The sequence below is a fragment of the Camelina sativa genome, chromosome 8 (assembly GCF_030686135.1).
Source record: "Camelina sativa cultivar CO46 ecotype springtype chromosome 8, ASM3068613v1".
Classification (NCBI taxonomy): Eukaryota; Viridiplantae; Streptophyta; class Magnoliopsida; order Brassicales; family Brassicaceae; genus Camelina; species Camelina sativa.
The window spans coordinates 24079710-24326107 of NC_141887.1; the positions used below are offsets into that span (position 1 = coordinate 24079710).

The window sequence follows — 246398 nt, forward strand, 5'->3', positions numbered from 1 at the left end:
ACAACTCTTTTTCAAGCAAATATCTCATTTCAGAAAAAGGTTTAACCTTTACATGCTCAGTTTTAGTTATAAACGACTCAATTGCAATGCTACACAAAGAAACTCTCAAAGAAGAGTTAAAGTCAAGAAACTTTTTAAACAACAAACCTTTTGGCTTAAAGAACTTTTCAAGGGCAAAGGTTTCAGAAGTTGGAATCATTTTGTCAAAAACAGATTTTGAAACACAAAATTCTTTAACATTTTCTAAACCAAAACGTTTTTCATCTTGAGCAGAAATCAACACAAAATAATTAGGATCTGTCCTAACCAAATTAATTTCCTTACAGTGCATTCTTGGGTAGTCACAAAGATATGGTCTAGGGACTGGGTTTGGCACAATGTTGATCTGCTCCAAATCACTAATCAATGGCAAACTCATTTGTGTTGTTCCTAGTGATTCTTCTTCCTGAACCTGTGAAAAGGAAATAATTCTACTCGGTTGCTCCGGTTCCAAACGAGTTAGTTTTTCAAGCACAAAATCAGATTGGATAAAAGAAAGATTCACACTTAGCTTGACATAGAGTCATAGGTCCAGTTGGTATAGCAACATCATCCTCAGCAATGAACTGTCTCTCATTGGCTTCTTCTCCAAGTTGTTTCTCCAGGGGTCCATCTCTGAGCTGTTCCTCCACGGGTCCGGGCTGATCCTTTCTTTCAAACTCCTTATTCTCCTTTTCTTGCTCTGCTTGCTTCCATTGTCTTCCATTAGAATCTGTACCTATCTCAACACTTTTGGGAAAAGACAAGTGCATTATACAAGAATTGGAATTTTCTAAACCTTGATCAGTTACTTCCTTGGATTTTGAAAGTGTAGAAGACTTACATTGCTTTGGTTCTCCACTTGGTTTGAGTGATGATTTTAGACTTTGCTCTTGAACGACAATCTGTTCAGGGACCTTCTTTAGTTGAGATGTTGATTTAGCCTTCATCTTCTCAAATTTAATGTACTCGGTTAACGCCTCATAAAGATCTGACTGCGTCTTTGCCTCCACGGATTTTGGGGTTTTCTTTTCAGGAACTGCTTTGATTGTGGGATTGGCTTGGGAAGCACAGTGTAGCGCTTGTAGAGCATACTTATTCCTTATAAGTTTCTTAAGATCTCTCCACAATGTGATATTCGGCTCCTTGTAATACCAACGGTCATCAACTTCTTGCAACCACCATTTGTAAGCGTCTCCACTGAGTTGGGTAAGTGCAAAAGCTAATCTCTCATTTCTTGGGATGTCCTTGTAGTAGAACCAATCTTCCATGTTTTTCTCCCACTCAAGGTAGTCTCCTTTTCCTGCAAATTTATAGAGTTTATGAGCCAGAGAAAAATTAGAATGAATCACAGATTTAGATTTGGGAGTGTGAGAGGTTTTCGGTTGGCTGCTCCGAGTTGATCTAGATGTGTCGTATGGTGGCTTGGGTTTAAGATCTTGGTGTTGCCTTTGACGTAGAGCACCAAGCTTTTCATCGAGCATCGTTGCCATAGCAGCTGTGATTGATTTTGTAATTCTCCTTTCCATGCTAGAGGTGGATGACTCTTCTTCTTCCATTGTACCTGAAAACAAATCAAAGATCCAACAAGTAAATAGTTCCAAAAACACGCAAATGAAAATGGATCTGGAAAAATATGAAAACGAATCCAATTTATAACTAGACTCCTATCTGGTTCGACAACAGTTGTTCGTAATTTTTGAATGAATAAAACAATTTATAAAATTCTCGCAAGATGAGCAAAAAATCTGGGAAAACAAAAAGTGACGATTGGAATTTCAAAACCTGGTTGCTAAGTGGCTCTAATACCACAGATAGACTCCTGGATGAGGATCTACTCCCAAGAACACACTTTGCAAGGTCTTGAGGATGAATGGACGGAATGATGATGATGAATAGATGGAAGATGCAGCGGAATGGAGAGTTGATCGGCGGAGAAGGTGAAGAGGTGGAATTGCAGCGGATTGAAGGGGAGAACGAAGTGTACTTCTAAGAGATATGGAGATATCTTAGACTACAGGCTTGATTACAATTTAGATATGACACACTAAGAAGTAAACAAGTTGAGAAGATATTACACACTTCTTTGATCAAACAAGTAAAAAGAAGATTTTTGATTGAAATGTTTGATGAGAAACAAATGAGAACTACATTGTCTTTTTATAGGAGAAGGGGGGACGAAGGAAAAGAGGAGAGAAGGGAGAAATCAATGTCTAGGAAATCATGCAAGAGCATTAACAAAGTCAAGCTCATGCACAATGCCTAGAAAAATACAAAAAGCAATAAATGCAAAGTTTGAATCAGAGAGAAATAGAAAATGGGCCAAGGCAAAGAGATGGGCCTTGGACCACGAAATGGGTGACAAAGGGGCTTGAAAGTGTCACTTAAGCCTCGTTAAAAACCTTGTCAAGAAAACCCAATGGGACAAAACTTGACAAGGGAAAAAGAGTGCATAAGCAACACTTAACCCTTCATCGAACACCCTGAGCTGTGATCATCGTTAGGATTGCTTGAGTCATGTCTTTTTGCTTATTTTACAGCTCTCTAAGTAGACCATTGATGGCTTGGTGGAAGCAACGCCTATTCGGATCATAGATCGAATGGTAAAGGAAATGCGCAGGATAAAGATGAACATGGTAAAGATCTTGTGGAACTGTGGAACTGTGGAGGACGAGAAGAAGCTACTTGGGAGACTGAAAACAAGATGAAAGCTGATTATCCTAAGTGATTTGAGGAGATGGGTGAAGATCAACTTGATCCGGATTCGGGGACGAATCCCTTTCAAGGGGGGGGGGGGGAGGGGATACTTGTAACGCCCGCGATCCTGAATAGGATTGTAGGCTAGGACTTGGTTCGAGATGGAAGGGAGATCTCGGACAAGTCGGAAAGGATCTACTCATTAGCTCGGACATTGAGGGAAAACAACCCAGGTAATGGGACAAAGATCGGCCAGCTCTCGGCCAGCTGCGGACATCTCTCGCCAGCTACGGATAGTTCTCGGTCAGCTGCGGACAGCTCGACCAGCTGTCGGCCATCTACGGTCAGCTCGATCAGCTATTGTCAGCTGGACCAGATGCCAGGGAGCTCGACCCAGCTCGATCAGCTATTGTCAGCTGGGGAGCTCGTGACCGAACGGGCATGGCTGAACAGGTATGGCCGAGCGTACACCATCGAACGGGATCGATCGAACGGATTCATCCGATGGGTGCCTTTTGGGGCCAAAACCGCAGCTAGTACCCTATATATAGAGGATATTTCTCTCATTTCCAACACATCATTGGATACAGAGAAACACACCAAAAACTCGAGTGTTCGAGTATAAAATCAAGAAGAAGGTTCCGAGAGATTGAGAGTTCGGCGACTAAGGTTTAAGGGTCAGAGGTACGGTACATTACCGACCTTTTGGGCTCTAAGGGATAGGGTAGTTGCATCGAACATAAGCATATATAATGCTTCGGCTGGTCCAGTTGGTCGGAGGAAAGGGAGTGCGGCTCGGAAGTTGATCAGGAACTGCTAGGTTTGTCGTGATACGACCGAACTGATGCGCATGCTAACTCCATACCGATCAGCATAGCATCCGGGGTGTCCGAGTATGGACGGTTCAGACAGAGAAAAGTAAACGCAGCTCGGCGGTTGGACGAGGATCTGTACAGATTCCTTGGTACACCGTCCGAACTGATGCGCGGGATAACTCTCTACCTGCCGACCTCTCTCTAAGGGAAATTTTATTGATGGCTACTTGGTTTTCAGGAAAGAAGAGTGATCTCGTGAAAGGAACTGCCAAGGCGCGAGACTCATGGCCGGGAAGATGAGTGGTGGTGATATGGGTAGCTAGGATCGATATACAACTTATACTAGCTTATTGTGCAGACTCATAAGTTGTATCGAATCCTTTGATTATTTAATACAATATCGAATGTTTGCTTTACTCTAAGTTTATATCATATAGACTCTAAGTATTGAATCACATGATGTGTGAATAAATATTGTCTAAAGAATGGGCCCTAAAATATGACTAAGTAGTGAAATGGGACGAGAGAACCTCTCCGGCCATAGATGGTCCGGGTCGGGGTCTTTCAGAAGATGTGCTCAATCAAGCTCACGGAGTCGAGGAAACTGTGAAGTACTTGCTGGGGAAGGGTGCGACTATTCCTGATAAGCTGATCGCTTAAATCGAGGAAAGACGAGAAAAAGTGTTTGAGGCCTTCGAAGCCTTGGACATCATTGATTTAACTGAAGGTGATCTCACCATGTCGCCAGATCAACTCGGATTCGGAATCCTTCATCCTGGGACAGTGGCTCCTGATTCCATCAGATATCAGCATGGATTCAACGCTGGTGTCTTCCAAGCTGACCTTTCTGATCTCCCGGAAGCTTGACGTGATGGCTTTTTCAACCCCCCCCCCTTTTTTTTCCTTGTTTTTTTTTTGTTTAAAGACTCCTCCGAGTCTGGGTGTGGAAAACCCTTGCTTACCGAAAAGGAAAATCTAGGGCACGAATAGGGACAAATTTCCAATTCTAAAATTGGAAATCCGACTCCATGTGGGTAGTATAAATATACTGCCTCTGTTCGCCTATTCAATCACGAACCTTTGACGGAAATTGAATTTTTCATAGAGAGATGCCGAGCTCTATAGGCAGTGTTGATCCTCTAATCGAATTTGGTAATGATGTCCCAACGTTCTCGAATGCGGAGGCTATCGAAAGAGGGATGTCCTTTTATCCGAACATCCAAACCTCGTGGATGTTGACGTTCCGTGTTAGTCCGGAAGCGAGGTCAGACCTAGAAAATTTCTTCTCTCACATCAAAGAACGCCATGCTGAATATCGCAACCGTCTAGCTGCGGCGGAAAAAACACAGAATGATCTGCTATTTAAGCTAAAGCTGCTCGAATCGCATCCAAGATTCTAGATTGGCAATGGACTTGGCAGGGTGGCGACTATGCCTCCGTTTTTAGTTGCGTATTGTAACGAGTGCTATTACTCAGCGAACTAGACCTTGAGTGATCCGAGGTTTTCTTTGAGTGGAGAATTTGTGCCTTCTGACATCAAACCGTTCTATATGAACAAACGTGCTGATAGTGTTGAAGCTGCTGCAGCTCGTGCCTTCATTCGCCAGGTAACACTCTCAAACTTTCTTTGCGTTGTTTCTTGTTAAATGTTAGCATTAACCGAAGATCTTTGCCTGCAGGTTGAAACCACACATCGGGAGCAATGTCATAAACTTTATTATCATCGCCTGAAGGAACGCAAGATCGATGATCGTTTATCTGAACTGGAATCCGAGATCGCCACCTTGAAGGCGAAGAGAAAAAGAACCGTAAGTCGTCTTGACGAGGCCGAGCAGAAGATCAGAGCACTGGAATCCCATCCTGAAGAGTGGGAGAAGACGAGGCTTCAACTGCTATGGTCCATGCCGAAGCGTCTCAAGACAGATACACGAAAGATTGCAGCGGGGCTCGCCCAAGTTCAGGATAACTGATATATTTGTAAACTGGCGATTTGAGCCACTCAGTTATTTGAATTAATAAAATTGTCACGTTTGGACAAGTTGTGTTTGGAAGAAATAAAGTTTTAACTCTATTCGGAACTTTACACGAAACGAGTAATCCTTATTAGGTAATTCTACCCATGTGCAAAGATGTGTTAGCGGGGGGCAAAGTACATGACTTCGGCTTACCTCCTTTGTTCCAGTTTGGAAGTCGAACGGCAAAACAATCAGAAAGAATACTCTGGGTTCGGCTTACATATTCGTCCGAACCGGAACTTGCGAAACAATTCAAAAGAATACTCTGGGTTTGGCTTATCTCTCGTTGGAGAGTTACTGCGTAACAACGCAAGTCGATCATCTGGCCAGGATGTCGATAAATAAGTTCGGCTTCAAACTTGATACACATTCGTGTATATATACGTAGTAGACTTGATACACATTCGTGTATATGTACGTAGTAGATTTGATACACATTCGTGTATATGAACGTGGTAGTAGTTTTTTTTTTTTTTTTTTTTGGGTTTCCAAGGCATAACCGCAGCATTAAACGCGAACGCGGTTTCTCAATGCAACCTGATTGGCACGGATGATTTCGGGACACAACGATTATTTTCTTGTAATCTGATTGGTGCGAGAATCTCGGGACACAACGGTTATCTCCCCCCTTCTCACTATAAATAGGAGGAGAGGGGTACGCTGAGCATCTCACATTCCAATTTCAGAAAACAAATTGCAAAGTATGCCGATAACAACTCGATCTGCATGGTTGAGGCGAGCTTAAGAGTTAAATGTCGTCGGAGTCAGTGGTTTTGACCCCGAAACATCAGATGTACCCCCCCCCCCTTGGAAGGGACGGTTCCGTCCCAATCTCGTGAACTTGCTATACGGAACCCGAAGAGGATTCGCTACAAAAAGAAACCTGTGTGTACCGAGCCCGCTGTCAATGGATAAGCTCGTACATTAAAGCCTTTCGCCGGAAGTACGATCTCATCTTCTAGCTCTGCCGCCTGGAAGGAACCATTACGGTTCTGGACAAGCTTATCGTCGATGGCTTCTTTCTGGCGAACTGGTGTATGGCCCGACTACTTGCCGAACATGCCCGTTGTGAAGAACAGGTCGTTAGGACCATATTGCCCAATCTGTCGGAAGGCGATTACGAACCTCTAGGCGATTCAGAACATTTTCACATCACGGAGATTCCTCTTTACAGGAGTCGCATAGAGAGGCTAAGGCAATACATCCTCTACCTGGAATCCACGAATCATTTTTTCCAGGAAAACAACACCATAGAGGGTCCATGTACATTTCTCGAGAAGATGGCGGCCAAAGGTGTGGAGGTCCCGACAGCTCGACTGGAAGAACTGAGATGAGAGCGCCAAGGCTGGCTGTGGAAGAACCGTTGGAATCCGAGCTCTCGAGCTTTGCGCCTGTGATTTGTTGAGGAGGTTGAGATCACATTGGGGCGGAAGTGTCACTACAGATCGTATCCCTAAGATCAGAAGGCTAGTGAGGCTGTCCGAAGAGAACGGTTTTCCTTTAAGCTTCCAGAAAACTCTTTAAACTTTGCAGTATTGTTCCCCCCCCCTTTTTTTTTTTTGTTTGGCGATGTGCCGAGGTGACAGATTGCTCTTTGTATTTGGCGAAGTGCCAGGCTGGCCTTGTACTCGATAAAAAAAGATTCCCTTTTTTTTTTTTTAAAGAAATTTTATTCTTTTTCCAGCTGCACCCACTAAATCCTAACAAAAAGACTAGGGGATGCCAACGTACCTAAAATAGGGATCAAGCCAATCGTGGTTTATAGTACAAGTGACTTTGGAATGGAGGTCGGTCTTTCGAAACCTTCTTATTATTGTCGTATTGGCGATCTAATAGTAATAACGCTTAAGATGAGCCGCATTCCAAAAGTATTTGACATGTGTGCCTTCCATGGTTAAGAGTTCGTAGACTCTAGGGCGAACTGCTTTGGAGATGAGGTATGGCCCCTCCCATCAAGCGCTGAGTTTACTGGCGTTTCTCACCTTGGTATTCTCGTAAATTTCGCGTAGCACCAGGTCGCCCTCGTTGAAACACCGCTGACGTACAGTTTTATTGTAGTACTTGGCTGCTGCGTTTTAATAATTCTGTATTCGGACCAAAGCTTCATCACGCAGTTCTTTGGAAAAGTCGATGTGATCGATCATCAAGTCGTCATTGATATCGGAATTGTCGACCATCATGGTGCGACGAAGTGTTGGCACACCAGCTTCCGCCGGAGCTAACGCCTCGATACCGTAAGCTAAAGAGAAAGGAGACTGGCCCGTAGCTAGCCTTGGAGTAGTTCGATAAGACCATAGTACACCGTCAAGCTGATCTGGCCAAGTTCCTTTCCTCAGTCCAAGACGCTTCTTCAGCCCATCTATTATGGTTTTGTTTGTGGCTTCGGCTTGACCGTTCCCCTGAGGATATTGAGCAGTCGAAGTGCTCAAACATATTTGCCATTTACTCATGAAACGTCGGGTGATCAGCGAAGTAAATTGTGTTCCATTATCGATTATGATCTCGTACGAGAGCCCATGTTGACAGATGATGTTTTTCCAAACGAAGTTGGTCACGTCGAGGGATTGTACTTTGTGAAACGATTCGGCCTCCACCCATTTAGTAAAATAATCAGTCAAGACTAAAAGGAAGTGTTTTGATCTTGAAGGTGGTAGTGGGCCGACGAGGTCCATTGCCTAGCGCATGAATGGATACGGTGCCGTGACCATATTTAGCAACTCGATCGGGATATGCTTTATCGGTCCATGGCGTTGACAGGCCTCGCACTTCGCCGAGAAAGCTTCGCAATCAGCGACCATCGTTGGCCATTAATGGCCATCTTTTTTAATCTTCAACGCAAATGCACGTCCTCCGGAATGGTTGCCGCCTTCACCCTGGTGAACCTCCATCATTATCCGTTCTGCTTCCTCTCGGTCGACGCAAGTGAGTAGAACTCCAGAAGAACTTCGCCGGAATAGGCTGTCTCACAACATAACATAGTGCGTACACCGGGCTTATATTGCCGTGCCTGCCAGCGATCTGTCGGGACTTTACCATCCGCGATATATAATTTGATCTTGAGTTGCCAATTGTCTGGAGGCTGCGCTGCATCTGACGGACCTTGAGCTGGCTCATCAACTTCCATTGGTTCTGTGTCGCCGCGGATAACGAAAGTCATACCTGCCAGGTCGATGCTAGGCACTTCAATGTATTCGATCGGGAATGTCCGTCACAAGTCGAGATCAGGACAGTTTGCCAGGGCGACGAGAGCATCTGCCGACGCATTTTCGCTCTTGTAACATTGATTAACGAGAATGGGGTAAAATGCTCTAATAAAGTTCAGAGTAGTTAGCGATACGTCCCCATACGCTCGTTTTTAGCATCGTATTCTCCGCTGAATTGGTTGACTACTAGCTGCCAGTTGCAGAATACTTGGGTACTGGTTACTCCAAGTCCTTGTGCTAATCGCAGGCCGACCAGGACGGCTTCGTATTCGGTTTCGTTGTTCGACGCTTTGAAGTTGAGTTTTAGAGCTTGTTCAAGGACTTCGCCGGTGGGAGATCGGAAAAGAAGCCCTACGACGGATCCTTGGTAGGAGGATTAGCCATCAACGAATAACGTCCAAGGGTCCTCCTTTGGAGTGGCCTCCCCAAGTTCAGGGGATAGTTCTGTAATGAAGTCCGCTAGGACCTGCGATTTAAGGCTCGGGCGAGAACGATATTCGATGTCGTATTCGCTCAGCTCGATAGCCCATTTTGTGATTCGTCCGGACTTAAGAAGGCTATAGACAATGATGGAATGCGACTGGAAATAGGGCCGGTATAGACGACAATGGAATGCGACTGGAAATAGGGCTGAAGTTTCCAAGCAGCGACTACCTCGATTTGCTTTGGATTCGCCTCGATACCTCGTTCGGTCACAATGTATCCTAAGAACTCTCCCGAGGTTACACTGACCATGCACTTGGTTGGGTTTAGCTTCATTTGGAATCGATCCAAAATATCAAAACATTCAGCGAGATGCTGGACATGTTGTTCCGCAATCAAAGATTTGACTAGCATGTCATCAATATATAGTTCCATTGTTCATCCTAGCAGATCGGCAAACATCATATTGACCAAGCGTTGGTAAGTCGCCCCTGCGTTTTTTTAGCCCAAACGGCATTACCTTATAGCAATAAGTCCCTCTGTCCATGATGAATGTGGTCTTCTCATGATCTGCAGGATTCATCGCGATCTGATTGTATCCCGAGAAGGAGTCCATAAAAGAGAGCAGCTGATTCCCCGCGGTAGGTTCTTCGAGACGGTTGATGTGCGGTAAGGGAAAGCAATCCTTGGTTGAGGTTGGTGATATCGACGCAGACTCTCCACTTGTCGTTCTTCTTTTTGACGACTACCGGGTTTGCCAGCCAGTCAGGATATTGTACCTCCATTATCTGATCGGCTTTGAGTAGTCATTCGACTTCGTCCTGCACCGCCTTCGCTCGATCTGGTCCTAAAAGTTGGCGCGTCTGTCAAATCGATTTGAACGTGGGATCAATGTTCAGCTTATGGCAAGTGACCGATGAATCGATACCGACCATATCTTTAGTGGACCAGGCAAACGTTGAGGATCTGGTCTTCACGAAGGTAATCAGTTCGACCTTGATCCGATCTTCAAGTTCGGCTCCAATCCCGACCGTTTGCGAAAGATATGTGTCGTCGATGTTGACCTGGATAATTTGACATCTCGTGGATTTTAACAGATCTCGCTCTGGTTTAAGGCGATCGACCAAGGCTAGCTTGAGGTCCGTTGGGATGGCTAGCAGGGGACTAGCAGGGTCCACGGACGGTCTGTTGGGGCAGCTAGCGGGGGGCTAGTGGGGTCCGCGGGATAGGTTGTCACAAGGTGATCCCCGCTCTGTAATTGCTATGCCTCCTCTTTGCGCCTTTGTTTTTTCTCGAGAATGGAGCAGGTCCTAGCCATCTTTTGATTGCCACAAAGCGTGTAAATTCTGGTGGCATTCGGAAATTTAACGCAAAGGTGGAAAGTCAATGGGATTGCTTGCATCGAATAGATCCAAGGTGATCCGAAATTGGCGTTGTAGATCGGCGATGCGTCTATGACCACGAATTTGGTTTTGCTGGTGACTCCGCTGGCACGGACTTGCAACTTCACATCGCAAATCGACATCCTAGCTTTCCCATCGTATCCGGTCAATGTTCTGGACTCCGGCTTGATTTGCTCTGGTGTAATGCCCATCTTTTCCAATGTCTGCTAGAACATGACGTTGACAGTGCTATCGTTATCGACTAGATTTCGTTCTACGTCAAAATCGTCCATTGTGACTTCTACAACCAGGGGATCGTTATGAGGATTATGGATCCATTTAGCGTCCTAGGTCGTGAATGTGATAGGGTCGGCACTGAGTGGTTCTTCCTTGGAGGTCGCCTGAACGCTACAGATTTGGCGCACTCGCTTTTTCAGGGCCTGGACAGAATCCTTGCACTCTTCGGTCTGGCTGATGATCATGGTGATACGACCCCGAGGCACAGAATTCGTGTGTTCTGCTTGCTGTCCTTTCTTGCGCTTTGGCGGTCCTGAGAATCCGTCCGCTGGCGCTGGATTATTCTGTTGCGCGACAGGATGTGGGTGTTGTTGCTTTTTCGGTGCGTTGTTTGGAGGATTGTTGTCCTTCAAACCTCGTCCAGGGTTGGATCGTCCAGATCTTCCTCCGTGACCTTTTCCTCCACGACCGCCGCGGAAGGCTTTAGGCAGCTTGAATTTCGCCGGACAAATAGTTTTCGAATAGATAATTGGACAGGTGTTTGCACTCAGCCGTGGAATGGCCTGGAATCATATGAAAGTCGCAATATAGTTCCACTTGCGCGTCTAGAGTTGCATTGTCTTGTCCTACGTTTTTGGAGATCGCATGAACTACACCGCGCTTAGGATCCCTCGGGTCGTGATGCTTGCGGGGCTCCTGGTAACCATCTCGACTTTTCTCTTTTGTCGAGACTGGATGTGTAGGAAGGGCCTTCGCGATTCGTTTCTCCTCGTCTTCTTCGACGTAGGCGAACCGAGATCCTCGATGAAGCGCGTCATCCAAGTCCTGGGCTTCCTGGATATTAAGGTCCACTTGCAAGGGTGATCCGGGAATAAGTCCCTTTTTGAAGGCAAAGATCGCGACGTCGTCGGTAACCAAGATGTTGGCATACTTCTCCTTGAACCTGGTTAGGTATTGTCGCACAGGCTCGCCCGGCTCCTGGACCGCCTCTCATAACTCGGTGCTGGAAATACCGCGCTCTATGAAGATCCGGTAGTTTTGCAGGAAGGCTGTTGACAATTGAGCGAAACTATTGATCGAGTTCGCCGGGAGCCTTGAGAACCAGGTTAACGCGTTTCCTGTCAAACTCTCGACCAACAGTTGGCAGTAACCTGCGTCCTCCTGTTCTTCTGTGAATCAGGCTTTGGACACGGTAGCCATGAACGAGGTCATGTACTGGACCGGATCTTTCTTCCCTTCATAGGTCGGAAGCTTCAACTTTACGGCCGAAACATCCGTTTCTAGGATTCGTTTGGTGAATGGGGTCTGCTGCGTGGCTTCTAACATCCTATCGATCTTCGGAGCTGAGGTCATGGCGTGGTGGAGGAGTGATCCCATATTCCGAATTTTGGAATGAATTTCTTCTAGTTCAGGATAGGGATCAGCAATCGGATCGCCCTGGGAGGATTGTCCGATGTGGGGCTGCGCCTCCGAAGCTAGCACCGAGGGTACGTACTGGCTGTGAGATCGATAGGCCGAGGGCGGCGGATCGTTTAACAGCTGTCGGCGCAAGGGCCGTGCCTTCACGCATCTTGCTGCGGCACGGTATTTTGCGGAGGCAGAGGGGGTGCTTGGCGTTCTACCGCATCCAACCGTTGATTCGTATAAAAGATCATCTGAAAAAGATCTTTAGACATTGTTCCGAATAAGATTCGGAGGTCGTCCACCGAAACGAGCTGAGGAGGCTGCGCGGTTTGTGCTGCCGAAGTCTGTCTGGCACTGGATCCATCGACGGGTAGTTCTCCGTCAGGCTCCTCGGTCTCATGGGTAGGAGCTTTGAGATTCTCTGACTCGTCTGAGGGTGACGCCAAATCGTCTGCCGGATTCGCCGACGCGTTGAGGTTACGTCGGACATAGACGCGCGAAGTAGGTGTGACTAGGTTGGTGGATGGATCGGTGGTGAAACCTTGCGAACCGGTGGCTCCGGTGATTGGGTCACCTTGCTGAGGAGCAGTCGCGTCAATGACACCGTTATTGGATGTTGGAGACATGGTTTTGCTTGCTTGACGAGTTTGAAAGGAATTTAAGAGAGTATTAGCTTGAGAACTTAGCGTCCCCACAGTCGGCGCCAATTGTAGAAACTGGGTTTCACACGATGAATTTGTTTGAAGAGGGAAACAAATTCAATAAAGTTTTATCTCTAAGAAATCGGATCGAAGTTAACAAGGAAAGGGAATTGAAATCTCTTGAGGAAGAAGTTTGGGTTTTTCTCAAGAAAAATGAAGAATTAGGGTTTTTGTATTGATTATTGGATGATTTACAATGAGGGAGTATCCCCTTTATTTATACTCTGTCACAGATTACAGAATATAGTCACTTTCCTAATGAGTTGGCTCATGATTAGGAAAGTTTCTTGTTTCTTACTAGGTCGGCCGCCGGGCGAACTGGGAGGTCGGTCATTTCCCTGAGCTGGGCTTCTTGATACTATTTAGGCATGTCAATTAGAGTTAAAGCCCGCGGGCTGGCCCGGCCCGGCTCTGAAAACACCGGGCTCGGGCATTAATATATATGTCCAGAAAAAAATCGGGCCTTTCGGGCTCAGCCCGTTTGGGCAATAGGATTTTTTGGGCTTAGTCCGACCGGGTTCGGGCCAGCCCGAAAAGCCTTTTAACAAATATATTTGTACGTTTTTTAAACATTTTTGTTTAATTGCAATATTTGATTAATAATTTATTGTAAATAAAGTTGTAAACTCTAATCCTAGTTTTCATATTTACTTAATTGCCATACTTAATACTTTTAAAAATTTTATCTATGAAGTTTTATATGAATTATATATTAGTTTATTTGGTTAAAATATCAAAACTTTATTTAGTTTTAAACTTTTTCTATTAAATTAAGTTGGTTGTAGTGAATATAGATGAATTATTAAATTTTTGATTGATTTGTTTTATAGTACACCTTCAAACACTACTTTTTAAGTCTTATAAGTTTGAATTTTTGATCGGTAAGATAAGCCCGAAAAAGCCCGAAAAGCCCTATTAGAGCCGGGCTCGGACTTAAAAATATAGGCTCAATCATATGCAGGCTTTACGGATTTCGGGCCGGGCCGGGCCGGACCAGCCCGATTGACACCCCTAATACTATTGGACCTTCATTCGAAAGCCGAATCCATCTCAAAAGATTCGAAGCTCAAAAAATGAAAAGGAAACTCGAAGAGATTGTGTTCTTAAGCGGAGAAGAACATTTTCGTACGCGAGAGCTTAGAAGCAACACCGGTTCCATATAAAACTCATGAAAAAGGTTAGTACCACAATATATCCCTTAGAATAACAAACTTTAAGAATTAAAAAAAAAAAATTAGGTCGATAAATGTTCTTATAACTTTTAAATAAAATTTTAGAGATGAAGGTGTGTGGTCTTCCTCAAGGTAGTTCCTTGATAAGTTGAAAGTCTTTGTTTTATTCATCTGAAGGCATGGATTTAACTTGGATGGCATTCATGATTTGTTGGCGATGTCTACAAAAGTGAAATGGAAAAAAAAAATCATGAGAAAAGAAAAAAACATTGTGGATTATACTGATATAGTACTAATTAAATAGTATACACATTATACGTGATTATAACAAAGAGGCTCTCAAACATAAAAATCAAAAAGGAAAAATACCTTGGTCTTGTGAATGCTTTGGATTGAGTCATTGCTACGGCTTGACATCTCGGAGGAATGCTAGTAATTGAGCTGTTGCTGGAGTCGAGTAAAGTTTGGAATAGGTTTTTACATCTCGGAGGAATGCTAGTAATTGAGCTGTTGCTGGAGTCGACTGTCTAATAGTCGATTAAAGATTAGTAATTATAGAAAAGGTAGTGTCTAGGTTTATTGTTTAGGTGATATGAGAATATCTTGGAGAGAAAGTAGGAAATCAAAGATACGAATCACGAAAATGGTTATTCCAATTTAATTTTAGGCTGTTTTAATCGTTAATTACGTGATATCATTAACGATTTACGAAGCATTATTTTTTGGTATGTATTTACGCTATTTTTAGCTAACTTTACGGTATTTTTCTCCATGATTTGTTTGGTATATTTTGTAGGATTTAGGCTGATTCAAATAGAATCCACTAAACAATTAAAGGGCCAAGAAACAATCCAAATCCAGTAAAGAATTAATTGTGATGCCCGTTTCAAGGATCCGACTCAATGGTTAAGTTTGAGGGAAAACACGCAGACCCTCAATTGGATCTGCAATTTCTATTTTTGTTTAGACAAAATTATCCTGGTGAATTTCAAATAACGCTGTCTATAAAACTTAATTAAGTGGCAATTTTAGTAAATAGGCTAGACATTTTGGACAGTTTTTCAAATGTACTTTTCTTTTAATTATAAGAAGATTTGCTACAACCTGCAAAAATGATTGGTTAATGAGAACTTAACTTATGCAAAGGAGAGTTTATTAGAAAATCCGAACAAAAAAGAAATACTTAAAGGAACGAGTTTTTGATGTTATACCACAAAACACTATAAATTACAGCAATCAACTTGAAGAATTTCTCTGGCTTTATACATGAAAGCTAAGACTCTAATTGGTTACAATGTCACCCATTTACTCCACTCTGCAAAAACTTCTTCGCAAAAAAAACAAAGCTTATCAAAAATAGAGAAACAAATTGTTCATCAATCAATTAAATGGTTCTAAAAGTTTGCTGTCAGGCTATTTGGCAAATAGTTAGTAGACAGAAACTCAAAGCACACATAATATAGGGATATCAAACTTTCATCATCGAAGAGGCCATTTTTAAGATCACACAAAAAATACTCATTGCAAAGTATCAAGGAAAGAGAAAGGAGTCAAATACCTAGAATCGTCATAAGGTGTGCTCTTGTGACGGTTCTTCTGTTAAATGCTCTTTCCAATTTTTAATATTGATATTTAATTCTCTTATTGCCTAAATTTATAGCACAATTCTTGGGTTTACCTCTAGGGGTGAACCTCTCTTATTCACCCCCTCTTAATTAAGGAAACAAATTATTAATTAAAGAAACAAAATATGTATTTTATTCAATTTTAAAGTTATTAATTCTAAACATTATATTATAGTTTTTAATTATAACATCTAAATCTAAATTACCTTTTTATAAACCCAAAACGACATATAATTTTATTTAATTGTGTAATCTAGACCCTAACAACTTTTGTTTAAACCCAAACCGACATTTTTTTTTAATTGTAAAATCTAAACCCTAACCACTCTTTTATAAACCCAAACCGACGTATAAATTTGTTTGAATGTAAAATCTAAACTCTAACCACTCTTTTGTAAACCCAAACCGACATATAATTTTGTTTAATTATAAAATCTAAACCCTAACCACTATTTTGTAAACCCAAACTGACATATAATTTTGTTTAATTGTAAAATCTAAACCCTAATCACTCTTTTGTAAACTCAAACCGACATATAATTTTGTTTAATTGTAAAATCTACACTCTAACCATTTTTTTATAAACTCAAACCGACATAATTTTCTTATTAAAAAATCTACTGAATTTGTTTCCTATTATGTTTTGTCTTTTCATTTTATTTTTGATATATTTTATTAATATGATATGACATGGCATTTTGTTGTATTTTGATTGGTTGGTTAAAAGGGGTGAATAAAAGAGGTTCACCCTAGGAATTTTTCAAATTTATATGGGCAACAACTAAGAATCACTTAAACCAAAAATTAAAGAAAGCAAGATGACTTTTGACTATAAAAAGTGCAAAAAACATAAACCTCGTAGCATAACACATTTCCGATAGTCTTCACATCAACTATATGTGTAAATTCAGTGAAGACTTTTGTTACAGAACAGAACAGTGATACTCTCCTATAATGATAGCAACACAGATTTGTTTTAGGGTCATCTCAAGGATAAAAAATCACAACGAATCATATAAGTAGGTAAAGCAAGAGAAAGAAGGAACCTTCAGTGTACTTGTAACTGGATTTTTACCAAATTTCCTGATGGAAGGCACATTCGTTCTGCAAATTCAAAAATTCAATTCCCAAAATCAGTAAGTAGTAAAGAAAAAGTACGCTTTAATGCTTAAGTAAAAATTTCAGTAGAAGTAGATAAATATACTACTTAAGTTATCTCGAAAACACAAACGTAAGCCTGAATCAGAGGAATCGATTAATATGAGGGACTGAAGCCAAAATTGCAAACGAAATCATATTGAGCGGTTATTATCAAAAACAGTTAGTACTTACTTGGATTCCTTGGATTTCTTTGATCACAGCCTAGCCCCTTTCCTTTTAGTTGGTCTATGTAGATCCAGACTTTTGATCAAAGATGAATAAGGGGTGAACTTTTCTTTGGCAGAGGCATCTGCATTTTCCAACTGAATAAAAATTATAATTAATACAAATTGAAGAGAAAATTTATGAACAAAAGTTAAAAGATTTACCTGGCTGATAATTGTAAGTCTGGAGAAAATTAAAAACAATGGAGAGGAGTTAAATACAGAGAAAAATCAAGAGAATTGAAATTGGATTTAAATAGAAGATGGATCGGTTGTAAACCACTATCAACGTGGAGGTGTTAGTGGAGTAAAATTAGGGATTAATTTTTTTACAGGTTTTTTTTTTAACAAAAAAATGTTATGGCACGAAGAAATGTTTTACGAAATTGCATGTATACATAGTTTTTAAACATTTTTTTTTAACACATGACTGAATTTACAATTTTTTTAAATTCTTAAACCCTTTATCCTATAAAGCAAGTCACAAATCCAATAAAATTAAGCCACATCAGATTTTTTAATTAATAAAAAATCTAAAAACAAATATACACAAAATCGTGCAACCAAGGAAGAGAAAGAAAATTACCGAAATCCCTAAAAATGTGCACTCCACTCCACAACAAATACGTTCAAGAATCAAGATAAAACTGTAGTGTTGTAAACCATTGAAGATGGATCTCCACAACCGGCCCATACATGTCCAAGTCCACAAGGCTCATCGTCCTACCTCCTCTTATTCCTTGTCGGTTTATGATTCTTATTGTACTTAGGGTTTGTGTACTCCTATAAATATGTACTATTATCGATTGAATGAATAAGACACAAGAGAATACAATCTCTAGTTTTACAACACGTTATCAGCACGAATTTGTTCTAAACTCAACTGAGAAAATTTCCTAACCCTAAACCACCACACATCAAGCCCTTGTTCGTTCAAGCTCGCAAACCAGATCAAGTTCATGTTCGTTCAAGCTCGGTGGTCATTCAAGCTCGTGATCAGTTTGTTGTGTTTTCCGAGGTCTTTAGCTCCCGGATCAATCCATTCAACCCCAATCAGTGTTTAAGGTAAATAAATCAAACTCATCTGACATATATATCGAATCTGATCCCTAATTGTATTAGAACCCTAAAATCTACATATCCACAATCAACAAATCAAAACCCCTAAAGCCTTAAACCCTAAATATCCTAAACCCTAAACCTTGTTTTTGAAACCCTAAATTGTATGAGGTTTAGAATTGCTTAGGATGGATTAATTATTATTTGATTGTTCTATGTTCTGCATGAAACCTTAAAATTAAAATCTTAAAATCGAAACCCTAGGGAAAACATAATCCTATTCAAAAAAGGAAAACTTAAAAGAGAAAACTCTAAAACCCTAAATCTTTTGCATATTTCCTTATTCATACTAGATCAATTTGTCTAGGATTGTTTCATGCATAAACTAACCACGTGATCAAGTAAGAAATCCCTTGCTAGGACTAGCATGGTTCGGTCTTAAAAACCGCATGGCCTAGACGAAATCAATTGCATGGTTCAGTCTTAAATACCGCATGGCATAATCTAAATCGATTGTATGATTTTCTTATAGATGTAAAAGATCAACAATCTCCAATATGCTGCACTTAATTTCTTTGGTGACAATTATTTACAATGGGCTTTGGATACTAAGATTACCCTGAAATCAAAGGACCTATGTGAATGTATCGAGGATGACAACGATACCACTGAAAAAGAAAAATATAAGGCGATTCTCCTCATACGCCATCACCTTGCACCGAGTCTCAAAAATCAGTACCTTACCATTGAGAATCTTCTTGACCTTTGGGTAGAGTTGAGAAACAGATATGGTCACCAAAATACGGTACTTTTACCGAAAGCCCAATTCGATTGGAAGAACCTCAGAATCCAGGATTTTAAATCCGTGGATGAGTATAACTCAGAGCTGTTTAAGATAGTTTCAATCATGAAACTATGTGGTAAGGAGGTTACTAAGGAAGACTTGCTAGAGAAAACATTCTCAACCTTTCACACAAATAACATACTGCTTCAGCAACAGTATCGTGAAAAGGGCTTTAAGACATATGCAAGTCTAATCTCTTATTTGCTACTTGCTGAGCAGAACAATGAGTTATTACTAATGAATAGTGCAATGAGACCTCCTGGTTCTACCCCATTACCAGAAGCCCACAAAGCTGATATGACCAAGAAAGAGCCTAAAGAGACTAAATAGTCTAACTACGTCCATAGGGACAAGTATCACGGTCGTGGTCGTGGTAGAGGACGTGGCAATTACCAAGGAAACCATTATGATGGTTATGTCTGTGGGAACCGATCCGACTTTGGTCGTGGTCGATGTAGAGGCCGCGGAATTTTCAAACCGCAACACAAAACAAAATCGGTTTCCCACCGATGTGGTATGGGGAACCATTGGGCTAAGACGTGCAGGACACCTAAGCACCTTAGTGATCTCTATCAAGAGAGTTTGAAAAAGAATCCAGAAGCTAACCTGGTTCATCTCGATGGTGAAAGAGATTTTGACCATGAGAAAGATGATCAATTGGATTATGAGACTAATGATTGCTTAAGAGAGGATAATTAAATTTAGACACTTATTGTTTTATTTATTTCCATGTCTTATACTTTTGGATTTTATTGAATTATGATTTTGGTTTAAATTCAATTATTTTATTACCTTCAATATACATTTGTTTGTTTTATTCTTTTATGTCTAAACATAATTCTTGTCCATATTAAGAAATAATTGAGGACAAGAACATACTTGTGGTGGATAGTGGATCAAGCCATACGATTTTGAAGGACAAGAGATATTTTTTGAATCTCACTTTGAAAAATGCCGATATTAGCACAATAGTGGGTATAGCAAGCCCATATTCTTTTACCTAAGGGCACGAATCTTGAAATATTTGATGCCTTTATATTCACCCAACTCAAAAAGGAGCTTATTGAGTTTCAAAGATATTCGTTTGAATGGTTTCCATATTGAAACTAAGGGTGAAGGGAACCAAGAATTCCTACATATTACTGAGATCACCCAAGACTTTAAGAAAGTTCTAGAGACTATACCCGCATTATCCACTGGCCTTTACTATGCCAAAATTAATATGATAGAAGCTAATATGGCAATGAACAAGATGTTCAATGAACAATTCATTTTATGGCATGACCGGTTTGGCCACCATGGTTATAACATGATGCGTAAGCTAATCTTAAATTAAAGAGGGCACACTCTAAAAGAGAGACGAGTTATCCCTAAGAATCTCACGTGTGTAGCATGTGCACAAGGGAAACTCATTGTAAGGCTATCACCAGTCAAAGTAACTAAAGAGATTTTAAATTTTCTGGAAAGAATACAAGGAGATATAAGTGGACCAATACACCCACCATGTGGGACGTTTAGATATTTTATGGTCCTCATTGATGCATCGACCAGATGGTCGCATATTTGCTTATTATCCACTAGAAACCTAGCGTTTGCTAGATTGCTGGCCCAGATCATACGTCTGCGAGCCTACTTTCCAGATTTTCCACTTAATATTATACGTCTCGATAATGCTGGTGAATTTATATCCCAAGCGTGTAATGATTATTGTATGTCCATGGGGATAAGTGTGGAACATCCCGTGGCACATGTACATACACATAATGGATTAGCTGAATCCTTCATTAAACGAATTCAATTGATTGCTCGACCATTACTCATGAGGTCGAAGCTTCCTGTGTCGGCTTGGGGACACGCAGTATTACATGCAGCAGAGCTTATACGCATCAGGCCATCTAGTGAGCATAAATATTCACCATCCCAATTAGTCACGGGTCATGAGCAAGACATATCCCATCTAAAGACATTTGGGTGTGCTGTTTATGTACCCATTGCACCACCATAGAGAACTAAGATGGGACCTCAAAAGAGGATAGGAATATGTTGGATATGATTCTCTCACCATTATTAAGTATCTAGAGCCGACCACGGGTGATCTATTTAAGGCTAGATACGCGGATTGTCAGTTTGCTGAATCCGAATTTCCTACATTAGATGGAGAGACAAACAAGCTGGTAAAAGAAATATCATGGAATCAAACATCCTTAAAATGGCAAGATCCTCGGACTCTGGAATGTTAAGCAGAGGTCCAAAAGATTATACATTTACAAAAGCTAGCTAATCAATTGTCAGATTTCTTTGTTGACCCAAAGAGAGTTACAAAATCGTACATACCAGCTTGTAATGCACCATTACGTATTGATGTCCAAAAGGGACACAATCAAGTTGCTACAGAGTCTAAGCCACGTTTGAAATGTGGTAGACCAATAGATTCCAAAGATAAGAACCCTCGGAAATCAAAGAAAGGTGCAACTAAAACTGAGGTTAAGGAAACCATAGACATGGCCGCGGCAAACCCTAAGGAACCGATCAATGAGGGTTGGGACGCCAAACCTCAAGGTCCTGAAGGTATTGATAATAATGAGATCTCAATAAAGTATATCATGTCTGGAATTAAATGGAACCGGAAAGATGTCGACATCGATGAAATATTTACATATAAGGTAGCACTTGAAATAAATGAGGATCATGAACCCACGTCCATATTAGAGTGAACTCAAGGATCATATTGGTTAAAATGGAAAGAAGCCATAGACGTGGAGTTGAATTCATTAAAGAAAAGGAATGTGTTTGGTCTGATCATAAGGACACCATTCGATATAATACCAGTAGGACACAAATGGGTTTTTGTGAGGAGAGAAATGATAATAATGAAATCGTGAGATATAAGGCATGGCTTGTAGCACAAGGATTCTCACAAAGATCGGGGATAGATTATGAGGAGACATACTCCCCTTTGGTGGATGCAACGACTTTTAGATTTTTGATAAGTCTGGCTATAAGAGAAAGTCTTGATCTGCGGCTAATGGATGTAGTGACCGCATATTTATATGGTCCACTGAATAATGAAATATATATGAGATTACCAGAGGGTATAAAGCTCGAAGATAAGAAAGGTTCTCGAGAACAGTACTGCATAAGGCTGAACAAATCCCTTTATGAACTGAAACAAAGTGGGCATATGTGGTACAATAGATTGAGTGAGTACCTAGTTAAAGAAGGTTATAAGAATGATCCCATCAGTCCATGTATTTTTATAAAGAAGTTTGCAAACAAAGGGTTTGTAATCATAGCAGTATATGTGGATGATTTGAACATCCTAGGAACCTCTGGTGAAATTACCCAAACAGTTGTATATCTCAAGAAAGAGTTTGAAATGAAAGACCTAGGTAAAACTAAGTTTTGTTTGGGATTGCAGCTTGAGTACATAAATAATGGAATCCTTGTGCATCAAATGGCATATACTGAAAAGGTACTCAAGAGATTCAGTATGGACCAGGCACACCCATTGACCAGTCCAATGGTTGTGAGAAGCCTAAATTTGGACAATGATCCATTCGGTCCAAAGAAGGACGATGAAGAAGTTCTCGGTCCTGAAGTGTCATATCTTAGTGTCATAGGAGCTTTAATGTATTTGGCTAGCCACACTAGACCAGATATTTGTTTTGTCGTGAACCTCCTATCAAGATTTAGTTCTTGTCCGACCCGAAGGCACTGGAACGGTATCAAACATCTATTGCGTTACCTACAAGGAACGATGGGTTTGGGTTTATTTTATACTAACCATAACAAAGAAGGTTTAGTTGGTTTTGCTGATGCAAGTTATCTATCCGATGCACATAATGCTAGATCTCAAACCGGCTATGTGTTTACACATGGTGGTACAACAATTTCATGGTGTTCAATGAAGCAGACTATTGTGGCCACATTATCTAATCATGCAGAAATTCTGGCTATGCATGAGGCCAGCTGTGAGTGTGTTTGGTTGAGATCAATGACTCAACACATCATATCAGATTGTGGCATGGCCGACGACAAGGAACCGACCATCATATATGAAGACAACACCGCTTGTATCGCACAGCTCAAGGAAGGTTACAACAAGGGAGATCAGACGAAGCACATTTTGCCTAAGTTCTTCTTCACACATGAACTACAAAAGGTCGGTGAAGTTCAAGTGGTGCAAGTTCAATCTAGCGAAAACTCAGCCGTCTTTTCACCAAGTCATTATCAACATCAACATTCAGGAAGCTCACGCATCAGATTGGGATGCGCAGACTCAAGGACTTTTAGTGATGCTTAGAACAGGGGGAGTAATACGTGTTGTACTCTTTTTTCTTCAACATAGTTTTGTCCCACTGGATTTTCCTGGTAAAGTTTTAATGAGGCAGCATCCCCAAACGTATTATGATGATCTCTTAGCATCTACACGGTTATGTCATCCAAGGGGGAATGTTGTAAACCATTGAAGATAGATCTCCATAACCGGTCCATACATGTTCAAGTCCCCAAAGCCCATTATCCTATCTCCTCTTATTCTTTGTCGATTTATGATTCCTATTGTACTTAGGGTTTGTGTACTCCTATATATATGTACTATTATCGATTGAATGAATAAGACATAAGAGAATACAATCTCTAGTTTTACAACAGCACAATTTTTAACCGTTTCATCTTCTATTAATCTATTTAACTCTAGTTTAATTCAGTTAATTCTCTGTTTGATTTTTCTTCTGTGTTCACCGTCTTTTTGTTTCATTTTTTTTTTTGGAATAAACTGGAAGAAGAAGCGCATGGAGACATTCCTTTTTTTTTTTTGGTATGAACATTCCTTTTTTTGGAATAAACTGGAAGAAGAAGCGCATGGAGACATTCCTTTTTTTGGAATAAACTGGAAGTAGAAGCGCATGGAGACATTCCTTTGTGAGAAGAAGATTATCGAGACTTAATTTGCTCGGACAGTAGAAGGTTCTTGAGACATGATGCTCCAATGAAGCCAAATTGGGTACCAATGTCATTGGATCAAAATATCAACTTGGAACAGGTTCGAATTGGTTTACATTTGGTTTATTAAATCAGTTTTTCAAGTTTTTTCTTTAATAAAACGAATCCATTCCATTAGCTAAAATAGGGATAATTGTTTTTTTATTTTTAAATAACAATATGCAGAAAAATAATATCACGAAAAATGTGTAATTTCTATTTTTTTTATTTTTACAAATAATAATCATCTACATAATATTTGTTTAGATTATATTTTTAATAGAATTATCTTCTAATATTTTTTATTTTTTCCCAAACTATGCATGTGTGGCCATGCGTAGAAGATATCCTAGTTTATAAATAAATTAAAATTTGATTTGGCTTAATTTTATTGGACAGCTAACTTGTGTTTTATAGTTTTATAGGATAAATGTTATGAATCTAGAGAGCTTAGGGAATAAATCTCTTGCTATTATTAATCATAATCGAATGAGGTTACATATATATAGTCAAGGACTTAGCCTAATTCCTAAACATAATAGGAAATACATAAACCGACTAAGACAAAGCTTATGGCCGATGGGCCTTGAATAATGGGCTTCAAGTCTTGGACAAAGTGTGGACCGTCAATGGGCTTGGTTATGGAGTCTATCCTTAAGTGGTTTATAACACTCCCCCTTGGATGACATAACCATGCAAGATGCTAAGGGATCGATGCAATGTGCTTGGGGATGCTGCCTCATTAATACCTTATCAGGAAAACTCAGTGGGACAAAACCATGGTAAAGGAAAAAGAGTACAGCACACATTGCTCCCCCTGTTCTAAGCATCCCTGAAGTCCTTAAGTCTCTGCATTCCAATCTGGTGCATGAGCTTGTTGAATGTTGTTGTCGGCAGTGTTTTGGTGAAGAGATCGGCTGAGCTGTTGCTAGAATGAACTTGTACCACTTGAACTTCTCCAGCTTTTTGTAGTTCATGTGTGAAGAAGAACTTGGGTAGAATGTGCTCCGCCCGATCTCCCTTGATGTAACCTTCCTTGAGCTTTGCGATGTTGGCAGTATTGTCCTCATATAGTACTGTTGGCTCCTTATCATCAATATTAACCAAACACACTAAACTTTCTTTGTTATAACCTGCATCAGCAAAACCAACTAAAACATCTTTGTTATAGTTAGTATAATATAAACCCAAATTTAAATGTTCCTTGTAGGTAACGTAATGAATACTTAATTTCACTCCAATGCCTTTGGGTCGGACAAGAACTAAATCTTGCTAAGAGGTTCACGGAAAAACATATGTCCGGTCTAGTGTGGCTAGCTAGGAACATTAACGCTCCAATTGCACTGAGGTATGGCACTTCAGGTCCGAGAACTTCTTCATCGGCCTTCTTTGGACCAAATGGATCTTTATCTAAGTCTAAGCTTCTAACAACCAGTGGGCTGGTCAATGGGTGAGCTTTGTCCATATTAAACCTCTTGAGTACCTTTTCTGTATATGCCTTTTGATGCACAAGGATTCTATTATTTATGTACTCAAGCTGTAGCCCCAAACAGAATTTTGTCTTGCTTAGGTCTTTCATTTCAAACTCTTTCTTGAGATATTCTACTGTTTGGGCAATTTCACCAGAAGTTCCAAAGATGTTTAAATTATCCACACAAACTGCTATTATAACAAACCCTTTGTTTGCAAACTTCTTTATAAATAGACATGGACTGATTGGGTCATTCTTATAGCCTTCTTTAGCTAAATATTCACTTAACCGGTTATACCACATTCGACCACTCTGTTTCAGTCCATAAAGGGATTTGTCCAGCCTTATGCAGTACTGTTCTCGAGAACTACTCTTATCTTTGAGCTCAAAACCTTCTGGTATTCTCATATAGATTTCATTATCCAGTGGACCATATAAGTATGCGGTTACAACATCCATTATCCGCAAATCCAGTTTTTCTCTTATAGCCAAACTTATTAAGTACCGAAATGTTGTTGCATCTATCACATGGGAGTATGTCTCCTCATAATCTATGCCTGGTCTTTGAGAGAATCCTTGTGCTACAAGCCGTGCTTTGTATCTCACGATTTCATTCTTCTCATTTCTCTTACAAAGACCCACTTATGTCCAACTGGTTTAATTTCAGGTGTTATCCTTAAGATCGGACCAAACACACTTCTCTTCTTTAAAGAGTTTAACTCCACGTCAATGGCTTCTTTCCATTTTAGCCAATCTTTACTTTGAGTGCACTCTAATATAGACGTGGGTTCATGATCCTCATTCATTTCAAGTGCTACCTTGTATGCAAATATATCATCGATGTCGACATCTTTACGGTTCCATTTAATTCCAGACATTATATAGTTTATTGAGATCTCATCATTATCTATACCTTCAGGTCCTTGAGGTTCAGCGTCCTGAACCTCACTTGGTACCTTAGGACTTGCCGCGGCCATGTCTGTATTTTCTATAATTCCCTTAACCTCGGTCTATTTTGCACATTTAGACTTCCGAGGGTTCTTATCTTTGGAACCTAATGGTCTACCTCGTTTTAATCGTGGGTTAGACACTGTAGCAACTTGATTATTGTATTCCTTCTGAACATCAATACGTTCTGGTGCATTACAAGCTGGTATGTACGATTTTGTTACTCTCTTTGGGTCAGCAAAGGAATCTGGCAATTGTATAGCTAGCTTTTGCAAATGTATAATTTTCTGGACCTCTGCATCACAGGCTAGAGTCCGAGGATCTTGCCAATTCAAGGATGTTTGATTCCATGTTATTTCTTTAACCAGCTTGCTAGTCTCTCCATCCAACATAGGGAATTCGGATTCTGTAAATTGACAGTCCGCGTATCTGGCCTTAAATAAATCTCTTGTGGTTGGCTCAAGATACTTTATAATGGTGGGAGACTCATATCCAACATATATTCCCATCCTCCTTTGAGGTCCCATCTTAGTTCTCTATGGTGGAGCAATCGGTACATAAACGACACAACCGAATGTTTCGAGATGGGATACGTTTGGCTCATGACCTGTTAATAGTTGGGATGGTGAATATTTGTGTTCACTAGATGGCCTGATGCGTATTAGTTCTGCTGCATGTAAAACTGCGTGTCCCCAAGCCGACACAGGGAGCTTCGATCTCATTAACAATGGTCGAGCTATCAATTGTATTCGTTTAATGAATGATTCAGCTAATCTATTTTGTGTATGGACATGTGCCACGGGATGTTCCACACTTACCACCATGGACATACAGTAATCATTAAACGCTTGGGATGTAAACTCACCAGCATTGTCTAGACGTATAGTCTTAAGTGGAAAATCTGGAAAATGTGCTCTTAATCTTATAATTTGAGCTGACATCCTAGCAAATGCTAGATTCCTTGTGGATAACAAGCAAACGTGTGACCATCTGGTTGATGCATCGATCATAACCATAAAATATCTAAACGTCCCACACGGTGGGTGTATTGGTCCATATATATCACCTTGTATCCTTTCCAAAAAATTTAAAGTCTCTTTATGAACTTTGGCTGGTGATGGCCGTATTATAAGTTTTCCTTGTGCACATGCTACACACGTGAGATTTTTAGGGATAACTGTCCTTTCTTTAAGGTTGTGCCCATTTGAACTATCAATTAGTTTACGCATCATGTTCTTTCCCGGATGGCCAAGCCGGTCATGCCATAGAGTGAACTGTTCATTGAACATTTTGTGCTTTGCCAAGTTAGCTTCTATCATGTTAATCTTAGCATGGTATAAACCAGTGGCTAGTGCAGGTATAGTCTCAAGGACCTTCTTATGGCCATTCACATTTTCTGTAATGTATAAAAATTCTTTGCTTCCTTCACCCTTTGTTTCAATATGATAACCATTCAAACGAATGTCTTTAAAGCTCAATAAGCTTCTCTTAGAGCTGGGTGAGTACAATGCATCACATAATTCTATGTGTGCGCCGTTAGGCAATAATATGTGTGCCTGGCCGTAGCCTTCAATCAAATTTGCTATACCCGCAATTGTACTAACATTGGCATTTTTCGATATGAGGTTTATAAAATATCTTTTGTCTTTCAAAATTGTGTGGCTGGATCCACTGTCCACCACTAGCACACTCATATCCTCAGCCATTTCTATAATGACAATAATTTTTATTTTAAACTTTAACAAAATAAGCAAAGAAATATTTAAATAAAATCATTGAAATTAAACCAAAATAATTATCCAATACATAGAATAAAATTAAAGCATAAAAGCATAGAAATTAAACCAAATCCATAACTAAAATTAGTTATCTTCCTTTAAACAATCGGAAGTCTCAAAATCTAGTAAATCATCATTCTCATGGTCGAAGTCTTCTTCACCATCGAGATGTACATAGTTGGCCTCTGGATTCTTCTTCAAAATCTCTTGATATGCATCAATGAGATGTCTAGGCGTTCTGCAGTTCTTAGCCCAGTGGTTGGACATACCACATCGGTGACAAACCGATTTAGCCTTGATTTGCAGTTTAAAGGACCCACGGCCCCTACCACCGCGGCCACGACCACCACGGCCGTAACCATCAAAACGGCTTGCCTGGCCCCAACGACCACCACGTCCTCTGCCACCACGGCCACGGCCATAGTGTCTTTCTCTATGAACGTAGTTGGTCTCCTTGGGCTCTTTAGGCTGTTTAGGCTCATTCTGCTTTGCCACATCAACCTTGTGTGCTTCCGGTAATGGGGTTGTACCGGGAGGTCTCATAGCACTATTCATCAACAACAGCTCATTATTCTGCTCAGCTAGTAGCAAGCATGAGATTAAGTCCCCATTGGTTTTGAAACCTTTTTCACGGTATTGTTGCTGAAGTACTATATTGTGAGTACTAAAAGTAGACAAAGTCTTCTCTAGCAACTCTCTCTCCGTGACTTCAGTACCACACAACCTAAGGAGTGAAACAATCCTAAAAAGCTCAGAGTTATACTCATCCACGGATTTGTAATCCTGGATCCTTAGGTTCTTCCAATCGAATTGAGCCTTTGGTAGGAGCACCGTTTGTTGGTGTCCGTATCTGCGTTTAAGCTCTGTCCAAAGGTCAAGAGGATTCTCTATTGTGAGGTACTGGTCTTTGAGACTCTCAGCAAGGTGATGGCGCATGTGTTGAATGGCCTTGTACTTTTTCTTTTCGGTAGGATCGTAATCCTCTCCTCCTCAATGCATTCAAACAAGTCCTTTGACTTGAAATTTATCTTGGTGTCCAATGCCCACTTCAAGTAGTTGTTTCCAGAGACATCCAAAACGGCATAGTCTAGGTTATTCAACCTTGCCATCTGCATAAACATAAATAGACAACCGATTAGCATGCGGTATTTAAGACCGAACCATGCATTCAAACAATAGGCCATGCGGTATTTAAGACCGAACCATGCCATCAATTTAATCTTAGGTCATGCGGTATTTAAGACCGAACCATGCCTTGTTTTTCTTTAAATTTCGTGGTTTAACTCCATGCAATCAAGACAACAAAATCAAATAGATTAAGGCATGCAATAATTTCCTTTTTACTAGAATTTCCTTTTCTTAGATAATTTTAGAAATTTTCCTTTTTCTTAATCATTGGATAATAACAAAATATATATATATTTTTTTAAACCTTTAAGTTGATAATTATAATTAATTTAGAAATTATCCAAATTTATTTTATGCAAACACATAATGATTTTCGAATTTTCTTAAACCTTTTTGGGTTTAGGGTTTGAATTTCTCAAACACCTAAATCGATTTTAATTTAGGATTTTAGGGTTCTTATGCAACCTAAATTTACAGGAAAATTCTATGCCAAATTCGATTTAATTCCAAAGATGCATGCAGTTTCATATTTTAAATCTCCTAGAACAATCAAATTAATAATACTCCTTATGAATTTCGAATTTACAGTTCAAGTTCTAGGTTTTTATGCATCAAAACAATCAAGCAGCAATTAAAGCAATCATACAACCGGATTTTAAGCTTGATATAATTTGGTGCAATTTAACAAACAATCTAACAGTCCTAACATCCGATTTTAAGCTTTAGGATTTAGGGAAATAAGAACTGTTTGTTGATTGTTTACTTTGTAGTTTTAGGGTTCCAATAAGTTTATAGTTTAAATTTGATTCATAGGTTCTAAGAGAGTTTTAGATCTTATTTTACCTTCCACCGTTTGGTTTTGACTGGTTATGAACCGGGAGCTAAAAGACCTCGGTTTTTACTTCTCTCATGAACCGTGAACCTCGATCTGAACTTCAACAAAACTTTGATCACGAACTGATTGCCGAACAGGAGCTTCCACGAACAAAGGAGGAAGAAAGCGGCGGTTTTAGGGTTTGGTGAAAAGAGAAGTATGAACGGCGGCGGTTAGGGTTTTAGGGTTTTTACTCAGCTGGATATAGAAACTATCATGCTGATAACGTGTTATGAATCTAGAGAGCTTAGGGAATAAATCTCTTGTTATTATTAATCATAATCGAATGAGGTTACATATATATAGTCAAGGACTTGGCCTAATTCCTAAACATAATAGGAAATACATAAACCGACTAAGACAAAGTTTATGGCCGATGGGACTTGAACAATGGGCTTCAAGTCTTGGACAAAGTATGGACCGTCAATGGGCTTGGTTATGGAGTCCATCCTTAAGTGATTTATAACAATAAAAGATTAGTACCGTAATTGTTTGCCCAAAAAAAAGAAAGTAATAAGTAATTAACTTCTCTATATCTTAACCAATCACACAAACCCACGTGGAGTTAAAAAATAATAGAAAGGGAATCAAAGACAAAGAGAGAGAAGGCCCTTCAAACTTGAAATTAAAATCAGATTTGTTTTTTGTGTTTTTTTTTCCTTCCTCAGCCGAAGAAGAAGAATCAGAATCAGTCTATTTTACTCATTTCCGATGATGATTATGTCTCACTCATCATTGAATCGATCATTCCACTAACAAAATTCGCCGGAGTTTCTTCTTAATCATGCCTCTACCTATATTCTCGTCACGGTTACAGTGTTCGTCTTCTTCGTCGTCGTCTCGATCTTCGTTTCCTCGGCCTAAGCGTCGTATCGATCCTAGCTTGACTTTGATCCCAGGCTTATCCAACGACGTCGCGAGGCTGATCCTCTCCTTCGTCCCTTACCCTCACACCTCTCGTCTCAAATCCACTTGTAAATCATGGTACGCTTTCCTTTCTTCCAAAACCCTAATTTCACTCCGCCATGGCCGAGACAACAGAGACGGCGACAATCTCTCGCATCTCCTCTGTATCTTCCCTCAAGATCCTTCGATTTCGCCTCCGTTTCTCTTCGATCCCGTGACTCTTTCATGGAGACCGCTTCCTCTCTTGCCTTGTAACCCTCACGTTTACAGTCTCTGCAATTTCGTTGCCGTCGCGATTGGTCCCTGCGTTTACGTTCTCGGCGGCTCTGCTTTCGATACTAGGTCTTTTCCTCTTGATGTTCTTTTGCCTACTTCGACTGTGTTCCGTTACAGTTTCGTGAAATCCGTTTGGGAACGGCTCTCTCCGATGTTGTCTCCGCGTGGAAGCTTCGCTTGTGCTGCGGTGACTGGTTTGTCTAATCGGATCATTGTGGCGGGGGGAGGATCACGGCACACGTTGTTTGGTGCTGCTGGGAGTAGAATGAGTTCTGTTGAGATGTATGATGTTGAGAAAGATGAGTGGAGGGAGATGGATGAGTTGCCTAGGTTTAGAGCAGGATGTGTTGGCTTCTTGGTTGGGAATAATGAGGGTGATGAGAAGGAGAAAGGGAGAGAGTTTTGGGTGATGGGTGGATATGGCAGATCAAGGACTGTTTCTGGGATTCTTCCTGTTGATGAGTACTATAGAGACGCTGCAGTGATGGGTTTGAGTGGTGAGAAATGGAGGCTTGTTGGAGATATGTGGGGAGAAGAAGAGAGACCTAAGCTAGGGAAGATTGTTACTGTTGACTGTGGTAAGCCTGTGTTCTTCATGTTGGATAAGGATCGGATTCTTAGGTATGAGATTGGTTCGAATCGGTGGAGAAGAGAGTCAAGTGTGCCTAAGAAAGCTCTTTATGATAAACCGGTTGGTTTTGTTGCGCTCAACGGTGAATTACATGTTATGATTCTTTTGGATGGTTATAACCTGATGGACACAAGGCATACTAGACAACACAGGAATGCTGGTTCTTTGATGATTCATATCTATGATCCTAAGAAGAAAACTTGGAGATCAGTTGTCACAAAGCCACCGTTCAATCATCAACTCGATATCAAGACCACGGTTATGTGCACCATCCGATTGTAGTTGGAGATCAGTTGTCACTCCTCACATCGTCTAGAATAAAATTTGTTGTTCATGGTGTGAGCTCTGATGAATTTTTAGTATCGTGTCTGTTTCTTTTGCCGTATGCACATCCTTCCCACATTTTCTGTGTACAGGTTGAAAAACAAAACGAAAAAAAGATGTTTGGGTATTCTGTTATATTGTAAATACAAACTATAACTATGGCTTTGTATAAATTTGCTCTAGCTGCAAAACAATGCAACATTTGCTTGCAGGTACTCGTTTTCTACTCTCTCAGTTCAAGTTAAGTTTTTTCATATACTGTCCAAATCCAAGACTTTTGGAATCTCTTTTTGACTGTGAATCTTAACAACAGATTCTGCAATAACTTCACTAGGCCTGGGCATAAAAACCGTACCCAAATACCCAACCCGTAACCCGACCCGAAAAACCGGGTTCGGATTGGGTACGGGTTTGCCTATAAAACCCTATTGGGTTCTATTTTCTAATACCCGTGGGTTCGGGTTAGGGTCGGATAATACCCGGTAGCCATTTGGATACCCATTAAACCCGAACATATAAACATATTTATAATATTTATCATTAATATAATGCAATTACCCCAAAATTATGATTATAATTTTGAATATTTCGTTTAGTTTTATACCTAAATATCAAAAATAATCAAAATATCTAAAATATTTTGTTAAGTAAGTCAAAATTTAACTAAATTTATTTAAATTTAATTATATTTTAACCCAAACCGACCCAAACCCGATAGTACCCAAACCGAACCGAACCTATATATCTAAAAATACTCAATGGGTTCTATTTTTCAAAACCCGTTTACCCGAACCCGAATGGGTAATACCCGAATCCAAACAGGTTACCCGAATGCCCAACCCTAAACTTCACTTTTTTTGTTTTTGAAAAAGTTTTGTTATAAAAGAGAAGGCAGTTTCCTACCATAAGCAAGTATAATCATAGAACAAGACAAGACAGTTTCTTACCATTTTGATCACCGAAACATTGATGTGTTTGTTTGTGTTATACAGACCACACATTGAAGCTAGAAGTAGTATGTAATGTGTCATTTGTAGCATTTGCATACTTGTTCACAGAATTGAGTGGTACCACATATAGTGTTGGCCATGTGATGAGGTGTAAATCATTTTTCCATTAGTTTACTTTGTATTAAACATACATTAAGATGAGATTTTGAAGTTTGATCAAACAAGATACACTAAAAAAAAAAATAGGAGTATTATACTCAATGATTAGGAAGTGACCACACTTACTAACTCAATGTACAAAGTCAAACGTGGCAACACAGCTTTGCACGCTTCATTTACACACACGTCGACGAAGAAACCATATCCGCTCATCAAAGTTTTTATTGAAAAAAGGCGAAAAGTTTTTTCGACAAATTCAACATTTTGCGTAATACTGTTACGAATTGTCTCCTTCGTTCGTACGGGGTACTCAGCTTAAAAACCTGACCTTTTTAATTTTTTTTTGTTAGCGGTACAAATTCGCGATCCGATTTAGGGTCAAAGCTCTCAAATTGGGGGGAGTGATAGTGTTTCTAGGTTCTTTCGATCGTTCCATGTCTCTGGTGATTTAAACTTTTTTCTGCATTTCTAATTCGATGCTTGAACAATTAGGGTTGATGCTGTTCACTACACAGATAAAGACGACGACTTTGATTCTTTTTTTGAATTGGGTTTTTTGTTATTTCCGATATGTTGATGTTAAATCGATGATTGATCAAGCTGTAGTAGTATCGTGATCTTCAGATTGTTTTTCTTTGATTTAGTTTTTTTTCATAACTGGGTTTAAATGGCACAGAGGGGTTTAGTGTGTGAATGTGTTTATTGATGAAACTTGAACATTTTACTGGTCTTTTGCAGGCAAGCTATGGTTCAAGGTGACTGTGAATGAAACTGTGGTTTTTAAGAGAATATCAATGGTAGTTATCTTCTATAATGTTTTTTGGACCAAGTGAGTTTGATGCTGATGAAATGGGTTATGCAATGAGTAGACTTGAGATAGAAGCCGAATTTTGTGATGCTGGGAAAGACTTTTGTGGAGTTGGTAGTAGTAGTGGTAGTCAAAGATCTAGTGATCATCTGCCAGATTTAGACCATGAAATCAGTCAGGTTACTAAATTGAGATCTAGTCCTCATCAACGGTTTAGCCGTGAAGTCCCTGGGAGACATCAGTTACCTGTGTCTACTGTGAGGATGTTGGCTGGTCGAGAAAGTAATTTCTCTGGAAGAGGAAGGTTCTCCGCCGCTGATTGTTGCCATATGCTTAGCAGATATTTGCCTGTTAAAGGTCCTTGGCTTGTCGATCAAATGAACAGCCGTGCATATGTCTCTCAGTTTTCAACTGATGGTTCTCTCTTTATTGCGGGCTTTCAGGTAAATCCTTCATCCTTACTGTTTATTAGTTTAGGGAACAAGAACAGATGATACATTCTAGGCATGTCCCTTTTTTTTTTTCAATTTCCTGAGTCGAGAAGCTGGATGAATCAATCTGCATACCTTGTATTAATCAAATCATAATTTTCAGGCAAGCCATATTCGGATTTACAATGTAGAGAAGGGATGGAAAGTTCAAAAGGATATTCTTGCAAAAAGTTTGCGTTGGACTGTTACTGATACTTCGCTATCCCCTAATCAGCGAAACCTGGTAAGTTGTTGTATCTTTCAACTACAACTTGCTCATGTTTGATTAAAAATCCTCATATTATTTTAAATGCAAACTTTGACCACGATTCAGTTCATATCTTTTATAGTGATACAGAGTAAGTGGGTTTGTCTAATCTTTATAGTCTCTTGTTAGATCAAAACTCTATGCTTATCTTCCAAAATAGAGACTAATGAATTATTTCGATATTGCAGGTTTACGCAAGCATGTCACCTATTGTTCACATTGTTGATGTTGGGTCCGGTACAACCGAGTCTCATGCAAATGTTACGGTATGGAACCACAGGAAGTGTTTAGATAGGGGAAATTTATATTATGGGATCGGCTCCCTGCTTGATATTGTTTCACATGTTTTAGTTTCTGTTTTTAACATCTTATCAATGAGGTTAAAATTAATTTGAGGGCCATGTCTTTTGCAGGAGATCCATGATGGACTAGACTTCTCTTCTGATGAAGATGGAGGGTACTCTTTTGGAATATTCTCTGTGAAATTTTCGACTGATGGACGAGAACTTGTTGCTGGGAGCAGTGATGATTCCATCTATGTTTATGATCTCGAAGCAAATAGAGTTTCACTCCGGACTGTTGCACACACGGTAAAATTCCTTTATCGGTTGGGTCAATTTCTCCTAAGATTTGTACCTGTGTATTAGTGGTGATGTTATCGTTTTGGCATTGATAGCATTTTCTCCATTTATGCAGTCTGATGTAAATACTGTGTGCTTTGCTGACGAAAGTGGAAACCTGATTTTATCTGGAAGTGATGATAATCTCTGCAAGGTGATTGTCTTTGTTGCTGCAATAGTACAATGAAGTTTCTTGCCTTTTAGCAAAGTTGTAACAGGATCTTGTTCAAAATTCATTACACGAGTAGGTGTGGGATAGGCGTTGTTTCATTGGGAGAGATAAGCCAGCTGGTGTTTTAGTGGGTCACCTCGAAGGTGTTACCTTTATAGATAGCCGTGGAGATGGTCGCTATTTCATATCAAATGGCAAAGACCAAACCATCAAACTGTGGGATATCAGAAAAATGTCTTCAGGTGTACCTGCAAGGTAACTATTTTCGACATAAAACTGTATTCAGCCTGTAGCATTGTTGGTCGCATCTTGTTTTTTTTGGTGTTTCACACGGAATTCGTTGATGGAACTGATTCTTCTTGTTTTACAGGCATGAGGTGCTAAGAAACTATGAATGGGATTACAGATGGATGGATTATCCTACTGAAGCAAGAGATCTAAAGCACCCATCTGATCAGTCAGTGTCGACATATAAAGGTCACTCAGTGTTGCGTACTCTCATCCGTTGCTACTTTTCTCCAGCTCATAGGTCAGTCTCTTTCAAAGCTCCATAATATCCCAAACCTGAGAAAGGAGAACTCTTTACATATTTTTCTAATTCTTGTGTTGGCTTCTTTTGTTCTTTCTTTAAACAGTACCGGCCAAAAGTACATTTACACAGGATCCAACGACAGTTCTGTCTACATATACGACTTGGTAAGCCATAAATCCTCATAAACACATTTTAGACACAATAACATGAAAAGTGTAGCATTGTGTGCTGAATCTCTATCAACTCTGCTGTTTTGACCAATCTTGGATTCATTTATCTGGTCTTAGGTAAGTGGAGATAAAGTAGCAGTGCTAAAGCACCATAGCTCACCTGTAAGAGACTGTAATTGGCATCCGCATTACCCGACGCTTATAAGCTCTTCGTGGGACGGAGATCTTGTGAGATGGGAATTTCCGGGAAGTGGTGAGGCACCGATCATGAGTAAGAAGAGGGTTCGGAGGAGACATTTCTACTACTGATGCATCTATATCTACACATACACATCGTCTCTGTAAGTCATATATATAAAAATGTAGAGAAGAAGATGATGATAAACGATGATAAACAATATAAACACAAGTAAGAATCATCAAATAAGGCTTTTAAGTTTAGAAAACAAAGGCTTTGGTGTGCGTGTGGACAGTGTCTTGTTGTGTGTGACAAACACCATTCTCTTCTCCAACCACTTTTAAAAGGTTATACATATGTTTCGAATGGTATGCAATGTAGTAATAATTATATACACCTTTGTCATGGTTTGGTTACATAAATTACTTTATTGAGTTTAAAATTATATATATTTTTATTCATTCTCCAAAACCATAAACATTTTATGAGTACATACAAACATTATAAGGCATCATTACACTTCCCAACTAAAATCATTAGTTTTAGGCTTATTAGCTAACCAACAAAAATATAATGCATGCATGATAATATAGGCGTTACTCATTTTATTCGAATCATCATCATTATCATTACACCACATTCACAAAGTCACCAACGAATAAACAAATCGTTATTTTTTTTTTGTTTTTTTGCGACCATCGAAACTCGAAAAGAGAGTTATAACAAAATAACCGGAGAGAAATAAATAACTGCCGGAATTACGTTTCTACCCTCGCCACTCGTTGCACTGCGTTGTGGGTCTTGTTTTCTGCGAACCGGCCTTAACCGGACACGGCGTCTGTACCGGTAGCACCATACAGTTGTATTGTAGACACAGCGAGCTGCTCACCGGGATATCCGCCGCCGGGCTAATCTGTATCCCCGTGAAGAAGTTGTGTTGGAGGTAGAGTGTTTGTATATTCGCTGCCAATAACCGATCCACGAAGCTAACCGGGACTTGACCGGTGAACCGGTTATTGTTCAGGTATAGATTCTGTACGTTGGAGAGAAGCGGCGAAAGCTCGCCGGAGAATCTGTTGTAGCTTAAATCGACGGTCGGAATCGTTACTTCATTCGCCGGTTGAATCGCGCCGTAGAAGAAATTGCGTTGTAATTGGAGGTTGGTTATCGGGAAGGTGAAGATCTGACCGGGGATTGCGCCGGTGAACCGGTTTAAGCTGAGATCGAGGTAATTGAGCTGGTTTAATCTGAGTAAAACCCGGTCTACTCGTCCGGTTAACTGGTTCCAAGCGAGCGAGAGGTATTGCATCGACGGGGGAAGAGACGTCGGAGAAATAACGCCGGTGAGATTGTTCCGTTTGAGATCGATTCGGGTTAACGTTTGCGAGAGGAACTGAGGAATCGATCCGTTCAAGTGATTGTGACATAGAATCAGATTGGATAGCTCCGGTAAGAATCCGATTGACGGAGGAATCGACCCGGTTAGCTGATTATAGCTCAGATCGAGTGTTTTGAGTCCCGTAAGCTCGCCGAGACTCGCCGGAATCTCGCCGGAGAGAAAATTCCGACTGATAGCGAGGAACCGGAGATTCTTCGACTGCGAGATTGTGTGCGGTAGCGAGCCCATGATCCGACCCGGTACGATTGAGAGCTCTGTTAAAGCAGAGAGTTTTCCAATAGCCGGATCAATCTGACCAGATAAACCGGGCGAACCGGCATTTTGATCACCGAGGTTAAGCGCCGTTACTTTATCACCGTCGCAGAAAACACCGGCGAAGCTGCAAGGGTCTGAGGTGAAATCCCAAGAATCGAAGAAATTAGAACCTGGTAAATCATCTAACGACTTACGAATCGCTTGAAGAGCCAAGAAATCAACTGGGACGATGATCGCATCACCAAATCGAAGAAGAAGAAACAGAACACAAAACAGAGTAGCAAATCTCATAGTAGCCGTTACAGCTTTTTTATTAAAAAAAAAAAAAAAAAAAAACAAAACAGAGACTTTTATAAACAAAAAAAAAACGCAACAACAAGCGTCGAAATTGAGAAATGGGTAGTGAGAGTGAGTTAGAAAGAAGATGGTAATGTGGTTGAAACTGAGACTTCTTTGATACTGGTGACGATCAAATGACTGAAACAGGAGGGAAATTTTAAGGAATATATATAGAGAAGTGAAGGTATCTTTGAAGAGAAGTGAGAGAGACAAAAAAAAAAATGTAATCAAAATGGCTTAAGAAGGAAGCGAAATCAAGAGCGCTGGAATAAACTTTCTTCTTCTCTTCTTCTTCCTCTCGCTTTTTGTTTTCTGAGATTACTTTTTTTGGGTGGGATTGTGATTGTGAAGAAAGAAGGAAAGAGTCATAAATGCAACAACAAGAGTGAGAAGTGGGTTTTAGTTTTTACATTTTCTGATTCGTTTTTTGTGTCAGTCAGAAAATAAAAGAAAATGTAATTTTATGTCGGGAATATGCAACAGGTAAAACGGCTGTCCGAGCCTTTAGGTTCGGGAGTGACAGATCAGCAGGTTCGGAAGTAAGAGGAGCCTAGGCGGGGTTTGTTGACGCCTGGGTGGTGGGTTCGTAACTCACATGACATGTGTGTACTTTAGGCTTTTTGTCCGTTGACACGTCCTTATTTTTTTTTTTTTCGTTTTTTTGTTTTCTAAACACACACGTTAATTACCTAACAAACAGTAATATGTTAATTTTATTTTCTTATGCTATTGTACCGTATTTAAATCATTTAGATTATAGGTGGATCTCTATTTCTGTAAAGAGGTAGCCAAGAGAGATAATTCCAAGTGATCAAAGCCAAAGACGAAATTGTTATAAGCTCTATGGCCCCATAACTCCACCAAAAGAGAATTTGCACACCTGTTGGAATGTGCGTTTTGTTGTATGTTTGTAAACTATCCTCTCAGTGGTCATGATCACATCGCACCGATGTGCGCTCACCAAAGTTGTCAAAGATATGTTTTTTTTTAACTAATAGATCTTTGATGTTGGCTTGTTGATGATGATGGTGGAAATAGAGATGAATGTTAGTGATGCTCTGTGACTAGTCATTTTCACTCCATCTGCTTGTTCATTTCTTTATGCTCCATAGTTATATACTTATACCTAACCAAAAAAAAAATACGGCTTCTAATGATTACCTATACAATGAGTACAAATTCGACCTATAGGTATTAGTTGTTATTATTTTCACAACGATATAGTTAAAATGATTAATTCTTAAATTGGAGTAAATTTTCAACTTAGAATACATATTAGGACGCATCAAATCCTATATTTCATCATGGTTGTACCATTTAATTCAATGGCTAATCATTTACCTACGAGACTAATGAACCCATGCATTAAAATTTAACCATTTGTGTATTTTGATAAAGAAAAATTTATTAAAAAGGTTGATTCATCCACACGTAGTGATGATAAAAAGCGTCACATACGTCTCTTATAATAATGTAATTTTATGTCGGGAATAATGCGTTTTGCTTGCTTTCCGGCTAAACACACAAAGAAAGAGTACTATCAAACTCTAAAATGAGTGTATAGAAGTCATTGCCATTGGAAAAATCATTAATCAAAATCCATATCTTAAAGCATCGATGGATAATTAATTGGTCATATAAAATGTCATAGTGGCTAAAACTCGAGAGTATACCTGTTGCTAAAATGTAAGTTTAAAGGCAGAGCCGTGCCAAGAGTTACATGGACCAGAAGCAATACTAAAAAAAAAGGCTTTAATTCAAAACAAAAAGTATCAAAACAGACCAAAAACATGAGATTTACAAAGTGGATTTAGAAACCAAACATGAAAAATATTTAGTATTTTCTGTTATTTTAACTGAAGAAGAAGAAAAAAAAGATAAAACATGGTAAAAATATAAAGTGAAAAGTTTAAACAACGGTGATTCTCTTTTTTTCTTCTGTAATATATAGAAATTTTTTTATTTAGCCATAATATAATTAACAAACTTAAGAAAATAAGGCCTTAAAATTCTTTCAAAAATAAAAGGCCGGAAGCGAATGTTTATTTTTTTTGTACATAGCCACGGCTCTGCTTAAAGGTATATAGATAAATAAAATATACGTTAATACCATTAATCATTAGTATATTGATCGTATTCAACAATACATATCAAACAAAAACTTAAAAAGTTGAAATTAAGCATAATCCCTATTAAAAAAAAAAAATTATGTTAACGTTGCAAACAAGTTTTGTAGATTTCTTTTGTGGCAAAAAGGGGAAAAGAAAACTATGGATTGGTGTTTGTAATCTAGTAATTTATATGTGTAATAGCGTTGCGACCATGTTATTATTCAAAATGCATGTGGTTGTTAATAAAAAATGAGGTATATTAATTTTTGGAGCATTTACGTGTCACGTAGAGAATGAATATTAAGGTTTTACTTTGGTTCCAGTCTTCCAGAGTTTAGTTTTGCTTCCAAGACTCCAAAAGTTTAATGGAAAAAACAAGAAAAAGCCAAAGTCTCATCATCAAAGCAAATTCAGAGAAACATGTGTTAGGTGGTTTAGGACAATTTCAAAGAACCTCAGAGATAGACGATTAATAATCAACGATGTTGATAGAGAAGAAAGTTGGAAGAGCTTCCTCCATTTATTCTTTGAGGGATATATAGAAAATGAGCAAATTGTGAAGTCACTCTTTACAAGATGTGTATAACTTGGAATAGAGCAGTCCAAAGATAAAACAAAACCAAAGCAAAACCTTCATTGCCATATGGATTAAAAAAACCCGAGCGGAGAGAAAGCTTTTTACCCGCGAGCAAAACGAGCCTGGATCCTCCTCTGGATTTTGGCCCGACAAGACGGACAGTCTTCCATGGCTTCCTTCTCATGAAGCTGGTTACATTTAGAGCAAAGAACCTGATGGGCACAAGGCAAGAATATCACACTCATCTCTTCACACAAACACATCACACATTCCCTCTCTCTTTTGATTTTCGAATCTTCCCCGTGATTGTTCTCCCATACTTTTGCTCCTGCCATCGTGTTGGCCTTTGTGGTGGTGGTATGATTCATCCCGCTCTTGTTACCGTTATTGCTTCCATCTATGCCTTTTTTCAATGCAGCTATCTTCAAGCCGTCTGACTTGAGTTCCAGCTTTGAGATCTCGCTTTCAAGTCTTTTGATGTTCTCAATGTAGTATTTCACGTCGTTCTCTGCTTTTGTTTTGATCCGCTCTTCTTCTGCTTTTCCGAATTCTTCCAGTTTCCCTCTCTCTTTCTTTAATGCAGCCGCTTGTGCAACGAGTTTCCCTTTCGCTGCCTTTTCTTGTTTCCAAGTAGCCTGCAATTGAGTTTCATTAGTTGTCTTCATCATTACTTCCACACTTAGACTACAATCTTTTTTCATACCGACTACACTGTTAATCAGAAACATAATTTCTAATACAGTACCAAGGTTAATTCTTGATTTAAAGAACACGGCACAAGATGTATATAAAAGATAAACTCTCGGATGTGAACATATTTTTCCTCCAATTTCTCTTTATTCCTTTGAAACAATGAAAACCATTGGGAAAAACCCAAAATGTGAATATTCCAGCCAAAAGAATGAAATGATTACCTGAAAAAATAATTGTAGAGGAAAGGATATGATCAGTTACCATACAATAAAATACAGCTCCGAAGACGAGAAGACCTAAAACGTGCAAAGGCTTTTTGTCTACACAAGGAGCTAACCTCTATTTGGTTTTGGCGGGTTTTTGCCTTGGCAACTTCTTCCTGCAGCTCTGCCACCTTGTGTCTCTGACTCTTGAGCTCTTCCTGCAACAAAACCTTTTGCCCTTCCCACGACTGAGCATTTTTCAACGATCTTTGCACTCTCTCCTTTGCTTCTCTACAGCTCTCAGCGGACTCGGCAGCTCTTATATTAGCAGCTTCTCTCTCTCTCTTTAACAGAGATTGTTCCAGCTCGAGCCTGCGAACTGTGTTGTTAGCTCTTTCAATCTGGTTGGTCGCGTTATTCAAGGCCAACTCCATTTCAGACCTCCTTTTCATAGTGTTTTCTTCCAGTAATTGCTTTTCTTTCCTGAACTCTTCTGCCTCTTCTTTCTCTTTTCTTAGTGCCTTAAGCTCTGGTTGGTCCTTAAGAAGTCTAACAGTAGCCTGCTTTACTTTCTGATTAGCCCAGTCTGTCCAGTCCTGCAATTCTTTCTGCAGATCTTTCATTCGGGGAACTAGCTTTAGAATCAATTCATCTCTTTTATTTCGGGGAACATATATTCCCAGAGATGCATCATAAGGGATTGCAGCATAGTAATCTGGTGCTGGCTTTGTAGATACAGAAGCCTTTTCTTCAGGCTGAGAACTGGACTTCTTATCTGAAGCTACTGGTGCTGGAGCATTATTAGCAGGTAATGCAGTAACATACTCCTTCACATCTAATGCGGGCGAATCTGACTTAGTACTGTTACTAGTTGAGAGAGTGCTGCTACTACTACTCTCAGCTAAAGGAATTTTCACAACCTCTGTTGTTGTAATCTTTGAGGAAGAATTTCTTGCTTGTGCGGACAGTAAATCAGAAGCTGCTTTGCTTCTTTTCTCCACAAGGAAACCACCAAACTTTGCCGTCTTATAGCCACCACCTTTGCTATAAGTTCTAATCTTCTCCACACATGATTTCTGCCGGAGCATGGCCAATTCTTTTTTGGTGCGGCCTTTTCGACAAGATACTAATTTTTCATCAGAAACAGAAGTCAGGGATGCACTTTTAGTGCCTTCAGCAGAAGCATTGGTAACAGAAAATACCTCTTTTCCAGGTGTTGCTCCACTAGCATGAGGATTTTTGGAGTTGTTCACATTTGGGAAGTTCCCAAATTTGACTGGATCACTGTGATTGCACTGAGTATTGGACATTGGGGACTTTGGGTTATCTGAGTCAGTGGATTTTGGAGGAACAACCTCGGCACCTGGAGTTTCCGATGTTTTATTAGCATTGCAACCTGAAGAGCCCTCCATTCCTTCTCCTTCCACTTCAAATGCTTGCAAAACATTCAAGTCACACATCAACAGCCTCCACATAGCTTCAACTGTTGACAGCGATGGCCTAACTTCCCTAACAAGACTAATCTTCTCTACCAATGTATACGCAACAAGCTGTTGTAAATCCTGAAACACACAGTCTCTCGAACCAGCAACTTTTTTCCCACTCTTCAAAAAACTCAAGGTATCATTAACAATGTTTGACACGAGATCATTTCCTCCACAGTAGAGCCTACTGCTCGAAATAGCTTTGAGAACAACATCCTCACTATAACCACAATCCATAATCTGATTCATTGCATTACGGAAGAGGTTGAGTAAACTCGATGATAAAAGCTGTTCGAGCTGACAAGCAAACGGATCATCCCATCCTAAAGACTCAGACTCTTCCGCTTTCAGCTGCCCGTTGGAGTCGTTTTCACATAAAGGGTTTTGAGACTTGAGTGAATGTAACTCATATCGAGGGAACTCAGTCAAGGAAGCAGCAGTTTGTGGAGAAGGATCAGCTAACTTTCTCTTGTTCTTCCTTCCTTTCTCTTGTGGTGGTGACGACACTGAAGACGTCCCTACTTTGCCACCATTGAGAACACCACACTCATTCATTTCTTCTTCTTGCTTCTCAACCATTAAGATCCTGAGATTATAAAATGTGACAGAGATAAACAAAAAACGATTAGGTGTTCATACACCATATCACTTGTGACAGATTCAATAAAACAATCAAGGAAAGCTAGAAACATGTATCGGAGAAGCTTTGTGATAATGCAAATACGCACAGAGACGAACGATTATTCCCAAATTCCAATACAATCGTTCCAAATTCCCCAGGACAAATCAACCCAATTCTCCCACGGAAACAGATAAGATTTGATCAAACATAGCAGCTCAATCGGAATGCAATCGGAATCTGGATTAATACTAAAATCATTTGATCATTCAACCCAAAAAAAAAAAAACAAAATCACGGAGTCGTGAACTGACCGGAAACGGTGGAAGGCGAAACCGCGGGAAAAAAGACGATCGGAAGAGGATCAAAGAGAGATAGAGAAGGATCGATGAATATAAATAATAAATAAATAAAGAGTGTTGCAGAGAGCGAGAGGGCACTGTGAAGGAAGGAGAAGAAGAAGAAGAACAAGTGCGTGGCTAGAAGATGAAGGAGCTCACCAAAATTGATCGTGAGTTTTTTTTTTTTCTTTCTTTTTTTGACACAAGGGTTGGTGTTGAAAAGACTCAATATTACTGATTTGCCCTGAGGGTATTTTCGTCATTACAAGCTTCTGGTCCATTTTGTTCTGCTATGTATCAATATCATCATCAACTAAACATGATCAAAAAAGAATCAATCAATACAAGGATACAGATGATATAATATCTGGTCAACAAGACACAAAACTTTTATACGTTAGTCCGGTTTACGCAAACTCCTCGTCGTCGTCATCTTCTTCTTCGTCGTACTCGGAATCAGAATCAGGTTCCTCTCTCTCAGGTTGCATCAATGTACTCATGTCAAAAGAAGAAGAAGATGGATCAGATTCCACCTCTTCTATGTCTATTGTGTCGTAGCTCATTCTCTGTTCGAACTTGTCATCTGAACAGTTAAGCATCCAAGCCAATGAACATTTGATTCCTTTCTTGATGATCTTCTTGTGCCTCGGCTTTACAGTGGACTCAAGCCCATAGGTAAAGAACGCGGGGAAATCCACCAGATCTTGGAGTGGTCTTCTCATTTCCTTTTTGAAGTATTCGAAGCTGAGTTTCATAATTCCGAGGTTCAAAGCCAGAACCTGAGGACAGCCGACTACCATTTTCCTCGTTTGGTCGTTTGAAAACCCACACTTGGTAAGGAAATCAATGTGCTTTAACATAGGAGACTCGCTGAGACTAACAAACTGCGGCATTCTCTCGATCAAAGAGCCGATATCCTCTGGGTTTAGATCGATGGCTGAACAAAGTAGCTTCTTTTGCGTCTCAAGCTTAGGTTTCAGATCGATTCCTATGATTTCAGGATACTGTGCAATTATAGAAGGAAGACATGTTTCTCTGACATTGAAATCTTGCAAGATTTGCACGTTTGGTTTCACCGTATCAGCTAATTCGAACCCAAGAATGTGAGGCCGCTTCTCAATCAACCTAGCTACAGCTAGTTTTGGAATACCAAGACCTTCGAGATACTCCACGAGAGGCTTAATTATCCGAGCTACCCTCATTCCCAAGATCTCCGGGTACCGAGTTAAAACACCGCCAATCTCCCTCCTAGCTACACCTATACCAACCAAATAAGCGACTGATGTGCTCATAGTCCCTTCCAGCTTAAAGCCTAAAACTTCAGGATACCTCTCAAGCACCCGAGGTACATCAGTCGGTTTAATATCCAGTCCTTGAAGATACTTAACCACAGGTGCAAGATCTATAACAACACTAGCGTGAAGAACCTGCGGGTATCTTCTAAGAAACTCAGTGAAAGTCGATTTCCTCACGCCTAGCTTCCCGAGATAATCAAGAACCGGAACCATGTTCTTCTTCACGCTACAACCAAGAACAAGAGGGTAATTGTTGATATCTTCAATAGTAAGCCCCAACTTGTGAAGAAACTCCACACGCTCTTTCATCACATCAGCTGTAACAGGGAGTTCAAGACCATCAAGCTCATCAGGAACAATCCCAATCCCACCCAAGAACTCATAAACCTTAGCACGGTTAGCAGCTTTATCTTTATTCATATCTAACAAACTAGGACGACTATACAAAGACTGAGAACCTCTTCCCTTATCCTTATCCCTATCCCGTCCCGAAGAAGAAGTAGAACGAGACGACCTTTCTCTTCTCGGTGAATCCACAGAACGTGAAGAGAATCTCCGATTCGCAATAGCGCATTGAACTGTTAGACCAAGTCTCTTCTTGTGGTTGCATAAGTTTCCATAAGTGGAATCAGAGAGCGAACGAGATCTAACGGCAAAAAACGACGGTGGCTCAAAATGAACTAGCAAAAACCCAGGTTTTGTGAAGCCGCTACAGAACCTAATATTCATCCTTTACCTACAAAAAAACGGAAGAACACGCTAAATCATACCAATTCGTACTAAACCCAGAAACCTGAACAGGATCAATTCAAACAATTCAGGAGTAGTTAACAACAACGAACCAGAAAACATAAACCTAATTAGAAGCAAGCCACATAAACTATGTCAATCTAGAGGAGAAGAAGAAGAATTGGAGCAACGTACAATTGAAATTGAAATTGAAATTGAAATTGAAATCTCACCGGAGACGAGGGTTTTAGAGGAGCGGGTAAGGGTTTTTTTTTTCTTTTTTCACAGGAGAAATAAGAGAATCCTCATCACTCTCCATTGAAATTGATTTATCCGAATTATTGACACTCTAAGTCCTTATTATATAGTATTTTCCATTATTTCCCCCAAATTATCCGAAATGTTCTCACTAACCCATACGTCCGCGATCAATTATGGTGCTTTTAATAGTTTTGGGGGCTTCTAAAGAAAAATATAAAGATGCGGGGCTATTTCGAAGTATCTCAATTCATTTTAGCAGTTGTGAGGGCTTCGTTTGGACGAAGCATCGAGAAAATGATCGTAATTTCGGTTGGTTCCGCTTCGTCATCTCCGATCGCTGCCGTATTCTCCGCCGCGCTTCTTCTGTTCTACTTCTCTGATACTACTCTAGGAGCTCCTTGTCCCATCAATGGTAAGTTTCGCGGTTTTTTCTCCTCTACTCCATCTAGTTAATACGGATTATTGCTCTGAATCTAACTCATAAGGTTTTTTTCTGTCGATCTCGTGTTCTCTGATTTGTGTAAGTTATTCTATGAATGTTTTGGAGTGAGATTCACTGCAATTTCATCGATCTGTAGCTTAGATATAGACACTTGAGAAATTCTGATGTTTTCTTTTTTCACTGGTTGAGTGGTGAATGGTGAATCTAGGTTTGCCAATCTTGAGGAATATTAGTGATCTTCCTCAGGATAGCTATGGAAGACCTGGTCTTTCTCACATGACTATTGCTGGCTCCGTATTACATGGAATGAAAGAGGTAATGATCAAAGCCATTGCTGTTTTTTTTTTTCCATTGTTGGAAACAGTAACACTGAATCGCGCTACTGATTTCCAGGTGGAGATATGGCTTCAAACATTTGCACCAGGTTCAGAGACGCCAATTCACAGGCACTCCTGTGAAGAGGTTTTTGTTGTCCTCAAGGGCAGTGGTACTCTGTATCTCGCTGAAACACATGGAAATTTCCCTGGGAAACCAATTGAATTTCCTATCTTTGCTAACAGTACGCTTCATATTCCCATCAATGATGCTCATCAGGTATGTCTTTCTACCTCCCACATCGTTTCCAGATGATGATTTGGCTCTTTCCTTGAGTCTTAGACTTTGATATCCTAGTTTGTTTGACCTTTAATTGTAATCTTGATTAAGAGCAAAAAAAACTCCATGTAAGGCTGATGATAAACAGTCCATTGTCGAATGCACAGATGTTAACTTAGAATAACATTTGAACAAATACATTGTAATTTCCCTAAAATGGTTTGAGTGTATTACATGTGCTGCATGTCTTATGTCACTATTAGATTTAGATGAGCACCTTATTCACAGACGCTGTATATCATTATAGATCAGAGAAAGTGTTTTGTTTTTTTTCTTATGCTAAAAACTCTATTAGGTTTATCATATGGGAACTAGCTCACAATCGTCCATTACGGTTCTTACAGGTCAAGAACACGGGTCATGAAGACTTGCAAGTGTTGGTTATTATATCTCGGCCGCCTATTAAAGTGTATGTAACATCTCCCAAAATTGGCTTATAGATAGATATTTCATTCTACTAATCATATGGACAATCGATTTTTTAAACAGCTTCACCTACGATGACTGGTTTATGCCACACACTGCTGCGAGGTTGAAGTTCCCTTACTATTGGGATGAGCAATGCCTTCAAGAATCGCTAAAAGACGAGCTTTAAAGCAATGATGTCCGAGGCCAAAACTTAGCACAATCTTTAGATAGTTAATATATAGTTAAGGTTTTGTGACACTACGTTGATGTTGGTAAACAAGAATTTTACATGAATGATGTTACCAGAAAGTAATTGAATGTTCAATCTTTGATTTTTGTCAAGTCAAGCGAGTCTTATTGGTCATGAAAATATGTAATTGTTCACATCTTGATTACGGTTGAAAAAAAAAAACAAAGAGTTTCACTTACTTTTACATTTTTCTTCTTCTAAATCCAAGTGGCGAAATATGCAAAAGGCTTGAATCACTAAATCTTGGTTATTGTTTCTAATTTTCGGAATAATAATGATTTCACCAATCACATTGTGTGATTACCACTATGGTATCACCCAAAAGATGGAAGATGAAGAAGACCTAACTTGGGACATAAATAAGATGTCTAGACATCGAAATCATAGAAAGCTTTATGCGTCTTGGGACATAAAGAAAGTGGTGATGCAACCATTTGTTTTGTCTCTTGTACTCTGTGATGAGTGTCCATGTGTGAAAGTTATCAATGACACTCTCAAATAGTGGCCGAATTGGTTCGATGTCCAATTCAAACTAACAAAGCCAACCACTTCAGTTTCACTATTGGGCCTTTTTATTAGGCTTTGGCCTACAAAAATGATAATTCATGAATCAAAGCGAAATGTAAGAGTCTTTTGTCCCACATCGGTCACTTTACACATTTTGTGTTTGTTTATATATGACACAAGATGAAGTGTATACCGTCGAACTAAGTAACGAGAGCTTGTAACCCAAGTGGGGACTATAAGATGGTGGAACACTGGTTCGGTTCCTCAGGCCGGTTCTGGTGTCGGCATGGTTTCTGAGCTGCCCAGTCCAAGCTGTGAGTTGTCCGTGTGGGTTGAGCGAAGGCTCGGCTCAGGCGGGTTCTAAAGTTGGAGGGTAATGCGTGAGGCTGGCTTCACAGAGCAGCGATTACTTCCCGCTTACAGCAGTGGACGGTTCACAGCTCAGCGCCGCCCAGAGCCACTATGGCCTGTTTGTTCGACCTCAGCTGAACCACCATTTTTTCCCCCTCTTTTTTAATTTACTGCCTTTTCTAGCCAGTTTAGGGTTTAGGGTTTATGTTTTAAGAGTGAACACATAGAAACAAACTCGGATTGTGCAATGACTAAAGCTGTGAAACGTAAAGAAAACTAAGTTTGAACAAAGCAAGAGACTTTAAGAAAGACGAAACTGCAGAGAGTTGAAACCTTCAATAGGTTATACAATGAACCATACTTAATGTTTGCTAACCAAAGAAATGTGAATTAAGAAGAGTCAAGGATAAAAGAGCCACGAGTAAGATGTGTAGGAAGGATCTGAATTGTATCTTCGTGATCAACACCAACCACCCAGAATGAGGGTAATGCGTGAGGCTGGCTTCACAGAGCAGCGATTACTTCCCGCTTACAGCAGTGGACGGTTCACAGCTCAGCGCCGCCCAGAGCCACTATGGCCTGTTTGTTCGACCTCAGCTGAACCACCATTTTTTCCCCCTCTTTTTTAATTTACTGCCTTTTCTAGCCAGTTTAGGGTTTAGGGTTTATGTTTTAAGAGTGAACACATAGAAACAAACTCGGATTGTGCAATGACTAAAGCTGTGAAACGTAAAGAAAACTAAGTTTGAACAAAGCAAGAGACTTTAAGAAAGACGAAACTGCAGAGAGTTGAAACCTTCAATAGGTTATACAATGAACCATACTTAATGTTTGCTAACCAAAGAAATGTGAATTAAGAAGAGTCAAGGATAAAAGAGCCACGAGTAAGATGTGTAGGAAGGATCTGAATTGTATCTTCGTGATCAACACCAACCACCCAGAATGAGAGATTCTCGTTCAGTACTCTGTTTTTGTGTATAAGAAAATACCCTTCTTCAGGCAGATTCAACTCACCCCTCTCGTCTATCTTAACCAACTCGTTCCTCAGTTCTTCCACGTTATCGTTCATCTTCACACTCACAGCCACCGGAATCTCCTTGGCAGCTTCACTCTCACCTGAATACGGCAAAACGTATACGACAATCCTTTTGTTCCGGATTCTCTCCTTCACAGACGAATCTTGAATGTTAGTGATCATCTCTTCGACTGAGTTTGACGATGGAGATTGCTCGGTCTGAGGCACAGTCGAATCTTGATAATAAGGGTTGATGACATTTTCTGTTGCAGTCGAATCTTGATCATGACCGGCGATGATCTGTTCTGTCGAGTTTGACGGTGGAGGAGATTGCTCGGGTTGATTGTGATTAAGGTTATGGTCTGGAGACACGAAGAGTTGGAGACGAGATTCGTAGACGATCTTGTATTGTTCGACATTAAGATCGTCTTGAAGAACTATGCCGTCGAAGAGAAGGGTTTGTTTGGAAACAAGGATACGTTGACACTTCTCGATCTTCTGTTTGACCTCTGACAGTGTATCCTTGTGATCCACTTCAATCTCGAAGGATGAGCCACTCTGAGTCTCGACGAACAGCTTCATCACTGTACCAATGGTGTTTCAAGATCTATGGAGACTGTTGAAGAAGAGAGAAACTGATGACTTGTAAAGAAAGATTCCTCACGAATCGGTTTTTATATCATCAAATCGATGAGAATCTTAACCGTCGGTTTTTACCAATTTACTAAAACGATCCAACGGTATCAATTTAACATTCGCTGTGTAAAAAATCGAAATGCGTTGAAACGCAGCGTTTGTTGCATAGTGTTTTTGGTGTTGTGATTTTTTTGTTGGTTTTAGTTTTTGAATAAAAGCAAGAAACTTTACTCTCTTTTGACCTGTTCTATCCATAAAAGAGATTCAACATTTGATCTTTATACTTGTTTGTGTAATGCCAGATCATTAACTAATATCATTGTATCAAAACAGAAAAATGTAAATTAGACCATCCGAATGCACAAGAGCTTAAAGTGAAGCTTGATAGCTGATTTCGACAAGATGTAACTCTACAAGGACTAGTTTCTCTTCTTTCACCTCATCATATTGGTAAATTAACATGTCTTAGCATATTTGCAGAGAAAGCTGTAAAGTTAGAACGAAGCAAGAAAATTTTAAAACTATAAGAAAAGAGGAGACTGCACACCACAAGGAGATCATGGATAACCAGCTGTGCGGGAAATCTCAATTGTATCGCCCTCAGCAACACCGTACCAGAAGAATGTCATAGTTTCGGCCAATGGTTTCAGTTTGTGAACAAAGAAATACCCTTGGTGAGGCAGATCTAACTCACCCCTCTTTTGCATCTCAACCAGCTCTTTCCTCAGTTCTTTAATTCTATCATTTGTGTTAACCTCCATTCGAATCTTTCTGGTCTCTTCAAATGGCTGCACGAATACTGTCAGCTTTATCGACGGGAACGGGATGATCTTGATCTTCTTCTTCACAGGAGAACCTGGAATGTTAATGATCTCCTTGACTGAGTCTGACGTTGAAGATTGCACAGGCGGCAAAGTATCTTGAAGGCCAAGTAACTCTTCTACTTCACGTAACGATAGTGGTTCATTGTTGTTGTTCTTTAGGGTTATCTTAGACCAATCTTGACCAAGGAACTCTTCAACTGAATCTGATGTCACTGGAGATTTCTCGGTTCGAACAGCTTCACTCCTGTAACTGCTGCTCCCAACCGTCACAGGCGGCAAAACATCTTGAGTACCAAGTAACTCTCCACTCAGATTTGACGGCAGTGATGATTCATTGTTGCTGCTCCTCACCATCACCGGCCAATCTTGATGACCGTGAATGATCTGACGGGTTAAGTTTGACGGTGCTGGAGATTGCTGGGTTTGATGAAGAACTTGATCGTCGTTGTTGTGATTAGGGTTATAACGGTAAGAAGAGGAGAATAGTTCGAGACTAGAATTGTTGACGATCTTACATTGTGCAGCATTAAGGTGGTCTTGAAGAAGAAGCTTGCCTTTAAAGAAAAGGGTTTGTTTGGAAACAGGAATACCTAGATTCCTCTCTATCTTCTCTTTGATAGCTAACAATGTATCAAAGTTAAACACTTCGATAACGCAGACTTCATTACCATGATTCTTGACGGTCACCTTCATACTTGTATCAATGCGTGAAGAAGGAAGTGAAGAGAAAGAGAGAGAGAGAGAGAATGCTGATTTGCGACGAAAACTTTTCCTCACAATTTGGTTTAGATATCATTTGATTCACGTATAAAATGGGTCAGGTTTGGGCCTGGCACAATTTCAACCTTCTTGTTTACGTGTTGTTTAAGTTAATCAAAGGCCTCGTTTTGAACAAAGTTTCTTATTTACATAAAGCTATGAGACGAAAAAGACAATTTCGATAAAAGCAAGGAACTTCAAGAAAGACTGAACGGTACGTATAAGGAAGGAGGAGATTGCAGAGAGTTAAGCTGGGTTCAAGCATGATCAGCTAAAAGACTGTATAATGCTTCTTTGTCTCTTTAAATAACGGATGTAGCTATAACATCTGATTTCGTATGCACACAAAAGCAACGCATAGTATTTTCCTTAAAATTGCTTACATGTGCTACATGTCTTATGTCACATCTTTGTCCAAAAAATTCTTACTGATATTAACATGATATCAATAGACTGTTCCTACTATCCATACACTGCTGCAATGCGTCCAAGAATCCCTAGAAGACAGAGCTTTAAATCAAAGCCCGAGGCCAAAACAGAGCACAAACAGAGTGAGTCATGGCACTGGCATATATAACTTGTCAAGTATCCGCAGCAGCAGTTTGATTAACTTCTTAATGAGAACTTTTTGAATCCATAACTTTTAAAGTTTTTGTTCATACCATAATACACACAATGTTACGTTGCAGAGTGATCTTAATGATTAATTAATGTGATCTTTGGTTTTAGTTTCAAGAAAGCAAGAAAAAAAAAAACACTACAAGCTGTAATGAAAGTTTGTTTATTAAGGTTTGAACAAAGTACCATATAGTTATTTATTTTCTTCTTTATGATCTATAATAAGACAATTTTGGTACAAGGCTGCAAGATAGACTAAGGAGCTATACAAAGTAAGAGGAGGCTGCAAAGAGTTTAAGCTCAATTGTATCGCCGTCAGCAACATGGTTCCACATAAATGACTTAGTTTCCAACAGTATTCGCCCTCTGAGTATAAAGTAATACCATTCGAGAGGCAGATTTAACTCACCCCTCTCTTTCATCTTAACCAGCTCTTTCATCAGTTCTTCAACGTGATCACCTGCGTTAACCTCCACTGGAATCATCCTGGTCTCTTCAAATGGCTTCACAAATACTGTCAGCTTTATCGATGGGATGGTCTTGCTCCTCACAGGCGAATCTGGAATGTTGATGACCTCTTTGACTGAGTCTGACGATGAACATTGCTCGGGTTGAACCACTTCTTGATACCTGTTTCTAGTGCTTCCAACCGTCACAGGCGGAAAATCTTGAGGGGCAAGTAACTCATCAAGTGAATACGACGGTCGTGATGATCCGTTTTCGATCCTCCTTGCCATGACCTTTTGGATTCGCCCAGGCACTTGATATTTGTTGCTCATCATCACAGGCAAATCTTGATTGTGGACGAACCCATGAATTGGATTTGATGAAGATTGCTCGGTTTGAGGCACTAGATCGTTGCTGTATTGGTTAGGGTTGTGGCCAGGAGAGATGGAGAGAAAGAGACGAGAGTTTTCTGGGATATTGCATTCAAAGTAATGAAGAGGGTCTTGAAGAACCTTGCCTTGGAAGAAAAGGGTTTGTTTGTAAACAGGGATCGCTAGAGACTCCTCGATCATCTCTTTCATCCTTAACACTGTATCCAAGAAATGAACATCAATGAAGAACGATGAGCCCCTTTGAGTATCGATGAGCAACTTCATAATCGTATCAATGGTGTTTGAAGATCCGTGGATGGAGATTGGTGAAGAAGATATGATCCGATGACGAAAGTTTTATTCGTAAGTTGGTTCAAATATCGGTTAAATTAAAAAGCCTATGGTCAAAGAATCTTACCGTCAATTGCTCTCCTAACTCATATGATCCAACGGTTAGATCAAACATTTTTGAAATGGGTTGAAAACGCAACACTTGGATTAAAAATAAATAATAGATCCGGCACATTAACTTGCTCCATTTAAAGACCTTGATACTTTATTTTTAAGAACATTTAAGAGAAAGTTATTGATTCTATAATTTTAATGGATTTGAATATCTAAATTAAAATTGTGTGTTATTTAATTATTGATTTTAAAATATTTATTAAAATTATGTGTTGGTTTTATGATTTACAAATACTTGTTAAAATCTTATTTATTTAATGATTTGTTTTTGGATTTCAAAATCTACATTATACTTTAAATGAATTTGAAAATATAAGATAGAAAGATTTAAATCCAAGGATAAAACATATTATTTCATGATCCATGTGTTTTGATTTTCATAATTTACAATTCTATATGGATTTAGAAATCAATTCTCCAGTTCCTAAGTTTTTTTACCTAGAAAAACTAAATTGTTTTATATATGTAGTTTTTTAAATATTTCACTTTCCCAATTAAATAGACTTTTAGTTCATCTTCTTATTTTTCATATTATCATTTTTTAAAAATCCAAATGTATAGTATACTGTGGAGATTGATTAGTCGTTTGTGTTTATCTTGACTTTTTTTTTTAACGATTAATATACAATTTCAGAACTTTTTTTTAATAAAAATATATAATATTAAAAAAAACAAAAGTTGAGCTATTTTGGAAAAAAAAATGGAAAAATGATTACATAGGGGTCAAAGTTGTTATTATTAATAGGTAATTACATGTCTTATAAGTATATATGTTTTTGCAAAAAGCAAGAAACGATCAATAAAGATTGCAGAGAGTTGATCCCCGGTATTAGATTGGCCGTAATGAACAACAGTTTTTTTATTGAGGAGACTGCAAAGAGTTTTATTTATATCATCAACTTATCTAGTGAAGATGTGGAAATTTCTATTTACAGATTACAGCATTTCCATTGATGTTGCTAGAGGATATAATATTTATTTTTCTCCTAGAAAAAATAAAAGATGCATCCTCTTTTGATGCCACATAGACACCCAAGGTGTTTGGAAATGTGAGTTCTCTTGCATTTTTATGCAACAAAAATTTGACATTTGATCTTATGTACGTACATCTTCTTATTATAGGCCAGATAATCAAGGCCTTTCAAAATTTTCATTTTGATAATCTTATTGTAAAGCTTTGTGGAGAATATAGAGAGAGCTTGAAATGAAGAAGTTTGATTGATTGCTCTTTTCTGGATTTGGCCCACATTAACTCATAATTAGTCATATAACTAATCAAAACGAAAGGTAGGTCTTTTGTCCCACATCGGTCACTCTACTCATTTGGTGTTTGTTTATATATGACACCAAATGGAGTGTACGACGTCGAGCTAAGTAACGAGAGCTTGTAACCCAAGTGGGGACTATAAGATGGTGGGACACTGGTTCGGTTCCTCGTGTCGGTTCTGGTGATGGCATGTTTCTGAGCTGCCCAGTCCAAGCTGTGAGTAGTCCGTGTGGGTTGAGCGAAGGCTTGGCTCAGGCGGCTTCTAAAGTTGGAGGGCAATGCGTGAGGCTGGCTTCACAGAGCAGCGATTACTTCCCGCTTACAGCAGTGGACGGATCACAGTTCAGCTGAGGTCGAACCAGCAGGCCATAGTGGTTCTGGGCGGTGACGTTTATGCTTTTTGTTTTGGGCTTGGTTAGGGTTTATGCGTTAAGGGGGAACACATACAATGACCAAAAGCTATGAAACAAATAGCAAACTTTGAACAAAGCAAAAGACTTTAAGAAAGAGGAGACTGCAGAGAGTTGAACCTTAATGAGAACTTGTCATTTGTCAAGTATCAGTTTGATACAACATCTTAATAACAACTTTTTTTGTTTATACCTTAATACACACTCAGTGTTTACTCTCTGCAGAGTGATCTTAATCAATTACTGTGATAGTAAGAGGAGGCTACAAAGAGTTTAAGCTGAATTGTATGGCCGTCAGCAACAAGGTTTCACATGAATGACTCAATTTCAATCAACGTTCGCCCTCTGAGTATAAAGTAATACCCTTCCTGAGGCAGATTTAACTCACCCTTCTCTTGTAACTTAACCAGCTCTTTCCTCAGTTCTTATCATTTGCGTTAACCTCCACTGGAATCATCCTGGTCTCGTCAACTGTCTTCACAAATACTGTCATCCTTATCGACGGGATGATCTTTCTCTTCTTCCTCAAAGGCCAATCTGCAGTAATGTTGATGACGGCCTCTTTGACTGAGTCTGACGATGAACATTTCTTGGTTTGAACCACTTCTTGATTTCTGATTCTTGTGCTGCTTCCAGTTCCAACCGTCACAAATCTTGAGACGTGAGGGGCAAGTAACTCATCAAGTGAATAAGACGGTCGTGATGATCCGTTGTCGATTCTCGTCGCCGTGATCTTGTGGAATGGTTTGTTAACGAACCCATCAACTGGCTTTGATGGAGATTGCTTGGTTTGATCGTTGTTCTTCTGATTAGGCATCTCGTCAGGAGAGACGTAGAGAAAGAGAAGAGAGTTGTCTCCGACATGCCATAATCGTATCTCAAAGTGGTCATGAAGATACTTGCCTTGGAAGAAAAGGGTTTGTTTGGGAACAGGGATACCTTGAGACTTCTCGATCCTCTGTTTCACCATTAACACTGTATCCAAGAAACCAACAAAAAATGGAGAACGATGAGCCACTTTCAGTTTCGATGGTCAACGTCATAACCGTATCAATGGTGTTTCAAGATCAATGAAGCAAAGAAGAGATACAGAGAAAGTGATCATTTGTGACGAGATCAGTGTTTAACCGTAAAGTTGGTTTAAATATCACTTTAAGCCTCTAGTCGACGAATCTTAACCGTCAATTGCTTTCCTTACTGATATGATCCAACGGTTAGGTTAACCATTCCTGAAATGGATTGAAACGCGGCGTTTGATTAAAAATATTATTTGAAGACCTTGACATATTATTGCAAGAACATTTAAGTTGGTATACTAATATAATCAGGTTTTATTTAGTTAATATAAATATTAGAATGTTATATATAATATGTTGTATTTGCAAAATTTACCCCATAGTAAATTTCTTTGTTTTGTAATATCAATGCACTTATATATATATATATATATATATATTTTATTTTGGTGTTTTTACAATAATTAACAGTACTTGTTAATAAAATTATAAGGATTGACTTTGAAAGAACAATAAATATGTATACTTTAAAAAATACAATGAACTATGATTAAAATCAAAAAAAATTAAGACCATGGTTTTGTGCATGGTCTTAAACCATGGTCAAAAATACAATGAAATATGATTAAAATCAAATTTTAATCAATGCACTTATATATATATATATATATATATATATATTATTTTGGTGTTTTTACAATAATTAACAGTACTTGTTAATAAAATTATAAGGATTGATTTTGAAAGAACAATAAATATGTGTACTTTAAAAAATACAATGAACTATGATTAAAATCAAAAAAAAATTAAGACCATGGTTTTGTGCATGGTCTTAAACCATGGTCAAAAATACAATGAAATATGATTAAAATCAAATTTATGGTGATTAATAGTGTTTAAGACCATGGTTTTTTGGAAAATCATTTCAAAAAAGATTATTGCACAAAAATATAATTCAAAAATGTTAAGATAGATTTTTAAAATATATATATCCGTTTATAAAAATTCAAATCACATCATATGCTGAAAAAAAATCTAATATTTTTTTAACTTTATGTATTAAATAGTAATTCAAATAATTAAATATAAGATTAAATAAAAGTGAAAGGAGAATTATATTTTAATCTAACATATTACTTTAAATTAGGTAGATAGATTTTAGGAAATTTGAAATTAATATTATCAAATAAGGAAATGATTGTGTTTGGTTGTAAGGATTGTAGAGAATTTAATTGAGACTTGTTTGGATACAAAGATAAAAAAAGATGGCACAAAAATGTACTTCAAAAATGTTAAGATAGATAACATTGAACAAATAGCGTTGTACGTATCTCCATAGAAATCTGAGAAAGATTGCACTTATAGATTGACCAGTGTTCTAAAACGCGCTATGCGCTTGCTACGCGGTGGACAAACGCCTAGTGCCTAACCGTATATGCGGGTGCCTAAGCGGAATCTAGGCGGATTATATATTTTAGATATATAAATATATATTTATATAAAAATAATATTTACATATATATATAGGATGAAAACTTATACACTTTAATTTTAGAAAAACATAAAACAAAAAGATAGTATCAAATATTATATTCAATTAACTCTTATCTATCAAAATAGTTTAGAATCTATAATAATCTCACATTTTAAACAAAAAAAAAACATAATCCATTCAAAAACTTGTAAAATTGACAAAATGTAAGTTTATACTTACTTTGGAACCAAATTAAATTTCATAAGTTTAGACTTTAGAGGCTAATTATAATATTTATTTGAAACAAAAATATTATTTTAAAAAATATTTAATTACAGTATTTTTTTTACTATTTTAGTCAATACACCGCCTAAAATCCGTACAGGCGTCCGCTTAGACCGCATAATGTCCGCCTAAACGCTATTAGGCATTCGAATTATTTAAAACCGCCTAAATTACCGTATAGCTAAAATTCAAAACGTTCGGTCACTGCATAGCGTATAACCGCCGCCTAGACACCCGCGTAGGCCGCATTTTAGAACACTGAGATTAACCGTCATTCACTCGGAAGGTAATTAAATTGAATAAGGAACTTAATTAAAACTTACCAAGAGGGTTTAGTGTCCCAAACGGAGTCGTATTCTAGAGATAGATTGTCTAAGAGACCTTCCATGTTATCAACTACGGCTATGGGAATAATGCTCGGAGAACTAAACCACTAATTTGTGAAAATCCTATTCGTATTGTCTTTCTTTCTATTTTTAATGAAAAATATAACATGGAAATGATATAATTTTTGCGTTCCTGCAATCAACCATTAATAAAACAGCTTGCAATTCAGTAATCCAACTTTATGCATTTCCACAAAAACGTAGTATAAACAAAAAAAATTGAGTGTCTGAATGTAACAAGTAAAATAATATGAACCTGGTTAGCTGCTGCGTCTTGAACTTGTTTTATAAGGGCATTGCCTTCTGCAGTCATATGCTGTCATGTAGCAAAGTAAAAATGAGAATCAAAATTTATGTCATGTAGAAAATTAACTAGTAATAAAAACCTGCGAGAATATGTCTGAAAAAGCTTCCAGCCAGTCTGGAATTTTATGATAAAGATTGTACAATCTGGAGAGATCATCCATCTGAAAGTATATAGCAATGCTCCGTTGAAAAGAGATTTGAGATAATAATCGGTTAACAATATAATTATAACACACAAAAACTGGCTTTCCTTGTTTTTTTAGAGCAATGCAAGGCACCCTAAGTGCTCTTCTTCTTGAAGCTCTTTCGGAGCCATAACCAACAATTGATTTAGTAGTGCCTGCATCATTCACAAATAAACAAGCAAGCCAATCACTATCAGTGCTAATTATGAAATACGCTTGTATCCCGTTCAAAGTACTATCAGAAAATAAACATATCTTCAAAGTTGAAAGGTGAATTTTTCAGCAAACATTGTAGATAACGTATTATAACTAACCTGAACTAGCTTGGGCACAGTTCTAAAATGAAGGTAGTGAATGGCTCTCTCCCTCTCCTTGTTAAGGCACTCCTCAGTCTGCATTATAAAATTACTCACATTAATAAATACATACTTTCCTGACATCAAATGAAAACACAATCCTGGAGACGTGCCTTTAGCATGTAATTAGGGAAAGAATGTTCCTTGTCTTCGATCCAGCTTCTCGCCTTTTCAGAATAGTAAAGTTTGGTACGCTGAAGGACGAAGCGCTCAAAATCCTGTTTGTATCTGTCCATCTTTCCCATCTCAATCTCAACATAGACATCTAACACATTTTTTATAATTGCCCTATCAATCTGTTTATCCTCGCGTTCTTTATGAATCTGGTGATACAAATTGTGTTAGATAGAAACTGAATCAGGTAGAACCAGAGTTATTCAATTAATTGCAGCACAAATACCATACTTACAAGAGTTCGTACATCCTTGGAAGGGGTTTCCTTGCAATGAAGTGCTGGTCCACATAGGAGAGGAAATGGGATAACCTGTTAACCTTAACTTTGTGATTAGACCACTTTAGAACAAGGTCTTTCAGGAGATTTTCACCCTCTTTCTTACTTACAGAGGGCAACACCTAACCAGAAAAAAAAAAAAAGTGAACATGAGTCCTTCAAGAATAAGGCCAAACGCAAAATATTTAGCTTATCACGTCTGACTAAGATATAAATTTGATATGATGTATTAATTGTGTTTGGTAAAATATTTAGTTCTATACATTAAAATGTAAAACTTCAAATATGGTTTATTATAATGGTATAGATATTTAAATTGTATTTCCTTTGTACTTTCTCTTTGGGTTAAGCACAAAGATTAATAAACAATAAATATTTTTTCATTTATAAAACTTCAATCAATAAGAACATCTAAAAGTTTTTTCACCTAAAACGAAACTACATTGTTTTCTCTTTCAACATCAGAATAGTAACTTAGTTGCAGATAAACAAATTTTGTTTTGAAAAAAAAAACGAATTATCAAACTATATTGTTTTCTATATGTAGTTTTTTCAAATTCTTCACTGTCTAAATAAAATATATTTTTAGTTCATCATTCTTATTTTCACTTGTATTATGTAAGTTTTATTATCAAGTTTTTATAAATAAAAAAATGTATAGTATATAGTGGATATTGATTAGTGGTTGTGTTTATCTAGACTTTTTTTTCTTAGCCACTTTGAAAGAAAAAAATGAAATAAAAATAGAAAATAGTTAAGATTACATGAAAAAATGATTATGCATTGCATGGGGTCAAAGGCATAGATCAATCATGTAATATTTGGGTCATTATGAAATCTTTAAGCACTCTTTTTGTCATGAGGTCAGTCAAATAACACACAAGCTTCTCTTCTTAGCTTAAATAAAATATACTTTTAGTTCATCGTTTCTAATTTTTAGTTGCATGAAGTACCTTTTACTCTCAACTGATTTCGTGTGCGCAGATGTTACTTAAAATAACATTGAACAGATAAGTGCAACGCATAATATTTTCCTTAATCAGTTTTACACACTATCAAATTAGTTTGCCATTGACCAATTCTTAATCTACCCAAAAGAAAGCTTATTTTGCTTAAGACTCTAAGAAATTCCCAAACGGCCAAACAACATGTTTGCCCTATAATCACAATATATAGGATACTTCCTATAACCTACTTTCCTATTCAAGGATAAGTCCAAATCTTCTTTGTAGATATGAATATATTTTGGCTCCAATCGAAGAGTCTTCAATAGTATAGCCACGTTACTGCCGCGAACCTCTTTTTTAGAGTCCTACAGACCAGTCTTATAGCAACCGAAGTCTTCATGCTTTCACGTATATCCATAAAAACCTGAGAAAGATTGCTATTTTCTCTTCTGCTAAAAACCATTTTGTGTGGTTATCATATAACACTAGCTCATATATAATCACCGACCATGAGAACCTGCACATATTGGTTATTTCTCGGCCGCCTATAAAAGTGTATGTAAACATCTTTGTTCAAGAATTGCTTGCTGATATTATATGGACTGTTCATCCACAAACTACTGCAATACATGCGTCCAAGAATCGCAAAAAGACAGCTTTTTAAATCATATCCCGAGGCCAAAACAGAGCAAAAACAGAATCAAATCATAGGTACGTACGTTTTTGCTATATAGCTTCAGTTCTTTCACAACAATTCACAGGAGAACTCATTTAAGGAGATATCGAACTCGACACTACTCACAGTGTAGCATTTCACTTGCTATTTGGCTTAGAAACCTTTGATAGACTTAAAACTCACATGAGCGTGCATCGCAGTCTTCATGGCTCTGGAAACATCCTAACAAACGAGAACTTTTGAACCCATAACTTCAAGAAAAATACTGAAAGCTGTAACAAAAATGTGTTTATTATAGGTTTCAACAAAGTACCATATAGTTATTGTTCTATGTATAAGAAGACAATATTGGCAGTTTGGTACAAGGCTTCAAGAAAGACTAAGAGCTACAAGGAAACTAGAGGAGACTGCCAAAGAGTTTAAGCCTGATTAATTCGGATTATCTCAATGGTATCGCCGTCAACAACAAGGTTCCACATGAATGACTCAGTTTCGGTCAATATTAGCTCTCTGATTATAAAGTAATACCCTTCGTGAGGCAGATTTAGCTCACCCTTCTCTTGCAACTTAACAAGCTCTTTCCTCAGTTCTTCAACTTTATCATTTGCGTTAACCACCACTGGAATCATCCTGGTCTCTTGAGATGGCTGCACAAATACTGTCAGGTTCCTCGGGATGGTCTTGATCTTCTTCGTCACAGGAGAATCTAAAATTCTAAGGACCTCTTTTACTGAGTCTGACGGTGAAGATCTCTTGGTTTTAACCACCTGATTCATCTTTCTTCTGCTTCCAACCGTCACAGGCACCAAATCTTGAGGTCCAAGTAACCCATCAAGTGAATATGACGGTCATGATGATCCGCTGTCGATTCTCCTCGCCATGACTCTTTGGATTGTAACAGGCCTATCATGTTGGTTCTTCTTACAGATTTGTTCCATCGTAAAATCTCCATCCCCACCGTAACTGGTCTCTTCAGATGAGTTTGATGAAGCACTTGATTGCCCTGTTTGATGGAGCACTTGGTTATTCTTACCCTGCGGCGAATCTTGAATTCCAAGGAAGCCTTTCATTGAGTCTTTGTTGCTCATCACAGGAAAATCTTGATGAATAGGATTTGATGGAGATTGCTCGGTTTGAGGCACTCGATCGTCGTTGACGTTCTGATTAGGATTGTCGTCCGGAGAGATGTAGAGAAAGAGACGAGAGTTTCCTAGGATATGGCAAAATCGTATCTTAAATTGGTCTTGAAGAACTTTGCCTTTGAAGAAAAGGGTTTGTTTGCAAACAGGGATACCTTGAGCCTTCTCGATCTTCTGTTTTATGATTAACAGTGTATCCAAGAAATCAACATCAATGGAGAACGATGAGTCACTTTCAGTATCGATGAGCAACTTCATAATCGTATCAATGGTGTTTCAAGATCAGTAGGGATTGGTGAAGAGGAGAAGATCAAAGAGATCAGAAGTGATGATTTGTGACCAAAGTGTTTATTCGTTAAGCATTGAAATGATCTAACGGTTATCGAAGTGTTTAAATGATCTAACGGTTAACGGTTAACGGTTATCTCCTTACTGATATGATCTAACGGTTCGATTTCTTCAAATGGGTTTAAAACGCAGCGCTTTGATTAAAAATATTAGTTTCGGCCCATGTAGTTGCTCCATTTGAAGGTAAGCTCTTGAATGTTAGTAGATTCTACAATAGTTTTCAGATTTTTTTTTTTCAAAAACCTAATCTTTCACTCTTCAAGATTTTAATCTAAATAGATTTTCTAAAAAATAGGGAAACTAGTTTTTAGGTTTTCTTAAATATTTTTAATAGAAACCAAAATCCACTTATTTTGATATTTTAAGAAAATGCTGACTATCCTTCTCCATTTCTTTGTTTCTTTTGTAAATAGAAAATTAAAAAAAAAAATCAAAAACTAAAAACCAAAAACTCAAAAAACCAAAAAACTATAATCTAAAAACTATTTAAAAACCAACAACCATTCATGGCCTTAGTTTTAGTTCATCTTTTTAACCTTTTCAATATTTTATAATCTTTATTTATGAAAAAATGTATAGTATAACTTGATTAGTGGTTGTGTTTAACTTACTTACAACAAAAGTATATATATATATATGTATAAATATATATATATATATATATGTATAAATATATATATATATATATATATATATATATATGTGTAATTAAGAACAATTTTTAAAAAAATGTAACCAAGAAAATAATACATGATATGTCTTAAAGAAGGGAAAAAATCAATATGGAAGAAGATGTGGTACATATTTCTTAGCCATTTTGAAAGAAAAAAATATATATAAAAACGGAAAGAGAGTTACGATTAAACGAGAAAATGATTATGCATGCATGGGGTCAAAGGCATAGATGACAAATCGATCATAGAATATTTGGATCATCAGAATCTTTAAACGCTCTTTTTCGTCATGAAAAATGAAAGCTATATTAAGAGCCACCCGGAACACGTCCGTTAAAAACCCACATGCAAAAGATTCTAGACATTTATTTACAAAAAAAAAGATTCTAGACATTACCCACATGCAAAAGAGAACAGGTCAGCACGAAGAACCAACATTATCGGCCTGTGAAAATCCAAAGGATCATGGCAAGGAGAATCGACAATGGATCATCACGACCGTCATATTCACTTGATAAGTTACTTGACCCTCAAGATTTGCCGCCTGTGACGTTTGTTGGAAGCAAAAGAAACGGAATGCCATATTCACTTGATAAGTTACTTGGCCCTCAAGATTTGCCGCCTGTGACGTTTGTTGGAAGCAAAAGAAACGGAATGCCCGCATCTACACCAATACCCGCACGCCGGTCGAATGTTTGTTCCACTCCCTGGACAGACGGATTCGAAACACATGCCTAGCTAGGAACCATATTCCGAAGCTCCAAGGTTTGCTTGCGTTGTGGTTTCGAAGTTACTCTCTTTAATTTTCCTAGTTGTTTTTCTTGTACCGGGTTTGTTCACCCCAGAGATCGTTGCTGCTTAGGCACCTTGTACTCTAAACTATGTTATGTTCGGAAGTAAAAATATCAAACCAGAAATTTTATTAAAAAAAAAAAAACAGGAATCAAGAAGTGGTTCAAACCGAGCAAACGTCAGACTCAGTCAAAGAGGTCATGAATCAAGTGCCTGTGAAGAAGAGGATCAAGAGACCAGCCCAATGAAGCTAACATTGACTTAAAATACTTTTAACTTTAGATATATATAGATGCCAATGTCACCTGACTCGATGATGGGTGCATCTATTTATATATAATAGAGAATGGCCAAGAGGATTTCAAACAATACTACACTTGTTTTTTTGTTACCATTTTTGTTATACGGCTAGTCTTTTTTTGTTTCTCCCATTTTTGGAAAATTTTAAGCTGTTTATATTGTCAGCTGAAAACATGTTAGGAAGTTGGATAGGCCTATATTGAAGACATTTCTTTTGGTGGCTGAATGTTTTTTTTAGCTTGGAATAGCAAAATCATGAGACGTTGTGGGAGTGGAAGTTGATGTGCTGCTTCTACGTAACGAGAAAAGTACAAATTTTTACGCATTAATATGGTATTGATCACAATGATCACGTTTTCTTTCTCCTGTTTTTTTTTTCCGCAGCCTTGTTGCTAGAATTTGAGATATACAGTACATTATTATTTATGTGTAACAAATATGTATTTTTAATATCATAAGTTGAAAGGTTTAAAAATGTTATATTACAGTCTATTTATGTAAATTTTGAGTTAAGTATGTCCAACCACACTAGGAAGCTTTGGTTAATTGAAAGCAATGGGAAATTATGATTGGTTCTTAATCTTTTCGGTTCATTTACTCAACCGATCTTTTCTGAAACAAACAAATTACCTTGAATGATTATTTATAGGTTTTCACACAAAACATTACAAAATACAATAAAATTAAAGGTACAAAGCACAAGCGGCGGTATGAGTAACTAACCAAACCAAAACAGACAAGAATAGTGAAACAACTCATTACAACAATAATATAATAAAAGATACATCAATCACATGGAGTGATAATTCAAGGATTCGATGTAGTTGTAGAAGGCGGAGGGGAGAAGTACGGAATATTAATGGATGGGAGATTAGTCGGAAGAGAAGGAATTACTGTCGGAAATGAAGGTAAAGTTGGCATTGGAGGCATTGCAGTGGGAATTGTGGGAAGGTTTGGTTGTGGCAAACTTGATGGCATTGTGGGAAGAGTTGGTAGTGTTGGTTGTGGCAGTGTTGACGGCAATGGAGGTAGTCCCATTGTCGGGATAGGCAGATTTGGAATTTGAGGAAGAGGTTGTTGCTGGAGAAGCTTTCGCGAGGCCGAGCAAGTGTTGATCGTATTAAAGAATGAGAGACTCACTAGAAAAGCAATGAGAAAGAACTTGTATGATACCATTTTGGGTGTGTTAATGAATCTCTGATTATGGCTAAGCCTCCTTAAATGCTTCACTTGTATTGCTTTGTGCTGATGAGAAATTTAAAGATGTGCGATTGAGTTTATATAGTGGCAGGATTACAAATATATGGTTTTTGGTAGGTGTATTTTACGGTTTCGGTATGGTTGGCTTGAGCTTTTGTTAGTTCAACTTATTGTGTTTTTTAAAGATTATATTGTCAATCCATGGATTTTTATTGAAGGTTAGTTCAACAATCAAAACCCTCCGACTCTAGTACACGTTGCTACCTAATAACCAAACTTTAAAGTTTAATAAAAAGTTTAAACTATCCTTTTGAGCTTACTGCACAGTCATACACTATATCAACAGATGAAAGATTCTAAACATTACCCACATGCAAAAGATTCTAGACAACAACAAAAAAAAAGAAAAAAAAAAAAGAGAAGTAAACATATAAGAAAAGACCTGTTACGTAGCATTTTTAACGGGAAAATTACCAAAAAGTTTCAACGTTCAACATAATCAAAATTGCCGTAGTTACAGATTATTGCCTATTGCCATTGATATTGCAAGAGGATTATATTTATTTTTCTTCTATAAAAAAAAGTAAAAAGATGCATCCTCCTTTGATGCCACATAGACACGCCCAAATGTGTTTGGATATCTTGGTAGGTGGCATAAACAAGTTTTTGCATTTTTTATGCAACAAAAAAATTGACATGTGATTGAAGACATTAGATCTTATGTACCTCTTCTTATATATATGCCAGATTATCAAAACGTTTCAAAATTTTCATTTTGATAATCTTATTAGAAAGTAGAAACCTTTGAGGAGAATATAGAAAGCTTGAACTTAAGTTTGATTGATTTGCTCTTTTCGTCACTTCAATTTCACTATTGGGCCTTTTTATTAGGCTTTTGGCCTACCAAAAATGATAACTCATGAATCAATACTAATGTAAGTCTTTTGTCCCACATCGGTCACTCTACTCATTTTGTGTTGGTTTATATATGACACGAAATGGAGTGTTTGACGTCGAGCTAAGTAACGAGAGCTTGTAACCTAAGTGGGGACTATAAGATGGTGGGACACTGAGTCGTTTCCTCAGGTCGGTTCTGGTGACGGCATGTTTCTGAGCTGCCCAGTCCAAGCTGTGAGTAATCCGTGTGGGTTGAGCGAAGGCTTAGCTCAGGCGGGTTCTAAAGTTGGAGGGCAATGCGTGAGGCTGGCTTCACAGAGCAGCGATTACTTCCCGCTTACAGCAGTGGACGGATCACAGCTCAGCTCCGCCCAGAATCACTATGGCCTCTTGGTTCGACCTCAGCTGAACCACCATTTTTTTCTAGCTTTTTATGCTTTAAGAGGGAACACAAATCATCAGACTTCGAAGAAGTCAAAATGACTTTAGGAAAAGAGGAGACTGCAAAAGAGCTGAACATTCAATTGGTAAACATGTATCATAACCCAAGTAGCAGAGTGTTTTTAGGAATTGTGAATTTTAGTTTATAAGTAAAGCGAGAAACTTTACTGTCTTTTGCCCTGTTTTGTCAACAAAGAATCAACATCTGATCTTTAAACTTGTTTCTGTAATGCCAAGATCTTTAAAGTATCAGACCATTCGAATGCACAGAGCTTAAACTAACTCAACAAGGACTAGTTTCTCTTCTTGGTAAATACATACATGTCTTAGCATATTTGCAGAAAGCTGTAAACTTTGAACGAAGTAAGAAAACTTTAAAGCTATAAGAAAAGTAGGAAACTGCAGCAGAGAGTTTAAGCTCCATTAATGATCAAAGAGACAGAGGTCAAGAATAAACAACTAAGCGAGAAATCTTAATTGTATCGCCCTCAGCAACACCGTACCGGAAGAATGTCCTAGTTTCGGCCAATGGTTTCTGTTTGTGAACAAAGTAATACCCTTGGGGAGGCAGATCTAACTCACCCCTCTTTTGCATCTCAACCAGCTCTTTCCTCAGTTCTTTAATTCTATCATTTGCGTTAACCTCCATTCGAATCTTTCTGGTCTCCTCATATGGTGGCTGCACGTACACTGTTAGCTTCATAGGCTGGTCTTGATCATCTTCTTCACAGGCACTTGAATGTTCATGACCTCTTTGACTGAGTCTGACGTTGAAGATTGCTCGGTTTGAACCACTTCTTGATTCCTGTTTCTTTTGCTTCCAACAAACGTCACAGGCGGAAAATCTTGAGGGGCAAGTAACTCATCAAGTGAATACGACGGTCGTGATGATCCGTTTTCGATTCTCCTTGCCATGATCCTTTGGACAGGGCGATAATGTTGGCTCTTCTTGCAGACCTGTTCCCTAGGCGGCAAAGCTCTATCCCCACCATAACTGCTCTCTCCAAATGAGTTTGACGGTAATCGAGATTGCTCTGTTTGATGGAAAACTTGGTTGTTCTTACCCTGCGGCGAATCTTGAATCCCAAGGAACCCTTTCATTGAGTCTTTGTTGCTCACAACAGGCAAATCTTGATTGTTAACGTACCCATGAATTGGATGTGATGGAGATTGCTCGGTTTGATCGTGGTTGTTCTGATTAGGGTTGTCTTCCGGAGAGATGTAGAGAAAGAGACGAGAGTTTTCTAGGATATGGCAAATTCGTATCTTAAATTGGTCTTGAAGAACACTGCCTTGGAAGAGAAGGGTTTGTTTGCAAACAGGGATACCTTGAGCCTTCTCGATCTTCTGTTTTGTGGTTAACAGTGTATCCAAGAAATCAACATCAATGGAGAACGATGAGTCACTTTCAGTATCTATGAGCAACTTCATAATCGTATCAATGGTGTTTCAAGATCAGTAGAGATTGGTGAAGAAGAGAAGATACAGAGAGATCAGAAAGTGATGATGATTTGTGAGTGAGTTGTGACCAAAGTGTTTATTCGTTAAGTTGGTTTAAATAGCACTTACTGATTTGATCTTAACCGTCAATTTCTCTCCTTACTAATTTGATCCAACGGTTGCATTAAGCATTCTTGAAATCAAGAATGCTTACTCATTTGTCATTTCTCCTTACTAATTTCTCTCCTTTAGTAGTAGTTTTTAAGATCTTCCGAAGTGTATAATTTGTGTTAAGCAAGAAACTTCAATAAAGACATTGCAGAGAGTTAAGTTGGAATCATGATCAGTTAAAAGAAGGTATGATGCTTTTGTGTCCCCTAGATTAAGTTTTTAGCTTACTTGGAGATGGGTCTTGAACAGGTTTGTTTATCAGATTTGAACAATAATGTACCATATAGGTTCTCTTTTTTTTTTACTAAAGTGTATGTGAAATTAGGAATACAATTAGCCAAAAAAATAAAAAATTCATAATCCAAAAAATTAAGAGCCACCGGAAACACTTCCATTGAAAATCTCAATTGTATCGCCGTGATCAACACGGTGCCACCGGAAAGACCGGTCATCATCCATTACATTCTGTTTGTATATAAAGAAATAGTCATCTTGAGGCAGATTTAACTGAAACCTCTGTTGAATCTTAGCCAGCTCTTTCCTCAGCTCTCCAACGTTATCACCTGCGTTCACCTCCACTGGAATCTTCCTAGTCCCGCATTTAGGCAGCACCATTACTCTCAGCTTCTTCAGGGGATTGTTGTTGTTGTTGTTACTCCCCGACATTAGCATTGTCGAATCTTGAGGATGACCGTTATTGATCTGTTCTGTTGAGTTTGATGGTGGAGAATCTTGCTCGGTTTGGAACACCTGATTGTTGCGGTTCTGATTGCGCATTTGGTCGTTGTTACCGGGAGAGGAGAGGAAGAGTTGGAGACGAGAGTTGTTGAGGATCTGACATTGTTCGATATCGAGATCATCTTGAAGAACCTTGCCTTGGAAGAGAAGGGTTTGTTTCGGGACAGGGATACGTTGATACTTCTCGATCTTCTTTTTGATCTCTAAGACTGTATCGAAGTAGCCCACTTCAATGGAGAATGGTGAGCCTCTTTGAGTCTCTACGTATACATCCATATATGAATCAATGGAGACTGATGAAGATCGAGTGAATAGATATGTCAACTTGGGACTTGTTGCAACCAAAGTTTCCTCATAATGCGTTAACTAAATGACCTAAAAGCATGGATTCTTCTTGATTGTTATTATTTTGCTCTCTTTTTTTCTTTTTCTTTTTTCAAACTCGATTTACTATTTTTGAAAGAGATTTTTACAATCTTAAGTATTTTTCAGTTTCGCAATATAACCAATACAAAATTTGGGTTCTAGTTCTGTATTATAAATGTGATAATATGAACTAACAATTTGTACTCTAATCTCTTCTTTTTAAAAAAAAAAAAATGGCAAAGAAATGTAACATTTTGAGAAATATACTGATAATAAAAATCGTACACAAAATAGAAAATACTGCCTCTGGGGATGTAACAAACTTAATTCTTCTATCTATAAACCCTGAGTTAACCTAAACTGAATTTAGAAAAAAAAAAAAAAAAAAAAAAAACAATAACAAAAGAGACTCAAGAGAGAAGACAGAAACAGAGCAGGACTTAGACACGGGACCAGATGATCAAAGCTTGTATTGCTGAAGAAGTCGAAAGGCTTATGATCAATTTACACTGATCACAGGCTCAGAGGTGGATCCTCCAGCTGGAGAAGAAGAAGCAGCAGGAGGAAGCGGAAGTAATCGCTTCTTCTGTGCACGTGGAGGCAAATGCTTCACATGTTTTCTTGAGCTATTAACAGATGCCCATGGTAAGAAAACGCCTGTACCACCAGTTCCCATCACATTTGGACTTGGTAATACCATTGGTTGAACCGGTGGTGGTGCCATCATGACCATTGGAGGACGTAGGACTCCAAGTTTTGGCATCATGTCAACTGAGTGATCATAGCCATTGAGGAATGGAGTTGGTGCCATTTGGTAGGGTTGCCACATTGTCATTACACCGTCGTTGTGAGGACTTGTGGGTCGTGAATGGTTATGATATGATTCAGGTCGAATACGAAAGAACGTGATGCTTACTCTTTTGGTTTGTGATGGGCACATTACATGTCTAGCCATGTCTGCACTGTTCCCTCTCATCACCAACATAGACCTATAAAGATCAGATCCGAGGGACGTTAATAAAGAGACATCAACATTGTCTCAGAGTTAAAGTAAAAGGTTACGATGTTTCTTACCCTTGTTTGAGAGACAAAGTTAAAGGTCCTCTGAAGTTGCCTTCGTTGTCACTTGAGAGAATACGTCCAAAGGCCATTGTTGATTCAGAGAGGACAAGAGTGGAGATTGGTTGTTCTAAGTGAGGTGGTTTGAGGAAAGGCTGTGAGTATTCACCCTGCAAAAGAGAAGTAATCTCGAAGGTTAAAGAAAAGCGTAAACGTCTAGGAATGGTGGATCCATGGAGATGTGTATACGTACCTCTTCGAAGAAGTTGATGACACAACCATTTGGTCTCTTGTACTCTGGGATGAGTCTCCATGTGACAAAGTGATCAATGACACTCTCAAGAAGTGGTGGAATTGGCTCAATGTTAACTATATAACAACAATAAAGTCTTCCGGTCAAAGCCATCCACATGCATCAAACCATTTAGACTGAATCCTGGCGGATCATAGCGATTCCTTACCAGAGTTGTTGCTGTCGTTGGATTTTTCATCTGTCTTAACATGGCCAAAGATGGGGACACCAAGCTGGATCAGCTCTCTCTTGTTCCCTTTAATCTGCTTGTTGAACAGTATAAAAGTCTCACCTGCATTCATCTTGTGTAAGCACCGGAAAACACTCTTAAAGCCCTATGATGTGTTCTCGCGTAAGAAAAAAAAGTCACCTGCAAGCTTCCCGTTAACGCCAGCTTCTCGAAGTTCTGCCACAAAGTCTATCAATTTAGATATCTCATCTTCTTTAAGTAATTCTTCATACAGCTTTAGTCCTTTCACAACATTAACCTAACATCACAACATTAAATTTATAAGTAATAATCATATATGCATATGCGTCCCTCAAAATCCAACACATTACTCACAGTGTGGCCTTTCACTTGCTCTTTGGCTTGGAAACCTTTGATAGGTTTAATCTCACATGAGCGTGCATCACAATCTTCATGGCTCTGACATATAATCTGATGTGTGGTATCCGCAGCAGCAGTGTGGTGAACATCCTGATGAGAACCTATTAAAAACCATAAAAAAATAATGTTTAAAATTGGCCATATACTTGCATTACACACAATATTAGTTGTAAAGTATTTAAAAATAAAAAAATCAACTAATTAATGTGAGATTCGATTCTTTGGGTTTAGAGAGAAACACATCGATTCATTAAAGTAATGACAATTAAATGTGATCTTTGATTTGATTCTCATGGACCATTCTAAAGAGGTTAAAGAACCTATAGTTTCCTTGTAAAATGTATCAGAGAAAGCCAGAGAGACTTTCAATGTTAGAAGACAAGACTACAAAGTCTAATGTCTTCGTCCACGTGTCTCTACCTAATACTTGGACTTTTAGTAACACAAGTGAATTAACTTACACACACATCAAGACGGGTAAAAAAGATCTTTACAAAAAAAGTTTACTAATCTTTATAGACTTCTGACTCGTTTTATGGCCGTGAACAAAAAGCAAAAAAAAAAGCTAAAAAGTTATTTAAAAAAAATGTGCTCGTGAGGCGTGAGGGATTCGAACATTCGGGACGAGAAGAAAGAAAAATAAATAAAGGGCGGCACGGCAAAAATCGTGGGGGACCATGATTGATGACGACTCGGTTCTGGTTAAATCCAACGGCTGCTGTGAGCTCACCCACCATTCTTAACAAAGAGAAAAAGAAAATTGCAATAAAAAATATCATCACACGCGAATCAATGTGAGATTGTGATACCACCTTTCATGCGTTTGACAGTTATACATCAACTAAAGCACAAGGCAACAAAACTTGTTACTTAGTAAACACATACCCAACTCGTCTACATTGAGAAATGGAATCCCTAATCTTCTAATCTAAACGACGTCGTCGTGACGTTTCTTGTCTTTTCAGTTTTTTTTCAACCTTGTTAGTTGTTAGAGAGAGGAGTCAGAGTGACTTTTCCATATTGTGCTTTTTTCAACACAACTACAAGAGATTTTGTACTTTTGTACGATTTTCATGAAAGTTTGTGTTAATTTGTTTTTGTTTTTAGTAAATAATAAGGTCTTGAACTCTTGATAGTACGATTTATTTTTATTTTTAATGTATCCTTGCAAAACTCATGTAATAGTTTACGATAAAATTAATTTTTTTCAAAAGTTACTTTACTACTACTCCCTAGTTAACCAAAAAAAATGTATACTTTATTTATATTATTATAAAAACCACTAAATAGCCGGCAATAAAAAAAGTATTTCTAGTATAGTATAATATTCTCTTTCAAACACGTTAAAAGTAACCCAAAATAAATTAAACTATACTGAATGCTTAGCTTTCAGTTGAATATTCGTCTTAAACTAAAATATTAATTTTTCTATTACAAAAGATATAAATAATAATGTTTCAAACATGAAAAAAAATCAGGACGTGAGAGTGATTAAGTTTAATGAACAAAAAAAAGATTTATTACTTAAGAAAGAGAATCTGGTTATTTTTAGTAAATTGTGTCTAAAAAAATCGAATCTGTGACATAATGATGCAATAAAAATCTCACGTTTGATATACTATATATTCAAAAAAAAAAAAAGGAAAAAAGAATTACAAATAAAGAATGCAAAAGTCAAAATTGTTTAAGAATACATCTCGGATCCAGTAGAGGGAAACACGTACTTAAATCTTGAAACTTGAATTAGTCTGTATTTCTTACTAAATAAAAATATTTTTCCCTTTAGAAAAAAAAAATTATTTTAAAAATTCGTTATCAATTTTTTTTTTTTTTTTGGTATCGTCACCAACCACAGAGAGCCAGTTTACACAGTGAACAGAGAGAGAATCAAATGACCAAACTTCAACGAATATGCTTAACTATATATTAAAAAGTTTCAACTAAAAAAAAAAAAACCAATAATGTAACCCAAAAAACAAATTATGAAAAAATCGATCATTGTATTTTTAAATTATGAAAAAAAATCTGGGATCAAGAAAAAAATAAGTATTTTTTTTAAAATTTGTAGTGTTTTGAAAATTACGTAAAGTTTGTGTTACTTACCTGAATCAGTGATATCACTAGTCGGAGAATCATCTTCAACGTCTTCAACATCTCCGTTAATCTCATTTTCCGTTACTTTCTCGCCGTCAATACAATCATCCTTCTTCTTGATCACTTTCTCCTCCTCCTCCTCAGCCGTCGCCGCTTCTTTCAGATCTTGCTCAGCCTCCTCTGTCTTCTTCAGTTTGAGATCCTCCGCTTTCTTAGCCGCAACTTTCTGGAGCTCGATCGCGACCTCAGCGATGGAATGATACTTCTGCATCTGGAGAACAGGGATCCAGTTCAGACGCCGGCGATGGATCGCGGCGAAAACAGCTTCGTACTCCGATCCGGAAACTGCTTCTTCGGTTGTTACTCTGAGATGCGAGCACATGGCGTCGATTATAGCGTTCGCCGCCGCGAACTCGCCTCTGAACCACGAGATCAACGCATCTTTCCCTAGTCCTTCGGAAACAACAGTCCCAGGCGGAACCTGAACGGGAACGGTCACCACCGCCTTCGCCGTCGTAGCGAAAGCAGGGGTGAAACCAGTGGCTGCTGATCGATCTGTCTGGCGTGCTGGCGCTGACGCTATCGTCATCGGCGTTAAAAAACTCCGGCGAAGATTCAGTCACTCGGGAACGGTGTGTGTTTCTACGATTTAACGACGGCGGCTAAAAACAGAGGAAAAAAAAAAGGCAAAAAACGGGTTGAGAAATATGGGTCGGGTCGGGTTTGGGGACGGGTCGCAGCACATGCAGGTGTAATGAGAGAAGGTTTGGTTTTTGGTTCCTTCCTTCCTCCCAAATTATATATATTGGGGGGCAGCCGTGGGGAGGAGGGTCCGTACAGGTGGGAGAGACTTACGGAGATGACGTGGCACTTTCTTATGTCTGACGTGGCTCAACTTCTGGCCCTCTTTTGTTTTGCCCGTTTCTTACTATTCCACCTAGTTTTTTTTTCTTTTTTTTTTTTTTTTTTTTTTTGGGACAAAACAACAAATAAATTTGTGATGTTACTATTCCAAATTTATCTGAAATTAGTAAAATGTTCATACTATAGTAATGTATTTTTTTTTTTTGGTTCAAAATATGATGTTTGTTAGTATCTTATTATGTAAAGAACATATGATGTTGTTATTGAATGCACACACATGACAACTATAATTATTTTATAATTAACAGAAAAAACTATATAAATTTATAATATGAATTATTTTTATGCAACACATTGAATAGTTAAAAATAGAAATATTCACTAAAACTTTTTTTATTATTATAGAAGAGTACATTTGTTCGAAACATGCATTAGGGTGCAATTAAGCATTTGTTTATAAAAGCTCTTTTATATATTCACTTCTTTATAAATATAGCTCATTTTTTTTTAAGCTCTTTCAAAAAGTTGTGACATGGTCTACTTTTTTTTTGGGTTGATGTTACGCACAATAGTTCCTTTGGACAACAAAAGGACGGCGCTGAACTAAAGAGAGTTATCTTGCCGTATTGCATAAAATGACCTCCTAGTTATGTATCTATTCTGATTTTGAAAGGTTCTATAGTGTATTGTTTTGTATATATGTGTAACCAAATGATTCCAAAGTAAGATGAATTCAATCTAATCCTTAGTATATTACGTTGCATTGATATTCCGGTGGAATGATTTGAACAATGGCTCCAAACATTTCAAACACTAAACGCCCCATAAATTAGTTGCATACCTAAACTTTTTCAACGAATCTTTATGTGTATAATGACTCTGATGTTAACCATTAATCTAAAATTCTAATGAGGTCATTTATGAATAAAATATACAGTACTTTTTTAAAATTTGCTATTAAATAGCAAAGTTGATATATAATACGTACTAATATTAGTTGTGTATACTATTCCTCGTTCTTTCTTTCCATATTAAGAATTAACTTATATACACCATATTGTTATCCATTTTCGATCGCATTCCATATATATTTGTTTTGCTATAATTATTCTCGTCATTATTGGTATATGCAGCTAATATATTTTATTCCGTTTACTATTTTAGTAAATGTTATTATACGTAGAAATGTATGTAATTAATAAATTGATTGTATTTTTTTCTGTCTGAACTTTACACCAACCAAACTCATGAGTCATGATGTCAATGTCCATATCCATGAGGCCCGTGGAAGATGATCTAAGAGATGACGTGTAAAAATTAAAATAATAATCGAATTTGTATCTCGAAGATATTAATTAGTCTAAGACCTTCTACTATTGTCGTTGTTCTCATTTGACTTCTCCTTTTGTTTACAAGTCAATCGACTAATAGTTAAAAAGGATCCCTTCTATGTGATTAACTAAAACATTTAGTTATGACAGTTACGAGATATACAAAGAGAGACGATGCTCATCCGTGATTAGTAGGTTTTGATCCAAGTGTTGTTTTGCATGCATGATTTTTTCTTTTTGTTGAAAACTTTCGACAAAACTTGAATATTTAGTGGTAAATCCAAAAATATATGTATTCTCATATTAATTAGCGTTGAAAAAAATCTTGAACAAGATGGTGTTGACCTTTTTTTTATTTTTTGAATTTATGGTGTGACTCTAATTATCACAAATCCATAAAGAGCAAAAGGTTATGTAGCCTTGTCAAAAAAGAGGTTAGAACCTTCTGACAAAAAAAAAAAAAAAGGTTAGAACCAATGAATGATGGGTTAGACCGACGAAATGTAAAATTATGGAACCCGAATGAAAAGTCTACAAAATGGTGGGGTGAGGTGAAATTAGGGCCTACATCGGCCAGATTTGTGGGTCGCAGGAACACCTCCACCCTCTAACATCAGTAGATTCCCTTTTCCACTACCTATGGCACACACACAAAAGAGGCATGGGGTTAACTCACGAACCCTTAGTAAGTGACCCATAAAAGTGTCGCTCATTGTTTTTCGTGATCATAAGAAAGGTTCTAATCATGATCTACGAAGAAATGCTAACTAACGTTTTGTTATTCGGATCTTATATATTGTCGACAGATATGAACTTTATGATGGTAAATTATCACACAGGTTCACTAACTAAATTTGTATATGTAGCTACAAAAAAACATTCACTGCTATATTTTTCTTCTCTTTTTGAGTATTTGTCCAAATTAGTGCATCATTAATTGTATTACTAAGTAGTAATCCGTGCTACAGCACAAAGAAAATTGTTTAGATGTAAATTTAAAATATGGTATTATAGATTCAATTTCTCTATTATTGATCTATGTTTCAACTTATTCAGTTATATGGATTTTATTTATCTATTTTTGGTTGTAACTAACTATAGACCGTATTCAATAATTATCCCGAGAAATCCAGTTTTCCCTTGTATACATCTGTAAGGGTTTCCTTGTTAGGATAATTGAAAACCTTAAGTGGAATGAAAATATAAAATCTCAAATGTTCTAGAAAATTTCTTTGAAAATGATATTCGTTGTTTTACTTTGAGATTTTCCTTTTGGATTAGTTATCAGAATTTTCAATCCTGACTTAGAGCTAACACGAGACATTGCAACATATAGCTGCCTATAAGAGAAAATAGTTCTTGGAAAATATAATACAACATTAGAAAGTGACTGTCTTTGACTTTTGTTGATAGTCATTACAAAAGCAACAAAGACAGAAAATTGCCTACGCCTCATTTTGAAAAGCAGTCTTGAATCTGATGGTATTATTACCATTCTTGGTAAGAGCACTATTTTCCAACTCGTGTACCTGTTATTATGGATCAACATTCTTATTTGAGATTATTTTCTTAATTATATAAGAGATTATACTTTGAATTAAGTTGTAAAAGTCATACATGTGATTATTCTAGCTTGTAGAACATGGTATGCCATTTGTATAATCTGAATCTTGTTCCATTTATCAGACCACCATGTTGATCAATATTGCACAATAACATCACTGGACATCCTATTTTTAAGCGAAGAGCATGGTTTGGTACACATGAAATTCTTACCGTGTTTAAATAATCTGGGATATATGCAGGATTTCCCGCCGATCGTTTATCGGATGGGTCTAAACTATTTGAACTTAAATAACCCTTTCTTCTGCTGCCAAATAAAGAAATAGAAGAACTGAAAATTTATTTATTTTTAAAGTAAATAAAACAAAAGTATAACATAAGTTTATGAGTATTGAAATACTAACCATTTAATATTGATAGCATGTGGTCAATTATAGAATTGACACATCATTAGTTGGACACAAAATAGCTCTGCTTTGGAAATAACTTGCAGCATGCTCTGAGGCATACAAATCTCTATAGACTGCATTAATGATAGATTTTATTGGAGAGTTTGTTTCAGTTATAAGCACTCTTCTAGGATTTCAATATCAGCAACACCATCATTCGGCTCATTAAGTCTTCCTTCTCCCACATCTAGAATCCATTTCAAAAATTCGTCAATTTCAAGCGCCTCTTTTGGAATAATGTTCTGCCGCAGCCTCATATTTTTCCTCATGCCTAAAACTTTACAATGTTTCCAAAGATAAAATGAATTCAAGGATGAGTTTACTATTTGTTCTCTACCAGCGCCAACAATAATAGGTAGAATCTGACGGAAATCACCACCAAAAAGAATGACCTTCCCACCAAAAGGTTTATCATCATGATCACGCATTATATCTTTCAGACTTCTATCCAAAGTTTCGAAGCAATATTTACTCATCATTGGAGCTTCATCCCAAATGATCAACTTTGATTCTTGGACTAATTGACCTTGATCAGAAGACCTTGACATGTTGCATATAGGTGTTTCATGAACATCTAGAGGAATACCAAATCTTGAATGAGCTGTTCTGCCGCCTTCTAACAAAAGAGATGCTATACCGCTAGATGCTACGTTTAAGACTATGTCTCCTCTTGATCTGATCGCTGCAGATAAAACTTTCCAAATAAATGTTTTACCAGTTCCTCCAAAACCATATAAGAAAAAAACTCCACCTCTGTTTTGTAAAACTGCGCCTATGATATCATCATATACCTTCTTTTGCTCTTCTGTAAGCATATGCAACCATTCATCATGATTCTTCTTTAAGTCAGTTTGATTGCAGAATCTTTGTTCATCTGCTATGAGCTGGTTTAAAACTGGTACATTCTCATGTAGTAGCGGGGTAGTGTTTTAAAAGCTTTTAGAGAACTACAATTCTTTAACAGTTGCTTGTTGATCTCCTGTAAGCAAATTATTTTTCTTTATTCATCTGTTAATGTGAGTTTTATATAAATAAGATTGTTACAAATAAATTATATTGATCCATAAAATCAAATAATTGGTGAAGAAAAAAAAAGATTAAAAATTGAACCTGGTCACTTCAATTCTGTTTTTTTACGTCTTAAAATATCTTCAGATAATAACTCCCAAGTCTCTTCCCATGCGATATGAGGCATACTCAAAATGGCTACAGTAGCATCCTCACAAACATTTTACGAACATACTTTGGAGAACGCATGAAGTGTGCTTCTTTGATACCTTCAATATATTATTTGTCATCATCAAACAACCCAAGAGCATAGCAAGCTTCACGATATGTTTTGTGTATGACACCATTCACTGTTTTTATGTTATCAAAGCTGGTCGGACCTCGTTTGGAATTAAGAAGGATCCTCAGATGATATGCATCGTCTATGACTGGAGGAACATAATTAATTCTCCCTATAGCGAACGGGGGACTTAACAGATTTTATATGTTGCCTATAAGACTAATTAACATCAGGGTCACTTCCACTCCTTCACTGAATTTGTATCAAATTCATGTATTTGCGTATAATGGTTGTATTGGAATGTTTCTGTATTTTGTAAACATTTTTTGATGTCAATATAATTGATTTGTGGAAAAAAAAAGCAAGAATCCTCCACATAGCCTCACATGAAGATAAATATCTGTAAAAGAATAAATTTATTTATTAGATTGACTCATAAAATAGAAAAAGCTTTTATTTTTTAAAGATTAAAAATATACTTGCAATCAAAGTAATCTTGTATTTTGTTTTTCTATACTGTCTTATTCTCTTGGGGAAGCTTTTTTTGAGGATCTTCAACTACTTATTTATGATGAGGTCCAACAGTGACAATAACTCGATCATTTCCTTTGTGTACGTACTTAAATAAGTACTATCTGGTCATGTTTGGTTGCACCACTTAACATTGATATGAGCATAATATTTCAAGAACAAAGCACGATTGTAAGGAACCACATATCTATTGTCACATTTGAACCTATTCTTTTTGATAAAACGACCATCTTTTATTCTTCTATAAACATGATATCCTTGCTTGTCAATACTTGTCGTATTAACATTCGATTTAGGATAAAACTTGGAGCAAATACTCTCCTCCATAGAGAGAACGGATTAACCCTTCCGCATGAGCCATGAATCATACACTCTGATATTATATTGTAGAGTTCTGGATCTTTTTCCTTGTCTGGAATTTCAGCACAAATAAGTTTATCAATTTCATCGGCGAAGATGTTTTTTTGGTCCATGTTTTTTTTGATAATATTGATGTTTTAAAAGTTAACTATTTTGGATTTTTATGTATATCCATCATATAATACAGCACGGGCATAAATAAAATTTTGTTCTCGACCACTAAATTTACAGGTAAATATCAATCATCTATTTGGTTATACATAGATATGTAGTGACTTTATTGTTTATGTATACATTCAAATACTTTATATATATGACGTTTATAAGATCATGATGAAACTAATATTTAATTTATTGTAGGGGTTTTGCATAGATGTGTAGTCGTAGGCATCATCCAAAGGTTAAAGTTCTTATTCTTAGAAGTCATAGTCATTATCACTATCGATGTTGAAAGAGATGGTGTAAGAGATATATAAAGGTTACTAAACGTTTGCCTATAAAAAAACAAACTATAAAGCATTTTAAAATGTATTTTGCGTATGGGTATAAAGAAAATGTTTTTGGTCGTATAAACTTCGAATTTTGGTTTCTTGTTCTAAATCGAATATTGGTAAATAGAGTGAACACTTTACACCATATGTTTATGTCTTTTACCCTTTGCTGTCCCAGTTAAAAATACAAATTTTATAAATTCGACCATTGTCTCACATATGGATACCATAAATATGGCTACATGAAAATGTTTGAAGATCAAAAGTTTGAAAAAATTTAAAAGTAAAAAAGTTATAAGAACGGCAAAGAAATATAAAGTTTATGAAATCTCTATGTATTGTTTTGCATCCGCAGATAAAATTATCTTCGGTGAAGTTCAATCCAAGAAACAATTATTATTGTCTTCTGGTAAGAGTGTGAGAGAGAGAGAAACGACGAGAGCATCATCGTGAGAGTTTCAGTTATTTGTTTAGAGAGTAATGAGCGGCTAGGATTGAAAAAGATCTGGAAAATAATGGTCACGATTTTTAAATTTTTTTTAAAAAAGTGAACGAGTAAAGGTTCTACTGGTAACCATTAGAAGAACAAAAAGAAAATGAATAAAAAAAACAATACAGAATGAAATAAACAGTTTTTGAGGAATGAAAGGAAAATCTGCATAAACAGTTTTTGAGGAATGAAAGGAAAATCTGCAAAGAATGAACTAAATAGTAAATAGTAACCAAACAATAAAAATATATTTTTAAATATAGTAAATATTAAATAAATCAAATTCAATATTAATACTAATACTACTTCTAATATATATACAATGAATTTTTTATTTTTTTTTTAAATTGTAAATTAAATTTTAGATATGTCATATTAAATATTAATATTTAATATTAACCTACAATACAATTTTAAAGGTAATTTTTTTTTTTTAGTTTTTATTTACAATATAAACATGAGTCTTTTAAATTTATTTTACTATTCATATATGGTTTTCAAATAGCCTTAAGATTAGTTCAACATGAAATTCATATCAAAATTATTTTTTCTGTCAATACATTATGAAAATTATTATATTAGAAAATTGAATATTATTAATAAACTTATTTTTTTATTTATTTTAAAATATAAAAACAAATTTTAATATTTGTTCTTTTTTCTGTTCTATTTGTTCCTCATCAATTTTGGGGAGGAACACTTTTGTTCTATCGTTCCTTATTTTTTTTAGAATGTAGAGAAATGTAAAAGAAAAATTATTACTATCAAATGGTAAAAAAATTGTAGAATAGAGAGGAATATCACATTCCTCATTGTTCTTTTCCTAAAATGTGGTCACCAATTGAAACCTAAGATTATAAAATAATACCCGGTTATTACAACCGCGTGTTTATCCATTTTGGTTTCAGTGCGTAATGACAGTTGTATCCCTATACGGAAATAATTATTTGGCCATAACTCTAATGATATTCGGTTGTAATTCTTTACAAAAGTAATGTTTGTAATATAATTGTGTTTTCGATTAATAGGAGGGATTATCCTATTAAAATTTAATTTTACTTTTTTTTTTCATTTTCTATTTGTCTGGCAAAAAGTTGACAAGATTTTTTTCTTCTTTTTTTCTCCTCTTTTTTAATTTGTAATTTTCATTTGTTTACTATTATAATTGTTTTTAATACCTTATATCTCCACAATACAATAATTTTAAATGATCGTATTCATAATAAATAATGTTATCAATGAAGCTTTAAAAGCATTTGTAATGTACAAAATGAAAAAGAAATGGGAAATTGTGTGTGTGAGTGTATGTGTATGTTGTGAGTTTTAACTTCTTTGTAGTGAATTAGTCGAGTTGGTGTAAGTGGGCAAAAGATACAATTGTTGGGACAACGACAAATACACACAAATGAATGATAATTGTCTTACAATATCCCCATACAAAATTGTTTAATTTATAGATATAATATGGTCAAATTTTGGTAATTTTAATAAAAATAAGATATATAACTATCTAACCAACATTTTCTAACTTGTATAACGATTTGTTATTTTCTTTTCCGTGATTTTGTTTTTTGACAGTTTTCTGAATTATCAAAATTTAGGTCGTTTGAATTTGTTGGACATGTATTTTTATTTTGTTATAATAAAATTTACAACGCTATGAGGAATACGATCAGCACATATACGTCTAAGTAAGTGAAAATGTATAAATCTATCGTATACATTCACTTTTTAGGAAATAAAGTTCTTTTTCTAAGAGAATATTGTTATAATGACGTTTTAGGAGATAGCTATCTAAACGAAGTAAGTCTTTTAAGTAGCCTTTCCCCCCCCCCCCCCCCCCCCCCCCCATTAATATATTATTGCTACATATATATAAATATTTTAAACATGTCGAATATGTAAATACCGCAATCGATATATAGAGATACTCCTTCCATGTGAGAAAATGGTCCAACCAAGTAAAAAGCTAGCTTATATATTTGTTTATTATGAACCTTTACATACATACACAATAATTCATATTATGAATCATTAAGTATTGATTGGCGTAAAGCTTATAATTATATATTATTCATGGAATATGAGCCATGGCTCTACATGAAGAAAAAATAGAAGAATAGTTTCTCGCTTTTTGTAAATGGCTAAGAATACTTTATCTCGAGAATGAGGAATAAAAACCAATGACTTTATAATTTATGTATCGAGCTTTTCTACAGCATATAACTATAGATATTTATTAGTATAAAATCTACACACTAACCTTTGTAGTGCAACAATGGAAATATCTTTTGTTTGGAAAGAAGCATTAATTTGTGATTTATAAATTATTATGTAAAAAATTTGTATATCTTGAGTGCAAATGTATTTGGAATGTGTTGCATATTTGAGTACGATAAATGTATAATCTCTTGTGTTTTGTATGTTATAGATCGGACAATAGTTAACTTCATATATTGTGCATGGTAAATCATTATTCATAAAATTAAATGTTTTTTCTTTCCTTTTTTGTGTGTGGAGGAGGGTTTATAAGTTTTAGATTCTATGATAAATATATATAATTTGATATTTTGATGGATCCTGCAGAACCCATTTTAACCATATATTAGAATTGGACCGTGCTAGAGCACAGATTAATATTTATTTTATAATTTTTATTTAAAGTGTTATATATATGATTGTTTTATTTGTTTTAATTTTTTTTTTGCTCGAACACTATGCTATGAAATCATATGTTGAATATAACTTATGAAAATAACATCTATTTTGTTAGATCTATTATAGTAGATCTAGATTTTGACCCGCGGTACACTGCAGTTTAAGTTATTTGATAAAAATATTAATTTTTGTTTGTTAATTTTATTTGATTTGTAGTTTTTAAAATTATATATTGTGTTTTGATTGTTAATTATATGACTTAACCTACACTATACCTCATATTAATTATTTTCTTACAGTATTAATTAATTGATTTAATTAGATACGTCTATTAATCTAATATTCATATTGTTAACAAAATAATGAGATGATATTTTATCCATGTAGCACCGAATTAATGACATTTTAAGTTTCTATTAATATCTCTTCAAACATGTCTAGCCATATAACCCATCGTATGATATTTTAATTCGTTGTACACCGCAGAAAAAACTTCATATAAATCTAAATATATATTTAAAATTTAAAATGTTTTAATAAAGTTTCTTTTTTTTAGAAATTGAACTACTTGTAATATTTGAACTTCTTATAAAGTTTAAATAATATTAATATCTTAAACAATTATAAAAATTAAATGTTTTAATAATTAAAATATTAATAATCTTTAAAGTTTTTAAAAAGTTCACAAAATAATAAGATAATATTTTACCCGTGTAGCACCGAATTAATGACATTTTAATTTTCTATTAATATCAACTCAAACATGTCCTGCCATATAACCCGTCATGTGATATTTTAATTCGTATATATTATTAAAATTTAAAATGTTTGAATAAATTTTATTATTTTAGAAATTGAAATACTTATAATATTTGAACTTCTTATAAAGTTTAAATATTATTCATATCTTAAACATTTTATAAAAAAGATAAATGTTTTAATAATTGAAATATTAATAATCCTTAAATTTAAAAAAGTTACACGTTTGAATTTTTAAAGTTATTAAAAGTTGAAATTCTTTAAAATAAAGAACCATAATAAACTGCATAAAATTTTTAATTTCAGTGCCTGATAAATCAAGGTTTCTGCTCATTCGTATTCAAAATCATTTTGGTCTCTTTTTTATTAATATGATTTTGAATCTTTGCCTAGTTTTCTTAGGTGATGTAGGAAATTTTGTATATTTTTTAATTCATCAGTTGAGCAATATATGTCTGTTTAAAAAAAATTTAAATTACATCATATGTAGAAAAATCATAAATTTTATTAACTAAATATATTAGATAAAAAATTAAAATAATTTAAATATAAAATAAAATAAATGTAAAAGAAGAATCCCATATTTTTGTTTTAATTAGGTTGAGAGATTTCTTTATCTTTTAAATGCTACCTATAATTGATTTATATATTACTATAATTAATTAAATCCATACTATCCATACTTACCAAAAATTAGACTAACTAGTATATTATAATACACCTATCTCACAAGTTTATAACCAAAAAATCATAAATATATCTATTATATAGTCTACAAAAAAAGGTTGTGTAATTCCGTTTTATTATATAGGGAATATAACTGATATACATATAGTTTAACGTACGATGATATACTGGATATAATCCTCCAAAATTCGGCTTTATAGTCACTAAACTCTAGTTATAACTAAATTAATTAAGAAAAATATGAGACATTAGCGAGATAATGATATGTGATAAACCAATTAAAGTTGAAAAAGTTATATTCTTTGCCGTCAAAAGGTACGATAAATGGAAAATATGCTCTCGTCTTCTGAGCCTCAAAGCCTTAAGAAGATTCTAACATATCTTACATGTCAAAGTAAGGAGATAGTTGGTAACACATTCCCATGTGGTCCGGAAAACAAAAGTTCCCTTTATTTTTTTTTGGAATATTTATCAGCAACTGTGTAGTATTCTCTATGTTGCAAACGTACGTAAACATATAAATACCGTATATAGTCAAATAGATTTTGAAAAATAGATTGAAAGTGTCTTTAGTTTAATTAGTCCATTGATAGTACTTGTAAGTTATAATAATCTCGAACTTCTATATACACTGTGACGGGTTAACACTCAAAATCTGTACTATGTATGTTCATAAATCATAAACATGTATAGTTAGAGAAAAAAATCTCATACACATATCAAATCAAATCACGATACATCAATCCTTTATTCTCAACTTGCTATTTATGGTGTTTTTTTGTCAAAAAACTTACTATTTATAGTCTTGTTTTTTTTTTTTTTTTTTTACAATTTGTAGTGATCATATATATTTTGTTTCTTGTTTTCGAAGGTTAAGTTTTCATGTATTTAAAACATCAAACAAAAAAGCCCAAAAATCATAAAATGTTTATCCCGATTTCCTAATATTTTTTGTTGGTCAGTTGGTCACATCAATATTTAGTGCTCTTAATATTTTAGTTGAGTCACGGAATGTTAAACTAAAATCGTTGAAGTTGTTGTATTCAGTATATACAAATTCATTTTGGTCAAGTAAGTTTTTCAATACTAACATTGCTAAAACATTTTCCGTAAAAAAAAAATTACAAGAAATTGACATAAATCTTTATAAAAAGTTATTATGTATCCATGAAACAGATTTGTGAGTATAAGCACCGAAATTTGATACGATTTCATTAATTACATTTCATATATATAAAATCACGGGTTATATGTTCATAAATTTACTAATCTAATTTACATGAGTTTTAAGTGAATTCATATATTGTTAGTCAAATGATAAAACTTTTGGTTTCAGAACTTGAGTTGCAGAGTAAAACTTTATCCTGGAAACGTAAAAGCTTTCATGCTTTGTTGATGATATAGTGGTGAAGAATCGTGATCTTCAAAACTTTCATGTAAAAAGGCATCATCATCGTTAATGGCATCTTGTGTTACTCTTGGCTGAATATTACAAATAAATAAATAAATAAATATTGTCAAGAAAATAATAGGATTGATATAGACTATATATATATCAAGAAATAAAGGAAGACGGTCCACGGCAACGCATGTGATTATAGGAACCACTATCATGCAACGACGTGGATCAGTGGGAACCGTTGCTTCCGAAAGCATAAGAGAGACATCAATTAAATTACAAAGAAATTGTGTAACACACATTAATATATCTGTGACATTTGAGATGGTTTTGACAAAGATATATAACTTCTCTCCCGACATAAATGTCTATCAAGACAACGCAAGTTAATCATATTTTGGACCTCCTTCATCTATATAGTTGTAGACAACTTGTACACTCTATATAACTTAATAAAAAGTAGAATCTCTCTTAGGGAGTTCTACACTTTTTGATATAAACAATTTTCAGAATCATAATTTCAATACATATTTTCTTCAAAATGTAGTTGTCTTCGGTATTAGCCAGTATTACCAAACAGTTAAAGCATTAATTTAAAATTGATTGAGCTAATCAGATCTTGATGTTACACTAGTTTTTTAAAAAATTTAACTCGATAATTAATCTTCTAAAAAATTAGATGAGCATATTGTATATAAAAAGAACCATAACTTATAATATAAGTGTTCGTAATAGTGCCGCCATTGTGTCACCACACGCATTCATATATGCATGATTCATGTCATTGACAAAATATGTATATTTTATAAACAAAAGTTAAAATATTGATCTATAGTCTGCTAAATTTTTACTTTGGATCCCAATTATACTGTATATGCTCTCAAAACACTTATGAAGCAATTTGATGAATAAGGTGGGCTTTACTGAACTAAGGCCCAATAACAGTAAACGAAAATAGTAAAATGGGCTTATTCCGGGTCGGGTCGGGTTAAAAAATGAGGGTCGAGGTTTCAACAGAAACCCTTACTGACTCGGCTCAGGCGACTAAAACCCCAAATCTCATTTCGCCATCTCTCTCTCTCTCTCTCTATCTCTACCTTTTGTGCAAGTCAAAATGGCGTCCGTTGTTCTTCGAAACCCTAGCTCGAAGCGCCTTGTTCCTTTCTCTTCCCAGATCTACTCTCGTTGCGGTGCTTCCATTTCTTCCTCTTACTCGATCTCTCATTCAATCGGTGGAGATGATCTCTCTTCCTCTAGCTTCGGTACCTCCTTCTGGAGATCCATGGCCACTTTTACTCGAAAGTTAGTTTTTTTCTTTCCTTTTTTTATCACTCTTCAGATCGGAAAGTTGAAAAATTGGTTTGGTGAATGTGAGTGATTCCTGATCTTTGTCGTTGTCGATTCTATGATTGTCTTAATCTTATGTTGTTGCTCTTTTGTATCAGTAAACCTCATGTAAATGTTGGAACAATTGGGCATGTTGATCATGGGAAGACCACTCTCACTGCTGCTATCACAAAGGTGCTTCCTTTTTTTTTTTTTTTTTTTTTTTTGTATTTTTGGTTACATGATACTTCCAAAATTGTTGTTAAAGAAACTGTTTTTTAAAGTTGATATTTTTTTGTGATCCTACATATGTTTAGGTTCTTGCTGAGGAGGGCAAAGCTAAAGCTATTGCCTTTGATGAAATCGATAAAGCTCCTGAAGAGAAAAAGAGAGGAATTACTATTGCCACGGTTTGTGTTATCTTCTTCGTATCATAAGTACTTAGTAGGTTTCCAAGTCAATATTTTTTTCTAGTCTTTTTTATTTGATGTTACATTTGTTCTGTTGTAGGCTCATGTGGAGTATGAGACTGCAAAGCGTCACTATGCTCATGTTGATTGCCCTGGGCACGCCGATTATGTTAAGGTAAGATGCCAACATTCTTTTTATTTGATATGTTATAGTAGTATACTATGCTCCTTGGTATATTACATCTTAGCGCTGCAGACATTACTTGTTACACATTTTCATAAGTCTGACTCTAATCTAGTGATCAGTGATCACGGTTTTGAACTATTATCATTACTAGAAGGATTATTCTCTAGAAATGCATCATACTCTAGTATATATGAACTGTTAAGTGGAGTAACATGCATCAGTATTCCTTAGAAATATTTTGATAAACCGTTGAGCCTCACTGCTTGAGTAACTAACTTTCAGAATATGATTACTGGAGCTGCACAAATGGATGGTGGAATTCTTGTGGTTTCAGGTCCAGATGGACCCATGCCACAGACAAAGGAACATATTCTACTTGCACGCCAGGTTCGCATCATGACAATATGAACACTTGAAGCTACTTTGTTAAGTTAGGTTATTTGCTGCAATTTGAATTATCTGATGCACCACAGGTTGGCGTTCCATCACTTGTGTGCTTCTTGAACAAAGTTGATGTGGTGGATGACCCTGAGCTATTGGAGCTTGTCGAGATGGAACTACGTGGTTTGTACATTTTTTAATGTCACAAATTTTCTTTCTTTCAGCAAATGAATTATGTACAAGCTTTCTGACATCAACTCTTGTCTCCATCCAGAACTTCTCAGCTTCTACAAGTTTCCTGGGGATGATATTCCCATCATCCGGGGATCTGCTCTCTCTGCATTGCAGGGCACCAACGATGAAATTGGAAGGAAAGCTATATTAAAGCTAATGGATGCTGTTGATGAATACATACCTGACCCTGTTCGTGTGCTTGACAAAGCTTTCTTGATGCCAATCGAAGATGTTTTCTCAATTCAAGTATACTACTCTACATCTTTCTTGTTATTTTTGTTAAGTCAATTATTGTATCATTTGGAGAATCAGTTATAATACTTTTCCTTTTTCTTAAAGGGACGTGGAACTGTGGCAACCGGTCGTATTGAACAGGGAATCATTAAAGTGGGAGAAGAAGTTGAGATATTGGGTTTAAAAGATGTAAGTGTGCATAAATATTGTGTTTGTACTGCCAAAGTGGTGATTACTGGGGGCTATTATTATTAAGCATTTTCTAAACCATAATCTGCGGATTTGATTTTCAGGGACCTCCAATGAAATCGACTGTAACTGGGGTTGAGATGTTCAAGAAGATTTTGGATAATGGACAGGTAAAGCTAATATCGTGAGATTACAAAGACAAGTTCTGGTCATGTAAGAGACTGATTAAACCCATGACTTCTATTTTGCTAGGCTGGTGATAATGTAGGACTTCTGTTGCGTGGGCTGAAGAGAGAAGACATTCAGCGTGGAATGGTAAGCTTAGGCATCCTTATGACTACTGGATGATTGAATAATAAGACCAAAAACCAACTTTACTAAAGTTTACTTCTCTACGGTTATGTATTAGGTGATTGCTAAGCCTGGTTCATGCAAGACGTATAAGAAGTTTGAAGCAGAGATTTACGTGCTCACAAAGGACGAAGGAGGACGTCACACTGCTTTTTTCTCGAACTACAGGCCTCAGTTTTACTTGAGGACTGCAGATATCACTGGCAAAGTAGAGTTACCCGAAAACGTGAAGATGGTTATGCCTGGTGACAACGTCACAGCTGTTTTCGAGCTAATCATGCCTGTCCCACTGGAAACAGGTAAAAACAATCTTACAGACGCTCTCTTTTGGTACTTATAACAAGTTCTTTCCGATTTTTCTTCACATAATTTTTAATCTTGTGAAACAGGTCAAAGATTTGCCTTAAGGGAAGGAGGTAGAACAGTTGGAGCTGGTGTTGTATCAAAAGTGATGAGTTAAATTACTCAAAAAGCACATTCTTCTCTAGGAATCCATCAATTATGAGATGCTTTTTTTTTTTTACTGCTTTGAGATTTCGGGTAGATCAAATAACAATGTTTTTGGCTCAAAACTCTATTTAATTCTCGTATGCCCTTTGACCAAAAAAACATTTCTCAAATCTCCTTCTTATAATATTTATTTTATTTTTTGCTTTCTTTTAATCAAAAAATTATAAAATTATTTTGTAACCCTTAAAATTTTTCAATATTTACTGATCCAACCACTATTGTTTTGGATCCCCACCCATATCCAATTGCCTAATGGATCTACAACCTACTTTAGTCTAATTTTTTTTACAAGATTTAAAACTCAAAAAACTTCATCTCCCTCTCTCTCTTTTTCTCTCATTTTCTCTCTGTGCTACTTCTCCAAAATCTTCTCCATTTTTTTTTCACTTTCTTAATCAATTTTCGTCATATTTCTCATGTCAACATTAAATAACAAAATTAAAAGAATTGATTGTGAATTTAGGGTTTTTGAATTTAAGTTTTGGGAAAAGAGATTTGGTACTGCAAAAGCCAAGGAAAATACCAAAAATTTCACAATCACGAGAACCAAAAACTCTATGTTACATATTCAATGCACTAGGGAGAGTATGAGGGTATGATCATGAGAAGGTGTTGACAAAAAGCATAGTGCTTGATGTAAATCATCAATGAAATTTGATTTTTAAATTGGAAACTGAATTCTATTCCATACGATAGTAGTATCTTTCTTTATGAGATGATTTTTTTTAGATACAAATGGATTTCATAGGTACAACTGGATTTTGTATGTACAACTCAGACTATTTCGATACAACTAGAACTCTTACATACAACTAAGAACATTTTGGGGCAACTAAAACTCTTGTGTTAAAAGTGATATTGGTACTAAAATGAAACATGTGTCATGTGTAAATAAAATAAATAATATAGTACTTTACTTAACACATGGAGCCGTAAAAGAAAAACATGCTTGAAAAAAAAAATTATATATTGAATTTTTTTTCAAGTAGTTGTACTCAAGCTTTTAGTTGTATTGACATTAACACAATTGTACTTTGGTAGTTTAAAAGTAGAAATAGTTGTACTCAAATTTTTAATAATTTTTTGCAATTGTACTTATGATATTCGGTAATTAAAGTACAATTACTATACTTACATATCAATATGTTTTTAAAAATATGTTATTTGTTTGTTTCCCATAATAATGTGGTGATTATTTACAAAGTAATCATAAATGTATAAGGTAGTTGAAGTAAAAATATGCCAATAGGATAGATACTCATATAACTTTTAATAATCTAGATTTCAATACGAAAATTATGGTTTTTTTTTATAGTTACTAATATAGAAATGAATACTATACAATAATTTTTGTTTGTATTTTTGGTTGCTTTGCTAATAAATTTAGTTGTATTAGTTGCACGTAGTTGTACCAAATAAATAAATCATTCTGGAACCACATATACAAGTGTTCCACTATTGTTATGCTCACACCCTTAATTTATCATCTATATTATTATTTTCACAGCATTTTTCAGAAGAAGGCTTAAAGTTGGACAATATTTACATCATATGCCATTGTAATTAAAACATTTAATACAAAAGAAAAAATTAAAAATTAAATTAAAAAAATCGAGTATGGAAATATATATTTCCCTAAATATCTGAACAACATCAATTTCTATTTTCCTTTTTAATTACAAGTTTTAAAATGTTTTAATGAAAAAAGAAACTATAATATCTTACCTTATTCAATTTTGATTTTCCATAATTGGTTTTCCATTATACATGTTTTCCATTATACATAAATTGTTTAATGTTTTCTATGTTAAAATGAATAGAGCAATTGATGTCAAAAATGGGTAGAAAAAAATATAAAAATAAACTAATAATGTATGATTTTATTATACTATATATATATATATTGTTTTAACCTCCACAAAATGATATATGTTTTTGACTAAAAAAACATGTGTCATTTATAGAGTTATGATGTCAAATACAAATATATATATATATATATATATATATATATATCCTGTTGCACAATTTAAATAGTGAATACATCAAATTTAGTCATATGAGTAATATCAATAATATTATCTGTGTAAATATCAATAACAATACTAAAAAAAGCAACAATAATTTATGGAAAATTTTATTTATCCACGGGTCCAAACCTAAACTAAAAATAATCATAAGAATGTGATGAGATTTAGGTTAATATTAGTACACTTATATATTTTTGCGGGTTGGTTTAAAAACACAAACAAAATATTTTAAAACTTAATTTTATATGAAAGGAGTTAAAAATCAACACTAACCCGCTCCATCATACTCAGATATTTAAAACTAACTATTTTTTTAATAACTATTTTTTTATTATCCAGGGGTCCAAACCTGGACTAATAATAAGTATGTGATGAGAATTAGGTTAATATTAGTACACTTATATATTTTTGCGGGTTGGTCTAAAAACACAAACAAAATATTTTAAAACTTAATTTTATATGAAAGAAGTTAAAAACCAACACTAACCCGCTTAATCATACTCATAGACAAAACTAACTAATTTCAAATTGGTGAATAAGAAAATTTAAATAATTTTATACTAACTACAAAGTATTATACATATTAACAGATGTTTACTTTCACAACAACTAATTTTGATTGATTAAATTCCAAAATAAAAGAATTTTGATTAATTAAATTTCAAGTGAAAAGAATAATTTTTAAATAGATACCTTCAACGCATCCAAAGGATCATAAGGTCCTTAAATTTTCTTCGATGCCTTCTTGCGTGAATTGAGTTAAGGATCTGGCGATCGATGATCTTGAATATAGTTTCCGGAGGAGTCAGCTGAGAGTTGTGAAACACATTTATTCCTTTGCTTCCAAGTTTGGTAAATGCCTTCCTGTCGACACAAGTTTCTGTAGAGTAGATGGCGCAGTACGAGAGGACCCCCTAATCCAAGATAAGAGGTTGTCCCAATTGTGGAACACAACTGGCGTTTGCCGTAGCCTGACAAAGACCTTATTCTACAAAGAAGAAGAAAAGTCACAAGTCAAAAGCAAGTGGTCTCTAGTTTCAGCCTCCACTGAGCATAAGCAGCATAAGTGTGTTAAGTATTGAGATATCTATAGCTTGATTACACACGCTAACACTTACGAAGAGAAGGTAAGAACTGATAGACTCAGATCAACATAGACCTAAGCAACGATTACAGAGATCAACATTGATCTCTCTACAAGCACATCGCTTGGTTACAAGCTCATCGCCTGATCATTCACAATATTCAGCATATTCCAGAAGATGAGCTTCCAAGGCTCTTTTAAACTCATTCTGCAACGGCAAAACCTCTCTTTCTTTCTAAGTCTTTCCTTCACTCTTTGCTCTGTTCCACGTCATCAGCTTGTTTCTTCTTCTTTAAGTAGTACGATGATGAATCGTATAATACTTCCCCCTTTGAAAACAAGCTTGAACTCAAGCTTCTTGTTTATACTTGAACATCCAAGTTTTTAGTAACTTTCTCCTTTTCTGTTGTTGTTGTACTAAAACGTGTAATAGGGTACCTTGGAGATGAATCAATGAACGTTCTGGCCTTCCAGCCATAGATGAGCCCATACTTGTACTTTCTGCCTCATATCCATCCCAAGAACAACCGTGTTTCCAATTCCCAGCTTGTGATGAATCTGAAATTCGTTTCGTCCTCTCAAAAGACTATCCAATATAACATTCAGAGTTAAGCTAGCTGCAGAATTGTGAATATCTAGTCTCATATCTATCAAAAAGCTCTTTAACAGCTCCTCAATGGGACCAGGATTCCATTCATGGAATAAAAGAGATGAAGGATCAGAATGTTGTTGAATCAACAAACCATGTTGAACCTTAAACAGTAAAATCAGTAGCTGCAGTTCCTTATTTCTCCACCTATGCTTTACTTGGAAGTTAGACACCATAACATCTATTGCTTGTCCTGCACAATAGTCGAGTCTCCGTCTTGTCCAAAAACACACTGGAAAACTATAATGAAACAACAACATCTCATTCTCCAAACCTGTGGCAGCCTCCCCATTACTTCCCCCACTGAGATCTAGCTTGCCCTCAAGCTTGAAATAAGGAAACTGATACTCTCTAACAGCATTTTGCAACTTAGTAAGTCTTGAAAGAGACTGTACTATAACCGCAGCCACTCCTTTATCATTTACAGCTTGAAACAATCCCACTCCTTGAGCCAACAAAACATCATTATCACAATTAGACCGTAAAGCCCCAAAAGGAAAGACCATGCTGTCTTTGTGACTTCTGCAAATATGAGAAACTGCAGGGTGTGTGTTATGCAATAACTGAAACTCTACCGCAACCTCCTTTTGCTTACTTCCTTGTGAAACCAGAGCTATATTCCTGCAGATATCTTTCAATTTAAACCACCAATTTTTGCACAACTTACTCCTCCACAAATCTGAAACCCAAATGTAGTTGTTCTCCAAGTTTAACATCACAGCACCACACCTAAACTGATGTATTCTTCTTAAATCAGTTAGCTTCCCTGTGACTTCAAAACCAAATTTGAAATCTCTTGATGCGACCTTATCCTTGTACTTGAATTTTCAGGTTTTAAGAAACTTCTGTTTCTTATATTTGTGCAAGACCATGATAAAGACTTCACTTGATTCCTCAGCAATATAAAGTGTATCATCATCCAGCGCTCTAGGTCCAGACTGATTGTGATGTTATTGTAGTCCCTCTGACCCATAGTTGGATGGAAATTTCCAAGCGTTAGAACTCTTTTCCTGCAGCCTCACAAGCATAAATCTGATATTGCTCAACACACACACAACATGAAACCAAGTCACAAACTTCTTCTCCAAAGTAAAACCCAACGAACAATGTAACTGGGACATGTGACTGATGAGTGCAATGTTGACGTCTTCGAGTTGCTGCAGCTCTATATCATCAAGACTAACTTGTAGTCTGGGTTTAACAGCAATATCTCGATAATTTCCCCTTGATTCCTTGTCAGGAAAAAAAATGAGCTCTGTATCACCATGCAAAAGCTGTTTCACGCCTCCTGGATCATGCATCATCCTCATTCTAGACGTCACCCTTGACATGTGAGCTTGCTTATTCAGTCGCAGGTTCCGAAATGTTCTCTTCTTCTTCACCAAATCAATGTTATGATCCCTTTGTGATCTAGTTCTCAGCATAGTCATGTTTTTAAACTTAAATTTCCATGACTTAGGGGATAAACTCAGCTTCTTCTTTTGCTGAAGTCTGTGGCTAATAGGGAACAATCCATCAAACACCTTATGTGCATTTTTCTTGTTCTTGACACATTCAAAACCAGGTTGTGGATGTTCCCGATTTCTCCACACAGTATCAAATGGCCATGCCTCAAAAACATTCAACGGTTCACTACACAAACTAAGGCTAGGTTCCAAGTTAGAAATAGAGACCTGAATATCTTCAATAGGAGGTGAGACATGATCAGATTCCTTCTGTGAACTTGAGTGAATCTCCACAATCGATGAATCGGTGACAAAATATTCACCTCCACCCAACGCTTTTGTAGCCAGAATTGCCTCTGATGAAGAACAAATCTTAACTGGACAGGTTGATTCCACTTCTGATTCACAATTTGAAATCAAATCAGTTGCCGAAGGCACCTGTGAAGAACAATTCTTCACCGGATCAAATTGTGCCAACAACCTCTGCTTAAAGACATTCCAATCCATGATTTTCTCTTTACTCATCTCTCGCATAAACCATGTCAATGCAACTCCGTCTAAATACAAAAAGACAAGATCAAGCTTCGCATCATCTGAGTAACGGCCACGACTGAAAAGCCTCTCCACTTTTGGAATCCACACCGACAGACCTGTTCCGGTGAACATAGGTACATCCTTACAACCATCATCTTCAGAGATCACAGAGTCCATCATCTCGTTGAAGCTCCGATCTCAGTTTCACCGCACCAATGTTAAGTATTGAGATATCTATAGCTTGATTACACACGCTAACACTTACGAAGAGAAGGTAAGAACCGATAGACTCAGATCAACATAGACCTAAGCAACGATTACAGAGATCAACATTGATCTCTCTACAAGCTCATCGCCTGATCATTCACAATATTCAGCATATTCCAGAAGATGAGCTTCCAAGGCTCTTTTAAACTCATTCTGCAACGGCAAAGCCTCTCTTTCTTTCTGAGTCTTTCCTTCACTCTTTGCTCTGTTCCACGTCATCAGCTTGTTTCTTCTTCTTTAAGTAGTACGATGATGAATTGTATCAAAGTGAGAGACCTGCAATCTCCAAGAAAGGAGCCTCATCCGTGTAGGTAATCTATCAAGCTGAGCAACCCACATATTGAAAGAATTGCGAGGAATAGCTCCTTTGAACCAGACTAAAGGGGCCCAATTTTTCACTTCTTCCCTATGTCTAAGGAACTGCGTGATAGATATTAGAATTATTGTGTAATTAATTCTGATTGATCTGATTGATATGATCCTTGCATATCAAGTGTAATCCCTGTAATTACGCTACACATTTTTGTATATATTGCTGAATGTTAATACATAATCCCTCAAGGGAATTCACCCACTTACACTGCCAAGTCTTTGAAGAAGAGAAGCCATTGCAGTCCACATTGTTCACACACCAGCAATAAGAATCCTAATGAAGATGATTTAGAGGGAGTCTTACAGTTGTGAGGTAAATATGGAGGTCCAGAGCCTGCGGAGATCTGGGAGGCGGAAGAACCCAAGAATTGCCTATCTACTTGAGAAGGCTTTGTTTTGAACTTTTGAACAGTGAGGTCTATCTACTTGAGAAGTTCCTTGTCAGCCTCGCCATAATCCGTGCATGTTACATATAATTTGTAACTGTATGCTGCTAGTGCTACACTCAGTGCCCACTTTTCTTCAAGCAAAAATATTAATTAATGAATGAGATTTTATAAGATCTTCTCAAATTTTGCTCTATTTTATAAGATTTTCTCAAATTTTTGTGCATAATTTTTTTTTATTAGTTTAACAATTTATGACTATTTGAATTATGCAGTATATTTTTCTAATGGTTGAAGTTTTATAAATGACAAAATATTTATTGTTTATTAATCTTTGTGCTTTAACCCAAAAACTTTTATAAAATGGGACATAGGAAGTATAATTTAAATATCTATACCATCATAACAAACCATATTTTAAGTTTTACATCTTAATGCATAAAACTAAATATTTTATACTAAACACAATTAATACAGCATATCAAATCTATATCTTAGTTAAAATTGAAAAAAAAAAAATTAACAAAACATATTTAGCAAAAAAACAGAATCAACATTATTTAAGATATATTTGATATGATGTTATCTCATAAGTACTAATTTTACCTCATATCATGATTAATTTTAAATGAGTGAAATATAAAATTAAAACATATATAAATAAATAGAGACATTCTCATCAAATAACTGAAGATTCATTCTTATTAAAATATAATTTATTCCAAATTATTTTATGTTTTGACGTATGCATTACAAAAATGCATGTGTTGAAGTTTATAAAATCAAACATAAAAGATTACTAATATTTTTAAATGATTTTTTTAAAATGATACATATTAAAATTTGACAATTTTTTAAACTAAAATAAATTTCATTGTTAGACATTCAGTTTGATAATCACATTTAACTATCTATTTCATTGTAAAATCATATTTTAATTCACTTCTTCATGGATTAGAGTTAAAAATTTAATAACAAAAATAATATGAGCATCATATGAGATAATATGTATATTTTTTTGAGTATTTTAAATTCAACAAGAAAAATAATCAGTAAAAAAATCAAATAACATCCACAAAAATTTTGGAAATCCAAAAATATCCAAAATATTATTCTTCTATATGTCGTAATTACATAAGTAATACGTATGTCAATTTTCATGAATTAACCAAAAAAATTCATTACTACAAACTCATTTTTCTATTTTTTTTTCCAGGTTTCTCATGTTACTACATGCATTAAAATCATTAAAATAAGCATATAGAACTATACTAATACACATCACATATTGATTTTTTTAAGTTTATTATTCTTTTAAAGTTTTGTGTATTTATTTATTATAAAAAATATTATATTACAACAATAAATATAATTTATATCTAACAACAATAAATAGTTTTGTGTACTCATTTTTCTATAATTTAAATTTCTTTTAGATATATGTCTGTCTTCCTTCAAGCAAAAATATTTTTTAAAACACATATGAGAGGAACATCCATACGTGTACACATCTGGTACACATCAAGAAATGCAAGATCTTAGAGAAACAAAGAATGCTAATAAAGTGGCATGACCTCTCTCCCTTGACTTAATATCCGTATGTATATCTATTTCACTATGATTTTTTTTTTTTAATGCAGTAAATCATAATTTCAATAATGTCCATGTTAGAGAGCAGTTCCGATGTTGCCCATGCCGAGTGCATCAACAAAATCTTTGGGGATGCAGGAAAAACCTCTCTTCCACGCATGAACTTTAATCTTACCTCCACTCCTCATGCAAAGGACTATGTGGCGTGAGCATATCTGATTCACAATAGCTTAGCATACTCGAGGGATTTAAGAGACTAGCATGCCTCAATCTCTCTAGATCATATACTTTTACTGGGATCTTTCTAAAGCTTCAAGTGTTGATACTTGATGGGTGTGAGAACCTATCGGAGGTGTGTGGGTTTACTTTTGTCTATGTTTATAACTTCAAATCTCTTTTAACTTTAATTTAATTGTTCGATATGACTTGTTACAACACAAATGTATTCTTAGGAGTCACTTGGTATGTTTGTCCACCAGCTAAGTAAAGTAGAATACTTCCCCAACTTGCAGAGGCTGGTAAGTATTTTATTCGATTGAGTTTTTCTTTTTATGGTTAAATCTTTTCATGCATTTTTTCAAAGTACAAAATTTCTATTTAAAAATCTTAGCTAGTTTTTTTTGTCTTTCGTTTCTGATTTTGCGGTGAATTTTAATTATTAACCTATAAGAAAAGTAAACATAGTAGAACCACTTTTTTAGACAAAACCCACTTGGTCTCGATGTCATATTATTAGAGTGATTAAAAAATAAGAATGACTTTTTTTTTGTAAGTCAAATCCATGAAATCAAATATTTAGTCGCAGTCTATTGACAACGTTTTGGACCCATTGATTAGTTATAATATTGCAAATACTATCGAGCAGGTAGATGAGTGAGTAAAGTAATCTCATTTCTATAAAGAACGATATTGACAACTCGATCGGTTTTTATTATTTGTTTACTTGCTAGCCAAGAAAGGAGAAAACATTATTGAATTTTCGTATAATCGTTTGCTGTTAAAGGTATGGGATGTATCCTTCAGCGGAATCTTGAGTTATATTGAAACTACCGCAGAGGAGAAGCTCAAAAATAACGAGTGCACTGTGCACACCATCAGACTTGTGCTATTCCATTCAAGTAACGTGACGGTAAGCTACTGTATCCACAATGGAGCCATGATTGCTTACACGGGTGTCTACCCGCGTTTGTCAACGGTATTGAAACGTTGATCCAAGACTCTACCTTCACACAGCGGTTTCGCACAGACGAGGTTCACGTAGTATGGCGAGAAAAGGAGGATTTGGTGCGTGGGGGATAAGAAAGTTGCTGCTAAGTAGTTAAAACAAAATGTGTTTTATTAGTCATTTATTTGAATTAGAATTCTGATTTTCTGATTAGTGAATTACTTGAACACCTTAACCTTTCAAAATATGACTACTACTGGAGCCTGTGCAAAAGCTCTCCTGATTAGTTTTAATTGTTGAATCTGAATCCGTCAAGGCAGAATATCATGTATGACCGCGAAAATCCAAATATATTAGATAACGAATATGATGCCTATGTAAAATGATAAAGAAAGAATAGATTCTCGGAGGCGAGATATGATCTCTTTCCTTAACCCAAAGTAGCTCCCGCAGTGTGGCGGATTAGTGAGTACATGGATTCCAGGATACAACCGAGACGAGCCCGAATCACAGCACTTGATTTCGGACTCAAACGAACGTTGGCTCAACGATACACTCTTGATAACACTTACGTTTCTTAGAGAGAGAAAGAGGAGTGAGAGAGAGTTGGATTTTTGCTGTTTTTGAGTTTTGTTTCTTCGCAAGTGTCCGAAACAATGAACGAGAGAGCTCTGTATTTATATGGAGAGAACGACGAGATGCTCTCCACAAAATCTGGGCTCGTGGACTGAGATATCGGGGAGTTGAGGTGAGCTGAAGACGCGCCCGAGTATCACACGTTAGCGAGATCTCCGGAACGACTAACTCTTCCGTTTGGAGTTGATAAGATTTCAACTCTCGACTTCATTATGCAAAACGACATATCTTGTTGGACCTAAAGGCCCATTAACCAAGACCCAAACTCGAGCTCAGTTTGATACGACACAAAGGCATGTGTGGTTTGCGTAACGGTCACTCATCTCAAGCTAACCACTTCTCATTCATTATAACAACGATTTTGACAAGTAACTACACTATGTTATAGTGCTCATTACAAGGAATCCAAAGAGTCCTTAAACCGGTCATTCCGATGATGGACATCACCGGAAAATTCACCGGAAAGATGGCTAAAGCTATGTTGTCAAAATTGTAGTTCCAACAATCCCCCACATGAATAGAATTGACTCTAGACATATGAAGACTTAACTAAATTTAATAGACTAAAAGACTAGACTGACTAGGCTGACTCGACTTTCAAGAGTGTATGCGAAAAATAATTGTGTCTGAGATAGTAGCATTTTTCAGCCTTGAACTACTCATTGTTAATATCTGTCGGATTTACTGGCCAGGAGGTGAACATGATGTCTTGAACCACCCGGATATTTATGTAAACCGAGACAACAGGTATAACCCAGCTTCTTTTTCTCGAAGAACCAAGTTCTCTATTGTGTTCGTTTTGGCCATGAACATGCCTGGATTTCATGAGTGAAGTTGGAGAATATAGCCTTACATTTTATTCTCCTAGAAACGGCCTGATTTCACACTCACTAGGTGATTCGCCATTAGCGTTTGTTTTAAGAAGTTTTCCTTTAGGAAATGCTCCACTGATATATCAAAGCTTATGGACTTGATCATTAAAAGCATTGCTTAACCTCTAAAGACACAGGAAGTACTGTTTTTCATCTTAGGAACTGGGCTGTGACTATTAGTCATACAGTACTCCAGATTGATTTAGTTTTCCCTTTGAACCTAATTCTTGGGATCTCCAGTCATTTAGGTGGGGTTTCCATCAAACATCCTCTTAGATTGTAGGCTTTAGACCCATTCCTCTTGATGATTTTACAACTTGATCTCTAGCTAGCCCTTTAGTAAAGGGGTCTGCAAGATTAAAAACTGTATTTATGTAATTTATTGTAATTACACCAGTAGTGATCAAGTTTCTAATGGTCTTATTACGTCTTCTAATATGACGGTTCTTGCCATTGTAGTGAGTATTGTGTGCTCGGGCAATAGCCGATTGGCTATCGCAGTGTACACATAATGCCGGCACAGGTTTTTCCCACATCGGAATATCTTCCAAAAAATTACGAAGCCAGTCTGCTTCTTCTGCTGCTTTATCTAAAGCTATAAACTCCGACTCCATGGTTGATCCAGCCGTTAGAGTCTGTTTCGCAGATTTCCATGATACTGCTGCACCTCCTAGAGTAAAGACATATCCACTTGTGGATTTTGAGTTTTTGGAATCAGCTATCCAATTGGCGTCACTGTATCCTTCTAAAACTGCTGGTTCTTTACCATAGTGCAGCCCATAAGTTTTTGTGTATCTTATGTAATTTAATACTCTTCTTATGGCTTGCCAGTGTTTATGACCTGGATTACTGGTGTAGCGACTTAGTACGTTGACTGCATGCGCAAGATCGGGTCGTGTACAATTGGTTAAGTACATAAGACTTCCGATCACCCTAGCATACTCTATTTGTGACACCGCTTCACCCGAGTTTTTGGTCAAGTGAAGTTCATGATCTACAGGAGTTTTTGTTTTTCCTTTTGAGTAGTTTTTAAACCGCTCAAGTATCTTTTCAGCATAATGTGCCTATGACAGAATAATTCCGTCAGCGGTTCTAGTGATTTTAATCCCTAGAATGACATCCGCTAAACCCATATCTTTCATGTCAAATTGACCATGAAGCATATTTTTTGTTTGTTGGATTATGTTTTTATTGCTACCAATGATGAGCATGTCATCAACGTACAAACATAACAAAACATACCCACTAGGAGTAGTTTTAATGTATATGCACTTATCACATTCATTTATCTTGAAACCATTTGACATCATTACATTGTCAAATTTTTCATGCCATTGTTTTGGAGCTTGTTTAAGTCCATACAACGACTTCACGAGTCTACAGACTTTATTTTCTTGTCCTGGAGCAACAAACCCTTCGGGTTGTTTCATATAAATTTCCTCTTCTAAATCACCATTTAGAAAGGCGGTTTTTACATCCATTTGATGGATTTCCAGGTCTCTTAATGCTGCAATCCCGATTAGCATTCTGATTGATGTTATTCTCGTTACAGGAGAATAGGTGTCAAAGAAATCCAGACCTTCTTTTTGTCGGAATCCTTGCACCACAAGTCTAGCTTTGTACTTATCAATAGAGCCCTAATTTTGTTCTGAAGATCCATTTACACCCTAGTGGTTTAAACCCTTCAGGTAGGTCAACTATCTCCCGTGTATGATTTTGCATAATGGAGTTGATCTCACTATTAACGGCTTCCTTCCATAAAGGAGCGTCGGGTGTAGTCATGGCTTCATTATATGTTCTCGTTTCGTTCTCTGCAAGAAGAACCATCAAGAAATCTTCACCGTAAGTTTTTCCCTGGCGAGCTCGTTTGCTACGTCTTGGTTCTTTTTCTACTTGTTTTACCGAGGAACTGGCCTCATTAGTAGTGGTGATTGCATCTCTCTCTTCCCAAGTACGTTTCAGATTTTGTTTATCCTTACAAGGGAAAATATTTTCAAAGAAAGACGCATTTCTTGATTCCATTATTGTATTAACATGAATATTCGGAATATCTGATTTGTGAACCAGAAACCGATAAGCACTATTGTTGTGTGCATATCCAATAAAAATACAATCAACGGTTTTAGGTCCGATAGTAACCTTATTTGGAGGTGGCACTGCGACTTTAGCGAGGCACCCCCACACTTTTAGGTATTTGTATGATGGTACATTTCCTTTCCAAAGTTGATAAGGCGTATCGCCGGTTGTTTTGTGCGGTATTTTATTTAGGATGAGGTTTGTGGTAAGCAAAGCTTCCCCCCACAGGTTTTGTGGTAACCCCGATTCCTGCAACATTGCATTCATCATTTCTTTCAGAGTTCGGTTTTTGCGTTCTGCAACTTCGTTAGATTCCGGTGAATAGGGAGCAGTAGTTTGATGTATAATACCATTTTCTTGACAAAAGTAATTAAAAGGTCCATCATACTCGCCTCCTCTATCACTTCTTACTACCTTGATAGTATTTGAGAGTTGATTTTCAACTTCGGTTTTATATTCTTTGAATTTCTCCAAGACTTCGTTTTTACTACGTAACAAATAAACGTAGCAATATTTTGTACAATCATCTATGAAAGTAACAAAATACTTTTTACCGCCTCTAGATTGTACGTATTTTAAATCGCACAAATCTGTGTGTATTAATTCTAGAGGTTTGGTTGCTCTTTCAACACGAGGTGATGGTGTTTTTGTGAGTTTCGCTTGAACGCATACTTCACATTTTTCTTTGGTTATTTTGCATTTTGGGATTAGGTTCAAATTAATTAATCTTCCCAAAGATTTATAATTTACATGTCCTAATCGTTCATGCCATAAATTAGAAGACTCAACCAAATAAGCAACTGAATTTTTATTCATGGAATTGTTTGAAACAGAAGTAGAAGCTACATCATTTTTCTTAAGGATTGTTGCAACACACAGCTTAACAAGTCCTCCCTTAACAAAACCTTTGCCAATAAAGACACCATTCTTCCTCAGAGTCATCTGATCGGACGCAAGGTTAGCAGCAAAGCCATGCTTGCTCAATAGGGTCCCAGAGACCAGATTCTTCCTCATGTCTGGAACATGCTTCACGTTGTGGAGCGTGACGGCCATTCCGGAAGTCATCTTCAAGACCACCTTTCCGGTTCCAACGATCTTGGAGTGAGACACATTGCCCATCATCAGATTCTCACCAGACTTGTATTTCTGATAAGTGCTGAACATGTCTCTGTGAATGCAGATGTGGGTAGTGGCTCCAGTGTCGTACCACCACTCCCTTGGGTTCTCATTGTTCATCACCACATTTGTTTCCGTGACGACCGCACACAAGTCTTCTTCAGTCAAATTGGCTTGATTTTTACCCTTGTCTTTGCTGCGACATTCAGCGGTTTTGTGACCTTTCTTGCCACAGTAGCTGCACTTTCCAGCAAACTTCTTAGCCCCGCCTTGCTTCTTGAAGAACGTGGAGGACTGAGGTGCCGTCTTGCCTGGTACAACCTTTTTTTGGTGAAGCTCCTTTGTTGCCATAGACAACCTTGGCTTTCCCTTTTCTCCTATACTCAGCCATATTTGCATTCTCATTAATGACGGACACATCGTTGTCACGTGCAGTTGATTGGTTTTGCAGCCTTGAGATTAGGTTGAGCAAGGTGATTGGCTTCTGCTTGTGATCCAGATAGTGCTTGAAGTCGCTCCAGCTTGGAGGTAGCTTCTCGATGAAGCAATTCACTGTGAATGTCTCACATATGTTCATTCCTTCATCAGCTAACTGTTGTGCAAGCACTTGAAGCTCATGTACATTGTCCATTATGGGCCTGGAATCCACCATCTGGTAGTTGAGAACCTCCCTTGTGGCGTGTTTCGCTGAGCCCACATTGTAGACTTTGTACTTGGTTTCTAGAAGATTCCAGAGAACCTTGGAGGTTAGTGCTTTGTTAAACACCTTGAACAGCTTTTCCTCCATGTGCACAAGGATGGCATTTTTGCACAAGTAGTCCGAGTGATGCCATGCATCAACGCTTGCATTCGCATGCACGTCGTTGATATCAACAGGCAGTGTCGGAGCATCTTCGGTGAGAAACTTCTGCAGGTTGAGTGTACACAAGAAGAAGTGCATCTTTTGTTGCCACGATTCAAAGTTTGTGCCATCAAACTTGTTGGGCGTCACTGTAGAGCTCGGGATGCTCGGTTTCAGCTCGGTCGGAAGGAGAGGAGCAGGTGGTGGACCGTACCCAGGTTGGGTTGTCGACTCACGAGGTTCCTCGAAAGCACCTCCGTTGTTGTTGTTATCAACACCGTTAGTCATCTGTTCATAAAAGATAAAAGATATGTCAATATTTTTGAACAAATATAATTATTAATCAAGAGTTAGCAATTAAATAATTGAATAATTAAATTAATTTAATTTGCTAAAAATTAATTATTTTCTGTAGATAGCTTTATAGTACGTTATAACACGTTTGCAATAAAGCTATTGTAGAAAAAACAATTTTTGATTGCTCGAAGAACTGTTTCACGAAACTACCACATGCATGGTCTTCATGGAAACTGTTTTAGAATCTCGAGAATCTTGTAGTGAAGTTTTGCGAAATACAACCCGAAGGCCTTCACATAAACATTCACAAATCGATTACACTACGGCATTAATCGTTTATCAACTGTTCGCGTCGTAAGATCCGTTTTAAACTATATGTAGAAAACGAATCTTTACTTTGGGTTAAGACTGTATGACCGCGAAAATCCAAATATATTAGATAACGAATATGATGCCTATGTAAAATGATAAAGAAAGAATAGATTCTCGGAGGCGAGATATGATCTCTTTCCTTAACCCAAAGTAGCTCCCGCAGTGTGGCGTATTAGTGAGTACATGGATCCCAGGATACAACCGAGACGAGCCCGAATCACAGCACTTGATTTCGGACTCAAACGAACGTTGGCTCAACGATACACTCTTGATAACACTTACGTTTCTTAGAGAGAGAAAGAGGAGTGAGAGAGAGTTGGACTTTTGCTGTTTTTGAGTTTTGTTTCTTCGCAAGTGTCCGAAACAATGAACGAGAGAGCTCTGTATTTATATGGAGAGAACGACGAGATGCTCTCCACAAAATCTGGGCTCGTGGACTGAGATATCGGGGAGTTGAGGTGAGCTGAAGACGCGCCCGAGTATCACACGTTAGCGAGATCTCCGGAACGACTAACTCTTCCGTTTGGAGTTGATAAGATTTCAACTCTCGACTTCATTATGCAAAACGACATATCTTGTTGGACCTAAAGGCCCATTAACCAAGACCCAAACTCGAGCTCAGTTTGATACAACACAAAGGCATGTGTGGTTTACGTAACGGTCACTCATCTCAAGCTAACCACTTCTCATTCATTATAACAACGATTTTGACAAGTAATTACACTATGTTATAGTGCTCATTACAAGAAATCCAAAGAGTCCTTAAACCGGTCATTCCGATGATGGACATCACCGGAAAATTCACCGGAAAGATGGCTAAAGCTATGTTGTCAAAATTGTAGTTCCAACATATCAAACGCATTCTTGCATAACATTTATTCTCTTCAAAACTCGTCACCTCTTACTTAATCTTAGGTTCTACAACACAATATCATCTTCACATTTACAGCTCGGTACTAACACAAGTTTTCGTCATTTACAAACGACCTTTTAAGCTTCCCATGAAGTAGTAAATCAAGATTTTAACCTCTCATCGTGAGTATTCAACATGCAAACCTAAGCGCAAACACAGCGATTACCGTCGCAGCTCTGAAGTAAACCTCCTTGATGCTTTTCTCCACACTGTTTATGATTTCGTCATCTTTCAAACTTGAACATGGCTTGTTTGCTTTCCTGTTGGCATGAACAATCACCTCCCTGAGTCTATTCACAGCCCATGCAAGTATTACCAAACTGAAACCAAGCCCAGTGTCGAAAAACTTGTTTGCGCAAAAGGGTACACGCCTTGAAACAAGGCTACATGCGACAGAGAAGAGCACAGCGATTCCAGTCCCAGCAACACTGATTGAAAACTGAGTCAGAAGTTCTGAGAGCTCTCCGCATGATTTCTGTAAAGAGACTACTGTTGCATGTTTGTGTTGATGATCATTGCCTATCATTAAAGACAGAAGGCTCTCGTAAGCGTGGAGATGGTTTCTTTTGTATAGGTCCCTCTCTTTAGCTTTTCGCTTCGTGTTTTGTTTCCTTGGTGACTTGAGCCTGGTTTTCTCAGGACTTGTTCGAACCCAAAAAAAAGAATACAAATATGAGAGAACACTAACAACACAAAAGTTAAGTAGTTATGGAAGCAAGCAAGTAAAGATGAGATTAGATTACCTCTTCAAAGGTGCTAGCACTGTAACTGCTTTCAGATTAACCGGTGCTAATACGTCACTTTCAAACCTGCTTAAAATAAATAATAAAAGCATTTAACACCAAGAAATGAAACACACTCAAATGAACGTAGAGTCTGTGCGATAGATCTTACCTCTGAAAGTGTGGGATGAGCGGTGAGAGCTGTCTCCATCTTGTTGAATTCCTTGACAAATTGAACTCGGAAGCAATAGAAAGTAGATCATTCAACTCAGGATTGCTATTTGAAGAGAACAGAACGTGACCATTCGATCTCACAGAGAACTCTGGATTATCAACCATATCCCTAACAAGATCTAAAACCGGTTTCCCTAACTCTTGATTCAAGTAAAGAACAGAGGAAGTATCATACGGTCGTAGCTGAGAACTGGATTTCATAGCATCTAACTCCATCAATTCGTTAAGCAAAGACATGTCGAATCCCTTTTCTTTAAACTCCTCTGACCGAGACAGAAGAAACTCCATCACCTTATCTTGTCTTGCAAACTTGTCAGCGATTCCAAAGCTTAAAACCAGAGATTCTGGTGCCGTCTCTGCATCAACCATAAAGCACGTTCATATAAATTGGTGAAACTGATGACAGGAAAGTTCATTAACCACCAACTTGAAATAAATCAGAAACAATAGAGCTTACCATGAACATCCATGAGCAGAGGTTTCATCATGGCTGAGTCAATCTCCACGAACTGGCTAAACGAAGAAGAAACCGGTTTCCATGGTTCCAAGGTGTCCGGATTCAGCTTGAAGGAGCTTGCAGGTATGATCTCTTGTCTTGCTCCGGGGTTCACAAGATAAGACCTGCTATTCTGCTTTATTCATTGACAATAACATAATCAAAACAAGTGTCACCGAAATCAAAATAAGATGCAGACGCCCAAAGTGAATCAAAGATGCTAACTTTACATGAACCCAGACTAAACTGAAGCATTCAAACCCCCAAATCCACCAAGATGTAGACTAAAGACACAATTTTTACACGAACCTAGATTAAATTGAATCATTTAGAAGAAAGCCATCAAATTTACACGAACCAATCAAATGATTCAATTTAGTTTACCTTGATGATTTCGGTGTTACAGAGCTCATGAGGAAGACCAAGGCCAGGGATTGAGTAGCCATGAGAATTCATGTAGCAAAGCTTGATCATTTTTGTTGGTTGGTTGGTTGCAGATGAAGTGAAGAGAAAGAAACAAAAGTTCAATCCTTTCCAAGGAAACTTGGTTCCTTCTCTTCTCTTCGCTTCTTCGTCAGAAAGAAGCCATGGGGGTAAGGGTAAAGTAATGTAATGAAGATACAAAAAAGCTTATCGCTAAGACTTCACCTACGCCGCAGAAACGAGATTTAAGAATCTTCTAGATTTTTGGCAGGGACCGAAGAAGAAGAAGACAGCTGAGAATTCTTAGATTTTTTCTGAGGCTTAGATTAATTGCAATTAGGTACTTAAAAGAAATAACTTATACCCGACGACTCTATGTCGACCCAAAGAAACAAATACCAAAACTACTTTGACGCCCCCTATACTATATATGTCGACTTATACACCCAAATATTTCGTATTTATCTACACTAAAATGTATTCTTTTCAAAAAAATTGAAATATTATATTAATTTCTGAAAATATATTATTGACAACTAAGTTTTTAAAAATATCTTATCTCATGAAGAAGTGTTAGTTTCCAATTTTTCTTTTTTTGTTGAAAATTACTAACAGATATATTATATGTCGACTAAACAAAAATCAAAAATAAATTATACCCCCAAATATTTCGTATTTATCTACACTAAAATGTATTCTTTTTTAAAAATTGAAATATTATATTAATTTCTGAAAATATATCATTGATGACTAAATTTATAAAAATATCCTATCTCATGAAAAAGTGTTAGTTTCCATTTTTTTTTTAAATTACTAACAGATATATTATAATATGTCGACTAAACAAAAATCAAAAATAAATTAGAGAAGTAGTCTAAAATAGCACTAAAACAAGTTTTATGTACAAGTATAGCACACATTCCAAAAATTTCCAAAAAAAATACTATTCAACAATTAAAATATTTAAATTTTTTTATTTTAGGTTTAGATTCTCAATTTCACATTTAGGGTATAGTTTTGAAAGGTAGGATTTAGACTAAATTAAACTGTGGATTTACTGACTATTATTCTAAAACCGTGGAGTTTTATGAACTTGCCTTTAAAGGAGAGGTGCTTGAATCGCGTTTTTCTCATGATACAAATGTTAGTCTTTGGGCTGCACTCCAGGTTTACGATAAGAAGATTGTTGTTTGCACGTAAGTCATTCAAACAACAATTTTTAGAAATCTCACTAAACCGTTTAGTATTTGAATTTAAGATTTAATTTTGAATGATTAATTAGTGTTATTTTTGGAATTTTAAAAATATTGTGCTAAGTTTGAAAAAAAAATTATTTCGGTGCTATTTTTGAGAATCTCTCAATAAATTATACCCCAAGTATTTCGTATTTATCTAACTAAGAAATGTATTTCTTTTTTTAAAAAAAATTGTAATATTATTAATTCGTGAAAAAAATACATTGACAACTAAAGTTTTAAAAATATCTACCTACCAAAAAAATATGTTTTTAAAATATCTTATCACATGAAAAAAGTGTTCGCTTCCAATTTATTAAAAAATTATCAGTAGATGGTGTAATTTAAAAAAAAAAAAATCACTTTTGGTAAAGGTTTTCACAAAAATACGCTAATACTTTGGTTAAGTTGACTAGCTCTATATATGTCCTTTGACTTCTTAACAGTTCTTTCCTTTTGAATCTACCGACTACCGTACTAGATTATCTGACAAAACGACGACGTATTTGTGTCTATTAAGCTCTGAAACTATACACACGACAAGCACAAGTCTTGAGAGTTCAATCAAATATATGTATAAAACAACAATTACATTTCCGAAGGAACCAATTTTTTCCCCCAACTTCTACAACAATGAAGCTTTCTATCTTTTCTAACATCATATAACAAAATGTCTGAACCGTTTTTTACAACAGCGACAAGAGCCGAAACACAGCTCGCTACATTGACCCGGGAGAGCCAGTGTGCTTGTTGGCTACTGGAGTGGCTGTATTAGAGCTGCTAGCTTCTGAGTTGTATCGACTTGTAACTTGAGAAGTCCTCCTGGTTGGTACTAGAGGATTGCTTTCTTCCTCATCAACTACTCGTGGTCGGTCAAAGTCCTTGCCTTTAAAAACCGGATGCACGTAAGCATCTTTCAGATATTCCTTTAGGTTTAGGTTTGGTTCCGTTGCTTTTTCTAGTGTATCCTTCACCATTGCTTCCTGTTAACGCAGCCAGTCCCAAAAATCAGCTTAAAAAGTTATATAAAATGTCTTTTTTCCAAGAGTTTTTGACTCATCATCACCTGTAAGGGAAATTTTGAGAAGGCCGATTCAAACCGTCCTGCACAGTATCTGTTAAACCAAAAGGTTAAGATAGGCTGAGGGAGAAGCAGAGCTGTTACTTTTGCAAACTTCTTTGTGCTGAGCAAACCCATCATCAGAAGCTGTGATATTATTAGACATATGATCAAACGTCTATGCACATCTGGCCAGTATCTAGCCCCGCTCTCATATTTCTGGTCGTAGACATTTATAACCTTGCAACAGAAGATAAGACATAAATTGCATATATTGCAGGTATGCTTTAGAAGAATACTATGATACTTTGAAGGTACCTGATGCCGGAAAACAACGTAGGAGAAAGCAAAGAAGACGATAATGAATGGAAGAAGAATGGGCGCAACCGCAGCGTATACAAGGCCTAACAAGAAATAGAACTGAATCCGTGGCTCAGATGTTGCAAAGTCCAGATGACCTGGATCCATTGCTTGCTGCCTGTCTTGTTCTGTCTTTACCAGAAACGTGTTTTTCAGATGAAAAACGACTAATGGAACCACTCTGAGTATCTCAGCTGCAATGCCAGCCCAACCATCGACCATGATATAAGTGATGAAAAATGTGGCCTTCATTGGGATTGACACACCAACTGTTTTTGGAATCCTATAAGTAAAAGAGAGAAAGAAGTGGAGATCAGTCGTTGTTCATGTGTTTATCAGGTTGGAAATTTGACACAATGGGAACATCTCACCAAAGTACTTACTCCGTTGGTGGTTGCTCAAGGAAAGATTTAAGCTGCTGAAACGCTGTCCCGGTAATGATGCTCCCAAGAAAGACATTGACAATAATGAACCAGAAATACTTTTCAGCTGATCTTCTATCTAAATAGGAAAGCGATGTATATCCTTCTATTTGTGACATTGTCATCAGAATAGTCGGAAGTATGATGAGAAAAATCTTTAACGCTATTCCTGGAAGAAACCCTTGGATTACAGACTTTACAGTCTTCCTGCATATGAACAAAAAATGAACAACAAACATGAACAAATATTAAGCAGTCAATAAATGAATGACATGAGAGGTCAAGTTCCAAGGCAACGGTCAAGAACAAAGAAACGGGGACTAACATTTCTATAACGGGCTTCAAGAAAGGGAGAACTTTTTGGATCCCTTCAAGGTTGGCAAGAGACTGAACAAATGCTATAGGAATCATGAAGCAGAAAATAAGAAAAAACAGTGCAACTGTTGTGAGCAATCTTCTTATTGAGAGCTCAACATATGGAATAGCGAGATTATCCCAGAAAACATCGCGTGGTTCGGGAGCCCATTCCGTCAACCATATTGTTGGATTGTGGCATTGCTGCGTTTGAGCACAAACGGCTGTTCCCCACCGTGATTTGAAGGAAACAAATGCTGCTGGCATGATAGCCTTAGGATCGTTCATGATCTTTTCTCTTTCTGCAGCTTCCTGTGTTTATGTAAAGAATTACGAATGCACTTCTAATAAAGATGTAAATGGTATGAAGACTACTTCTAAAAGGTGAGTACATACTTTCTCAGCCAGAACCTCCATCTTTGAAGTATAGAAGTCAATTGCATCAACTGTAGTTCCCCAAAAACCTCCATAACCTGTCTATATAATGAATTAAATAACTACCGACGAGTATTCAAATCATGAAATTCAAAAGAGTCATTTTGCTGAAACATTACACCAGAGCTATGTGTTCAAAGGTTAAAATAGTCTTGAAACAGAGGTACCTTTGTTGTTGGTCTATCTGTTGGCTTCCTCTCGTATTTATTCTCGTAGTAAGTCAACCAATTTTGCATAGCTTTTCTCTGTGCAACTAATTTTGCAAGGTCATTTGCATTGTACACTACCTGGGAACAATCAAATAAGAAAACGCATGACATACTCAAGTGCAGAAACCAGATAGTTTTTACTGGTTTCCGACTTATTGTTGATGACTTTACCATTCAGCCAGCTAAAGAAACGTACCTGATGACAAAGATAATGATCTGGATGATTTACACAAAAGAAGTGCTCCACATGCTCGTTTACTGATTCATCAGGATCTGGAGGAACATTTCTCACGAGTACCTGCAAAAGCGTAGATGGCACTACTTCAAAGAAAAAACAGGAGTAGCAAAAAGCAGGTCCTATGGGGTATGTAAAACGCTGGCCCTAGCTGTTAATGTTAAGATCACTAAGAACCATTTTCCTTAAAGCATACATAGACGCATCATTCGCAAATATATTATGTTGTCAAGATCTTTGTTCAAATTAAGATGTATTTGGGGAGTGGTGAATCTGGCAAGGAAAAGAGAAGTAAGTTTCTACATAACAGTAAAGATAAGTACAACAGATAGAATAACTCACCGTGAGTTGATCAGGACGACGGCTTTCTGCTGCTAGATGTCTCAGTCTCATAATAGCCACAGTCTTATATTCCATATATAATGTGTAGCAAGTCCATAGTGTAAACACGTATGTCATAGTTATATGTGCCCAAAACCTGGAACCAATAAACTTCCAGTCGTCTTAGTTGATAAAATAGAAAAGCTGCACATGCCATCACACAACTTTGTAAAAAAGAAGGCATTATTGTCAACACTTGGATGAAAAATCAATTAATGACACTGTCTATTACTTGCAGAAAACATTCCACTTGATATAAGTTTGGCAAGGTGCTTATAACATCTATATGCCCTGAACTGAAAGAAAATATGTGGAAGCATGTCACTTAAATACCTCGGTGATCCTGGTGGAACATTGGATATTGACAGCTTGTCGACGTTACTGAATGTCAAGTCATCGATATTTTCTAGCGTTTCTCCTGTCCAATTGACAGGAACCAAAACTCCAAAAGCAAGTAGTGTTATTGGGACGAACATTTTCAAACTGCATTGCAACACAAGAAGAAAAAATTAGCGGTCCGCCTTTGAACAATGCTGCGTCTGAGAAAACAAACAAACATATATAGAGACTGAAGCACAATTCAAAACATGCTTGTGCCTCACGAGATCGTGTTCAAGATCAATGGCATACATACCCAAGAAGGTAAATGCGGATATACACAGCAGAATCAAGCCCTGCATGTTCGATAAGCTCTGGTTCAGGCATCTGAAGCGCAGCAGGCATCCAATTAAGAAACTTTACATAAGTAGTCCAATCCAAATTCACAAATCTGTTCATAATTCCTCTAGAACGAGTTGGACTTCCTCGTATCCCTTTGAGATACCATTTCGGGAAGTAAACTCTATCGTTAACAGGCTGAAGCCTCAGCATAGCGAAGGCAAACAAGAAAGCAAATGCAGACATGAGATTGATAGCTGCAGAGAGTCCAATATCTTGTATAGAAGCCATCTTCTGTTAAACGTTCTCAATCCTGTTGTTATAGAGAGAACAAAAAAGTACAAAACTTTAATCTTTCTTTTTCAATTTTTGTAGCATTACATTAAAAAAGAAGATGAAATCTCAGTGGAAAGCTACCTGAGAGAGGGAGGAAAAGATTTGTTTTTTTTTTTTTTTTTGGTTCTGACAGTTTCCAGAGAAAATGGAATTGGCGATTGACTGTGAGAAACTGAAATTTTCCGAGAAAAGAGGAGAAGACGAGAGAAAATGGCGCCTTGAAGGTGTCTGTGAACGAACTCATATCTCTGAATCAACCAACGGTGTAGAGAAAGAAGAAGAAGAAGAATACAACAGGACATTGTTGTCATTCTTCTTCTTCTCCAACGACATTTCATCTTCTTCCTCTGATTCTCCGATTTTTTCTGCTTCTCTCTCGAAATAGAAATCAAGAGTCTAGTCATTAAGTCAGTCAGATAAGAAGATCGTGAAGCTTAATACTAGTAGTACTGATAAAACGGTATATAAAGTCACTACTAACTTTTCTTTAAATTCTCAAAATTCTTTGACAAAACTCATGAGTATAGTTCAAGAAAACACCAAAAGCAAACTGTACACTGAGAAGAAATTTAAAGAAAGCTCAAAGATCCAAGCTAGTTTACTCTATATAGAAGACAATAAACGCAGAATCCAAAAGCTCTTTCATATCTCTTTTATTCTTAACACCGATTTTATTATTTCTATAAAGAGACTGAATCTTCTCTAGAGACAAGACATTTAGAGTTCTAGCTCTTTGTCAAAGATGTCCCAGCCATCTTCCAGCAGCTCCTTACGTTCGTCTTTCTTATCATCATCAACCAAAGCTTTTAGCCTCTCGTTGTTGATCGAGGCTTCGGGTGTTTCATAAGATGCCTCCAAAGGCTTCTCGAGAGATAAGCTTCTCATGGATGATGCGGAAGAAGCCAGTTTACAGCTAGTCTGGCTTGAGGAGATTGATTGGCTCAATGGCACTCGATTGTCGAACTTCTCTTTCAAGTGTCTGATGTCTTGACAGATCACTGAGATTTCTCCTCTGTTCAATCAAGTTACAAAGAGATTAACGAATAGTTAAATTCATTAAGCAGACAAGATTCACCATGAGATTATGAACATTTAAAAGAAAAATATATCAACAGATTCCAAATGACTTACTGTAAGGAATCAACAATCCGACCATGATCCATAAGGAACTCCCGCAGCTGCAGAAATAGATGAAGATAAGTTAATAACATTGAGACTTCAAATTCAGAACCATGAACCTCAGGGCAGTGATGTTACCTTTGAATTTTCCTCTGCCTCCTGCTGCAGAAGCTTTGATTCTTGAACAACTTTCTCCATGATCGCTTCTTGTTCAGCAAATGCCTTGCGTGCAGAACCTTCTTTTTCCTGTTTTTCTTGCTCAGCAGCATTTTTTATCTCCAGCGCTGCCGCTAGTCTTGTTTCAAGTTCTTCACGCATCTAAAAGTACCCCAAAAAAATAAGACAATCAGCAAAATCTTACAGTATGAAACAACGGATGTTAACAGTGTATCGTTAAGAAGGATTGATGGATTTGCAAATGAACAAAATAGAAATACTGAGTAAATCAAGTTGGATCTAAATCGTGTGACGAGCATGTACCTCATCAAGAACAGAAAGTGACTTGTCACGTTCTTCTGACAAGTTGAGCAGGCGATTTTCAAGCTCATTAACTTCAGTGGTCAAAATTGACCTCTCCCCATAAACTTCTCCAGCATCCTGTGACATAAAGATGATTAGTTCGCTATTAAAAATCTGAGCACATTAACAAGCACGTATCAGTACAATATTAGTAACACAAAGTCACCATGTCATTTGCCTCCTTCGCATGTTCCAGCATTTTCTTCAGCTCCTCAACTTTGTCAAGAGTATCAAAGCCTCCTCTAGCAGCATCTTCCTTCGCCTTTTCTGCCTCCTTTTCTTGAAGTTCAACTTCTCTCATCAGGTTCATAATAGACTCCATCACAGTGAACAATGTTCTCTACATCATCACAAAAACAAAAAGAAAAGAATGATACTGAGATATCGCAAAAGTAAACACACCCACCGCACACATAACCACAAAAATTATCTATTTCCCGGAAATTATAAAAAGTCCAAAATATACAATAGCATACCTTGTTACTTTTGGCATCTTCAATAATCTGCTCAAGGTGGGCAATGTTGCATCCGTGAGTTGATCTGCTAACAACAGAGCTAAAAGAACCACCAAGCTCTGGTTCACCATTTTCGACGGCCAAAGCGCCCTTTGAAGTCTCGTCCACGAGATTTGAACCACTCAACTCTGCATCACTATTTTCAACAGGCAATGAACCACTTGATGCCTCGTTCAAGTCAAGTGAACTCCCAGTTCTACTTTGAAAACGAGGTGATTGTGTCATCTCCAAAATCAGCTTATGGATAGTATCGTCTGCATCCCGGCTTGTGCTAACTTCTGCCTGATTACCTGTAAGGTGAAACTCAACACCTTGGCAACCATCGCTAGTCAATTTGTCTCCCACCTGAACAAAGGCAGGGGGTTCTGAAGGAACCACTCTAGGCTCAACCGATCCGCTCAACCCTTTGCTATGAAAATCAAGATCAACAATTGGAAACACACTTTCCAACTGGTTGCTAAGAGAATAAAATTCAGTGACTGGGGCCCTTGTTTCATGGTCACAGTGAACAGCCAGAGAAATAGTTCCAGAAGACGAAGCACCAGACTCTGAAACAGTCACCGCACCATTTTGCATATCATGTTCTACTGCATTACCAGCAGCCACTTCATCAGCATATATATATCCTCAAACAACGAATGTACAGAATGTCCTAATAACAGAACAGGAAAAATTTGAATTTATCTTAGCAAAAGAACAAGTACCTTTGTTGGGGACATGAGCGGGTGAATTGTTGTCAGGTGGTGCAGAAGTATCATCAGCCAAATTAGGGTAAAAGAGAGGAACAATCTCAGAAACAACAACAGCTGCAGCTTCATCAGCATCCTTTGGGTGTTCAATAGCAACAGCTTTTAAAAGCCTTGCATCAATCTGGAGAAAAATCAGATTTTAAGGTAAAGATACAAGTTGGTTCCAAAACAAAACAACGAGTAAAAAAGATTACTTGATCAATCATGGCATAACAAAACAAAACAAAACAACTGGTGTATTGTGAAACTTTATAAAACACCCAATTGTATTGTGAAAATATCATAACCAAAAAAAATCACGAGTAAAATTGAGAGTGAAAGGAGATAAAGACAAGAGCTTACCTGTGGAAACAATTCCGCAAGAGATGAATAAACCGCTTTGTAACCCATCACTGAACAAGATCAATTAAATCTGCAAAAAAGCAAAATAAAAAACAAACAAACGATTATGCTTCCTGGGTTACAATGGCACAGCAGCTACTGGGTTGTCTTACGTTAATACAGAAAGAAAAAAAAAAAAAAAAAAAAAAAAAAAAAAAAAAAAGACAATAACTTTTAAGAGAAGTATCATCACACACACAACACTAATGCCAAAAAAAAAAAAAAAAAAAAAAAAACCCAAAGGATTTTGCTTGGAGACACTAGAGAATAATATTGATTGCATATTTGCATCAAAGAATCAAATATGCGGGTTTTTTGGATTTAACAACGAACACTAAAACCCTAATTTTGATCCAGAGATATATATATATATACACACACGACACCGAGTTAAAAGAATTACGTGAAAAAGATTTGGGAATCAAAACATAACAATACAGAACAGAACAGAACAGAGCAAAAAAAAAAAAGAAAAAAAAAGAGGTTTTTGATCAAAATTAACCTCCGAGGGTGTCAGTGATGGGTTTTTTTTTCCTTCAAATCTTAAGAATCGAAAAGAAGGAATAAAAGATCAGAGAAGACGAACGAACGAACCTTTCAGAGATTTTTACGTTTTGACAGAGCAAAGGTAGCGGAAAAGTCGCAAATTCGGATTGAGAGATATTTTTGTTTTCGGGAATTGTGAGAGTTTGTTTGTTTCTTTGGACAAGAGAGAGAGAGAGAACCCAAAACCAAAACCAATATTATATAATAAAGAAGGCAGAGAGCAACAAGGGAAACTTACGATGTTAAGAAACGATAAGGGTACTTTCGGTATTTTCTTATAAGACAATTTTTTGGTTTATTCAATTTAGACCGACGTGTTTATAAATATGGGCCTAGTTTATAAATGGGCTTAATTAAAAATAATAAATTACAGCATATGTTAAGAATTGATTTTGAGAAAGCAAAAAACTCTACGGTCTCTTCTGAAAATAAACATGGGGAAGAAGAAGAAAGCTGTCAAGTACTTCGTGGTACTTACTTTATTCTCTTCTCAATTCTCCAATTTTGCTTTTTTTTTGTTTTTCAGATTCTTCACTCACTGATGAAAAGACTATTTTTTAAAAAATAATATAATAAAGGTGGATGCTTTCACTGACTCGGCTTTCAAAGGGAACCCAGCTGCGGTTTGTTTCCTCGACGACAACAACGAGAGAGACGACACGTGGCTGCAGTCTCTCGCTGCCGAGTTCAACATCTCCGAAACTTGTTTTCTTACTCCCATCACCATCACCACTCCCACTGGTTTCAATTCATCTCGCTTCAGTCTCCGCTGGTTTACCCCTTCAGCCGAGGTTTGTTGACCTTTTCTTTTCTTTTCAAAGTTTCAATTTTTTTACTTCACCCTTTTGATTTGTGTCTATCTCGATTCTTCTTATTTTGATTACAAAGGCTTATTTATCAGTTTGCTGTTTTGAATTTGTAGGTGGATCTTTGTGGTCATGCCACTTTGGCATCTGCTCATTGTCTCTTCTCCGATGGTTTAGTTGACACAGACAAGGTTGAGTTTGTCACACGATCAGGGATTCTTACTGCTAAGCGTCTTTCGGATGATACTTCAGAGCTCAGTGATGGTGAAGTGAAAGGAGGATCCTTTTTCATCGAGTTGAACTTCCCTGTGGTTCCAACTTGTGATATCAATCTCAGTGATGTCACCTCTTCCATGATCACTAAGGCCTTGAACGGAGCTACCATTCTTGATATAAAAGTTACTGCAACTAACAACCTCCTCGTAAGCTTTTTTTTTTTTAATCTTTGCTTTCAACTTGGAGCATTGCGTTGTAATATGATTATATGTATGACTTTTTGATTTTACTCTTTTATGCAACTTGCTTGCAGGTTGTGCTTCCATCTATGGAATCTGTCACTGATTTGCAACCAAGAATGGATGATGTATTGCAATGCCCCTGTGATGGCATTATTGTGACAGCTGCTGGTTCTGCAGGATCGGCCTATGATTTTTACAGTCGATACTTCGCTCCCAAGTTCGGAGTTGATGAGGTGAAAGAGTATAGCTGCATCTTACTTTATGATCTAACTATCGTTATTCTTACGATTGAACGAAAAACACCAAAGGATATGATTTTTTTTTTTGTGACTGAAGTGTGTCGCCTGTGTTTACAGGACCCTGTTTGTGGAAGTGCACATTGTGCATTGGCACATTACTGGAACCTCAAGATGAACAAGTGTGATTTCTTAGCCTACCAAGTAATCTCTCTCATCTCTTTAAATTTTTGTGTAGCGTTTAGTAGTGCTTTCCTTGTGAATGATTCTGAGTTTTTGGAAATTTTGCTTAGGCTTCGCCTAGGAGTGGAACAATTGGTATTCATCTAGACAAGGAGATGCAGAGGGTTTTCCTTAGAGGCAAATCCGTGACTGTGATGGAAGGTCATGTCTTGGTCTGATCTGAGATTATCTAATGTGTTGGCTTCATAAACTGTATTTTTTCTTGCTTTTCTTTTTATTTGGTTCTCCCCATTGCCTAGTTCTTGCCAATTAATTTGTAGACGCTTTCATATTTGTACTTGTAATTCTGCTTAATCATGTCAGTCTTGTAAATCTGTAAGCTGTATTATAAGAGCCTGTGAATGTTGACCATTCAATGGAAATATATATCACTTCCTTTCTCTGCAGGTGGATTTATGTTATCTGCAACATTGGCATTGGCACATTAGATTAGAGCCTAAATTAGGATTAGTGAGGTAAGAGTATAAATGCATCTTAACGGACAAAACCGATTTACCCAATGATCTAACCGTTCTCTTGTGCCGCGTCTTTGTCTTGACCACCTCTCATAGACAAGACATTGGCTGTTGATGGGTTGACAAAGGAGAAAGGTATGGGTATATTGGAAGAAAAAAGTTGTATTCCCATATTATTACCAATCAATTATATTTTTCTTTTCGGTATCAAACTCCTTTTCGAATAGATTCTGTAGATGGGACGTGGAACACATGAACCATGAGTAAATTGTTGCTAACTTCCTATAGGCTTCAGTCTATATATCTAGTATAACAATTAGCATAAGAATAATGAAATAAACCACCAACATGCCATACTTTAGTGTCAATAAGTGCTCTTATTTTTCTAGTGTAGTCACTTTATTAGAGAAACTGTGCTTTCCTGAATTTAAAATTGAATTTTTTAAATGATGCAGATTTCATAATGATCGAGTCCAACTCAACTGTTACAGTAACACGGAGTATTATTAAACAGAAAAAAAAAATTAAATGATTTTGCCTTTCCAAGATTTTGTTTTCTCCAAATCATAAAGTGACATTAGGAATTTAAAACCTTTAAAAATGGTATAAATTTGTAGCTTTGGTCATACAAAAACATCAATGGGAAAGACAGAAACAAAAACATCAACGGCAATGAATTTGCCTGTGAAGTACTTTGTGGTATTTGTATCTTTCTTCCTTCTTTGTGTTATCAATGAATGTTCGTTCTTTTGGTAACTTTATTAGTGAATATTGCTAAACACAGGTCGATGCATTCACTGAGTTAGCCTTCAAGGGGAACCAAGCCGCAGTGTGTTTCCTTGAAGAGGAGCATGAGAAAGACGATGCATGGCTTCAGTCTCTGGCTGCTGAGTTTGACCTTCCCTTGACTTGTTTTCTTACTTCGATCATCGGCTCCAGTCCACCACGCTTTCTTCTCCGGTGGTTCACTTCTGTAGCTGAGGTCTGTCTTGCATATTATTACACTACTCCTCCCTCTGTTTCATATTATAAGATGTTTTATTTTTACTTTATTTGATTTTTTACAGATGGATATATGTGGTCATGCAACATTAGCATCTGCTCACAGTATCTTCTCAAACAGTTTGGCTGGTTCTTTTAATACGGTCGAGTTTTCGACCCACACGGGGATTCTAACTGCTAAAAGGCTCTCTGATTGTGATGCAAAAAGATCTTTCTTGATCGAAGTGAACTTCCCTGTGATCACAACTTTTGAGTACAGCTCCAGTGATGTCTCCATCTTCTCTAAAGCCTTGGACGGAGCTACCATTGTCGATGTTCGAGACACTAAAACAGATAAACTCACATTTAAACCCTTGAAAGGAGCTTCCAAAACAACTTCAACTGATCAAATCATGGTATGCATTTCATATTTTATTTTTATTTTATTGAACTTTATATTATATGCTTGTTCTTATAGAATCTGATTACAGGTTGTGCTTTCATCTTGGGAATCTGTCATTGAGTTGAAGCCAAGAGTGGATGATTTAATGAAATGCCCTGGCAAAGTGATGATTGTTACCGCTGCTGCTCCCCAAGGATCTCCGTTTGATTTCTGCAGTCGACTCTTTGCTCCAAAATCAGGACTCAATGAGGTTAAGAAACTAATCTGCTATTTCATGAGATCAACTCTCCTTGTCGTAGCCGCAAACATAACACCAACGTCTTAACTTATACCTCTTTTGCTTTGGTGCTTATGTTCCTCCAGGACTCTGTATGTGGAAGTGCACACTGTTCATTAGCACATTACTGGAGCATCAAGATGAACAAGTGTGATTTCGTAGCTTATGCGGTAATTCCTCCAACTCTGAAAGTACCTAACATATTTTGAAGTGAAGAAGCAACACATATTTTACTGAATCAACAAATTTGTTTTTCAGGCTTCAAGAAGAAGTGGAACACTTAAGGTTCATTATGATAAGGAGAAGCAGAGAGTCTCGCTCACCGGGAAAGCTGTGACTGTCATGAAAGGCTCTATCTTAGTTTAACCTTTGGCTGTTTGATTTCTCGAACTCCCTAAGTGTTGTAATAAAGTGATAATGAGAGCCAATAATAAAACGAGACTGAGTGCTCTAAGTTTGGCAATAACGTATTAAATCTCAAAATCATGAAAACTTTGGAGATAACAAGAAACTGTCTTCATGACACCACATCTCACTACAAGATAGATCTTTTACAATCCTGATGTTACAAAAAAAAAAAAAGAAGACCCAGCTTTTGGTAACTGCAAGATGCTCAACGACCACCAGGTCCACCACGGCCACGTCCACGACCTCTTCCACGCCCACGTCCTCGACCAGCTGGGATCTTCCCTGATAAACCAAAGCGAACGATAAAATATATGAGAGTCTAGGCAAAAAAAAACCACAGGCATATAGTTTAGACACAGAAATGTTTCTTTACCTGCAGTTGGCTTTTTTGGTTTGATTCTTGGAGTGTCTTCAACAAGCAAAGTCTCAAGATTCAAACTGTCTGGAAGAATATAATAGCGAATGTTGTTTCCCCTGACGCTTAAGTGGTCTAATGTAACTGGATTCTTCCCTTTCAAAGTGAGTTTCACAGCCTTTAAATGAGTGTTCATACTAACATCTACACCTGCATTAAATCATCACAAGTAGATATAATACTGGTTAGTGGTGACTGATTATTGCATTCTATACAAAATGATGGCAGAGAAGGATATGAAACAAACAATTAACACTACATAACACTTGTATTGGACAAGGAAATCAACCAGTTGATGAGACTAAAAGGAGAAGATGAAAAAAGCCATAGGATAACTGTTTTGTAAAGATTCAAAAACATTTTTACAAGGAAAGAAAAAAGAAGAGGGCCTCTCAAATGCTAAAACTCATTCCCATCGACTTTGATATATCTTTAGTTTACACATTGATCATGTTTCTTCTAGGATAGTGCTGCTTAGGAGTGACCATAGTTTCAGACGAACCAAGTATTCTCATACACCTAAACTATAAAGCAGCATCTAATGTATCATCTGCAACTGACTAGACCAGTATCATTCAGTACTTGCAAACAAGAGAGTCAACACCCACAATGCATCTCCAGGTCAAAAATCAAGACTCGGCGTAACTCAAAATCACTGATAACAAAACTACACCTCAGAATTTGTAAACCCCAGAGCTCCATTAGTTATAACCATCAACGGAGAAACTAAATTATCTCATGGGTAAGCAAAGTTTTTGAAGAACTAAAACAAATTCATAAACCTCAACTATAAAGATCTAGTGTACTCAATCTGCATCTGACTCAAACAGTCTCACTCGTTTAACACCAACAAAGCAAAACTAGGGCACAAACACTCTGGAAACTCAAAATCAAACCTCATAATTTGAGAATACGAGAGCTTCCATCAATTACAACCATTTAAAAGAGAAACTCAGAGCAACAAAGAAATCGCAGATTTTTAAAGCAAACCCCTAAATAGAGCTCTGGGAGTAAAGAAGAAACGTACCTGTAATGGTTCCATGAACAATTGTTCCATTCTTAAGCTCAATAGAAACTGTTTCGTTGTTCAATTTCATCAAAAACCTGCGAACAAAAAAAAACCCAACACCAAAATCAAACAGCGAAGAGGGCATGGAAACAAAGAAAACACTCAAAAGTTTCGAAGCAAAAGTCAAAACAAAACCTAAGAAAGATAGAATCAGAGTAAAGAAGAGAAATCGTACCTGACGAGCTTCATGGTGAGCGTAGAACGATGAAGAGACGCAAATTAGGGCTTCGAGGAAAGAGAGCAATGGCGAAAAGAAGCGAGAGCGGGAGGAAGAGAAGAAAAAAAAGGAATTGGGGATTTTTTATGTTTTAACTAAAATTATAGAGATTCTACTTTTAACACCGACGGTCTCTTATTTCTCAAAATATTTGGTTACACCCCGGTACTTTTTAGATTAACGAAAACACCCTTCTCAACTTTTTTTTAATTCAACAAAAACAACCCTGAAGGGAAAAAAAATTATTCACCACTTAAATATAACTTGAATAATCTGATTTGAAATCTTGAAAATAAAATTTTGAAAAAAATAACCTACAATTATTTAGTATGCAAAATTAACAGTAGATAATTAAATAATTAGTGATTGTTTTAGTTACACCGTATTCTATCTGTAGCTAACTCGCACAAGTACAAGAACGGGGGGCTTACCATTCTTGGTTTGGTCTATATATTTGCCCATATTGAACCGGATGAAGAAGTCACACACCCGGGAGTTCACTCGCCACTCTCCATCAAGAAACAAATGTGCAAAGTCCGGGTCAAATTATCAAGACCACAGCGTGTGCATAATCCGGATCATAAGTTATCAAGATCAAGATGTGCTAAACCGAGGTTAAACTACCAAAGAAGAATGTGCAAACCTCGGGTCAGTCTTGGAGATGAAGTTGTGCAAATGTAGGGTCAAGATATGTGATAAAGATGTGCAAACCTAGGGCCAATGAATGGAGTGAAGAAGGCCCTAGGATTCAAATATAGTTTGGGCGGCAAAAGGTGGTCTCATGTGAGTTTGGAGACAAATGCAAGTTGCAAGGAGTCACATGTGACCTAAAGATCCGTTTAGGAGCTGTCTCTATCAATATTGGGCGTCCAACAAAGGTCAAAGATCACATGTGGCTATTAGAGAAAGAAGGAACAAGTGGGAGATTCACATGTTGGCTTGAGAGGTCACTTTGGAGCTGTCACTGTCCACACACTTGGGACCAGCTTCTACACACCCAAATGTGTATATGTGTATGTATATGTGGTCGTTGCAATTAGGTTTTAGAAGGGAGACACATATCCCATTCACTCCTTGTATAAATATGTAACTCTTATCATTAATAAAGTTAAACTCTCCAATTGGGGGTTTTCCCCTTACTAAAATCGTGTCTTATACATTCAAATGGGTAGATTCTAGTCTCTATAATCTCATGGAGAGACCAAGCTTTGGCAATGCTTGGTCTCTACCTCTCTTTCATTTGATTCTCTACACCATTCTCTAAACTATTCTAAAGGGTTATTGGGTTATCTTTGGTGTGAGAGTTCTATTGCCTCTCATATTTATTCTTGAGTATACACAGCTTATATTGACATGTATAACTCCTTCTTTACCTTAAGAACACTCTCATTGAGTTGTATCTTAAAGGCTTTACACATGAACACACAAATTCCGCTTTAAGTGTTCTTGTGAGTTTATATTGGAGTAGAGTGTATCTTGCAGCTCACTCTCTCCAAATTCCAACATGGTATCAGAGCAGGCTCAAGATCTGAGCTGCTAGTATTGAATTCTGCAAAAGAAGCCACAAAGATGGCGTTTTGAAGCTGTTCTTGGAGCCATTGGAGTAGATACTCTATATGGAGGTTATCAAGGCAGTTTGAAGTTTCAGTTTGGAGTAGCCATGAAATCCACAAGGGAGAACTGTGAATCTAGTTGTTGGAGGTTTATGGCGTCTTGAAGTCAGTCCTTAAAGTGGAGCTGCTTCGATTCCTTTGCTCATTCTGTTTACTAAACACTAAACACTCAAACACTCATACACTCTTGGTTACTAAAATCTTACTCTTGGTTACTCTATTCTCTTGAATTCTTATTCTCAAAATCTTGGTTACTCATACTCTCATTCTGGTTACAAAACTCTGGGTTACTCAGCGACAAGTTCTGGGTACTCTATTCTCGGCAACAAGCAAAATCTCTGCCGAAACGTCCCAAAGATCTACTCGTACGGATGCCTTCGACTGCGATTCAGCCTCCGCGTTCTTCAACAAAGTTGTCGCAATAGGAGTCCTCGTTCCAGTCGAAGTGAAATCATCCCCATACGAGTAGCCGATCAAAATTTATGCCCGATTCAGTGGGCATATATCATTCTGGCGCATCACAATGCTTGGAAGTTAGAACCAATGACCATCAAGCTGGTGGAAGGTGATGAATCAGCTCCAAAGCATGGGTGGTAGTGTGAAAGTTGTTAAGATTTGATTGAATGTGTACTAGTTAAGATTCTCTAGGCACAAGGTTTCAAGACTCAAAGACATGGCCCAAGCCATGATCAAGTCAAGAGAGTGGTCACAATGTTGGTTCAAACCACATCTCTACTTTAAAAGAAGATACTACAAAGAAACTCCAGAAAGTTTGGTGTTTGGTTCATATGTGACAAGAAGAAGTGACAAGAAGGGTGTGAACAAAGTTTCAAGATTGGTTCTAATACATTATTCAAGCCAATCTTGAGGGGGAGAAAGGTGTCAACAACCCTCATGGAGCTCTAGAAGCAGTTTGAAGCAATCAAGCTTCAAAGGAGTGTAGATTGGGATCAAGAAGTCATTAACCATAAAGAGGAGACCCATGGGGCAGAAACTCAAGTGGTGGTGCAAAGAATGTCTCAACCAACATATTTCAACAAAGAAGATCAAAGGTTATCTCTAAACCCTTAACTCTTTCAATATAATTAATTCATTAATCACATTTGAATCAGATTAGTCATGCATTTAGTGAATTTGTCATGCTTAGAATCTGAATTTAGAGAACAAATATTAGGTTGTGGTTTTAGAGAATTGCCTTGTGTTAAAACAGATTATTAATATTTAATTTGTCAATTTAAAAATTGGCTTTAGGAATTAAATTCATGGTTAAAATCTGAAGTTTATCTTGTTGAATTATGAGTTTATAAACTGAATATTAAACCGGATTTAGCACAATTTAAAATTGAATTTGCATGTTTAAAATCTGAGTTTTAGTTATATATTAAAATGAATTTAGACTTACTAAATGCTAGCTCATTTTCCAATTTATTCTATCATGTCTCAATCTAAGCTTAATATTATTCTTATGGCAAATATACTTAAGAATCTCTTTATATCTTTTGTTGAAGGTGTAAAAGAAACAAAGCCATTTGTAAGCTAGATGAGAAGAAGAGGTTCACTTGGATAATGGAGCAATGGTGTGTGAGCGAAAGAAGCAAGAAGCCAAAGCCATCCCACATTCAAACCAAGGCCATAGCTACACAATTCAACCATGAAGGCTGTACTCTTTTTCCCTTGGCAAAGTTTTATCTCAAGTGGTTTTCTTTTCTAAGGTTTTTTTAATGAGGTAGTTCTTTGTGTGTTGCAAGCTTGGTCTTTGGTCCCCACCGCCCAAGCTTGAGGGGCAGTATTAGAGAGGAAGATGCAATGAGATTGATGGAGTTCAAAGAAAGCTCATGAAACTTCAAGCTTAATCTCCGATCTCTCTACACTTAAGCTTGAGGGGGAGTATTGAACCGGATGAAGAAGTCACACACCCGGGAGTTCACTCGCCACTCTCCATCAAGAAACAAATGTGCAAAGTCCGGGTCAAGTTATCAAGACCACAACGTGTGCATAATCCGGGTCATAAGTTATCAAGATCAAGATGTGCTAAACCGAGGTTAAACTACCAAAGAAGAATGTGCAAACCTCGGGTCAGTCTTGGAGATGAAGTTGTGCAAATGTAGGGTCAAGATATGTGATAAAGATGTGCAAACCTAGGGCCAATGAATGGAGTGAAGAAGGCCCTAGGATTCAAATAGAGTTTGGGCGGCAAAAGGTGGTCTCATGTGAGTTTGGAGACAATGCAAGTTGCAAGGAGTCACATGTGACCTAAAGATCCGTTTAGGAGCTGTCTCTATCAATATTGGGCGTCCAACAAAGGTCAAAGATCACATGTGGCTATTAGAGAAAGAAGGAACAAGTGGGAGATTCACATGTTGGCTTGAGAGGTCACTTTGGAGCTGTCACTGTCCACACACTTGGGACCAGCTTCTACACACCCAAATGTGTATATGTGTATGTATATGTGGCTGTTGCAATTAGGTTTTAGAAGGGAGACACATATCCCATTCACTCCTTGTATAAATATGTAACTCATATCATTAATAAAGTTAAGCTCTCCAATTGGGGGTTTTCCCCTTACTAAAATCGTGTCTTATACATTCAAATGGGTAGATTCTAGTCTCTATAATCTCATGGAGAGACCAAGCTTTGGCAATGCTTGGTCTCTACCTCTCTTTCATTTGATTCTCTACACCATTCTCTAAACTATTCTAAAGGGTTATTGGGTTATCTTTGGTGTGAGAGTTCTATTGCCTCTCATACTTATTCTTGAGTATACATAGCTTATATTGGCGTGTATAACTCCTTCTTTACCTTAAGAACACTCTCATTGAGTTGTATCTTAAAGGCTTTACACATGAACACACAAATTCCGTTTTAAGTGTTCTTGTGAGTTTATATTGGAGTAGAGTGTATCTTGCAGCTCACTCTCTCCAAATTCCAACAGCCCAACAGTAACATTGGTGTTCACATCCAGTCATTTTTATCATATATTCATATTTCCTTCAAAACTCCATTAGAAATTGTGTCAGTGTGTCTAACTAAATTGTGCAAGTTTAAAAACGGAGGATATACACATATTAACAAACGGGTTGATCTTATTTGGATATTATCACTAATCCAATGGTAACAAAGCATACAGCACACTGCACATAATAATCCAATGATATTTATTCATTTTGTTTTGTTTGATTCTACTTTGTTCACATTAGTAAGTAAAGTTGGTCAATGGCACCACGGTAGGCTCGATTGGATCAGGTCATCAATAAATCCATTCATCCGGTAGAAGTTTCTCCGGCGAGTCAATCGGAGTTTCACCTTCAATTTTCATAGGCATTACCAACATTTCGCTCTTCTTCTTTGGATTATTTTCTCGATTATCTACATTCAAACAACAAGAGAACAAATTGTTACAATTTCAACCGATAATGCATTTCAAAACTATAAGGTTATATATGGCATTGAGAAAATAAAAATAAAAAAATAAAAAGTTAATGGTCAGTAGAAAAAACCTGGATGAGGAGGAGAGATATGGATGCCATTGTTGTGAATGTTGAGATTGAGTGCTTGAACTACACGCGTCGGGAGAAGCACCGGCGAACAAGCTGTGACCATTTCATTTTTATTGTCAATATTACTCAAAATTTTGTATAGCCAAATCATGTTTTAATGAGTTTAAATAATAATAAAAAAAAGTTGAAGACCTCGGGGTGGTAAAATTTTGTAATACTCTTGGAAAACAATATGCACTATTTTGTTCATAGATAATTACTGTTGATTAATTAATAAATAACCTGATTTCTTTTTGGTGGGGGGATGAGAAGCAGTGGCCGGAAGAAAAACTCCGGTACCGGAAGTTGTACGGCCAGGGGAAACCAAGAAAAATGCTTGCATACGGTCCTCCTCTCCTTTGCTCCTTTGCCAATTGCTTTGTTGCTTTTGTCTTGAGTTATAGTTCTTCAAAACACACACAAAATATTTACACATTATTTTAGTTCTAAATTTTCAATCAGATAATCACAAAGACATGTAAAACAGAATAATATACGGAAGAAGAATAACTAATGATGTCCATAGTGATATTTCTCCAAATCCCTTGGGAAAAAAATCCAAAAAAATTACCTTAGAAAAAGTTTCTCTAAGAGGAGGTGCGCCGTGCAGGCGGAATCCACCGTTACCGTGGTTGTGGTTGTGGTTGTGGTAGTGGTGATGGTTCTTGACAGATTTCTGCAACTATATGAAAATGTTACCATCAACTTTCATATATACAACGAGAACAAAAGTTAACATGATAATAATCCATTAGAGGATATATACAAACCTGATGTTTGTTGGAATGATCAAATAAAGGATCTTGCAGAACATGAGAGGGTGACCATATTTGCCTATCCTTGTGACCGATGATGTCACCCATTTGAAACTGTCAGAAAATACTAATCACTTTGAATCAATCTTAGAAGAAGAAGAAGATTAAGGAAGAGTCACAATGGAAAAGTTTTCTTTGTTGAGAAAGAACAAAAAAAAAAAGAAAAAAGAAGAGAAGAGGTTTTGATTTTTTCCCCTAACTTCTGACCTGAATCTTAACTATAAATATTACTCACTACGGGGTTTGCAAAGTAGAGGGAGAGACGATGATGACGAATTGGTTGCAATGCTAATTATTTTATAATAAGAAAGATCATTTTAATGCCGCCATTTCAAATTTTCTTATTTATAGAAAACTAATTATTACGTTGACATCACAAAGACGAAATTGTTTGAATTTGGGTTTCATCATTACTACGATGAGGTTAAAACGAGAATTACACACGCTTTCGTTTCAAATTTTCAAGACAATACAAAATAATCATTATCGGTTTCCTACTTTGGATTGGAAAGCCCTCCCTTTTTTCTGGTCGATAATTCACATAAACCGCGGTGTAACCGTGGGGTAACGTTAGCATTAATAGATAATTACTAGACTACAAAATATTTATTTGACTATTAATTTTCATTTTTAAAGTTAACTTTTTAAACCAAGCGATCATAAGTAATTTATATTATTTGTTATATTGTTAAATTATTATATAGTTTCTAAGAAAGATTGAGGAGGTCATGTCGGGGAGTGGGTTGAGTTGTATGAAGTAAACGCCTACCCTCGATTTTTAATGACATTTTTTTATGTTTAATGATCTAATTTTCAAACTGTTCCTTAATAAACAAGGGTTTTACCTAAACTACAAACTAATTTTTTTATCATTTCTTTGTGATTTTGTTTCGCATTACTTGTTCTTTTTCATCTTATCATCGCATTATTTTTATGGCTACCCAATTACTTTCATATTTTTTCCTTTTTCTTTTGCTGAGAAACCAAAACCTCTAGAGAGAAACCAATTTTGTGTGTTAAACTTTGTATTTAATAGCTCAGAGCAAACTACAGTATGTTGTTATAAAAATGGGCAGAAGAAAAAGTAATGATTTTTTATCATTTATAAGTCATCTACTATCCCATAATACATATCTTTTTTTTTTTTTTTTTGAACAAAGCCCATAATGCATATCTTTATATATTGAAAAGTTAGGAAAATCAAATGACCAACAGCGCCACTTCTTCTTAACAACCTTCACCAACCATCCCAAGTTCTTCGAATTTCTTTTACGATGATCTTTTACCTCAAGTGGGCTCTATATCAAGATTAGTCGTGAGACTACATGACTAATCTTGGAGATAAGTTTAAGTAATTATTAAATTGGTATGGACTGCTAGCTCTAACCTGCCAATCATAGTTTTACAATTAACCATGTACTTCAATAAAAAATAAACAGAGTAATCAAATTCAAACACATCCCAAAGTCTAAGGTTTTATGGGTACACAAATGTAGTTTACCTACCAGCTTAATAAATGCTAGAGTCCTATACTAATCATATTTAGGTAGAAGATCAAAATTTGGAAAAAATATTAAGATTTGTAGCTCCTACTTGCAACTAGATAGATATGGGTTTATGGTTAAAATAGTTGACTAACTGTTTGGAGCTGAACAAATCCACTTTGGACACAAGTCTTTGAAGCTTACATAAGCTTACACAAGTCATAACTACCCAACAAGACGAGTTGAAGTAGGTTTTTCAGTTAGTCAACCTCTCAAAGATCATTTGACATCATCACTACTTTAGAGAACCAAAGAATATAAAATTGCCACAATACAAAATAGTTTTTAGTCATATTAAATTGAGAAAACATAATACGAAAAATAAAAAAGGAATAACTCACAGTGACCTTCGCAGCAACTTCATTCATTTGCAGCTTTTGGGCAGATTATTCTCTTCAAGCTATAATTGTCCGAGCAAGTGAATAGTACTGCTTCAAGTCAAGTATCTCGATTGGTCGGGACTTGTTCTTTAAACGATCAGCTCTTCAAATATGGATTCACTCCAGATATGTTTTCTGTATTCCTCCGTTTATGGAAATTGCAGACCGAAACTAACTCGGCAGCGTTTAGGCTACGAAATGGTGGACGAGATGTCAGTCACACGCATTTGACTGGTTAGTTTTATGAGCTCCTTAGTCTCTTCATCTAACTCTACATTATCCTTTGCCATACGCTCTTCAACTATGAGTGCCATTTCGCCTGCTTTAGCGTAAGTACGTAATAGAGAATTGTAGAGCTGAGTGTTCACATGACCAGCCTTTCGGAGTATAGTCATTAGCTTCTCTGCTTCTTTAACATTCCCTTGTTCCTCGAGTTCCTTGCACACTCCTTTAACCAATCTTACATTCACAGTCCATTTCTTCACAGCATCAATGGATTTACCGAAACAATCTACTACTTTCTCCATATCTTTACGTTTCAGATAAGCCCATGTGAGAATCTCCCATGTAGAATAGCTCGGGTTTATCCCTTTTTCCACAATGCGTTCGTAAAACTTCTCTCCCAGAAGAACCTCGTCTCTGTTCATGTAGTCAGCAAGGATTAGATTTGGGATTCTAGCATCTCTTGTTCCAGAGACAGCTTCCCATTCATCGTACAAAGCTTTGGCTTGCACGAATTCACCAAGTTTCACCACCGCAGATATCATGCTGAGGTATTCAGCATCATTCATTTTCTTGAAAGAGGACTTAACCTTCTTCCAAGTTAAGTCAACTCCATCTTTATCTCCCAAGTTCGCGTGCAGGCTTATGAGAGAAGCATAAGCAACCCGGTTCTTCTTAGAAACTAACTTCTCCATCTCCTTCAAAGCAAGTTTCGCCTTTTCGAGATTATCAGTCTTAGCATACAAATTCGTTAACACGCTATAAGTCACCCAGTCTGGATTCAGCTTTGCTTCCTTCGCCTTAAGGTAAACTTTCTCCGCACCTTCGACATCACTTCCAGAGGCAAACGCAGTCAGCCACAGATTATAAGTAACAATATCAGGAGACGCTTTGATCTTCAACTCCTTAATCAGCACAGGGACTTTCTCAAGCTGCCCTTTGGATATATACATGGATAGCATATGATTGTAAGGCAGACAAGACTTCAAGAAACCACATTCACCCATTTTCTCAAACAATGCCTCTGCTTTATCAGACAACTTGTTCTGCACATAACTATGGAGAAGAGAAGTGCAAGCAGCATGGCCTCGCATTTGATCTGGCATATCTTCGAAAAACTTCTCAGCACTGTTCAAACCACGGATTTTGGAAATCAAATCAAGATGTACAGCATAATCACCAGCCTGCAGCTTTATATCTTCTTGTAGAACCATCCATTCACATATCTGCTCATAATAATACACTATAACAGTTTACCCCAATGAACTCCAAATCAAACCAACTCAAAATAATCAGACCAAGCTACTGATCAGATAGAATCAGGGCAAATCAAATTCGAAATTGAGAAAAATCGCGAACCTCAAGAGCGTGTTTATAGCGTTTGATCTTACGAAGCTCTCTAACGATTCGATTAAGTTCGTATTTGCGAACGGAGTGGCCTTCTTCTCTCCATTTCCGGATGGTAACAACGGCACTGCGTTTCGTATACGTGAGGCCTAACAGTCTCCCTCCTAGAGTGTCTCTTCCTCCAACTACGGTTTCTTTTTTATTGGTCGCTGCTCCTCCTCTTGCTCCTCCGCTGCGAGTCTTTACCACGGCTGCATCAGCCGTCGTGTCCACCGACGTCGCGGCGGCGGAGAAAAGGCGGCAAATGGAGGCTAGGGTTGGCCGAGCAGAGCGGACCAACATGTTTTGATTCATCTTTAGTAAATTTAATTACTGAGAGCTTTGTGGAGTTGAATTCCTTGCTTACTCTGTGTTGGAATGAGAGCCAGTTGTGTGTTGGGCCTAGTCTCGGCCCAATACTAAATACAGAACCCAATTACATTTACAAGAAATAAAATAAAAATTGACATCAGCAAAAAAGAGTTTGAACTTTGAATTTTGAAAATTGAAAATGTTCCTAGAGCAATCAATTTATTCACCATATTGAATTATTTAGAGAAAAAAATATTAAATGTTTTTACATAGTTTCTTAATTTGTGTGAAACATGTCACACTGTTTGGAAAACAGAAAAAATAATATCTAAGATCACCAATATACATATATAAATAAAATTAATTTTCGTATTATCACTAATTAGTATTTCAATACAAATATATGATAACCATAAATTTCGAATAGATATATATATATATACAAAAAAGGATGGGTACATGATGAGATTTACTAAAGATTTCGGTCAATAATGCGGAGTCAAGTGGATCATATGTACAGAATCCTCATCCTCTATTCGTTTGCAGAGAGAACAAACTGAGTGTATGGCTCTTCAGATTTGTAAGATTGGAGTGGACACAATACTTCTTATTGTTGTCTGTTTCTCATTGGCTCAGACATATACTTGCAAGATCTATTTTGATATCATTCCGAGATTTATATTGTACGAGTTTGGTCGAGGACAGATGGGAAGAATATCATGAAATTAGTAGAGATCATATCTATCGTGTACAAAATTAAAGAACCTACAAAGTTATTTTGTTCCTATTCATTCACGTCCGTACGACTACAAGTGTCTATATATGCATACTATATGCACACACACGTGACAAAGATTTTTGGTCTACAGTAATAGTGTAAAGCTTACTCATACTCATAAACAACATGTAGTTCTTCTTTAAAAGACTTTAAGATATCTTGACATTGTGCTGGTTGAATAAATGTATTGATCTAACATACTGAATCGTTAAATTTGAAACCCTAATCCCTAGGTTTCAATTTTAAAGTTCTTTTGATGATATAAGGGTTGGACTCCAATTTCGTTTTAACATAGTAATTACGTTATATAATTGGTTCACTTTATCATTGTTTCTTTTTCTTTTTGGTTTTTATCACTTTATTCTTCTAGTTAGTTTGACTATATACTGTTATTAAATGGTTTGGTTTTCTGTGATAATTAAGTGAACATAGTTACGGGTTGGATCAATCTTCTGAAATTAACTATACGCATTGTTCAAGACTTTTTTTTTTTTTTTACTTTTTAGTAGATTTATAGTATTTAAAATGGTTAAGAATTTTAATTAATTTCTAGGTTAAGCTGTAGAACCTCAAACTTTCATGTTCGACAGTTTTGGTGGTCATGCATGCATGTTCGAATTTGTCACCTATGCAGGTCATCCCTATCAAAGTCTTTTTATTCTGGATGTGTACGTATTCTATATTGTAGTTCCTGAGAAGAATGTTAAAATATAAATTAATGATTATATTCTATTATTTACTTCTGCTTTTTGGTTGCACTATACTAATCTATCGAATGAATTAAAAGTCGGTCCTCATTTTCCATATTTTATAAAATCAGAAAAATTCAACTTAGTCAATGTACTTTTTTCATATTACAAGAGTCACAAAAGTAGTTACGTATTATGTAAGTATTGGTGTGTATACATACCACCTTCGCATAAGTTTGTACTAGAAATATGAAGTGTAGTCTATGTAATAACTCACGTTACAGTTTATAAATAGAGTTAGAAGCCGTAGTCATACAATGGGACTAAGAGAAAACATTTTTGCACATAATCTAAATCAAACTTAAAAAATAAAAATAAAAATAAATAAGCCAGAATACTAATTATTATTGTCTTAGAAATAAATTTATTTAGTGATGAGTCGAGTTTGCCCATTATTAAGTGGTCACCCAAAATTGGTTCGCCTTCCAGTTAAGCATCGTTGTTGGCTCACCTCCATTCTCATGGCATCTCCTTTTTGGCCTTCTACTAAACTTTTTCTTTCCAGTTTTATCCTCAAAGTTCTCATTATTCCCCATAATGCCCTCCTCTTCCTCTTCCTCTTGCTCTTCTTCTTCATCCTCTGTATCGTCTTCTTGTCCTTTCTCTTCATCTTCATCTTCATCTTCTTCATGAGCTTCGATTTCAGATTCATTTTCTTCAAACTGATCTTCACCTCCATCATGGCTAAGTGCTGAATTCTCTGACAAACAGAGACGTAGTCTTCCTTCACGACGTTCAGATACAAAGCAACGAGGTGGTGGACAAACCCTAATCGCTTGAACAACAAGACGACCGTCTTCTTTATATGACCTTACCATACGCCTATTGTTGAATCCGTTGACGGAGTTTAGCGGCGGGGGAAAACTGTTTTCACGGGTCTCTATAAGGTTGGTTTCTTTCTGAGGCTTCGTAGTATGAGGACTCATTATTGAAGTATTGGTTCCTTCAAGTGCAAGTAACGAGATCTCGTCTCCACTATCACTCCCATTCTCGGTCCCGAGGCTCTCTGTGCACATCTCAAGGCTCAGTTTAGCTACAGAACGCTTCTCGATTGGGTGGACGTAAGCTGTTTTCTTTGTGTCGTCTTCTCTGTTTTGGAAAATGCCTTTGGTTTCAGAGAGATATTGTAGGAAACTCCATCCACCAGAGTCAGCTTTTTGGCTTACTTGCTTCTTGGGAAGATGTTGGTAAGCTTGGCCAAATATTGCGGACATTTTTGTTTTCTGTATAGAGAGCAAAAAGAAGAGTACTGAGAGAAGAAGAGAGAGGAAGAGAATGATGGGATGAATATGATGAAGGGGAGTTAGAAGGGATGAGTAGGGTGTGTATTTATACTGCGAGTCTAGTTTCAACTTGAGTGGAGGCACAGTAACGCACTTCTACAAACAACTAAAAGTTTGGTCATCCAAACAAGTACTGTTAAAATATATTTTTGAGTGCTCTATTATAGTGAGTTTAGAGCATGACTACCCTAATCTAATCGTGTCGACCGGTAGATCCGTTTGGTTCAAAAAAAAAAAAAAAAAATTAAAAGAAAAAGAACTTTGTTATGTCAACGAATTATTAATATTTAATATTGGTTAATTAGAACAAAAAGTAAAGGTAGGGACGAATATTCGTCTAATTAGCAATATAGCACCGTGGACTAATAATACCTGTTTCGAGTTTCTTAATACCTGTTTTCCAAATTATCCTTTACTTTTTTTGGTCCAGTCAAAAGCTCCACACCAAATAAAACATGAACTTTGAACCACAATCTAACTTATTTTGCTATAGATCAATCGATCAAAAGAATTCTTCTTTTGTTAATTTGTCTTTCTCTCATGATCATTCTCATAAGTCCTCACCACATATTTTATATGTTACGCATATATATATATATATATATATATATCCAAATTTTGGAAAGATGAATGTGAAGAACTACCCTCTTATGTTCATTCTTAATTAACAAACAAATTAAATAGATATATGAAAATAAATAAATTAATTAATTAAAAGTGGTAGTCAACGATATGTTAAATAAATAGTTGAATAATAGAATATGCTATTATAGGAAAAACACAAGAAAAAAAAGGTTAACTAGTATTCTAGTGGCTCACATGAATAAAATATAAAAAGAAAGCACTTTCTCGTTGTCTATAATTAGAATAACTTTCTATATAAGGAAAATAAACAAGAACCAGCCAATAATGTTCTCGGTAGATGCCAGACTAAAAAAAAAGTAGTTCATGCATCGTCGACGTCTTTGAAGTTTAACACTCGCCGGACGTAGATTGGATTTTGGTTCTATTTAAAGTTTTAAACCATATAGAAGAAATTGTCCCTTTATACTTTTTAAAAAGTTGCAAATAATTTCTGAGTATGTTGTATATATAAGATGAAAAAATGTTTTTCAAGAGATCCTTACTCACAACTCACAAGTCCAATTACAAATAATGAATATTAAGTTATTAAAGAATATTTACAAGTTTATTTGGTTGTATAGATTCAAATACAATATCTATCTAGTTTCTTTGAGTACATTAACAAAGAAGATGGTGTACCTAGCTAGCTGGAGTCAGGGCGAAAGGAAATGAACAACCACAGGGTTGGGGTCAACTGATCCTGATGAAATTTTCAAAATTAGTTAAACTTTTATATTAAAAAAACAAAATTTGACTGTTGTCTAATAAAAAATTTGATGCCTGTTATTATTTTTTATTTTTATTTTTATTTTTATTTTACGCTATAACATATAAGTTTTCACTTCGCTAGTGTCTGAACTCAAAAAAAATATTATGGTAATTTTTAGTTTTATGGTAATACATAAATATTTATCTTATAATTGATCAAGTCAAGAAACCACACGAGTTCAAAGTCCACAAATTTCATGGAATGATCAGATCGACACTTTCAACTCTCAAATTCGATGAAGGACAAGAATTGTGAGCACAAAACATCCCGTATATATTATTCTTTATTGGATATATATGAGAATTTTTACAGCCTTTAATTTGTTTCGTGAGAGTTGAATCATACAAGAATTAAACAAACCTCTATACATCGAAGAAAGACTTTGAACAACGACGAGTCCAAACAATTTAAAACTTCCATATGTTTTTTTTTTGGGTTTTGTAAGTACATCAAATTTGTGAGATGAAGACTACAATTAGTTAATCAATAATTTCAAATACGAAAACAAAAAAGCTGGGGTAAAACGTTTTTTTTTTCTTTTTCGATTTTTTATGATTATATATATATATATGTTTTTTTTTTTTTAAGAACAATTAGAACGTAAGTTATATTGGTAATCTAGTGGTAAGCACTAAGTAAGACTTTATTCTGCAAATTCTGGCTTATATGTGTAACAACAATTAAAAATAAAATTGTACACTAATGGCGACGAACGTGTGACATCTAATGAATGGGATATCTTCTTTTAATTTATTAACTATGTACACTATTTCTAGTGAAAGGAATGTTTTACGCCATCTTATAAAGTATTAGCAAAGGCTGGTTTCGGATCATCGGAAAGATTAAGGCAGAGACCCAAACTCCTGAGAAAGTATATATCATAGTAATGATCATGTCGGTAACTAGTTGGATTTAAGAAACTATATTGTGGCAAAAGAAGTTTCTAATTTAAGTGAAGAAAACTTTTGAAAGACTATGTGTTACACAAACAGCGGTTTTAGTATATTAATGGTTTTAAAAGCTAAGTAAATGGATTAATAGATATGCTAAGTAAGTATTAAAAAAAAAAAGCTAAGAAGAATATATACCATTCTCTCCCTCTCTCCAATGAGCCATAAACCGTTGGAATGTCGCATTCGCCAATCTCTACTTTCAAATCTTTTTGTTTCTATTGGTGTTTTATAGATTGTCCAACCCAATCAGAGAAAGAAGAGGAGGATTCTTTTGCATCATCAACATTCCACTGCTGACCTGAAAAATTATAATGCAAACGAGAAATCAAAAGCTAAGATCCTTCAGAAATTTCTTGTGTTATTTTGTTAAGTCTTTATTCAGCTTTAATAACCTTTTAGTACAAACAAAGTAAGGAGGAATCGCTTTCATGTTTACACAAACATGTCAACTGAGAATATTCTTTTCTCTAACTTTTGACTATACTCTCATCCGTATGTTTTAAAAACACTAAAGATTGGGTCATCAAGGAGACATGTCAATTAGCTGAAAGTTGTGAATTCAATTAGAAAAACTAATCACGTACGTTATATTGATAATCTAATGGTAAGCACTAAGTAAGACTTTATTCTGCAAATTCTGGATTAGAGGAACTATTCTTTTAAGGAAATAAAGTCTTTTGTTTTTTTTAAGATTAAAGAAACCTATATCTTTAACGTCAAATTAAGGGAGTAAAGGGACATCTCGGATTAGTAACAAAAACATAAGTTGTTCACGTATAATGTCCAAACAAGCACAAAGCAATTGTTAGGAGCAGTACTAGGTAGTCTCAGTAACCAGTTCAAGGGTCAAAAGCATATTAAGTCTGTTTGATTTACTTCATACCTGACCAAATTGTTACAACAAGCTGTGGGAATGTGGGATGTTTACAATTGCATGTATTTAACTTAAGACTGCATGTATTTAACTTAAGACTAACCATCCGCTTCTTTCTTGCCTTACTACTATAAGCCGTCAAGCTCTAAACCGCGGCCTCGTCTTTCAGATTCGTGAAGCTGGTGCCTGGTGGTGGCTTATGCGAATCGTCAAGTTCCTTTAGCGATTTTATCCACCATTAGTCTGTACCAAACTTTAAAAACAGGCCGGGTCGAGTTAGCCTTGCTTCAAATTGAGGAAAGGCCATCTCGAATTAGTAGTGTAAACAAGAGAAGAACCCTCACAAAAACAAGCAGTAGACCCAATATCCAATTTGCACGGGTCCGAAAGCATAGAAGGCAGATTGTACACTGGCCACTAACAAGGAGTAGACCCAATATCCAAATTTGCAAGGGTCAGAAAGCAAATAGTGTATACATTGGATTTGTTTATTTAACATAATATGTGACCAAATTATTACAACAAACAGTGGGGTGTTACAAGTTTATGTCTTAGAGACCAAGAAACTACTCAAATTCTCAAAACGAAACACACAAAACATAATCATCAATTATGGAAAATTTAGAACGAAACACAGAAAATCTAAAAATTGTCTTGATCAATGTCGTTGTTCTTCTTCTTCTTCTGTTTTCTCAAAGGTTTCGTTGAGAGCTTTCGAGACATGATGAGATCTTGGTTCATCCTCTTCTTCTTCTTCATCATCATCGAACTGAGGACCAGGGGATGAGAAATCTAAGCATAAACCTTGAACGACTTGTTCATATGAAGGAGATAGATCTTGAGATGTGATCTGATGGTACTCAACCATCTGGTTAAGACACTGATTTTCTCTAACCAGATTCGCGTTTTCACTCGCTAATCTAGCTTTCTCCGTAAGCAACACCTCCAATTGTAGCCTCACCTGTTTTTCATAGAATCATAAGAACAGAGCATAACAGAGCAAAACAGAACCTTATATGACTATGTACATACCAAATCATCTTCTTCAGGTCTGACACCCTTCACAAACCCATCTCTGAGTCTCTTGTTCTCTTCTTCAAGCAAACCACAACGTTCTTGGATAAAACTGAGGTCAGATTTAATGGATTTAAGCTCTCTTGCAAGTGAATTAGCTTTCGCTGCCATGGATATCGCAATCTGCAAGAAATAAAGATTGAATCTTTTTGACAAATTCAAGAAGAAAACCACAAAGGACTTAAAAGACTGAGGCATTACGTTCTTAGCCCTCTTCATGATTTTCCTATCTTTTGGTCTCTTCTCTTCTTCATTCGAAGAATCATCTTTTTCTTCAACGTCAGATTCGTGTTTCCTCTTCGTCCCTTTACTCTCTTCTTCTTCTTCTTCTTCTTCTTTTTGTTGTCGTTGTATCTGATCAGCTTTAAGATTCGAGTGGAGTATCTCAGATAACGTAGGTGGTTTCGCTAATTCTCTAACTCCCTGATTTTACAGAAAGAAAAAAAAAACACTTTTTGTATCAGCAACCATGAAAGGATGAACAAAACCTAATTTTCAGATCAGAACTGAATTAATTTTAGATTTTTTTTTCATTTACCTGAAGGGCATTGTCGAGGTTACTAGAAAGCAGAGAAAGAGTATGCGAAACCGAATCAAACCCTTTAAGCAAAAGCATCGAATCATTCTTAAACCTTTTTGATCTCTCTGATTCTCCAGTAGTAATAGTATCGGCAATGGGTTTGTGATCTTTGCTCTTTTCTTCGAGGAGAACATCAATCCTGTTACGAAGATTGCTCCATAAACGCTTGTCTGAAGATGGACTAACCGTTGGAGAAGAACCAAAACAAGTTGCAGAAACCATGATCAAGCTTGTTCCTTCCTGTTAAAAAAAAACACGAAATTTTCAATATTGAATCAAACCCATGATCTATGTTGGTCGGAGAAGAAGAAGAAGGAAGTTACCTGGTTAGTATGATTAGGTGATTGAGTTTCAACAGAAGCAGCCATTGATGGAGGTTTAGAGGGAGAGAGAGAGAGGGATGATGTAACGGCTAGTTTATTAAAGATGAGAGATTGTGGAAAGAAGAGAATTAATAGGATCTGTGCGAGTCGGCCCAACGTTCTGATTTTTTCTAACTCTTTGTTTTGTATATTTATTGATTTATTTTTGATCAATTAATAACGGGAAAAAGAGACAAAAGTGTAGATCTAGATGTGAAGTGGGACTTTGGTCGACGACTTCTTCACTGCATCCCAAAAAGTTGTATCTCTCTACTACAGTTTCTAGGGATGGATGGATCACTACTTACTAGGGTCCCACTTTCTCTATAATCCAACGGTCGTTTCTCAAAAGAACTCAATAATTTCCTCCAGATTTCGAAAAACAAAAATGGAATATGGAAACTTTACAAATCTTGAGATGTATGAACTTTGTTGTAAAAACTTATTTATTCGGATAAATTGTTGTCAAATCCATTATGTGGTTTAATGTCACTAATCTGATACAGTACTTAATTAAAATTTTCACCTTTACGAATTTACTATGCGAGCCGTTGATTTTCTTCTAACTTCAACACATTTTTACTTCCATAAGATTGGCAAAAACTGACATTTTTATTTTACTAAGCTTTTGAAGATACAGACTAAAATTTAACTAATAATTTTTACATGAACAAAATATTCATACAAATTGGGCCTAAGAAAGAGCACAATGGCTAGCGAGACTGACACTGATGTTGTCGTAGGATTTTAATCCGGTTTCTCTAAATCTAGGATTTAACATGTCCTCTCTACGCACCCAACAAAATACACAAATATGCATACATGACACATTTTTATGGTTTATAATTTTGCGCATAGCTCTTAAGTCTCTTACTAAGTTTATCAGAGTGGAGGTCTCTCCAACGAGTAATACCCGAATTTACCTTTGCGAAAATCCGTCAGTATTCTAAATGCAGCTTGATGACTATCTCCACCAAACAAGTTAAGCCCAAGCGTCTTCACAAATCTGCCAAAGGGAGAGACCAGAGAGAGATTCAATAAGAATCCATGAGGTAACAATGGTGTTTGCCAAAAGAAATGAGTGGTTGCAAAAGAGTGAATAAATTTCATTACTTTTTACCGCAGCTTCCTTCTAGCTGGATCTTGTATCGGTTGTAAAGAGCCTTTGCGCCTATTTGTTCAAGACGAAAACCAAAGACGAGAATGTTGAGTTTTTCATTTTTTGACCCTAGAAAATCAGAAAAGAACTGGTAACTTTCAGAAACTGACCTACTTCTGGAATCCGTGCTAACATCTGCACAAGGATTCCAGCAACATCAGTGAAGTCATAAGCTTTCTCTCCAATGTCATCACAAATTGCAAGCTTTATAGCAGCTGCTTGATCATCGATACGCATAGGAAGCATTCCAGGTGAATCTAACAAATCAAGATCTTTCCCAAGCTTGACCCATCTGTTTACAGTAAGATAAGAAACATGACCACAGTGAGAGAGATTAAGATAAGGTTCTTGGATGTGTTTGGAAAATCCAAGTCTCACAAGGCATTCTTACTTCATTTCTCTAGTTACACCTGGTCTAGGAGCTGCTGCGCAAATTTTGCGCTTCAATAGACGATTGATCAAAGATGATTTTCCAACATTAGGGTATCCAATTATTCCAGCTCTAACCTGCATCATTTGATATAAACTTTAAACTGAAATCATAAATGTTGCAACAGAGAAAAACGGATCATGATACACTTTACTCACTGATCTAGGGAGAAGTCCTTTTTCTCGGCGTTTCCCATTTACATCACCTGCTAAACTTTTTGCTAACCGACCTAGCTTCATAGCTCCCTGTAACCATCACTCAGAGATTATGTAACCAACAGTGCCTCAGGAAAAAAAGATCAATCCCAAAGCAAAAGATTAAACTTATAGAAACCATACCATCCCAAGTTTGCCATTTGTGAAAATGACCTTTATTCCTTGCCTTGCAAAGTATCTCGCCCAATCATTTCGATCATCGTTTGATATCATATCTTCTCTATTTAATACCAATATCCGTTTCCTATTCCCAAGCCACGCATCCATCTACAAAATAAAACCCCAAAAGTAGGCACACAAATTATTGAATCACACAAATGTTTTGTCATAGACTTAAATTAGCTCCTACACAACAAAGTCTGAGAGATTGAGTGTACCCCCAAGGCAATATAACAAAAAACTATTCCAATGAAAACTTCTCGTACCAGGAGACACAAAAAATTTCTACTTCCCCTCTTAAAAAACACTCAAGTATACGTTTCTCTCCACTAATGAACCGCTAACTTAAACAATGCTTACCCAATAACCAATCTAAGTTTAGATGTTCTAGCTTTCCCACCAACAATCAGCGAGACAATTAGCAAAGCAATCATACTCTAAAAACCGGATAGAAGAACACAAACCTTTGGATGAGTGGTAGATAAAGGAATCCTAGCATCTCGGACTTCAATCACAACATCCATAAGCTTAAGCTGTTCCCTAAGTTCCTTTTCAGTTTTCATTATGTGTCCTGGATACCACTGTTAAATCAACAGCCACACACACACACACACACACACAGTAAACAACAATCCAACAAATTCACACTCCAAAACAAAAACATAACTTTTTCGATATAATATGATATTACCTGAACAGGACGTAATGCTCTAGTCCATAGACGAATATCAGATTCTAGATTCATCCAATCAATTTCATCCTCATTTGCTTCTAATTTGAACCCAGATGAATCATCCTTTCTTGTGACATCCAAATTCGAATCTTTTCCTCCAACAATCTGTAAACCAAAGTTTCCAACTTTTCTCAATTTCAATTCAGATAACAAAGAGAGCACCAAGTACAATTGAATTGGAGTATGTTTTTGCCTGAATTGGTGGTGGACGAGAAGAATTTGCAGTGGGAAGAGAAGCGGATACGGCGTAAGTACACTTTCGGAAGCTTCGACCTTGAACGAAGTGGCTTAGATTCGCCGGAGAAGGAGACGGCGATGGCGCTAACTGTGCAAACATCGCTGATGAGAACTCCGATACAAAAACAAAAACAAAAACAAAAAAAAGTTTAATTCCAAAATTTCTAAAACCCCTTATCCCCTTTTTAGATCTACCTGTAGCTATTACGATGACATCTCATGGGCTTTATTAGACTCTTAGGCCCAATCATCTAAAAGGCTTGACCTTCCATTTATCTAGGCTTAAATCCAAAAAAGGATCATTGATGATGCTATAAAGTTTTCGTAATTTTTTTTTTTGGCTAAACATGTAAATATCATTAGTAATGAATAAAGGTTTTATAAAAGATAATACCTACACAACAGCAGCTTAGGCAAAAAAATAAAACAAAGCTGCTATAGAGTTACGAAGATTTGGGTTGTTAACGGATCCAAAGAAGCATTAGGTTTCACCAATGCTTTCTTAGTCTTCTTGCTGTGATGATGTTGTGTACCTCTCTGTCGAGTATCTTGAAGATGATGGATGGAGCGAGCCTGCAAGAGTTATGGAGAAGGTTGTTCCTTTGCCTCCAAATGTTATAGATAGTTGCCTGTGCGACCACTTTGCGTAACAGAGCAGGGGCGGAGTTTGAAGATTGTCTGGTCCAGGAGAGGAGTTCGTTCCATGAACAGAATAACCGTTGACGGGGGCACAGTCTGCTGAAGATCATCCTCCAAAGTTGGGCTGAGAACGCACACGCGAGCATTAAGTGATCCCTTGACTCCGTCTCGATCGTACATAGACAACACTCAGACGATCTCAGCTGTCCCCATGCTGCGAGGCGTTGACGGATGGGTAGTCTGTCAAGTGTGGCAATCCACATTTGGAAAGCAAACCGAGGTATTGCACCCTTAAACCACACAGAGGGGACCCAGTCCTTCGGCAATACCTTAGGCCTGAGTGCTTCCCAAGTCATTGCTGAAGAAAAACCCTGACAAACCACATCATTAACAGACCAAACAAAAAAGTCATCTGGAGAATCAAGGGACGGAGCAGGGAGGGAGAATATATGATCATGAATAGCGGTAGCCGCTGCTGGTCTAGATAAGTGGATTATCCAGTCACCATCTTTGTATCCGTCTGCAACTCGTGCATCTAGCGGGATTCGCAAGTGGCGAGGGCCAAAATAACCAAGTTTCTTTAACAAGGGACCAAAGGAAGTCCAGCTGTCAAACCAATAGGAAACTTTTAAGCCGTTACCTACTTGTGCTTTGATGAAATGTTCCACGAGAGGCCTTAACCCTAGCAGCGTCTTCCAGGCCTTAACCCTAGCAGCGTTTTCGTAATCTTACAAAGAGAGTTGTTGCTTTTTTTCATTTTCAAACTGTAAATTCATGAAGTCAAGAAGTGTAGCCGAATCAAATAGTTACTTTCATGATACTTATCAATTCGCAAATGGTGTTTTGATATTTACCTGTTTTTTACTGTTATTTGCCATGCTTATATAGTGTATATGTCAAAAGTCTTATGCAAGATAGTATATATATAGTATTATATTTTATGAACATACGGTACTAAATTATTATTAGACATGTTCGTTACGTACCAAACTAAAATCATAAGTTTAATTGCATTTAAATATTAATATAAGTTGTTGTTTTCTCAAAGACAAATTATAAGATGTTAGAATTTAGATACATGTTAATTACGTTCATATTAGACATTCTATTTCTACCTATTTTATCTTGATAATATATAATACCCCCTACTGTTTATGGATAAAAATATAGTTATATTGTAGAAGAATATAAATATATTAAGTAAAATGTGATAGAATCTATCACTAAGTATATTCTAAAATGTTCATCAGTGTTATGAAGAATATTCTAGGTTACTAACCAAGATTAGTAAATTAAATTAGTAATTTAGTTATGTATATTAGTACATAAGTATAGTTTAATGACTAGTATGACTATCATCTTGGTTATCTATTGTTGTTTTCAAAATTTGATGAAAGTAATGAAAGTTAAAACATATGTAGCAAAAAGTAAAATTTTACGTGTCACGTAACCGAAAATATAGACTCATCTCTATCTGAATATTGTTGATCAAATTTCAAATAGAGGAAATTGTAGCTCTTATCAACATTTTTATCAATTCCTATAAATGATAAACAAGTAAGGAATATTTGAAAAATGTAAAAATATAGATAGAAACTAGAATCTTAAGATGTGAAAAATGTAAAAAATATAGAGAGACATTAGAATCTTAAGATGTGAAAAAAGGAAAAAAAATCGTGAGATTATGGGTACTTGAAGTGTAGGTAACTTGAACTTGACAAAAATAGGAAACTCCAAATAAGATTAACACCGTTCGACACGAGTGAGATAAGTACCAAAGCTTTTCTTTTTATAATTCCTTGACACCGAGACAAATACCATTTTTTTGTTTGTTACTTATTGCAAGATAATTACCATTTATAAAACATTATATGCCATACGAAAAATATACTCAGCTTTTCCTGGCAAATAGAAACTTATTTTGTTACTAAGAGAAATATTATTTGTGTGATATGATATGATTGAGAAGCACTTCGTATGTGTACTTTCGAGTTTCGAAGATGTCGACCTATAATAATACCATTTTAAAAGAAGGAAATAAAAAAAGTAAAAAGAAGTATATACATACAATACAAGAGAATGGGATGTAAAAGAAAAAGCCAAGTTTGCCCTTCAACGCCATAGCTATGGAAAGAAAGATTGATCCCACAAAAACACATTCCATGCATCACACACTACAACAAATATGTACATTGATAGCAGACGGATATAGCTCATTTTCCGTCACTGCTATGAAAGATGAGATTTTTTTTCGCTTACTTTTTAATAGCATCTTATTAACGCTATGATAGGAAAATTATGTAGCGGGAAACAAAAGTGACTTTTGTCCGCCAATACTTAGTGAAATTATTCACTTAATCGCCAAATAAAAAAAAAACCCAAAAACTCGACACACTCTCTCTCTCTCTCTCGTTACAACCTAAGCTCAACCTAAGAAGATTTCTTCTTCTAAATTCTCTGTGTGTGCTCAAATTCTTCTAAATTTCTTATCAATTCTTCAGTTTTATCGCCGTTTGTGAAAAGCCCCAATTTCGCCGTTTGTGAAAAGCCCCAATTTCGCCCTAAATCTCCATATCCATCGCAATTGATAGCTCGAATCCATTTTTGAGGCATGTCTTTCTTCTTCCTCCTAATTTCGTTATTTGTTTCGATTATTTGTGATTTCAAACAGCTTTTGATTTCGATAAGGGTCAGATTTAGTTATCTGTTTTGTTAGGGTTCGATTTATCTAGATTTATTTCGTTATCTGTTTTTTAGGGTTCGATTATTTACAGATTTTGAGAATGTGGAGTTTCGAATCCATCTGTTTTGTTAGGGTTCGATTATTTACAGATTTGACTCAAAAATAGCTTTTGGATTTGAGTATTTGCGCCTTCATAAACTGAACGATTTTTTTTTTTTCCCAAGTGTTGGTGATTGAAATGTTGGGGAACTGAAGCTTCTCATTTCTCTGTACTCACACAACAGGTTAGTATCACTCAACCAATAGTTAAACATTATTATTACACACGAATATTGGTGATTGCTATGTTTTGTCCTTTGAGTCTGATTCGTATAAATAGTGATTAGATTAGTGAGATTTTACACAGTTAGATATTGGTTTAAGAGCATCTGTATGTGTCTGAAGTAGTGCAGTATTGTCTGAATTGTTGCTTAATGTGAGCTTTGTATAATATGTATCTCTATTTTATCTATAAAGGTTAAAATTTATATTATAACATATAATGTTGGACAAGGCATGGGTGCATCTATGCAGGTAAGGAATTATATTTCATAATTAGGTTTTATTTTGGGTTTGGATACTTTAAGATGTTCTTTTAGTTATGATTTTTTTCTTTAATTATCCATTGAAGAGCTGATCCTGGTTATAAAAGTGGAGCTTGGAAATTTGTAAGGGATGTGTCTGCGGCTTTAGGTGACATAGAAATGATAATATGTCCTTGTAAAGACTGTCGTAATGTAGTACGACAGTTAAACAGTGTTGTGGTTGAGCATCTTGTAATAAGAGGGATGGATGAGGCATACAAGGTGCATAGTGATTGGTATCATCATGGAGATGTGAAGTCAGTAGATGAATTTCAAAGTAAACCAACTCAGTGGAATGAGGAAGTTTTTGAGTTATATAAAGCTGCTGAATTTTTTGATCAAGAGTTGGCTTTTAGAGGTGACTTAGCTGACCAACCTGTGGGCGACTTAAGTGAGATTGCAGAGGGTGAGGACCAACAAGAGGATGAGTTCCTTGCAAAGATCCGGGATGCTGAAACCCCACTATACCCTAGCTGTTCAAACCACAGCAAGTTATCGGCTATTGTGACTTTGTTTAGGATTAAGACACATAATGGCTGGTCGGATAAGAGCTTCAATGAACTGCTTCAGACATTGCCAAGCATGTTGTCAAACTCAAAACTAGTGCTGCATTTAAGGTAATTACTTGTGATTATAATTGTTTAGTAGTTGATTGGTGATTAGTAATTAACATGTTTCATTATTAGGCCGTGAGTGAGAAATATAAAGCAAAAAGAAAGAATCAGATACCTCACACCACTAGTCGTAAAGGGATCAGCAGACTAACAGAAGAAATGGCAAGCATATATACTACAACTATGTTGTTTATTATTATACATAGTGCTTGTACTGTTACTGAAATTTTGTTTTCTGGAACAGAAAGCTGAAAGTGAAGATCCTTCCAGCGTGACAAGACTAGATGTTTGGATCAAGTCTCGCACCAAAAAGGATGGTACACCAGTAGATACGAATGCAGCTGATTTGATTGTAAGTCTGAATAGAGTTGTACACCAGTAAATAGTGTGTTATCGACTAGTAAAACCTGAAACTGTCTTTATGTTTTTCAGCAAAAAGCAGCTGAAATTGGTGGAAGTGATGCTCCAGCATTTTTAACAAATCCAGATGAAGATCACCTCGCCAAGCTTTTAGGACCTGACAATTCTGGTAGGCTGAGGGCAATGGGTAGAGGCATGAGTAAGACCAAATTAGCTTGTTTACAAATGCAGAGCAAGTGTATGGCTGAAATGGAAGAGCGGCAAGTAAAATTAGTAAAACAGGTCAATGCCTTGGAAAGTGAACTTGGCAGAATCAAGAATCAGGTTAGATACTTAAGAGTTCTCTACTATTCATCAGCCAGTTAGAGTAATATAAATTGATGTTATTTTTGTTTATGTTACAGAGACCAGAAGCTGAAATGGATGAAAACTCAGCTGCAAGAGTAACATATTCTTACTTCTTTTCATATCAGCTAAGTGATTCTTCTTAGTGTCGTTTATGATTCTTAGTTGCTCATGAAATTGTTGCAGAGTGTAAACAAAAGAGCACATCCTAAGTGTGTGTTTGTTGATTGGTCTGACATTGATGAAAATGTTGGTGAGGGTCGGATTCTTTCTTCTGATCCGGATGACATAGTGAATGACTGTCGTCTTGGCCCTTATGATCTCAAAGTGTTAGTTGAAGCTGCATATAAACCAGATGCATTTCTATGGAGACCTGCACAAAAGATCTTTCATATGAAAGAAGCTGTTGGACATATAATCGCATGGCCAACTGATAAGTGTAGACTGGTAGACAACAACATCCAAATGGAAGACATTGCCCCTATGGTATTTATAATTTCTAGCAATGTGTTAGCAATGTATTACCCCTGTCTATAATGCTAATTAATTATATTGGATTTGTTTACTGATTGTGTTTAACAGGGTATACAAGGAAACAAATGTAAACTATTGGATTTGTCTAAGGGTGACGTCATTGTTGCTGAGGGGCGTTGGGAGACACAAGAACCAAGTGCGTTGGTTAACGGAATTCCTCTTGGACCAAAAGCAGTTAAAGTATTTGTGGATTCAGTAAAGCAGCCTGATACATCACTATGGAGACCTACAGCTGAAATGTCATTTCTTGAGGACTGTTTGATGGCTTACGTATCTTGGCCCCTGAGTAAGGTTGATTTTGAAAATCCCTCAACTCCAACTGGTCAGAATGCTACATCACATGCTTCTTTGTCTGCATCAAAGGCCAAGTCTGCAGCCACAGCTTCTAAGTCTGCTACAGAGTCCAAAACTTCAGCAACAGCTTCAAAGGCTGCATCGCAGGCCAAATCTGCATCTATGTCTTCTAAGTCTGCATCTGGTTCTGAGTCTCCTGTTGATGATGCAACGGGTCCAATATCACCAATAAAGAATACTTTACCATCACAGTCTCCTCTCAGGAAGTCTCCAGTAAGTGTTTTCATATGTTATGAAGTTGTTTTTGTTAATTATACGATGACTGATGGTTTATATTGTAAACATGGCAGCGCATTAATAAAGTTATTTCCAAGGAGAATAAGAAGTGCAAGTTGATGGATTTAACTGAAAAGAATAGGGTTGTGGCTGAAGGACGATGGGGAACAAATGATCCAGAACATAAGGTTCACTTTACTCGCTTGGGTTCTAATGCAGTTAAAGTGTGGATAGATGTTGTGAAGGTGAAAAATGTAAAAGTTTGGAGGCCATCCGATGAAATAGAGATTATTGAAGATGCACTTAGCTCCTGCATTGCTTGGCCAGAGAACAAGGTCATTATGTCTTAAACTGATGGTTTTATTGTGTAATGTTAAGTACTTGAGATTGCTTGTTTATTTTGGATGTTCTTGAGACTTTGATGGTAAACTGATGTTCTTGAGACTTTTGTTATGTATTTTGGATCTGAGACGTTTATTAATCAGATTTTATGAGATTTTATAAAACAGGTTATGTGTGCTATAATCACATATCAGAAAATGCTATAAAAGTACAGGTAAACGTTATGATAAAAGAATATACCATAGCACAGTAAACAAGATAAAACAGCATTTCGCAACAGCTATATTAGATATGTATAACATAGCACGAAAAATTAAATATTGTATAAATTTTTGCAAAATTATAATCTTGATAATACAGCAGTTTATTAGAGCTATGCTATAAAACTATAACATAGCACGAAAAAACAAATGTTGTATAAATTTTTTCAAAATTATGATCTTGATAATATAGCAATTTCTTAAAGCTATGTTATATTTTTATAACATAGCATACGTAATAAGTGCTATTGTATATGGGGTACATATAATAACAGTGCCCTAAAACAGCGCTCATGAAAACGCTATCAAAGACCTATGATAGCGTTTTTCTCTGGTTAACAATGTGCATATTTGTTGTAGTGACAAATCTCTCTCTCTCTCTCTCTCTCTCTCTCTCTCTCTCTCTCTCTCTCTCTCTCTCTCTCTCTCTCTCTCTCTCTCTCTCTCTCTCTCTCTCTCTCAAGACTTTAAAAATCAAACACAATCTCTGATGGGAAGTCGGTTCTGTCCCTATATATATAATCCAATCAAGACTTCTCTCTCTCACACCAATCCTACTACTAGTAGTATATCTCAATTTCTTCTTTTCATCTATTACTCATTAAGTTTTCTTTTCTTCTTCATCACTAAGTATTTTGAGAGAAACAGAGGAAAGAGTATATGTCGTCTCTTCATCAGTATCATGCTCTTAACTCTATTCCAAGTACCAACTTTCTCAGTAACACAACAACAATATCTTCTACTTGGTCTTCTCTCTCTTCTTGTTTCCTTAAGATCTCAGGTGAGTGATCTCTTTCTCTCTCTCTATCTTGTCAGTAGTAGTCACGTACGATCACACACACACAAAAACAGAGTTTTATTTTTCGTTTATATATGTTATCTATCATCCAAGTCTCAAACTTTTGTTATCTACTTACTGATGAGTTTAGGAATCAAAAATATCACTTGTGGGTTTAATCATGATCCGTTCTTTGACTGAGTTTTCGATACAATAAACCAAAAAAGTTTTGATTTCGGGCCTTTTTTTTTTGGTTTTCCCTAGAGAACAAAACAAAAATAGAGAGAGTGATGACTCTGTTTTTATGTTCTCTCATAGTACCCACGCGTGAGGTATGTCTCATCATCATCATCATCATCATCATCATCATCAATGAACTCTCTCTTCTCTCTTTTCTCTTTCTCCAAAGCATTATAGTATCATTAACTACTCTCCAAAATTCTCTCTGTTTTTTTTTCCTTTTCTTTGTTTCCCAAAAATTTCGATTTGTTTTTTTTTTCTTCGAAATTTGGGGTTCTTTGACTCAAATACGAAAATGGGGCTTTTCTCTGTTTTTACAAAAAAAAAAAAAAAAAGTAAATGTTTTACAAAAACAAAACATTATCATTTTTGGTTTTTCGAAAGAATGTACAATTTTCCTATTTATGTGTGTTACTCTGTTTTATATGATGATGATATAAGAAGCTTTTCAATATGAATTAATTAACTATTATACTATAAAGAACGTACGTTTAGAGAATCTAGTAGTACTCATTAGCGAATGGATTGACCTCGTATCTTATTATTTATTATTTGCCAACACATACACACAAAGATCTCCTTTGGAAGCCTAAATAAACTAATGTTTTCACGACCAAACTAGTTATTTTTATTTTATTTTTTTAACATAGTAGTAGTAAGCAAATTATTTTATTAATACTTTTTTTTTTCTAACCTCCTCACTTTGAACAGGGTCTCCTCTCAATGTCGCTAGAAACAAAACCAGATGCGGTTCCATATATTCTTCAACTTCAAACCTTCGAACTAAAGGTCTACTTTTTATAAAATCTCAAGTATTTTTTAATACTAGTTTCCAAGTCTTTAAATATCTTTTTATATAAGAAACTTAAAACTATATGTTTTTTTTTTTTTTGTATGTGTGTCTAGAATACGTTCATTATCAGGAGGTTCAACATGATCTACCTCTAATACAGTGGCAAGAGATTCAAGGAGAAGATGCTCCTCAGGTAATAGGATTTTTTTTGTTGCTATAATGTTCTTGTCACTAATAGTTACTAACAACCACATTAATGAATTTTGCTAAATTCTTACCTATTCATTTTACCTTGATTTATATATTTACCCCCGAGTTATGGCTTTATATTCCATCAAAAAATAGTTCTTATGTTTACACCGACAAACTATATTATGGTTTGAATTCAAACACTGTCATGATAGCGCTGATTACTTCTTTTTTTTCTTTCTTTCTTGTGTTTGAAATTGTAGATTATTATTGCAAGTAGGAATATTGCAATCGAAGAAACAGTGAAGAGTGTGAAATCTATTTTGAGAAACTTAAATGACGGTGAAATTACGATATCGGCTTATGATACAGCTTGGGTTGCATTAATAGACGCCGGAGATAAAACGCCGGCATTTCCCTCCGCCGTGAAATGGATCGCCGATAACCAACTCTCTGATGGATCTTGGGGTGATGCTTATCTCTTCTCTTATCATGATCGTCTCATCAATACACTTGCATGCGTCGTTGCTCTAAGATCATGGAATCTCTTTCCTCGTCAATGCCACAAAGGTTATTTATTATTTTTATTTTCGAAAACACACAAAAAAAAGAAGAAAAAAAAATCTTCACTTTATGCAAAAATCAAACTTTTTTGTAGTGGCCTAAAAAGAAAGTATACGTTGTTGTTTAAATAGCTATAAGTTAAGTCGAGTTATAACATCAATCTTTTGTTGAAATGTTTTTTTCTTTTTCCTTTTAACTTTCAAAAATATTAGGTTCCAAATTATTTGACATTTTTTTATATTAACTATGCATTGTTTTGATGTATATATAATTTAATGGCTAGTTCAGGAATCACGTTTTTTCGGGATAATATTGGGAAGCTCGAAGAAGAAGACGATGAGCATATGCCTATCGGATTCGAAGTAGCATTCCCATCGTTACTTGAGATAGCTCGAGAATTAGACATTGATGTACCCTACGATTCTCCCGTCTTAAAAGATATATACGCCAAGAAAGAGCTAAAGCTAACAAGGTTCGTGTCTTGGCCCAAAAAATATACATTAACTGAACATTCTATTTTTTATATATAAATCAATATATTTGAGAGTATATTATTATTATATATGGGTCCAATGTACTTCACTCAAAGCCAACAAAAGAATTATACGATGATATATTTGCATACGTAATATATATAGACTTTGTCCAAAAAAAAAATGTAATATATATAAACTAGGATATGACCTGATTTCGGACATACGTGCGAGATCTTTTTGTAGGATACCGAAAGAGATAATGCACAAGATACCAACAACATTGTTGCATAGTTTGGAGGGTATGCGTGACTTAGATTGGGAGAAGCTCTTAAAACTTCAATCTCAAGACGGGTCTTTCCTCTTCTCTCCTTCTTCTACGGCTTTCGCATTCATGCAGACCCGAGACAGTAACTGCCTCGGGTATTTACGAAATGCCGTCAAACGTTTCGATGGAGGAGGTTTGTTAACTAGTCCTATTATTATCTATGAAGTTATCTACTTTACAGTAGTATGTTGCGCGCGCATGGTACAGCATAATATATACTTTTTTATTACTACTTATGTTTAAATTATTCCTTTATTGTGTTCAGTTCCCAATGTCTTCCCCGTGGATCTTTTCGAGCACATCTGGATAGTGGATCGGCTACAACGGTTAGGGATATCGAGATACTTTGAAGAAGAGATTAAAGATTGTCTTGACTATGTTCACAGGTTTTAAAAACGTTATTCGTATAAATATATATAACTTCATTTGTATACCAAACTAGTGTTAACTCTAATTAATGGTGATGATGATTAAATATCAGATATTGGACAGACAAAGGCATATGTTGGGCTAGATGTTCCCATGTACAAGACATCGACGATACAGCCATGGCATTTAGGCTCTTAAGACTTCATGGATACCAAGTTTCCGCAGGTAGAAACTCATATTTTTTAATTCGTTATTTATTCTTAACCAAGACAAATTCTTTCATAATGTGAAATTCCTGACAAAAGTTGAATTTTAGATGTATTCAGTAACTTTGAGAAAGAAGGAGAGTTTTTCTGCTTTGTGGGGCAATCAAACCAAGCGGTGACCGGTATGTTCAATCTGTACCGGGCATCGCAATTGGCGTTTCCAAGGGATGAGATATTGAAAAACGCCAAAGAATTCTCTTATAATTATCTACAAGATAAACGAGAGAGAGACGAGTTGCTTGATAAGTGGATTATAATGAAAGACCTACCAGGCGAGGTACGTACATGTAATATAAGACCAAAACGCACATTATATTACTAATGGTTCCAAAAAACATTAATATTAACACATACGCACTGCATGCCGTTTTGGGTTCGTCTGATGGAGAAGCAATACGACAAAGCGTGTTTCGCCTTTTTTGCTTATTTGGTTTTCTTATCTTGATATTTTTTTTTCTTTTGCCTGATAGATTGGGCTTGCCTTAGAGATTCCATGGTACGCAAGCTTGCCTCGAGTAGAGACGAGATTCTATATTGATCAATATGGTGGAGAAAACGACGTTTGGATTGGCAAGACCCTCTATAGGTACAGTACTTCTTATTTTTAGATTTTGGAAAAACTAAATAATTTTGCCTATATGGACCATATGAATCCAAAACAAAATGCATTGCACAGTTGCACTAAATGTTAAAATGCATGCATGAGCCGACCATGTATATTTTTGGGAGATAAGGGTATTTTGGTCATCTGCTTTTTAAAAAGACCTAGGTGAGTTTAATCTGGATGAACCAAATCAATTGCAAAGATCTAACATGTATACATATGTTGGTGTCTCAGTTTCTATATTTAACAAAATGTTCCGGTAGTTGTAACTCTTTTTTATTTGTTTGTTATTTAATTATGAGCTAGATACATTAATATGATCAATAATGATCTTGGACAATGTAGGATGCCATACGTGAACAATAATGAATATCTGGAATTAGCAAAACAAGATTACAACAATTGCCAAGCTCTGCATCAGCTCGAATGGGACACATTCCAAAAGTAATACCATCTTCACTCTTCATTTTTTTCCGATAAGTATGGCTCCAATGGTTGTTGGATATATTTTTAGTTTGTTATTTTTTTTGTTTTTTTTGCTAAGTATTACGTTAATAAATTGGAACAACAATGCACACTGATTTGCCTGATATATACTGCAATAATTTTTTTTATAAAATGTCAATTTGAATAGTGGCTGAAAACACGTAAACGTATCTTCAATAGAAACCACAAATTTATATTATTTTCATCTTTTTCTTTTCTTTTTCATCTTCATATATATATATATATATATATTATATAATATAGTGTAAATTTGTACGCAGGTGGTATGAAGATAATAGGTTAAATGAGTGTGGGGTGAGCAGGAGTGAGCTTCTCGAGTGTTACTACTTAGCGGCTGCAACTATCTTTGAATCAGAAAGGTCACATGAGAGAATGATTTGGGCTAAGTCAAGTGTATTGGTTAAAGCCATTTCTTCTTCTTTCGGAAAATCTTCTGACTCCAGAAGAAGCTTCTCCGACCAGTTTCATAAATATATTGCCAATGCTCGACGAAGTGATCATCACTTCAATTACAGGTACGTAAATTACATATTTTCTCTTACTTAATTATTTTTAATACTAATATAGCTTAGCTAGGATCACACATATATATATATATATATATCAATGTGAATAAAAAAAAATTGTAGTAGCATAAAACCACTAAGCAGTTATTGCAAATTTTTAACTCTAGTGGTTTTAAGTTTAACCCTATTCGTTAGGGTACTGTTTGTTTTGCGGCAGAAAAAACCAAGCTGTGGAACAAAAATATCAGTCGCCAATTAATTTTTTTTTTTTAAAGATAAGTTCATTTAACCTAAATAATATAGAAGAAATATAACTGTCAGTTTCATCGCACTGGTGATGTGCAGACAATTTTTTTCAATATATATGGCATTTTCTGCCAAATAGATATATAAACTTCACTAGAATATATTTCTTTTTTATCGGTTAGGATTAAAGATATCAATTCTCTCATTCGATAAGGATCAAAATAGGTGACGTGTATAACAACAAAACAAAAAACATCTGGAGGCCGAAAGGCTCGAAACTGTAAGATTTGAAAGTTCCAATACCACAAACGAAAAAGTAAAATTGAGATTTATGTGTGTAGAATATATATAATATTTCCTTTTAGCAAAAGAAAAAAATATCTTTCCAGAAAATTAAAATTGAAGGAAAGTTTAGAGAAGAAAGAAAGCTCTGGTAGAAACGGCTGATTGACTAATTAGTCTATATTATAATTGGATGTAAAATCAGGAGCATGAGATTGGACCGACCAGGAAGGGTTCATGCGAGTCAGCTTGTCGTCGGAATCTTAATCGGAACTTTGAATCAAATGTCTTTTGATCTTTTCATGTCTCATGGCCGTGACGTTAACAATCTCCTTTATCAATCGGTACGTCTCGCTCTCTTTTTTTCCTCTCATATTTTAGGTTAGTGTATTTTAAAAATAAAATTTATAAAAAAATTAAGCAAATAGAAGAGTATATCTAGGGCCTAGGGTATATCATTATGACTAAAAAAATGTTCGATAGTTATGCATCTATAAGTGTATGATTAATTTATCAGTTAACTTAACAGTTAACTTAATTACTATGTATAGTGGGGAGAGTGGATGGAGAAATGGAAAATAAATGGAGATGAAGGAGAAGTAGGAGAGCTCATGGTGAAGATGGTAATTCTAATGAAGAGCAATGACCAAACTAACTTCTTCTCTCATCCTCACTTCGTTCGGCTCGCGGAAATCATCAATCGTATCTGTCTTCCTCGCCAATACTTTAAGGTTAGTAATCGTTATGTACTTATGTTAGTAATTAACTTTAAACTTCAAACATATAAGTTATTTGAAATAACTATGATAGTAAAATGTTTACTCATTTTATATATTTTTATTCCTTTAATTGTTTACTTTCGTTTTTTTTTTCTTCTAAAATTCGGTCGAATAATTAAATAGGATAATACACATCCACAACTTTCTTTTTGCTTGTGCGGTGGACCGGACCAACAAATTATCAATTGGAAGGATTGGTCTACTCGATGTTACTGGTTCATTATTGATGATCCATTCGATGTTATCGGTTAGAGTCTAATCAATTATTAATTGTCTCAATGCAGGCAAGGAGAAACGATGAGAAGGAGAAGACAATAATAAAGAGTATGGAGAAGGAGATGGAGCAAATTGTGGAGTTAGCATTGTCGGAGAGTGACACATTCCGTGACGTCGGCATCACGTTTCTTGATGTAGCAAAAGCATTTTACTACTCTGCTACATGTGGCGATCATCTTCAAACTCACATCTCCAAAGTCTTGTTTCAAAAAGTCTTGTAACATCATCATCATCATCATCTATTCACTAATTTAATCAGTGGATCAGTGTATTCATAGATGCATGAAAAATGAGTTATATTCATGTAGAGTAGGAGGAACAAATTAGATCATATGTACAGTACAAATGAAACCTTGGAGTACCTATTCGGCTCCATTTTTTATACATATATGAATGAATAGCCCAACCTCTTCTTTTATATATTGTGTACTTAATATAGACTCTAAGATGCAACGTATATATGATCTAAAGTCTGACTTCTTCATTTTGCGTTGATCAGTTTCAGACTTTTATATATAGTTTAAATACTAGTTTAGAGTGGTCCAACGTCTTCTAAGTCTTGGGCAAGATTGAAAAAATATGCACCATCTATATTTTTTTATAGCAAAAAAAAGTTATAAAAGATTCACCAGAATTTGACCTATGAATATGAGCTCAAAAGTTATGATTTCCTTTGTAGTGGTACATATGTAATCTTATTTCTTGTTATAAAAGTATTGGAATTTTTTGTAACTCTAGAGAAATAGTTATATATGAGTGGCCATAATCTAAATTAATGTGATTTAATTTGCTGAAGAAACATAAGAAGTGATTATAGTGGGGTTTGTTAATAAGAGCCAAAGACTCATGCACTTGTCATGTCAAAAAGACCTCTCACTTTTCTAGAGATTAATTAATTTACTTTTTTTTGTTGTTGTGTGTGTGTGTGTTTTTTTTCGTTTGTCGTGGCTTGCATGCCTTTGAAAAGGAATTTTAGTGTGGCAGAGACAAGCTCCACTTTAGAACACATGATCTTGATCATGACTAGGTTTTGTTCTCTTTTCTTTGGACATCAAACACTCAACTTATTAATATGAAAGCATATAGATAGATTCTCTCGTTGGGCTAAAATAATATATATCTCGACGATGAAAGCATATATAATCACTTTGAGGAGGGGACTACTAATTTTGTGGGAAGGATATTATCTAAAGATTGAGCTTAAAAGTAACGAATGAGAGTCTTGATGTTGGACTAAAGTAATTTTGCCTTTAGACAACTATGAAAAAACATTATGCCTGCTTATAAACAGTATCTAGCGTAAGAAAGAAACAAAATGTTTGACTTAACATTGAAACCCAAATAAAATAAAAATCAGGAGAAAAAATTTCTTCAACTGGTAAAAAAAATATAAGCAGAATCCAAAATGGTGTTAAGGTAAAGTAAGATTGATTTATTTAGTTAAATTTGAATCGAACACCCCTTGCCCTAATAACCTGTATATATTTTTTTCTGAACAATTTGTGATAACGGATAAATTAGTAATCATAAATAAATTTCAAACCGAATAACTCGACATAGTGCGATTGACATGTTTGGTTTGAATTGGGACCCCAAGAGACAAAGCTAAAAAAAGTTAGGTAATAGGCAAAGAGTGTAAAGCAATTTGGAGTTGATGGTCAAAAATAGGAAAAGTATGGGCCAATACATAAATGGAGAGACATTACACACATAATTTTTACATTTCGAAATTATAACAGTTTTGGACTTTTTTTTTTCTTTGAAACTGATGAAGTAGTTTTGGACTTTATCTCAAGTTCTCAACCAATATTTATTTCTTTCGCTTATAATATCGTTTTTTTTTCTAGGTCACCATGGAATGTTTTGTATTTAATTGGAATTATGAAACTAACTATAATATAAATTAAGTTTTTTTTGATTGTTGATCTTCATCTAAGTAAGAATACTACATGTGGGATCAAAAATGTTTTTTGAGCCACATCGCACAGATAACATGTTTTTTCCCTGACCAAACAATGATTTTAAAAATCTTTCATGAAAAGTACTATCATACTCGTCATCCTGCACTGCACCCATGATATATGCAACAATAATGTGATTTGGCCATATACACCCAACCCAATACCTTCAACTTTAAACCCTATTAACGTACGGCCATACACCAAATACGCGGCACTAAAGAGTAGAGTACTTTAACTATTTGTGTAAAAAGTTGGTGAAGCAGAGTGTTTAAGGCTTGCAAGACGTCATAATAATGGTGGCTAGTTAATTTGAGACTGCAAGAAAAAAAACGAATTAGCGATATTGAAAGTTAATATTTTGAGAGAGAGACTCCATCAAATGAATGCTTTCAATCATTACATTTCGAAATAAGTAAACATTAGGTCGATTTAGGTGTTGTAGAAGAAAGAAGACACCAAATTTAAAAGAAAAATATTTACGGTTGAATAATTTTGCTTAGTTTGAATTAATCAAAATCAACATAATGCAGCATTATCTGATGCAGTGATGCTTAGGGAGCAAATTCCGAGTCTAGCATTGTGTCGTCAAGGTCGTCAAGATGATGGAATCTAAGCAAAATCCAAACACGTTCCCAATCATGAACTGCTGTTCCATACATAAAACTAAATCCAGATTAATACATCAGTTTCATCCATTTCACATTCTTGAACAATTCACATGTAGGTCCTTCCCATTGCAGTTTCAACAATATACTTTGCTTGCCTAACAATTACCATGTATACTGCCTTTCTTGCTCCACAAGTTAACTCTTTAAAATGTTTAATTAGGATCTAGTTCATTTTATATTCAATTCATTACTTAACGCCTCAAGCCCATTATTAACCACTTAACTAAAGCATATAGACAAATAGTCTTGGTCAAATAACTAGAATGGAGAAACACTTCGAAAAAGATATGCAAAACCACATACTTCTTTATTAGTACTTAAACAATCTTAGGACTTGTTTAATCATATTATTACACGACGACGTCAAAACTTGATTGACACTCAACAATTCCTAATCTACGCAATATGCACAGATCAGAAAATCTATACACTCACAGAAACTGTTCAACACTCAAAAATCTTAGAGAATTCCCTATTTCCTGATTCGAAAATGGTTAATCCTGAAGTTAAAAAAAAAATGAATCGTGAAGTCCTAAACAAGAAAGCTAGTTGAGCTCAAAGTTTCAACCGTAAATGTGAAGGATACGTACCTAAGAATCTATACGATCAAAATTTGAAGATATCAACAAACAATATATGAAAATTGAAGTTCTAATAAATCGCACATAAGGTTAATGAGCAGCCTTTTTTTTTATTTCATTTTTGCTACAAGATGTTAGTATACGAGTCTAACAAGATAAGCCCATGGACCAACACATATAAATGGTCAATGATGTGTGTCGGATTAGCTTCAGGGCTTCAGGCCTTTGAATTAAAATTGACCCAAACAAAAAAGAAAAAGGAAAAACAAGAAGTCTGAAGAATCTGGTGCGACACCTCCACCAGTATTCTAGTATCTTTGTTAGAAGAAGTCTAAAGGTGACAAAACGACGTCAGATACGCTTAGAATAAGATGGGTAAGAGAAAAATCTAAAGGTTGAATCCTATTGGTTACCTTATCCACTTAATCCAACAAACTCTAGCTTCTCATTTCACAATATTATCTCTTTACTTCTCATCCAACACATACCATTAACCAAATTTGCTCATTAGACACAACAAAGAAACAAAAAAAGATGGCAACTCAAGCCGCCGGGATCTTCAACTCCGCCATAACAACCGCCGCAACCTCCGGCGTCAAGAAACTCCACTTTTTCTCGACAACCCACCGTCCCAAATCCCTCTCCTTCACCAAAACCTCGATCCGCGCCGAGAAAAAAGATTCCTCCGCCGCCCCCGCGGCCGCTGCAGCCCCCGCCGTGAAAGAAGCTCCCGTGGGATTCACGCCACCGGAGCTAGACCCAAACACACCGTCTCCGATCTTCGCGGGAAGCACCGGTGGGCTCCTACGGAAAGCACAGGTGGAAGAGTTCTACGTTATCACATGGAACTCACCGAAAGAACAGATCTTTGAGATGCCGACAGGAGGAGCAGCGATCATGAGGGAAGGTCCGAATCTGCTGAAGCTAGCTAGGAAAGAACAGTGTTTAGCTTTGGGGACAAGGCTTAGATCCAAGTACAAGATCAAGTACCAGTTCTACAGAGTGTTCCCCAACGGTGAGGTTCAGTATTTGCATCCTAAAGATGGTGTTTACCCAGAGAAGGCCAACCCGGGAAGAGAAGGTGTTGGTCAGAACATGAGATCTATTGGCAAAAATGTTAGTCCCATTGAAGTTAAGTTTACTGGCAAACAAAGCTATGATTTGTAAGTTGTGAAAAACCTTTATTGAAAACAAGAAAAAAAACCAAGACTATGTGCATGCAAGGTTGTGATGACTATGTTTTATTGTTAATTTTTAATGGATCTTTGTTTTAATATTTCTTCTTCTATTTGATTTCTTTTCTTGTTCAATCCAAGTTTATCATATGACTCTTGAGAAAAAAAAAAAAAAAAAACATTGTGTTTATTCGTAACGGTTAAACATTAAATCGAAAACCAACGAAAGAAAAAAAATTGGAAAACCGGACTATTGACGTCAGTTTAGTATTGGGCTTCAAGGGCCCAATTGAGTAGAAAATTTTAAGCCTAAGATTTTTATTGTGGGCCAACTAATAAAACCTAAAGATTCAATTTCAAACGGTCGGGTTTAAAGATTCGGATCATAAATTACTCGATCATCATCGTCTCACTCAACACAAACCCCACAGTAACATCATCATCTTTCGTCTCACATTCAGTGTTCTTCTCTCCGATCCAAAACCCTAAGAGAAGTTCCGATCGTTCCCGTGGTCACAATCAACAAGAAAAACATCTCCCTTGTTACCTGAGTGTTCCTTCCGTTTCGGACTCACATTCGACGGAGATAATTCGACTCAGGATCGCCTTGTTGGTCGATCGTATTCTCTAATTCGGCTCGCGTCTTCTCGATTTTGCCAACGGTCTCCGTTCACAATTTCCATCTCGGCTGATGTCATTGTGAATGTAAGCCATTTTAGGTCTTAAAATTGTTAAACTGTTCGTAGATTTGGTCACCATGATCTTTGGGTTCGTTCCATAAAGCGAACAAAGGCATTGTTCGTGGAATTTAGTTAGCACTGTTTCTCTACCTTGTTCTGTGCGTTTTTAAGTCTATTGTGACTATGTTTAAGAGAGCGTTGTTCTTTCCGTTGGAAGATAAGTTTGAAGTCTTATATTGATTCTTTGACTTCAGATCTTCTCGAGTGTTTATAGGGAGTGTGAAATAGACTGTTTATGCTACTCCCACATAGACTAAAACAAAGTATTATGGAGAAGAGGTTGGTGTTGAGCTTGTGCTTTATAGGTTTTGTAGTTGGGACTTGGGAATGCACTTGGTTTAAGCTAGAGTTCTTGTAGTTTGGACTTCACTTGAGTTAACTGCACATATTACCTACATATTATTATTTATCAATTGTTCTACATACTAGCAAGTAGCAAGTAATTTTCTGAAAATCTTGCCTTATTATTGCTTAATATTGGATTTAACATGCTTAGCCGATGGCTCTACTGTTTTTTTTTTTTTTTTTTTTTTTTTTTTTTGTGTGCTTGAGGATCTGTCTTGTCATCTGATCTTATTTTTCTTTGTTTCGTTCAACTAGGAATCTCGTGAGAAGTCAGACACCATTTTAGATTATCGAGGAGAGATAAACTGCCCCCAATGGTTAACTTGTCCGTATATCTTACAGACCTACACTGATCTGAAGATTGTTTACTTGTAACTTGTAAGCATCCTTATTTTGAAAGCATCCCTAATATCTGACATATAAAGAACAACCCTTTATCAGATCCAGACTGTGCAAAGTTTGTGACTAATAACTGAAAATTCGCGGATTCTGAGATAATAGCTTGAGCTTCGAGTTTTTTTATTTTATTTTGATTATTCAGTCTTGTTTGGCTTTCTGCCAGTATCAGTGATCGCTTCTTGAGTTTCATCTCTTTTGAGCAAACATTAGTCTTTCGGTGTGAATGGTGATGGTGACATGTATTTTATCATTTCTGGTGTTTTGTAGATTTTGCTTCAGGGATGAAGACTTTGTTGCAGATTTACTGTGAAAGTGAGACACGTTCGACATGAAATCTCAGACATAAATTTGAGCCTTTGGATTGAAGATTTTCGTCTTGCATTCACTCCTTTCTAAGAAATTCCTTTTCTGCGTTCTGTGTCATGGACGCTCCCAGTCCCAAGCGACCTTGCCATGCCCCTTCGGTTACTTCCTCCTTAGAAAACCCTGGTTCCCTCCCTAGTGCTCAAGGTTTCAACCAAAGCAACATCGATATGACTATTTCTTCTTTCCTTTCATTGTCGGACTTGCCTTTGTTCGCCTCACCACTCTCTATTGGATGCTCTTTTGATCGAGTGCTTGATAAAGTTATCCCCTCAGCAGCTGGAACTTCCCATGATGAATTCGAGCAGGATCGTTTCCTGGATCGTACTCTCCAACTCGCATCAGTTCTTTACAAGTCCACAGAACGTTGCATCAGAAAACGCGCCACCCTCCAAAATTCCATATCGTGGCCTCTCCTCCCTGAACTAACCATTAAGGTAACAATTCCAACATTCTCATATCATGTATCTACTTCTGAAAGTATTGCGCTATTTCTCCACCCGCTTTGTTGAATCTGTAGACAGTGTTTTAGGGATGTATTTTCCCGCCTGATCTCATAATGGATGTTATAAATTAAGAATGCTTAAATTACAATTTGTTCATGGAATGTGTTTTCTCGAGTGATGTCTCGCATAATATGTTTTCTAATGCATATTCAGGTATTTTCAATGCTTGACACAAAGTCTCTCATGCAAGCTTCTGCATGCTGCACGATGTTCAACAAGTGTGCCATGGATCGTGTATGTTACTCTCACATCGACCTAACAACCGCTGCCGAACATGTTGATAATGGAGTTGTGTGTAGAATGATCCATCGGGCAGGAAAAGAACTCAGGTGAAATTTCCTCTGCCTGGGTTATCTTATATTGTGGTGGAGCTTGGTCTATATATCTATGAAATCATCTCTCAGGTTTCGTTTATGTTTGCAGATCCTTCAAACTTGGTTCTATTTCTCCCTCAGCTGGATCTACATCTTTGCTCACAAGATCCTGTCTTACCCCATTAACCTTTAATCATGGTTTTGCTGGGTATCTGCGTTATAACCAATATATACAAGTGAATGTTATGTTATGTATCAAATCTGTTATATTAATATGATTTGTGCTGTCTGCAACACCTAGATAAAGAAAATGGATTTTACCAGTTTTATAGAATAGTTGGTGTCTAATTAACATCTGTGTCATCTATTGAGTGATGCTAACTTTTTCCATTCAACTAGGGGTTGTTTGAGAAGTCTACACCTTTACCATCTCAGAATGATGGATGGCGAGTCCTTATCTCCTGTGTTGTCAGCCTGTTTAAATGTCACTGATTTGAAGATTGTTGGATTGTAAGCTGGCTTGGATCCCCTGAACTTCAGGAATTCTCCATTTCATTGTTGCTTTGTTTTATTTTTCCTCGAGGCGCCATCTTCTATGCTTTTGAGTATTTTTTTTTGGTAGATTTTTTGTTGATATATATATATATATATATATATATATATATATTTTTGCATTAATTAGTGTTCCAGGACGCGGGTTAAATCCACTAGAGCAGTTAGGTTTACTCACGAGAAACTGTCGCTTGATAGAGAACCTGTTCATAGAGATATATAATTCAGCAGGTAAATGTTTGTGCTATGAAGTTTTCCTTTGTATTTCATTTGAGTGTTTGCTCAAAGTTACCTACTTTGTGACTGGGAGTATAGGCCGTATAACAGATTCAAGCTTGTTAGAGTTTGGGGATAATTTCCCCAACTTAATTTCGCTATCACTCCTATGTTCTCGGCTAAATGACGCAATAGCACAAAAATTAATCAAGGTATGGCTCCTCTGGTTTTATTGTTATTTCTGCTCTTTTCGTTTGATACCATCTAATACATTTCTACAAACCCGAAATAATAATATTTGTGATGTTTTTACAGGGTTTTCGTCACCTGAAGCACATTAATTTGTCGAGATCGCCTGAAATCAGTGGTTGCTTTTTGAGGTTCATGTCTTTTGAGTAAATGTTAATGATATCTTTATTAAGGGGTTGGTAGCAAATTATTTATGGCTTAAGATTTTGGTGGTAGGGGTTTGGGACTTTGCTGCAAAGATAGTCCACTGGAGACTCTAATATTGTGCAACTGCAATTCTCTAAAGGAGGTAAAACACAACAAATTTATTTAGTTTTGTACTTCATTCTAAAATTCACAGTCATGAGTTTTTACCGCACATTGGAATTCAGAGAGAAGTTTTGTTGTTTTTGAATTCTTTACTGGACGGAGACTTCAAATCCATTCGACTTATCGTAAGTTCTTATAGGAAATTTGCTAGTTTTACATAAATTTGCGTATGACACAAGTAAAATTTCATTATCTTAATTAAAGCCTTTTTTTTTTTTCTTCTATAGGACGTATCTAACAACCAAGGTTTAGTCTCTGATGAAGGCAGTAGTTCTTCTGGACCAAGGTAACTGACTTATTTGTTAAAGTTTTCTTTGGTCCACAATTTCAATTTTTTCATAATTGATTTGTTTTTACGCACACACACACACACATATATATATATATATATATATATATATATATATATTGTTGTTTGTTGTAGATTTCCTATCGAGGAGCTGAAAAAACAGAGACCAGATGTCACATTTGTGGCAATATTTGAATCACAATCATCATCATCATCATCATCATCAAGGTTCATCAATAACTAGCTTTATTAAGCTTTCATTTTTTAATACCTAAAGTAATTGGATTTTTTTCTAAATGGTTGTGTGTTTTTGTAATATTTCAGCTCAGGTGAGGTATATCCCGACGGCACCTCTTCCTGGACTTCTGAGACTGGCAGCGATAGCCTCTCCTTGAGTTCTAATAATAACAGCGAGGATGAGCATGACTACGACATGGACTCTATATAAGTTCATAATTTATTTTTGGCGTACCCAGAGAGGTCTCCGAAAAGTCAAATATTGTTTCATTCTCTCCGAGAATCTAAATAGTTTGTCTTCCTCCTAATCTTCTCCATTAATTGGTAGTTATGCTAATGGATTTGTCCAAGAATTCATGTAATCCGTTTTCTAATAATTCTCGAAGAAACACGATCACTTCAAAAGTAAGAAACATTCAAACTGCTTCATCTGCTGCGACGATCTCTATTCCAGTAATAATCGCAGCTTCCTGCTCTGATTCTGCATTTTACACGGAATCTGAAGGAGGTCTGTGATTCAGAATAGGGTCAGCCTGTCCGTTGCTTTAACTAAAGAGAAAACGAAGATGGACAAAGCGAGTATGACTTATATAGTCTGAGTGTCTCGGCCTTTTATCTTCTTAGAAGAGTTGAAAGACCAGATCTTACATTCACCATGAATATGTTCCTCATCCCCAGTTGTTTTTGCTATAGCCGAGGAGCACTTGCTGTTAACGAGAGAGAGTTCTGAAGTTGGAAACATCTTTAACCATTGATGAAAAAGTGCCAAAACAGATAGCTGTTTGTTTCTAACATGTACTACTGTATAAATCCACTTTAAGTTAGGAAACGACAATGTGGATACTGATAACTAAAGTTTGAGACCCTCACTAGTCACTATGTGGTTGCAAGTTTACTAAATTCACCCAAGGTCTATAATACACGATGGTATCATTTATTCATTTATTCTCTCCTCTGATTTACTCATTTACATATATACAAGTCTATGTTTGTTTTTTTTGTTTAATTAATCAGAGAGGTCTCCCAAACGTCATATGTTTTCATTATCTCCAAGAATCTGAATCGTTTCGTCTTCCTCCTAATCTTCGCCATTACTTGGTACTTTGGTAGTCATGCTAATGGATTTGTCCAGGAAGTAGTGATTTCTGTTCTCTTACATTCAAACGGACTCTTCCCGAAATCGATCGAAGCTGCCACGATCTCAGTTCCAGTTACAACCGCCACTTCCGGTTAAGATTATGACGGCAGAAAATCATGCAAACCAAGGTAACTAATATTTTTAGATTGTTTACCATTTGAGAAATAGTAATAATCATGGTTAATGACGCACCAGTTTATATGGCCATCATCAGCTTTCCCTCAATTGGATGTGGCCAACAACAACACAAGTGTGGGTAATGCAGATTTTGCTGCTGAACTAAAAGCTGAAGGCAGACTCGGGTTGTTCTTTGATAGGGCCAGATCTTGTCGGGGACCGATTGCTGTCACCCTCAACGTGACTGCATATTACAATGGAATTGTTTCCACCATCTTCAAATCCATGACTCACCTACTCCAGACGAAGAAGACAGAGTTTAGCAGCAACAACACCAATCGACTCACTCAAGTTTCGAATCAACTCGCTATTGGGGCATGTGTTGCCACTTATCTCAAACTACGTGCTCTTATAGTTACTGAATTCCCTGACAGGTACACTTCAGCTTATCTCAGAAGGCCAAAAGGAATCACGGACGTCTTACCTGTGGTCGTTGCACCATTTGCTTTTGCAATTCAACAACTCGGCGCTGTCAACATCACTAACCTCCCTCATAAGGCACGTTATGTCCCAGTTCTACCTCCTACAGGACATCAGTACGGACTTCCGAATAACAAAGTTTGGAACCCTGAGGCGTACACTCAAGCTGTGGAATATGCTAGACACTTCGGACTATACTTTCACGTGGTTGATACGAACCTGAAGACCGGTACCCCCTGGTGGTTACTGAGACAACACTTCTCTGAAGAAATGTTCGAGTTGAAGCTCCCGTTCCCGGAGGTAAACTACACTTCTGCCATGGCACTCACACACTCACTCTTCCTGCTCAAGACAGACAACGAGGAGGACCTTGACCCATCAAACGCTATTTTCGATCTCACCCCTTGCGAAGAGTCCGACTACGGTTCCATACTACGTAACCCTCACCCTGGCATCAACGTCACCACGTTCATGACCATTGATGAAAGTGCCAAACAGATCGTTACTTAGTTCTTACATGTAACTTTTGAAACCACTTTTTAAGTCTTAAAACGATAATGTGGACATGCTCTAATAACTAAGTTTGAGACCACTATGCGGGTTTTGGACTCTTATGTTTATATTCTCCTCCGCCAAGTCAAAATTGTTTCATTCTCTCCTCTGCTCTGCCAAAGAAACTCTCAACCCCAAAGCACTCTGTTTTCCCAGCGTTTTACTTCTATTTCTTAAAACTTTGCGTTTTTATGTCTATTTCTTAAAACGCTGCGTTTTTTTAGTATTTGGTGTAATTAAATTGAAAGATAGTCTAAATTCTTCTAATTTCGAAAGTTGTCTTCTTGTCTCTGTGATGGAACCTTCTCAAAACCCCAGCAAGCGACTTTGCAAAATCCAAAACCCAAACCCTAATTCTCTCCCCAATGTCCCCGGTTTCGAACAGAGCCACGTCGATCTGATGATCTCCTCGTTCCTCTCGTTGCCGGATTTGCCTTCGTTATCCTCGCCGCTCTCCATCGGCTCCTCCTTCGACCGAGCGGTTGAGAAATTGTTCGAAGCTTCCGGCGATGACTCCGTTCAAGATCTTCTCACTGATCGAGCACTCCCTTCTTCAAGATTCCACCAATATATTTTCCCGAAAGCGACTCTTTTTGTTACTCCCACATTGACTTGACAAGTGTAGTGTGGTAGATGTTAGAACTAGTGTTGTGTGTAGTATGATCCTTAATGCTGGAAAAGAACTCAGGTCAGAGAGATTTTTGTGTCTTCATGAAATCCCGATTCAAGAAAATGTCAGCATCTGTTCTTAGAGAAAGAGTTTGGATATGGTAAAGTTTTTCCACTGTGATGCTTTGCTTTTGTTTTCCTTTCATGATTGCTTAAGCTGACCCTAATGTGTGTCAGTTAAACCGTACCGTATATGTGGTTTGTCCTTTGAAAGAAACTGCTCCAATATGACTTCACTATCACTTATAGGTTTTGACCTAAGCGATAGAAACGCCTACCTCCTTATTAAGGTATGGCTCTTTTGGTTTTGTGGTATTTCTTCTATTTTCATTTGGTGCTGTCGAAATCTTTTACAAAAATATTGGATGCTTTTTGCAGGGTTTGCGTAAGCTTAAGTACCTGAACCTATCCAGAACAAAGATAACCACAGGACTCTTTTGAGGTTGATGTTTGCTGAGCAAACATATTGATGATGATATCCTACTAAGTATTGTTCTCTGTTAGCAAAATTTCTTATGGCGGAGAGTTTTATTTTCTGATGGGTAGGGATGTAAGCCGTGATGACTGCATAGACTCTCTGCTCGAGACTCTGATATTGCGAGATTGCAATTCTCTAGAGGAGGTAAAGGAATTTAAACATAATACAGTTTTTCTTTTGTTGTTGCATCTCATATTAATGTCACTAATATTTGACTCGTTTGAGTTACACATATTCAGAGAGATGTTTGCCTGTTTTTGAACTCGTTACTCATAGGAAACTTCAGATTCATTCGACACATTGTAAGTTCGTAATAACTAGTACTTTACTTGTTTTGGTAAAAATACTGCTGGTTTACTCATACTCTTTTTCTTTAATAGGACGTTTCAAATGAAGCCGGACTGATTTATGGCAACAAGCCATGTAGCAAACCAGTGTAACTAATTTTTTTTACATTGTTTACCATTTAACAAACAGTAATAAAAATAACTCGGTTAGTGACGTACCGGTTTATATGGCCATTATTGTGTGTTGTAGGTTTCCTCTGGAAAAGCTGAATGAAGAAAGACCAGGGATCACTTTTGTGGCAGAATTTAGAACACCACCAGCAGCAGGATCATCATCATCATCATCATCATCAATTTGTTGTTAGGCTTTTAAAACAATATATTAGGAATTGAAGTTAAATGATTTGTTGTTTGTAAAATTCAGCTTAGGAGATTCTTCCTCTAGCAGTGGAACTGACGACGATGAAGACTGAAGTGTGACTTGTGAAGTTGTGATAATTAATTGTCTAGTCTTTTTTTTTTTTGCTGAAGACAATATTTTTAGGCAGTAATTTATTTTTATAACTTTAAACCAATAGACGAGTAGTATTAAAACTTTTGTTGTGTGGTAAATCCACTGAGACGACGATCTTCAGAAATGCAAATTCAGTTATATCGCGCTCTTTCATGGCGAACTCAGCAGCAACGTACATACTTGAATGGACTCAAAAGAAGAAGATGCATCGCAAACATTGCATCGAATTTTCACTCGTCGAAGAGAAGTACTCAAACCCAAGATCCAAATTAAACCGAACCGGATTAAATGAAAATCAAACCGGGAAGTAAACCAAACGTTCGCGAAACGTTTACATCTTTTTTGTCAAAAGAACCTGTTCATGTTACCTTTTTAATATCCCTTTTTCTCACTTTCATCCTAATCACCGACTTCAACAAAACAAAAAAAATAAATTCTGCAAATTCTTCTGTTTTCTGGTAAGCATTGGTTTTAGTCTCTAATCCTTTAATTACTTGCTAAACTGTTTAGAATCATGTAAGGTTCTAGTATCTGTTACGTTTCGTGTTTATTTTGGTACTTGATTTGTTTTGCCACGTCTCTGTTATGAAATCGAGTGACAAAGAGGTTGAGAGTCTTCTCTTATTCAAAGTAACATAACTATTTTTAGATTTTTTTGTGTTCATCCATTGTGTTTTTTTTTTTCTTTCTCTCCTAATATCGACTCTGAATTTGACCTTGGTCATGTGATTTACTTCCTTATTTTAGAAAGATTTTTTTTCTGAAATACTTTAACGAAGATTTTAAATGTCTTTTATTTTCTTCTTTTTTAATTTGCAATTTGATTCGTTAAAAAAGATAAATTTCCATTTATCTATTGGGAAGTTCAAGGGGTTTCCTTTTCTTGCGCTCCAAGTTTTTGTTATATATATTCACAACTCTTGTAACGTAATAATCTTCTCTCTCTTTTGTTATATTGTAGGTGATCGATCATCACACATCTCCTTCAGAAGAAGAAGATCAGAAGAGACCAAATAAAAACTCGATTAAATGGATCGTTTGAGCAGAAGTTTTCTTCTGTTTTTATTGGTCTTACTTATAGATTCTCCATTAACATGCCACAGTTGGGGATGGTTCTCTTCTTCTTCATCGGAAAACACTGACTCTTCTTCTTATTCCCGGTCGTCTCATCGTAGATCCAACCCCGAGTTCTCCATTGAAGTTTTCAGTGACCAGAAGGCGGTTCGTGTCCTTGAAGACGCTAAAAACAAGCTTGTTGGTCCAAACAGTTGCTGGCAAAATGCTTATAGATACCTCTTCTCTGGCTGCAAAGAGACAATTGCCACAGAAGAAAAGAGAAAGAGGTTTGCTTGGCATTTAAGCGATTGCTTTCTTAAAGACTCTGGAAGACCGGCTTTTCCAACTTGTAGTGATGATTCAACAATGATGAGTTGCCTCAAGAAGCTTGATGATCATGAGCATAAGATCTATCTCGAGTTCATGCTTGAGACCAACACCATCTGCCAACAATTACAGTAAGATTGACTCTCTCAAACATGAGAATTTTTTACTTTTGATTTGCGAATTGGATTTATTAAGTTGCTTATTTCTTATTTTATTTTTTTGTATGGCAGGAGTTACGCGTTCAAGAACGAGATAGAGAGACTTGTGAATGAGCTGAAGAGTTCAGCTCAGCATACAGAAGATAAATTGGATATCTTGGAGAGTAAATCTGATTCTTTAATACAGAGCTCGAGCTTGATTCATGATTCTCTAGGGTCAATAGATGCTCGGGTTCAAAACGTGGCTCATGTGACAAACACCATAGAAACTCGTACGAGTGGACTGTCTCAACAAACTGCAGAAATATATCAAGAACAAAAGAGTATTGCAGAATCACAGATGGAGTTAATGGACGGTCAAGTGAAGATGAAAGAAACCTTGAAAGATGGAATGGAGATGTTCAGTGATGCCTATACTAATATCCAGAAAGGAGTTGATAAGTTGAAAAGCGATACAAAGCAGATTGAAGGGGAAATAAGTGTACTCGGAGATAACCTATCAACTAGAATGAATGATTTGCAGAGTAAAACTGATGACATTGGAGTTAAGGCTGATAGCTCGTTGGATAAACAACAGATGCTTTTAGATGGCCAATCTGTGGCCCTTGACGGTATCCAGTTTCTTACCCGGTTTCAGTCTGAGGCACTGCAAGAGAGTAGGTAAGTTTCAGTTACATTAGAGCACTTTTAAGTTCAAAGGCAAGACTTTTTTTTTTCTAACTTTTGCTGCAACTTTGTAGGAATACATTGCAACGGTTGAAGGAATTTAGTCAGGAGCAACAGGAAGATCTTGCAAAGCGGCAAGAAAAGCTTCAGGAGGTTCATGATCATCTGTATGAAAATTCAAAATCAATGTTGGAAGCTCAGGTCAGTCCTCTAAACCTTTACACAATACTTCAAGCACACAAATCAATCTTTTATTTTTAACAATCTATTTATTTATTTTTTTCAGGTAGCGTTTGAGGCAAAACAGGGGAACATGTTTGTGGCTTTGGATAAGTTGTTTGCTTTGCACAATGCGATGCTTCTCGAGTCCCGAGTGATAAAAGCCTTCGTCATCTACTTCTTGTCAATCTTTGTCATCTACATGTTTACAAGTACAAAGCAAACTTATATCATAAGGCCAAGGCTTTACATTGGTAAGTATCATATTCCAAATCTCTATCCTAATACTATATTTATAAAAGTGGAATACATTCGTTTTAACAGACCTGTACCATTTCGCTGATGCAGGTATGTGCGTTACCTTAGCATTAGAAGTGGCAAGTTTACGCTACGTGAATGATGCAGAACGTCAAGCATGGATTATAAACATTTTGAGGTCTCTATTCGCTGTTCTTGCGTCAGCTCAGCTTCTTCATTCTGTTTTCACATACAGGTATGACTAATTAAAATCCTAAAGAAAACACATGATATGTTTTGAATAAACAAAAACTCAGAAGCTGATCTTATTACACTCTTATCTGAATTTGCAGGGACTATGACGTACTAAACCACCAGATCCTGTTAGGATTAGTTGACAAAGTTAATAACATTCTAAGCAAGAGAGAGATGTCGTGGGATGAAGAAGATACAGAGAGCGAAGTAGACTGGACATCTTGGGTCGATACAGATATAACTGATGATGATAAAAATCTTGGAGATGCTGATTTCAAAACCCCACAAGTGATCAAGAACAAACCGGATATTACTTCTTCGACGATGACTAGAAGAGTGTATAACTTGCGTCCGCGGTAGACAGCAGCAAAGTCTTTTTTGACTCTATATAATTGTATGCTATTGTGTTGTAATAATGTATCTTATATGCCTTGACTACTATTTTAGCTACAAAAAAAATGCATCTGTGAGTTTGAACTTTTTTTTTTTTTTTTTAATTTATTATATTAAAATATAATAGGTCTTCCCAAATGGGCTTGGCCTTAGATTACATACAAGAGACCCAACAGATACAAAAAGAAGGAAAACGACATCGAAGTGCTTTCGCCGGAAAGGAGGATCAGATCTTGCTGATCAACCTGAGACAGCTGTTCGAACTGTAGCGCCGGTGGTTGCAAGATCGACGGCGTTGCGGCGGATTCACCAGATCGAATCCCTTGACGGAAGCAACCCAGATCCGTCAGTTCTCCTTCTCCGGTGAAACCACCGGACCTGCTACAAATCTTCCGACCAGTTCAGACAACCGATAACAGGCTCCGCGAAGTCAGGTCCCGTTCCTAGCAACCTGCTCACTCAGATCGAACACCCCCCTTCTAACTCCGGCGACAACCGCTTCCTTTAGGTAACAACTCTTCAATCCGGTCCGGTGGAAGCAAGTATCGTGGCGGTTTGCAGACGGTGGCGGTTCAATTCACCGTCCAACATCCCGGAAAACCCACGAGAGCCTAGAAGCTGCCAAACTCCACAGTTAACCACCGTGACAACGCAACTCAACCCTCCTGCCTCCCAGCCGACTTCCGCCACAACCCGCAGCTCAGATTGGACGGCTGAACCCCGAGAAAACTCCACCGCGAGCCACCGCGACTTGATCAAGAGCTTCTCGAACCGCCAAAAAAAGCCACAGTCGCATCGGTTGGGAGACCAAACCACACCTCTGTTGTCGGAGAAGATATCTACCCACCTTTGCCTTCCTCTTGCAGATCCAAAGCCTGCAAATTAAGCGTCGGCCTCCTTACCTGACATACAACACCAAACCACCAAGCAAAGAACCGCCTCAACTGGAATGAGAAAACTCTCACTACTCATCTGGAGCCGACGAACCACCGGATGAGAAGAACGACCCACGAAGAAACCACACCCGATCCGCCAGATCTGGTTCCGGATTTGATGCCGTCCTCAAGCACCATCACCAAAACTTTCACCAGCGGTCACCACCAACAGAATCTTCGCTTCACGCGTCGAACAGACTCACCGGAACCACCATCCCGAGTGACCAGACCAAGACGAAGGACCTCCTTACCGATGGGAAGAGAGATGTCAGAAGGAAGAGAGAAAAACTAAAAGAGGATAGAAAGCCCTCTCCAGCGCCGGAAGAACACACCGGAAAGGCAAGAAAACCTAGAACTGAAAGTTGGTCTAACTTTCTCTCTAGGTTTTTTACACTTGTTTTTTTACACCGGGGAGAGAAGGTGAGTTTGAACTTGTGGAGAAGGTTTTGCGATTTCTCAATCTCATCTTAATTTTTGCAGTAATCACGGACATTAAACAATCTAATTTAATCCATATACATACATCAAACCCTAGAATGATTAGTCTCAATTGAATCGCTTATTTGTTAAGGCATATAATTTTTTTGGCAGTAATTTTTTTTTTAACTTTAAACCAATAGTATTAAAACTTTTGTTGTGTGGTAAATCCACTGAGACGACGATCTTCAAAGATGCAAATTCAGTTATATCGCGCTCTTTCATGGCGAACTCAGCAGCAACGTACATACTTGAATGGACTCGAAAGAAGAAGATGCATCGCAAACATTGCATCGAGAAGTACTCAAACCCAAATCCAGAAACCACCGCAGAGCAAACCTCCCACTAAATCTGGAGACTCGGATATTAAGGAGTGGAACGTAGCTATAAGCAGCTACATGCGTACGGGAAGGTGCAGCGAAGCGCTTCGTGTCTTTAACCGTATGCCCAGGTGGAGCTCCGTTTCTTATAACGCCATGATCTCTGGGTATTTGAGAAATGGCGAGTTTGAACGCGCCCGGATGTTGTTCGACGAAATGCCTGAACGAGATTTAGTCTCATGGAATGTGATGATCAAAGGGTATGTTAGGAACAGGAATCTTGGGAAAGCAAGGGAGTTGTTTGAGAGAATGCCTGAGAGGGATGTTTGTTCTTGGAATACAATGTTGTCGGGATACGCTCAGAACGGGTGTGTTGATGATGCAAGAAAGGTTTTTGATCGAATGCGTGAGAAGAACGACGTATCTTGGAATGCTCTGCTCTCTGCTTATGTTCAGAACAGTAAAATGAAGGAAGCTTGTATGTTGTTTGAGTCAAGGAAGAATAATTGGGCATTAGTTTCGTGGAACTGTTTGCTTGGTGGGTTTGTTAAGAAGAAACAGATTGTTGAGGCAAGACAGTTTTTTGATAGTATGAAGGTGAGGGATGTGGTCTCTTGGAATACGATCATTACTGGTTATGCACAGAATGGGAAAATAGATGAGGCGAGACAACTATTTGTTGAGTCTCCTGTTCAAGATGTCTTTACATGGACGGCAATGGTGTCAGGATATATACAAAACCGAATGGTGGAAGAAGCTAGAGAATTATTCGACAAGATGCCAGAGAGAAACGAAGTGTCATGGAATGCCATGCTTGCAGGATATGTGCAGGGCGAGAGAATGGAGATGGCAAAGGAACTGTTTGATGTTATGCCTTGTAGAAACGTTAGTACATGGAACACAATGATTACTGGATATGCTCAGTGTGGAAAACTTTCTGAAGCTAAAAACTTTTTTGATAAAATGCCAAAGAGAGATCCGGTCTCTTGGGCAGCTATGATTGCAGGGTATTCGCAAAGCGGACATAGCTATGAAGCTCTGGGTTTGTTTGTACAAATGGAGAGAGAGGGAGGTAGACTGAATCGCTCTTCGTTTTCATCTGCTCTAAGCACATGTGCAGACGTTGTTGCTCTTGAGCTCGGGAAGCAATTGCATGGACGATTGGTTAAAGGTGGGTATGAGACTGGCTGCTTTGTTGGGAATGCACTTTTGTTGATGTATTGCAAATGTGGAAGCATAGAAGAAGCGTATGACTTGTTTAAGGAAATGGATGGGAAGGACATTGTCTCTTGGAACACAATGATTGCAGGTTATTCAAGGCACGGGTTCGGAGAAGAGGCTTTAAGGTTCTTTGAGGCGATGAAGAGAGAAGGACTGAAGCCAGATGATGCTACCTTGGTTGCGGTATTATCTGCGTGCAGTCACACAGGACTTGTTGAAAAAGGCAGGCAATATTTCTATACGATGACTCAAGACTACGGCGTAACACCTAACTCGCAACACTATGCTTGCATGGTCGATCTTCTAGGTCGAGCTGGGCTTCTAGAAGAAGCTCAAAATCTAATGAAGAACATGCCCTTTGAACCAGACGCTGCTATTTGGGGAACTCTACTCGGTGCAAGCAGAGTCCATGGAAACACAGAGCTAGCTGAAACAGCTGCAGATAAGATTTTTGCAATGGAGCCTGAAAATTCCGGTATGTATGTTCTTCTCTCTAATCTATACGCTTCTTCGGGTCGATGGGGAGATGTAGGTAAACTACGAGTGAGAATGCGGGATAAAGGGGTGAAGAAAGTTCCAGGGTACAGTTGGATTGAGATTCAGAACAAAACGCATACTTTCTCGGTTGGGGATGAGTTTCATCCTGAGAAAGACAAGATCTATGTGTTTTTGGAGGATCTTGAGTTGAGAATCAAGAAAGCAGGGTATGTTTCAAAAACGAGTGTGGTTCTTCATGATGTGGAAGAAGAAGAGAAGGAGCGTATGGTTCGGTACCATAGCGAGAGACTGGCTGTAGCGTATGGAATAATGCATGTGCCTTCAGGGAGACCGATCCGTGTGATAAAGAATCTGCGCGTGTGTGAGGATTGTCACAATGCCATCAAGTATATGGCGAAAATCACAGGGAGATTGATTATTCTGAGGGATAATAACAGGTTCCACCATTTTAAGGATGGTTCATGCTCTTGTGGAGACTACTGGTAAAGTGATGATGATTTCATTTCATCTTGATTCGATATAACTATTGACCAATTAGGAAATGGATCCTGTCTTCGTTTGGCAAAAGGTGAAGGAAGTGTTGTCAATTGATGTATCCTGCCTGATTTCACCATTGATGTAAGCAAATTGGGTAACCTTTTCCTTAACTTAGTAGTACATGAATCTGTCACCTTACATGTTACAAATCAAAGTAACTGATTGATTGTTAACTTCTGATGTAGATCACACATGTGTTTATATATTTGAAAATCAATTTCATCAAATCCATTGTTAGTTTGCGAAATAATTACATCTATTATCATTTCCAACTCAAATTTGCATTGACACAAAAGTATTACATTTTCTTCCCATAATTATTATCATTGTTTATCAAAAGTTCAAACATATAATAAAATGCATATATTAAAAAAAAAAAAAAAAAAAAACAATAATCTTTCATACATCTCGACTAGCCACGACGATAATTAATGCTCATCATCTTCTTCATCGCATAATGTATCCAAAATATCCTGAGCGGACGAAGAGTCTGACCCGATGAGCCGATCTAGCTTCTCATCACTCCACCAACTTGTCGGTTGTGACTTGCGGCGATCTTTAGATTTGTGGCCAGACTTGATAGCCGGCGACACGTGGCAATTACTGTACTTGGACCGCTCACTTTCTCCGATGATGTTTGACTGGCTGGTAGTAGATGATGACACTTTGACTCCATTAGCTGGTGGTGGGTTTGTGGGTCGCGGATGAAAGCCCCGCGGATGAATCATTCCCGTCCTTATGACGCCTTGCTGACGACCTTCATTCTTCATGTTTGCTTCTTATTTTGACTTGAGACTTGATGAATTGAGGAACTTACAATGACTTGTATATATATATATATAGGATTTGAGTTTGAGGAGCATACCAGATAGATATGTTTGGGCATCAAGAAAATGAGAATAGTCAAACATGCTTGTCGACCAAGATAAATTAATAGTTATCTTCTCTGCCTTCCTATTTGCTTTTTGTCGGCACTCAAAAAAGTCTGTTCAAAAAACATTGTCGTTTGCTTTTCGTAATTTAGTCGACTTTTTAAGAACTTAATATATGTAAAATTGTTATATAGGTTCTAAATCCTAAAAAACTATTGGTAGTCTCTTCTTGTGTTTTATAAAACTTTTCAGAAAATATTAGAGATTACCAATATTTTCCTTTGATGTGGATATAATCTTAGCCATTAGAGACACTTTTTTTTCCACAAAAATATTGGTAATCTAGTGTTTTCCAACAATTTTTTTTTTACACTCAAATTAATAAACAAATATGAGATTCAGTTCGGAATCCAGATAAAAAAAAAATAAAAGTTGATATCAAACTTGAAAAAGCAATATATGTGGTGTTGTATAATTGTTTTAGATCATTATATATACATTTGGATGTTTAAGTAATTTCTAAAAATACAAAAAAAAAAAAAAAAAATTAAAAATTGTTATCCAAACATGTAATTTCAGATACGTTTGATCTAGGTATAGCTAACTCGTATTCTTATTTGCTAAAACTGGTAATCTCTGCTATATTTATCTGAAATGTTGGATTAATTTGGATCCATTATAGAGAAGATTAGTAACATAAATACACGTGTACACAATATTTGATGGTTTTAATTTTTTTTTGCAAATATAGTCCATAATTTTTTTTTTCAAGCAAACAATAATTTAAACAATAAACTAAATTAAGATATAATCACACACATATATATTATCGGGGCATTTTCATTTTTTCAAAATACTGTTCATTTTCAAAAATACCATTTTTTAATATACAAAATAACTAAATTTTAAACCCTAAATCCCAAATATTAAATTCTAACCCTGTAAAACTATATACTAAGAACTCAATCCTAAAAAATATTCTAAACATTAATTTAACATATTGTAATTGTGTCAAAAATGGCAAAAACAAAAATATTTCAAAAAATATATTTTTGAAAAAAGTATCTCGAAAAAGACATTTCTAACAAATTATTTATATTATTCTGCATAAATTTGAATTCTAAATTTATAGATAAATCTTTAATTTTGACATAATTATTAAACATAAACTTACGACAACCAGAAAAATGACTAGAAAATCTCTCAATTTTAGCATTTGTAAATTGGTTTACTATGTAAAATTAAGCTAAAACAATAAATATAGATGTTTTTTTTTTGTTAAATCAGAATAAATCCCCAGACCTATGGAGGGGTCCGAGACTAATCTCTGGAGAGAGAGTATCCCACGGGTAGGGTCCCCCAGATTTGCAAATGGGCCGTAAGCAATGGGCCAATACCCATCTGGTCAAAGGAATAAAACTATCAATTCTGTGCTTCCCAAGAAATATAGATGGTAACAATGCATAATCAACACACACTTGAGGAATTAAAGCTGCCTTGCCAACTTAAATGTTACGAATTGAAAACTAGAATGTTCTTTTTTTATATACATATACATGGCAAAATCATAAACAAACACAAAAAAATCAATTATGGAAAGATTCACATTTGTAATTTGTTATCCCATTTTTTAAAAAGTGAAAAAATAAAAAATAAAAATAACAACAAAACTCGGACCGGAGGTTTAGGAGCCGTAGCCATTAGTATGGATTTTAATTTAATAAGTAACTAGATTTGGACCGGTGCTACAACACGGATTGAAATACATTTCATTATTTTTAAAACATTATATATGTAATTGTTTATAATATTATTTGGATGCAACTCATGCAAATAATTTTTATGGTAAATTATCATTCATGGAATGTAAATCTATTATGTAAGTCTTATATTGTTAATTTTAATCCGTGCTAGAGTAAATAAAATTATTAATCCGTGCTAGAGTGTGTCCAACATGTTCTGTGATAGAGTATATAAAAATTTAACCGGTGCTAGAGTATATAAGTCTTAAAATTATAATATAAATAAAAAATCAATTCGTTGAACGTTGTGGTTTATCAATAAAATCTGTGGAAAGTAAATTTGTAATATTATGTTTAAAGATCTTTGGAAACAACTTGATATAAGATTAAAATCTTCCGAAAATACAATTTGGAATATCCATAATGTTATTTGTTACCATTAATCTATCAATTATTAATTTGGAATATTTTGGTGTAACCACTAATATATGAATTAATTTATAATCTATCTATAGCTTATTTGTAACCATTTATTAAAAATATAAAATCTATAAAAACTATGTTGTGCACTTCCTTTTACTTAAAAAAAAAAAAAAAAAAAAGGTATTTAGCAAGTATTATTAGGCAAAACGATAGAGAAGAGAAAGACTCTTTCAACGTTCTGTTCCACTTCCATGGATTCACCAAATCCTCCCACTCAAATCCCTAACTCGGTCCGTTCGGTTCCTGGCTCCAATCAGAGCTACGCCGATTCGATTATCTCATCGCTCCTTTCGTTTCCCGATTCCTCTCCGACCTCCATTAGCTCCTCCTTCGATCGAGTCCTCGACAAAGCTCTCGCCTCCGCTTCCGTTGATGAATCCGTTCAGGATCGTCTCGTCGATCGTACTCTCGAACTCGCCTCTCTCCTCCTCGATTCCACTAAACGATGCTTCCGAAAACGAGCTTCTGTTCACAATTCCAATTCCTGGTTCCTACCCCCAGAACTCACCATCAAGGTTAATAAAACAAACAAATCCGAAACTTTCTGGCAAAAAATTGTGCTCTCTCTTTGTTCCTGCGTTTATTGGAATGTAGAGGCAATGTTTTAGGTTTTGGTTCATCTAAGCAATTTAGGATATATATATATGTTGTTGTTGTCTTGAGTGATTTCTCATTTTTGTGTTTAAAAATGGGATTTATTCAGGTGTTTTCGATGCTTGATACAAAGTCTCTGATGCAAGCATCTGTGTGCTGCACCATGTTCAACAAATGTGCAATTGACCGTGTATGTTACTCCCACATCGACCTCACAACGGCTGCTAGATATGCTGATAAAGGAATTGTGTCTACTGTGATTAATCGGGCTGGAAGAGAACTCAGGTTCAATTTTTGTGTCTTCAAACAATCAAAACAATGTGCTTTGCATTCTCTTCTTGTTAGCTAGTATGTAAAGCACCTACTGAGTCCAATAATGAGATGGAAGAACAATCTGCGTATATCTCTTATTCTTGGTTTCTGTAAACATTTCTCAGGGTTTTGTTTGTTGATGCAGATCCCTCAAAATTGGTCGTGTTGTTCGCGCAGCTGGATCTGATTCTGCCACGCCTTTGCTTAGCGGATCTTGTCTTTCTACACTAGCCTATAATCATGGTTTTCTTGGGTATTGGCTTCGATCAGTTTTAAATTTCAATATCAAACTTGTTATAGTTACCTGCCTTAGCCCAGTCTAAACTTACCTAATGGAGTTAAGATTGTGAATCGAACATGTAGAAATAAGGTTATAGTTTTTATAGATAGGAAAGAACTAGAACAGGAAAAACATCCCAAGACAATATTATCATACCCCACTTAATTTTTGAAACTCATTTGGTTATGGCTAATGCCGTAGGTGGAAAAAGCTCGAAACCAAGAATTAAGCCTGAGATCAATCTAGAGAAAATCCTATTATTTATATCTTAAAATCTTGTCCTTTGATTGTGCATTTGAAAGTGATTCAGAATCTCTATCACCGCTAACATACAGAGAAAATGGTTTCACTGATTTGTATTCTGAGAAAATGTTGTTCTATATCATGTGCACTTATTCTTCTAACTTGGTATTTTCTTTCTTCATTCAACTAGGAGTCGCTTGAGAAGCCTTCGGCTTTACAATCTCAGACCGATAAAATACAGGTCCTTATGCGATGCGTTGTCAGTTTGTCCAAATATTACTGATCTGAGGATTGTTGGATTGTAAGTTGTAGCTTGTTTATTTTTAATTTCACCAATTTTTCCATTTCTATGTCCAGAGGTTTCATTTTGTCATCTTCTATGCTTTCTTTAATGTCTGCCCACTTTCAGTTCTGCTAGTTCCGTAGACAACATTTTCTCATGTTTTATTATTACGTGTTTTATGTGACAGGTATAACCTTACTGAGGAGCTATTTAACTCGCTAACAATAAAATGCCGCTTAATAGAACACCTGTTCTTAGAGACCTATGGTTATCCACGTAAATCTTTTCCACTGTGAAGCTTTCCTTTTGTTACTTCCAAGTTTGCTCAAGCTCACCTATCGTGTGACAGGTACGTTAGAGACTAAAACAGGATCATCATTGATAGACTTTGTGGCCAACTGTCCCAACTTAACTTCTCTAACGCTCATACGTTTTGGACTAACCGATGAATGGGCCCGAAATCTTGTTGAGGTATGAATCCATTTTTTTTTCTTTTCTGGTGCGTCTTCTCTCTTCATTTGGTACCAACTAATCTATGATTTTTACAAAACCTAAAAAAATAATTTGGATGTTATTTGCAGAGTTCTCGTAAACTGAAGTACCTGAATTTGGCCAGATCACCTACATTCAAAGGTCGTTTTTTGAGGTAAAAATACCAAAATGTTAAAGAGCAAACTTTCCGCTTTAGGTCTTTTTATTAGCAAAATCTCACATAGCAAGAAATTATTGTTGGTAGGGAGTTGGGACTTAGCTGCAAAGATCCTCCACTCAAGACTCTAATATTACGTAACTGTCCTAAACTACAGGAGGTAAAAGATTTAGCATGAACAAGTTTTTGGTTGTTTCTTCACTATTGGTCTGATACTCACTGATGACTGACCTTGATATTTCAGAAAGAGGTGTTGGAATTCTGTAACTCGATACTCGCAGGGAACTTCAAATCCATTCGGCACATTGTAAGTTCTTATGGAATTATGCCAAATTCTGTAAATACAAGGTGTATAAATAACGTGGTTTACTCTTAATCGGCTTCTTTTTCTTGGTTCATTTACTCTTTAATAGGATGTTTCAAGTAACCGCGGCTTAGTTTCTTCAGTGAGGGGCAAGAGATGTAACAAACCAACGTAACCGATTGATCTTTCATTTTCTATTCTTTTATTTAGATAGTTAACAGTTTATGACTTAGAAACGTACTAATTAGTTGCTTATTCCCTATCTTGTAGTTTTCCACTGGAGAGGCTGAAAGAAGAAAAATCAGATGTCACATTTGTCGCAGAATTTCTAATGACAAGGTTTTCATCGATTACTATGAAACAGGCTTTAAATATAATCATTTGATTCACAAGAAATTGAAATCAAAATGTGTCTGTAAATTTCAGTTCAAAAAAGCTTTACGATGACGAAGAGTTGAGGGTGATAGAGATGATGGAAGCTGAGGACGATGAAGTGGATGATGATGATGATGATGATGATTCGGATGATGACTCGGAAGATGGAACGGATGAGGATGAGTCAGATGAGGATGTGGGTATGGGCTTTCATGAAGAGTATTTGTTATGATTGTTTGTTCAATCGTCAGTTTTTATTATTGAGCTAGTTCCACGGGAAGCTCTTCGTTTCTTTTTCCTCGATATTATTTGTTTGAACTGTGCACACAAACATACGAAATTATTAAACGAGTTAGAAAAATGTGACATTGTCGGTTAAATTATGATACGATTTTTTGATGATTTAAAGATTAAAACAATAATGGATGTTTATTAATAAAAAGCCATAAATTAAATCCAAAATAATCCAGAAAATTTTACAAAAGTGGGATAACATATAAATAACTCTGCAACACGTGCCAAACTCGCTCTCCTGTTAACTAAAACGTTACTTGTTCATGGATACTCCAAACCCTAAGCGACCTCGCCATGATGTTTCCTCTCCCAGCCAAAACCCTGATTCTGATCCAGATTTCAACCAGAGCGACTTCGATTCGACTATCTCCTCCTTCCTTTTGCTGCCTGATTCGCCTGATTCGCCTGATTCGACTTCTATCGGTAGCTCCTTCGATCGAGTGCTAGGTCAAGTTCTCGTCTCTGCTTCAGAAGCTTCCGGTGATGATTCCGTTCAGGATCGTCTCATCGATCGTGCTGGCAATCTCGCCTTTCTTCTTCTCGAATCTACCAAACGCTTCTCCCGGATGCGCGCTTCTCTTTACAATTACAACTCTTGGCCCCTTCCTCAAGATCTCACCATTAACGTAATGAATCTAACACCTCCGCTTATTGTTGAATCTATAATTGTCGCTTTTAGGGTTCTATATATTTCCTGGTTACTACGCAATATTTTTGAGGAATTCTCAAATCACTACTGATCAGACACAATCTAAAGATCTGCGTTCTGACAAAGTGATACGTCAGAATCTTTTATGTATGCTTTACTCACGTACTGTGTTTATAATGTGCATAATAATTAAATCAGGTGTTTTCGATGCTCGATACAAAATCTCTGATGCAAGCTTCGGCATGTTGCACTATGTTCCGCAAATGCTCTAAAGACCCTTTATGTTACTCTCACATTGACTTGAAAATGGTTGGCAAACGCATTTATGATGGAATTGTGTGTAGTATGATCCATAAGGCTGGAAAGGAACTCAGGTGTGTAATATTATATTCTGTTTGCATTATTGGCAGCTAGCTTCTCCTAATATTTCTTACATTTTTTATTCTGCATTTGTGTTTATGTCATCATCTCTTGTGGTTTCCTTTGTACATGAAGATCTCTTAAACTCGGCCGTGTTATATCTTCGCGCAAAGGATCTACCTTCACGAGATCTTGTCTTGCCTCAGTAATTCTTAATCATGGGTTTAACGGGTAATTTTTCTTGATAATTACCAAGTGATATTGTTTGAATATCTGATTGTCCAAATTTGATCTTCTGATTGGTATTATTTGTCTTTATCCATTCAAACAGGGGTCTCTTGAGAAGCCTACAACTTTATAATCTCGTATCCACAGGAACCAAGTCCTTATGCGATATGTTATCAGTCTGTCCAAATCTCACTGAACTCAAGATTGCTAATTTGTAAGTTATTTTTGGGGCGCCTGCCTGCATATAGCTTTTGAGTTTCATGAATTTTCCAATATCTCATTGTTACTTTGCCACTATTAAAGTGATAGGAGACAAATCCTAGAGCAAATATTAAAGACGCTCACTAGAAACCCTCGCTTGATAATAGAGCGCCTGTTAATACAGAACAATATCGACTTTCTTCCTGCATCAGGTAATTAAACTTGTTCGACTAAATTTTTTTATTCCTCTCTAGCTAGTTCCTCCTTGGTTGGCTCAAGCTTATACAATGTGTGTGGCAGGCATATCATGTTCAACCGTTGAGGCATTTGTTACCTCCTGTCCCAGCTTAACTTGGTTAACGCTTGTAGGTTTTAAACTAAAGGAAGTAACAGTCCGAAAACTTGCTGAGGTATATATATGGTTTCGTTTAGTTTTTGTTTTTTCTTTTGATGTTTTCGTCTCTCTTTTTATTTAGGTTTATGAAACAACTGAAATGCTTTTACAGGGTTTTCCTAAACTTACGCACATGAATCTGTCTAGAACGCCTGAAATCAGCGGTCGGTTTTTGAGGTTTCTGTTGAATACTCAAAACATTAATCACGATATCTTTTGAGTGTCAAAATACATGAATCTTTCTGACGAATACTTTGATATGGTTAGGGATTTGAGAAATCGTTGCAGAGAGCCTCCACTCAAGACTCTAATACTGCGTGATTGTCCTTCTTTAGATGAGGTTAGTAGTATAAACACACAATTATGTTTACAAATTTTCATCTAGTATTTATTTTATTACTATGTCTCAATTCCTAAGTTTCTGAAAAGCATCTCGATATGTGTATATATATATATATACAGAGAGAAATAGGGCATTTCTTGGATGCGCTTCTCAACGGACACTTCAAATTCATTCGGCACATTGTAAGTTGATATATGCATTTTTATCTCTTACTTACATCTTCGATCGTGTATGCTAGTCTTCTTCTATCTCCTTCACAACTTTGAAATTGAATATATATTCTTTTAGAAGGAAAAAACAAATAAGAAATGATTAGAATTTTAATATGACTCACAAGTCATAACAATTAAACACCTTCCTTGATTTTCTCAAATAGGACTTAACAAGCCATGTTGGAGGCGAGGAAGTAACCATATCAAAGTAACTATTTAGTCTCTGATTTTTTAATTTTTTTTTTAAATATCACAACTATGCGTACTAATGACACAAATTTTATTGTTGTTGTCTGTGTATGTGTGCGTGATGTAGGGATATTATGAAGAAGCTGAAAGAAGAAAGATCAGCTGTCAACATTATAGCCAAAACTGTTTTTATTATTAGCGGTTTAGATAAATAATAATCGTTAACAAGGTTTATTGCGTTAAAATCCTTGAGAGTTTTAGTGGTAAGTAGCTTGGTTGTAAATTCAGATCAAAAGACTTCATGGACATATTAAACTTACTTTTTTTCGTAATTAATCTTTACAGTAAAAGGGAAACAGCAATGCTTGAACAAAAGCTAAGCTAACATTCAATACAAGATTTCTAAGTACTCTTTTCTACAAATTAATTAGCTCAACGAGATTCATAGTGAAAATATATATTAGGCATGTTTTATTCGGGTAAAGATGGAGTAACAACGGATATGGATTGACACTAATTAGGAGAATCAAAAATTAGTATCTAAAGTTGACAGCAATTTAGTACTAGCGTCACCGTTCATTACGACTACCTACATTTGACACAATAAAAAAGATTTGCAAGAAGTAATTAAATATTAAACGAAAATGGAAAGTAGAACAAAAGTCCCAAAAGACGATCATCCACAAGGAGGAGAACCAAACACTAGCCTGAATTCAGAAGTTAAAAACACGATTCAGGGTTGTAGATTCCTTGTGACACACTCATACCTTGAAGATGTACACTCAAGTTGGACAGAATAAAAAGCAGAAGAAACAATGAGTCTCTGTCTCTGTTGCCAAATGAGGTTGCTCTGAACTTCCTGTTCTGTCTCTCGAGATTTGACCGCCAAATGAGGTTGCTCTGAACTTCCTGTTCTGTCTCTCGAGATTTGACCGCGCGGCTTTATGTCTGACCTCCAAGACCTACCGCTCCGCCAAGAAATCTGTTAACAAGCGGCTGATACCGATCCCATCACACCACCCATGTCAGACTCCGGTACCATTCTCCTCGTTCGTGGTGCTGGATTATGGGATCTACGTCATCGGTGGAATCATTTAAAAGAAACCCAACTTCGCAAGTCTGGCTTCTCGACTGCCTTTCCCACATGTGGCGCCGCCTCCCGGATATGAGAGTGGCTCGCTCTTCTGCAGCTGCGAATGTTGTAGACGGGAGGATTTACGTGTTTGGAGGCTGCAATGAGGTTGATTTTTCGGACTGGGCTGAAGTTTTCGACCCGAAGACCCAATCTTGGGATACCTTGCCAATGCCTGAGGATCCGGAGATACGGAAGAACAGAAGGAAGATCGAAAAAAGTGTGGTGATGGAGGATAAAGTTTACGCGGTGGACCAGGAGAATCAAAGCTTTTACTACTTGCCAAGTGAAGGTATATGGAGAAGAGGTAATCGAGATTCTATGCGAGGAAACAGAAACGGTTGGTGTGCCATAGGGAAATTGTTATACTGTTGTGCTAGTCGTTGGAGAATATTGTGGTGTGATCCAGAAGGGTTGGATTGGAAGGAGGTGAAGGGTTTAGATGTTGATAGGTGGTTGGCGAAAAATAGTGATATAAGCAAGTTAAAGCAGCTCGACATGACTTCAAATGGTTTCAGCAGAATGAGCTGCAACTCTCGTGGGAACATTGTGGTCTTCTGGTTAGTGCCGCTCCCTGATTATGAGATGGAGCTTTGGTGTGCGGAAATTTCTTTGGAGAGACACGAGGGAGGCGAGATTTGGGGGAAGATTGTGTGGGAGGATGTGGTCTTTGAACTTGATACTGATCTCTCATACACCATGAAGGTTTTATATTCGGTTTCTGTCAATCTCTGAAACTTGTGAGTTCAAGTTTGAAACATGAACCTTATATATGTTCCGAACCTTATATATGTTTAGACTTTCAATTTGTTTAAATAACCCTTTTTGAGATAGTTTCTCTCCTGTAGGTAATATCTGCAACGCTTGCTGACTAAGTGATTCTATTCTTGAATTCGTTAGCTGGTTCATTGACTAGGTAATATGTGCTTCCCCAAGCAAAGGATCCATCTTTCTGGAAACCGCAACTTCCTCGTAGTTTTCTCAACAAAGATTCTTTTAGGAGAACTTATTAAAAAAAAGTTTTAATACTGCGAGGAGAACACCATAGAATAAGAATACTCATCAACTTGCAAGAGATTTACATCCCATTGCGAAACACCAAAATAGTGTGCAACAACAAATCAGTTCTAAGCAATCTAAACTATTCTTGTATCCCATTGTTTCCTTACATATATACACATAGTTCTAAGCAATTTCTCAAGCATCCTGTTTCCAAATCCTGATCGTTTTATCCATATGATTACCCGATGAAGCTATCTCGTTCTGACCCGGATGGCAACTCACTGAGATCACTGCGTCCGTGTGGCCTTCTAGTCTCTGCAGTATATTTTTCTGCTGAAGATCCCACAGATACACGCAATGGTCCTCTGATCCACTCACGATGTACTTCCCGTTCGTTACAGAAAACGCCGATGTGATACAGAATACTTTGTTCGTATGTCCTGTGTATACTTTCAAAAACTTCCCCGTCGCATAGTTCGACAGCTTCTGTTGGTTTTTATCCCATATTGTACAAAAACAAATCAATCCATTAGTAACTAGCATTACAAGAGAATCTACTACTACTAGTCTCAGATTCAATATTAGTTCTGTATCAAAATGTTCTCAAGATCAACAAAATGCAAGAATCCATCAAAGACTAGACGGTAGTCAGATTCTTAACTTCTTTGTTCATATCCAAAATCAAACATGATGCAAACCAATGTATCATAGCCAGGTTTGATTCAAAGATTAAAGCAACAAGAAGTTTAAGAACTTACGAGAGTGCTATCGAGAGTAGCAACGAGTATAAACTTCCCATTAGGCGAGAACTTGGCGAAAGAAACAGCAGGAGTCTTATCATCGATAAGAGTCTTCAAGCAAGTTCCTTCAGTAGCATCCCAAATCTTGCAAGAACCATCATGACTTCCGGAAACAATCAACGATCCATCCCGATTGAAATGCACGCTCGTGATCGGCATAGAATGAGCTTCGATCATCCTAACACACTTGCCAGTTTTAACCTCCCAAATCCGAATCGTCTCGTCATAGGAACCAGAGACAATCAAATTCGACGGAGGATTGAAATTAACACAGAAGACAAAGTTCGTATGACCTCTAAGAACCTTGAGACAATCATAAGGAGACCTAGCGTCCCAGATTCGAAGCGTACAATCGTCGGAAGCAGAGCAAGTGTAATGCGAATCTGAAGACCAAGCTAGATCGGAGATACCATTAGAGTGACCTTCGTAACGGTGGATGAGAGAGTAATTCGTAGCTGACCAGAGAATCATGGTTTTGTCTACGGAAGCGGAGGCGAGAAGGTTGCCGTCGTTGGAGAATTTGACGCATGAGATCGCCGCCGTGTGACCTTCTAGGGTTTTCAGGTGACGGTGTGGTTTATACATCGGAACGTTTCCGCTTCCTCCTGCGTTACCGGCTCCTCCGTTACCCGCTCCGTTACCGCCGCTTGCCATCGCCGTCTCTCCTCGTCGGATTAACCAAATTTCCCAGTGAAGACGTTTCAGAAGCGTACTACAAAGTCTACAATGTATACATTCGGTTCGGTTTGGATGTTGTATCGATTTTGATAAATCATGTTAGGGGCTCTAATTGGTTCGGTTCAGGTTGGGTTATTGTTTGTACACACGATAAAACTGAAATTATATTTTGTTCATTTGGTTCAATTAGAATTTACTATACGATTTTTGATATTGTATTTGGTTTAGTTGGTTCGATGCCAATTACTGGCTTCAGTATAGCTTGGTTTGATTTCGGTTTGAATATTTTCGGTTCAATTCGATTCTTTTTATTTATTTTTATGCCAACTAATAATAGGTGTTTGAAATCAAGAGCTTGGTAAGATTGTATCCAAACATCTGTGATCTGTGAAGAAGTTAATCATTTGTGTGTGAAGAAGTTAAGATTGTATCCAAACATCTGTGATCTGTGAATCTGTGAAGAAGTTAAACATCTGTGAGCTTGGCATATTCGTGTTAATCATTTGTCTTGCTGCATCTTGGAAATCCCGTGAAAAAACTACCGCAGCTTCTTATGGAAAACTTTACCTCTCCTTCTGATGTTGGCACTGGCAGGTCAAAAAACCAATGCTTTTTTTTTTTATTCATTAGGGTTGACAAAACTTTGTATGATCTCACGTCTTAATGAATCCTTGTCTGCATTCATTCATGTTATTTTTGCCCTTTTCAGATTGATACAATCACTCTTCTCCAAGGTTATTCCTTCCCCTGGAAGAAGTATTGCAAGGTTCCGAAACCATATGGGTCTTATATTTTTCACACATCATCGGTACATTGCTGTTGCCCCCCCCCCCCCCCCCCCCCCTTTACTTCTTTCTCTTTAAGATTTTTACCTGGCTAGAAAAAAAATGTTAATGTTCACTCGCTATATTTTTTCAACTGATTCACTCTGTTCAGTTACTACTTTCTGGAAGAGGCCCCAGGGACAATTGTAAGAGCTGCCGCGAGGGTCAGGGTCCTTGTTCTAATCCTTTTCTTTTTTACTAGGTTGCATCACATAAACTGGAGGTGTATACTTCTTGTGTTGATGATTGCAACCCTTTTTCTCTGTTGTGTGTGTTGACTGGAAATTTGTGGCAGGATTGGGGACATCGATTCGCCCTTAAGTTAATTAGTGTTCAAAGGTCCGGGAATCTCTGATGGGTTTGCATGGTATAATCATCAATCACTGTCTGATTGTTTTCTTTCTTTCTAAAGAAGCCCTTAACACAACAACGTATTGTTTCGTTTCTCTTTCGTTTTTGTGAAATTGCAGCCAGAGAGGCCTTGGAGGGGTACATTTTGAAGCCAAGCTTCTTCGCCCCGTGTTTTCTGAACAAAATCTTAGTTCGTGTTATCTATCAATAACCAACCTAATGTCTTCTATTGCCTTCATGTTTCAGAGTAAATATACAATTTTTTAATATTTCAAACAACCCTTAACCGCGAGTACGACGACTTAACTGCGAGTACGAACCTAACCTTAATTCCTAGTTTTAACGTTATTTTCGATCCATCATTTTCTGAACAAATTCCTGATGTAAACGTGTCTCGGTCATTAGCAACTAGTTCAGACTGTTCAGTTTAATGGATGCAATGCAATGCAATGGGGGAGACCTAGCCTACGTAGTTGAAAAATGATTTACCCCAATTACCCCAGAGAAGAGAGAGCGTCATCTTCAACGATAACAGGAAATTGAGCAGAATGAGGCCATAGATGGCTTTGTTTCACTCAAATTTATAGGACTATATTTGATGTGTTTTTGACACTGACAAAGAACAAAAGTTTAAGAAACACGTCAGTCAATATTTTGCCTTTAACCAAACTAGTAAGTTACACAGGAGCAAATTTTCCTTTTCGCGCTCATCCGACCATGCATTGAGGACTTTGGGTCTCTTTTCCCTTTGATTATAGGCGTCTGCAAACTGTTGTAGAAAAAGACTACAAATTTAGACAAAGCCAAGTAGCAAGAGGGCGAAACCTGTGACTTGGGCAATGAGATCATCTTTTCTAAAGATTACAACGAAAGTTATCCACTAAAAACATTCTAATGTAAAAATGTGCATAGCAAGCGGGTAGCTATTATAGCAGGAAGTATATATCCTTGACCAGGCATCATCGGTCTAGGAAGAAGAGGAGGTCTGATAATCATCAAGCAGCACCGACCAGTTGATACGCTGCGTTGGCCCGCCAAGATGTTCCCAAATTCTCTGCTCAATCAAACTTTGGGGTTTGTAGGTCCTCTATTCACACATTCGCCTGAAAGTCATCATCAAACTCTTTTAAACACACATTTAAAAAGTCTTGAATACATACACCAAACCACACCAATCGTTTTAAAACATTCTCTGGACTCTTATGTACCTTGTGTTCGTAAAATCGTAACCAGCATTCCGTACCGATGGCTGAAAATAGTTTTTTTTTTTTTTAATAATTAGAGGAGACGGTATAATCCATGAAACATGATTAGATTCTTAATCAACACACACAACAACAAGAACAAAAGAAAAAGGAAAAAAAACGATTCCTAGTATTACAAGTTCTCTCTCGATTACTTTATAGGCACATGCATCGGACGGTCCAGATTTATTTTACGATATCTAACCGGTAATAATACACCCAATTATTAAGAATCGGGGAAGCTAGAAGCGACGTTGTAACAAAAACAAAAATTTAAACAAAGGAAAAAGCTTATTCAATTCTTAGGTTCGTCGGATCTTATTGCTTTTCAATTGTATAATAATCTAAACAAGATTTCGTGATATTAGTTTCATGTTCAATTTTGGGCGAATCATATTAATGCTAACTAATTCTCGCTTAAAATCGAGAGATTATATGTAGAAGCTGTATTTTTTATGTATTTCAATAGAGTTACAGTGAGGCTAATATATACAGAGAATAGCAGGGGAGCCTCTAGGTTTAGCGTAATTACAGTAAGTTCGGTAAAGCGAGCACTAGGTAGCGGTTTAGTCAATGCATCTGCTAGTTGATCCTTTGTGTTGACGTGTGAGACACGCAAAGCTCCTTTTTGAACTAATTCTCGGATGAAGTGATCCATAGATTGGCTGAAGGTTGGGAAGCGAGAGCAAGGTTGGCTCTTGGTTGCCATGGATGAAACGGAGTCGGAAGGAGACCAGTCTGTTGGGGAGTATTGAGGACACCGGCGGGCACTATGCCCGAACACGCCACAGATCTGACACTTACCTTGATAGCCACGAGTCATGCGATTGTCTTGTTTGTCTGAAGCTGCATAACAAGGTCTTGGAAGAGTTGGAAAAGGCTTCTTCTGGTAGTATTGAGGACCAGACTGATAAAGTTAACATTTTGTAATCAGAAATAAGATTCATGTGCAGATGATTTTGACGGTTGTCTTTAATGGACGAGAGGGTCTTTAGTAAAATGCTTTATGTATAATTTGTCTTTAAAAATTAAAGAAAACAAAAGTTGAGCCATTTTGAAAAAAAAAATGGAACAAATGGAAAGGGAGTTAAGATTAAATGGAAAAAATGATTACATATGGGGGTCAAAGTTGTTATTATAAATAGGTAATTACATGTCTTATATCTTCTTAATATGTTTTTGCAAAAAGCAAGAGACGATCAATAAGGAAGTAAAAGATTGCAGAGAGTTGAGCCCCGGTATGAGATTGGTCTTAATGAACAAGATTTTTTTTATTGAGGAGACTGCAAAGATATCTACTTATCTAGTGAAGATGTGGAAATTTCTATTTACAGATTACAGCATTTCCATTGATGTTGCAAGAGGATAATATTTATTTTTCTCCTAGAAAAGTAAAAGATGCATCCTCTTTTGATGCCACATAGACACCCAAGGTGTTTGGAAATGTGAGTTCTCTTGCATTTTTATGCAACAAAAATTTGACATTTGATCTTATGTACGTACATCTTCTTATTATAGGCCAGATAATCAAGGCCTTTCAAAATTTTCATTTTGATAATCTTATTGTAAAGCTTTGTGGAGAATATAGAGAGAGCTTGAAATGAAGAAGTTTGATTGATTGCTCTTTTCTGGATTTGGCCCACATTAACTCATAATTAGTCATATAACTAATCAAAACGAAAGGTAGGTCTTTTGTCCCACATCGGTCACTCTACTCATTTGGTGTTTGTTTATATATGACACCAAATGGAGTGTACGACGTCGAGCTAAGTAACGAGAGCTTGTAACCCAAGTGGGGACTATAAGATGGTGGGACACTGGTTCGGTTCCTCATGTCGGTTCTGGTGATGGCATGTTTCTGAGCTGCCCAGTCCAAGCTGTGAGTAGTCCGTGTGGGTTGGGCGAAGGCTTGGCTCAGGCGGCTTCTAAAGTTGGAGGGCAATGCGTGAGGCTGGCTTCACAGAGCAGCGATTACTTCCCGCTTACATCAGTGGACGGATTACAGCTCAGCTCCGCCCAAAACCACTATGGCCTGCTGGTTCGACCTCAGCTGAGCCACCATTTTCTTCCCCCCCCCCCCCTTTTAAATTTACATCGTTTTAAGCCAGTCACATATATGCTTTTTGTTTTGGGCTTGGTTAGGGATGCGTTAAGAGGGAACACATACAATGACCAAAAGCTATGAAACAGATAACAAACTTTGAACAAAGCAAAAGACTTTAAGAAAGAGGAGACTGCAGAGAGTTGAACCTTAATGAGAACTTGTCATTTGTCAAGTATCAGTTTGAACCTTAATGAGAACTTGTCATTTGTCAAGTATCAGTTTGAACCTTAATGAACTTGTCATTTGTCAAGTATCAGTTTGGTACAACATCTTAATAAGAACTTTTTTGTTCATACCTTAATACACACTCAGTGTTTACTCTTTGCAGAGTGATCTTAATCAATTACTGAGATAGTAAGAGGAGGCTACAAAGAGTTTAAGCTGAATTGTATCGCCGTCAGCAACAAGGTTCCACATGAATGACTCAATTTCAATCAATGTTCGCCCTCTGAGTATAAAGTAATACCCTTCCTGAGGCAGATTTAACTCACCCTTCTCTTGTAACTTAACCAGCTCTTTCCTCAGTTCTTCAACTTTATCGTTTGCGTTAACCTCCACCGGAATCATCCTGGTCTCGTCGACTGTCTTCACAAATACTGTCATCTTTATCGACGGGATGATCTTTCTCTTCTTCCTCAAAGGCCAATCTGGAGTAATGTTGATGACGGCCTCTTTGACTGAGTCTGACGATGAACATTTCTTGGTTTCTTGATTTCTGATTCCTGTGCTGCTTCCAGTTCCAACCGTCACAGGGGGCAAATCTTGAGGGGCAAGTAACTCATCAAGTGAATAAGACGGTCGTGATGATCCGTTGTCGATTCTCGTCGCCGTGATCTTTTGGAATGGTTTGTTAACGAACCCATCAACTGGCTTTGATGGAGATTGCTTGGTTTGATCGTTGTTCTTCTGATTAGGCTTCTTCTCGTCAGGAGAGACGTAGAGAAAGAGAAGAGAGTTGTCTCCGATATGGAATAATCGTATCTCAAAGTGGTCATGAAGATACTTGCCTTGGAAGAAAAGGGTTTGTTTGCGAACAGGGATACCTTGAGACTTCTCGATCCTCTGCTTCACCATTAACACTGTATCCAAGAAACCAACAAAAATGGAGAACGATGAGCCACTTTCAGTTTTGATGGTCAACTTCATAATCGTAACAATGGTGTTTCAAGATCAATGGAGCAAAGAAGAGAGATACAGAGAAAGTGATCATTTGTGACTAGATCAGTGTTTAACCGTAAAGTTGGTTTAAATATCACTTTAAGCCTCTAGTCGATGAATCTTAACCGTCAATTGCTCTCCTTACTGATATGATCCAACGGTTAGGTTAACCATTCCTGAAATGGATTGAAACGCGGCGTTTTGATTAAAAAAAAATATTTGAAGACCTTGACATATTATTGCAAGAACATTTAAGAGTTTTTTCACCTAAAACGAAACTACATTGTTTTCTATTTCAACATCAGAATGATAACATATTGCAGATATTTTTTAAAAATAACGAATTATCAAACTATATTGTTTACAATGTGTAGTTTTTTTAAATTCTGCACTATCTAAATAAAGTATATTTTTAGTTCACCATTTTATTTTCACTTGTATTAAATACGTTTTATTATCAACGTTATATTATAAAAAAAAATGTATAGTATACCGTGGATATTGATTAGTGGTTGTGTTTATCTAGACTTTCTTTTCTTAGCCATTTAAAAAAAAATGAAAAAAATAGAAAAATAGTTCAGACTAAATGAAAAAATGATTATGCATTGCATGGGGGCAAAGCAATGTTTTTAAACCCGACCCGAAACTCAAACCGGACAACCTTCTGGATCACCGGGTCAACCGGGTTCAACCGCGGGTTAATAATTTACTGAATTTTAATATATATCATACATAATACATACATATATATATATGTTATATACCTTGGTTTTATGAATATTCTAACAATAGTTTCTATTTTTTTATTATATTTAATATATATTTTTGAACAATAGTTATAAATTTTTATTCTTTATCATTTTTAAAAAAGAGAGAAATTTATAGGTGAACAAATACTTTTAAATCGTGACAAAAAAAAAAAATCTTTTACCAACAATAACAAAGGAAAAAAAAATAACATGAGTTTAATGTTTTGTCCCACATCGAATAAGAAAAGTACATTACTCCTTCTTATATAACATAACCCCTACGTTACTTACTGACCTAATTTATAATTAGGAATTCGTAAGAACTGAATGTTGGGTTTGACCCGGACTGCCGGTTTAACCATCCGGTTAGCCGGTTTTAGCTGGGTTTTCCCGGTTCTAACCGAGTTTTTTGATAGTCGGGTTTTAGGTATAATCCGGACCGGAATACCTTATGGTTCGCAGTTAAACTAGTTCAACCGGCCGGTCCGGTCCGGGTTTCAAAACATTGGGTCAAAGGCATAGATCGATTGGATCATTATGAAACAGATGCTTTTGTAAAACAATCAACACTATATAAAAAAACTTATGTGTAGAGACTCAGATGTTGTTCCAAGTGATGTTCTGGTTGAGGATGTCCATCAACAATCTTTTTTAGCTCAGTAAAGATGGATTCCATATTGAGATAATCATTTTCCCCATAGCTAAACAATCACTATGTTATGAAAACCCAATAGAATAACCCTTCAAATATACAAAATCAAACATAAACAAAAATTTAGGGAAACCCACATCAGGAATCGATTTGGGAACCTTATTCATGCCTCCTCTGTATTCAGAAACTTAAGGAAACCCACAAGAGGATTTATCTTCTACTTGAATCGATCGTTGAAGACGAAATGGGAGAAGCTTAAGTATAATACTAGTGTATTCCCACTTGTACAACGTGCGCGAAAAGAATCATATAAAATTATGTAAAATGTAAGTATAATATTTTAAATAATTATTAATTTCATTTTTATTAACATTAAAAATTGCAAATGTTCTTTTGAGTAAGGTAGCTATCACTTTTGACTAAGATATAAATTTGATATAATGTATTAATTGTATTTGGTATAAAATATTTAGTTTTATGCATTAAAATGTAAAACTTAAAATATGATTTATTATGATGGTATAGATATCTAAATTGTACTTCCTTTGTACTTCCTCTTTGGGTTAAGCACAAAGATTAATAAACAATAAATATTTTTTCATTTATAAAACTTCAACAAATAGGAAAATATACTGCATAATTCAGAAAGTCATAAATTGTTAAATTAATAAGATGTTAATTGATTTTTTGTGGATGTTAATTGATTTTTTACTGATTATTTTATTGTTAAAAAAATACTAAACAATATACATATTATCTCATATGATGCTCATATTATTTTTGTTACTAGGTTTTGAACCCACGCTACGCGTGGGTTTATTTGATATATTTTAATAAAAATTATATATGATAGATTACGGTAATAAAATATTATCTCATAAAAAAAATAAAATTAGTACTAAGGAAAAAAATTAAATTTCAGATACACAATTTTTTAAAATATAAAAATCAGTTGTGTTATAAAATCAAATCTGATAAAAAAATCATAAATTTAACTTGACGTCCAGGCGAGGCAAATCAAACTGATGACCTCACATATCCATAACCATTTTCTTTGACCACCAGAAAAACGAAACAATTTTATAATCATGAATTTAACTCGTTTTCATATTTAATTGATCGCTACCACCTATGTTTTCGTGTTTTTTATTCAATGTTTTCTTATTCTTCATTCTTCCTTGTCATTTTCATTGTCAAATTATGTGTTAATTGTCATCGTAACTTTTACCGTATGGTTCTTCGTTATACTCTTTTTCTTATTTTTCCTCGTCAACTTTTCACATTCTTCCACTGAAAAACTATTTTTTAGACTACCACACAACTTGTTAACCCATCAAACTCCAAGAACAAAATCATTTCTTTTCTCGTAAAATTTGTGAAATTCATGATTAACAGCATAGTCAACACATGCACCCAATTATTGACAATTTTATCTATATACTTATTTGGTTTTAGATCCACGCGTTTAGAAACTTCTCAAACCAAAATCCTTACTTGGTTTATAATATTTTAAAAATATAATAAAATATACTAATAATTATTTATTTAATATGAATCATATGATATATAGAAATATGAGTACACTATAAGAACATATTAATTATAAATAAATAAGATCAATTATATTATATCATCAAATAATATCAACTGTATCATATTATCAAATAACCGTAACCGTATATAACAGTAACCGCTTGAACCGTAACCGTATTTAAACATAACCGTTTGTTATACGGTTCTGGTTAAGGTTACAAAAATTTCTAACCATAACCGATGGTTAATAAATCTTAACCGTGACAACCATAACCCTGGTCATGCCTATTTATAGCTAATAAAACATGTGTGTTTGTAGTCCATCTTTCTTCTTTAAACCTCAAAATTTGACTCAAACATCAAATTAAGGTCTTGCGATGTCAATCATTCTTCCTTAGACCCAAAAATAAAAAATTAATGAAAGAATATCAACTCATCTATAAAATCATACACAAAAATATGTTTTACAGCTCATAACAAATAAAAAGCACAAATGTAAATAAATAAGATAATTTATGTTTTGCATCAATATTTATAATATTTTAAACTTTTAAAATTTAAAACTTATAATATTTAAAAACTTTTTAAAAGCTAAGAACTTTTAAAAGTTTCAATATTTATAATATTTTTTTGAAACTGTTTAAAGTTTTAATTTGATCAACTGATCTATAAAATCATACACAAAATATGTTTTACAGCTCATAAGAAATAAAAAGCACAAATGTAGATAAATAAGATAATTTATGTTTTGCATCAATATTTATAATATTTTAAATTTTTAATAGGTTTTGAAATATAAAATTTGAACCTTTTAAAAATTTTCAATATTTATAATATTTTAAACTTTTAAAATTTAAAACTTATAATATTTAAAAACTTTTTAAAAGCTAAGAACTTTTAAAAGTTTCAATATTTATAATATTTAAACTTTTAAAATTTTTAAATATTATAATATTGTTTTGAAATTGTTTAAAGTTTTAATTTGATCAAATAAAAAACAAGATCAAACCAAATAAAACTTTTAAACTGGGACGCCTGATAAATCAAGCTTTCCTGCTCATTCGTTGTTGGAAGCATATTAACCTTATTTATACTGGTTCTGAACCATTGTCTAAAAAATTTCTAGCCGATGTGGGATATTGTGCTTAGTTCTATGATTTCCATAAATTTAAAATTTTTCTTTTTCTAAAAAATTCTGTAAATTTAAAAAATGTTAATGAATGACATGTCAAATCATGATAGGTTGTTTAAAATAATTTTTAATATAGAAAATTCTGGAAATTGTATAAAATGTTAATAAGTGATATGTCAAATTTCTATTGGTTGTTTAAAATCATATGTGGACGGCCTTAGGAGCTTATAATTCCTACTTTTTATTAGTATAGATTAAAAATGTTAACTTTAATCCATGAAGAAGTGAATTAAATTACGATTTTACGATGAAATAGATAGTTAAATGTGATTATCAAACTGCATGTCTAACAATGAAATTTATTTTAGTTGGAAAAATTATCAAAATTTAATATATATCATTTTAAGAAAAATCATTGAAAAGTATTAGTAATTTTTTATGTTTGATTTTATAAATTTGAACACATGTATTTTTGCTTACTTCGAATTTTTTTCTTCGGTTTAGATGATTTATGTACTTCGAATTCCAATTATGTTTGATGTCACTTTTCAGTATAGTTGGTTTGGTTTTCGGTTTAAACAATCTCGGTTCAATTCGATTTTTATAATGCCCACTACATTCATATCCCAAACAGCTGTGTGAGCTTGTGACTGAAGCGAGCTCAAACCCATAGATGACTGTTATTATACAAGAGGGAAATATGTATGCAAGAAACGAATGTTATTTAGAGGATTGGGGAAGCTCCTACTACGAAGTCTTGTTTTTGCCGTATATATCTTCAAAGCCATCAGATACTCTTTTCCTTCTTTCAGCAATCATTTCTGAATACGACTGAAACAACCAAAGAACACAAAACCGTCAAGAGTAAAGCTTGTTTCCCTAAGATTATAGAAATTAGCATCGTGTGAAGATATTATAACAAGATATTTACTTTCTTTCACTCAGACTATAGTCATTAACAGATTTTAGTAACTAGACTAAAAAGGAAAGTTCAACAGATTCATTCACACCTTTGGGTAGCTATAAAGGAAAATGTACCACCAAGCGCCAATTAAACCAACAGCAAGCGATGAAACGACGACCGAATGTAGTATTAGCCAGCTACATGCCACTATTGATACACCTGTTAGCATTATCGTCCATGGCTGACACCTGAGAAACAAAGCCAAGGCATATTCAAAACCCTATCTCAAGAAAAGGAAGAACCCTAGGCCCTGAAAAACGTCTAAAGTTCTTGTTTGCAAATACACACTAGATCAAATAGATATCCAAACCTTTAGTTGCTAAGGTTTTGAATCTCTTCTTAACCCAATTGCGATTACATAACCTATACTTTGGTTCTCCACTATCTTCCTAACCCAAAGATTCAAACTTTTGTCTTTACTAGCTTCCAAAACAGAGTGAAGAACCACAACACAAATCATGAAATTGGAATTTGGTAAGACTTGTTCTAAGTAGCATCATTCTTAACCCAATTGCGATTACATAACCTATACTTTGGTTCTTCACTATCTTCCTAACCCAAAGATTCAAACTTTTGTCTTTACTAGCTTCCAAAACAGAGTGAAGAACCACAACACAAATCATGCAATTGGAATTTGGTAAGACTTGTTCTAAGTAGCATCAATCAATTAATTCAGCTTCATTCAAAAAAGGTTCTTGGGTAGGCATAATTTGCTAACCAAAATTAAGGATTGGTCCACTTAGAACTTTAGAAATGACCTTAAGACTCTATGAACAAACTCTATCTAAGCTCTAAACACATGTTTAGAACCAACACAATCTTAACACCAAATCCAAACTAGTTGAAATAAATTGAACTGGGGACTTGATTGAGACTTACCAAGAGGGTTTAGTGTCCCAAACGGAGTCGTATTCTAGAGATAGATTGTCTAAGAGACCTTCCATGTCATCAACTACGCCACTTTCATTGACGAATCTCGAATCCTTGGGCTCTCTCCGATTCCCACCCAAACTTCTAATTTTCGTGCTAATCCTTATTGGTTTGAGATTGAATGAATGAAGTTTCGTTCGGTAGCTGAGTTTTGTAAGACGAGTCTGAGTCTGAGGCCGAAACGGTGGCAGACCCACGGCGGTGATGGAGAGACTTGCCATCTGAAGACGACGGATAAGGATAAAGGACTCAATTGACTCTAATTAAAATGTGTGGGTGCTTTGTATAATAACTAAACAAATAACTGTATATGTTCTTTTCAGTGGTGAATCATTTATATTGGGCTTATTTGTTAATGGCCCAATAAGTAAAAAAAGGCTTGTATATAATGTGCCATGTGGACTCGAAGCCCTAAATTTTTTCAACACAATCTGATAAGATTTTTGTTTTCATCGTCGTCGTCGGAGCGACGGAGTGAATTAGGGATTAGAGAGAATGACGATGAACTCGCTACCGAGGAGATTTGGGAAGAATCAAGGCTATTTGGATCGAGACTATCGAAACGGAAGGAGATCTGATTCAGAATCCGATGAAGAGATGAAAGGATTGAGTCACGAGGAATATAGGAGGCATAAGCGGCTCAAGATGAGGAAATCAGCCAAGTTCTGCTTTTGGGAGAACACACCGAGTCCACCTAGAGATCCGAACGAGGATTCCGATGATAACGCCGACGAGGTTTTGGACAGGAACGGCGGCGAGAAGGACGATAAAGAGAAAGGGAAAGATAGGAAAGGTAAATCTGAATCTGAATCTGGGAAGTCGGATTCGGAATCTGAATCTGATGGTTTGAGATCTAGGAAGAGGAAGGGGAAGAGCTCTAGGTCTAAGCGTAGTAGGCGTAGGAGATCTTATGATAGTGATAGTGAATCTGAAGGGAGTGAGAGTGATTCGGAAGAGGAAGATAGGAGGAGAAGACGGAGGAAGAGCTCTAAGAAGAAGAAAAGTAGAAGCAGTCGTAGTAGTAGGAAAAAGCGAAGTCATAGGAAGAAGAGGAGATACAGTGACTCTGATGAGAGCAGTGATGAAGATAGTAAAGCGGAGGAATCTGATATTAGTGCTTCGTCTTCTGGGGAGGAAGAGTCCAAGTCAAAGAGCAAGAGGAGGAAGAAATCTTCGGGTTCTAGCTCTAAACGAAGCAAGGAAAAGGTAACAAAGTCAGAGACTGAAAGCGATGGTACTGAGGATGATACAAAGATGCAAGTAGAAGAAACGGTGAAGAATACTGAAGTTGAACTTGATGAAGAGGAGTTGAAGAAGTTCAAAGAGATGATTGAATTGAAGAAGAAATCTTCAGCTCCTGATGAAGAAGAGGAAGACGCTGATGTTGGTCCTATGCCATTACCTAAAGCTGAAGGTCACATCAGTTATGGTGGTGCTTTAAGACCTGGTGAAGGAGATGCCATAGCACAATATGTTCAGCAAGGTAAACGTATCCCACGTAGAGGAGAAGTGGGTCTTAACGCTGAAGAGATTCAGAAGTTTGAGGATCTTGGTTATGTGATGAGTGGAAGTAGGCATCAAAGGATGAATGCTATCCGTATTAGAAAGGAAAACCAGGTTTACAGTGCCGAAGACAAACGGGCATTGGCCATGTTTAACTACGAGGAGAAGGCGAAGCGCGAGGCTAAGGTTATGTCTGATCTGCAGCGGCTTGTGCAGCGCCATATGGGAGAAGAGTTGGGACCTAATCATGACCCTTTTGGTGCTACAAAGACTGATGGAGCTGATGATTGATGATTTTGCTTTGCTTCATGCTGCTACTTGTGTGGGTAATCACTCATCTTATGCTTTTATATTGTAGACTGTTCCTTATTTGCATCCATACATACTGTTGTTTGCTACTTGCCCGGTAATGTGCTTCATAGTTTATGCTTTAATCTGCTATGTATTGCGTTTTGTGTTAAAAGGTTAAAGATTCTGACTTTAGGGATATGCAACTGTTCTTAGGTCCGATGATTGTATTTAAAGGGCATTCACTAAGTTCTAAGACTGTAGAAACAATCAATTATTTAGGATATCACTTAATATGATTCACAGATTATGCGTTTGTCCCTGTATCAAACAAGTCTTCTTTGATGGGCTTGTTGATTGTAGTCAGCATGGGATCATCAGCCTACTGAATTTACTTACAGAAGATAAATACTTCAGGAGCCGCCCAACACAGAGAGAGATCTTTTATATTTTTCGTTAGCAGTATAATTCATTTTTTAAAAAGTATATATTTTACACGCCATTGCAATTATATATATAAAAAAAAGAGAAAAAATCCTAATCACTAGATCTCGGTGACCACCTTTTTCTACTTCTAAACTCTCATACTCATAGTCATAGACTAATCTATGAATTAAACTCGAAGATACACTAGTTTTCACTAGGCATATCAATTAGGGCTAAAGCCCGCGGGCTGGCCTGATCCTAAAAAACGGGTTTTTCGGGTTCAGCCCATTTGGGCAATAGGGTTTTTCGGGTTTGGGCTATAAGTCCAAATCTATTTGTACTTTTTTCTTAAAATTTTGTTTGATTGCAATATTTGATTAATATTTATTGTAAATAAAATTATAAACTCTAATCCTAGTTTTTATATTTACTTAATTACCATACTTAATACTTTTATAATTTTTAACTATGATGTTTTATATGAATTATATATTGGTTTATTTGGTTAAAGTATTGAAATTTTATTTAGTTTTAAATTTTTCTATTAAATTAAGTTGGTTGTAGTGAATATAGATGAGTTATTAAATTTTTGATTGATTTGTTTTATAGTACACCTTCAAACACTACTTTTTAAGGCTTATAAGTTTGAAAGATCGGTATGATAAGCCCGAAAAAGTTCGAAAAGCCCTGTAGCTCTGTTATGGCCGGATTCGGGCTTTGAAATATAGGTTTGGAAATATTTCGGGTCGGGCCGAGTTCAAACATATACGGGCTTTACGGGTTTCGGGCCGGGCCAGCCCGATTGACACCCCTAGTTTTCACTTTTCACCCTAACACAAACTTGAAAAATTCCCTTATGTAGAGCGTAAGACCAAGATATGGGCCAATACTTTACAAGCCCATCCGATATTTTATAAGCCCATAAAAACTAAGCCCAGTTTCGTTTTAATTTTGTAACGGTCAAATTAAGAGCATGTAAAGACAGAGGTTGCGATGTGGTGTCAAAAAAAAAAAAAAAAAAAGGGTTGCGATTCAAATCTATCTTTCGCTAGCGATTTTCGCAATTGCGATTCTCTTTCGTCGATCTCTTCTCTAGAGTGATTCGGGAAGATCTTCGTCGTCTCTACAAGGTTTTGTTTTTTTTTTTGTTTTTTTTCAGCTTCAGATGAATTTGATTTAGGGTTCTTCTTGATTTTGCATAACGAAACCTCTCTTTTGTGTTTTTTTCTTCAGTTTTGGGGTTTGGTAGTTTTGTAATTGTATTTTTTTGCTTAGATTTCGATCGAGCCCTTTTAAAAAATTAAAACTTTGATTTGGTTTTTCGTTAAGCAAAATCCAAAAGCCCTCTTTTTTTCGTTATGTTGTTCGTCTTAGGGCTTCTGATTATATTGTTTCTGCAAATCAAAAATCCCTCTTTTGAATTTGAAACCTTATTGTTACAGAGATTCAGATTTTCGAATGATTTTTGTTTTATAAAAGGTTCGTAAATAAATAAATAAAAAAAAACCTCTTTTAAACTCTTGATTTCAATCTTAGGGTTTTGAATTTCAAAACTTGTATTTCTTAAGAAGATTGTTTCTTTCTTCTTGTTCTCGGTGTTAGTTTGTTTTGTTTTAAAGTTTTGATGTTTTCTTCAAAAATCCCAAAGGAAAGGGACTACACATTACATATGATTGTGTTTGTCTGGTTTCTAACTTGGGTACATTGTCCGCGTCCGTAAGAACAAAAAAAAGGCTTGTCAATTACTATCTCTACTGTCTTGCTGTGGCTGGGAAAGCTTGACAGAAACTTCAATCTCTGCAAAAAAGATCAGTCTTTGATAAGGCTTGGACTATGACTTGTCCTGAGAAAAATTCAATATCTCTGCTATAAATTTATATGGAGTTATAAATTCAATATTTCTGCTAATTTTGATGGAGAGTAAAAGTCCTTTGGACAATGATGATATCTAAGAAAATTCAATTCTCTGCTTATACAATGATTCAATGTTCTGCAAAATTTTATGGAGAGGAAAAGATACAGTCTGCAAGTAATGGCTTGACCTCAGATGCATGCTCAGTTGTAACATTCAATATCTCTGCTATGGAGGATACTTCAATCTCTGCTCTTTATTATTACGGCTTGGACAATGATGTCCTGAGAAATTCAATTATCTGCTGAAACTATTATATCATTCAATATCTCTGCTATAGAAAAACTTCAGTCTCTGCTAAGTTCAGACTTGTACAGTGATGTCTGGAGAAATTCAATGTTCTGCTTAAACAGAAAATTCAATGTTCTGCTAACTAATTATGGAGAGAAAAAAAAAAAAAAAAAGTTCTTTCATAGGAGTTGTGGTTGCTGGGGCTGGGGCAGCTTAATAACAGAAGCTAGATGTTCTTGGGGCAGAGATATTGCGTCTGTAAGTAAAAGCCTTTCAATACAATATCCCAAGATTGGAGACATTAGCTTCAATCTCTGCTAAGATCAGCTTATTAAGGCTTTGGACAATGATGTCCTGAGAAATTCAATTCTCTGCTTAAATTATATGGAGTACAATTCAATATTCTGCTAATTTGATGCAGAGTAAAAGTCCTTTTAAGGCTTGTTTAATGCCTTTGTAAGATTGGAGAGCTCTGTCCGATCAAAGATATTGTGCTGAAGCTGGCAGCATCTTTAAAATTCAATACAATCTGCTATAAAAAAAACTTCAGTTTCTGCTAAGTTCAGACTTGTACAGTGTTGTCTGGAGAAATTCCATTATCTGCTTAAACTATAAAATTCAGTGTTCTGCTAACTGATGGAGATAAAATATCATATTCAATGTTCTGCTAACTGGTGGAGACAACATAATCAGATAACATGAATTTTAAGGCTGGTTTTGCTGGGGCTAGGGACAACATGATTCACATTCAATATTCTCTTTTGATCAGGTAAGTGTCTCTTCCCTTCCCTCTTTTATAATACGGTATAATATATTCCCTTGATTTGATCTTTAGTTTGATCATATAATCTTTTATAACTGTTATGAGTTATTACTAATCTGTACTTTTAGCTTCAGAATCCCAAGAAAAAAGAAGAAGACTTTTGTTTCTCAGGTACACCCGTTGTATATTGCTTTTTGATACTCAATATCATTAATTAGCGGTACCAAACTTGTAAGAGTAAGACATAAAACAAAAAGCTCATTTAGGGGCACTTACAACTTGCAATCCCCTGAAATTTTTCTTCACATATGTCTGTAGTATCATCTGTAGAATCAAATTTTGAAATTTTGTATGTCTTTCTTCACATTGTATATGTCTTTGGCCTAACAAATTTATGACTTTATTTGCAGAAAACATAATATAAATTGGAAATTCAACCCCTTTTCAAGCATGTAAGTATCTGAATCTTTGAATCCAATTATACTTCCAAGTTTTATTTATTTCAAAGACTCGTAATCGTTCATCTGATATGTTTTTCGAATAAGGCATCTTTAGTGGTGATGTTAGTTTTCTCTTTTCAACATTATGGTGTTGCTTCTGTTTTGATTGTTGTAGTAGAGACTGTGTCTGAACCGGCAGCTTTTGATCAGGTAATTTTTTACCCCTTAATCAAAGCTCTAAATTCATATGTTGTTTATGCTGTAGAGAAGGTGAGATCTCATGAGTTTTTCAACATCCTACGGTTTCGTCTTTGTCTTTACTATACTGACTGAATGTTTTATATCAACAACAACATTGAAAAATACTGACTTTGTCACCTAAAACTTGACTTTATACAACAACATTTTGAGGTCTCTACTTACCTATACTACAGTTTAGATATTAACTATACTATATTTTGTTTTTATCATGGGCATGATTGGAGCTTCTGTGGTGCACGTCGTCTTCAACACCCCTCTTTCCAAGTAAGTACATGTATGCACTAATTCGATTCCTAAGTTGTCTTTAGTATTTTTGGTTTTGGAAAAGCAAAGCTTTGGTTTAGTTCTCTTTTAGCTTCCAATTTTATTAGTATTGATTTGCATTTGCATTTGCATTTGTTTAACTTTGTGATAGGTAGCATATATGAGTTCGTTTAAAGTTTGACTATAAGTTTTTTTTGTTTTCTCAGGTGGATTGTTTGCTTTAGGATTAAATCAACTAAGCTGCTCCCACATCTCTAATGCTAACACTGATATAAACATAAAATCAGATGACACGAACACCCACATACACGAAATGTAACCATAAAACACAAACGAAAATTGTGTACCCAGTCTCACACGCTGATACAAAAACACACACGTTTCACGAACAAACAGACACTGAATGTAAACGTAAACGTAACTTTTGTGTACCAAACGCTAACACTAACAAACTTAAATGCAACACAAAATGCAAAAGAAAAAAATAACGTGAACTCAGTTGAAGTTAGTGTTTGTTTAGTAGTAGTAGCATCAGATGGTCGTTTTCTTAATTTTCAACAGACCAAATCCTTGAATAACCGACATTAGTTAAATCCGAGTTGAACCAAACCGAGATAGCTGCAAAACGCATGTGCAAAAGAAATTGCGAACCTCTTCACTTCTCCTTATCATATAATCAGCTTCTCTAACACTCACAAGTTTTCAACTAAATGACGTACTTGTTAAGACCATTTGAATTTTAAATAATGTTTCAAATTTTATCTTTTTATTCATTTTGAAGATGAAAAAAAAAAAGAATTATTCACATGAATTTCCATCTTTAAAATAAAAATTGAACAATATATATCTTTTCATAATTTCTTTTTTACAAACCATATAAATTCCACACCTTTTGCGCATAATCACTCTTAGTACCTGAAGCAAACCTTTACTCCATTTCGGTTTAAGAAATGTCTCTTCGTCCCAAAAGATGATTAACCAGTGGTACAAGAGAGTTAACCTCTTTTTACTACCACTAGCCCTGGGCATTCGGGTACTCGGGTCGGGTTCGGGTAGGACCCGATCAGGTTCGGGTTCGGTTCAGGTCTTACCGGGTTTGGATCGGTTCGGGTCTAAAATTTCAGAACCTATAAATACCCGAAAAAATCGGATATCAATCGGGTTCGGGTATTTTGTACCCGATTACCCAAAATTTTACCCGATTACCCGAAATACCCGGTTTTTTACCCGATTACCCGAAAATTTTAAAACTTAATATTAAGAAAAAAAACTTTAAAAATTTAAGTTTTAAAAGTTTTGGTTAAATTTTTGAATATATAGTTAAACATGTCAATATGATTTTGGTTATTTTGAGTATTTTAATCTAGAAAAAAAATATTTTTAAATTTTAACCTATAGTTTTGAATAACTATGCTATAAAGGAACAAATTATAACTAATATATTATGTATATTATTTTATTTCGAGTATTTCGGGTACCCATTCAGTTCTCGGTTCGGTCCCGGGTTCAGTTCCGGGTTTTCGGGTTTTGGAGATTAGGACCCAGTAGGGTATTTTGCCGATTCCGGGTTTGGATTCGGGTCCATATTTTCGGGTCGGTTTCGGTTTGGATTTTTGGTTCCGGTTTTTTTGCCGAGGCCTAACTACCACTAAGTCACCACCTTTTTGGTTGTTCCATCATATTTGAAAGAAAATTATTCACATCTTCAAAATAAGAAGATAAAATTTTTAGTTACACAAAAAATCCTTCAAATTTTAACAACCTTTATTTATGGTTAAAATACATGGTTCCAAAAGTTTGTGACTCAATACAAAAATGCTAATTTTCACTTTGAAATGTGTTAATTAATCATTTGTAATATAATAAGATATATAATAAATATAATTTATTAATAATCTTTAGTTAGATAAATTATGATGGTACTAAAATATTGCTTAAAATGAAACAAATGGGTCAAAATTATAAATTTGAAAACTTAGATAAATAGTTAACAATTAATAATAAATTAGAGATATAATATACTAAAATATTTGTTTTGAAGTAAAAGCTAAAGCAACCCATTGAAACATTTTTTGCTTCAATTTATCCTTCATTTTGAAGAAAGATTGAAGCCAATTATTGAAATTCCCTTTAAGATATGTATTGGTATTTTTATCTTTGTATATTGTACTATGTTATGAATGTTATATTCCCGAATTCCCAGTTCGGATACAAGAGGGAGCCTACCATGTCACCAACCAGTGGGCCCACCGCTGAGGATCTCGAACATAACAAGAGAGTTCAACTGTCCATGAGTGCTGAATAGTTCGAGCTTGGGGAGAATAACCTGAAGATTTATCCGAAGTGAAAGACTTAATTGAAGAGACTGAAGGTTATGAGGAGTTCACAACTAGGATGTGTTGAGTTCACCATTAGCGAAGCCCAAGGAAGATCCAAAAGAATTCAAACAAGGACGTTACATCATTAATAGCTAGATTAAAACAGTCGCATGAAGGAGGGAATTATTACATTAGTTAGGCAATTAAATGTAAATATTTGAGTATAAATGCATGACCTTGTACACCTAAAATGGGGATCAAAACCCTAAGCAATATGAATATCATACACATTTTTCTCTCTACATTTAGCTTGCATTTCTACACTATTTCTATATGTATTTTTGTTTTGTACTTTTGTTCTTGAAAATTTATCCCACGATATACAAATAAACAAATACTAGGGTGTGTAATTCCAACATCCACATCTCCATAAATTAATAAACACTATAAAATAATAAATTTAGTTGGTCACAAGTTAGGCCAATATAAAATTTAACAGTTGTCGATAAGATAATAAGATGATTATTTTGGAATGTGTATATATATATCGTCTCATTCATATCATAAATTAATAATCATATAAATTTTACATATATAAAAATTATATATATATATATATATATATATATATCTAGAAGTTGATACATTAATGTATTCTTTTTTTTTAATGAATTTTCTCCAACACTTTACCTCTATGAAATAATTGTTTGTTGTATTTTCAAACTATAATGTTGTGTCTACTATGTAGAATTTCATGAAAATGACAATTTGTTTTTTTTTTAATTCTCAGTTTCTAAATATGTATCATTTTGTTTTGGTAGTTGCTATTATATTACAACTAGGGGTGTCAAAATGGATCCAAATTAATTGATCAACTCAAACCAAACCAATCCAAAAATTTATTGAGTTGATAATTTGAGTATTAATGGGTTCAGGAGTCAAATTCGTTTATGGGCCTAATGGATTAGGTTGAAATAGATTGGATTAAAATGAGTTTTATATTGACTAAAACCAAACCAAACACACTTGAATTGATTTTGAATACCAAATTTGTTAGACTTCGGAATACATGGGTATGAAGTGATTGTTAGATTTCTTGTTGTATTCATCTGTGTTGTTAGATCGATTTAAGTTGTGGGTTTTCCTAAAGCCATCAATTATAAATTTTAATTAATATATCATGTGTATAGGTGAATTCATCTATAGTCTTTATAATTTTTGGTCAGATTTTTCTTTTCTAAATATTAAAATTTGAATTCCAAATCTTCTAAATTTATAATATCCAAAAGCCTAGTCTTATTTTTGTAAAATTATCCCAATTTATATTTTTCAAGATTTTTGAAAATTTGAAAATATCTCTATATGAATAAAAAAATATTCATTTATACTATGAAATAATATATATTACTTTATAAATTAATACAAAATTTATGTCTCAATATTATTAATTTATAGGAGTTTTACTATATACTTAATTGGTCACAAAGAAAAGGAATAAACTACACTTAGAAGTTAGAACAAAATGACATTTTATGAATTCATTAATTGCCAGGAGCTTCAAATACATCCGACTAATTGTTAATTTTATATTAACAACGGAAAGTGTACAAAATCTGTATATAGTAATATGGAAAAAAATAAAAAGTACATGTCAAAGAGCTGTTAAGGTAAGATGGTCTTGGTAAAACGTAATTTTTAGAAAAGTATATACTTTATTTTTTTGTACCTCTTGTAAGGTTTGTGTATATCTTTAGTTTCTCTTATATTATTGTAGTACATTGGCATTTAGTTATTCCATTTGGTTTTATCGATTCTGTGAGATATGCAATATGGTGGACTAAAATTAGTTTGTCTAGTTTCACTTAAGGTTATCAAGTTAAAAATCAAAAATACATATTTGCTGTTTTTATTATTTCAATATTTTGGTCAGTATATATATGTTTATTCAGTTTGGTTTAGGTTGCATTTGATTTTGGTAGCAACAATAGATGAATGAAGGAGTAGCAAAACCAATTATAATTTTGATCATAAATGAAATATTACAAGGTTTAACATATATATATCATGTTAAATCATAAATGAAACAAAAAAGTATATTATTGGAGCGTTTTTTGCTTCAACCTTCTCTTTCACCCTTACAATGGGTTATCGACCAGTGGTGGACCTACATGTATGAAAAGGGTACACTCAGAGATTTTGGCTTTGTATGTTTTCTTTATCCCATAAACAAGGCTGATTAAGAATTAAGTAATATAATCTTTCTTTTCCAAGGAAACCCAGTGCATGTGAGGAGACCTAGTGACTATAACCAATGTCTAGCTGCAACCCTTGGTCCGAGCCAGCCTGGTCCATATCTAAAATTAGATGTTGTTGGTCGGACTCCAACATCTTCAAGTATGCTTAAGGGTAATGACTGTATTTTTGTTGGGAACCTTCCAAGATACATTACCAACGCACATCTTCGGGAGTTATTGGAAACCTTTGGAGTACTTCAGTTCATTTATCTTGAACTTCGCGACAATAAAGAACTTCCTTACAAAAAAGACCTTTGTGCCTATTGTGTTTACCAAGATGTGAAAGTTACAGATATTGTCTTTAATGCTCTAGATGGTTTCACAAGAGAAGAGCACAAATTTTCGGTGAGTCATCTAAAGGAGAGCGATTTTAAGGAATTGATGTTCTAGGTTTTTTTTGAGTAAATTAAAAAATTGAATAAGTTGACTATTTTGATCTTAGAGCATCTCTAATGGTACTCTATTTTTGCCTCTATACTCTATTATAGAGTAATTTTTACTCCAATGGTACTATATTTTCACCATCATAATAGGGATTGCTATTTTTTTCTCTATTTATAGAGGAACTCTATTTTTTCCTCTATAAATAGAGGTGAACTATTTTATTTGCAAAGTAGTCATCTTAATCTTTAACTTCTTTTATTTATGACCAAAATAAATAAAATAAGTATTTTTAAGAACTAATAATATAAATTTAAGTATAAAAATTTATTCTAAAATATTGAGACTACTATTTGCAAAAGAGAATTTTACGAAAGTGTTACAAAATTTAAAGTAAAATCGATTAGTTTGCAATTTTTAAAAATAAAAAGTATTAATTGTAAAATAAAAATAGAATCTATTGGGAATATTCTTTTATAGAGAAAACTATTGGAGCAAAATTCAAAAAGTAGAGAAAATCATTGGAGATGGTCTCACAAACAATATTAATTTAAAAGTGACTGATGAGATATTATTAAACGTGAGGTTAAAATTGAGATTTTTTTACAAAACTTGCATTGATAAGTGTAAACGACAAGTATTGTAAAATACAAAATAAACTTAGAACAACAATTAAATCAATATGGAGGGAGTATAATTTATGAGCCAATCTACCTTTTAAATCTTTAACTTTCAAGAGCTTTACAAACCCCAAACATGAATGTTATGCGCATTTAGAAGATCTAGAAGTGTGGGGAATTCCAAAGCGTCGTAGCTTCTTGAGGTTGAAGTTGAATAAACACTGAAACACTTTTTCCAAGAGGGATTTAAACGTTTTCGTAATTAATACTCCCTCCGTAATCACCTTCTAAAAAAAAGTCTGAAGAATAAAAGCAGTAGCATCATAAATGAAATATCACCGATTATATATATATATATATATATATATATTATCGTCACCACTGTCATCATTATTCTATTTTTGGAACTGTGAAACAAACAAGTGCTGTGTCTGTATGTATATATATTATTGGGGGATCTCTATAATTGTGAAGTACTGCAATAATTTCTGAATTTGCAGGCAGATCATATATATTTATATATAGTTGAGAAAATAACCTCTATTCAATCATTTCAATTATTGTTTATATGATTCCACATTTGTGGAACTATACAATGTCTGAATCTTTTTCTTCATTAAGTGCCATACATTGGTGGTACATATCTTCATTAGAAGACCCTACCAAAGTACCTGGTCCATACATAATCTCTAATTATTCGTTTTTCTAAATTAATAAAACTCATTTATATTTAAAGAAGCAAATTGATCATTGATGATCGTGCTTGGATTTAGAAGTAAATGAGAAAGAAAACGACATCCATTGTTTCAAATATAGTGAATAAATTGTATTTATTTTTAATCATAAACTTTATAAATTACATTACACAACGGTTATGAATTTTTTTTTATTTTTTTTTTAAAGTGACGTAAGAGGGTCCTCTTCTCATGCATGAATAATGAAATTAAATTAATGAGGAAGACGCTTAAGTTAAGTTTGACGACCCAATGCCTTTAATACCCGAATTTACTTTTGTTTATAATAATTAATTAATTACTTTGATCGAGTAAAAGACGAAAAGGACAACATGCTCAATCGATACTATCAAGGGTAATTTGGTCATTTCAAGTAAACAGAATCATGAAGTAACTGTACCTGCCTACTCACTTAAAAAGACAACTGCTCTCTCCTCCGTCTCTCTCTCTCTCTTTCTTCTTCTCTATCATCAAACCTCATTTCTCAGATCCGTAGGATCTTCGTTTCCATGGAGGCTTAAAAACCCTAGTAGAAAGAAGATACTCTCTTTTAACACATCTTTGATTCGCAAAGTGAAGAACAAACCAATCTTCGCGATTCGTCTTCATCAAAAGGACCTCTTTTTCAAGGTGAATTTCTCAATGGAAGCTATCTTTTTTTTTTTTCAGGATCTGATCTTTTGATTTCGCTTTCCTTCTTCGTATGTGGTGATGATTTACTTTTGTTTCCCCCATTTTTGTGGCTTGAAATGAAACTGTTTTTTTATTTTTTTCTTCAGCTTTTCGAAACGAGCTGGGGTTTCGGATTTTGTGTTCTTTCAGATACGCTTTTATCGAGATTCGGTTGAGAAACGAGTGTGTTCTTGCGACTAGTTGTTGTGGTAGTGAAAGCTTCTTACTTTTGACAGTGTGTGATTTTAATCTCGAAATGGAAACGCTTATTGTAGCAGTGGAACATAGGGATCAGTATTATGGGAAGAGATCTCTTGTTCATCATGATCGTTTTAGATCAGCTCCTTCCAAAACTTTCAGGCAAATCAACTGCAGAACTTTTCATTCTGGTGTTGGTTTGCTTCCAAGGCCAAAGAGAACTTCTTCTTCTACACCTTTAGCTAAAGGAGCTGCTCTTCCTCAAGTTCACTCTCCTCGTTCTCCCAAGTCTGTTTTGCCGGTTTTTAATCATCCTTTGGTTGACAGCGGTAGAAGAACTAGTCCCATTCCAATTGCTGCTAACTGCAGAGGTCCTCAGATCCGTAGGTGTGCTAGTGAATTTGTTGACAAAAGGAGAAGCCTTTCTTACTCTGAGCTTTGGGCTGGACCTACTTACTCCAACTCTCCCCCGCCTGCTTCTGTGCCCATTCCTAAGTTTTCTCTCCAACAAAAGAGGACGGTATCTTTGACCTTTCCTGCTCCTGACTCTGCTGTTGATATCCGTGAAGTTGCTAAGTCTGCGCCGGTTTCTCCAACCTCATCTGGTGACAATCCTTTTCGTAGTACTGTCTCTGCCACTATGACACTGCGTCGCATGCTCAATCTTGAGCTTGATGCTGCTGATGAATGAAGATAAGGAGCCTTTTTAGGGGAACGGGGTTAGTTTTAGTTTTATGCACATCGAAATAAGGTGTTAGTCACCAAGCTGGTTTGAGTTTGTTTCTTAGATTTCAATAGCAATGGTAAAGGAACACGTAAGCAGTCCTGACTCAGAGTTGGTCAGCAGTTACTACTGGATCTCCTATGCAGATGGGGTGTTATTAATGGTGGAATAGCTGGTTATAGTGGGTAGAAAACATTCAGGAAGCAGATTGATATCGCGTAAAAGAGAAGACTTGATTCTTGGTGTAGCATATAGGATGGCCAAAAATTTACCAGTCTCTAACATATATACTGGGTGAATGCTAAGTTCATGTGGTGATGCTTGAACATTAGTGTTTCCTCTTTGCCCTTTGTATAGTTTCTTCTTAGAGTCGTCTTTTTTTTTCCCTTTGGCTTCTTTTCTTAAGTGGGTTAGATAGCATCTAGCTAGCCTGTATATGCAGTAGAGCCTTTGATCATACTGGGTTTCTGTTTCATTCTTCCAAGTTTCGTCTTTTCAGGTTCTTAGTTTGTGACCTTTGTCCTGTATCTCCCTCTCTGTCCATATCTTTTTCTTTTTAGCTCTCTTTTTAAGTCCACTTCTCTTCCTTCTAATTCACTTCGATCCAGCCTTACAAGATGTAAATCTAACTACTCTCCTGCTAAGTGATCTTCCTCTTCGCCTCATTTCCTGTTTTTTTGAAAAGGAAAAAGGGAAGAGCAAGTTTTACTGACCCTCTTAGACTATCTCTGCTGGTAAAGATTCATCCAGATTCAAGCCATTTCAGTCTCACTTTTAATCCACTTCTCGTGAAGAAAATATATTCCTTATGTTCTTACCTAGAACACCTCTGTCTAGTTGAAGTTTCGTGATCCTGCCTAATCTGCTCACCAGGTAAAATCTGAAGCTCTCTTTAGCTCTTCTAATTAAGAAAATCTGAATGTGTAATTTATACAAGTTTTTGACAATTGTAACAGGGACCTGGAGAAGCTGCTGCTCTGCTTTTGATTCTGCTTCTTGGTTGCTTTGTCACTCTACTATCTTTGGGTTGTTTTGTTAGATAAGGAGACAAGTATAGTCTCTGTGTGTGGAACTGTTGTGTGAAGGTTTCCACAAACGTATGTTTCTTCTTATCTTTTGTAGTTTGTGTCAAGAGTTGTAGAGACGTCTTGCTATCTTGCTTTGGAGTTTTAATGTTGAAGGATATGTATCCCTGGTTCCCTTACTTACTCTACTACTATCATTCTCTTCTATGCCTCTATGGTTTCTTTATTGCATAATGACATTTGGTGAAGGAATAACTAACTAGCGTATATCTGAAACTCAAATAGCTGGAAGTTTTTAGCTAAAATGGCCCGTTATGGGCCCATTGGACTACCTTTACTTTTTTAGTAGGATTTGCTGGACATCGTATTACTACTACCACACATCATGTCATCATCTCGTGAAAATGATCTTTCTATTTATTTATTTCCCCTAAACGTTAAAAAAGACAAAATTTCAACACTTTAATTATGGAGGTAGGCAGGCAGCTATGGTTACTATTTGAGACAATGTCAAGAAAGATTAAAAATAGACGTTTGGTTGGGAGTAAGCCTGGGCATAAAAATTGTATCCGAATACCCAACCCGTAACCCGACCCGAAAAACTAGGTTCGGGTTGGGTATGGATTTGCCTATAAAACTCTATTGGGTTCTATTTTCTAATATTCGTGGGTTCGGGTTAGGGTCGGATAATACCCGATAGCCGTTTGGGTATCCATTAAACCCGAACATATAAACATATTTATAATATTTATTATTAATATAATGCAATTACCCCAAAATTATGATTATAATTTTGAATATTTCATTTAGTTTTATACCTAAATATCAAAAATAATCAAAATATCTAAAATATTTTGTTAAGTAAGTCAAAATTTAACTAAATTTATTTAAATTTAATTATATTTTTTTGGGTATCCGGTAGTTCGGGTACTAATCGGGTTTTAAAATTTGTAACCCAAACCGACCCGAACCCGATAGTACCCAAACCGAACCGAACCCATATATCTAAAAATACTCAATGGGTTCTATTTTTTAAACCCGTTTACCCGAACCCGAATGGATAATACCCGAACCCGAATGGGTTACCCGAATGCCCAGCTCTAGTTGGGACCACCAAGTATAGAGAGACTAGAGAGAGAGGTTGCTGAAGAAGATGAATTATTTAGTGAGAGTTGTAAATGGTTTGGTAGTTAATTGAGTTTTCATGATGGTTCATTATTACGATTGGGCCCAACAACAACAACAAGAAGAAAAGAAAAACTTTGTTGGCATTTTCTTGTTCGTATTTAAAAGTACAACGTCTGGATACCGACAGTTTGATTTTGATATGTTAAAAGGGCACATTTTTCTTTTGTTTCATACTTAATTCCGAATTAGCTTAAACCTATAGTATTATTATTAATCAAGAACTAGTTCTTTTTCTTTATTTTTTGGTGGATAATTAATTTACTCAAAAAATATACAAAGGAAACTTTCGCAATCATGATTTAATAATCTAAGAGTTTTTTTAAAGCTAATACTTAAATCTTTATAATATAATAATCCACACCTTATGTGACTTTTCTTTCCTCTTTTTTCTTTTGGTAAATGAATCAAGGCTTAGTTGATAACATGTGCAAGTGCAAAAGATTAAAGGTTTATAGATATTGCTAGTATTGTTTTTTATGTTTCACAATTAATATCGTTTAGACATGTTTGACACCAATTAAAAAATATACAAGCGATTCTATTACTATATCCCTAGGTGAAAGAAAAAAAAAACAAGTTGACCCTTGTTATCATTATGTTCTTGGTAAAGTACTAAGTATAATCTTTGTTTATCTTTTTTCCCATATAAACAGTTTTAAATTGTCTTCTTACAAATTATTCCATAAAATTAATCTTAATAAGCTTAGAAATTAGTAATGGTACAGAAAACTTGATTATCTTTATTCATCAATCAAATTACTTAACTCAAACAAAGATTGATGTATATTTCCTGTATGTATCTTAATGCGCATGGGTGAGATGTGACTACGTGGATGAATATTATTGGGTGAAGTACCTGGGACCCAAAGTTCAGCTATGAAAAATACGCCTCTCTGTTCCTTTTTCTGATTCTCTCCCTTTTTATACTATAAAGAAGAAAAAAAAAGAAGAGGAAACCAAACATGTAGTAATAATTAATTTATGAATATTAATCTGTAGCCTTCAATAACAGATTAATTAAATATGTACCCTTGATAATTTAAAATTTAAGTATTTAGAAAAGAGAAGAAAAACTCAAACCAAAAATCTTTTTTTTTTTCGTTTAATTAATTACAAAAATATCAATTTTTTTGTTATTTGAGTATGTCGATGACCTTCTTTATTTCAACAATAGAAACACTGTTCATTCAAGATCAACAACACTGTTCACAGAATGATATAAATAATATTATATCCGAAAACTTTACATCTTATATGTTAGATGCATGTTTTTTTATAACAATGTGAATTATTGTTTTTATTATTAATGTATATAGCAGTTCAATGAAACGGATTAGTCTTTTCCTTACATAATTAACGTGATAACAATTATAATAACATGTTATATAGAATGATAACATGCTAACATATTATATATCTAAACTAGAATTGGACCGTGCTAGAGCACCGATTAACATTTCTTTATTTATTTTGTAATTTTTATTTAAAGTGTTATATATATGATTGTTTTATTTGTGTTTAAATTTTTTTTGCTTAAACACTATGTTATGAGATCATATGTTGAATATAACTTATGAAAATAACATCTATTTTGTAAGATCTATTCTAGTAGATCTACATTTTGACCCGCGGTACACTGCAGTTTAAGTTATTTGATAAAAATATTAATTTCTGTTTGTTAATTTTATTTAATTTGTTTAGTTTTTAAAATTATATATTGTATTTTGATTGTTAATTATATAATTTAACCACTATACCGCATATTAATTATTTTGTTACAATATTAATTAATCGATTTAATTAGATACGTCTATTAATAATATTTATATTGTTAACAAAATAATGAGATGATAGTTTATCCATGTAGCACCGAATTAATGACATTTTAAATTTCTATTAATATCTACTCAAACACGCCTAGCCATATAACTCGTCGTGTGATATTTTAATTCGTTGTACACCGCATAAAAAACTTCATAAAAATCTAAATATATTTTTAAAATTCAAAATATTTTAATAAAGTTTCTTTTTTTTAGAAATTGAACTACTTATAATATTTGAACTTCTTATAAAGTTTAAATATTATTAATATCTTAAAAATTTATAAAAATGAAATGTTTTAATAATTGAAATATTAATAATCTTTAAAGTTTTTAAAAAGTTCACAAAATAATGAGATGAAATTTTACCCTTATAGCACTGAATTAATGACATTTTAATTTTCTATTAATATCATCTCAAACATGTCCTGCCATATAACCCGTCATGTGATATTTTAATTCGTATATATTATTAAAATTTTAAAATGTTTGAATAAATTTTATTAGTTTAGAAATTGAAATACTTATAATATTTAAAATTTTTATAAAGTTTAAATATTATTCATATCTTAAACATTTTATAAAAAGATAAATGTTTTAATAATTGAAATATTAATAATCATTAAAAAATTTAAAAAGTTACACATTTGAATTTTTAAAGTTATTAAAAGTTGAAATTCTTTAAAATAAAAAATCACAATAAACTGCATAAATTTTTTAATTTTAGTGTCTGATAAATCAAGGTTTCTGTTTATTCGTATTCAGAATCATTTTGGTCTCTTTTTTATTAATATAACTTTGAATCTTTGTCTAGTTTTCTTAGGTGATGTAGGGCATTTTGTATATTTTTTTTATTCATCAGTTGAGCAATATACGTCTGTTTTAAAAAAATTTAATTACATCATATGCAGAAAAAATCATAAATTTTATTAACCAAATATATTAGATAAAAAATTAAAATAATTTAAATATCAAATAAAATAAATTCGAAAGAAGAATCACATATTTTTGTTTTAATTAGGTTGAGAGATTTCCTTATCTTTTAAATGTTACCTATAATTGATTTATATGTTACTATAATTAACTAAATATATATTATCCTTACTTACCAAAAATCAGACTAACCCGTATATTATGATACACCTATGTCACAAGTTTATAATCAAAAAATCATAAATATATCTATTATATAGTCTACAAAAAAATATCGTATACTTCCGTTTTATTATATATCTAAATAATATTGTATAAATATGGTAATTAATATATTCAATAAATGGATATTATTGATATTATCATGTAAGTATGTAACTTATACAATATATGCTAATATCTATCGTATCAAATCATGTATTATACGATTTGCATAAGCTAACCTACATATTAATATGTTTATCTACACTAATAATGATTACTGGTAACTCATATATTTATATATTTAGTTGGAATGATAATTTAGCTATCACTCCAAAGATATAACTTATATGTTAGCAATTTAAATAGATTGCTAAGTAAATTGGTACCCATAGAACTAAATCAACCCTAGAAGAATGTGACAATGGTTTTTGGCTTTTTGCCATCAACGATTCCCATTCCCCCATCTTAATCAATAAACCGCTTCACGAGATCATGACTTATTTGATGATGGTGAATTGGTGATGAATAGATAAGAAAAACATTTTAAAAAAAGAATAAAATGTGTATGAGGTGTAGTTGTCTTATATTCATGTATCAAATAGTACTTAGGAGTTAAAACATTTTACTCTTCGTTATATTCAATAAACAAGTTGAAATAATAGTATTGAAACAATGTATCATTGATTGTAATATATTTGCAAAAGATTAAACTTCAAATTAATTAAATTAATAGAGTTTGAATTACTAAAATTTGAACCAAGTATTATAGTTTTTAACATGGTGTGTTAAGAGTATAAAATGGAGTTTGAATACTAGTATCATGCGCTGTTTTAAAAATCCCCTCCTAGCACTGATTACGCTCCGCAAAATCGGTAAGCTCACCCTCTCCGCCTCGATTAATGACTAATCTTCGCCTAGCATCGATTATCTAATCATATCTATCTAATTTGATTATAATCCGTCTAATCTGACTATTTTCCGCTTAATTTTGTTTATAATGATTATTTTTAGAGCCAAATATAAACCAAATATGTACTTTATTGGTTATGTAGACATTTAAATTAAGATTTTATAATATTTTACAATAACTAATGTACAAATTTATAATGAAAATCATATTTTTTTTTTTAAATTGCGTTTTTATGTGTTTACCATAATTTTAAAGACAATACTATTATTTTATATTTTATTTGATATTTTTATTTTAACATAAACATAATTATATATATTATTATTATTATTAATTTAATAAAATAACCTTAAAACTAATCTTCGATTAATCCCCGTTTAATCTTCCATTTTCTCTTTAGGCGCTAGGTCCACCCCGACCGCCCGACTAGCACCTAGCGATTTTTAAAACAGGGGTATCATGTAAGATAAGTTTTCACCTTTTTCAAAAAAAAAAAAAAAGAATATAAGTTTTCATAAAACCTTGTATTTATGGCCTATCTTATTGCTGTCATTGATTGTAATAACACACTTTGCTTAATTTATGGCGTAATTTACATTAAATTTGTTTTTTTTTTATTTTCTGTGTACAAGTTTGTTAATTAGTACACTTTTTTTGTTTTAGGAAGTCAAATATCCCACCACAAGCAATCCCGAGAAAAACATTTTAGAAAGAAACTCGTTTTCAAGGGTAGTATCGTCATTTACTGGCTACAATCGCTCTTTTTCTTTCTCTCTTTCAGCCCCCACCACCACACCATAACCTAAGCAAAACTCTCTTCTTCACAACGTAAAAAGCAGAAACAGAGCTTCTTTTTTTCTACACACCAAGAGAGGGAGAGAGAGAGAGAGATCTAGAAGAAGATGATGGGATGAGATACGCGAGGAAGATGACTTTTAAGCGCGTAAGAAACTTCTAAGCGCTTGATTCTTCTAAGGATTCTTCAATTATCGACGTGCGATTCTTAATTTGTTTTTTTTGGGTGTGGTAAGAAGAACTCGACTTCGGTGTTCTCCGATTCGTTTGATAATTGTGGGATTTTGATTTTTTTTTAGCTCTCAGATCATAATTTTAGCTTATATTTATTATGCACTGTAATCAACACGTAATCTACAGTGTGATCCTCTGATTTTTTTTTTTTTTTTTTTTTTTTTTTTTTTTTTTTTTTTTATTCTGACTCGGATTTTGTTTTGTTTTCTGGGTTTTAATAGCTTGAGACAGAGACGACGCTTGGTGTAACAATCCTTTGTGTTCTGTTTTGTGTTTGCTGGAAGAAAATAAAATTAAAAAAATGGAGATTGCGGCAAAGAGTAATTCGAAACCTATGTATTCATGGTGGTGGGATAGTCACTATACCCCTAAGAATTCTAAATGGCTTCTGGAGAATCTTGCTGGTATGTTATCTTTGTTAATGTGATTTCTCTGCTTTAGATTCTCTTTTCTTTTGGTCTAATGACTATCTGTGAACTATTGTGTTGTTTCTTCTTTTTTGAAAGGTATGGATAACAATGTGAAACAAATGATCAAGGTTCTTGAAGAAGATGCAGATTCTTTTGCTAGACGAGCAGAGATGTATTACCGTAAACGTCCTGAGCTTATGAAATTGGTTGAAGAGTTCTACCGTGCATATCGTGCATTAGCTGAAAGGTATAATCATGCAACTGGGGTTATACACAAGGCTCATCAGACTATATCAGAAGCGTTCCCTAGCCAAGTTCCTTTGATATTTGGCGATGAGTCGTCACATGGTGGTGCTTTGACAAATGATGTTGATCCACAGACACCGGAGATGCTTCCTCCTTTCCGAGCTCGGGTTGGCCCGGATGGGTTGCTAAAAGATATAAAGAGGAATATAGATTTTAGTGAAGAAGCTCCGTTTGTGAGTAGTGGGAGAGCAAGAAAGGGACTGAATTTTAATAATCTCAAGGCTTCACAATCTGAACGAGCTAGCAAAGCTGATGCTGAACTTGTTGCTTTAAGAGACTCCCTTTCTAAAATGCAGGCGGAAAAAGAAGCTAGCTTAGCACTGTTTGAGAAGAATTTGGAGAGACTGTCCAATCTAGAATCTGAAGTATCTCGTGCACAAGAAGACTCAAGGGGACTTCGTGACACAGCCGCTAGTGCCGAAGCTGAGATCCAAACGCTCAGAGAAACTCTTTACAAACTGGAGTCTGAAAAGGAATCCAGCCTTCTTCGGTATGAAAAATGCCTGCAAAAGATCGCTGATTTGGAAGATGGACTCTCTGTAGCCCATAAGGAAGCTGGAGGAATGAATGAGCGAGCAAGCAAAGCTGAAGCTGAAATTCTCGCTTTGAAGCAAAGCCTTGCTAAAGCCGAAACTGAAAAGGAAGCTGCTCTTGTTCAATACAGGCAATGCTTGGATACGATATCTAACCTAGAAGAGAGACCGAGGAAGGCTGAGGAAGGTACAAGGATTATCAATGAGAGGGCTGAAAAGGCTGGGGTAGAAGTTGAAAACTTGAAGGAAACAATCTTGAATTTGATCAAGGACAAGGAAGCTTCTGAACTTCAGTTCCAACAGTGCCTGAATATAATTGCGGATCTAAAAGTCAAACTACACCATGCTCAAGAAGAAACACAAAGTCTTAGCCATGAAATAGAGGATGGAGTTGCTAAGCTAAAGTTTTCTGAGGAGAAATGTCTTGTGCTTGAGAGATCAAATCAGAATCTTCACTCTGAGCTGGATGGTCTCTTGGAGAAACTGGTGAATCAAAGTCTGAAGTTCACCGAGAAGCAAACAGAGCTGGTCAAACTGTGGAGTTGTGTACAAGAAGAGCATTTGCGTTTCCAAGAAGTTGAGACGGCGTTTCAAACCCTACAGCAGTTGCACTCTCAGTCTCAGGAGGAGCTAAATAATTTGGCTGTGGAACTTCAAACCAGTTCTCAGATCATGAAAGACATGGAGATCCGAAACAGTGAGTTGCATGAGGAAATTGAGCAAGCAAAGGTCGAGAACAAAGGTCTCAATGAGCTCAATCTCTCTTCGTTTGCATCAATTAAAAGCTTACAAGAGGATGTCTCAAGCCTAAAGGAAATAATACGCAAACTTGAAGCAGATGTTGAGCTAAGAGTTGACCAGAGAAATGCTTTACAGCAAGAAATCTATTATCTTAAAGAGGAATTAAGTCAGGTAGGGAAGAAAAACCAGTCCATGGTAGAACAGGTGGAGTTAGTTGGGTCATCAGTCAAAGAGTTGCAGGAGGAGACCTCAACCTTAAAAGAATGCAATGAGAGAGTGAAAAGCGAAAAGATGACTCTTTCAGAGAAATTGGCAAGTATGGATAAGCTTGTTCAGAAAAACCATATGCTAGAAAAATCTATATCAGATTTGAATTTTGAGTTGAAATCAATCAGAAGGAAGCTGAAGACGTTGGAGGAAGCTTGTCAGTCACTCTCAGAAGAGAAATCATGCCTTGTATCTGAGAACCAACAAACTGCCATTGAGAACATTATCCTTATTGAATGGCTTCAGCAGCTTAAGTTAGAAGCAGTTGGTATTGAAACAGAGAAGAAGAACCTTGAGGGTAAGGCAAACAAGATTGGTGATAAGTTAATAGATGCAGAAACTGAGAATATGCAGCTGAAGAGAAACCTGCTTTTTATCAGATCAGACAAAGATCACTTAGAAGATGAAATTGCTAATGTGAAGGATCAGTTACATGAGAAGGAGAAGGAACTTGAAGAAATCAAAGGGGAGAAAGAAAAGCTGAATCAAGAGGTTTTCAAAGAGAGGAGAAAGGCTGAATATTGGGAGTCTCAAGCTGCTACATTCTTTTGCGATAAGGAGATCGCAGCTGTACATGAAACATTGATCGAAGCGACGACACGTGAGCTAGCTGAAGCCTGCAAGAATCTTGAAAGCAAAAGCGCATCGAAAGATGCGGTTATTGAAATGCTTAAAAGAAGCCAAGCTATTGTCTTGTTGAATAAAAGCATTAAATCTTTGGAGGATTATGTTTTCGTGCGCCGTGAATCTGAGGATGAAATTTCAAAGGTAATTGATCTTAACCATTTATCTCCTCAATCTCGACTTATAAAGTTGATTATTTTTAGAACCATTTTTGAATTGATGTTCTCATGTTTTTACCAGGGTACTGATTCAGTGGATGAACTCCCCAAGCTGGAAGATATGTGTTTGAGAATCAAAGCAGTTGCAGAGGCAATAATGGAGAAGGAGAAGCTTCTGATTCTTGAGAACACGAATGCCTACTCTATGCTTGAGGCATCGTTGAAACAAATCAAAGAATTAAAAACAGGCGTCGCCGGGAGAAGCATGAGGAAGCAAGAAGGAGGAAATGGCAAAATGCGGAAGCAGAGTCACGAAATCGAGATGGAAATGAAAGATATTGTGCTTGATCAAACGTCTGATGGATCTTCGTACGAGATTGTTAGTAAGAAAGGCACTTTGGAATTAGATCATTACGGTTTTGTTGAGCTAAAGCCAGTGAAGACTCACAAGAACGAAACTGCGGCTAGAACTGCAAAAGGTAAATCCTTGTCTGAAGAGTCACTGGTTGTCGATAAAGTAGAGATTTTCGACGGGTTCATGGATCCGAACAGAGAAGTAAACAAGAGGAAAGTTGTAGAAAGACTTGATTCGGATTTACAGAACCTGGAGAATCTTCAAATCACTGTAGAAGTTTTGAAAAGCAAAGTCGATGCAGTGGAGAAGGAAAAGATGAAAGTTGGAGAAAACGAGTATGAAACGATCAAAGGACAGCTCGAAGAAGCAGACGAAGCAATAGAGAAGCTGTTTAACGTCAATCGAAAGCTGACCACAAAAGCCGAATCAGAGAAGGATATTGATAGAAGACAGAGAATATCCGAACAAGCAAGAAGAGGATCAGAGAAGATTGTGAGGTTACAGCAGGAGATACAGAGGATTCAGTTTATGTTGATGAAGCTTGAAGGCGAGAGAGAGCATCGAGCTAGGACGAAGGTTTCTGATACCAAATCCAAAGTTCTTCTTCGTGACTATATCTATGGTGGATCTAGAAGCGTAACCATGAAGAAAAGGACGAAGAAGCGGTCTGCGTTTTGTGGTTGTGTTCAGCAGCCACAGTCTCCTTGAAGTTATTGAAACTGTGTTGTTACTTCAGTCGCAAGTAGCAAATATATTAATGTCAATTGTTTAACTGCGTTTGCGATTATGTTTTTGAACGCAGACGCGCTAGGAGTAGGTGCGTTCAAATAACGGACTTATTTTTTTTAACTTTTTTTTTTGTTAAGAAAAGACTCCTTAATCTCTTGATGACAGTAAAAAGCTTTTAGCAATGTGAGATGATGAGATTCAATATAAAATCTTAAACGTTGTTAAATTCTGGTACGGGGGAGTCGCTTTTAGCGGTATGGAGCATGAAATTGCAAGCTGCAACAGCTTCTGCCACCGTGAGATAAATCCGTTCTTTACCAATGCTCTCTATGAAGTTGGACTTGCTTAGCTTCTTCATCACCTCTACTCCTGGGTTTGCTACCACTAGCTGAGAAAATTAGAAAACCAAATCGCAGAATGACTAAAAACTTTGGGGACTTGGCATGTCTTGGTAAAAAGAAAATAAAGGCTTTATTATATATACCTTGAGCTCTCTTCGTCCTAGGATTTTGTTGAGTTCCTCAAGCATGCTTATACCGCTCGTGTCTATGTTTCCCACAGCTACATGTTACCAAAATTAGATATTGTTTCATATTTTGGATCCAAACAAAAAAAAAACAGATTAACTGATTCAGAAAGGGTCTTTAACGTTTTTAATAATTTCAAAAATTATAAGAAATTACGGTCGGAGAAATATTACTACAACTAACGTTACCAAAATCATAGATAGCAAATTTTATATTGTGTGACCAGAATACTGTATGTTTCTATACATCTTTTTGCATTGTTGATACAGTAACGGATAGTTGTATAAATTTTTATGTGAACAAAGGATATAGCTAATTTTGTTCTCGAGCTAACAAGCTAGCACACGATAGCTTCGATAAGAAAAACATCATTTTAGAATTAAGATATTTCCCCAGAAAAAAAAAAAAGGAAAAAAAAAAAATGAAGTTTCTTACCACTCATATCAAGTACAATGTATTGTAGACTGGTTTCTCCACTCGTTCTCAATTTTTCTTCCTCGTCATCGATCCACCTTCCAATTCTACCAATATCAATACGTAAACAAGAATTTATAAGTCATGTATACATAAACTAAGATATCTATTTTTATATTTTTCTTGAAAAACGGTTATATAAATAAACTAAGATATATATATATATATATATATATATATATATATGTATATAAAAATCATAAATAAATAACCTGTCTCGCAAGTAGCTAGAGTTGGCGAAGTAGATAGGGCCATCGATGTGGAGAATGAGGAGACAAGAGAGAGTGGTGGCTTGAGGGTAATGTTCAATGTTCCTATATATTTCTGTGTTCTGAATGTTTCCCATGACATAGATCTTTGGTCTTCCCACGAACAACACTAACCTCATCACTGATATTCCCACCTGCACATATTAATTAATTAATAGATATTATTATTGCATGATTCTATCTTTTGAGTTTTGTTGGGAGTGCATGACAAAAGGGTAAAGATAAGAGAAGTAGGAAGAGATAAGTACGTACGGAGAGGATGAGACCAATCTCGATGGTACCGAAAACAACGCCAAAGTAAGCAGAGAGACAGACGAAGAAATCGAACTTGTCTAGTCTCCAAAGATGAATGGCTGCTTCGTAGTCTACGAGGCCTAGCATGGCGGTGATTATGATCGACGACAGGACCACTAGTGGCGTGTAGAAGAACAACGGCGTCAAGAACAGTAGCGTCACCGCCACTGCAACGGCCATCACCACGTTTGATAACGCCGTTTTGCAACCCGCGTTGTAGTTCACAGCCGAACGCGAAAACGGCCCTTCATATCATAATATTTTCCATTTATGTTTTCTTTTGGGGTTAAATCACAAAGTATTCTCATTTTGTTATAAGAAAATATAGTCATCATTAATTTTGTAATCCTTTTATACCAAAAAATGCACTCAAAACTTATAAATACATGTATACTACTAGATGTGTATTCACTAAATCAGTGTCGATATGTGAGAACTGAGAAGTTTTTGCATTTTGTCAATAACATGCAATTTGTGGACGTAAATTCGGATAACATCGATTATTTCACTACCATATGCTATATCATGAACAATATATCCCATATTCAACTATAAGATATTTTGTTTATATTGTATATTATAATGTTGTATTAACTTTGATTAATAATTAGTCGGAAAACATATGCAAATTAAATACTCTTTACGAAGATATTTTATAAGTAAAAAAAAATCATCAAAATGGTAGATTACCGGTAGTGAGATAGCAAGAGGAGAAGGAACCAAGAATGTTCATCACCCCAAAGGCTATCATCTCTTTGTTCCCATCTATGTTGTAATTCTTGTACATTGCAAAGCTTCTCCCCACTGCAATCCCTTCCTATTTAATTTTTTAAAAAATATATATATTTAAATTAAGGATGCAATTTGGTGTAAATTATTTTTTAAAATATGATATGAGTGAGTACGTACAGCGAGAGCTATGACTCCAGTGATAATGCCGATTTTGAGAGCCAACGTGACATAAGGTGACGTGAATACCAAATGTGTGATTGACGGTGGATTTATCCCTTTCTTTAATTCTCCAATCTATTCCCACAAGGCCACAACAATACATAAATTAATTAGTGCATTAGCAGTTTCAACAAAGAAAGCTTTTTTTTTTCGTTTGGCGTACGTTTAAGGTTATAATTAACAAAAACATTCAAAGTTGTGATTTATTTTTAAACATAGAAAGTGATATATTAACCGTTAGTTAGTGCAAAAGTAAAAATATACAAGTCTGATTGTGAGTATTTTAGCCATTAGACACAAAAGAAAAGGAGAGAAGAAACGTACATATGGAATGCCATGGAAATGGTCATGGAGGAAGTACATGAAAAGGCTTCCACAAATGACAGAAACAAGTGGAGACATTGCAGATATCCAGAATAGCTTTGGTCTCTTCTTGCTCTTCTCTTACATTAATTACTTTTGTTAGAATTTGAATCTAAAACCGTATTAACCAGTACGTAATACATATATAGATTAAATTAAGCATGTTAAACTTACAATGTGTTTGGTTGTAAGGAGGAAGATGAGGAAGCAACACCCTAGCAATCCACTCTCCCATTTCCACTGCATATTTTAAAGAAATTATATATATACGTTACATACCAAACACTTTTTGCTGCTTAATGAAAGTATAAACTTATTATTTATGTGTCTTTTATATATTTGTCTACACTGATAGACTTAAGCAAAACAAAATGGTCTGAATCGGTCGGGTACAATATTGGCAAGAAACCCCGTGAATAATAACAACAAGTGCTGTGCCTACTGCCCACTTGCAAACCCATTGATTTAGAGAAACAATTGAGAATATTACAGATCTTAAACATTAACCAAAAATGGTCAGCTGTAGATCAGGATTATATAACTCTGTCTATACATCAAAAGATTCAAAACAACTAATATAGCTTCTCAGTTAAACTTTTATTTTTATTTTAAATTCGTAACAATTACGTAGCCATATTTTATTTTAAAGTGTTATTTCTCAGCCAAAATATAATATTAAAATAGGGAAATCATACTATGATTTTAACATTGAAAATGTAGATTTCGATATATGTAGAGAGATCTAAATGGGCTATATATATATTGTGTGTGGTACACTATAAGTAGTAAACGAACCATATGAGATTGAGAGAAAATGGAGCAGAGAACAGAGACTATATCAGTGGAATGAGTGAAGTGAATGAGGCCAAGTAAGCCTTTCAGTTGCTGCAGACACACCACCGTCGCGGCACCACCCATGAACCCTACAATCGCCGCATGCGACAATATCTCCACCACGAACCCTAACCTGATATTTTACATTCACTAAACCCCATCAATTTTAGTCATAATTACTACTAGGTCATAACTAATGAATAACTATGTGTTTGTATGTATTTTTGATCTATTTAATGCTCTTTATTAGTTTTCTAGTTTTGTTCACGTGAAATTTGTTTGTAAATGTTAGACTAAAATTTTATAATATTTATTTTTATCATCCTCTGACATATTTTGTCTCAGAATCGAACATGGATCATATTTCAACTCTATGTTTTTGTTTTCTTCTTATTTCTTATTTTATATAGAGTATCACAGTTTTTACTATTGCTAAGGAAAACAAAGCAGCATGCACGAGGCAAAGACCTTCAGCCGAACAAAAATGTCCCCTTCTCACTTTTTTTTTATAATTATAATAGACCACTAGAAAACAACTTTTACACCAAGAATTCTACCAAAATATAAAACTACTAGATTAAGACCCGTGCTCTGAAATTCATTTTATTTATATTATAATTTTTTTATAAAATATAATTTATGTGATTATTTTCAAAAGTTTTTTCTGATAAAATATTATATAATAAAATCATATGCTAAATATGATGACTTGAAAAAGACACTTATTTTGTAAGTTTTATATTGTTAATGATTTTAGATAAGTATCCGTGCTATAACACTGGTTAAATTTTATTTTATACAAAATTTTATATATTTTCTATTTTAAAATAAAATTTTAATATGTTATATTAGTTTATGTACGTGAAGTTATTTCAACAATGTATATTCTACCTCATGACTTAAATGTCATTATAAGACATAATTTTGTGAATTTGGTTTTTAAAAAGCGAGTTCTTATATTATGAGTAATTTAATATATTGATATATCTTTTGTTTTAATATACTTGGTTTTTTTAAATTCTTTCATATTATAGTGACATATTATTAACATTGCTATAACAAACCAGTTTAGAGTGTTAATAGTTTCTAACTTTAATATCAAGTTTCAATTTTTTTAAAAATATTTCAAAATAAATTATTTAAAGTTTATTATATTATATAAAATTATAAAATTGAACAAAAAAGTATGGAATTGAATTTAAATATTCAAATTTTGACCCGTTACTTAGTAAAAATTTTGATTCAATATATATTATTTTTAAAGAATAATAGTAATAAAAATTTAATATTTTATAGATTGAATCATTTATATTTGTTTTTTTAAAATTCAACTTATGGTATATCCGGAAATAAAACTATTTTTTAATTATAATAAATAATATGAGAATTTATTTGTTTCACAAAATAGACTCATATATAAAAATGAGAGAGGTGAAGTATAATAATAATTAACAAATTAATATGTTAAGTAGATATCAAAAGATTTTATTTGATAAATAATTTAATAAAGAAAATTAATATGGTAAGTTAGATGATATCAAATGATTATTTAGAATATTATCTTTAAGATTTTTGGAAACAATAAATCCAGATTATACAAATAATATAAAACTTAATCTATAACCTATTTGTAACTAACTTATTAAAATTATATAGTCTACAAAACAATGTTGTATACTTCCATTTTATTATATAGGAGATTGTTATCTAGGCCCGGCTCATACCTACGACGAGAGGGGCGGTGGCCATGGGACAAATTTTTTTTTTCAAAAACCTTAAGCAAATGGGGTCCAAGAAAATGGAAAAAAAAAAATTTATGTTGAAAAGGGTCTAAAAAATTTATATGCCAAGGGACCAAAAAATTGTTCAAACGGGGCTGTCACATGCACATTCGAGAATTCTACCATGACTGTTTCAAAATTTAAGTAATGATAATTCCATCGTATATAAAACAAGTAAACATTAATAAAACTATTTATTTTACAAAAAAATAATAAAACTATTTAAATAAATAAATGAAGTAATGTGATTTTGGAGTGTTACGTACCGTAAGAGGCCAAGGCACGTTTGCATGAGTCCGGCGAAAAAAGTGGCAGTGAAAGCTAAGTGAAGGTAAAGCTTTGGATTCTGCACCGCGTTTACCTCTTTCCCTAACATCGCTCCCGTCAACAGCGAGGCCACCGCCACTGTTCCCACCGCTAAATCTCTTGAACTTCCCATTATCGCGTATACCAACGGCGGCACCAAGCTTGAGTCTACATTTTTTTCCCCAAATACACATAATTATTATGTTACTATATATAGTATACATATTTATATGAAAAGACATATAGTATTAGAATTTATTGGTAAACCTAGTTAACATTTTTTGGAGTTTTAGAATAAATAAGTGATGTAAACTACTTTTTTTTTTTGGTTAAAGGTTAAATTTAATGTAAACTACTTCTTCATGTAATAGAGACTAATATATAGAGGAGGGGGAGGAGAGCTTACAAAGACCAAGAATAGGAGGGAGATTAGCTAGCTGAGCATAGCTAATCCCTTGAGGAATAGCAAGACTAGCAATTGTGATCCCTGAGATAACGTCTGATTTCAAATACCCCAAACTGTAACCACGAGCCCATTCCAAGATTGGGAACACGTGTCTCAACCCTAACTCGATCTTTTTTGACGTTTTCGATTCGTTTCTGATTTTGCGAAACGGATCGTCGGCGAAAAGGATCTCATTGAGAGTGTTCTTTAGTGATTTCAAGAAAGGTTGTGGTGGAGGTATTTCTACTTTGTGATATTGTGATGCCCTTTTGCTGCACATCTTCTAGTTTAACTATTTAATTTAGAGAATGCAAATTAGAAATAATTTTTGTAATTTGCTTTTGCTTTAAAGAATGAGAGTGATCAAAAAAGCTAAGTCTCATTAGGATTTGGAAGTGATGAGGAAGGGAGAAGAAAGATGAGGTTTTTTTATAGGATAGAAATATAGTTTATACACAGATGATTCATGATTGCATTTTTCATTGGGACCCACAAAAATTATTGGTTTTCATTTTGTTAATATCTAGAGAACAAAACCATATGGTAACTTTATTTTGAAATTGGTCAATAATTAATTAAGAAACTATTGCATGTATGAAAAACAAAATGCTTGTAATTTCATTGGTTTTGTTATAATTTTGATCGAGCAACTTTGGACCATTGTTATGTATTGGTGGCTCATACATTTCGCCGTAATATATCATCATATTTGCATTCTGTGTGGCAACAAATTCCACAAATATTTCACCGTCATGTATCATCATCATATATGCATTGCGCGGCAAGGGACTTTTTGGAGTTTTTATTGTTGTTGTTGTTCACACAATTATGTATTGGTTATATACATACGTTTCATCGTAATGTACCATCATATTTACATTGTGGCCACAAACTCAACAAATCCAACTAACATTTTAATTCATTAGTTTTGTTATCTTGATCGTAAAAATATGGACCATTATCTGTATGTTCTTTTTCCTTTTAGTTTTGGCCTATAAGCCCTTTTTCATTTTAGACTTCATCATAGTAAATAATATGGGTCGAACCCACGCTAGAGATCACTTTGCCCATCATGCTCTCGGCTTATTGGTTACACAAACATTTGACCGTAAATGTATCATGGTTACTTTTGCTTGCGACCACAAATTCTACGAAATCCACTAAAATTTCAACAAAGGAAGCATCTAAAGAGACACTTATGCGAAAACTAAACAATCAAGAGGCATGAATTATTACAATGAAACAGCAATGTGAGCTGTTACAACTTATTACAAGACTTCCCAATTTGGATCGATCACTCTCGTTACCATTATTGTTTTGTCGATTTGCATTTGGAGCATTTCACAATTATACACATTCGATTTCTTCAACACACACCTCGAGGCTTCCCATGTTTTGCCTTCTTTTTTTTTTTAATCAAAAATACTTTTAGTTATCAAAATTAACAAAGTAGTCTAAATCTAAACCTCAAGTTTTAACCTAAATCCTAACTTAACTCTAAAAATTAAATCATAAATTCTAAACCTCAACCATCTAACTGACTTAATTCTTACTTATTTTATAACCCTAAATAATCTAAACATAATAGTCCATTATTCCCTTATCCCCTATATAATAAAACGGAAGTACACGACATTTTTTTTGTAGACTATATAATAGATATATTTATGATGTTTTGGTTATAAATTTGTGACATAGGTGTATCATAATATACGGGTTTGTCTGATTTTTGGTAAGTAAGGATAGTATGAATTTAGTTAATTATAGTAACATATAAATCAATTATAGGTAACATTTAAAAAATAAGAAAATCTCTCAACCTAATTAAAACAAAAATATGTAATTCTTCTTTCACATTTATTTTATTTTATATTTAAATAATTTTATTTTTTATCTAATATATTTAGTTAATAAAATTTATGATTTTTTCTGCATATGATGTAATTAAATTTTTTTAAAACAGACATATATTGCTCAACTGATGAATAAAAAAAAATACAAAATGCTCTACATCACCTAAGAAAACTAGGCAAAGATTCAAAGTCATATTAATAAAAAAGATCTCAAAATGATTCTGAATACGAATGAGCAGAAACTTTGATTTATCAGCCATTGAAATTAAAAATTTATACATTTTATTATGATTCTTTATTTTAAAGAATTTCAACTTTTAATAACTTTAAAAATTCAAATGCATAACTTTTTAAAAATTTTAAAGATTATTAATATTTCAACTATTAAAACATTTATCTTTTGATAAAATGTTTAAGATATGAATAATATTTAAATTTTATAAGAAGTTCAAATATTATAAGTATTTCAATTTCTAAAATAATAAAATTTATTCAAACATTTTAAATTTTAATAATATATACGAATTAAAATATCACATAACGAGTTATATGGCAGGACATGTTTGAGTTGATATTAATAGAAAATTAAAATATCATTAATTCGGTGCTACACAAGTAAAATATCATCTCATTATTTTGTGAACTTTTCAAAAACTTTAAAGATTATTAATATTTCAATTATTAAAACATGTCCTTTTTATAACTGTTTAAGATATTAATAATATTTAAACTTTATAAGAAGTTCAAATATTATAAGAAGTTCAATTTTTATAAAAAAAGAAACTTTATTAAAACATTTTAAATTTTAAAAATATATTTAGATTTTTATGAAGTTTTTTCTGCGGTGTACAATGGATTAAAATATCACACGACATATTATATGAGTAGACATCTTTGAGTAGATATTAACAAAAACTTAAAATGTCATTAATTCTGTGCTACATGGATAAAATATCATCTCATTATTTTGTTAACAATATGAATATTAGATTAATAGACCTATCTAATTAAATCGATTAATTAATATTGTAACAAAATAATTAATATGCGGTATAGTGTAGGTTAAGTCATATAATTAACAATCAAAATACAATATATAATTTAAAAAACTAAACAAATCAAATAAAATTAACAAACAAAAATTAATATTTTTATCAAATAACTTAAACTGCAGTATACCGCGGGTCAAAATCTAGATTTACTAGAATAGATCTTACAAAATAGATGTTATTTTCATAAGTTATATTTAACATATGATTTCATAGCATAGTGTTTGAGCAAAAAAAAATTAAAACAAATTAAACAATCATATATATAACACTTTAAATAAAAATTACAAAATAAATAAAATAAATGTTAACCCATGGTCTAGTACGGATTCAATTCTAGTATATTTTAAAAAGTCAGCCTATCTCTAATTTAAAGATATTTTCAAATAAAAAGTTCAATTATCCCATTTTTTTTCTTATGAGAAAAACCAAGGTTTACACTTCTTCTTGCCTCGTGACTAAACATACTTTGGCACTTTCGCTATAATCATGTATCCACAGTTTTTGTGTTCCCTCTATAATCAATTAAATCACATGAACATGTGAACTGTAACAACGAATTTATACAAATTTATTATCTTATTATAAACATTTTTTAGAGACAAAGAAGCTAATTAACACATCCTCATAAGTCATAATCATCATCTCTGTAAGACTCTAAATACAGTAAGAAGAGACAAGAAGAGGTTGATGATGTCTAGGTAGAGTGAAACCGCTGCCCAAATGTACTCATCATATGTGTATCGTTTGATCAGATTGTCAGTATCATAGACTATGTATCCGCAGAATATTATCGATGCCAAACAACCGTAGATCATCACCGAAATCCGCCCTAATGGGAACAAGACCTGCACAACATCACAGATCAAAATATGAAACCTGGTTATGCAATCTATACTCTCATCTATTGATCTGTAATGTCTATAGTGAAATCAAGTTTCTAGCTTCCAAATCTAAAAAGAATGCTACCAAAAACTACCATATCCAATAGGCTAATTATATTTCTCATTTCATTAGGCAAACCTAGAATCACAAATCATAGATAAAATCACTCATTCTACGGAATGCTTATAGAATATAGTGATATATCAAGTTTCTAACTTCTAGCCAAAAGAATGATACCAAAAGTACCACATTTCAATATGTTTAAAGCTCTCATTCTCTGTAATTAATGCCTAGAGTGAGAATCAAGTTTCTAACTTCTTAGTGTAAAAAATGCTACGAAGACTACCACATAGCACAAGTTAAAAGTAAAGCTCTCATACTCTGCAATGCCTATAGTGAAATCAAGTATCTAACTTCCATTAAATGGGCTTAAAAATTAGAACTCTAATCCTCTGATAATGTCTAATGTGAAATCAAGTTTCTAATTTCATAGCCTAAAAACAATCCTACCAAATTCAATAGGAGAAGCCTAAAACTCTTGCTCTCTCTATCGCATGTTGTGAATTTGGAATAAACGGTGTGTTACTTGTATAATGGCGAAGACAATAAGCACGATGAGAGCGCCGAACAAGAATGGTCCGAGGAAATTAAAGTCATATCCTTTCCTAGCTGCCCAAAAGGTGTATAATGTGAGAGAAAGTACCACAACCGTTGTCAATATCGCTGACTCAAGAATCACTTTCCCTGTTCCAACACAGAGTTAAGTCATAAGCATACACACACACACAATGGAAACCACAAAAGCATCAAGAGATGTCAAAACCAGAATCAAATCAAGAATCAAAATCCCAATCCCTAGCTCAAAATATACTACCAAAGTGGTTTGATGGAGTCTTACCATTGGTGAAAGCACATGACAATCCAACTACAAAAGCCAGAGCCAAAGTGAAAACCCCCAAGAGCAAGTAATTCACCGGATGCTTCTGGTGGTAATAGTACAACGGACACAACACTGTAAAACCAGAGAGAGAAACACAAATTAGATAACAATCAAAATTAGACAAAAAAAATTGAAACTTTGATTCCTAAAATTAGCTTTGTGATGAAGTTTTTGTACCTATGAAGGGAGTGATGATGAGGACTATGTAGAGAGCTAATCCAAGGCCAGTGGTTGCGAAGAACAGAGCAATTGGACGGACGGTGACAACAGTAGCTGCGACGGCGACGGTGGCGAGAAGCTGAAAGGCGATGATAGAGTAAACCTTGCGTATAAAACCCCACCGGAGATCAGGGTTCTCAAGCATCGTTGGGTATAAAGCCCTTGAGCTGCCGCCTGCTTCCACGTCATCTTTCCGGTACGGTAAGTTCCACTGATACATCACGATTCCGAGTCAATTAGGTAAGTTTGAACCCTTTTGATAACTGTATCACGATCAAGAGATACGGAAGTTGAATCGGTGCACTTTGTTTGCGAGTCTCTGTTGTGTTATATTATGAGCAAAACGAGAAAGTTTGGATTTTTTTTTTCCTGAGAAAAAGCGGTTGTGTGGGCAGGAGAGGAAGAAGAAGAAAGTTCATGAAGGCTCTTGGGGCTAAGGTGGAGATGACACGTGACCACCGGAGAGATTACGCATTTACCATGATGACAAGGAAAGGATGGTTCTGTTTTTCTTCTTTTTGATGTCCAATGCGAAAGTGTTTATTAGTGTTCTTGTCAAACTTTTGAGTGTGTCAATTTTCACATTTCTCAATTTTCACAAGAGTTTTTGTATGTTATATACATACTCTCTGTTTCAATTTATCTGAAGTTTAAAGTTTTGGCACATAGATTAATAATTCATTATTTTGTATTTTTACTAATTTAAAACATTATGTTTTTATATAACTAAAAATTATTCCACCAATATGAAAATAAAAACTAGCATTTATAAATAAATAAATAAAATTAATTTTGCATTAAAAGTTGAAAACATCAAATAAAATGAAACAAAACTTTTTTTTTAAAACATCCAAAAGAAGTTTTTAAGTTGAAATACAGGAAATAAATTATTATTTTTTCTCTTTTTTGTTATACTAGTTGATAACTCATTTAATAAAAAATAACTTACGTTGTTTTTTAAAAGATTTTCAAATTAGATAAACTAATCATAGGATTAGACTTTTTATTAAATGTAGTTAAGACATAAAAAAAAAGGCTGTCCAAACTCCAAACATATGCTCGATTATTATACATTAGCTTGGATATGGTGAAAATGGTGTTTTCCTCTCATGACTGACCAATTTTTACAATTTATTTGGATGGAATCAAGACGGATCGAGAGAAGTTTTCTTCTTTCTCTTTATTTCATATTTCTCATAATGCAAATATTAAAGTGGATTCTTTGACACGCTAAACTCGCTTATCTTATTTTGTTTATAAACAATTTTTTTTCAAATTGGTTCATTTGAGCTGATTTTTTGTTGATAAAAAAACATTATAAATTAGCTTAAAAATGTATAAATAATAATTAATTATACAATTCACCATCTCTTAAGAGTGGCCGAAGAAATCGATAGTGGTGGTTACTGTTTGCGTGGAGATCTTAAAAAAAAAGAGAGAGAGGATGAGAAAAAAACAATTGAAAAGAAGAGAAAACTTTCCCTTTTACCAATGAAACATAAAAGTAGAGCTCAGAGAATTACATACAAAAGTGTCAATTTGGAAAACATTTCCCACTCTCTCCATCTCTCTCTCTCTCTCTCTCTCACTTCGATTCACTTTTGTTCAAACTTGAACTTGTCCCCAATTATCTCTCTGTCTAGGGTTCTTCTCTTCAAATTGCAGAGAAGCTCTCGCAATAACACTGGTGGTGTTTAAGGCATCCTCTAGATTTGTACTCTTATCTTACTATTTTCTCATCTCGTTTGTTAAAAAGATTCGTACTTTTTTGATGTCTATGGCATCCTAGATTTGTTAGATTCTCTTTGGTTTTTTTTTCTGGGTTTAGCTTGATTTTCATTGAGCCACTAGATTATGCTGCCACTGCTAGGTTTTCTCGGGAAAGCTCTGATTTTGGTGATTTATTAGTCTCTTGATTGATTACTTTAATGGGTATGAGTTCTATGGCGATTTCGAGTGAGCTTTATGGTTCTCATTCATGTATTTAGGTTTTGTTCTTCTATCTGACTGCACATAAGTAAGTGGTTTCATATAGAAATGCTTTAGCTTTAGGTGTTTGGAAGATCTCATAAATACAAAAAGTTTAGATTTTTATTGTTGTTGTATAGGATTCCCATTAAGTAACCCATCTTTACTTAGGTTTCTGGGCTGGGTAGTGCAGTGTGAAATTGACAAGAAAAAAAAAAATAGCGTGTTGACTACCCTCTCTGGCTATCCTGGAGATCTGGGATTTGTTTCATCTGTTATGTCAGATGAGGACTTTTTACCCATCTGATTCTTGTAAAGAATCACAGCTCGATTCCTTGAATCCACAGTCATGGCTTCAAGTTGAGAGAGGGAAACTATCTTCCTCTGCTTCTTCATCTGCGTAAGTTTTTTTTTTCCTTTTCTCTTTTCTGCTTGTTCTAATTTGTTATATTGAGCTTGAGACGCTTTGGATATAGAGTAAATCTTTGTTCTTTTTGTAGTCCACTGTGCAGAGAATCATTTATCAAAGTTCCTGAGCCGCAGATACTGCCGCATTATAAGCCTCTCAACTACGTAGAAGTTCTAGCTCAGATTCACGAAGAGCTCGAGACTTGCCCTTTGCAGGAGAGATCGATTCTGTATTTATTGCAGTATAATGTGTTTAGAGGTCTTGGAGAGACCAAACTTAGACGGAGAAGCCTTCAATCAGCTTGGCAAGAAGCTACAACTGTCCATGAGAAAGTTGTGTTTGGGTCTTGGTTGAGGTATGAGAAACAAGGAGAAGAGGTTATCACTGATTTGCTTTCCTCTTGTGGTAAATATTCTGAAGAGTTTCTGCCGCTAGATATTGCATCCTATTTCCCAGCTATCACTGCTTCTTCTTCCCCTGAGACAGCATCTGTGAAGACTAACCGCAGTGTATCTAAAAATGTTGTGTTTAAGATTGGAGAAGAGAAGATAGCTTGCCAAAGGCGAAAAATTGCGAGTCTTTCGGCTCCATTTAACGCAATGCTTTATGGTAGTTTCACGGAATCACTTCTTGATGAGATAGATATGTCAGAAAATCATGTATCCTCATCAGCTATGCGGGTTGTTAGAGATTTCAGCGTTGTTGGTGTATTACTCGGAGTTTCCAAGAACCTTCTTTTGGAAGTCTTAGTATTCGCAAACAAGTTTTGCTGCGAGCAACTCAGAGATGCATGCGATAGAGAATTGGCATCTCTGATTTCTTCTATTGAATGTGCCATTGAGCTTATGGACTTTGCACTTGAAGAGAACTCCCCAATCCTTGCTGCATCGTGTCTGCAAGTTTTTCTTTATGAGATGCCAAATAGTTTGACCGATGAGCGTGTTGTCGAGGTTTTGACTCGGGTTAATAGATCTCAAGTCTCAACCATGGCAGGAAAAGCTTCATTCTCCTTGTATTCTTTTTTAAGTGAAGTCTCGATGTGTATAGATCCTCGGTCTGACAGAACATTGGGTTTCTTGGAGAAATTAGTTGACTTTGCAGAAAATGACCGGCAGCAAGTATTGGGGTTTCATCGGTTAGGGTGCATGAGGTTGTTGAGGAAAGAATACCGTGAGGCTGAAGAAGCTTTTGAAACAGCTTTTAATTTAGGTCATGTGTATTCAGCTACTGGTTTAGCAAGACTAGGATCCATCCAAGGGCATCGGCTTTGGGCTTACGAGAAGCTAAGCTCTGTTATCTCCTCTGTTTCACCACCTCTTGGGTGGATGTATCAAGAAAGGTCTTTCTACTGTGAGGGTGATAAGAAATTGAAAGATCTTGACAAGGCAACCGAATTAGACCCGACTTTGACATATCCTTACATGTATAGAGCTGTGGCTCTAATGTCGAAACAAAATGCTAAGGCTGCACTTGAAGAAATCAATCGGATCTTGGGATTTAAACTTGCATTAGAATGTTTGGAAATCCGGTTTTGTCTTTATCTTGGTATGGATGACTATGAAGCAGCTCTTCGAGATATTCAGGCTGCTCTTACCCTGTGTCCGGATTATCGAATGTTCGATGGGAAAGTAGCTGGGAGGCAGCTCAGGACGCTTGTGTATGAGCATGTCGAGAATTGGACAACAGCGGACTGTTGGATGCAGCTATATGAGAAATGGTCTAATGTTGATGATATAGGTTCTCTTTCCGTGATCTATCAAATGCTCGAATCCGATGCTTGCAAAGGTGTTCTTTACTTCAGACAATCTTTGCTTCTCCTGAGGTAAATTGTTTTGAATTCTCTGTTTTGTCCTAATAATATCGTTAATCAAGCATCTCATTGTTATACCTTTGATTTTAACAGGTTGAATTGTCCGGAAGCAGCGATGCGTAGTTTACAGTTAGCCCGCGAGCATGCCTCGAGTGATCACGAGCGTTTGGTTTACGAAGGATGGATCTTGTATGATACAGGTCACTGCGAAGAAGGGCTTCAAAAGGCTAAGGAATCCATTAGAATAAAGAGATCATTCGAAGCTTATTTCCTCCAAGCTTATGCCTTAGCGGAATCTAGCCTCGATCTATCAAGTTCTTCGACTGTTGTTTCACTCCTTGAAGATGCTCTTAAATGCCCCTCTGATAGGTTGCGCAAAGGTCAGGTACGGTCGTTCTCCATCACTACATCTGATAGGTTGCGAAAAGGTCAGG

At 35.9% G+C, this 246398-nt stretch overlaps 46 protein-coding genes, 3 long non-coding RNA genes, 4 other non-coding genes and 7 pseudogenes across 77 annotated transcripts in view; 29 read left to right on the forward strand and 31 right to left on the reverse strand.

The window, feature by feature from the left end:
- Positions 1 to 18647: 18647 nt before the first annotated feature.
- On the forward strand, positions 18648 to 19658 carry LOC147940397 (uncharacterized; annotated as a pseudogene).
- An 8565-nt stretch (positions 19659 to 28223) lies between these two features.
- LOC147940398 (uncharacterized) lies at positions 28224 to 29248 on the reverse strand. The gene is made up of 3 exons (XM_087461286.1): positions 29145 to 29248; positions 28456 to 28863; positions 28224 to 28377 (listed from the first exon to the last, which is right to left on the reverse strand). Exons 1-3 carry the CDS (start codon positions 29246 to 29248, stop codon positions 28224 to 28226), a joined length of 666 nt encoding a protein of 221 aa, XP_087317412.1.
- A 1499-nt stretch (positions 29249 to 30747) lies between these two features.
- LOC104707782 (F-box/kelch-repeat protein OR23) lies at positions 30748 to 32493 on the forward strand. Its single transcript, XM_019228612.2, has one exon. It carries the CDS (start codon positions 30926 to 30928, stop codon positions 32234 to 32236), a length of 1311 nt encoding a protein of 436 aa, XP_019084157.1. The 5' UTR covers positions 30748 to 30925; the 3' UTR covers positions 32237 to 32493.
- An 835-nt stretch (positions 32494 to 33328) lies between these two features.
- LOC104707783 (LEC14B protein) lies at positions 33329 to 37047 on the forward strand. Of its 2 annotated transcripts, none has more exons than XM_087461437.1 (10): positions 33329 to 33693; positions 34126 to 34638; positions 34790 to 34909; positions 35122 to 35199; positions 35347 to 35523; positions 35630 to 35707; positions 35802 to 35980; positions 36096 to 36254; positions 36361 to 36421; positions 36545 to 37047. In XM_087461437.1, exons 2-10 carry the CDS (start codon positions 34201 to 34203, stop codon positions 36734 to 36736), a joined length of 1482 nt encoding a protein of 493 aa, XP_087317563.1. In that variant the 5' UTR covers positions 33329 to 33693; positions 34126 to 34200; the 3' UTR covers positions 36737 to 37047. The 2 variants fall into 2 exon arrangements, with proteins under 2 accessions (XP_087317563.1, XP_087317564.1); XM_087461438.1 differs by having other exon boundaries at positions 33512 to 33830.
- Positions 37048 to 37195: 148 nt separating this feature from the next.
- LOC104714854 (uncharacterized) lies at positions 37196 to 39037 on the reverse strand. Its single transcript, XM_010432331.3, has one exon. The coding sequence runs from the start codon at positions 38548 to 38550 to the stop codon at positions 37372 to 37374; it is 1179 nt and encodes a 392-aa protein (XP_010430633.2). The 5' UTR covers positions 38551 to 39037; the 3' UTR covers positions 37196 to 37371.
- Positions 39038 to 41200: 2163 nt separating this feature from the next.
- On the reverse strand, positions 41201 to 44853 carry LOC104707785 (putative E3 ubiquitin-protein ligase RF298). Of its 5 annotated transcripts, none has more exons than XR_015563829.1 (4): positions 44600 to 44853; positions 42317 to 44252; positions 42032 to 42200; positions 41201 to 41921 (listed from the first exon to the last, which is right to left on the reverse strand). XR_015563829.1 is itself a non-coding variant. In XM_010424206.3 (3 exons), the coding sequence occupies exons 2-3, from the start codon at positions 44243 to 44245 to the stop codon at positions 41388 to 41390; spliced, it is 2463 nt and encodes an 820-aa protein (XP_010422508.1). In that variant the 5' UTR covers positions 44246 to 44252; positions 44600 to 44853; the 3' UTR covers positions 41201 to 41387. The 5 variants fall into 5 exon arrangements, 3 of the variants coding, with proteins under 3 accessions (XP_010422508.1, XP_087317732.1, XP_087317734.1); XR_015563830.1 differs by having other exon boundaries at positions 44395 to 44830; XM_010424206.3 differs by lacking the exon at positions 42032 to 42200.
- Positions 44854 to 44906: 53 nt separating this feature from the next.
- On the reverse strand, positions 44907 to 46650 carry LOC104707786 (transcription termination factor MTERF4, chloroplastic). The gene has a single exon (XM_010424209.2). The coding sequence runs from the start codon at positions 46648 to 46650 to the stop codon at positions 45034 to 45036; it is 1617 nt and encodes a 538-aa protein (XP_010422511.1). The 3' UTR covers positions 44907 to 45033.
- Positions 46651 to 46656: 6 nt separating this feature from the next.
- Positions 46657 to 48757, forward strand: LOC104707787 (auxin-binding protein 1). The gene is made up of 5 exons (XM_010424211.3): positions 46657 to 47323; positions 47562 to 47668; positions 47747 to 47947; positions 48352 to 48416; positions 48497 to 48757. The coding sequence occupies exons 1-5, from the start codon at positions 47131 to 47133 to the stop codon at positions 48600 to 48602; spliced, it is 672 nt and encodes a 223-aa protein (XP_010422513.2). The 5' UTR covers positions 46657 to 47130; the 3' UTR covers positions 48603 to 48757.
- A 609-nt stretch (positions 48758 to 49366) lies between these two features.
- On the forward strand, positions 49367 to 49673 carry LOC147940399 (signal recognition particle RNA). The gene has a single exon (XR_015564845.1).
- Positions 49674 to 50376: 703 nt separating this feature from the next.
- Positions 50377 to 51120, reverse strand: LOC104709779 (ubiquitin domain-containing protein 7SL RNA1-like). The gene is made up of 2 exons (XM_087461287.1): positions 50797 to 51120; positions 50377 to 50757 (listed from the first exon to the last, which is right to left on the reverse strand). The coding sequence occupies exons 1-2, from the start codon at positions 51118 to 51120 to the stop codon at positions 50377 to 50379; spliced, it is 705 nt and encodes a 234-aa protein (XP_087317413.1).
- Positions 51121 to 51731: 611 nt separating this feature from the next.
- On the reverse strand, positions 51732 to 52691 carry LOC104709780 (ubiquitin domain-containing protein 7SL RNA2-like). The gene has a single exon (XM_010426340.1). It carries the CDS (start codon positions 52689 to 52691, stop codon positions 51732 to 51734), a length of 960 nt encoding a protein of 319 aa, XP_010424642.1.
- Positions 52692 to 53521: 830 nt separating this feature from the next.
- Positions 53522 to 54681, reverse strand: LOC104709781 (ubiquitin domain-containing protein 7SL RNA2 pseudogene; annotated as a pseudogene). Of its 2 annotated transcripts, XR_015564701.1 has the most exons (2): positions 54612 to 54681; positions 53522 to 54411 (listed from the first exon to the last, which is right to left on the reverse strand). The product of XR_015564701.1 is annotated as a ubiquitin domain-containing protein 7SL RNA2 pseudogene, transcript variant X2 (transcript). The 2 variants fall into 2 exon arrangements; XR_015564700.1 differs by lacking the exon at positions 54612 to 54681 and having other exon boundaries at positions 53522 to 54567.
- A 1341-nt stretch (positions 54682 to 56022) lies between these two features.
- On the forward strand, positions 56023 to 56328 carry LOC147940400 (signal recognition particle RNA). The gene has a single exon (XR_015564867.1).
- Positions 56329 to 56449: 121 nt separating this feature from the next.
- Positions 56450 to 57622, reverse strand: LOC104709782 (ubiquitin domain-containing protein 7SL RNA1-like). Its single transcript, XM_010426342.2, has one exon. The coding sequence runs from the start codon at positions 57303 to 57305 to the stop codon at positions 56754 to 56756; it is 552 nt and encodes a 183-aa protein (XP_010424644.1). The 5' UTR covers positions 57306 to 57622; the 3' UTR covers positions 56450 to 56753.
- Positions 57623 to 60061: 2439 nt separating this feature from the next.
- Positions 60062 to 62204, reverse strand: LOC104709783 (putative cullin-like protein 2). The gene is made up of 5 exons (XM_087461288.1): positions 62115 to 62204; positions 60836 to 60916; positions 60457 to 60666; positions 60302 to 60379; positions 60062 to 60142 (listed from the first exon to the last, which is right to left on the reverse strand). The coding sequence occupies exons 1-5, from the start codon at positions 62202 to 62204 to the stop codon at positions 60062 to 60064; spliced, it is 540 nt and encodes a 179-aa protein (XP_087317414.1).
- A 611-nt stretch (positions 62205 to 62815) lies between these two features.
- Positions 62816 to 63814, reverse strand: LOC104709784 (ubiquitin domain-containing protein 7SL RNA2-like; annotated as a pseudogene).
- Positions 63815 to 67882: 4068 nt separating this feature from the next.
- On the forward strand, positions 67883 to 68188 carry LOC147940401 (signal recognition particle RNA). Its single transcript, XR_015564834.1, has one exon.
- Positions 67883 to 69655, reverse strand: LOC104709785 (ubiquitin domain-containing protein 7SL RNA2-like; annotated as a pseudogene).
- A 533-nt stretch (positions 69656 to 70188) lies between these two features.
- Positions 70189 to 70833, reverse strand: LOC104737462 (ubiquitin domain-containing protein 7SL RNA1-like). Its single transcript, XM_010457654.2, has one exon. The coding sequence runs from the start codon at positions 70831 to 70833 to the stop codon at positions 70189 to 70191; it is 645 nt and encodes a 214-aa protein (XP_010455956.2).
- A 335-nt stretch (positions 70834 to 71168) lies between these two features.
- On the reverse strand, positions 71169 to 76280 carry LOC104707789 (RNA demethylase ALKBH10B). The gene is made up of 7 exons (XM_087462706.1): positions 74988 to 76280; positions 72840 to 72985; positions 72645 to 72762; positions 72444 to 72566; positions 72236 to 72351; positions 71998 to 72152; positions 71169 to 71912 (listed from the first exon to the last, which is right to left on the reverse strand). Exons 1-7 carry the CDS (start codon positions 75565 to 75567, stop codon positions 71423 to 71425), a joined length of 1728 nt encoding a protein of 575 aa, XP_087318832.1. The 5' UTR covers positions 75568 to 76280; the 3' UTR covers positions 71169 to 71422.
- Positions 76281 to 88871: 12591 nt separating this feature from the next.
- LOC104707790 (elongation factor Tu, mitochondrial) lies at positions 88872 to 91780 on the forward strand. Its single transcript, XM_010424214.3, has 12 exons — positions 88872 to 89150; positions 89294 to 89369; positions 89492 to 89584; positions 89685 to 89759; positions 90054 to 90158; positions 90245 to 90335; positions 90427 to 90632; positions 90726 to 90809; positions 90914 to 90979; positions 91062 to 91124; positions 91219 to 91459; positions 91550 to 91780. Exons 1-12 carry the CDS (start codon positions 88963 to 88965, stop codon positions 91618 to 91620), a joined length of 1359 nt encoding a protein of 452 aa, XP_010422516.1. The 5' UTR covers positions 88872 to 88962; the 3' UTR covers positions 91621 to 91780.
- A 2448-nt stretch (positions 91781 to 94228) lies between these two features.
- Positions 94229 to 97885, reverse strand: LOC104707791 (uncharacterized). Its single transcript, XM_010424215.3, has 2 exons — positions 94819 to 97885; positions 94229 to 94688 (listed from the first exon to the last, which is right to left on the reverse strand). Exon 1 carries the CDS (start codon positions 97590 to 97592, stop codon positions 96384 to 96386), a length of 1209 nt encoding a protein of 402 aa, XP_010422517.1. The 5' UTR covers positions 97593 to 97885; the 3' UTR covers positions 94229 to 94688; positions 94819 to 96383.
- LOC147940402 (uncharacterized) lies at positions 94351 to 98155 on the reverse strand (annotated as a pseudogene).
- A 10121-nt stretch (positions 98156 to 108276) lies between these two features.
- On the reverse strand, positions 108277 to 110625 carry LOC104707792 (uncharacterized). Of its 2 annotated transcripts, none has more exons than XM_010424217.3 (5): positions 110152 to 110625; positions 109729 to 109900; positions 109210 to 109627; positions 109059 to 109124; positions 108277 to 108956 (listed from the first exon to the last, which is right to left on the reverse strand). In XM_010424217.3, exons 1-5 carry the CDS (start codon positions 110239 to 110241, stop codon positions 108446 to 108448), a joined length of 1257 nt encoding a protein of 418 aa, XP_010422519.2. In that variant the 5' UTR covers positions 110242 to 110625; the 3' UTR covers positions 108277 to 108445. The 2 variants fall into 2 exon arrangements, with proteins under 2 accessions (XP_010422519.2, XP_010422518.2); XM_010424216.3 differs by having other exon boundaries at positions 109729 to 109903; positions 110152 to 110522.
- Positions 110626 to 111977: 1352 nt separating this feature from the next.
- Positions 111978 to 116207, reverse strand: LOC104707793 (hyperosmolality-gated Ca2+ permeable channel 1.7). Its single transcript, XM_019229087.2, has 12 exons — positions 115956 to 116207; positions 115516 to 115851; positions 115215 to 115364; positions 114843 to 114978; positions 114462 to 114563; positions 114224 to 114343; positions 114018 to 114098; positions 113593 to 113933; positions 113229 to 113474; positions 112804 to 113128; positions 112492 to 112725; positions 111978 to 112408 (listed from the first exon to the last, which is right to left on the reverse strand). The coding sequence occupies exons 2-12, from the start codon at positions 115827 to 115829 to the stop codon at positions 112145 to 112147; spliced, it is 2313 nt and encodes a 770-aa protein (XP_019084632.2). The 5' UTR covers positions 115830 to 115851; positions 115956 to 116207; the 3' UTR covers positions 111978 to 112144.
- A 132-nt stretch (positions 116208 to 116339) lies between these two features.
- LOC104707794 (uncharacterized) lies at positions 116340 to 119954 on the reverse strand. Of its 4 annotated transcripts, none has more exons than XM_010424219.3 (9): positions 119752 to 119954; positions 119119 to 119188; positions 118732 to 118897; positions 117989 to 118614; positions 117679 to 117852; positions 117474 to 117590; positions 117132 to 117311; positions 117006 to 117052; positions 116340 to 116886 (listed from the first exon to the last, which is right to left on the reverse strand). In XM_010424219.3, exons 2-9 carry the CDS (start codon positions 119164 to 119166, stop codon positions 116592 to 116594), a joined length of 1653 nt encoding a protein of 550 aa, XP_010422521.2. In that variant the 5' UTR covers positions 119167 to 119188; positions 119752 to 119954; the 3' UTR covers positions 116340 to 116591. The 4 variants fall into 4 exon arrangements, with proteins under 4 accessions (XP_010422521.2, XP_010422523.2, XP_010422522.2 ...); XM_010424221.3 differs by having other exon boundaries at positions 117989 to 118611; positions 119752 to 119918; XM_010424220.3 differs by having other exon boundaries at positions 119660 to 119918.
- Positions 119955 to 120054: 100 nt separating this feature from the next.
- Positions 120055 to 121826, forward strand: LOC104707796 (uncharacterized). 3 transcript variants are annotated; one of them, XM_010424222.3, is made up of 6 exons: positions 120055 to 120173; positions 120282 to 120494; positions 120626 to 120931; positions 121039 to 121200; positions 121324 to 121407; positions 121497 to 121826. In XM_010424222.3, exons 1-6 carry the CDS (start codon positions 120138 to 120140, stop codon positions 121602 to 121604), a joined length of 909 nt encoding a protein of 302 aa, XP_010422524.2. In that variant the 5' UTR covers positions 120055 to 120137; the 3' UTR covers positions 121605 to 121826. The 3 variants fall into 3 exon arrangements, with proteins under 3 accessions (XP_010422524.2, XP_087317767.1, XP_087317768.1); XM_087461641.1 differs by having other exon boundaries at positions 120061 to 120173; positions 120253 to 120494; XM_087461642.1 differs by having other exon boundaries at positions 120073 to 120173; positions 120626 to 120907.
- A 616-nt stretch (positions 121827 to 122442) lies between these two features.
- Positions 122443 to 124045, forward strand: LOC104707798 (uncharacterized). Its single transcript, XM_010424226.3, has 6 exons — positions 122443 to 122600; positions 122686 to 122883; positions 122969 to 123298; positions 123374 to 123535; positions 123649 to 123732; positions 123821 to 124045. The coding sequence occupies exons 1-6, from the start codon at positions 122541 to 122543 to the stop codon at positions 123926 to 123928; spliced, it is 942 nt and encodes a 313-aa protein (XP_010422528.1). The 5' UTR covers positions 122443 to 122540; the 3' UTR covers positions 123929 to 124045.
- On the reverse strand, positions 123991 to 125764 carry LOC104707797 (small nuclear ribonucleoprotein SmD1b). Its single transcript, XM_010424225.3, has 4 exons — positions 125630 to 125764; positions 125413 to 125489; positions 124344 to 124535; positions 123991 to 124252 (listed from the first exon to the last, which is right to left on the reverse strand). The coding sequence occupies exons 1-4, from the start codon at positions 125641 to 125643 to the stop codon at positions 124176 to 124178; spliced, it is 360 nt and encodes a 119-aa protein (XP_010422527.1). The 5' UTR covers positions 125644 to 125764; the 3' UTR covers positions 123991 to 124175.
- A 945-nt stretch (positions 125765 to 126709) lies between these two features.
- LOC147940403 (uncharacterized) lies at positions 126710 to 129855 on the forward strand. Its single transcript, XR_015563844.1, has 2 exons — positions 126710 to 128336; positions 128793 to 129855. It is a non-coding gene; the product is annotated as an uncharacterized LOC147940403 (long non-coding RNA).
- Positions 129856 to 130349: 494 nt separating this feature from the next.
- LOC104707799 (uncharacterized) lies at positions 130350 to 131947 on the reverse strand. Of its 2 annotated transcripts, none has more exons than XM_010424227.3 (5): positions 131591 to 131947; positions 131392 to 131502; positions 131064 to 131226; positions 130782 to 130874; positions 130350 to 130650 (listed from the first exon to the last, which is right to left on the reverse strand). In XM_010424227.3, exons 1-5 carry the CDS (start codon positions 131681 to 131683, stop codon positions 130532 to 130534), a joined length of 579 nt encoding a protein of 192 aa, XP_010422529.2. In that variant the 5' UTR covers positions 131684 to 131947; the 3' UTR covers positions 130350 to 130531. The 2 variants fall into 2 exon arrangements, with proteins under 2 accessions (XP_010422529.2, XP_010422530.2); XM_010424228.3 differs by having other exon boundaries at positions 131392 to 131496; positions 131591 to 131922.
- Positions 131948 to 132717: 770 nt separating this feature from the next.
- Positions 132718 to 135504, reverse strand: LOC104707801 (pentatricopeptide repeat-containing protein At4g02820, mitochondrial). Of its 2 annotated transcripts, XR_754706.2 has the most exons (3): positions 135141 to 135504; positions 133521 to 135007; positions 132718 to 133022 (listed from the first exon to the last, which is right to left on the reverse strand). XR_754706.2 is itself a non-coding variant. In XM_010424230.3 (2 exons), exons 1-2 carry the CDS (start codon positions 135480 to 135482, stop codon positions 133751 to 133753), a joined length of 1599 nt encoding a protein of 532 aa, XP_010422532.1. In that variant the 5' UTR covers positions 135483 to 135504; the 3' UTR covers positions 133419 to 133750. The 2 variants fall into 2 exon arrangements, 1 of the variants encoding a protein (XP_010422532.1); XM_010424230.3 differs by lacking the exon at positions 132718 to 133022 and having other exon boundaries at positions 133419 to 135007.
- Positions 135505 to 137210: 1706 nt separating this feature from the next.
- Positions 137211 to 138368, reverse strand: FAF1 (FANTASTIC four-like protein (DUF3049)). The gene has a single exon (XM_010424231.3). It carries the CDS (start codon positions 138218 to 138220, stop codon positions 137402 to 137404), a length of 819 nt encoding a protein of 272 aa, XP_010422533.1. The 5' UTR covers positions 138221 to 138368; the 3' UTR covers positions 137211 to 137401.
- A 3601-nt stretch (positions 138369 to 141969) lies between these two features.
- Positions 141970 to 143793, reverse strand: LOC104707803 (uncharacterized). The gene is made up of 5 exons (XM_010424232.3): positions 143487 to 143793; positions 143122 to 143403; positions 142785 to 143006; positions 142542 to 142706; positions 141970 to 142470 (listed from the first exon to the last, which is right to left on the reverse strand). The coding sequence occupies exons 1-5, from the start codon at positions 143529 to 143531 to the stop codon at positions 142168 to 142170; spliced, it is 1017 nt and encodes a 338-aa protein (XP_010422534.1). The 5' UTR covers positions 143532 to 143793; the 3' UTR covers positions 141970 to 142167.
- Positions 143794 to 144118: 325 nt separating this feature from the next.
- On the reverse strand, positions 144119 to 146651 carry LOC104707804 (DAR GTPase 3, chloroplastic). The gene is made up of 9 exons (XM_010424234.3): positions 146415 to 146651; positions 146180 to 146326; positions 145953 to 146069; positions 145453 to 145596; positions 145273 to 145359; positions 145076 to 145191; positions 144795 to 144976; positions 144639 to 144696; positions 144119 to 144531 (listed from the first exon to the last, which is right to left on the reverse strand). The coding sequence occupies exons 1-9, from the start codon at positions 146556 to 146558 to the stop codon at positions 144408 to 144410; spliced, it is 1119 nt and encodes a 372-aa protein (XP_010422536.1). The 5' UTR covers positions 146559 to 146651; the 3' UTR covers positions 144119 to 144407.
- A 268-nt stretch (positions 146652 to 146919) lies between these two features.
- Positions 146920 to 147975, reverse strand: LOC147940404 (uncharacterized; annotated as a pseudogene).
- A 2026-nt stretch (positions 147976 to 150001) lies between these two features.
- On the forward strand, positions 150002 to 153523 carry LOC104709787 (uncharacterized). The gene is made up of 3 exons (XR_015563845.1): positions 150002 to 150064; positions 150451 to 150781; positions 153414 to 153523. It is a non-coding gene; the product is annotated as an uncharacterized LOC104709787 (long non-coding RNA).
- Positions 150943 to 153332, forward strand: LOC147940405 (uncharacterized). The gene is made up of 8 exons (XM_087461643.1): positions 150943 to 151020; positions 151090 to 151179; positions 151262 to 151369; positions 151450 to 151701; positions 151782 to 151820; positions 151909 to 152208; positions 152305 to 152823; positions 152901 to 153332. Exons 2-8 carry the CDS (start codon positions 151177 to 151179, stop codon positions 153174 to 153176), a joined length of 1497 nt encoding a protein of 498 aa, XP_087317769.1. The 5' UTR covers positions 150943 to 151020; positions 151090 to 151176; the 3' UTR covers positions 153177 to 153332.
- Positions 153524 to 153790: 267 nt separating the features above from the next.
- Positions 153791 to 161046, forward strand: LOC104707805 (ent-copalyl diphosphate synthase, chloroplastic-like). The gene is made up of 15 exons (XM_010424235.2): positions 153791 to 154209; positions 155158 to 155235; positions 155353 to 155432; positions 155692 to 155998; positions 156281 to 156464; positions 156712 to 156926; positions 157059 to 157179; positions 157275 to 157387; positions 157479 to 157705; positions 157899 to 158014; positions 158378 to 158476; positions 158800 to 159054; positions 159779 to 159917; positions 160125 to 160304; positions 160637 to 161046. Exons 1-15 carry the CDS (start codon positions 154089 to 154091, stop codon positions 160847 to 160849), a joined length of 2448 nt encoding a protein of 815 aa, XP_010422537.1. The 5' UTR covers positions 153791 to 154088; the 3' UTR covers positions 160850 to 161046.
- Positions 161047 to 164115: 3069 nt separating this feature from the next.
- Positions 164116 to 165114, forward strand: LOC104707806 (photosystem I reaction center subunit II-1, chloroplastic). Its single transcript, XM_010424236.2, has one exon. The coding sequence runs from the start codon at positions 164373 to 164375 to the stop codon at positions 165003 to 165005; it is 633 nt and encodes a 210-aa protein (XP_010422538.1). The 5' UTR covers positions 164116 to 164372; the 3' UTR covers positions 165006 to 165114.
- Positions 165115 to 165336: 222 nt separating this feature from the next.
- Positions 165337 to 169945, forward strand: LOC104707807 (F-box protein At4g02760-like). 4 transcript variants are annotated; one of them, XM_087461644.1, is made up of 14 exons: positions 165337 to 165718; positions 166354 to 166476; positions 166765 to 167297; positions 167520 to 167695; positions 167790 to 167888; positions 168080 to 168190; positions 168363 to 168463; positions 168548 to 168660; positions 168764 to 168828; positions 168914 to 168986; positions 169069 to 169131; positions 169234 to 169292; positions 169431 to 169523; positions 169620 to 169945. In XM_087461644.1, the coding sequence occupies exons 3-14, from the start codon at positions 166920 to 166922 to the stop codon at positions 169741 to 169743; spliced, it is 1455 nt and encodes a 484-aa protein (XP_087317770.1). In that variant the 5' UTR covers positions 165337 to 165718; positions 166354 to 166476; positions 166765 to 166919; the 3' UTR covers positions 169744 to 169945. The 4 variants fall into 4 exon arrangements, with proteins under 4 accessions (XP_087317770.1, XP_087317773.1, XP_087317771.1 ...); XM_087461646.1 differs by having other exon boundaries at positions 165429 to 165718; positions 167790 to 167916; XM_087461647.1 differs by lacking the exon at positions 166354 to 166476 and having other exon boundaries at positions 165417 to 165718; positions 167790 to 167916.
- Positions 169946 to 172901: 2956 nt separating this feature from the next.
- LOC109125976 (F-box protein SKIP17-like) lies at positions 172902 to 173780 on the forward strand. Its single transcript, XM_019228815.2, has 4 exons — positions 172902 to 173110; positions 173206 to 173268; positions 173347 to 173402; positions 173504 to 173780. The coding sequence occupies exons 1-4, from the start codon at positions 173027 to 173029 to the stop codon at positions 173616 to 173618; spliced, it is 318 nt and encodes a 105-aa protein (XP_019084360.2). The 5' UTR covers positions 172902 to 173026; the 3' UTR covers positions 173619 to 173780.
- Positions 173781 to 174728: 948 nt separating this feature from the next.
- Positions 174729 to 177164, forward strand: LOC104707808 (protein GAMETE EXPRESSED 1-like). The gene is made up of 6 exons (XM_010424239.3): positions 174729 to 175281; positions 175381 to 175968; positions 176049 to 176175; positions 176261 to 176447; positions 176542 to 176686; positions 176784 to 177164. The coding sequence occupies exons 1-6, from the start codon at positions 174797 to 174799 to the stop codon at positions 177043 to 177045; spliced, it is 1794 nt and encodes a 597-aa protein (XP_010422541.2). The 5' UTR covers positions 174729 to 174796; the 3' UTR covers positions 177046 to 177164.
- Positions 177165 to 177296: 132 nt separating this feature from the next.
- LOC104707809 (uncharacterized) lies at positions 177297 to 181293 on the forward strand. Its single transcript, XM_087461649.1, has one exon. It carries the CDS (start codon positions 178685 to 178687, stop codon positions 181013 to 181015), a length of 2331 nt encoding a protein of 776 aa, XP_087317775.1. The 5' UTR covers positions 177297 to 178684; the 3' UTR covers positions 181016 to 181293.
- Positions 181294 to 181304: 11 nt separating this feature from the next.
- On the reverse strand, positions 181305 to 181909 carry LOC104707810 (uncharacterized). The gene has a single exon (XM_010424242.3). The coding sequence runs from the start codon at positions 181834 to 181836 to the stop codon at positions 181495 to 181497; it is 342 nt and encodes a 113-aa protein (XP_010422544.1). The 5' UTR covers positions 181837 to 181909; the 3' UTR covers positions 181305 to 181494.
- A 2335-nt stretch (positions 181910 to 184244) lies between these two features.
- On the forward strand, positions 184245 to 187605 carry LOC104707811 (F-box protein SKIP17). 2 transcript variants are annotated; one of them, XM_010424244.3, is made up of 12 exons: positions 184245 to 184678; positions 184867 to 185042; positions 185215 to 185322; positions 185783 to 185893; positions 186063 to 186142; positions 186225 to 186346; positions 186457 to 186521; positions 186612 to 186684; positions 186769 to 186831; positions 186938 to 186999; positions 187099 to 187167; positions 187255 to 187605. In XM_010424244.3, the coding sequence occupies exons 1-12, from the start codon at positions 184355 to 184357 to the stop codon at positions 187433 to 187435; spliced, it is 1434 nt and encodes a 477-aa protein (XP_010422546.1). In that variant the 5' UTR covers positions 184245 to 184354; the 3' UTR covers positions 187436 to 187605. The 2 variants fall into 2 exon arrangements, with proteins under 2 accessions (XP_010422546.1, XP_010422545.1); XM_010424243.3 differs by having other exon boundaries at positions 184252 to 184678; positions 186063 to 186151.
- Positions 187606 to 187713: 108 nt separating this feature from the next.
- Positions 187714 to 190480, forward strand: LOC104707812 (F-box protein At4g02760-like). 2 transcript variants are annotated; one of them, XR_015563846.1, is made up of 11 exons: positions 187714 to 188123; positions 188345 to 188520; positions 188642 to 188737; positions 188838 to 188948; positions 189038 to 189147; positions 189236 to 189345; positions 189442 to 189493; positions 189597 to 189669; positions 189792 to 189854; positions 190049 to 190092; positions 190201 to 190480. XR_015563846.1 is itself a non-coding variant. In XM_010424245.2 (11 exons), exons 1-11 carry the CDS (start codon positions 187761 to 187763, stop codon positions 190286 to 190288), a joined length of 1299 nt encoding a protein of 432 aa, XP_010422547.1. In that variant the 5' UTR covers positions 187714 to 187760; the 3' UTR covers positions 190289 to 190480. The 2 variants fall into 2 exon arrangements, 1 of the variants encoding a protein (XP_010422547.1); XM_010424245.2 differs by having other exon boundaries at positions 189442 to 189506.
- Positions 190481 to 190647: 167 nt separating this feature from the next.
- LOC104709790 (putative F-box/kelch-repeat protein At3g24610) lies at positions 190648 to 191940 on the forward strand. Its single transcript, XM_010426349.3, has one exon. It carries the CDS (start codon positions 191140 to 191142, stop codon positions 191938 to 191940), a length of 801 nt encoding a protein of 266 aa, XP_010424651.3. The 5' UTR covers positions 190648 to 191139.
- A 310-nt stretch (positions 191941 to 192250) lies between these two features.
- LOC104707813 (COMPASS-like H3K4 histone methylase component WDR5B) lies at positions 192251 to 193759 on the reverse strand. The gene is made up of 2 exons (XM_010424246.3): positions 192966 to 193759; positions 192251 to 192693 (listed from the first exon to the last, which is right to left on the reverse strand). Exons 1-2 carry the CDS (start codon positions 193659 to 193661, stop codon positions 192403 to 192405), a joined length of 987 nt encoding a protein of 328 aa, XP_010422548.2. The 5' UTR covers positions 193662 to 193759; the 3' UTR covers positions 192251 to 192402.
- Positions 193760 to 194108: 349 nt separating this feature from the next.
- LOC147940406 (uncharacterized) lies at positions 194109 to 195136 on the forward strand. The gene is made up of 5 exons (XM_087461650.1): positions 194109 to 194279; positions 194395 to 194493; positions 194622 to 194673; positions 194805 to 194876; positions 194980 to 195136. The coding sequence occupies exons 1-4, from the start codon at positions 194239 to 194241 to the stop codon at positions 194862 to 194864; spliced, it is 252 nt and encodes an 83-aa protein (XP_087317776.1). The 5' UTR covers positions 194109 to 194238; the 3' UTR covers positions 194865 to 194876; positions 194980 to 195136.
- Positions 195137 to 197864: 2728 nt separating this feature from the next.
- On the forward strand, positions 197865 to 198170 carry LOC147940407 (signal recognition particle RNA). The gene has a single exon (XR_015564856.1).
- Positions 198171 to 198547: 377 nt separating this feature from the next.
- On the reverse strand, positions 198548 to 199354 carry LOC104709791 (ubiquitin domain-containing protein 7SL RNA2 pseudogene; annotated as a pseudogene).
- Positions 199355 to 203998: 4644 nt separating this feature from the next.
- On the reverse strand, positions 203999 to 205636 carry LOC104707814 (uncharacterized). Its single transcript, XM_010424247.3, has 3 exons — positions 205276 to 205636; positions 204443 to 204584; positions 203999 to 204263 (listed from the first exon to the last, which is right to left on the reverse strand). The coding sequence occupies exons 1-3, from the start codon at positions 205545 to 205547 to the stop codon at positions 204180 to 204182; spliced, it is 498 nt and encodes a 165-aa protein (XP_010422549.1). The 5' UTR covers positions 205548 to 205636; the 3' UTR covers positions 203999 to 204179.
- Positions 205637 to 205745: 109 nt separating this feature from the next.
- On the forward strand, positions 205746 to 207316 carry LOC104707815 (uncharacterized). Its single transcript, XM_010424248.3, has one exon. The coding sequence runs from the start codon at positions 205822 to 205824 to the stop codon at positions 207118 to 207120; it is 1299 nt and encodes a 432-aa protein (XP_010422550.1). The 5' UTR covers positions 205746 to 205821; the 3' UTR covers positions 207121 to 207316.
- Positions 207317 to 210396: 3080 nt separating this feature from the next.
- Positions 210397 to 211807, forward strand: LOC147940408 (uncharacterized). The gene is made up of 4 exons (XR_015563847.1): positions 210397 to 210455; positions 210584 to 210620; positions 210860 to 211414; positions 211621 to 211807. It is a non-coding gene; the product is annotated as an uncharacterized LOC147940408 (long non-coding RNA).
- Positions 211808 to 218004: 6197 nt separating this feature from the next.
- Positions 218005 to 220559, forward strand: LOC104707818 (uncharacterized). Its single transcript, XM_010424249.3, has 3 exons — positions 218005 to 218391; positions 218541 to 220228; positions 220312 to 220559. Exon 2 carries the CDS (start codon positions 218690 to 218692, stop codon positions 219320 to 219322), a length of 633 nt encoding a protein of 210 aa, XP_010422551.1. The 5' UTR covers positions 218005 to 218391; positions 218541 to 218689; the 3' UTR covers positions 219323 to 220228; positions 220312 to 220559.
- A 5549-nt stretch (positions 220560 to 226108) lies between these two features.
- Positions 226109 to 230813, forward strand: LOC104707819 (protein NETWORKED 1C). 2 transcript variants are annotated; one of them, XM_087461651.1, is made up of 4 exons: positions 226109 to 226461; positions 226686 to 226868; positions 226971 to 229489; positions 229586 to 230813. In XM_087461651.1, the coding sequence occupies exons 2-4, from the start codon at positions 226766 to 226768 to the stop codon at positions 230564 to 230566; spliced, it is 3603 nt and encodes a 1200-aa protein (XP_087317777.1). In that variant the 5' UTR covers positions 226109 to 226461; positions 226686 to 226765; the 3' UTR covers positions 230567 to 230813. The 2 variants fall into 2 exon arrangements, with proteins under 2 accessions (XP_087317777.1, XP_087317778.1); XM_087461652.1 differs by having other exon boundaries at positions 226134 to 226378.
- On the reverse strand, positions 230735 to 237251 carry LOC104709793 (sulfate transporter 3.2-like). Of its 3 annotated transcripts, XM_087461653.1 has the most exons (12): positions 236793 to 237251; positions 236347 to 236554; positions 234261 to 234432; positions 233640 to 233705; positions 233427 to 233540; positions 233061 to 233177; positions 232842 to 232968; positions 232110 to 232396; positions 231801 to 231991; positions 231550 to 231635; positions 231072 to 231148; positions 230735 to 230975 (listed from the first exon to the last, which is right to left on the reverse strand). In XM_087461653.1, the coding sequence occupies exons 1-12, from the start codon at positions 237109 to 237111 to the stop codon at positions 230799 to 230801; spliced, it is 1941 nt and encodes a 646-aa protein (XP_087317779.1). In that variant the 5' UTR covers positions 237112 to 237251; the 3' UTR covers positions 230735 to 230798. The 3 variants fall into 3 exon arrangements, with proteins under 3 accessions (XP_087317779.1, XP_087317780.1, XP_087317781.1); XM_087461654.1 differs by lacking the exons at positions 234261 to 234432; positions 236793 to 237251 and having other exon boundaries at positions 233427 to 233545; positions 236347 to 236484; XM_087461655.1 differs by lacking the exons at positions 236347 to 236554; positions 236793 to 237251 and having other exon boundaries at positions 233427 to 233545; positions 234261 to 234315.
- A 2983-nt stretch (positions 237252 to 240234) lies between these two features.
- Positions 240235 to 242367, reverse strand: LOC104707822 (protein LIFEGUARD 3). Of its 2 annotated transcripts, none has more exons than XM_010424254.3 (4): positions 241736 to 242367; positions 241517 to 241630; positions 241205 to 241362; positions 240235 to 240581 (listed from the first exon to the last, which is right to left on the reverse strand). In XM_010424254.3, exons 1-4 carry the CDS (start codon positions 241995 to 241997, stop codon positions 240375 to 240377), a joined length of 741 nt encoding a protein of 246 aa, XP_010422556.1. In that variant the 5' UTR covers positions 241998 to 242367; the 3' UTR covers positions 240235 to 240374. The 2 variants fall into 2 exon arrangements, with proteins under 2 accessions (XP_010422556.1, XP_087316554.1); XM_087460428.1 differs by having other exon boundaries at positions 241129 to 241362; positions 241736 to 242315.
- Positions 242368 to 243143: 776 nt separating this feature from the next.
- LOC104707823 (ETO1-like protein 1) overlaps positions 243144 to 246398 on the forward strand; it is a 4091-nt gene continuing 836 nt past the window's right edge. Inside the window, exons 1-3 of the mRNA XM_087461656.1 lie at positions 243144 to 244145; positions 244246 to 245976; positions 246058 to 246349. Of these exons, the coding sequence (XP_087317782.1) occupies positions 244030 to 244145; positions 244246 to 245976; positions 246058 to 246349 (2139 nt within the window). The 5' untranslated portion in view covers positions 243144 to 244029. The remainder of the gene's footprint in view (positions 244146 to 244245; positions 245977 to 246057; positions 246350 to 246398) is intronic.

Excerpts from the sequence above, each read along its gene's own strand:
- LOC147940398 (XM_087461286.1), bottom strand. The coding sequence starts at position 29,248 with ATGGCAAGGTTGAATAACCTAGACTATGCCGTTTTGGATGTCTCTGGA. Across the intron at positions 28,864-29,144 it reads AATTTCAAGTCAAAGGACTT|GTTGTGTGGTACTGAAGTCA; the intron begins GTTTGAATGCAT and ends TTCACTCCTTAG. Across the intron at positions 28,378-28,455 it reads CGCGGTGGTAGGGGCCGTGG|AACGCCTAGACATCTCATTG; the intron begins GTCCTTTAAACT and ends TAAGAACTGCAG.
- LOC104707782 (XM_019228612.2), top strand. The coding sequence starts at position 30,926 with ATGCCTCTACCTATATTCTCGTCACGGTTACAGTGTTCGTCTTCTTCG.
- LOC104707783 (XM_087461437.1), top strand. The coding sequence starts at position 34,201 with ATGTTTTTTGGACCAAGTGAGTTTGATGCTGATGAAATGGGTTATGCA. Across the intron at positions 35,981-36,095 it reads TCTTCAGGTGTACCTGCAAG|GCATGAGGTGCTAAGAAACT; the intron begins GTAACTATTTTC and ends CTTGTTTTACAG. Across the intron at positions 36,422-36,544 it reads CTGTCTACATATACGACTTG|GTAAGTGGAGATAAAGTAGC; the intron begins GTAAGCCATAAA and ends ATCTGGTCTTAG.
- LOC104714854 (XM_010432331.3), bottom strand. The coding sequence starts at position 38,550 with ATGAGATTTGCTACTCTGTTTTGTGTTCTGTTTCTTCTTCTTCGATTT.
- LOC104707785 (XM_010424206.3), bottom strand. The coding sequence starts at position 44,245 with ATGGTTGAGAAGCAAGAAGAAGAAATGAATGAGTGTGGTGTTCTCAAT. Across the intron at positions 41,922-42,316 it reads CCCGCCAAAACCAAATAGAG|GCTACTTGGAAACAAGAAAA; the intron begins GTTAGCTCCTTG and ends ACTCAATTGCAG.
- LOC104707786 (XM_010424209.2), bottom strand. The coding sequence starts at position 46,650 with ATGAATATTAGGTTCTGTAGCGGCTTCACAAAACCTGGGTTTTTGCTA.
- LOC104707787 (XM_010424211.3), top strand. The coding sequence starts at position 47,131 with ATGCGGGGCTATTTCGAAGTATCTCAATTCATTTTAGCAGTTGTGAGG. Across the intron at positions 47,324-47,561 it reads AGCTCCTTGTCCCATCAATG|GTTTGCCAATCTTGAGGAAT; the intron begins GTAAGTTTCGCG and ends TGGTGAATCTAG. Across the intron at positions 47,948-48,351 it reads CCATCAATGATGCTCATCAG|GTCAAGAACACGGGTCATGA; the intron begins GTATGTCTTTCT and ends CGGTTCTTACAG.
- LOC104709779 (XM_087461287.1), bottom strand. The coding sequence starts at position 51,120 with ATGAAGCTGTTCGTCGAGACTCAGAGTGGCTCATCCTTCGAGATTGAA. Across the intron at positions 50,758-50,796 it reads ATTCGACTGCAACAGAAAAT|ACCGAGCAATCTCCATCGTC; the intron begins GTCATCAACCCT and ends ACTGTGCCTCAG.
- LOC104709780 (XM_010426340.1), bottom strand. The coding sequence starts at position 52,691 with ATGAAGGTGACCGTCAAGAATCATGGTAATGAAGTCTGCGTTATCGAA.
- LOC104709782 (XM_010426342.2), bottom strand. The coding sequence starts at position 57,305 with ATGGTGAAACAGAGGATCGAGAAGTCTCAAGGTATCCCTGTTCCCAAA.
- LOC104709783 (XM_087461288.1), bottom strand. The coding sequence starts at position 62,204 with ATGGTTTTTAGCAGAAGAGAAAATAGCAATCTTTCTCAGGTTTTTATG. Across the intron at positions 60,667-60,835 it reads GGTCTAATCACAAAGTTAAG|ATTCATAAAGAACGCGAGGA; the intron begins GTTAACAGGTTA and ends TTGTATCACCAG. Across the intron at positions 60,143-60,301 it reads CTGTGCCCAAGCTAGTTCAG|GCACTACTAAATCAATTGTT; the intron begins GTTAGTTATAAT and ends TGAATGATGCAG.
- LOC104737462 (XM_010457654.2), bottom strand. The coding sequence starts at position 70,833 with ATGGATGTATACGTAGAGACTCAAAGAGGCTCACCATTCTCCATTGAA.
- LOC104707789 (XM_087462706.1), bottom strand. The coding sequence starts at position 75,567 with ATGACGATAGCGTCAGCGCCAGCACGCCAGACAGATCGATCAGCAGCC. Across the intron at positions 72,986-74,987 it reads TAGTGATATCACTGATTCAG|GTTCTCATCAGGATGTTCAC; the intron begins GTAAGTAACACA and ends GGTTTTTAATAG. Across the intron at positions 72,763-72,839 it reads AGCAAGTGAAAGGCCACACT|GTTAATGTTGTGAAAGGACT; the intron begins GTGAGTAATGTG and ends TTGTGATGTTAG.
- LOC104707790 (XM_010424214.3), top strand. The coding sequence starts at position 88,963 with ATGGCGTCCGTTGTTCTTCGAAACCCTAGCTCGAAGCGCCTTGTTCCT. Across the intron at positions 89,585-89,684 it reads GAGGAATTACTATTGCCACG|GCTCATGTGGAGTATGAGAC; the intron begins GTTTGTGTTATC and ends GTTCTGTTGTAG. Across the intron at positions 91,460-91,549 it reads GCCTGTCCCACTGGAAACAG|GTCAAAGATTTGCCTTAAGG; the intron begins GTAAAAACAATC and ends CTTGTGAAACAG.
- LOC104707791 (XM_010424215.3), bottom strand. The coding sequence starts at position 97,592 with ATGATGGACTCTGTGATCTCTGAAGATGATGGTTGTAAGGATGTACCT.
- LOC104707792 (XM_010424216.3), bottom strand. The coding sequence starts at position 110,241 with ATGATCAAGCTTTGCTACATGAATTCTCATGGCTACTCAATCCCTGGC. Across the intron at positions 109,125-109,209 it reads CTCATCCCACACTTTCAGAG|GTTTGAAAGTGACGTATTAG; the intron begins GTAAGATCTATC and ends TATTTTAAGCAG. Across the intron at positions 108,957-109,058 it reads GTGCTAGCACCTTTGAAGAG|TCCTGAGAAAACCAGGCTCA; the intron begins GTAATCTAATCT and ends GGTTCGAACAAG.
- LOC104707793 (XM_019229087.2), bottom strand. The coding sequence starts at position 115,829 with ATGGCTTCTATACAAGATATTGGACTCTCTGCAGCTATCAATCTCATG. Across the intron at positions 115,365-115,515 it reads ATCCGCATTTACCTTCTTGG|TTTGAAAATGTTCGTCCCAA; the intron begins GTATGTATGCCA and ends GTTGCAATGCAG. Across the intron at positions 112,409-112,491 it reads TCTCAAAATTTCCCTTACAG|GAAGCAATGGTGAAGGATAC; the intron begins GTGATGATGAGT and ends CTGCGTTAACAG.
- LOC104707794 (XM_010424219.3), bottom strand. The coding sequence starts at position 119,166 with ATGGGTTACAAAGCGGTTTATTCATCTCTTGCGGAATTGTTTCCACAG. Across the intron at positions 118,615-118,731 it reads CGCTCATGTCCCCAACAAAG|TAGAACATGATATGCAAAAT; the intron begins GTACTTGTTCTT and ends CTGGTAATGCAG. Across the intron at positions 116,887-117,005 it reads CGGATTGTTGATTCCTTACA|AGGAGAAATCTCAGTGATCT; the intron begins GTAAGTCATTTG and ends TTGATTGAACAG.
- LOC104707796 (XM_087461641.1), top strand. The coding sequence starts at position 120,080 with ATGTTAAGAATTGATTTTGAGAAAGCAAAAAACTCTACGGTCTCTTCT. Across the intron at positions 120,174-120,252 it reads AAGCTGTCAAGTACTTCGTG|ACTATTTTTTAAAAAATAAT; the intron begins GTACTTACTTTA and ends ACTGATGAAAAG. Across the intron at positions 121,408-121,496 it reads GTGATTTCTTAGCCTACCAA|GCTTCGCCTAGGAGTGGAAC; the intron begins GTAATCTCTCTC and ends AATTTTGCTTAG.
- LOC104707798 (XM_010424226.3), top strand. The coding sequence starts at position 122,541 with ATGGGAAAGACAGAAACAAAAACATCAACGGCAATGAATTTGCCTGTG. Across the intron at positions 123,299-123,373 it reads CTTCAACTGATCAAATCATG|GTTGTGCTTTCATCTTGGGA; the intron begins GTATGCATTTCA and ends ATCTGATTACAG. Across the intron at positions 123,733-123,820 it reads GTGATTTCGTAGCTTATGCG|GCTTCAAGAAGAAGTGGAAC; the intron begins GTAATTCCTCCA and ends TTTGTTTTTCAG.
- LOC104707797 (XM_010424225.3), bottom strand. Across the intron at positions 124,536-125,412 it reads TGTTCATGGAACCATTACAG|GTGTAGATGTTAGTATGAAC; the intron begins GTACGTTTCTTC and ends GATTTAATGCAG. Across the intron at positions 124,253-124,343 it reads ACCAAAAAAGCCAACTGCAG|GGAAGATCCCAGCTGGTCGA; the intron begins GTAAAGAAACAT and ends TTGGTTTATCAG.
- LOC104707799 (XM_010424227.3), bottom strand. The coding sequence starts at position 131,683 with ATGGGTGACATCATCGGTCACAAGGATAGGCAAATATGGTCACCCTCT. Across the intron at positions 131,503-131,590 it reads ATCATTCCAACAAACATCAG|TTGCAGAAATCTGTCAAGAA; the intron begins GTTTGTATATAT and ends ATTTTCATATAG. Across the intron at positions 130,875-131,063 it reads CCCCACCAAAAAGAAATCAG|CTTGTTCGCCGGTGCTTCTC; the intron begins GTTATTTATTAA and ends AAATGGTCACAG.
- LOC104707801 (XM_010424230.3), bottom strand. The coding sequence starts at position 135,482 with ATGAATCAAAACATGTTGGTCCGCTCTGCTCGGCCAACCCTAGCCTCC. Across the intron at positions 135,008-135,140 it reads GCTATAAACACGCTCTTGAG|ATATGTGAATGGATGGTTCT; the intron begins GTTCGCGATTTT and ends TATTATGAGCAG.
- FAF1 (XM_010424231.3), bottom strand. The coding sequence starts at position 138,220 with ATGTCCGCAATATTTGGCCAAGCTTACCAACATCTTCCCAAGAAGCAA.
- LOC104707803 (XM_010424232.3), bottom strand. The coding sequence starts at position 143,531 with ATGGCTGCTTCTGTTGAAACTCAATCACCTAATCATACTAACCAG. Across the intron at positions 143,007-143,121 it reads ACCTCGACAATGCCCTTCAG|GGAGTTAGAGAATTAGCGAA; the intron begins GTAAATGAAAAA and ends CTGTAAAATCAG. Across the intron at positions 142,707-142,784 it reads TCATGAAGAGGGCTAAGAAC|ATTGCGATATCCATGGCAGC; the intron begins GTAATGCCTCAG and ends TATTTCTTGCAG.
- LOC104707804 (XM_010424234.3), bottom strand. The coding sequence starts at position 146,558 with ATGTTTGCACAGTTAGCGCCATCGCCGTCTCCTTCTCCGGCGAATCTA. Across the intron at positions 145,597-145,952 it reads TATCTACCACTCATCCAAAG|ATGGATGCGTGGCTTGGGAA; the intron begins GTTTGTGTTCTT and ends TTTATTTTGTAG. Across the intron at positions 145,360-145,452 it reads CAAATGGCAAACTTGGGATG|GGAGCTATGAAGCTAGGTCG; the intron begins GTATGGTTTCTA and ends TGATGGTTACAG.
- LOC147940405 (XM_087461643.1), top strand. Across the intron at positions 152,209-152,304 it reads TGGAAGACATTGCCCCTATG|GGTATACAAGGAAACAAATG; the intron begins GTATTTATAATT and ends TGTGTTTAACAG. Across the intron at positions 152,824-152,900 it reads CTCCTCTCAGGAAGTCTCCA|CGCATTAATAAAGTTATTTC; the intron begins GTAAGTGTTTTC and ends TAAACATGGCAG.
- LOC104707805 (XM_010424235.2), top strand. The coding sequence starts at position 154,089 with ATGTCGTCTCTTCATCAGTATCATGCTCTTAACTCTATTCCAAGTACC. Across the intron at positions 155,236-155,352 it reads TTCAAACCTTCGAACTAAAG|AATACGTTCATTATCAGGAG; the intron begins GTCTACTTTTTA and ends ATGTGTGTCTAG. Across the intron at positions 157,180-157,274 it reads TGTCTTGACTATGTTCACAG|ATATTGGACAGACAAAGGCA; the intron begins GTTTTAAAAACG and ends ATTAAATATCAG.
- LOC104707806 (XM_010424236.2), top strand. The coding sequence starts at position 164,373 with ATGGCAACTCAAGCCGCCGGGATCTTCAACTCCGCCATAACAACCGCC.
- LOC104707807 (XM_087461644.1), top strand. The coding sequence starts at position 166,920 with ATGGACGCTCCCAGTCCCAAGCGACCTTGCCATGCCCCTTCGGTTACT. Across the intron at positions 168,191-168,362 it reads GATTTGAAGATTGTTGGATT|TGTTCCAGGACGCGGGTTAA; the intron begins GTAAGCTGGCTT and ends TGCATTAATTAG. Across the intron at positions 168,464-168,547 it reads AGAGATATATAATTCAGCAG|GCCGTATAACAGATTCAAGC; the intron begins GTAAATGTTTGT and ends CTGGGAGTATAG.
- LOC109125976 (XM_019228815.2), top strand. The coding sequence starts at position 173,027 with ATGGGTAGGGATGTAAGCCGTGATGACTGCATAGACTCTCTGCTCGAG. Across the intron at positions 173,111-173,205 it reads ATTGCAATTCTCTAGAGGAG|AGAGATGTTTGCCTGTTTTT; the intron begins GTAAAGGAATTT and ends ACACATATTCAG. Across the intron at positions 173,403-173,503 it reads AAGCCATGTAGCAAACCAGT|GTTTCCTCTGGAAAAGCTGA; the intron begins GTAACTAATTTT and ends TGTGTGTTGTAG.
- LOC104707808 (XM_010424239.3), top strand. The coding sequence starts at position 174,797 with ATGGATCGTTTGAGCAGAAGTTTTCTTCTGTTTTTATTGGTCTTACTT. Across the intron at positions 175,282-175,380 it reads ACCATCTGCCAACAATTACA|GAGTTACGCGTTCAAGAACG; the intron begins GTAAGATTGACT and ends TTTGTATGGCAG. Across the intron at positions 176,687-176,783 it reads CATTCTGTTTTCACATACAG|GGACTATGACGTACTAAACC; the intron begins GTATGACTAATT and ends CTGAATTTGCAG.
- LOC104707809 (XM_087461649.1), top strand. The coding sequence starts at position 178,685 with ATGCAAATTCAGTTATATCGCGCTCTTTCATGGCGAACTCAGCAGCAA.
- LOC104707810 (XM_010424242.3), bottom strand. The coding sequence starts at position 181,836 with ATGAAGAATGAAGGTCGTCAGCAAGGCGTCATAAGGACGGGAATGATT.
- LOC104707811 (XM_010424243.3), top strand. The coding sequence starts at position 184,355 with ATGGATTCACCAAATCCTCCCACTCAAATCCCTAACTCGGTCCGTTCG. Across the intron at positions 186,347-186,456 it reads GGGCCCGAAATCTTGTTGAG|AGTTCTCGTAAACTGAAGTA; the intron begins GTATGAATCCAT and ends TGTTATTTGCAG. Across the intron at positions 186,685-186,768 it reads ACTGTCCTAAACTACAGGAG|AAAGAGGTGTTGGAATTCTG; the intron begins GTAAAAGATTTA and ends TTGATATTTCAG.
- LOC104707812 (XM_010424245.2), top strand. The coding sequence starts at position 187,761 with ATGGATACTCCAAACCCTAAGCGACCTCGCCATGATGTTTCCTCTCCC. Across the intron at positions 188,124-188,344 it reads CTCAAGATCTCACCATTAAC|GTGTTTTCGATGCTCGATAC; the intron begins GTAATGAATCTA and ends TAATTAAATCAG. Across the intron at positions 188,949-189,037 it reads GAACTCAAGATTGCTAATTT|TGATAGGAGACAAATCCTAG; the intron begins GTAAGTTATTTT and ends CCACTATTAAAG.
- LOC104709790 (XM_010426349.3), top strand. The coding sequence starts at position 191,140 with ATGGGATCTACGTCATCGGTGGAATCATTTAAAAGAAACCCAACTTCG.
- LOC104707813 (XM_010424246.3), bottom strand. The coding sequence starts at position 193,661 with ATGGCAAGCGGCGGTAACGGAGCGGGTAACGGAGGAGCCGGTAACGCA. Across the intron at positions 192,694-192,965 it reads CTACTCTCGATAGCACTCTC|AAGCTGTCGAACTATGCGAC; the intron begins GTAAGTTCTTAA and ends AAAAACCAACAG.
- LOC147940406 (XM_087461650.1), top strand. The coding sequence starts at position 194,239 with ATGGAAAACTTTACCTCTCCTTCTGATGTTGGCACTGGCAG. Across the intron at positions 194,280-194,394 it reads TCTGATGTTGGCACTGGCAG|ATTGATACAATCACTCTTCT; the intron begins GTCAAAAAACCA and ends TGCCCTTTTCAG. Across the intron at positions 194,674-194,804 it reads TTGTAAGAGCTGCCGCGAGG|GATTGGGGACATCGATTCGC; the intron begins GTCAGGGTCCTT and ends AATTTGTGGCAG.
- LOC104707814 (XM_010424247.3), bottom strand. The coding sequence starts at position 205,547 with ATGGCAAGTCTCTCCATCACCGCCGTGGGTCTGCCACCGTTTCGGCCT. Across the intron at positions 204,585-205,275 it reads TGGGACACTAAACCCTCTTG|GTGTCAGCCATGGACGATAA; the intron begins GTAAGTCTCAAT and ends TTTGTTTCTCAG. Across the intron at positions 204,264-204,442 it reads TCCTTTATAGCTACCCAAAG|TCGTATTCAGAAATGATTGC; the intron begins GTGTGAATGAAT and ends TGGTTGTTTCAG.
- LOC104707815 (XM_010424248.3), top strand. The coding sequence starts at position 205,822 with ATGACGATGAACTCGCTACCGAGGAGATTTGGGAAGAATCAAGGCTAT.
- LOC104707818 (XM_010424249.3), top strand. The coding sequence starts at position 218,690 with ATGGAAACGCTTATTGTAGCAGTGGAACATAGGGATCAGTATTATGGG.
- LOC104707819 (XM_087461651.1), top strand. The coding sequence starts at position 226,766 with ATGGAGATTGCGGCAAAGAGTAATTCGAAACCTATGTATTCATGGTGG. Across the intron at positions 226,869-226,970 it reads GCTTCTGGAGAATCTTGCTG|GTATGGATAACAATGTGAAA; the intron begins GTATGTTATCTT and ends CTTTTTTGAAAG. Across the intron at positions 229,490-229,585 it reads CTGAGGATGAAATTTCAAAG|GGTACTGATTCAGTGGATGA; the intron begins GTAATTGATCTT and ends TGTTTTTACCAG.
- LOC104709793 (XM_087461653.1), bottom strand. The coding sequence starts at position 237,111 with ATGTGCAGCAAAAGGGCATCACAATATCACAAAGTAGAAATACCTCCA. Across the intron at positions 232,969-233,060 it reads CTGGAGTCATAGCTCTCGCT|GAAGGGATTGCAGTGGGGAG; the intron begins GTACGTACTCAC and ends AAAATTAAATAG. Across the intron at positions 231,636-231,800 it reads TCTAGCTACTTGCGAGACAG|AATTGGAAGGTGGATCGATG; the intron begins GTTATTTATTTA and ends TGATATTGGTAG.
- LOC104707822 (XM_010424254.3), bottom strand. The coding sequence starts at position 241,997 with ATGTATCAGTGGAACTTACCGTACCGGAAAGATGACGTGGAAGCAGGC. Across the intron at positions 241,631-241,735 it reads CATCATCACTCCCTTCATAG|TGTTGTGTCCGTTGTACTAT; the intron begins GTACAAAAACTT and ends CTGGTTTTACAG. Across the intron at positions 241,363-241,516 it reads GTCATGTGCTTTCACCAATG|GGAAAGTGATTCTTGAGTCA; the intron begins GTAAGACTCCAT and ends GTGTTGGAACAG.